The sequence below is a fragment of the Podarcis liolepis genome (genome assembly GCF_965112155.1).
Source record: "Podarcis liolepis genome assembly, chromosome: 1".
In the NCBI taxonomy this organism is placed as follows: domain Eukaryota; kingdom Metazoa; phylum Chordata; class Lepidosauria; order Squamata; family Lacertidae; genus Podarcis; species Podarcis liolepis.
Window position 1 is genome coordinate 133,515,285 of NC_139554.1, and position 267,421 is coordinate 133,782,705.

Genomic DNA, 267,421 nt, shown 5'->3' on the forward strand with positions numbered 1-267,421 from the left:
TTATTCTCTGCCCTTCTTTGCTTCTAAACAGCACAGCCCCCCATTTCAGCTTTGGAACTCCTGAGCCTGACTCAGACATTTCCTCCCTCCCTGGCTTGCTGCTGGAGCTTTCAGCCCAATATGCTGCCTGCTTAGGTTTCATGAAGGGACGCGGGTGGCGCTGTGGGTTAAACCACAGAGCCTGGGACTTGCAGATCAGAGGGTCGGCGGTTCGAATCCCCGCGATGGGATGAGCTCCCGTTGCTCGGTCCCTGCTCCTGCCAACCTAGCGGTTCAAAAGCACATCAAAGTGCAAGTAGATAAATAGGTACCACTCCGGCGGGAAGGTAAACGGTGTTTCTGTGTGCTGCTCTGGTTCGCCAGAGGCGGCTTAGTCATGCTGGCCACATGACCTGGAAGCTGTACGCCAGCTTCCTCGGCCAATAAAGCGAGATGAGCGCCGCAACCCCAGAGTTGGTCACAACTGGACCTAATGGTCAGGGGTCCCTTTACCTTTAGGTTTCATGTGCATTTTGCACAGGATTTCATCAGCTAAGTTTTACTCAGAGTAGGCCTATTGAAATTAACAGACCTAATTTAGCCATGCTCATTAATTTCAACCGTTCAACTCCAAGTAGTACTTAGCTGAATATCACCACATGACCCGCGCTCTGTATAGAGGACACAGGCAGAATTATTTGGGAAGCAGCGAGAGAGAGGTGGGAAAATAACAGAGGTCCTTGGAGAGGCAGTGCTTTGGGACTCTCCTAGCTGCTGCTTTCAGCTTTCGGGAAGTCAGGAGGCTGCTTTGAAACCAGGATTCCATTTGCACTCCTTTGGTAAAAAAACACCACAGTAATAAACAGAGATGCTTATTTCTAAATTACATTTTTTAAATCAAAGATTATGACAACATTGCCATTACAAGCTGTTCCTTCACATTTTATTAGCTCTTTATCAATAGTTTGTTAATTCGGAATTCAGTCATCAATTACTATTATTTTGGAAAATAAAAACATTATTGAAAAAAATGACATTTTACTAGAGTTCAGCACTTGAGTATGAAATTTTATTTACCTAAATGTTCCAAAGCCTCTATTCTTGTTACTGTGAATTATTTGTGCTATTCATATTGTATTAACAGATCACTAAAATCTGTGAGGCCACAAACAAAAGTGCATCAAAAGATTTCCAAAGTACATTTTACAGAAATGGTATGCAAATAAAAGCTTCAAGTCATTGTAATAATCTGTGGTTTTATTAATGTAAACCCCTGAAAGCACTTATTTGTTAGAAAATGGGGAAAACCTTTACTGTATTCATAAGCAATTCATTTATCATGCGCCAATGAGGACCAAGATATGATGAGATTTGGTGGCTTGGGACAAGATATTCAAAGCAAGACTCCCTCAGGTTCTAACAGCAGATAATTTTGTAGTGGTTTGGGAACAGGCAGTAAAGGGATGAGAAAATGGCACCTGCTGCCAAATTTTCTCCTGATGGCACAGCGGCACAAATGTTGCAGACACCGGACCTTGTACATCTGATTCTGGAAGGACTCATAGAAAGATAGATGCCTCTGAAAGAGAAAGAACAGTTTGCAAAGTGTGACTACCTGGAATTTATCTATTTATTTATGGCACTGTGGGTTAAACCACAGAGAGCCTAGTGAGCTCCCATTGCTCGGTCCCTGCTCCTGCCAACCTAGCAGTTCGAAAGCACGTCCAAAGTGCAAGTAGATAAATAGGTACCACTCCAGCGGGAAGGTAAACGGTGCTTCTGTGCGCTGCTCTGGTTTGCCAGAAGCAGCTTAGTCATGCTGGCCACATGACCCGGAAGCTGTACGCCGGCCAGTAAAGCGAGATGAGCACCGCAACCCCAGATTCGTCCGCGACTGGACCTAATGGTCATGGGTCCCTTTACCTTTACCTTTACCTTTATACTGCTCTGCATCCAAAGATCACGGGGTGGTTCACGGCATAAAAATTCAAAATGAGAAGGCAAAATTCATAATAAAACAAAAACAAAGACAAACCAGTAACCCCCCCTCCCACAAACACATTTAAAAGGCCATAAAATATTAATCAGCCAAAGGCTTGGTTGAAGATAAACATTTTCTCCTGGTGTCTAAAAGTATATACAGTGGTACCTCAGGTTAAGTACTTAATTCGTTCCGGAGGTCTGTTCTTAACCTGAAACTGTTCTTAACCTCAAGCACCACTTTAGCTAATGGGCCTCCTGCTGCTGCTGCTGCGCCGCTGGAGCACATTTTTTGTTCTCATCCTGAAGCAAAGTTCTTAACCTGAAGCACTATTCCTGGGTTAGCGGAGTCTGTAACCTGAAGCGTCTGTAACCTGAGGTACCACTGTAATGAAGGCACCAGGCGAACTTCCCAGGGGAGAGCATTCCACAGAGAAGACCAATTCTTGTGCTGCCACCCTCCGGATCTCTTGAGGAGGAGGAACGTGAAGAAGGGTCTCAGAGTCCAGAACAGATTATATGGAGAGAGGTGGTTCTTGAGGTATTGTGGTCCTGAGCTGTTTAAGGCTTTATAGGTCAAAACTAGCACTTTGAATTGGGCCTGGAAAATAACTGGCAGCCAGTGCAGTTGGGCCAGGATCAGTGCAATATGCTCAAACCGTCTTGCTTCTGTGAGCAACCTGGTCATCGAATTCTGCACCAGCTGAAGTTTCTAAACCATCTTCAGAGGCAGCCCCACATATACTGCATTGCAGTAATCTAACCTAGAGGTTACCAGAGCATAGATGACAGAAGTCGGACTGTCCCTGTCCAAATAGGGGCGCAGCCCAAGCTGATATAATAATAATAATAATAATAATAATAATAATAATAATAATAATAAATAAATAATTTATTATTTATACCCCGCCCATCTGGCTGGGTTTCCCCAGCCACTCTGGGCGGCTTCCAAAAGAATATTAAAATACTATAATACATCAAACATTAAAAGCTTCCCTAAACAGGGCTGCCTTCAGATGTCTTCTAAAAGCCTGGTAGTTGTTGTTCTCTTTGACATCTGGTGGGAGGGCGTTCCACAGGGAAGGCGCCACTACCGAGAAGGCCCTCTGCCTGGTTCCCTGTAACTTGGCTTCTCGCAGTGAGGGAACCACCAGAAGGCCCTCGGTGCTGGACCTCAGTGTCCGGGTAGAACGATGGGGGGGGGAGACGCTCCTTCAGATATACTGGACCGAGGCCGTTTAGGGCTTTAAAGGTCAGCACCAACACTTTGAATTGTGCTCGGAAATGTACTGGGAGCCAATGTAGGTCTTTCAAGACCGGTGTTATGTGGTCTCTGCAGCCGCTCCCAGTCACCAGTCTAGCTGCCGCATTCTGGATTAGTTGTAGTTTCCGGGTCACCTTCAAAGGTAGCCCCACGTAGAGCGCATTGCAGTAATCCAAGCGGGAGATAACCAGAGCATGCACCACTCTGGCGAGGCAGTCCGCGGGCAGGTAGGGTCTCAGCCTGCGTACCAGATGGAGCTGGTAAACAGCTGCCCTGGATACAGATTTGACCTGTGCCTCCATGGACAGCTGTGAGTCCAAAATGACTCCCAGGCTGCGCACCTGGTCCTTCAGGGGCACAGTTACCCCATTCAGGCACTCTGCGCCACCGAGGCCACCTGAGCCTCAAGCGACAGCAAAGGATCCAGGAGGACCCCCGTGCTATGTACCTGCTCCTTCAGAGGGAGTGCAGCCCACTGGGAGCAAGCCACCTCCCAGCCTTCTGCTAACAGGGACCCCCCCCCCCCCACTAACAGGGCCTCCATCTTATCTGGATTGAGTTTCAGTTTGTTGACTCTCATCCAGTCCATTACTGAGGCAAGAAAAAAAAGATGATTTAACCAGAGTTAGTAATATGAGGTATTTGTCAACTGATGATTAGGACCAGCAGCATAATTATATTGAGAAAGAATGAAAAAAATACAGCAGTCATCGCATTTTTGTGAAAGTGGCAGTGATTTGTATGACTTGGCCACCCGCTCACTTTCTCAGTTTCTTATATGAGTCTCCCCCAACCAGCAGATAAAAACAATCATATTCAAAACGATTAAAAACATAAATCTCAGTGCAACACGTTTAATAAATTATGCAACAAAATCAGCATAATCCTGTGACAGAACAACAACATATTTACCTATACAGTGGATGCTCGGGTTGTGAACGTGATGCATGCAGGATGCACATTTGCAACCCACAGTGGCGCGTATGCGCACACGCAGGGTTGCAATTCGGCGCTTCTGCGTATGTGCAAAGCGTGACCACCGAAACCCATTCTGGTACTTCCGGGTTTCGGCGGGTGCATAACCCGAAAAACGCAACCTGAAGCGGCTGTAACCTGAGGTATGACTGTATTTCAAATGCCTATATTCTGAACAGTTCCCTCTTGAGGGTCTTTGATACTGCACCCCTATGACCCCTATAGGTATATCCTGGGCTTTATAATTTTATTTTCCATTATACATCCTCAGGTTGAACTGGCTGGTTCTTTTGTAATATGTGCAGAATCACTGAAGAGGTCACTAAATAAATATCTGATTGGCCATCTAGACCACTGAGACAAACAATCTGTCGACACCCCTGTACACTTCTCCTGATCCTGAATTTCCATAAAGAGGTGAAGCTTCACCTCGTATTTCATCTCTTGGAATCATTCAACAAGGTTAAGAATGAACCTCTCTCTCTGAACCTCTCTCCTGGAAGGAACTTTGCACATTCTCTGAAACCCAAAACTCCACTCAATCATTTAACATGTAACTAGCTAACTTAGATTCAATGGACTACATTCTCTTAGATTGCCCTTTACACAGCAGACCTCGCCAACTGATGCTGAGCAAAATGTTGGACCTCCGGCCCACAACTCCGAGAAGAAGCCAAATAAGGTTTCTCCCGGCAGATCAGGACAAAGATATTACTGCTTTAGTAGCTTCCTTTTTAGCTACAATTTTACCCGACAGGGTTCCCAACCAACTATCCTTTCGGGAAATAGACAGGGCATAGCAGAATATCCAAATGCACACGACTATAGTGTGACCTTATAACCCTCGATAGCTTCACCCTTGTCTTTTTAATTATTCCAGTTACTTGAAACATTTTACACTGTGATGCCAATAAAGGTATTTGATTGATTGATTAAATAGATGGTTGTCACACACACACAGCCTATAAATCTTCAGCACAAAGTCCTCTAAAGAAATCTGATGCTGCCAAGGCTGCCCTGAGTCATCCTGTTACTCTGTATTTTGAAGAGAGTGAAACCATACATTGTTTTACTCCCCACTCACTTGCTAAAGCACTGACAGCTCAGGAAAGCTTCCTTTGTAATGCCCTGGAGGAGACCATCCCAAAATAATTAGATAATTAAAGGTTCAGGTGCTATTTACAAAGCACTACTCTCACACAGTGGATTATGAAATTTACCCCCAAACTCCTAATCAATGTTCAGTTTAGAGGAAATTCTCTTAGCCTTGGATGAGATTAGAGCACCTAAAAGGAAAATTTGGGAGGAAACTGGGTCAGGGTAGTGGTTGGAAAGCATTCTCAGATGGGATTGTAGAGTAAAAAGAAAATATAGGTGCCACAAGGTAAAATGCTCTGGCGGCAATGCATGCTTATTCAGACTGGATGTAAGTCCCTGTGATAAGTGTATTTAGGATTACAGCCTTTGAACACAAGAGTGGAATGTTTCAGAAAACCAGAGAGCTCCATAAGCAGATTAAAAATGTGAGTGAGAGGAGCCAAGAGGAGACCAGCAACTTTCTCTTCTTCTTCCATACAGGTAAAAGGTAAAGGACCCCTGGATGGTTAAGTCCTCAAGCAGGAAAGATTAATCCAGAGAAGACGACTATGCAATTCCTTTAAGCTGCTTAGAAGGGTCCCATTCCTTGGGGGATGACCAGTGATCCTCTTGGGCTAAGGATGCTTCTATCAGGGGCTGGAGGGATACTAGTAGTGGGTGATTTGATCATTAGGATCAAGGAGAGCTGGGTGTGTGATGGGCCGGCAGACTGCAGGGTGATGTTGCTCATCATAAGGGACGTGGGTGGTGCTGTGGTCTAAACAACTGAACCTCCTGGGCATGCTGATGGGAAGATTGGTAGTTCAAATCCACGTGATGGGGTGAGCTCCCATTGCTCTGTCCCAGCTCCTGCCAACCTAGCTGTTCAAAAGTGTGCTCTGGCACTTGTTATGGTGTTCTGTGCTCCAGAAGCAGTTTAGTCCTGCTGGCCACATGGCCTGGAAAAGCTGTCTGTGGACAAATGCTGGCTCCCTTGGCCTGAAAGTAGAGATGAGTCAAATTTGAGCGGACTTAACCGTCCAGGGGTCCTTTACCTTCACCCTTTACCTTGCTCATCATCTAGATGGGCTGGTAGATAGTGCTGGGGAGGAGTCAGGGGTGCATGCTGGCACCAGTGGCTTCAGGAGCTGGGAGTTCCTGGAAGTGAACTCTACCTTGCTTGGTAAGATGCTGACAGGCAGGCCCTACAAAGCAGCTGTTTTCTGAGATTTTCTTTACTGTCTTTATTTCTTCAATTGATATCCCCACCTTTTTATTCAGGGAGCTCAAGGTGGCATGAATGGTGCTCTGCTCTCGTTTCACCCTCACAGCAACCCTGTGAGGTAGGAAAGGCTGCAAGGTAGTGCCTGGCCCAAGGTCCCCCAGTGAGCTTCATGGCTGAGTGGGGATTTGAACCCTGATCTCCTGGGGCCAGCACACTAACCACTACACCACACTGTCTCTCGCCAGTCCAAATACCACCTGTTCCACATGTAGGGTTATCTAGACAGGTACAGGTATGTGTCAATGGTGGTGTTGGGAAGAGGGATCTGGATTTGTTAGGTACTGGGGAACATTTTGGGAGAAGCCAGGCCTGTTCAAAAGAGAGAGACTCCACTTGAACTGGGATGAAACCAGGCAGCTGGCACTATGGCTTCCAGGAAGGGCACAGCCCCTGGCACAGCACTTTTAAAAAGGCTTGCTTGTTCTTTCCATAGAGTTCAAAACAAGAGTCTCCAGTTATGGAGTTCTGTCCATGGAGAAGCTAACTTGTTACCAACATTACTATATGTGGGTCACCAGGCATTCTTTTTGGTAACATTTCTCCCAGCCTTCTTAATGTATTATAATTTCAGTATGTTGTAATTTATTATATTCCATGTGTATTTTTCTGTTTTGCCATGTTTTTGTAAATTGCCCTGGCAGCACTGCTAAATGGCGGTATATAAACCATGTAAACAGACAAATAAATAACAATTAACAACATTGCACGCATCCTAGACAAAACAGCACAAAAGAATTGTTCTTATTTTGGCAACACAAATAGTTCTGGAAAACAGCCCAGAATCTTACACTGGATGCTTGGTACAGTTACTGCTCACTTTGCAATATAAGTATAATGGAGAAAGTTACACTTAATTTAAGATTTTGACAAGAAATAGAATCTCCAAAATAGAAAGTTTCTTTTATGACATATGCAGCAGAACCAGCATTCCTCAAACTCGGCCCTCCAGATGTTTTTGGCCTACAACTCCCATGATCCCTAGCTAGCAGGACCAGTGGTCAGGGATGATGGGAATTGTAGTCTCAAAAACATCTGGAGGGCCGAGGTTGAGGAAGCCTGTTCAAGGCAATGCTCATCGCAAGCCTGGAAAATCTGAAACTATACTTTATAATCTGATAATGTTGATAAGCCTTTGCTTGGGCGTTGTTATTTTAACCTATGTGCAACTATAATCATTCCGTGTGCCTATTTTATAGCGTCCCCCCCTTTTCACTTTTGTCTATTGTTATAATTGGTTCTCTCTGTTTTATATACATTATAAAATGAAATAATAATAAACTTTATTTTAAAAGAAGTTTTATGGCTGTAGTGTGACACATGTTAATCTGATTATGCTTTACTCCATTTGCTAAAGTTGCAAAATCAAACCCGGATTAGATAAACAAATATAAGCAACACAATTTGTATAGCTGTTACCTGAAATTCTTCATTTGGGATGACTTCCAGCCATTTTTCAGAGATGGGAAGATGAGGGTAAGAATTATAAAGGATTTCAATAATCTCTGGCACAGAAGCACAAGATTTCAGCACCTAGTGGAAGAAAAATCATTGCAGTAAATACAGAGATCGAGAGAGAGGGGGAGAGGGAGGGAGGGAGAGGGAAAGGTATGGGTTAAGCACTGTGACTGCTGCAGGTCAATGGTATTTGTACATTGACTCCCAGTATGTGGCCTGTCCTCCATGTGAAGTAGCTGCTGCCATGGTCAAACTAGATTATTTTGCAAGCCACTAAAAAGCCCAGTTTATGCCTTCCTTATTCTCAACCCGAAATTTGAGTTAGGGAGAGTTTGGGTGTTTTTTGTTTTTTTGTAGAGGGAAATAAGGAAATTGTTAATTTTGCTCAAGACCCATCTGCTCTAGACCCATTCCAGTCCGGCTTCCGCGCTGGTCATGGGACCGAGACGGCTCTGGTCGCCCTAACAGATGATCTCCGCAGGCAGCTGGATCGAGGCGGGTCAGGGCTGCTGATTCTTCTAGATCTGTCAGCAGCCTTTGACATGGTCGATCACGAACTCCTGGACCACCGCCTTGCCGACGTGGGGATCCAGGGCACAGTCCTTCAATGGCTGCGCTCGTTTCTCTCTGGTCGGGGACAGAGGGTGGCGCTTGGGGGGGAATTGTCATCACGCCACTCCTTGGTGTGTGGAGTGCCTCAGGGTGCAATTCTCTCCCCGATGCTTTTTAACATCTTTATGCGCCCCCTCGCCCAGCTTGTCCGGAGTTTTGGGCTGGGTTGCCATCAGTATGCTGATGACACCCAACTCTATCTGTTGATGGATGGCCATCCTGACTCGGCCCCAGACACGCTGACCAGATGTCTGGAAGCGGTGGCTGGATGGTTACGTGGGAGCCGGTTGAAGTTAAATCCTTCGAAGACAGAGGTCCTCTGGCTGGGGCGGGACGATATGGGATCGAGGGGGCAACTCCCATCTCTTGCGGGGGTGCAATTAGTGCCAGCACCGTCCGTTAAGAGTTTGGGTGTAATCTTCGATACCTCCCTCTCTATGGAGTCGCAGATTACAGCTATAACAAAGGCGGCATTTTTTCATCTCCGCCAAGCTAAGCAGTTGGCCCCTTATCTCTCTCGTCCTGACCTAGCCACTGTGATCCATGCGACGGTCACCTCCAGACTGGATTATTGTAACTCGCTCTACGTGGGGCTGCCCTTGAGACTGACCCAGAAACTCCAGCGGGTGCAGAATGCCGCGGCGAGACTCCTTATGGGGTCTTCGCTGCGAGAGCACATTCATCCGGTATTATACCAGCTGCACTGGCTCCCGGTGGAGTACAGGATCAGGTTTAAGGTGCTGGTTTTAACCTTTAAAGCCCTATACGGCCTAGGACCCTCGTACCTACGGGACCGCCTCTCCTGGTATGCCCCACAGAGAAACCTACGGTCTGCAAATAATAACATCCTCAAGGTCCCAGGCCTCAGAGAGGTCAGGCTGGCCTCAACTAGAGCCAGGGCCTTCTCGGCTGCGGCTCCAAACTGGTGGAATGCTCTGTCACAAGAGACTAGGGCCCTGCGGGACCTGACATCTTTCCGCAGGGCCTGCAAGACAGAGTTGTTCCGCCAAGCTTTTGGTCAGGGCGCAGCCTGACTCCCTCCTCTGGCAACCTGCACAGAATTTTGTTTAATCGGTTGCCATCAATTTGATTTTAACTAATTTTTATAATGAAATATTTTTAGAATGTGTTATTATTTGATTGTTTATTTGATTGTTGTTAGCCGCCCTGAGCCCGGCTTTGGCTGGGGAGGGCGGGATATAAATAAAAATTATTATTATTATTATTATTAAGATGTGAACTGCACATATTTCAATCAAATAGGGTTGTTTAAACTATTTAAATAGTTCTTACAAAGCAGGGCAAATCTACAGATGCTTCACAGTTCCTACATTACCTGTATAGACTTTAACAAGCTGGGCTGACCTCCTTGGGATCAGAGATTCCCAAATCATTAAAAGAGTTATTATGACAGCCCTTGAAGGGGCTGGAGTCATGGCCTTGAAGAGTTAATTCACTCATTTTTAACTTAGAAACACAGGTTAGGGATTGAGAATGTGAGCATCCAGCGCTGTGCCCATTAGGATTAGAAGAGCAAGATGGAAACTCTCAAGACTGACGTGATGCCAGTTAGTGAAAGCTTGGTAGATTAAACCTGCTACTTTCTGGAACCTGTTTGAATTGGTTCAACTTGGTTTCTTTCACCTAGTTTTTATGGTATAAGCAAGTTTCATTTCAAATATATGAAAAACAAGCTAACTCTGATATTCTAACTCAAAATGGTGGAATCTTCCTGTGATAACTTTTGAAACCAGGAAAGCACTTTTGATGATAAACACTGATGATTATAACAGTTCTGCACCAAAAACTTCTCCAATTCCCTTTGAATGACCATGCCTGGCAATTCTTGCAAAGGTGGGTCTGGTTGCACAGGTCTTTCCCTGTCAGCATCCTGCATAGAGGAAAGCTGCCTGTTGGCTGGAAAAGGCTCTGACGGCTCGACTGCCGTTTTTACATTCCCTCCCCAATATTGTGAGAATAACTCCCCAGCTGCTGAGTAAAAGAGCCTGCATCTAGTCAGCAGACCAATGAAGGGTGTAATCCACTGGGTTAACAATCTATCCAATCCTGGAATGGCTGGAGATGGGTCTTCTACAAGCTCTGCTTCCTGAAGGGGAGTTGTAGAATTTCAAAGCTGAAGTAAAGGCACCAATAAACACAAAGACAGTTCCTTACTGTTATGTACTGAGCTGAATAGGATCCAAAATGCAGCAGTCTGATTGGTCCTAGAACAATAGGATTCAGAATGCAGCAGTCTGATTGGTCCTAGAACAATAGGATCCAGAATGCAGCAGTCTGATTGGTCCTAGAACAATAGGATTCAGAATGCAGCAGTCTGATTGGTCCACAGAAGCCACCCAATCCAGCTCCAAGGTGGAAGGGAATTCGCAACCTGATTGGCCTACAGGAGAATCCGGGAATTAGCCAATCACGTGGGGCCCATTGTGTAAATAATGTATATAAAGCAGACATTCTGGGGGAACTTCCATTCCTCCTCACCACTATGAGCTGAATAAAGAGCATGAAATCCACTCTCGACTCCGAGTATATTTCACTTACCTTGACAAAAGCTGTGGGCCACAGTTTTTGAGAGCCGTGGTTTATCAGGGTCTGTACTGTGAGATGGGGCCGCTGCTCTCGCTTGAAAGCTGCAGTCTGCAGGACACACGACATTGGATATGCCCCATTGTAATCGATGGCGTTGACATCGGCTTTCCTCTTCAGCAGGAGCTCAACCAAGCTGTGATGAGCATTCCCGCAGGCTTTATGAAGCGGAGTCTTCACTTCTTCATCCACAGTGTTGACTTCTGCTCCATATTCCAGCAGCAGCTGACATACTTGCAAGTAGCTCTGCTGGCTCTCCCTGTTCTTTGCTTCTCTGCAAGCCACACTGAGTGCGGTCTCCTCCTGGCTGTTCTTCTGGTCCACAAGAGCACCGCACCGCAGGTACAGGAGCGTGTGGTCGGGAAGACCATGCTTAGCTGCTACGTGAAGAGGTGCTTCTTGGGATTCTTCACTTGGCTGGTTTACCAGGGCACCAAAAGTCACCAAAGCTTTAGCACACCTACAAAACAGGAATTGTATTTTTATTTTTTAAAAAATTATGAGCTGCCATTCAAAATTCATTATTTTCCCATGGTGTCTTACAGCATTAAAAACAATTTAAAGCCATATAAAATACAAACAAGCCTATGCAGAATGTTGACATGCATTTGAATCTCCTTTTGCTTACAGTGGATTTTAGTTATCTTTTACCTGCTTTAATGTGAATTTTTTAAGGTTCCTTTTTTTGTAAACTGCTTGGAGGTTTTACTACCATCAAGCAGTATATAAATGTGAAATAAATAATATCAGCAGGCATGCTGTGCCTGAAAATGTCAAAAAACACTTCTGCATATTAAGATGTTGCAAAAACAGTACATAGACACCTCCCCAGAGTGCTATGTAGACTACTTTGTTCATCTTTGATTTGGGGGTGAGGGATCTATGCGTTTAGCCTTCTCTTCAAACAAAGGCAATCCTGAAAGGCAAAGCTCTTTACCCATGTGTTAATTTTAGCCCAAACAACGTACGACACCAAGAACACAAAGCCACAAAGCGACTCTGTCCCCTGACCCTCCACGTGTGTGATCAAGGAGTCAGAGCAGCTCTGTACTTTCTCATTGTTACCGGATAAATAAACGTCCTGTAACTGCACAGTACATGACCTGAGCGGCTGTGGAACATGTACAGGCGCGAGGAAGCATTACAAATGAAGCACAAGTTATTTCAACTGAGGGGGAGGGAATCCTCATAGGTTCATAATGGCAGTGAACTGGCAGGCAAAGGCCGGCAGAGTCACACGACCAGCACCGGGACTGACAAGACGCGTTTGCCTCTAGTTTTGAGGAATGTGTTGTTTGAATGGGAAGGGCCCACAGATCAGTGGCAGGGCGCATGTCTTGCACATGGAAGGACCAGGTTCTCCAGTAGGAAAGGCCTCTGTCCAAGGTGGGTCTTTGGCAGTTACATTAGACATGGCTAGGCAAAGTGGACCAGCCGTCTGACTCGGGGTGAGGCAGCTTCATGTGTTCTGGGTGCAAGAGGTTCTTGAGCTGAAATCATTTCAGTGATTCATCCCTGCATTGCTCCTCCCACCAACCGGCATCAAGTGTTCTAGAGTTTCTGGAGTTCCAGAATGTCTGCATAGGGCTTTCATCTTCTAGAAATGCAAATATGGTGTTAAATTGAGTCCTCAACAATGGGAAGTGTGTGTGTGTGTGTGTGTGTGTGTGTGTGTGTGTGTGTGTGTGCATACACCCCTTTTAAAATTTGGAATCAAATTTTAGTAGTTAGTTCTTTTGGCAAATACCCACATGCTGGGAGTTTATTCATTATTTCTTTATGGAATGCTGTGGTGGAATAACTCTTCAATTTATTAACATATCACATCAGGTCATGGGTGTAGCCGGGGGGGGGGGGAGAGGCATCAAGAAAAAACAATAAAAATACATAGTTAACTGAGGTTCTGCCCCCAACTAAGAAAACACCTGCCCCCCCAAAAAATAATTCCTGGCAATGCCCTGCATCAGGTGCAAAGCTCTAATGCCAATGGCTAATACAATAGTAAATACCTACCCACTCTCTGTTTTGACAAATACGAAGAGAAATGAATGACCTTTGTGGATTAACAAAAAGGGTTAGAGACATGGGCATAGCCAGGATTTATGTGCCCCCCCCAAAAAAATTATGGGGGCAGAACCCAGCTATCTGTGACGCAGTTGGTGGGTCAGTTAGTTAAGAATTTTTATTTATTTACAGTCGTACCTTGGAAGTCGAGCAGAATCTGTTCCAGAAGTCTATTCGAATTCCAAAATGTTCAGAAACCAAAGTGCAGCTTCTGATTAGCTGCAGGAAGCTCCTGCAGCCAATCGGAAGCTGTGGAAGTCCCGTCGGACGTTTGGCTTCCAAAAATAGTTCTCAAACCGAAACAGTCACTTCCAGGTTTGCGACGTTCAGGAGCCAAAACATTCGAGAACTAAGCTGTTCGAAAACCAAGGTACGACTGTACTTGATTATGGGGGGGGGGCCTCCTCTGCCCCCCTGGCTATGACATTTGCAGAGATTTCTTTATGTAGTTCCCATTTGCTTGAAGGATCGGGTTAGCTCAGTGGCGTAGCGTGGGGGGTGCAGGGGGGGCCGGCCGCACCGGGCGCAACATCTGGGGGTTAGGGTTAGGGGGCGCAAATCCACGGGTTAGGGGGCGCAAATCCACGGGTTAGGGGGCACAAATTACTTGCCTTGCCCCGGGTGCTGACAACCCACGCTACGCCACTGGGTTAGCTAGCACATAACTAGCAGCAATCAGCGAGCCACTTTGTGAGAACTATTTCCATTCTTGTGCCATGGTCTCCCAGCTCCCTGTTGCCAGTCACATGTTCATGCAGGCATCAGACAGACAGACCCTAGTAGATAAAGCCCCCCACCCCAAGTTTCTCCCATAACTTTCCTGCAGGTGAAATAAAAAATTAATCAGAGATTGACGGATAGTATGAGTACACTATATATTTGCAACCTGCCCTGGGACCATTTGGTAAAATTTGGTATATTAGTGCAACCAACCAATCAATGCATACATACGTACATACATGGAACTTGCCTAAAATCTGTTCTGGGTTTAGGAGTCCTTTTGTAGAAGCTGGGGGCTGGGCTGATGGATATACAGTGCACATCCATTTTTCTGTAGTATGGGGTCCCCTCCTTTATGAATGCCTCATTCCTAAACATATTTACTTGGAAGGAAGTTCTACTTACCAGTGGAATTTATTTCTGAGCAAGCATGCACAGATCTGAATCACTTCCAAAGCATTAAGGCAGTAGAATGTGACAAAGCTTTGAACAATGATGTGGGACACCTTCTGTCTTCACAATATTATTTTACATTCGCTGCTTAAAATACCTTCTGACAAACAGAAGAGGCTTAGAGATAAAACAGTCTACAGCAATGTTTTTAGTGCAAGTAAATTAATGTGATAAGCTAGTCTAAATGAATCAAAATGACTGTTGCTTTGCTTTGAGATGTTGACATTGCTACTCATGAAATGGTTGGCACAGTCACACAGCAAGGTCAAATCTTCCAGCAGGTGGAAGAAGAGCTGGCAACAAAGCCCCTCCAAGGAGCCTTTCCAATCCTCTTACCTAACCCAAAGATTTTGTAAAGGTGAGGAACACTGGCAAAGGGAGGGGCATCGTTTACACATAACTGACTAGGGTGTAGTCTTAATGACAGGCATATAAGAGATTGCATGGTACCTTTCAAGATAATCTGATGCAGGAAAATTTGCAAGGTTTTTAATTCCACAAGGATCTTCATTAGGTAAAAAAAAAAAAGGATGCTACAATGAAACTGATATTGCAAAAGAAAATGACTATGCGAATATTTGCATTAGTATCTTTTCAGGTAGGCCTTTATTGGTAGCAGCAGATGGCAACAAGAAGATAAACTGCCAAGGAATCAAAGACTGCTATGTTGTTTAGCAAGTTCACACCTCTGTGTAGGCAATCGTTTTAGGAACATGGCATAACCTATTGCTGCTGGTGAAATCAAAGCAACGACTTATGAGGACAGAACTGAATGTAGTTATTGCACTGCAAGTGTCTGGGGCTGGAGTGGAGGAGGGCAGTGCATGCAGACCCTGACTTTTGGGGTCAAAGGGGGATGTTTTTCATCCTTTGTTTCTCTGATAAGAGCTTCCCCTTCACTTCCACTTTATGGGAAATGTTAAATTGCATTTTATAAAGGCTATGGGACTAGACTTTCTCCCAAAGGTGTCTACTTAAAATATTTGCAATGGTATATATCCTCAGTTCTGGCTGCTGAGGTAAAGGAAAGCAGCGTGTCTGCCTGTTACAGAAGTATATTATTTGAGAAGTGTATGGACACACCACGGTGCCCTTTGGTCCTACCAGACAGCTGACTGTGCCTCCTGGCCTCCTCCTTCACTCGCTGGCAGACACTCGCTGTCACACAGCAGCCCTAAAGGGTCCAGCCCTGCATTCACCTCTTGAACCCCTTTTTCTGCTGTTCCACGTAATTAACGGAGAGGTGGTGATAAAAAAGAAGCCTAGAGGCGAATGCACCGCCTTGGATGGTGAGCTCCCCGGAGGCTCTGCAGGGTGCCTCCTGAACAGCAAGGGGCGCCTTCCGTTTTATCTTAAGTAACCAACCTTATTAAGCTAAAAATAGCCTTGAAAACAGACGTGGATGGAATGCACTAACACGGCCAGCAGGAGAGGGAGAACCGGGAGCGGAGCAGGTGGGGGAGGACATTGTTTACCGGAAAGTTTGCTCTGCATATGCTATTTCTAGACACTTACAGGTTTGGGATATAAGAAATCTGGCAGACCATCCTGGATTCTTTCCCCTTCAGTACTGTATGCCTAGCATAGTGGAAATATCATCTATACATGTGGGATTTAGGCAGAGTGAATTAATGGTGCTCTATCCCATAACTCCTGGCTGTCTCCTCAGGTACACGCACTCAAGGACTGCAACTGTTGGCTCCTTGTCCCCATGTGTGACAGTCACGTCCAGAACTCTTTCCAGAGAGAGACTTGCCAAATGTTCAGAAACTGAGACATGGTCTGAGCGCCCACAAACTATTAAATAAGTCAGGTACAGTAAGAAAGAAGGCTCACACACAAAAATTTAAATAATCCAAAAACTCCCTCACACCGAAGCCTAGATGTCAGAGGAAAGTGTTCTAGCACGGCCTTCTCCCTGACCTGCTAGATTAAAACATTGCCGTGATGCCAACCCCAATAGCCCCTTCTCCTGTTCAACCCTCCAAGCTCACAGCCATGCAGCCCCCCCAAGAAGATGCAGTCCTGTGAATCCTTGCTTGCAGTCTGGTGTCACCCAGAAATAGATTTATCACTTCATCTGCTCAGGGGCGGAGGAAGGGGGGTGCAGTGGGTGTGGGCCACCCAGGGTGTCTCCACTGAGGGGGGGTGACAAAATGCCAGTCAGCACTCACCGCAGGGCCTGCAGCACGCCCAAGCTCCATGTTTCTCTTGGGAGAGAAGCGGTGGCTTGGACGTACGCAGGCTGCATGCTGCCCAAACAGTTCACCCACTGCCTCCCCCCAGCTATAGGGCGGCTGAGTGGGAGGAGGCAGGCAGACTCCAGAGGTCCCCAGAGGTCGCCTCGCTCCTGGGCAGGTGCCCAAGCGGCTTCCTCCATCGCTGCATCTGCTGCCTATGATAAGATAAACCATGGACTGCAGACCACAACAAAACAAACCTGACTCCTGATGATGCCACTTCATCATTCAGGCAGTAAACAACCATTTGAAGGAGGAATTACAAAAGCATGCTGCAGAAATGTAGCATTTGCTGGACTTTACATTGTTATTTGAACACATGATCATCTCTTGGGAGGAAACTATCTGATATTTGGGCAATGTCTTTTGTCTGCACCATAGTTAAGGTCAGCATAACTATGTAGAACAGATACTCCATTGTGGCACGGGCACTCTAAGTGGATTTCAGCCTGCTCTGTTGAAAGGCCAGGAGGGGTTAGGGTGTATTTAAAATAAAACTTGCAGCCTGAGCCTATGCATGTTTTCTGGGAAGTCTCACTGAGTTCAGTGAACCTTTTTTCCCCTGGTAAATGTGCTTCTGATTTCAGCCATAGATGTAAAAAGAAGAGTATAGCTATTCATAGAACCAAAGACTCATAGAGTTGGAAGGGTCCCAGAGGGTCCTCTAGTCTAGTCCAACCCCCTGAAATGCAGGAATCTCAACAGATGGGCATCAAACTTTGTGCTGCTGCTTCTGCTAGAAAATTAATAAATAGGAAAAACTGAACGTTTCTTTCTTATACTCAGCAGACATAGGAGCCGAGCATCACAAGCTACACTGAGACTCTGTAGCAACTCAAGCAAGGCATTTCCTGCCATGTGTCAGCACTGTTTATTCAAGAAATATGCCACCCCCCTTCTCCACATTCAAGAGGTCCTACAGTTGTAGTAATAAGATAAATATAAGAGAATTTATTTCTGTACTAAAACAGTTTTTGGAGGGCAGGTGGCTGGCTAGGACAAGTTAAAATAAGAACAGGTTTCGTACAGCATCAGACCTATAGTTAATTTATGTTCCAGGGCAGGCATAGGCAAACTTGGCCCGCCAGATGTCTTGGGACTACAACTCCCATCATCCCCGACCACTGGTCCTGTTAGCTAGGGATGATGGGAGTTGTAGTCCCAAAACATCTGGAGGGCCGAGTTTGCCTATGCCTGTTCCAGAGCATAATTTTCAAAAGGCAGCTATCTGGACAGGGCACAATTGTCATCTGCAAATGAGATTTCTGCTCGGATTGACATGGAATACCACACTCATTTCAAAATACTTGCATTTACCACCACCTGAATGAAATCAACGGGCCATTAATTTTCCTTCTGACTTTTATACTTCTGCTCTAAAGCCTATGACAGCTTCCCCGGTGTTTTGTTAAGAGAGTGCCCTTTTTGGACTTAACCCTGACTCAGAGACCCTGTATTTGTATTGTCTCTTATTTTTAACCCTGTGGCATGGCCAAAGTATAGAAACAAAGACGGGTTTCTCCTCCTCAATTCTAGTTTCTACAAAAGCCTGCACGATTCTCCTTTTTTTAATCATCCCAGTTTTAGCAAAGGGAGTGCAGTGAATTTGTAGACTCCTCTTACCCCACCATGTTAATTATCACTACTATAAAAAGAAGGTCAAGGAGAGGAACTCAACTAAATAGGGCGAAGTTGGCATGCATGGCTCCCAAAGTGAAGAAGATAGAAATGAACTTTGCTGGAACTTTAAAAAAAAAAGGGGGGGGGCTTCAAAAAGCTTCTAGATTAAAGCTACGACATCTTTCTTTTCCTTTTTTTGGTTGAATTCTCATGGATTGTGAAAGTTGAAATGGTTGGAAGGAAGCCCAGATAGTTTTTTATCCCAGTCACTGAGAGGCTCAAAGGTTTTAAGTCCTGCCCCCATGGTGAATATGGGAACACAGAAGAACCTGACACATAGGTGTTCAGGCCATTGTTACAAAGAGGGAGCCAAATAAAATAGCTCCCTATGTAGGTCAATGACCTGCTCTTTATTGTCAGTAAAAAATTAGGGATGACCTTCAATCCGTTACCTGGGAAAAAAAATCAGCAGAAGTAGTTTCCCCTAATCAAAGAGAAAATGTTTGTTACCCAAAGCTTGACCTCCTCACTATCTAACTTTAGCACAACTCTCTGCGATTGAGAAGCAGTGGTCGAATCCCTTCTGAAATGTCTGTTAATTTTTGATCCTTCCAAGTAGATGGCTTAGTTATTGTAGAGGCATCCAGTTGTGCTGCTGTAGTTAAGGCTCTGGCAGCATTTCCATTATAAAGCCATAATATTCAAGGGCTTAGGGCTGGCTCCGTTCTTTCAACATTGCACCTGTGATGTGCGTGGCTTATAGGGCGGCAGTTCAAGTGCTGCCCCCTTGGCATTTGTATAAAATATGATGTACCGTATTTTTCGCCCCATAAGACGCACTTTTTCCCCTCCAAAAATGAAGGGGAAATCGGGGTGCGTCTTATGGGGCGAATGCCTGCAAGCCTCGCGCGCCCGGCAGGAGGTCCCACCGGGTGCGCGAGGCTTGGGGCGGCAGCCTGTCGCCCGAAGCACGGGGAGCCCTCTGGAGGGCTCCCCCTGCTTCGGGCGAGTGTCTGCAAGCCTCGCGCACCCGACAGGAGGTCCCGCTGGGTGCGCAAGGCTTGGGGCGGCAGCGGACTGCTTGCCGGCATGCAGAAGCTTGGGGCGTGCTGAGCTCAGCACGCCCCAAGCTTCTAGGTGCGCGCAAGCAGTCCGCTGCCGCCCCAAGCCTTGCGCACCCGGCGGGACCTCCTGCCGGGTGCGGGAGGCTTGGGGCGGCAGCGGACTGCTTGCCGGCATGCAGAAGCTTGGGGCGCCCTGACCTCAGCACGCCCCAAGCTTCTAGGTGCGCGCAAGCAGTCCGCTGCCGCCCCAAGCCTTGCGCACCCGGCGGGACCTCCTGCCGGGTGCGGGAGGCTTGGGGCGGCAGCGGACTGCTTGCCGGCATGCAGAAGCTTGGGGCGCGCTGAGCTCAGCACGCCCCAAGCTTCTAGGTGCGCGCAAGCAGTCCGCTGCCGCCCCAAGCCTTGCGCACCCAGCGGGACCTCCTGCCGGGTGCGGGAGGCTTGGGGCGGCAGCGGACTGCTTGCCGGCACGCAGAAGCTTGGGGCGCGCTGACCTCAGCTTGCCCCAAGCTTCTGGATTAGCGCAGCGCACCTGGGGGGGAAATAAATTTTTTTCCCTTTATTTCCCCCCCTAAAATCTAGGTGCGTCTTATGGGCCGGTGCGTCTTATGGGGCGAAAAATACGGTAAATCAACAAAGATGCCTTCACAGCTGGACAGACATAGGGACATGCGGAAAACTCCGGTGACATAGGTAGAATGAAGGATTCTGTCCACCCTGCACTTTTCAAAAGCCAGACTTCTCCAAATGTCCTCCAGGGTACAGGATGCAACAACAGCAGGTGAGGGGACTACATTCTAAAAAGGAACGTGGCATCTAAACTCAAAATGCCTTGGCGGGTGAGAATGCAAATCAACTGTTTCCTTTTGCCAGCCCTTCTGCTAGAAATTAGCTGCCCGAATTCATTCCATTTCTAGGACAGTATTTTAATTTGTCCTGTTTGCTAACATGTGGAGGACCAATCTCTAGCTGACCTAAGTTGCCTTTTGGTGTTTACAGAGACTCAAGAATACAAAATAACTGAGAAATCTGAATCTGAAGTTCTTTGAAGAAGAAGTAGTTTAGATTTGATATCCCGCTTTATCACTACCCGAAGGAGTCTCAAAGCGGCTAACATTCTCCTTTCCCTTCCTCCCCCACAACAAACACTTTGTGAGGTGAGTGAGGCTGAGAGACTTCAGAGAAGTGTGACTGGCCCAAGGTCACCCAGCAGCTGCATGTGGAGGAGCGGAGACGCGAACCCGGTTCACCAGATTACGAGTCCACCGCTCTTAACCACTACACCAAACTGGCTCTCTTTGGCGCTAGTGCTGTTGTATGGGGTACATGGGAGTCCTGCAGCAGCATAACAAAGCAAACATCTCTGGCTGCACTGTGGTAGGTTACTTGACTTCACTCAGAAGAAGGAAAATTTCAACCAGTCATAATACCTACTGGTAGTTAATGGTGCATTTAACTGCGAGCTTTTCATTTATTTATTTATTTATTTATACATACATACATACAAGGGACGCAGGTGGCGCTGTGGTCTAAACCACAGAGCCTAGAACTTGCCGATCAGAAAGTCGGCGGTTCGAATCCCCGCGACGGGGTGAGCTCCTATTGCTCGGTCCCTGCTCCTGCCAACCTAGCAGTTTGAAAGCACGTCAAAGTGCAAGTAGATAAATAGGTACCACTCTGGCGGGAAGGTAAACGGCGTTTTCGTGCGCTGCTCTGGTTCGCCAGAAGCGGCTTAGTCATGCTGTTCACATGACCCGGAAACTGTCTGCGGACGAACACCGGCTCCCTTGGCCTATAGAGCGAGATGAGCGCAGCAACCCCAGAGTCATCCGCGACTGGACCTAAAGGTCAGGGGTACCTTTACATACATACATACATACATACATACATACATACATACATACACGGCATACCACTTCTAAGCAATTTTCATGCATTAATATAACAAATCCTACAAAACTTACTAGGAAATATTTAGCCTGTTTGAGGGTGCAAGCCTTTACTGCAGCAATACCGACTGAGAGGCTTGAGAAATTTATGATACATCGACACAACATGAGAAACATCACTAAGCATGGCAAATGCACGGACAGAATTCCCTCAGCTCACAGGTAGAGGGAATCATGCCAGCAGAGCCATTCCACCAGCAAAGATACGCCAGCTGAGCCGCCTAAATGGGTCGTGGGAAGTGGGTGGGGCAGGCTGGTGAAAGGGGAGGAACGCACTTAACATGGCATCCTATGTTCTCCCAGAGACTGGGCTTTTTTTTTTTTAAAAGCATTGTCACTGGAGGGGTTGGTGAACTCAAAAGGACACTTAAAAATCAAGCTAAAGGGAATTTTAAATCTTCAGTTTAAATAAGCACACACATTTTAAAATAAATTCGCCTGCTGCCCATGAGCAGCGTGAGATTCCAGAGGTTCCAGGGTTTGTGTTTCCTTTGGAATGAGGGGTATATGGTTTATTTACACATATATGCAACCTGAGTCAGCATTGACACCCCAAGAAGGCATAGCTGTCAACGTTTCCCTTTTTTAAGGGAAATTCCCTTATTCCGAATAGGATTCCTCGCAAGACAAGGGGAAAGTTGACAGCTATGCAAGAAGGACTTGCTTCTCCCATAGTCACAGCCTTGGATTGCAGCAGAAATCAGGCATAGCTCTGTTTCTCAGCTGCCCACCTTCCAACTCCTGGCTCACAACAATCAACTCTCAACTCTGCCTTTGTCTTTCTAACTACCAGCGAGTTGAGGGATGGGGCACTTCCTTTATAATAATAATAATAATAATAATAATAATTTATTATTTATACCCCGCCCATCTGGCTGGGCTTCCCCAGCCACTCTGGGCGGCTTCCAAAAGAATATTAAAATACTATAATACATCAAACATTAAAAGCTTCCCGAAACAGGGCTGCCTTCAGATGTCTTCTAAAAGTCTGGTAGTTGTTGTTCTCTTTGACATCTGGTGGGAGGGCGTTCCACAGGGCGGGCGCCACTACCGACAGGGCGGGCGCCACTACCTTTGTTACCTGAATGACTCCTACTTAGGCCATTACCTCACCCCAGAAGCTAGCCTGGCTAGTCCAGGAAGCTGAATCGTGGCTTAGATTTTAACCCTTACTAGACCCAGGAATAAGAAGGGTACAGCCTACCCCTCTACCCACAACTCATAACAGCCACAAATCATGTATTTTAATGATAAATTATTGTAATTTTTTAAAAAAAATGGCATTTAAAATCTAATTTTAAATGGCCAGAACTCTGAATTTGTTTATTTTTTAAAAATTCTGCTCAGCCTAACTCTCTGGAACTGTTTTCTTCTGTCTTGGATTCAAAGAAAGTGGACAACAGCAGGCCGGGATCACAATAGGCTGTGCCAATCCCATTCAGAGCTATGTTTAGCTGTGCATTAACTATCTGTGTTGTCATACTTGCTCATGTGTCATCTACTATAAGATTATGTGGGGACACAATTCTTTCAGTTTGCATTGAGTGTGGTGAGAGTTGTAACATTTCTGCCAGACATTTCTGCACCATGCCAGAAGCTATGGCCCTACACACAATGGCTTAGAAATGTTGTTGTGAATTTTAATGTTTTATTATTTTAACTTCCTGTATGTTTTAATGTAATGTATTTTCCCCCTGATTTTATGGTTTTATCTTTTTGTTAACTGCCTTGACGGTTTTTGTTACAATCAAGCAGTGTACAAATTTAATGAAATAAAGTAAATGAATAAAATGAGAGGTGACAGCTGCCAAGACTCAGTGTGAGGGTTGTGGTACTTCAGAAATTATTTGCCCTGCTCATGTGCTTCCTTCTTCAGTTAAAGGGGCTGGCAAAGGACCCCATAAATTTCCAGAACTATGGGGGAAAAAAATATCCCCCCCCCTCAGTGGCATAGTGTGGGAGGGCTAAAGGGGAGCAGCCCTGGGTGTAAAATAGCACGCCCTCCCCCTCACACGGGACGTGGGTGGTGCTGTGGGTTAAACAACAGAGCCTAGGGCTTGCTGATCAGAATGTCGGTTCAAATCCCCGCGACGGAGTGAGCTCCCGTTGCTCGGTCCCTGCTCCTGCCCACTTAGCAGTCTGAAAGCACGTCAAAGTGCAAGTAGATAAATAGGTACCGCTCCGGCGGGAAGGTAAACGACGTTTCGCCAGAAGCGGCTTAGTCATGCTGGCCACATGACTGCATCCCGGCTCTCTCGGCCAATAAAGAGAGATGAGGGCCGCAACCCCAGAGTCGGTCACGACAGGACTTAATGGTCAGGATCCAGTTACCTTTACCTTGGAAGTATGCCACACAATTTTAGATAAGAGTCTAGGTGCAAAGAAATTCTGAGAAATGGTCCCATCTCAACACTCTACCACCCAGTGTCCTGGTTTGCAGGGCAGGGAGAGGGTAAAGATGAGAATCCTGCCAGTTAGCTTCCAGAGAAGAAAAATGTACATGAGGACCAACTACTCCAGGTCACCCCAGCATCTTCATACAGATCTGAGCAGGGGCAGGTATTATTTGGAACTATGTGTCTCAGAAATAAAGCACATGAACATGCGCAGAATGCCCCTTGCTTGCCCAAAAGAGATATGTTAAAAGCCTCTAGGCATGCCCCCATGTCTTCTTCAGGCCAATGAGCCTTCTGATTTCTTCAAAGAAGAGTGAGTGAGTCGGGCTGCCATTGTAAGTAGAGTCCTTATCCTCAGCGGGCAACATCTCAACATTTAAAAATGGCATAAAAGCAACAGGCATCCCAAATTAAAATAAGAAGCATACATTTAAAAAGAAGAGCTCGGGACTGACTGAAGATGCTCTGCATTCTTCAGTGATGTAGCAGGGGGGAGGATTGGGGGCTATGGCCCCAGGCACATTTTGTTTTCCCCAAATGTGAACTAGGTCCAAGCACAATAAAAAGGAAAGACTTTGAGGAGAGTTTTGAGTTTACTGGGCCAAATGAATTCAAGAGGACAGGGTGGGGTGGGGAATTTCCCCTGCACTTTATATGTTAAGAAATGCCCTGCTTCCTCATCATGGGCATGTCCCTATTGGTGGCAGAATTTGGAGCAGGGCCTTTAGTGATGCAGTGCCAGCCCCCTGGAGTCCCTTCCTTTCCATGTCAAATCAGTGCTGATAATACTAGACTTCCAACACTTACTCAAGACATCTTTGTTTAGGAAGGTATTTTCACGTGTGTACTTCAAACTATTTATTGTGTTGTTTTCTGCTCGCTGATTTTTATCTTTGTTTTTATTGAATTTCATGGTTTCAATCTTGTATGCCACTTTGCTAATGTGAAACAATAAGGAGCCAAGAAATAAACACACGTTTTATGCCTATATCTAATTCTGAGGCCTAAAGTTGTCAGAATGAATCTGTGGAAGGACTAGAGTCTTGCCCAAACATCTTGCTCCTTACCCTAAGGTGTTCTGGCTGGTGCACAGGTGCAAAGGTGCTTGCCCATCGTCACTCAGAAGATTGGGATTAGCCTTGTGTTCCAGTAGCAACTCTGCGCATTCTCTGTTGCCCCTCTGGCAGGCTTCATGCAGGGCGCTCCGTCCTCCTGGAGCTGCGTTTGGGTCTGCTCGCCAGAAGAGCAGGTGACGAAGGCAGGCAGTGTGTCCGTGGATGGCCGAGATGCAGAGTGGGTTGGTCAGATCCCTCTTGTATTCCAGAGACCACAGGCCTGGAGCAGACAGGGATGGTGGGCGGGAGAAGAGAAACAGAAAAGAAAAGCAAGGATGGGCTTGGGGCTGAGATTTGGGATCAGAGGGTTTTTCCATGTCTCTAGGTGTACAGGGATTGCAGGTGTTTGTTAATGTCCATTATTGTTATGAATCTGTGGGTGCAAGACACCCTGAATGAAGGCTGAGATGTTAGAATTGGGGAATAGCCAGGCAGACCCAAGTGTGTATTAGGGTGTAGCAAAAGGTGGGGTGGCCCCACGGAAAAGCCTCTGCTATTGGCATAAGGTAAAGGTAAAGGGACCCTGACCATTAGGTCCAGTCGTGGCCAACTCTGGGGTTGCAGAGCTCATCTCGCTTTATTGGCTGAGGGAACCAGCGTACAGCTTCCAGGTCATGTGGCCAGCATGATTAAGCCACATCTGGCGAACCAGAGCAGCGCACGGAAACGCCGTCTACCTTCCTGCAGGAGCGGTACCTATTTATCTAGTTGCACTTTGACATGCTTTCGTACTGCTAGGTTGGCAGGAGCAGGGACCGAACAACAGGAGCTCACCCCGTCACGGGGATTCGAACCGCTGACCTCCTAATCGGCAAGTCCTAGGCTCTGTGGTTTAACCCACAGCGCCACCTGCGTCCACTATGCTATTGGCATAGTGAAAGCTAATTAAGTCAGGTCAGCGTCCCAAATTATGACCCCCTCCTTAATCTAGGAAATCAACATGAGTTAGGCACTAATTAACTCTGGCAAGTTTCCTTGGAAGGAGGGGTAAACAATTAGGAAGTTCATCAAAGGGGCTAGGTGTGGAAAGGGCACATGGAAAAGGCTTCCTCCCTCCCTCAGGGGATAAAAGCTGAGGGTTTAAAGCAGCAGGTTGGAGTTAAGAAGGATTCAGCTGGAGAGGGGGCAGGGTGTGCTGCTTGCTGTCTGTTTGAGTGCAAGGCTATGGGGTGTGTGTGTGTGTGTAAATAAATCATTTATCCTAAGGACCCTACAGTCTTTGCTGTGCCTCATTTGCCGAAAAGGAAACACAGAGGCTGGGTTAATGCCCATGCAGATTGGGGTGGCATGTAACAATATGAATGTTGAATGGTATAATCTATGTATGCTTAACATTTTTAAATGCAAGTGGTTTGGAGACCTTTCAGGTAACAAGCAATTAATAAGTCTGAATAATAATAATAATAATAATAATCCTTCTATGAGCTTTCTGTCATGTCTCAGTATTGAAATGATTAAACAAACATGCAAACAGTTGATGGATCCTGTGGCATTCGAAGGCACTCAAACACATTTTTTTATTTCATAAAATTTATACACTGCTTAATTGTAAAAAACCTCAGAGTGGGTTAGAAGAGAGAAAACAGTAAAATCAATTTTAAAAATACAGCCCTACTTTAAACCATACAAAAGTTAAAATACTAAAATAGATTAAAATGATCTCACCTTTCTAAGCATCTGGATAGGCTTGTCTAGAGAGGAATGTCTTTAGCAGTCACCAAAAACAGCACAGCAAAGGCAACTGCTTGATCTCATGAGGCAGGAAGTTCCAAAGTGCAAGTCCTGCCACACTAAATGGCCAAGTTCTTACACATGCGAAGTGGGCATCATGTGGCACCAGCAGCAATGCCAATTCCACCAATCCAAGTGGCTGGGTGGACACATGTGGGGTAAATTGCAAGTAAATTGCTCCCAAGTTGCTAAGGGCTTTGTGTGCTAATAGCCTTGAACTTGGCCTGGTAGCAAATCAACAGCCAGTTCAGATCTCTGAGCAGACGTGTTTTGTGCTGACAAGGCCTCACTCACCCCATTACAGCTGGACCAGGGGTTGCAAACAGCTTGGGGCTTGAGGGCCACTTTCGTTGTTAGGCAACCCGCCAGGAGCCTCATCCCCAAAGTGGGTCTAGACCAGTGGTTCCCAACCTTTTTTTGGCCATGCCTCACCTAAGCATCTCTAAAATCCTGATTCCCCCCTGTGACATATACCGTATTTTTTGCTCTATAAGACTCACTTTTTCCCTCCTAAAAAGTAAGGCGTCTTATGGAGCGAATGCAGGCTGCGCAGCTATCCCAGAAGCCAGAACAGCAAGAGGGATTGCTGCTTTCACTGCGCAGTGATCCCTCTTGCTGTTTTGGCTTCTGAGATTCAGAATATTTTTTTCTTGTTTTCCTCCTCCAAAAACTAGGTGCGTCTTGTGGTCTTGGTGCGTCTTGTACAGCGAAAAATATGGTAATTCTTATGATTCAAAAAGTGAGCTCCTATTCATGTGGAGGAAGCCTAAAAGGCCATTAACTTGGTCTAAACAAGCTTCCAAATTGGGATCCATGGGTCTAGATACAGATGCAGCCCCCTCCCAATCTGTGCAGAATAGCTGAGGTAGGGGGTTAACCCCCTCCCTGCTCATCAGAAAATGGGGCTCTGGGTGGAAGTTTGGCTGCTCATCTGGCCACAGGCGAGAGAGAGAAACTTCAACCTCTCCACCCACCTTAGCCCTGGTTCTGTTTTTCTTTTTGACATTCTTGCCAAAATTGATGGGATTGTGGGAAGAGAGAAAATTGTGGCTCACTTGCCAAAAGAGGAAGCCACTTCTCCCGAAAGGAATGGATCAAATATGGTACCAGGGAATACAGCTCGAGGTATCTTAAAGGCTAACAAATTTATTTTTACATAAGCTTTCATGGACTACAAAAATACACTGAGCGTGTGCAGTTTCACAGCTCTCAGCAAAGCACAAACAAAAGACATTTTGGCAACCTTAATATTTTAAGCATGTGCATATTTTAAACTCACTTTTCATTCTTTTTGCTCACTTCCTAACTCGGTTCAGTCATAAACTCTCAGCCTAACCTTTGTCACATGTTTGTTGTGGAGATATAGCAGGTGACATAAAATGGCTGCAAAAGGGGGCTCAATGCTAAAATTATGGTTGATAACATATCCCACTTTCATAAAATAATGTTAAACACAGTGAATTGCCTATATTTCAGATCTATTTGTTTAGCATTGATACTGGCTTACCCCTTCCTCACAAGAAAGCCAAGGCTGCAAGTCTGTACCCAACTTACCTAGGAATAAACCCCATTAAACACAAAGAAATTTATTACTGAGTAGACATGCAGATTGTTGTACTGTAAGTTAAGCATACAGTGAATTCTCAAGGATTGCCTGGACTTCAGCTACTTATTGTGTTGCAGCATTTGCAGAAAAAAACACCTTGTAGGGGTTACCTAATGTTAGATGAAACCACTAAAGGAAAGATTCATCTTGGTTTGTTAGGAACAAACAAAGAACTAAGGGGAAATTTAGGATCTTTAGATTAGAACTATAACAATTCCAAGGACTAGAAAATGAAACAGAAGCAGGAAGGGGAAATGAACTAAAGTGGAGGGGACAACAGCTGCTTTTTGGGACTACAGTGATTCTCCAAATAACGCAGTCATGAATCAAAGTTCTGACATTACGCATTGGCAAAAAACACTGACAGAATAGACAGGAGCAGTCAGTTTGGCTGATCTCACAGAAATGTGGAAGGATGCCCACACATTTTGCTTTATAACTTTCCTTCTAGTAGCGCTAGAGGCTACTATATATATATATATATATATATATATATATATATATATATAGGATTGGGGGGAGGGTGGGGAGAAGAGGACATCAGGACATCAGCATGCAATCTTTTTAAGCAGCACAGAAAATGTAATTCTTACGCAACTGGAAGGTACCTGACTGAAAAAGACAGTAATATCTCCTGGTTCTCCTGACAGCGTGTGGAAAAGGGACTGGGGGAAACTTCAGCCAAGGGAAATGGTCTTGCTATTGAAAAGGATCACTGGCACCTCACAGTCAACCATTTCAATACTTTCCTTCGTTCTGCAAATGCTGCCAAGTGCTCTTGCTGGATATGACAGTGACACATTACACTCTCCCCCCTCCGACAACATGCGGGGCTGGGGGTTAGCCAATACGAGTCAGGGTGGATATAAGAAGCAAGCAACAATAAAAAGAAGAAGTCCCCAGTGAATACACATCAGTGGCCTGGATTTCACATGGCACACAGAGGTGCCTTCTTGTCATGAAGGAACAAATCAATATTATGCCGGTAACAAGCTATAGAAACTTTGCTGAGAAACTTTGGAAAAGACTTTGTGCTAATTGCTCCACTGCACTTAAAGCAAATATGCAGCCTATTGAAGTCCAAGCATGTGCAACATACTGGTCACCCAACCACTAGACAATGAGCTAACAAGGCTTACATTGCTTTTGAAGAGATAACACTAAAATGTTTATCTTGGGGCCCTGGTCAAAATGTTGCTAGCACAGAATGGGGTCCTTTCCCATTGCAGGGAGAGATCTTTTGTGCAAATCTTACTCGTTTCTGTCCCCCCCCCCCTTTTCATTTTTGGTTCTACAGGTTTACTTTTCAGTTTTAAAGCAATTATTTTGTTATTCCCTCTAAACCCCTTAATTCTACCCCTTTCATGGCTGTTCACTACGGATGACAGCCACTCCCCCTCCTCAAATGAACCAATATAACTATATTCTGATATCACTAAGGGCAGGTGAAGCCTATTTAGAGTGAGGGCAAAGCTTCCTGTATAAATCATGTGGGCAATCCTTGCCAATTAGGGTCAGCGTTAAAAACTGAAAACTTCTGATGGATATCTTTCAATACTGACCAAGAATTTGGAGGAAAGAATTTGCCTGTTTTGGCTCAGCCCTAGGATGAATCATGATACACAAACAGACCAAATAAAAAGCTTTGTGTAGAGATTTCTATATTTGGTAATCCCACCATCTATCAAGAAGTTTTTCCTTGCTAAACCATTCCAACCAATCAAATAAATTAGGAACACTATTTCATTCTGCCTGGCTAACAGGATATTTATATTTTCTACATTGCTATCACATAGCAGAGCTGGAGACCTGCTTCTGCAGCTGTTCAAGCAAATACAGGGACTCCAAGAAGACTCTGCCTGACCTACTGAGCAAACAAACATAAGTCAGAGATGGCCTTAGCAGGAGGCAAGAAGGTTCATTCTTCTCTGTTCCTTGCGTTATACACAAGGCAGCCAGGGAGAGATCAGCAGTCAGGATGCTGGATGAGACTGCATGACCAAGGTTCACAGAGAACATTCAGCAGCACCTTTACCTGTGAGCACCCCACACAGAACAGCAGGCAGAAAGGGTAAAAAGAGGAGATGTGCAGGAGGGGAGAAAGGGTGGCAGCTCTGCCTATACTGGGAAACAGTCCTGCTCCTCTTCCACCACCCCTGCAGGCAGCTCCCACCACCACCAAACAGTCCCTACAGCAGAGCTTTTGCACCAGACTGTGTCACATAGACCTCTCCTTTCAGCATGTGGGGAGAGATGGGAGCAGAGGCCTGGGAGGACAGCAGAGGACTGAGGGGATGCAGCAGGAGCTGCTCAGCATGACTACGGAGATGCAAGTCCTACACACTGCCCAAGGTGATATGAGAGAAGCCCTGGCTCCATTGCCAGGTGAGGGAGTTGTGCTCCCTACCTTCGAAAGGTATGGCAGCCATGAATGAGCTGGGGAGAAAACAGGAAATGTGGCCGGCGGGGGGGGGGGGCTCACCTGGGAGACAGCACTGATGAGCCTGAGGTGATCAGACCAAGGAGGATTCCCTTGGAGCACGGCTGGCTGACTGGAAGGTAAGCACGAACCTGAGGAGGAGGAAAGTGAGGGGCTGCTCAACCCCTCTCACTTGGTCTGTGGCATCAGTGGGAATCCCAACCCAAGAACCCCGAACTGCTTGCTGAGACTTTCTATGATGCTAACAATACTGGACACATCTGGATCCTCTTCAAAGAGGGTCAGTCCTGCTCCTTAGACCAGATTAGCACATCGCCATTGCCACCTTGCTCAGTTTCCATTAACCTGTCCAGGTCTAGAAACATATGGTGATAGCAAGCCTACAAGCCTGTTCACTGCTGACAGTGCTCTACGATACTAGCCAAAGACCCTTGCTGACCCACGTGAAAGAGCTGCTGGGAGGGAAAGAGGGAGGGAAGGAACCAGCCCTGCACACAGACTCTGGGAGCAACTGGATAGCCACAAATAAGAGAACACTTTTAAAAAAGCACCACTTGCCTTAATTTGGATTAGTAAATAATACCTGTTTAAGTTTGAAAGTGGTCCTTGAAATCTAGAGTACCTGACAGTCCATAAGCAGCTTTCTTTTTCACCTGCCATTCCAGCTCATTTTTACTGATCTCAAAGACCACATTGACATCTTCGTAATACTGATCGACCAGAGCTTTGAGCTTCTTGAGGTTTCCTGTGACCAGAGCCTCAAAGTATTTGTCCAGAGGGGCATGGCGAGTCTTCAGCTTGCATCTGGATCCTCCTGGCTCAAAGATCTGCAGCTTGTCTACAGCAGGTCCTGGCACCTCTTCCATTGCGCTAATCTGCAGCTAATTTTAGTCCAGAACCTTGTTGTGCAGATTACGGAGGTCTTATTGTTTGTGTGACTCTGTTTGTGCTGCCCAATTAAATTCTAGTTAGGGCTCTGACATAGCTTGTATTTAAATCTGGTGCTAATTGTTACTTGATACAATTAAAGTCACGTGGGTGGGTGGGTGGGTGGGTGGGTGGCTACAATAACAGCCACTTTACTACTGAGATTACATGTGGAAATAAATATAGCTTGACAAGGTCAAATATTCACAAGTCTGCTTGTGCTGGAATTCCTTCATGGAGATATTTTAATTCCAAGCATGATCTTGGCAAGGAAACATTCTCATCCACAGTGAGGTTTTTCCCTATAATTGATGTTAGCCTATTTTAGTCCCGGTGACAAGCAATGGTTTGCATGCTTTGGGATCTCTTGCATTTCAAACTTTTATCGTCTGCTTATCCACATGATTTTCAGCACCAGGTTTTCTTTCCATGCCATCACCATGAAATACAGTTCTGTGATTAGGATATATATCCCGGTCATGTACAATGCCATAAAATATTGACTTTCTTTATTGCATTAAAGTGTCATAGCATTTTTCACTGAGCAAATTCGAATCTGTTAGCCCTTTTTTATGCTGCAGAAACTGTAATTCCTAAGGACTAGAAGCCAATGCAATAGAATCCATCTGTGCTTAAGGTTCATGACAATTTTTCCATTGCTTTCAGCTAGGTTAATAGTGGTGCTGGTGGTGACTAGACTAATATTTGACTCTAGAAGTAGGATCAGTCCCTAAACTCACTGACTGAAGGGCACACAGGGGACAAGCCAGAAACAGGAGATGCCTAGTTCCTGTCTGTGCCTAGGGCTGTGCCTAGGGTTCGGCAACAAAGCTGTTTACATGCAAGAAGTATCTGATATCACAACCAGGGGCTAACTTTTGCCAATAGGGTGTGTCATTAGAAATGCCTCAACACATTCCCACAGCAGTACATCTGCAAATCTAGAAATTATCATAATAAATAAGAGAAATAATTCAGGGGTCTCCCGCAGCAGGTGATAGACTCGCCTTCCTTGAAAGTTTTAAAGCAGGGATTGGACGGTCATCAGCCATATAGGAGATTCCTGCATTGAATCTCAAACATTCGGGTCCCAACTGTTTCTATGGTCTTTTGTATCAAATGCAAGCTGATTCCTAGCTTGTTGCAGAGCAGAATAGGGCATCCTTAGAAAAGATAGGACACTTCAATAAGGAAAGTTTTCAACTTAAAACCTTATATTAATTAATTGATTCATTATACCCTTTTCAAAACATGTCAGGTGTTTATTGTGGCATGCTATAAAGTTTCAGCATACATTGCTGTCGGCCATCAATTATGACTGTCCTTTAGCATGTGTTTGCAAAGCTTACAGTTAACATTGATTAGGCCAGAATCTGCCTAAAATGATAAAATTTTGTTCTGTGAACCACACTGGGACCTCCTGTTAGGGTGGTATATAAATTTAATAAATAATAATAAATAATAATAAAGAGTCCATCATCCTTGGGCTCACTATAGAGGAAAGAATTAGCTGCTCTGTCAATCTGAATGGTGAAGAGTTTTCTGTCGTTCAAAGCTTGAATTCCCTATCAAGTCTTTGTGGTCATTACCTTTTCCCTTAATCTCTGACTCCTCTTTCCCCCTTACTTTCCAGTCATCTTCTTTCCCCAGGAGTTCATTTTTCACCTTGGTCCCTTTTATTTACAGGAGGAAATGTTATGAAGTACGGGTCCTTGAAGCTTTACATCTCACAAGTGAGACTAGAACGTTGCTTCACAAGGATGCTCTTAAATGCTCTTTTGCTTTAGCTCAGTGAGAAGTGGCCAGTTGTTGTTTGGCAGAAGAATTCTAGCAAGTTCTCCTGTAATTGAAGGATTCCTCATGCAATGAGATTATCCACTAGTGGCTAAGAGTTGTAACACTCACAATCCGCATTCTAGTGCCTATTGGGATGCAATCCCTAGGGATATTTGCTGTTTGCCCAAAACACAAACCTGAACATTTAAGATTGCTGAAATACTTATTTCCTCTTTTTGATACTGCAATCCCTTTTGCACTGTAGCCAAAAGGTCTGCTTGAGCAAAAGCAAATGGCAACCCAAATTCATCTCTTGCCATCTTCATCCAAGTGGTGCTTTGCACAAGTCACACCCCATGGTGCTTCATGACCTCTCTGCATGAGGCAGAGAGAGAGAGAGAGAGAGAGAGAGAGAGAGAGAGAGGGGGGGGGGACTGAAGTGTCTGGGCTGAAATGTGTGGAATTGATGGTTAAATAACTGGGAAGTGGGAAAAATGGTGGCAAGCTGGCCTGGAAGTTGGCAATTTGTGTGGCATTCTTCGCTGTCTGCTGGACTCATACAGACGAGCCAGTTTAGATGAAAAGCACTTAGACTAGATTATCCCTCCTCTGTTTCATGAGTGCAATAAGACACTTATTTAATTTACTTGAAAAATGTATTGTGCTGGACCCGGGGGCGGGGCGGGGGGGGGTTACCGAGAGGCGTGGTCAGAGTCCGGTCCTGAGTCGAGGGTCCACCAAGGGCGAAACGGGGTCCAAAGCAAGAAGCCGGGCGTGGTCGGGAACTCCGGAAGAACAGGCCTGGGTGCTGGCAGAAATAGGTTTCCAACGATGTTGCTCCCGCAACCTGGGACTGGGGCTGACTGGCCTTTATCCCCTCTGAGGCCAGGGGCGGTCCCAGCCCACAGGTGACCCGCCTCTCCTGGCCTTAAGGCAAGCACTCCTCCTGTGAGAACTTAGTTCCCTCCGCCTCTCTGCCCTGAGCCTCTGTAGCTCAGGAGAGGCTGGAGGGTCACTGGACCCAGGGGGAGGCTCACCTTCCCCTGACAGGGCTGGGAGAGGCGCACCTGTAGGCAATGGGTCCTCAACCACCTCCGGAGCCAGAGTGGATACATCTGGTGTTTGCTCCTTCAGATTCAAGCCCCTGCCCCGGCTCAGCCAGCCCTGGAGGCGGGGACTCCTGTGCAGGCTAGGACTCCTCAGGTTCAGCTTCTGAATCAGATTCCCAGGCCATCACATTAATCTTTGAATCATAGAACTGTAGAGTTGGAAGAGACCATGAGGGTCATCTATCCCAACCCCCTGCAATACAGGCTGAATCTTTTGCCCAATGTGATGCTCGAACTCGTGGCCCTCAGAGTCTCGTGCGATACTGACTAAGCTATCACAAACCTACATCTTGTTGGAGAAATTAATGAGTTGCTGTGGATTTGGCATCTGAGAGTGATTCATGCACATTTAATGCACATTCTTTCCTTGGGGACAATCTCAGAGCTGATTTAAAGGTGTGCAATGACAAACGTAGACAGCATCTTAAAAAGCAGAGACATCACCTTGCCAACAAAGGTCTGTATAGTTCAAGCTATGGTTTTCCCAGTAGTGATGTATGGAAGTGAGAGCTGGACCATAAAGAAAGCTGATTGCCAAAGAATTGATGCTTTTGAATTCTGGTGCTAGAGGAGACTCTTGAGAGGCCCATGGACTGCGAGAAGATCAAACCTCTCCATTCTGAAGGAAATCAGCCCTGAGTGCTCACTGGAATGACAGATCCTGAAGCTGAGGCTCCAATACTTTGGCCACCTCATGAGAAGAGAAGACTCCCTGGAAAAGACCCTGATGTTGGGAAAGATGGAGGGCATAAGGAGAAGGGGACGACAGAGGACGAGGTGGTTGGACAGTGTTCTCGAAGCTGCTAACATGAGTTTGACCAAACTGCGGGAGGCAGTGGAAGACAGGAGTGCCTGGCGTGCTCTGGTCCATGGGGTCACGAAGAGTCGGACATGACTAAGCGACTAAACAACAACAACAACAACAACAACAACAACAACAACATTGTCCAGCCCTGCATGCAGCAGAGGAAGGGGGTTTGTGTGTCTCAAAGCAGCTCCACACCAGACTTTCTATGCACATGGAAGATTAAAAAGTCAAGTTGGCCTCTGCTAGGCTGGAAGAAACTCCACTGAGGGAAGCAGGATTGCTCCAGAAGATCCCTACTGCATCCCCTTCAAGGGCCCCCATTTTCCAGGGTCACTCCCTCTGTTTCCCACCAGTGCTACAGCCGTCAAGCTTGGGGAGGAGGAGGAGGAACCGGCAATTGTCCTGAGTGGCGGCTGTGGAACTTGACTCCATGTGAAGTGAGGCAGCCTCCACGCATCCACATATGATTATAGTGGTTTTTAATGGCTTGTTTGCGGCTGTATCTGGGTATTTAGTGTGGTCATTTTAGTGCATACAATGTAATGAAAGGCTTGGGGTGTTTTTTGTTTTTTTGGTAAAATTTGGTTTGAGAATTGTATTATGGTATATTTTGCTTGTGTACATTTTTATGCACTGCTTTGGGAAGGCTTTTGTTTGAAAAGTGATCTAGAACTCTTTTGAATGAGTAGATATTCTGTATGTGTAAGCTAGCACATCTGAATCAATGCTGTGAACTTCAGGCCACTACAGATTATCTTTCTTTTAAAGCAAAGTTAACATGTTTTATGTGGGGATATAGATAGTTTTCCTCCAATTAGCACTTCTATTGTAGTGGAATCATATTTCTCTGGCAAAGACACCAGCGAGTCTTCCTTCATCTTTGGGCATACATTGTTCTCCTTGCCATGTAGAATTTTGGATAGCTTCTTCTGGACATCCTCCATGATGAGTGAAACAACCTCTGCAAACACACACACCTCACTTGCCTGATTTTTTTAATCACCTTTATGGTGGTTGTTTTTTTAAAGTTTCCATATTGGCAGATTGCTTACTCTTGTACAACTCAAGGGCTTATGGTGCTGCTTCTTGCTTTGCATAAGAAAAAGGAAGATGGCAAAAAGCAGCAACATTTCCCCTTCCTCCTGCAACAGGGATACCATTACCTACCATTTCACAAACCATTGAAAACTTATTTTAAATGTTCTTTTCTTTGCAGGAAGTGCCCTCTTCCTCCCTATCACTGGAGGATTACATTTCTATTGGTTAGTTTTTGTAGAAGGAAAAAGGGAAATGGGCTAGCAAACCTCCCTTGTGGACAGAATACTGAGCGCCTGCAGCTGGACTGGGGTGGTGCGTCTAAGCGTAGGCCTCTTATTTTTAAAAAATTGTCTGAGTAAGCCTCTGATGGAATAAAGCAAAGAACTTCACCTTATTTCTGCTATATTCCACACACACCCTTGGCTGCCCCCAATCAATCTGGATGATGTAATTTGCCTGATAAAATTATGTGTACTAATTATGCAAATGAGCTAGACTAAATTAGCATGCCCAGTCTGCATAATTTCTCATTCAAGCACAGAGGCATGCAGGGAGGGAGTGGGCAATGGAAGGTCACCTTTCTTGACTGCTTGGCCTGCAAAGAGACGGACTGTTTTCACTCCAGAGATTTTGTGCTGCTAGAGACTTCAAGAGGGAGGCTGCCTCTTTCCCCATCATTCAGAATACCTGCTATTCCTCTAACCCAAACATTCCCATTTCTAGCACCCAATTAGTAGGACCATCAGGGCGTGGGAGAAGCTTGCTGTGAATATTCCACAGAATACTCTTGAAATGTCAGCATTAATATGTGTGTGTGTGTCTACACACACAAATTGTAACTTTGCAGCCCTGGACATCACCATCCTGTCTGTACAGCTAGACACCCATTTGGCTGGTGACACTTTTTGTAACATATGAAGAACTTAACACGTGGCACGAGAGCAGGCTGCTGTTGTGTCTGCCGAGGGTGACGTATTAACACTTCAAGGGTGATGGCAGATGTAACAATCCTAAAAAGGTGGAAGTCGCAAACCACATATTCATTGCCCTTAAAGCATATTCCAGAAACTAGAAACACAAACTGCCTCTCTCTTCATCCTAACTGTGGTGGAAATGGTTGGAACACTTATTTTCCTTGGTTTTCAATGCAGTAGATTTTTTTTCAAACCAACCACTTATACCATACTTAAAATATGATGTATTTTTCAGCACTACCAGTTGTGTACGCACATAATTCAGTTGGGAGCACTCCTTCATAACAGCCAAGCGCTTTCTAGGAGGAAAAATAGAATCAAGCATGCCACCGTCATTTCTTTAGCAGTTATTGAAAAGCAGGAGTCAGACACTTGACATTCTGTTTTCAGGTCATAAAGTACCATCTGATAGCTTGCAGCCAAAATAACCTTTAGCAGGGGCTTGCAAAGAGCTTTGAGCTCCTGACAACCAGCCGATTGTTGGACCTTCAAAGCACCGTTTCATCTGATGCCATTGTGATGTCAACTGATTGACAGATGGGCAACCCTGCCTTCCTGTCCAATTTGACCAATTGCGGGGGAGTGGTAGGGGAGATAAAGATCTGGCGAGTGAGTTACTTTCCTCAATCCCATGCCCTAGCTGGTAAGTAGAAGCAGATAATATCATGCTGTAGCTCAGCCTAATGACTCAATTTTCTATATCTTTGGAAGTCAACTGGAGTAGAAGTGCAAATAATGCAAGATTCATTATAAACACATACATTGCTTGAGGATATCCTCTCTTCAAGGTAAAATTATCCTTTGTGTTCCTTGTTTGCTTATTGAACTGATAGCAGAACTATTTCAAACAATTTGCCTTAGGGTGATTCACTTTTCTCCTCCATCGAAATTTGTACCCTATTACTTCCAAACTCCCCTCCACCAGGAATTAATTTTATTCAGGACATCCAAAGAATGGGTTGCAAAAGAAATGCATGAGAACAGGGAAGAATTGTCCATACCACATGAAAAAAGAAAAGGAGGATGAACAAGATCTCACATTCCAGTAAATTTATAACATATTTAATAAAGAGCTGAAACTTAGGAACTGGCAGCAGCTGCGCACAAAATGGCTGCCCCATGAAAGGTGCCCATTTAACACTGGGTTGTGTGTGTGTCTCCACCACACACAAATAACTTAAGCACAGTATTTGACCTTTCTCAGTCAGAACTGGTTTGGATTTGTATCAAACAAAAGAATACAACAACTGAACAAATTATCCAAATACCTCAGGTAGCAGCAAATGCCAATTGATTTAAACCACTTCCTAGCCCAGCTCAGTTGCACGCAGAGGCCTTGGGCTTAGTTGAGAAGCAGGCAGACACACACAAGGAGAGCAATGAATGAAAATCTCAGATTTACACAGAAGTTGGCCAGCATTTGTCAGTCTAGAGTTTTATCAGTCTAGGGCAGGGGTTGGCAATGTGTGGCCCATGGGCTGGATCCGGCGCACGAAAACCGTTTCACCGGTCCATGAGCCACCCCCGAACCGAGTCGCCCACTCGGCAAGTCCCCTGTGTGCTGTGCTAAACCGGTGCAGCGTGGTGCGGGGACTTGCTGAGCGGTGCCGGAAATCACGTCTACGCATGCGCAGATACCGGAAATCACTTCTGTGGATGCCCAGTTGCCGAAAATCGCTTCTGAACAGGTGTGATTTTCGGTGTCTGGGCATGTGCAGATGCGATTTCCGGCATCACGCTGCGCTGGCCCGGCCCACGGATGATCTCCGTAGGAGTGAACCGGCCCATGGCTGGTAAGCCTTGGGTTTATATACTGAGTGCTAACAGGTAGTTGTTAGTTCTGCCATCATCAAGTGAAGGACATTAAATTATAGCTGAAATAAAAACAAACTGTGATCTGGCTTAGCATTATGTTTTAATCCAGGCTCATGGTATATTTTCCAGAATGAAATGTAAGTGGTAAGCCAAGAGCAAAACTTTGTTACAACACATGGCATTTTTGGAGAGACACAGACCATGAGTCTAGGTCAAAATGTAGCAATAAGTGAGACCATGCCATTTCTCAACAGCCCTGGCGAGGGGCAAAACACCCACTATCTCAGCAGCATTCAAAAGCACTTTATTTTGTGTTCACACAAAATCATAGTTTATGATAAAGATGGTCAATACTAATACTAATACTAATAATATATTATTTATACCCCACCCATCTGGCCATGTCTCCCCAGCCACTCTGGGTGGCTTCCAACAAAATATTAAAAATGCATTAAAACATCAGTCATTAAAAACGTTCCTAAACAGGGCTGCCTTCAGATGTCTTCTAAAAGTCAGATAGTTGTTTATTCTCTTGACATCTGATGGGAGGGCATTCCACAGGGCAGGCACCACCACCGAGAAGGCCCTCTGCCTGGTTCCCTGTAACTTTGCTTCTCGTAGGGAGGGAACCACCAGAATGCCCTCGGCACTGAACAACGGGGGTGGAGACGCTCCTTCAGATATACTGGACCAAGGCCGTTTAGGACTTTAAAGGTCAACACCAACACTTTGAATTGTGCCCAGAAATGTACTGGGAGCCAATGTAGGTCTTTCAGGACCGGTGTTATATGCTCTCAGCAGCCACTCCCAGTCACCAGTCTAGCTGCCACATTCTGGATTAACTGCAGTTTCTGAGTCACCTTCAAAGGTAGCCCCGTGTAGAACGCATGGCAGTAGTCCAAGCGGGAGATAACCAGGGCATGTACCACTCTGGTGAGACAGTCTGCGGGCAGGGAGGGTCTCAGCCTGCGTACCAGATGGAGCTGGTAGACAGCTGCCCTGGACACAGAATTGACCTGCACCTCCATGGACGGCTGTGAGTCCAAAATGATCCAAAATGGTCCTTCAGAGGCACAGTTGCCCCATTCAGGACCAGGGAGTCCTCCACACCTGCCCGCCCCTGTCTCCCCAAAACAGTACTTCTGTCTTGTCAGGATTCAACCTCAATGTGATGTGTGAACCAGGCCAATGAGTAAACTAGGCTGAAAGACAAAGCGTTGGTTATTTGATTCCACTAGACTAAATTTTTGCCTTGGACCGTCACAATAATTCCTAGTTAGCCACTCGGTGTCTCAGATTGCTGTTCCTACAACAACCTAAAGACATTCAAGCATTTGAAGGAGGCCCTAGTCTCCGTTTTTGCTGGCAGTTTCACTTCTTAAAACACAACAAGCTGAGTCAGATAGGATTGTGTTTAGTCCTCAAGCATGAAAGGTTGCATTTCAGGTTAAAACCAAAGTATGGCTGTCAAGGCATATTCAGAGTGAAGGGTTTGAGACATAGAACGTTCCAATAGATACAAGTTTTAAGTTCCAACAGCGCTGACTCCCACAAATCAAATGGGATCTGTCCCAATCTCTGTGCTGCTTTCTGCTGTCGAATCACAGGATCTGTGAGGCTGTTAAGTTTCAATGGTTATAGGATCTCCAAACTCTCATGCTAGTCAATGCTTCCTTCAGGAAAGTATTTTTCTCCCTCGCTATTGTTTGGTACTACTGTTGCTCCTGGAAGCAAGAAACTTCCAGGGCTTAATATGATTGTTGTGAAACAATCTTTTAGTGGTGGCTTTATTATGCATTATTTCAGCTGTGCTGAGGGTTTGTTTTTTACCCAGTGGAAGTTGCATTCATGATGTGAGGAGGTGCATTTTATGTCCAGAGAACCTTGCAAGCTTTCCAGAAATTGGGAATGAAGCAGACATGCCCTTTAATGTAGCTACAGTGGTACCTCGGGTTAAGTACTTAATTTGTTCCGGAGGTCTGTACTTAAGCTGAAACTGTTCTTAACCTGAAGCACCACTTTAGCTAATGGGGCCTCCTGCTGCTGCCGTGCTGCTGGAGCACGATTTCTGTTCTCATCCTGAAGCAAAGTTCTTAACCTGAAGGACTATTTCTGGGTTAGCGGAGTCTGTAACCTGAAGCGTATGTAACCTGAAGCGTATGTAACCCGAAGTACCACTGTACTAGTACTTGTCTGCCTGTCTGTAAGAATAGACTACATTCCCCCTCATCCTAATATGCTACTTGCCAAAATTTCTGCGGAACCTAAAACTGCCTTCTCAAATTGAGCAAGATTATGTTCAGAAAGAAAAATGGCAATAATTATATACATAACTATTTTTTAGGTCAGAATTCAAGTGTTCTTGGTATAGTGACTATCCTATAAAGGGAACCATTTAACCTAGCGCACGCTTTACTGCTGCTTCCTTAATTAAAATGAGTCAGTTTTTAAATGCACAAATGATCCAGTTACCTACTAACACCAGAGTGTGCAATTGAGCTGTCGGGGTCTTCATCCAGTCATCGTTAGACAGCTCTATGGTGGCATCTGCATGCTTAACTTCACTGCAGAGTAAATCCATTACGACCTTTTCGTCCCCGGCTTCTAGCGCATTCTTTAATCTTGTAACCAAATCTGAGTTGAGTGGATGATCAGGGATACAGTCAAAGGAGGACTGTCTAAGCACTTTGTGGACGGGAACCATTTTTTCGGGCGGCGCACGAAGTCAGCCTGCTGTAAATGAGAAGTGTTCCTTGGTCGGCTAAAAATAGAAAGAGCCTAGCTCCTCTTTCGCCAGTGGAATTAGTGGGGGGAGGGGGAGGTGTAACGGAAGTCATTGAAAAGGGGCTACTAATTGAAAAGAGCCAGAACTCAGTAACTGAGAAATACTGTGGAATATTTTCTCCAAGAAATACTTGGAGAAATATTTTCTCCAAATGGAAACACAGAGAAATGTTGATAGCAGTGGACAGGTGCTCTTTTCCTAAACTGCTTCCTATCACTGAACCAAAACTGAGAGAACAGATCATTAGCAAACTTGGGAGGGAGCATTTTTGGGACCCAATTCTCCTGATGAAAGAACTGGCAAGTTTTGTTCAAGATGTTATATGAGTTTTCTTTCAGGACGAGTTTGAGATTAGCTTCAAAAGCTCTTGACCTGGCCTTTCCCTTCAGGCCTTTCCTAAAAGCCACAGCTTTGCTCTTCAAACTTGTTGCCTTCTCTCTCTGCAGCCTTGACACTGCAAATATGTCTAACACAATTCCTAAAACTACCCAGAAAGTTTGGCCCTAACGTTGCCTCACACACAGGTAGGGCTCGTTTTTGCAAGCGTGTGTTTCTTTCTTTTTTACTTTTTAATACTTTTTATTAAAGTGAATAGAGAGCCTGCACAAGTCACGCTGACACAATTCCCCCCCCCCATGCACTAAGTAAAAGAACATAAGCTTTCCCACTCCACCCCCTCTCTCCTGTCCCCCCCCCTCTTTTCTTCCTAACCCTATATATTCCAACATCAACATTTTCAAAAAGGGGAAAAGAGAGGACCCAAATAATTACCGCCCAGTCAGTCTGACATCAATAGCAGGGAAGATTCTGGAACAGATCATTAAGCAAACAGTCTGTGAGCACCTAGAAAGGAATGCTGTGATCACCAATAGTCAGCATGGATTTCTGAAAAATAAGTCATGTCAGACTAACCTGATCTCGTTTTTTGACAGAATTACAAGCCTGGTAGATGAAGGGAACGCAGTGGATGTAGCCTACCTTGATTTCAGCAAGGCATTTGACAAGGTGCCCCATGATATTCTTGTAAAGAAGCTGGTAAAATGCGGTCTTGACTATGCTACCACTCAGTGGATTTGTAACTGGCTGACTGACCGAACCCAAAGGGTGCTCATCAATGGTTCCTCTTCATCCTGGAGAAGAGTGACTAGTGGGGTGCCACAGGGTTCTGTCTTGGGCCCAGTCTTATTCAACATCTTTATCAACGACTTGGATGATGGACTCAAGGGCATCCTGATCAAATTTGCAGATGACACCAAACTGGGAGGGGTGGCTAACACCCCAGAGGACAGGATCACACTTCAAAACGACCTTGACAGATTAGAGAACTGGGCCAAAACAAACAAGATGAATTTTAACAGGGAGAAATGTAAAGTATTTCACTTGGGCAAAAAAAATGAGAGGCACAAATACAAGATGGGTGACACCTGGCTTGAGAGCAGTACATGTGAAAAGGATCTAGGAGTCTTGGTTGACCACAAACTTGACATGAGCCAACAGTGTGACGCGGCAGCTAAAAAAGCCAATGCAATTCTGGGCTGCATCAATAGGAGTATAGCATCTAGATCAAGGGAAGTAATCGTGCCACTGTATTCTGCTCTGGTCAGACCACACCTGGAGTACTGTGTCCAGTTCTGGGCACCACAATTCAAGAAGGACACTGACAAACTGGAACGTGTCCAGAGGAGGGCAACCAAAATGGTCAAAGGCCTGGAAACGATGCCTTATGAGGAACGGCTAAGGGAGCTGGGCATGTTTAGCCTGGAGAAGAGGAGGTTAAGGGGTGATATGATAGCCATGTTCAAATATATCAAAGGATGTCACATAGAGGAGGGAGAAAGGTTGTTTTTGTTGGAGTTGGAACTTAACTGGTTAAGTTGTTCCCAGGATGCCTCACCATTCTGACGTCACTTTTGGAAGCTCGGGCGGAGCTTGGGCAAAGTTTGCCAGTCCCACGATGTGAGCTGTGGGGAAAAGACGCAGGTCTTGGCATGGCTGCCAAAAGTCCTGGAAATTCCTGAGAAATATTGGAATAAATGCTGTAAATAGACAAACCGGTGCTGTGTGTGTTTGTCTGGAACGTGACAGTTTTACAACGCTGTGCGAAGCTCTGCTGAGTCGTGACGGAGTGGCGCAGCTAAGGGAAGCGCGCCGGACCCGGGAAGTCATAAATCGCTAATCGAGGTTCGTAAATCAATTAGCGGGGGTCACGGCTAATGACCACAAGTCACAGGTTATGGACCCATAAATTATCGCTTGTAAATCTGTCACGGAAGCTTTAATCTGCGGTGTCGAGCAGGGGGCCGGCAAGAGGCGGAAGAACTTTTTGCCTGGTGTTGAAAGGCAAGGAGAGCTGCGGAGCTAAGAAAGCAGCTGGCTGAAAAAACGCTGAGAACTGCTGTGGAGCCAAGGAGCTGAGAGCAGCAGGGAATCGTTTCTCCACGCCAGGGGAGCTGGAAGTCTTGTGAGTACAGCTTGAGGGCGCTTTTGGAGAACGGGAGGCCGGAGTCTGAGACAAGCAGGCAGGCAAGCTGAAAGCCGCTGTGCTGAAAGGCTGCAGAGAGCTTGGAAGTGTGCCTAACGTTTGAAGGCAAGCTGACGACGTTGCTGATGCCAGCTTATAGTTCTGCCTAAAGTCCAAAGAGGCAGGGGAGCTGATCTGCTAGACCGGGAGCGAAGAGCGGCTGGTTGTTTACGTGAGTACGCTGGGCCCCGGGGGAAGATGGCAGGCTGCCAGGTCTTGGAGGACTGTGGGAGGCTCACTTTAAGAAGTTGGGCAACCTGGCTGCTGATCTGAAGTCTACTGTTCTGGGTGCCAGGAAGCCAGAGGCCGTTCAGCGCTCCAGGGTGTTTGTGAGGCTGGAGGCGGAAAGCAAGGGCCGGGAGATGGCTGCTTCAGAACAGAAGGACAAGATGGCGCTGATCACCTACGTGAGAGCCGGTGCACAGCTGGGGAAGGCTGTGGGCCCCAGAGGGGGGGCAAAGGGACAATTGACGCTTGGAAATGTACTGCTGTGTTTGCTGTGAAGGCTCAGCAGGAGGCCAAGGGCAAAATTGAAGCTGGAAGCCTAAAGATGGCTGGAGCCCCTGTTCCTGATGCTTTAGCCTCAAGGAGTGCTAGTGAGCATGTCGGGGGGGTGGAAAGTTCCAAAGGCAAGTTTGAAAAGTTTTCCACTGAACCTGCTGGTGCGGAGAGCAGCTTCAGGGGGGGCGAGGCTGGTGGGAGGCGCCGTTCCAGGAGGAGGAAGGCCAAGCCAGCTGAGAGCCCCAGGCAGTGTTTTTCCACTGGAATTCGTCGTTGCTACGTGTGCAAAGCTCCGGGACATCTGCGGCGAGATTGCCCCCACCGGAGCAGAGAGAAAAGGCAGGATGTTGCGGATGTTGCCAAGGTCAAACTGTTGATTTCTCATGGGAACCAGTCGGGTTACCATGGCAACCGGTCTGGAAAAACAACCAGGCGCGGGACTGAGGCTGGTGTACGTGCCAGGTGCCAGCAAGAGACTCGTGGAACAAGGCCAGAGCAGAGTGTTGTTATTGGCTCTGCTGCTGACTGCAATTTGATTCCAGAGACATCTGCTGGGAAGCTGCGGAAATGCAGGGCTGTTTTGACAGGGATGACTGTTGGGTTCACAGACGGAACACAAAAATTAGTCTGTGGTGTGGTGGCTAACGTGTTTTTCTCTACTTCACAGGAGAAGCGAGAGATCAACGTTGTGCCGGGACTGAAGTGTTGTCTTTTATCTGTATCAGCTCTAAAGAAGCAGGGATACAATGTTCGTTTTGAAAATGACACCTGTTCCATTTTCAGAGGGGGGCGACAACGGGTCAACATGGCGAAGAGCAAGAACAACGTCTTTGTTCTGGAGTCACCTATGGAGGGTGGTGGGAATGCTGGAAAAGCACAGGTGAAGTGTGCTAAGGTTCCCAAAGATGTGCAAAAGTTGCACAGGTGCACAAAAGGGTACAAGCTCCGGAAATGTGGGAGGAGGTCCCAAGGGTGCAGGGCATGCAAAGGTGCAAAGGTGCTTGGTTTTCCCGGGTTTGGGAGAGTAACCAAAGAGCCCTTTGAGCTGGTTTACACAGATCTGTCAGGACCCAAGAGGTCTGAGAGTCTGGGTGGGACCAGGTATGTGCTGTCGCTGACAGGTAACCACAGCCAGGTTGGCAGGTGTTTCTCTCTCAAATCACAGGGGGAGGTGGCGCAACTGTTCCAGGATTGGGTTGCGGAGGTGGAACGAAGGTTCTCCACCAGGGTGCAAGGGTTCAAGAGCGACCGAGGGTCACAATTTACTGGGTCTGCTCTGGAGAAACTTTTCAAGGAAAAGGAAGTGCGTCACCAGGTGACGGGTGCAAAGTCTTCTCAAGGGAGAAGGGAGGCTGTGGCTGAACCCAGTGATGGGGATAAGGTCCAGAATCAGGGTTCAGATCCCGGTGATGGGGACCAGATCCAGAATCAGGGTTCAGGGCAGGTTTGGGCATCTCCAAGGGTTGTGAAAGGAGTGTCCGGGTGTGAGGCTTCATCTCCGGTAATGGAGAAAGCTCACGGAAGGGTTGTCATGTCAGAGGGGGAAAAATCTGACGGAGAAGACACAACTGCTGGCCCTAATGGGTCAGTAGGGTATCAGATCACAGGTGCGTGGAAAAGTGTCGCACAGTGTGATTCTGGGAGTGTTGAAGGGGTTCAACAGGTGCCTGGGAAAGATGCTGGGAAGGAGCACAAGGCAAAGGGAAAGGTGTTGAACTCAAAAAGGTGTGGTCAGAAGGTGATGCAAGAGGGGGTGTTGGAGTTGGAACTTAACTGGTTAAGTTGTTCCCAGGATGCCTCACCATTCTGACGTCACTTTTGGAAGCTCGGGCGGAGCTTGGGCAAAGTTTGCCAGTCCCACGATGTGAGCTGTGGGGAAAAGACGCAGGTCTTGGCATGGCTGCCAAAAGTCCTGGAAATTCCTGAGAAATATTGGAATAAATGCTGTAAATAGACAAACCGGTGCTGTGTGTGTTTGTCTGGAACGTGACAGTTTTACAACGCTGTGCGAAGCTCTGCTGAGTCGTGACGGAGTGGCGCAGCTAAGGGAAGCGCGCCGGACCCGGGAAGTCATAAATCGCTAATCGAGGTTCGTAAATCAATTAGCGGGGGTCACGGCTAATGACCACAAGTCACAGTTTTCTGCTGCTCCAGAGAAGCGGACACGGAGCAATGGAGCCAAACTACAAGAAAGAAGATTCCACCTAAACATTAGGAAGAACTTCCTGACAGTAAGAGCTGTTCGACAGTGGAATTTGCTGCCAAGGAGTGTGGTGGAGTCTCCTACTTTGGAGGTCTTTAAGCAGAGGCTTGACAACCATATGTCAGGAGTGCTCTGATGGTGTTTCCTGCTTGGCAGGGGGTTGGACTCGATGGCCCTTGTGGTCTCTTCCAACTCTATGATTCTATGATTCTATGATTCTATGATCTCACAACAAATGGAACTGATCTGTAGAACACACAACCTGAAGAAAGAGAGACTGCATGTGCTTTTGTTAAGCAAGCATGTGTTTCTCAGGGCCAAATGACAGGAGACCCAGGAGGACTGGATCTGTGAACACCTTTCATTTTACTTCAAAGTAGCCTCAAGGGACCCGCTGATTTGATTGGTGAAGCTGTGTTGGGGAAAGGTAGTTAATCCCTTAGGGTTAATTTTTGCTTGGGAGCTGTGGAGAGCACTCTGGTATTTACCACATTCATTTATCAGCTTGGTTGCTGAAGAAGAATGGCGTTGATATAGAGCAGTCATTGTGGATTCCCTAGGATGATTATTTGGATGTATGTGGAAGATTCCCTTCTTCCTCCCGGCCCACAGCACAGAGGAAGAAACCTGCTCCTGTTCCCCCTGCCTTGTGCTGTGTCTCCAAGTAGGACGTGGCACCAGTGGCGTAGCGTGGGTTGTCAGCACCCGGGGCAAGGCAAGTAATTTGCGCCCCTTAACCCGTGGATTTGCGCTCCCTAACCCTAACCCCCAGATGTTGCGCCCGGTGCGGCCGGCCCCCCCTGCACCCCCCACGCTACGCCACTGCGTGGCACTGAGTAAGTTTCACTTGAAAGTCCCCCTGTACAAGCAGCCTGGCTATGCGGTGATGGGAAGAGGGGAGAGCAGAGGCATCTGCTTGCCTTAATGGAGGAGATTAGAGGAGTCATTTAGAGCAATGGGAAGAAGGTCCTTGATACAGGACCCTCCCCCTTCAGATGGGAGACTTCACGGCTGCAAACATCCTGTGTGATGTCTAAGTGCAAAGTAACCTTCATCCACCCTCAGTCAAGGAAGAGCTGTGACAAATGAATAATTTTGACGGGCTTCTGGTAAGGCTCATCCACACAACAGGAAACCACAGTTTTTGTCAAAAGGTTTAAAGCCCATTTTAACAACACGGTTATTAAGGACACTTGCTTGGATGCAAACTAATTTTAGTCCCACCAACATAAATCTAAGCTGCCTAAATGGCTTGCAGCTTGGGCTGCTCCGGCGCCAGAGCTCTTGACAGGCCTTCCAAGAGTCATGTTGTAACAGGAGGAAGATGCTCAGAAATCAGTGTGTTTAGCTTTGTTATACAGTGGTACCTTGCTTCTCGAACGGCTTAGTTGTCGAACAACTAAGAGTCCACTAATGCCAAACCATGTGTGAGCTTAATGGTTGTTTTTCATTTGACTTCACATTTCTGCATGCTTTTGATAGCACATTGCACGGCTTATACTAGTCCTGGATCAAAATCGGACATGTTCCACTACTGTTTCTTTCAGTTGAATTGATTTTGAGTAATCAAGTCTGGCTGGTTTTATTAATTTAATTTGATTCCTTTTGATAAATGGCTGAAAATGAACAAAATTAAGCAAATTTACTTTGGCTTGCTTAGATAGCTAGCCTTTCTCACATGTTGAAACCAGTAGTTTTACAAACAGCAGATGAAACACAATGCCTTTTACCACCACCTTTTGTTCCTCAGGAGGTGTTAGCAGCCAGCAGCAGTTTTATTTAGCGGATTGCAGCCTCTGGAAGCTCGTGACCAGGATGTGTAGGCAGGGGTGTCTGTGAGGGCGCTTTGAGGGGGAGGCCTGATGTACGCAGGACCAAGAGACATGGACACAAGGAAGCTGCTGCAGTGACCAGCAACAGCTGTGCCATGTTTGCCTTCCGGCCTGAGCCTGTGCAAAACCACACCTGCAGCAAGTGCAAGAAGAGAAGGTACAGCAACGTGAGCTACTGGGCAAGGTGAGGAATTTCTCAAAAGAGCAGAATGGACAGCGATGCAGGTGGGGTGCCCCTAGGCAGGAGGAAGATCACCTATAGCTGAAGACAACCCCCTGGAGGAACGTGACACACAGAAGCAGGACTGTCAGGAGCAACAGGCTCCTCTGGGCACCTCCCCAACAGGGATCCAAGGGCACAAAGGGTGGGCAAGGGACAGGGGGATGGACGGATACAGCTCCTTGCCAAGGGTGCAAGGGAGCCTAGGTATGCCTCTGTGTCCAACACCTTTATAAACGACTGGGATGAAGGAACTGCAGATGACACCATATGCAGATGAGACAAAACTGAGAGGGGTAGCTAGACAGAATCGGGATCCAAGATTACCTTAACAGATTAGAGAACTGGGCCCAAGCTAACAAAATGAATTTCAAGAGGGACAAATGTCAAGTTCTGCACTTAGGCAGGATGAACCAGATGCACAAATATAAGATGGGGGACATCTGGATTGCCAGTAGCACATGTGAAAATGATCTAGGGGTCTTGGTGGACCACAAGCAGCAAAAACAGCTAATTCTCTTCTAAGCTGCATCAAGTGTCCAGGTCGAGGGAAGTAACGACCACTCTATTTTCTCTTGGTCAGACCAGTTCTGGGTGCTACAATTTAAGAAGGATATTGACAAGCTGGAACATGTGCAGAAGAGGGTGATCAAGACGAACAAGGGTTTCGAAAACAAGCCTTATGAGGAACAGTTGAAGGACCTGGGTATGTCTAGCCTGGAAAAGAGGGGACTGAGAGGAAATATAATAGCCATCTTTCAATATGTAAGACAGAGCCAGCTTGTTTTCTCCTACTCCGGAGGGTAGGACCTGAGCCAATGGCTTCAAGTTACAAGAAAGGAGATTCTGACTAAACAGCAGGAATAACTTTCTAACAGTAAGAGATGTTTGCAGAGCCTGGAGTCTCTCTGCACCTTGACCTGAAACAATATAATGCTATGAAAACTCTGCCATAGACCATTAATATTCTGCTCTGCTAAGTGTTCCCTCCTATTTATAGGCTTCTCTGGTGCGAAGAACACAAATCCACTGCTTTAAGCTGGATCTCTGCATTATAGCTGAGCTGTGAGAGGGGTTTGCTGACAGTGGTGTGTGACGACATTTTTCATAGGGGAACAGTTAGGGCCAGAGGCGCCAGATTGCAAGGGATATGGGAAAGTGACATTGTACACAGGAGCACCCGCCTCCTTCCCTAAGCCAGGCAGAATCTTCCTGGACTTTGGGGAGGAGGCGCCAGGCTGGAATGCTTTAATACTCTAATTTAATCAGAACATTTAGGGGACTAGCCTAGTCCCCCTAGTCCATTGACTGCACACCACTGGGTTTGCATTTGCAGTATTACTAGCTGCTTGAAAGCTGTTTAAAATCAGCTTGTCAGTACCTCTTAAAGAAACACATTTATTCAGCCAGGTTATTCTATGAGATATGCATGAAATTCTAGAAGGGTTTTCACACCTCAGTAGAACATTGGTTCCTGAAAGGTATTTTTTTTTTAGTTTCCCGTCCTCCTGGTTGCAACATCTATGCAACAGAACACCTGTACACCTCATGTTGCATAGGTTTTACACACTTTTCTTTCTTTCTTTACTACTAATAATAGGTAGGATTTACCTAATGAGTCTGTTGGCAGAAGCCATGCACAAGGACTATGGTGTGTACAATGAGGCTTTCCCCCTCTCCTCCCTCTATCCCCCAGGGGCTGGAGGGGTTGGGAGAGAAACCCCAGAAGAGGTGGAAGGAGGGGGGGGGTCATCCCATCTTGCAAGCTGCAAATATTCAACCCAGCGCGACACTTAATACCACCTAAGAATAATAAGAATGCCTCAAGTATAGCAAGGGAGTTTCTACAGTGGAACCTCGGGTTACTTACTGTCCTCCTTACGAACGCTTCAGGTAACGAGCTCCGCTAACCCGAATGTAGATGCTCCTTGTTCTGAACTTTGCCCCGGGATGTGAGCAGAAGTCGTGCGCAGGTGGTGCCGCGGCAGCGGGAGGTCCCATTAGCAAAAGCACGGCTCATGTTAAGAATGGTTTCGGGTTAAAAACGGACCTCCGGAATGAATTAAGTTCATAACCGGAGGTACCACTGTACATGGAAAATAGATTAAAATTCTGCTCCAAAGTAACAGAAAGTCAATTCCATGAACAACTGAGCTTTGCAAGACATGTAAATGAATCTTCGTATTCTCCTTCTGCCAGTCATGGGGAGAAGCAAGGCAGATTGGAATGGTGTGCAGCCCTTCATTCTCCTCAGTCGCTGATTCCTGTCTTTCAGGGCTTTGCCAGATTCTGTATTGGCAGCTAGAAGACAAGAACATTTAGAGACATGGCTATCTCAAAGTTCATATTGTCATACTACTAAATGCCACGCTCCCTGCTTTGCATACTTGGGCAGAATTGTGGAATGCCCACAAGCCTTTTGATATATTTGTGTGTGGTGTAGTGGTTAAGAGCGGTAGTCTTGTAATCTGGGGAACCGGGTTCGATTCCCTGCTCCTCCACATGCAGCTGCTGGGTGACCTTGGGCCAGTCACGCTTCTTTGAAGTCTCTCAGCCCCACTCACCTCACAGAGTGTTTCTTGTGGGGGAGGAAGGGAAAGGAGAATGTTAGCCGCTTTGAGACTCCTGAAGGGGAGTGAAAGGCGGGATATCAAATCCAAACTCTTCTTCTTCTATATGCCTGCGGGGGGGGGGGGGGGGAGACACAGAGAGAGAGAGAGAGAGAGAGAGAGAGAGAGAGAGAGAGAGCGCACTACCTGGAAACAGTGTTGTTATCAGGTCAGAAAGCATGTCTCTTCTTTAACAAGTGATATCCCTTGGCACACGCATGGCCCTTCCTCACCAGAGATCCTGAAGCTTTTTCCTTGGCAATGAAATGAGGTTGCAGGGGCTTAGATTATGCCCTTAGGGGTTCAAAAAAGAAATTACTAGCGCTGCCTTTTCTGAAGTCCTCTTGCAAACATTTCAACTCGTCTGTCAGATTTCCCCTTCTGCCCAGATATCCCTATGAAGTTTTTGATACTCAGGCACTGACCTCAGGAGGATAGCAGTACAAATAGTATAGCATGCTGCCCATGGATGGAAGGCACCCTCTGCTGTGCTTGTGGGCCAGGAAGTCACCTTCCTTCCTTTAAAAATCAAGCAATTGGCTACAGAAAATGGAATCCAGAAAGAGGGTCATTCTGACTCAGAAGGGCCAGGGAGAGAGCACGCTGCTTTCTTTCATCTGAGAAATGCATAAAAAGAATCACCAGTGCTTGTTTGTTCTGTAGGAGAAAGAGCCCCCTGTTTGCAATGCGTCAGAAGAAAATACCTTTGCAGGAAATGGCACTTCCCTTATGAACTCTGGCAACATCTTATGTTTGTAGGGAAAGTGTCGCTGGGAATTAGCTGGAGCTGCATTTCCCGCTTTGATTGACGTGCTAAAATAGTTCTATTGGACAGCATGTGGCTGGTATGTGATGCCTTCTTTAGAGAGCCTTCTTCCTTCCTCCCTCTGGGCAGTGATCAGAGTCTTGTTGAAGCCCCCATTTCCCGATCCTGGGAGGTTTGTGTAATGTCACCTGCTCACTAGGAGGGGAGGTCAATCCAGTCGATGCCACAGTGCCAGAAACTTGCAAAGCAAATTCCAGAGAGGAGAGCTCTAAATGATTTGGGGTTTTAATACAGCCCGTTACCTCAAGTAATTTTTAATCACAGCAAGGAACGATCCCTTTTTATTTTTGAAAGAACAATAATGGCTTTGCGCCCTCAGAAAATAAAAGGGAGCTCACCATAGCACAGTGATGATTTGCAAGGCTAGACAGACTCCATAAGGCTTTTTAAAATAGACTCCAATATTTCCAGTGCTTAAAGAGGAACAAGTATGTGATAGTTTTTGAAGTGCTGATTTTACAATAGACCCTAGCTGAGCACATTCTAATTTGCTACCAGAAGTTCCAAAGTACTAGTACTTTCAATAATGAGGCGAGAAACCCTAATATGAGAAGATTTCTGCATTGTGTCTAATGAAAAGCGAAAAAATGTGCTAATTTGTAAGTCCTGTTGTGGTGGTAGCCTTGGAGGCTTTTGAAACACCTTACTGACTTATGAAGGATTAAGGAAAAACTGACATTTGCTACTAGCAGAAAAGTCAATTATAAAATTTCCACCCTTTAGAAACTTCCTGATGCAGGATGGACGTTAATAGAACAGTCAGTTTCACTTTGTATTACAGAGTTTTGTATTTGCTTGAGAGAAAAGGCATATTCTGTTTTCTTAATGGGCATTTAAACAATGAGCTGCACTCAGGTGTGTGTGTGTGTGAATGGAATGCTGAGGTGTGCCATTAAAGATGCTGTGAGGCATGGAGGCGAAATGGAGATCTTTTGCTGCTCACAAAGAACCGCGGTTGGGAAGGAGGACAAGCCCTCGTGCTGGTTATTGATGTGGGGCTTCTTAGTCTTATGTACAAGAGTTTACATTGTTTTCAAAAAAACATACGTCCTGCAACTGAATACATCTGCATAAAGAACTCGAAAAGGGCCTTGAAGCTTTGCAGGTAGCAATGTGCCATTGTTCTCGGCCTGAAATATCCTGCAGCCCAAAGAATGGGACGTGCATTAGAGCTTGTTTTCATCCCCATCAGAAGTAGTGCACTTGAGGATGGGGAAAAATGACCACTGTTATTATTATTATTTTTTAAGCAGGTACTATATCATCAAGGCCAATATATCATCCTATATCATCCTGCCAACCTAGCAGTTCGAAAGCACGTTAAAGCGCAAGTAGATAAATAGGTACCGCTCTGGCGGGAAGGTAAACGGCGTTTCCGTGCACTGCTCTGGTTCGCCAGAAGCGGCTTAGTCATGCTATCCACATGACCTGGAAGCTGTACGCCGGCTCCCTCGGCCAATAAAGCAAGATGAGCGCTGCAACCCCAGAGTTGTCCACGACTGGACCTGATGGTCAGGGGTCCCTTTACCTTTACCTTATATCATCAAGGCAGCACCTTCTGCTGAATAAATGACAGGTTGAAATGTGCTACCCACTCCATCTGGTCTATAATGCTTTGGGCCCAAGGTTTGCTATTCAATCTGAGCTACTTGAGAAAATATTTCCTGGGCCAAGCTGCTCTCACCATCCTCCTTCCTACTTCCTGTTGCTGTAATCTTGTTTTACAACTTTGGGTTATGCTTTCTGCCTTTGTCCCCAGCTGGATGAATGCTTGCTCCCTTTAGACCTAGAGCTTTGATCCTGTTGCCCCTTGGGATGCCATCCTCTAGCAAACCTCGACAGTTTGTAAGGTATAAATTTGTAAGGTAGATCTGTGGACTGGCGCCCTTTGATCTGCACATGGTAGCATCTGGTAGATGTTTGCGAAAATGGAACAAGATGGGCGGGGTATAAATAATAAGTTGTTGTTGTTATCATCATATTAAAACATTATTATGTGGATTAATTAATTAATTAAATTTCCTGCCCTTCACCCAAGGTGGATACAACAATTTAAACATTCCCAAAAATTGCAATCACAAATAATAGGATGAGTCCTGAAAATATACATTTCAAGTGTCAAAGTCTGGAAACTGTTTCGGGAGGGTGCCGGACACATCTCTGTGGGGAGGGACTTCCACAGCTCAGGGACTGGCACAGAGAAGGCCCTCTCCTGGGATACCACCATCCCATGCTTCTGAGGGTGATGGAATCACCAAGAAGGCCCCCTCTGCCAACCTTAGCACCAGAGAAGGTATTTAGGGAAGGGGGCTGTCTTCAGATTTGGGGCCCTGAGTCTTTTAGTGCTTTACACATTGACTTTGAATTGGTCCTGGAAACGAGCTGGCAATCAAATGCTCATAACAGCATGGGGAGACTAATTGCTGAATCAGAGCAATAGTGGCAAAAATGTATAAAGCAGGTATAGTAGAAGTGACACAACTGTGTTGGATATTTCAGGGCTGTTTATAAAACCCATACCAAAAAAGGAATGGACTCCAGCTGCTTTTTCACAAGCACCCTTTCTCTAAACTTCTCTTCAAATAGTGCTAACGAAGAATGCTCAGTATGCGACTCGCCATATTCAAAGGCAATAGTGGCTCTGGGGATCACATCTGCTAAAAGGAGTTGGGTCCAAAGTCCAATAATCTAGGGTTTGGCATTGCTCAGGGTTGTACTGCTGTAGGCATGCACTATGAAACTATGACTTCATGACATTTTCAGAGGTGTATAACTATCTTCTATTTTAATGCAATGCTTTCTTGTACCACATGAATCCCATCAGCTTAGGCGCATGCTGTTGCTCCTCTGCAAATATGATTTAGTGTGTGCTTTGTTTATGGGCAACAAGGATTTGTGGTCCTATGTTTGGAAAGAGAATTCAAAGGTCAAATAGCATTGTTCTTTCTTCATTCATTCTCGGTACATGAAAGGCCTGCCTTGAGAGCATTGATGAAGGGCAGTCGAGAAATGCTCAGACTAAAATACATTAAACTGTGCTATTTTATTCCTTGCCAAAGCAATCTAAAAACAATTTGTTCTCAGTTGCTCGCATGTTTAGGTTACTAGCATTTACTTTCTCCAAAGTTCAAACTCTAGATAGTTTTTGCTTTCTTATTGGTCAAGATGCACAGGTGTGGAGTAGACTTGCCTCATACCTAGCGGATTTGGAAATTATGCAAATTTGCAATTACGTAGCAGAATGGTACGTTCTTAGCAAAGGGACTCTTGGTATTTGACAATTGGCTGATCTATATGGAGTGGTACCTCGGGTTAAGAACTTAATTCGTTCCAGAGGTCCGTTCTTAACCTGAGGTACCACTTTAGCTAATGGGGCCTCCCGCTGTAGCTGCACCGCTGCAGCGCGATTTCTGTTCTCATCCTGAAGCAAAGTTCTTAACCCAGTACTATTTCTGGGTTAGCGGAGTCTGTAACCTGAAGCGTCTGTAACCTGAAGCTTCTGTAACCCGAGGCACCACTGTACATTGGTTCAATCACAGTGGTATAGACTGCATGCAATCATATGTGTCTCAAAAACTCGATTTTAAACTTGCCCAGTAAATTGGAGGGTGGTTTGGATGCCTCCATGATTTGTCTTGTATACCTAAATCACTATTATAGAACTCTGAATAAGAAAATAAAAGTGGGTTTCTGGTTAGTTGGAAACAGTGAAGACAGATGACTTTGCTAGGGTTTGAAAGTGGCATATTGTAATGGGTATGAGTTACTCATGCGTAAACTGGTGCCTTTCTCGGCTAATTTGCCTTGTTAAAACTTTCTGACTGCACAGCCCCTTCTCATGGTGGCTGCCTCAGTCACTGGCAGAATCCGTCAGTGGGAGTTTCTTAAATCTTTTCCAACATAAAAGTTGTTTGACACCCAGTCTCCTCCTACTCTCTCTGCGCGGAAGTCTTCTGCGCAGGGTGGGCGTGGGTAGCGGAGGACCCGTGCTCTCCCCGCTGGTGTCCGGTGAAGAGTCCTGGAGCCCTCTCGCCGATTCCCCCATCAGCCCCTCTATATCCCTGGTGTTGCGCTGATTTGCTTCCCCATCTGCGGAGCTGCCTCTCTCCCTGCTGGGCCCTTCTCCAGCATCATTTGAGAGCCTTCCCTCCGCCTCTAGCTCCGATGTCAGTTCCCTAACACATATAATGCAGGGTTGCCATATTTCAGAAAAAAACCAAGCCCCCCCTGAAAGTTGTTGAGCTTTTTTTTCAAGAGACTTGCCTAAGATCCCAGACAAAGCACTGCCTTTCTGAAATCCCCCCCGGACCTCATTTCTGCCTTTGAATGTCCTGGAAAAGCCAAACATATGGCAGCTCTAATATAATGTATAAGCTGAACTTTTTCCGTAAAGAATAACAGTATGAATTCACATGGCTGTTTCCCCGCTTAACAAAAGCAGTTGTGCTGGGTTCATAGCAGGATGAGGGTCACAGTATGCAGAGACGTTTTTTAAAACCTTCCCTATGCCACAGTTCCATCAAAAATGCCCTTCAGCTGCTTTTAGCCCCACGAATGATGCTTCTCTAGCTCAGTCGGCAGAGCACGACCTGGGTCTCAGCGTCCTGGGTCTGAGCCCCACATTGGACAAAAGATTCCTGCATTGGACAAAAGATTCATTTCTTCTAGGCATTGTTGGCCAATTGGTGCCAAAGAAGGATAGAACTTTCTTTATGTATGCTACAACAGCAGCAAGATTACTTATTGCAAAGTATTGGAAGACACAAGATTTACCCACTCTGGAAGAATGGCAAATGAAGATGATGGATTATATGGAATTGGCTGAAATGACTGGCAGAATCCGAGACCAGGGAGAAGAAATGGTGGAAGAAGACTGGAAGAAATTTAAAGACTATTTGCAGAAATACTGTAAAATTAATGAATGTTAATATGATGTTGGACTGAAAATAAGTGGTTTTGGTATTAAGGTTAATAAGAATATGTAAATATAGATAGTTATATGGATGAAAATTTATAGTTATAATAGGTTAAGAATATAGAGTAAAGATAAATGAAAGAGGGTAAGGATTTGCTGAAAGGATTTAATAAATGGGAATACAAAAAGGGGAGGTGTGAGGAGGTCAAGGAAATAAGCAAATGAGCCTAAAGATATTGAAAAATGGATTATTTCTTTTCCCCCTTTTCCCCCCTCTTCTTTTTCTACTTGTTTAAATGTCTGTTTTTTCTGTATTTTTTACCATACTGTTTTTCTTTTTTGTAAAATCTCAATAAATATTTTTTTTTAAAAAAAGATTCCTGCATTGCAGGGGGTCGGATCACATGACCATTCCAACGCTAAAAATCTGTGATTCTATGAAAACATGAGCTTCTCTCCTATGCCAAATACCAACTTTGGGAAATGGAGACATATTTTTGGTGGGAAAGGTTTTCAACCTCATCTCTTCGCATGTCGCAGTGCTAATCCTGCTTGCTCCTAAAGGAAAACAAACAAACAAATGCATCCACACATTTCATGACACACCTGTTTTGGCCCTGAATGATGGAAAGTCTGTGCTGATGCTGCCCCTCAACACGGGTGTTTGTGACGGAGCCCTGTGGTCTAAGTTTCTATAAGAATTATAGAAGCTTTGTAGCAACTCAATAAAGCCTAGTGAATCTGCAGTTACTGATCTGACACAGTCTGTTCCTTGCTTAGGTCTCTGTTATATAATCAAAGACAGAGATGTTGCCCCTGGTCTGTCCATAAATGGACAAAAGCTATGTATTGGGAAGAATGAGGAGAGTAGTGGGTTGGAATCCGATAACTGCTAATGCCAAGGCACCATAATGGAAGCATTCGCTTTGCACAATGTTTCCATAACTTTCAGCTGAAAATGAGCAAAAGTTGCTATTGATTTAACCCCCGTCACTTGTTAGCAGTGAAATTCACCCATGTAATGTGATGGTGGATCCATAGCCAATAAGAATGTTTCCAGAGTCCCTCCCCCATAAAGTACTCACTGCCCCCAAATCTCATTCTGCACTTGTAGGAACTCCATAGGTTCTTGCTACTTACACAGAGCCTTGCTAAACACTTATGTTGTGGGATGTCTAAAGCCTGGACTGTGCAGAAGAGCACCTGAGCATTTTAAAGTAATATATTAAGTGTTTCCTACCTCCCCGAGTAGTAAGAGGTTTTATGGCCTGCACTGTTGGACTTAGTTTCCTTTGGGTAAGAGACACCCTGGAGATTTACAGTGCAGTGTTTCAAATACTGAAGTAGAGTGTTGAAGAGAGCAATTAGGCTCTTATATGGAGATAGCAAAACTACTGAACCTGTTTAAGATTCCCAAAACTGACTAGTTGTCTCCTGTGCAGATTGGCCCAACCCAGAGGTCAGCAACCTTTTTCAGCTGTGGGCTGATCCACCGTCCCTCAGACCATGTGGTGGGCCCGACTATATTTTGGAAAAAAAATATGAACGAATTCCTATGCCCCACAAATAACCCAGAGATGCATTTTAAATAAAAGGACACGTTCTACTCATGTAAAAACACACCGATTCCTGAACTGTCCGTGGGCCGGATTGAGCCACATCCGGCCCCTGGGCCTTAGGTTGCCTACTCCTGGCCTAAGACATTTGCTGCCTGAGGCAAAGGACAGGATAGTTCTCCCTTCTGATTCTACCTGCGGAAGCCACCTGAACTGGCAGTTACCATATTTTTCGCTCTATAACATGCACCAGACCATAACACACACGTAGTTTTTAGAGGAGGAAAACAAGAAAAAAATATTCTAAACGAAATAGTGGATATATGATTTTTGTGGTTCATGCTGTGGCCACAGACATGTGATCTGACAGTGAGTTTGGAGTAGCCCAATGCAAAAATCCTGAGGATCCATGTGGATCCATGCTTTGTAACCACGGAGGAGGGAAGGAAGGGGAACCATGGATCCTCTGCTCACGACTGCAGCAGATCCCCCCCGCCACCCGCAGGCATTCGCTCCATAACACGCACAGACATTTCCCCTTACTTTCTAGGAGGAAAAAAGTGAGTGTTATGGTGCAAAAAATACGGTAAATCTTACTGGTCCTGGTCCACACTCCTTTTACCCTCAGGTAAATACACTCCCGACGCACTGAAGTGAGATTCAACAGCCAGGATGGTCATCTGTTGTGCATGAAATAGAAGCAGGCTGCTTTCTTCACTCCAGGCAGCCAAATGCCTTGGGCCAGCCTGGACTCCCAGCTTTCTTTCTTAAGTCTTTTGTCTCCCAATTAAAACTTGCCACAAACTAGTTCTATGTGTATGTGTATGCGCGCACTGGACTTTAGAAGTTTGGGGATAAATTCCAGGTCATAATGGGACATTAAATTTCTTTTGTGAAATTCCTGGTCTCCATCAGACAAAATCATAATCATCAACCCATTCACAGTAATTAAGATGTTTTAATTTCATAATACCATGCAACTTTTTCTAGATTAAAAAAAGTAGTTAACTCAATTTATTGGTAAATTATCTTATGATGAAGCTCAGAATAATTGCAATGGAAGTCTGACATTCACATCATCACTACCATAATTACAGGCATTATGATTGTTCTTGCAATGAACACCCAGTAATTTAATAATAATAGAGGATATAAATAATTTAACTAAAATTTGGTAGATCCATCTCATTTACAAATGAGAACATGACATCTTCTTTTTCTAGTCACCTTGGACTAGTCTGCTGTAGATGAATCACTTCCTTCTGCCAAAAGTACTTGAGTAATTGCACTGGAATTTCTTTAGTAGCAATCAGTAAAAGGAAGGCGAAAGCAGGCCTCTTTTGAAACACTCTTCAGTGAATTTCCTTGCACATTTGCTTTTAAATCATAGCCTTTTAAAAAGAATATTGTACTCATGGTGGTTCATATTTGAACAACAGAGGGGTCAATGCCCTGCTTAAAAGTTGCCTCATGAAATGGTGGGTCAGTGTAACCCAGTATTTCCATGACAAAATCTTAATGGAAAATAAGTCTCTTTCCATAGTGAAGGAGGTCAGATGTTTTCCGCCCTATTTTAAGGGTGCCCATCATGCTGTCAGGGCTTTTGGTACTGCCTGGACTGCCTGTGATGAGTGTGAGACCATTTAGGTAAAGTTAAAGGGACCCCTGATCATTAGGTCCAGTCGTGACCGACTCTGGGGTTGTGGCGCTCATCTCGCTTTACTGGCCGAGGAAGCCGGCGTACAGCTTCCGGGTCATATGGCCAGCATGACTACGCCGCTTCTGGCGAACCAGAGCAGCACACGGAAACGCCATTTACCTTCCCGCCGGAGCGGTACCTATATATCTACTTGCACTTTGATGTGCTTTCAAACTGCTAGGTTGGCAGGAGCTGGGACCGAGCAACGGGAGCTCACCCCGTCTCGGGGATTCAAACTGCCAACCTTCTGATCGGCAAGTCCTAGGCTCTGTGGTTTAGCCCACAGCGCCACCCGCGTCCCTGTGAGACTATTTAGGCAATCACAAAATCCTGACAGGCAGAAGAGCCTGAAATGGGGGTGGGGAGGGCGAGTCTGTGGCCCTCCAAATGTTGATGGACTATAACTCCCATCATGTCATGGGTGGGCTTGGGACTCCAACAACATCTGGGGGTGGGCACAGGTCCCCCCCAAAGCATAGTGGTTTTAAAACACTTTCATTTATTCTACAGTATTTGCATACTGTTTCTCAAACGATAGTGCCCTCACATATTGGTATCAAACTAGGCTGGCAGCGGCACCCAACTTCCTTGGGCAGATGCTGGGTCTCAAACTGGTGATGCCTGTCCTATACAATCCTTTAAAAAAATCCTAAGTTTTGTGGTCACTAGCAGAGTTCTCAGCAACTTATAGGTGGCAATTCTTCCTGTCTCCACCAACCCCTGGCTTTAATGTTTTGCACTGGGATCCTGAGGCATTGGGTGGAAACCACTCAAGGAAGAGTTCTGCTTCTGCTGCGACTCCCTACAAGCACCAGCGGCAAAGTTCTTTGTAAAAAAAAGGAGGGGGAGCCACCTGGAGGCCACTGAGAAAGGCCTGCAGCCACCATTGGTGGTGGAAGCAAAACTTAAATCCACTGTAAGACTCTCCCAAGGTCCCAATCAAAACTGGAGAAGGCCTCTGCCCCCCCCCCCCCGGTAAGTTATACATTTTGAACTGGCTGCATCTTTTGATATTATTGAAAACTGCATGTGCATCTAGTCATTTGCTTTGTAGATTATGAACTCCAGCCAATCCAAACATTTCTGAAATTTGGACTCATTGGTTCTGGAATCTGTGGAACCTGAGACCCAGGCAGGCCCCTGTAATTTTAAAAATCATCATCATCTATGTTCAGTGGTTTGGATACCATGTTTCGAAATGGAAGTTAAATTAAAATAGAAAATAACCTTTTGAGCTCTGAACATTTTATTGAAAAGTAGAATACATCAAGACTACAGATACATACAGAGGCTAAAAAAGTTTTGTCAGGCATAAACATATATGACCTATAACACAGAGAAGCACCTCCATAATGCTCAGTTGAGTTCCTACCTGCCCCAACTTCCATGCCCAAGGAATGGGAATTCGTGTGCCTCCCTCTCTCTACACTGACAAGTTCTTCAAGTTCTGGGACTTCCCATTCACTGCTCAGCTCTTTGTGGGCTGATGAAGAAGGTGGAAAGTGAGAAATGGGGCTTTGTGGAGCCCCAAGGAGATTCCTTTGCGTGTGTTTAAGCTGCACCTTCAACGGGGGAAGCGTGAAGGAGGAGGAATGATAAAAAACGAGCGTCTAAATATGCAATTACATTTTTAGGCAGATTACCATAAATTCTATAATACATTTCTAAGAATCTATCCTATCTGAGTTCATAAGAAATAGTCTAGGTAGCAATAGTAAAGTTCAGTGGTCACTAGTTTACCTTAAAGGATTTGAGCGTCACACTGATGCCTTGTTCAATACATTTTTAGATATAGGCTGTTCTGGGATATCAAGCAGGGAACTGTGATTTCAAAGGAAGACTCTCCCCCCCATCCATTCAATAGGTAACAATGCTATCAGCTGTGTTGAGTAGCAAGCAACCGCTTCTACTTCTTCTTCCCTTTCTTCTTCTTCTCTTTCCCCTTCCCCTTATCTTTCCCCTTCCCTTTCCCCTTTCCGGTATCTTCATTCACGGTCAGCGACTTGATTCGAGCTTTCCCCAAAGGAGTCCTTGCATACCAAGCCTACAGAATCAGACGGAAATCATTTTTTTAGAAGCTTGAAAGTATGCAAGTAACATGTATTTTTCTGCCCGCTGTAGCCCTTTTCTGATAAGAACCCTAATTGTGGGTGGCTCGTGTAGAAGCGGCATCACAGTCTTTAGATCTCCTGAGAACGCTATTATAACGAGAACAGTAGCAATCATCTGCTTGAAGTGGCTCATTAACATGAATACATAGCTGTGGTACTTAAGTTGCTATAGTTATGATAGCATTACAATCTCTGTGATCAACCCTATTTCCCAGGGTATATAACTGTAGTTGAAAATTCTGTTCTTTGAAATTTGGCAGTGTCGCAAGATGAGTGAGTGAGTTGGGTTATCTGATTTCAGTGAGTGGGGAAATCATTAACTGTTTGTCGCAGGCTTTCCTGATTTTCTTTTCTTTTTTTACAAAAATTAAACAAGGAATGTCAGCTAGGAATTTTAATAGTGTTTTTGTTTTTTACAAAAATGAAGTAGATGCAAGCGGGCAATGATTACAATTAGGTGATAGAAAATTTTAAAATCATTTTGCAACACTTGGTTTTCAAATACTACAGTATATGGGAATTCTTTGGCCTTAAAACACTGCCGGTATCCCAAGAAGTAGGAAATGGCTGCTTTTGAGATGGGTCTCTTTCTTGACAGAATGAATTCATTGGGTATTCATCTCAACAAACTTGGGATAATGGGTATTTCTCATTATGGACTGGCACTCTTACTATAGGCATGTCATGTAAGGCATGCCATGTTTTGTAGAGTAATAATAGAAAGTACTTCTGTTATTCTAAAGTGGGGTGCCTGATTCCATAGAAGAAATATTCATTTGAAATGTGACTGTGGACTGGACTCAGGAGAATCAGAGGTTGCTGGAAGAAAGCTTAAATATAAACGTGATAAAAGAATAAAAAATATGATGTTTCTACATGTACTGATGTGACATAGGCTAGAAGCTAGATATTTGGTTTCAGTGCATGCTTGGTCATATTTAACTCTTTGTAAATACAGGACAGTTGTATAACCAATTCGTCAACAAAACATTTTCTTGCACCAACAGATTTTGCCCTCTCATCATTTTCTCAATATGGTTGGTAGAGAATATCAGCTTGCATTCCACATTATTTATTTCCTTCATTTATTTTTAAAATTTGTATCCTGCCCTTTGCTGGAAGACATTTTGGTGGGTTATACAGTATGTAAAACACGGTGAAAGGCTCATTCATATATTGTGTACAGGATGAGGTGGGACATCAGGATTGACCCCACTGTACCACCCTAGTTCACCTAGTTCAGTAGGGGAATGTAGTATCTACATGCAATGTGTGAGAACTGATTGCAAGGCAGGTGTGCAAGATGCTGCGGAGTCTTTATCCCTCCAAATCAGGATGGTCAAAAGATCACAGGTTATCAGGCATATCTGCACAGCATGCAACACACGCAGCATGCCGGCATCATGCCAAATCTGTGGAGGTGAAGGGAAATCAGGATGTTAACACACACCTCCAAATATATGTTGAGACCCCGGGGGCAAACCGTACTCTTGAAAGTGCTGTGCAAAACTCTGTTTTTCTGTTTAATTAAGGCAAAAAGGATTATCACCAGGTAAGCACTACCTTGTATGTTTCTTCCTCCTCCTTGTAAACGGGATCCTGCCTGGCTAGGCACACCAGGAATTCAGCAGCAGTCAGTGGCTTCTTGTTCAGCTGCATCAGGCGCCGTTCAGTTAAGACGGATTGAACTGCTTTGATTATGTGTCCCTGAGTGTAACCATCAGAAACCTGTGCCAGGCAGCTGACGTTCAGATTTTTGGAGAATACCCCTCCATTCTGCTCAATGACGTGTTTCCATAAAACTGTCCAATAATAAAACACAATCAGGTTATGACCTGAATGTTCAGAAACCTGCTTGTGTAGCAGTGGCAGCTCTAGCAACACAACAATCAGTTTAAGCATTTGACTGCATGTCTACTAATTTAAGAAACAACTAGAATGTCTGGTATCCCATGCTGACTTTCTTCAGAAGACTCTGAATGGACACTACAATTAATCTCAAAACTGTGGTTCCACATATCCTGATGCAATATTTTTTTAAAAAAACTGATACAGAATGTAATAAGCTATAACTTTTGTCTGTGTGTGCAAAATCATTCCCAGGACTGGTTCATCCTGCAAAACTCTCCCCAAAGGTAAAAGTACAATTGCTTCAGCAGAGGTCATATGGCTGCAGGAATCTGCTCTGACTGTGCTTATTTCAGTTGCTTGCTTTTAAAAGGAAGGCGACCAACTATGTGGCAACTCTACAGTACTGTTCTATAAATTGTGGTTATCTCACCCCTAAAACCCTGGAGAAAATTTGGCTACCCATTTCTCCATATTAGACTAAGATACCAGGGGAAATCGTCAGTATGAGAGTGATCAGTCTTAGCAGCAGAATGCAAATGCTGCACAAAGAACCTTCCCTCTGTAAAAAAATATAAACCTTGGCCTACTTTGCACGTACCATAAAGAATGGTTTAGGACAGAGGTTCCCAAATTTATTTGGCTTAAAAAGGTAAAGGTACCCCTGAACTTTAGGTCCAGTCACAGACAACTCTGGGGTTACGGTGCTCATCTCACTTTACTGGCTGAGGGATCCGGTGTGCAGCTTCCAGGTCATGTGGCCAGCATGACTAAGCCGCTTCTGGCAAACCAGAGCAGCGCACAGAAACGCTGTTTACCTTCCTGCCGGAGCGGTACCTATTTATCTACTTGAACTTTGACCTGCTTTCGAACTGCTAGGTTGGCAGGATCAGGGACCGAGCAACGGGAGCTCACCCCGTCACGGGGATTCGAACCGCCGACCTTCTGATCGACAAGCCCTAGGCTCAGTGGTTTAGCCCACAGTGCCACCCACGTCCCTCCTATTTGGCTTATGGACCCTTTAAACAAAAACACAACTCATTGCCCCCCTGTGCTCAGTCCAATTCACCCCAGGGGCAGGGCAGGTTTGGTGTTGCAGCCCGCCTGCCAAATAGTCAGGCAAGCTATGATCCACTTCCCAGGCTGAGTGAAGACGAAAAGGGTTCACCCAAACCCAGGAAAACCTCTTGCCTTGAGAACAAGTTCAGGGGAGGCATCTCATTCCGCAACAGCGGAATTGGCAGGAAGTGTCATTACACAACAGATGAAACAGTTTTTCAAAATGTTCTCCTTTCTTTACGCTTCCACCACCCCGTTATTATTATCCAATTCCCCCCATTGCATCCGAGGCTCCTGCCGCCCTCCTGGATCGTTCCAGCGCCTCCCAGGGGATGGTATTGCCCACTTTGGGAAACACTGGTTTAGGGCCTCCAGGTTTGCACGCTCCCTCTCTCCTTGTCTCCTCTGGAGATCAGAAACTTTCACTTCTGTTTCAATTAATGGTGGTGACTTGCTACGTCTGAACACAAACAAACTGCACCTCATCTTAACTTTGATTTAGTGAAACAAACCAATGGTTGACTTTTACTGTGCAGCCGACTACTGTATAATCTGCTACTCCTGATGGTGTTTTTTGGAGGGGGACATGTTACAATACGTAGTCCAGGGGCCACCAATCATTTTGTGCCCACGGACACATTTGAAACCCAGAGAAACTCTTGTGGGCACCACACACGCTGCAAACAACTTTGTCTAGGATGCATTTCTGACAGCCTATTTAATATAATGCACTTTACAAATGTTTTGAGCATGTTTGCATAAATTAGCTTTATGTAAAGAGCACATTCATCACGTTTTCAGATACTTGCCAAATCTTGATGCGTAGTCTGGCCTTGGAACCAGAATGATTTTCTTGTAAACTCTGCAAAAGGGTTTGAGGTCTGCATCAAAGGGACGCTTACTGGTTCCTACTATCAATACTCTGTCTTCAATTTTCAGGGTTTTCAAAATTTTAGGAAGTTGCTTTTTCAGTCGTCTGGGTTCCAACTTCCAGATCAAATACAAGTAAGTGAAATGTTAGATAGGAGTAGGTATCATATGTGAAACTTTTATTTGGACCAATATACGATTTTAGAACAAACTCACTTGATTTTATGATTATGAAGGCATAACTTGGTATTAGACTTCTCATATATTTGCAGGAATAGTCAATTCTATTTGGCAGGACTTGCTTTGATTACAGTAAACCAAAAGCTTTTTTGGGTAGCCTGTTCAATCTTCATAGCACAAATATGTGACATATTTGCTAGGATTTGTCATGGTGATTCTGTCCTTCCTTTTCTTGCTTAGGCTCATTTACAGGTTCAAACCCACCCTTGTTGAATTTACAAATTAAAAACTCTGCCTTGAGACGCTTGCTAAAACTCAGGTTAATATTCTTGGAATAATTCCTAGACATTCTGTTTATATATCTGCTGAGCTGCCCTGATCTAGCGACAGTATCAAAGTAATGTTCTTACATCATTATTGTGATGTTCCAATGTTACAGTAAAATATATGCTGCTACTCCAGCAGCCTATTTCCTTATGGATCACACTTTGGAACAAAGCTATTAATATACACAAGAAAGAGTGTGTAAACAGATAACAGTTTTTAAGTTATGGAATCATTCCCATACCAATTACACACACGTCCTGCTATCTGCACACTCACTATCTGAAAATTCACTTATCCTCACTTAAGAGAATTATGCCCAAAACCCACTATATGCCCTACAGATTCACTTATCCAAACAGATGAATTCCTTACTTCCTTTTTTTGTGCTTTGCTAGCCAGCAACAGCCATTTCCAGGTAGAAATCAAAGGGTGGGGCAGATCCGATGAATCAAAGAGGAGGAAAAATCGGATAAATCAGGGAGCTCAGACATTCCCCCCCCCCGCCTTTACCTCTCTTTTGTGGATTGGCTGAAGCCATTTCAGGAAGAAATCATTAAGAGAGCAGGGCAGGGAAGAGATCAGACAAATCCCGGATTGGAAATATTTCAATAGGAAATAATGGAAATTGTGGACTCGTTATGTGAACACTCACCCAGTGAACGATTTCCAGGAAAAACATTGTGTTCGCTAAGTGGGACCCACATGTAACTATTAAGTTAAAATATTGTGGCATACTTAGGAATAAAAAATACTCAATCCACAAAAGAATATACTTGATCTCTGCTGTATCTGTGGGAAACTTGGCTTAGATGGGGAGAAGTCTTGCGTAACAAGATTTCAAGGCTAGAACCCATGAGTCAAAGTACAGCATTAATCTTTAGCATGGTCCTCCTGTCCATGCTAAAGAAATGGTTATTTTCAAAGCACAACTCTGAAGCTAGTTTTTGGTTTAAATGAATTACAAGTTTGTAAATGCTGCAACTAAATTTGATAGATATACTAGTAATTAATTGGATGGTGCTTTGTTATTCTGGATTGGGACTGGAGTAAGGGTTGCTCCATTCACATTCAGGGGACTTGAAAGGTTCCCCCTTTAAACAGCAGCCCCCATATGCCAGAAAACCCTACCTAAAGTTAGGGGCCTCATTAGAGCAGCATCTCATAAGGTACAGAATGATGTTTCGCCCGTCTTCATCTCTTACAGTGCTATATGTACATTCGTTCAACTAATTAATCCCCTCTTTTCAATATTTCAAATTGAATTAACTGCCATGGAAAGGAGAAGAGGAAGTGGGTAAGAACCAGTCAATCAGCACTCTGAACAGAAGCTTCTGAAAACAGGAAGAAGAAGCTATTCCTGTATGTCTGATCAAAATGCCCTCTCCCAGCAGACAGTGATAGCGACCAACTTGGATGACTTTAAAGGAGGACAGGACAAGTCCTTGGGGGAGAGGGCCATCGATGGCTACAAGCCAGCATACCCCCGCTCTACTTCCATGGTTGGAGCCAGCCATGCTTCCGAAAACCCGTTGGTGGAAACCAGGGGAGGGGAGAGAGTGGGGAGCTCATGTTCTGCTCCTTGTTTGGCCGCTGTGAGAATGGGATGCTGGACTAGGCGGGCTATTCTTGCATGTAACACGGCCACCACTGAATGGACTCTTAGCTTTAACCAGCTTTAACAACTCAGCCAACTCTAAACACTTATTGCGTTCACTAATATTGATGGATGAGATTTAATCATTTGTTAAATTCTCCCTTTGAAATCAATGTGCTTCATTTTGACTTGACTGCCTTCTATGAACCTTCAAACTTTTACACACAAAGGGTACAAAATCAACGCTTGGTCACAGTTCAAGTGTTTATGTGGAACAGTTTGAGATTAACGGACTCTTTTACTTTAGGCTATGAGATACAAATCATTTAATGGAGTACTTTCTGTTGCTGTAAGAGTACATGAAAGAGTTTGTGGAAGAACATTGGCCCAATAACACGTGCAGCTTTATTCCATGAGATCAGTGTGGCAAGCTGTTTATGCCAACTTTAACCAGTAGAGGGCATCAGTCACCTCATAGCCAGGTTCAACATTTACATGCAATTTTTGAAAAGCTTATCTCAGATGTCTCTGCAGTTACACCTAGAAACGACCAAATTTAGAACTAAAATCAAGGGGTAACATCTGCAGGATTAAAGCTTCTTTTCAACTAATATTTCACTAGTAGGCAAATTTGCTGTTTTCATTTTATCATGAAAACAAATGATGAATAGAAAGTAATTAAGACATATTAATGAGTAGATAAGAGTTTCAAGATCTGAAGCTTGATACATCTGTGCTTGTTCAAGACTCACATTTGAGCGTCTTATATGTAACTGATTTCTAAAAAGTAAAAAATTCAGATTCTAACATCAATACAAAACTGAAAATTTGGTTTCAATGTTCTCCATAAAGTCACCATTACCTTTACTTTTAAACTCGCCTCTCCTTTTTGCCTTTTAAAATGATTTGGTTTTTCCATTTTCATAGGGCCCAGTGAAGAATTCTGTATAAGCCAGAAATTAGCATATGTTCCATGACCAACCAGTGGAGGATGAGGCAGTCTGTTTTTCAAAGGAAAAACAAAGACCAGCCACCCAGTCTTGTGATGCTGTGAAATGCTACCTTTTGTTTGTGATTCTGCTACTATAGTATGGAAAACTGGATTTACCTCCTTTTCAGCTTTAGGCACCTTCTTGTAGAAAGTTTTCTCCGCGTCTCCAATCCATATGACTGATGGTTGTAGCTGTTTGGCGACCTGAGAGGTGAAAGAGTTTCACGTCATAACACTACAATATACCAGTCAGGCTAAGTGAAGACGAGAGTTCTGCATCTTGACCCAGCGCCATGTTCCAGGGATGGGAGCTTCTTCATGCCTTCTCAGACCATGAAGTGTCTCCCTCATTGACTTCAGTCAAAGGAGTCACAGCCAAGGGAACGACTTTCAAATGGGGCTCCTTTGGCTGCCGAGGAGGAAGAGAAGGAATCTGGACGGGACTGGAATGCAGAGAGGAAAAGGAGCAGGACTCGGGCTGGGTCAGGGAAAGAATCATAGAATCATAGAGTTGGAAGAGACCACAAGGGCCATTAAGTCCAACCCCCTGCCAAGCAGGAAACACCATCAGAGCACTCCTGACATATGGTTGTCAAGCCTCTGCTTAAAGACCTCCAAAGGAGGAGACTCCACCACACTCCTTGGCAGCAAATTCCACTGCCGAACAGCTCTTACTGTCAGGAAGTTCTTCCTAATGTTTAGGTGGAATCTTCTTTCTTGTAGTTTGGATCCATTGCTCCGTGTCCGCTTCCCTGGAGCAGCAGAAAACAACCTTTCTCCCTCCTCTATGTGACATCCTTTTATATATTTGAACATGGCTATCATATCACCCCTTAACCTCCTCTTCTCCAGGCTAAACATGCCCAGCTCCCTTAGCCGTTCCTCATAAGGCATCGTTTCCAGGCCTTTGACCATTTTGGTTGCCCTCCAAAGAGACAGAGAGAGAGGGATAAAGACACAGAGAGATTTGCAGATATGAAGGAAGGATGGCTGATGTGAGGAAGGAGGGGGGGGGGGAGAGGAGGACCTTGACCATGGGCATAGCCAGGATTTTTGTTGGGGGAGGGCAGGCCTCTTGTTTGGGAGGGGGGGCAGAACCTCAGTTAGTTTTGTATTTTTATCGATATTTATTGAGGGGGCAGCTGCCCCTCCCTACGCCCCTGACCAATCATTAAGTCACCCATGGGTGCTGAGCCACAGTGGCGTAGCGTGGGGGGTGCAGGGGGGCCGGCCGCACCAGGCGCAACATCTGGGGGTTAGGGTTAGGGGGCGCAAATCCACGGGTTAGGGGGCGCAAATCCATGGGTTAGGGGGCGCAAATTACTTGCCTTGCCCCGGGTGCTGACAACCCACGCTACGCCACTGCTGAGCCACACAGGTTAAAACTTCTGCCATAGCCTTTTCTTATCCCAAAGATGCCCCGCACCAAGGTAGTGGAGGTTTAGGATCAGAGATTTCCTTCTCCTAGGTGGGCTCCTTTCCCAGGTTGATGAACCCCATCTATCCCTCACTCCCTCTATCTATAGAATGTGCAGAAACAGCCTTCTTGACCTTGTCCACTCAGTCTTCACATGTAGTGGAAGTCCCTAACTCACTGAAGGTTTGAGATGCGTCACCTGGTTTAGCCAGCCAGTCAAAGGCATTTCCTGGGGTGTGGCTGCAGTCGCCTGCTGACAGCTTCCAGAAGCCCCAGGTGAGAGGTGAGTGCTCCTGAGGGTGGGGGCAAAAGGTGGACAAACTACCCCAGAAGGAGCACAATGTATCCCCTAACACCACATTCACCCTGCTGAACCCAAGAACATTATAAAATGCACCCTTTAGCCAGTACATAATAAATTCACTGATAATTCTACCATTTTTTTCTGTTAACAATTCTAGATAAAATTATGGATTTTTAAACCGTGTGACTTTGGAATTCCTATTTTTCCTTCTCTTCCTGTGTTTTTGTTTTTTAAATACATTTGTTCTAAGGAGCTGATCAGTTATACACACTGCACAATTAAGCTTCTACAGTATAATCAATATTGTTAAATAGACAGGTGCAGATCCTAGAATATTACTGTCTGTTTTGCTGTTAAATAACCTAAAGCAAAACAGGGAGTGTTCCCACTTTATATTAACTCAGATAAATCATCCATCTGATGGCCTCTATTTTCTAGTTTACAAGAATTAACTATTAATGAGCAGATTAGCCTATGTGTAGAACAGGGGTATTCTGTTGTCTTGATCTGATCAAGAGTCTGCTGTTCTGCTGTATTTTTTAACCAAATGAGACACCCACAATCCATTGGTATCTAATTGAAATTGTTGGCAGATATGTAGCAGACTGTATGTTCCAATGAAAGTACTTCATTTGAATTATCCATGAGTAGTTTGAATCTATGTATAATTAAATGGACTATGCAATTAATTTATAATTGAAATTTTATTAGAGTGCTTTGCTCTTCATTTTGTTGCAGCCACCAGCAGATGGCTCCTTAACCTTTCTAATACTGCTTTAAGTGAAGACTGTGATAGCATTTCATGGCAGATGAAGCTTGTTGTTCTCAACTGTTCAGCCTTTGTTTCCAGGAAATGTTCTGTAAACCAGCCCTTTAATGCTTGTTTAGCAGAAGTTTATTCCTTTGTTGCTTGTTCTCATGTTGTGATTGCATTCTATTTCTATTACAGAGAAGTAGCAATAAAAACAGCTGTTTGAGGCTTCTATTATGTGTGAGCAATTTGTAGCCTCAAGACTATTTCTTAATGTTATATTTTTAAACTCAAGGTTGCACAGAAATACTTTACACATCCAGCGATATCAGCCGAAAAAAAGACTCAGAAACCAAATAACCATATAATCATGCTTTTAAGCAGAGAATTATCTCGTGCTTTGCTCGATATTCACAAGAATAACATTTATACTCAGAAATCTGGGTGTATTGTGGTTTAAGTGTTCAATTGGCAGACCCTAATTCATCAAATACTGATAATATTTGCAATTATTCAAATTATTTTTCTGCTACTACTACCAGATACATTACAAATACATGGTCAGAAAAGACCAAAAGGATTGCAAGTTATCATGAAGTTAAAAGGCAAGTCTAATTATTTGCTTATATAGATATAAAGTGGTATTAACTCAAGATTTATTCTATGGATCTGTTCCTTTCTACCTGATGCTTATAAGATACTTATACTTAGTAATCTGTTACATTTACTTCAGCATAATATATACCTATTTTCCAATGTCATTGGCCTGGTCACTAACACAATATAAATGCTGTACTTGTTTGTTTACTCAGCTTTTATAAAATAGTGACATTAACGAAGTCATTCCTATGTAAATATATAGTGGTACCTTGGTTCTCAAACTTAATCCATTCCGGGAGTCCGTTCGACTCCCGAAACGGTTTGAAAACCAAGGCGCAGCTTCCGATTCGCTGCAGGAGCTTCCTAAACTCAATTGGAAGCTACGTAGGGCGTTCGGCTTCCGAAAAATGCTAGCAAACCGGAACACTTACTTCCGGGTTTGCAGCATTTGGGAGCCAAAACATGGAGTAACAAGGTCCAACTGTACTTGCATCTCAAGATAACATAAAACTACCTTTGACTGGGGAAGTAATGAGTGCCTTCTACAATTCTGTTTAAATTAAATTTAGCTAGTATGTTAACTGGTATGGCCAGCTGAAAAACAGATGATTATAATCACCTGTGATAATTTTGCACACACCAGTGTAGAACTTCCAGTGCCCAATCTCTCTGGAAGAATCAGCGAATTACAAGTAATATGTCAATTTCCCAAACTCCGAAGGTCAGTGCCTCCCTCCCAAAACCCAGGGAGAGAAAGACAATCAGTTTTTTTTTATTGTTACCAAACAGTAAAATGTATTTACATTTAATCAATATGCTAATCAGTTGGTTAACTGAGTAACCACACTTGTTAAATTTAAATTTGCATATTACTAACCCTTTGGTACAAATGTTGTATTCATTATAAATGAATGACAAGCAAATTTGCAACAAAGGTTAACACACATTGGCTAAAAGACTGCATAACATGTTCCACAAAGCCAAGGTGTCCGGTTCTGGGAGCCACCATTTAGGAAGGATACTGACAAACTGGAACATGTGCAGAGGACAGCGACCAAGAGGAACAAGGGTCTGGAAACCAAGCCTGGTGAGGAATGGTTGAAGAAGCAGGGTCTGTTTAGCTTGGAAAAAAGGAGACTGAGAGGAGATATGATAGTCACCTTCAAATACCTAAAGGGCAGTCACATGGAAGATAAAGCAAGCTTGTTGTCTCCTGCTCTGGAGGGTAGGACTTGAACCAATGGCTTCAAGTTAAAAGAAAGTTACAAGACTAAACTCCAGGAATGAATTTCTGATGGTAACAGCCGTTCATCAGTGGAATGGTCCCTCCCTGGAGGTGGTGGACTCTCCTTCCTTGGCGGTTTTTAAGCAGAGGTTGGAAGGCCATCTGTCATGGATGCTTGAGCTGAGATTCCTGCACTGCAGGGGGTTGGTGTCAGGGAGAATTCGGAGGAGGAAGTGACAGAAGAGGCGGAGCAGGGGCTCGGGGATTCAACCGCCCAGAGACAGAGGAAGCGGAAGAGAGTAGCCAGGGAGAGCAGGGGCTGAGGGATAATGCAGAGCCCTTCAACCACCCAGAGGTTCGGGAAGGGAGCTCAGACTCTGGAAGGGAGGGAGCTTTCAAATCAGCACAGACAAGGAGGAAAATGAAACGTAAGGGTCAAAGACGTTTGGCGCGGGAATCAAAGGAAGCCACTCCCCGAATCTGACTCAATGGGTTTGGACGCATAATCCTGAACTGTAGCTGTTTCTTGTAAGGTAAAGGTAAAGGGTAAAGGTACCCCTGCCCGTACGGGCCAGTCTTGACAGACTCTAGGGTTGTGCGCTCATCTCACTCTATATGCCGGGAGCCAGCGCTGTCCGCAGACACTTCCGGGTCACGTGGCCAGTGTGACGAAGCTGCTCTGGTGAGCCAGCACAGCACACGGAAATGCCGTTTACCTTCCCGCTAGTAAGCGGTCCCTATTTATCTACTTGCACCTGGGGGTGCTTTCGAATTGCTAGGTTGGCAGGTGCTGGGACCGAACGACGGGAGCGCACCCCGCTGCAGGGATTCGAACCGCCGACCATGCGATCGGCAAGTCCTAGGCGCTGAGGTTTTACCCACAGCGCCACCCGTGTCCCATCTGTTTCTTGTACATATGTAATAAAGTCTGTAAATACCAAGCTGACTGTGCCAGGGTGTTAATGCGAAGGGGAGACACCACCTTGACAGTTAGACTCAGTGACCCCCAGGGTCCCTTCAAACTCTACAAGACTATGATTCTATTAGTTCTTGAACAGCAGCCACAGTATTGCTCACTAACTGCTTTGGAAAGCTTCAAAAGCAAATTCTGGGCAATTTTAAGTCCTAATCTGCAATGGTCGGAGGGCAGAGGTTTCTGTGGGGAACCAGGAATGCAATTCCTCTTCAGGTGATGGAGCTGAGGACTACCAATTCGGAAGGGGTGGGGCAAGCAGAAACGCTGTTACCTGACACACCTGTGAGATCAGCATCCCTCTCCCAGATGGTGTGGCTCTACTGTGATGGCTTGGGACTCGGGCTCAAATTCGGACCCAGAGGAGACTCAGTCTGCACTGGATCCTTTGCCTCAGGCATCATCTGTACCAAGTCTAGGGCCAGTCCCAGTCTGCACAGGTTCCCCTGCAACAAACACCAGCTGGGCCGAGTCAGGGGCCTGAGCCTGCCCTGGCTCCACACGCGGGGATGACCTCGTTGCCTTCAGCTGGGCCATCACTTACAGCTGCTCCACTACCAGTTGGATTGAGGCGGCCCCTGGGTCTAGTAACCCACCAACGTCTCCCAAGCTGCAGAGACTAAGGTCTGAGAGAAGGAGAGACCTGAGTACTCGCAGGAGGAGTGCTTGCCTTTGGGCGAAACAGGGAGGTGAGTCGCTGGGGGATCAGGACCGGCCGCTACCCCGACAAAGATAAAAGGCTGTCGGACCCCGCCCCAGGTTGCGGGAGCAACATTGCTGTGTGCTAGATCCTGTCTGAGATCCTGTACCTGTCCTTGCCTGGTTTCCTGCCTCGTGTCCTGCCTTGACCCTGTCGGACTGACTCCTAGCAGAACCTTCAGATTCTGGACTGGTCCTGGACCGCGTTTCCCGGGTTACCCCTGGACCCAGCATATCTACTACCCTTGGACTCTACTGAAGAACCTGTGAGGCTAGAGTCTCCCCTGCTCTGCCACTCTAGGAGACCGCTGGAGAGGGCTGAGTCCCTTTAGCACCTTTCAGTACAGGTGGTGCTAACCATTAGATGCAGCTGTGGCCGCTATACAGGGCTGGCAGGGGTCACATTTGTTCCTTGCTAATGCAACATTGGAGCTCTGTGTTCCTAGAAAACAGCCTGAGCCCTGAGATCAGCCCAGACCCTTCTCGCGCTTGCCTTGTCTCAGTCTGCCTTGCACCCAGCGTGAGTTCTGCCTTGCTTTGCCACAGAGGCGCCTGATGCAAACACGGAGTTGAGGACGAAGCTCTGGGCCTCCTTGTTTCCCCCATCTAATTCCATCAGCTTCACATGCCCATCATTTTTATTTAGAAAGCTTATCAGTTCAGCTTAGGGGTTGGTTGCTCACCCTTCATCCGAGGCTCACAGGGCAGTTTACAATATAAAAACACAAAATTACACAACATAGTTAACAAAGTATAAACCCTCCTCACACAGTTTAAAAGGACTGCTTAAATAGCCGAAGGGGTGGGAGAAGAGGAATGTTTTTGCCTGGCGCCTAGACTTATGTAACAAAAGCCCCAGGTGAGCCTTCTTACTTGTTTTTTCACAAAGCTTGTAGCTTTGAACAACATTTACAAAAAAATTTATAAAAATAAATATTCAGATATTCTACATTTGAAGCACATTAGTTTAATGACTTGGGCTCTATGATCACTGCAAATGTGACAGCAGTCACAAAATAAAAAGACGCCTGCTTCTTGGGATAAAAGCAATGACAAACCTAGACAGCATCTTAAAAAGCAGAGACATCACCTTGCCAACAAAGGTCCGTATAGTTAAAGCTATGGTTCTCCCAGTAGTGATGTATGGAAGTGAGAGCTGGACCATAAAGAAGGCTGATCGCCGAAGAATGGATGCTTTTGAATTATGGTGCTGGAGGAGACTCTTGAGAGTCCCATGGACTGCAAGAAGATCAAACCGATCCATTCTTAAGGAAATCAGCCCTGAGTGCTCACTGGAAGGACAGATCCTGAAGCTGAGGCTCCAATACTTTTGGTCACCTCATGAGAAGAGAAGACTCCCTGGAAAAGACTCTGATGTTGGGAAAGATGGAGGTCACAAGGAGAAGGGGACAACAGAGGATGAGATGGTTGGACAGTGTTCTTGAAGCTACGAACATGAGTCTGACCAAACTGCGGGAGGCAGTGGAAGACAGGAGTGCCTGGCGTGCTCTGGTCCATGGGGTCACGAAGAATCAGACACAACTAAACGACTAAACAGCAACAACAAGTTTAATGACTTAAGATTCTCTAATGTTATAATAACCACCAGCCAGTGGCTTTATGGACAAAGAAGCTGCCTAATGGTGAATCTCTGCTCCCTGGGAATAAATTTAAGTAAAATCTCTTAATTTTTCATAGCAATTGGTAAATGGAATATCTTAGTTACCTCACCATCACTGTGAGTTCTAAAATAATACTTGGCAATTAGCAAGTGGTATTATAATTATAAAATATGAGAAGGGACTACACTTGGGTCTTTCTGAGTTCTAGTTATCAAGCCCCAAATCTGTATTTTAACTGCCAGTATGGGAGCATTTGCTATGTAGACCACATTCAGATGAGTAAGAACTTAAGAAGAGCTTGCTGGATCAGGCCAACAGCCCATCTAGTCCAGCTTCCTGTTCTCACAGTGGCCAAACATAGAGTAGAACCTGAGCACAAGAGGCCCCCTCCCCTCCTGTGACTTCCAGCAACTGGTATTCAGAAGCACGGCTGCCTCTGACTGTGAAAGTAGAGCAAAGCCGTCCATCACGGCTAGTAGCTACTGATAGTCCTCTTCTCCGTGGACTTGTCTAATCCCCTTTGAAAGCCATCAAGCTGGTGGCCATCACTGTCTGCTGCGGGAGGGAGAGCCATAGTTGGATTATGCACTGCAAGAATGAGTCTTCCAGTTCTTGGCTGCACACAAGAACTGGAATCAAGTCAATGAGATGGATGGATGCCAACAACTAGGTGCCAGACACTGACATCTAGCGATCACTAAAGTGGTGCACCTGCATCTGACATGATGCTCCTCTTTTCAACAAATAACCAACAACGTTGAAAGCTATATGTTAGGGAGAAGACTATACCAGGACATTCATTCCTGAAATGCTGTTCTTCTATGTGTAGGATATTAATGATTTCTTTCTTATGTAGGAGCATCCATCACAGATTTTCCATCTCATTGAGACTGTGCATTGTTTCTGATGCACAGGTTAACCTCGGGTTAAGAACTTAATTCGTTCTGGAGATCCGTTCTTAACCTGAAACTGTTCTTAACCTGAAGCACCACTTTAGCTAATGGGGCCTCCCGCTGCCACCGCATGATTTCTGTTCTCATCCTGAAGCAAAGTTCTTAACCCGAGGTACTATTTCTGGGTTAGCGGAGTCTGTAACTGAAGCATCTGTAACCTGAGGTAAAGGTAAAGGGTAAAGGGACCCCTGACCATTAGGTCCAGTCGTGGCCAACTCTGGGGTTGCGACACTCATCTCGCTCTATAGGCCATGGGAGCCGGCATTTGTCCGCAGACAGCTTCCGGGTCATGTGGCCAGCATGACTAAGCCGCTTCTGGAGAACCAGAGCAGCACACGGAAACGCTGTTTACCTTCCCGCCAGAGCGGTACCTATTTATCTACTTGCACTTTGGTGTGCTTTCGAACTGCTAGGTTGGCAGGAGGTAACCCGAGGTACCACTGTACAAAAAAGATGTTGCTAATAAATAGGCAGTTAAAAAGAATGATTAAAATGTTAGTAGAATTCTTACTATTTACTTCACAAGTGTGTCATGTGCTCTGTCATGTTTGAAACTTTAAGTTGGTAAGCAATTTAACACTCTCTGCTAGAACTGGGGTTACTAGTGAATGATTAGTCCATGGGTCGGCAAACTAAGGCCTGGGGGCTGGATCTGGCCCAATCGCCTTCTAAATCCGGCCCGCAGACGGTCCAGGAATCAGCGTGTTTTTACAAGAGTAGAATGTGTGCTTTTATTTAAAATGCATCTCTGAGTTATTTGTGGGGCCTGCCTTACAATTTTATTTACAATAATAATAATAACAATACTACTACTACTACTACTACTACTACTACTACTACTAATAATAATTTTCCCAGCCACTCTGGGTGGCTCCCAACAGAGGACTAAAAACAGAATAAAGATTCAAACATTAAAACTTCCCTAATGTATTATTGTATTATTATAACAATGAATCAAAATGAGATACACAATAAATCACCTATTAGCATATGGAATAGAATACTTACTGTACAACTAAAATACAGTTTTATATAAATTTGCAGAAAAAATTAAAATGAGAGGATCTTTTGTGTTCCTACCTTAAACACTATGTGGAGCATCATTTGCAAACCAGCCTTGCCAGGGTATTTCCCAGCAATATTAGCTGCAGATAAATTGAAGAGGTTGGCTCCCGTTTCCGTGCAGAGAGCATGAATAAGCATCTTTTTCCCGACTCCTTCGGGTCCAGCCAAAAGCAAGGCTTTCACTAGAGGTGCTTTCTCATGTACAGACTGAGAACCTATGAAGGTGAAATGGGAACAATATGACGATGTATAGGTACATATGTAGTCATTCCAGTATTCCACCATGTGATTCCCAAGTGCTGACCCAGACATTAGTGGTTTGGGGGAAGACTTGACAGTGCCAAAACAAGAGCTTTTGTTTTCAGGTCAGCGGCTGGAACGTGTAGGGTGATGTCTAACATCAGACTTACTCTGAATAGACCCATTTCATCCCCAACAAGATCTTTATTAAAGTTTTTCACAATACAACAAGATAAGAGCAGAGGCTTGACAACCATATGTCAGGAGTGCTCTGATGGTGTTTCCTGCTTGGCAGGGGGTTGGACTCGATGGCCCTTGTGGTCTCTTCCAACTCTATGATTCTATGATTCTAAGAGCTACAATAATTACAAACGGAACAAGTAAAATATGGAGTCGTCTCCTAGAGGCAATTCCAAATAGTCATATTGAAATTTATGGGTTTAAGTAATTGAAGTCAATTGACTTTAATGGGTCTACTCTGACCAAACTCCACTTTCCTGGGAGTATGTCCCATTGAATTCAATAAGATTTAGTTCTGAGTAGATATCACCCATAAACTTTTAAAAACAACTCTTGCTTCTAAACAGTTTAGAAAAGAGACACAGATAAGAAAATTCACCCGCCCTTCTACAAATAGTGTATCTAGTAAATGCATCTGCAAAAATTCAGTACGGCAAAACACTTGGCAAGTTATGTACTTGTAGGCCCCAATGATTTCAGTAAAAGAGCAAAGTACTTAACTATCCCATTGAAATCAATAAGCTTTACAAGTGTGTAACTTTGACTGGATTGCAGTCTTGGGAGCTTCTAATTGTTCTCACACCTTTTCTGGCCATGGCCATGGAGGTGAGGGAATTCAGTTCATTTCATACCGTATTGGCCGGAATAATAAGCCACACCTGAATATAAGCCGCACCTTTAAAATTCAAGGAGGAAAAAGAAAAAAAGACGATCCCTAAATGTAAGCCTCTCCCTTAAAATTGGAGAGGGGGGAATTCCAAAAGGCACCCGCCCAACGAAGCGCAATCACACAACGAGGAACACACACATGACGCTTGTCCAGGGAGGGGGGGGATGTAAAAGGGGGTCAACAAGCACCCGTCCCAAACAAGCACACTCTCACCACCAAAGCCCATGTGGTCGTCTGCTGCCGAATACAGTAACTGGAAAACGCCCCCTGCCCAGCTGTAAAGGAACTGCCTCACAGCTGACCAGAGATTGCAGCACGTAGGAGACCTTGCGTGGGCCAGGGCCGCTGCTCAGCTTGGGGAACGCTGCCTCACAGCTGATAGGCTTCTGCAGTGTGCCTGGAGCCCACATGGTCCCCAGCGCTGCAGTCAGGCTCTGCCAAATCCAACAGTGTCGCTGCTGCAGACCAATTCAATGGCTCCCCACAACAGTGTGCCGCCTCGCAACCGATCTAAAAGCCAATTTTGGTAAGGTCGCAAATATAAGCCACACTTTAACTGCTCACGGTTGGAATTTGGGGGTTATATTCGGGCCAATGCGGTATTTAAAGCTGAATTTATCAAATTAGCACTTTGTGAGATAATCTGAGAACCAAAACACAGTCATCCTTCGAAATTCACACTTATCTGAATTTTGCGATGCAGTTCTCCATCCAAACTATGTTTAGGAAAATGCATGTATTAGGCGGAAATGTGCCTAAAGATGATTATATTCATGGAAATTATATACAAGTAGTATTATATATGGGAGAAACTGCAAACAAAAACCTGTTTATTGGGAGAAATTCACACAAAAATGCTGACTAATCTCAACAATTTTTTAAAATTGCAAAAATCTTGCAGAATTCTAGATTGGAAAAATGAGAAACCGAAATTGACAGATCCTTCCATCCCTACTGCTAACATGGATCTGTTCTGAAAATCTGCAAACTGGCCCAGTTTGGAGGTGTGATAGGATGTTCTTTCTGTAAAATTGACTGGATCATGTTCAGAAAAGTGACAGGAGCTCTACTGCAGCCTAAGGAAAAGCCTCCCCCCCCCCCGAGTAAAGGTTTATACTTATCATATTGGAACAATATACTATGCAGATAGTACATTTAAGAAATATACATGTTTGGTTATTAATTTCTAGAGTTTTAGAAGGCAAGAACAATTAAAAGCACTTTCTCCAATATATGAAATGAGCTGACTAATTCCATAAATGCTCCCATTGTTCAACAGCAAGACACATTAGCTGGCTTGTAAAAGGTAAATTGCAACCTTAGCCTTTTCCCTAACTTGATTAAATTTATAATCACTGGAGCTTGTATTAGCTATTACCTTTCCCAAGTGACTTCCTTTATGTGCTACAGCTCCCAAACTGTTAACATGCAAACAAGAAATGGCAAAGAAACGGCATGTCAAACACATAGCAACCACGCTCTCCTTTTAAGTATGCTATTAAAACCATACTGTATCAGTTCAGAATACTTAATTGAAAAAGAATTCTGCAGAATGCTTTCAACCAAAATCAATCAAGCACTGTCATAGCTAGTAAAAGTATATGAGGCTGACAGGAAGCAAAGCATGGTGTCTGCCCTCTGACCATTTCTCCTGTGATCTTACCTAATGGCAATATGCCATACAGAGCGATGAGCTGCCTGACATCTGTGAGAGAGGGCATTGGTTCTATGTCTTTCTGCCGAAGGGTAGAGCCCAGATAGCTGTACTCACCTACAGGGAAGAGACAAAGGCTTCTTCATAGGTGATACTGTATTATTACAAAATGTGTAACTCCAGACATTAGAAACTGCCAGGGAATACAAGTTTAGCATTCTGATAAGCCATAACAGATTTAAATCTATGAGTTCTAATAGTTATTAATATGGTTTTGGAATGCATCCCCCAACATGAATACAAAATAAAAACAGAAGTGGAAATATTCAGCCGGCAATTTAAATGAATGTGGACTTGATTTTTGACCCTCATGCTATTTTTCTACAAATGTGTAAATTATTTCACAAGTATACCATCAATTGGCAAGTACATAAAAATGACAACTGCACAGTGGGCAGAATTCATAGACAAACTAAATAGATTGAATCCTTGCAGCACTGATGTGAGATAGGTTTACACTGTTCCAATTTTATAGGTAAAGAACAAGGGCTTGACTGTGGGTGTGCTTGACAGGTCTCTAAATGCAGCTGGCATCCAGTGTGCTATCTCTGGGTCCACAGTGGCTCTCCTTGCTAGCTGAGTCAGTCAGCATGGAAACGTGGATTCTAGCTGCTGAGACACCACAGAGTATGTAACCCATGGACATAATCACAGGTTAAGAAGGACTGACATGCAGTGAGGAGAAATGTCTTAAGAGTACCATTTATCATCATCAGTAGAAGCATAATCTGTACTGATGGCATACATTTATGTAAACTTTTTATTGCTAGTATTTATTTACATGAACATATTTTAAAGGTTTTGCTTTTGAAACCTGTAATAGGTATGAGTTACTCGTGCGTAAACTGGTGCCTTTCTCGGTTAATTCGCCTTGTTAAACCTTTCTGACTGCACAGCCCCTTCTCATGGTGGCTGCCTTAGTCACTGGCAGAATCCGTCAGTGGGCGTTTCTTGAACCTCTTCCAACATAAAAGTTGTTTGACACCCAGTCTCCTCCTCCTCTCACTGCGCGGGAGTCTTCTGCGCCGGGAAGGCGTGGGTAGCGGAGGACCTGGGCTCTCCTCACTGATGTCCAGTGAAGAGTCCTGGAGCCCTCTCCACTTCCCCCGTCTGCCTCCCTTTATCCCCAGTGTTGCGCTGATTGGCTTCCCCCTCTACTGAGCTGTTTCTCCCCCTGCTGCTGGGTCCTTCGCCAGCATCATCTGGGAGCCTCCTCTTCACCTCTCGCTCCGATCTCAGTTCCCTGACAAAACCTTTATGTGCCTTTGATAAATGCAAATTTATCAAACAGTAAATTAAATAAGACTGAATCATAAAAATAGAAAAAGTGGGTGTTTTCTTTACAAGCCCACAGCAGAGAGCTGGTGCACTTTCATTTCATTTCATTTATTTATTTACGGCTATTAGCCCATAAAATATGTACAAACATAAAAAAGCACAAAGGCTTAAAAACCGAAATATCTGACAACAGAAGGTGAACACTGCGATGCAAGGGTGGGTCATTGGGCAGAGCCAAATAACAGGATGTGGCCCAGAGAGCTCCAAGGGACGGTTCACAGAAAAAGGAAAACTGAAGACGAGATCCGACATGCACTCTCATCATAACTGTCCGATTAGATTTTGATGTTGTTGTTGTTGTTTGGTGGTTTTTGCGTGTGAGATAACCGCATTCAGGAATCTCGCCACCTGCAGAGTAACAGAAGGATCTGTATCCTGCAAAAGCAGTGCGGCGTGTGACTCAACAGGCCTGCTAACCAAGCGCAGTAAAGCAGGGCCCAGGAATTTAGTCCTGGCTATGCTATGTAGGGGACAGTTGAACATTATATGTGGAAGAGATTCAACAGTTTTCCCATCACACACGCATAGCGGAGACACCAAACCCTTGGAAAATCTGTGGCTCAGCAGGTTCGATGGAAGGACATTGAACCTTGCACGAATAAATGCAAGTCGGTGTGGTACTGATGAAAGAGATGACATGTATGATGGAAGGTCAAGTGGTGGGGTTATTCCGTGATACCTGGGGGAACAGACACCCCCACCTCTGGCAAGGTTGTGTTGATTTTCAATGTCTGCTAATCTTTGCTCAATGAGGCTTTTAGCTGAGCGTAAGTTCATCTTTAGGGAGTCCGCTGGGGAAATTCCGATGCTCAGAAGTTTGGCATGGATTTTTCCTACCCACGGATTAACAAATTTGTCCCGCCAGAGGCACTGAAAAAGGTAATGGTCGGGAAGCCTATGCCAGCTGGACAGCCAATAGCCAAAGACTCGCTTCCAGATGACAGTCTCCAATGTTGCAATCCTTAACTCCAGACGTATGGCTGCGTTGCTCACACACATGGGGAGTTTCAGGAGGCGACGGAGAAACTGATTCTGCAATGTCTCCAGCGATGTTAAATTGGACCCAGGGGCCCAGAGCGGGGCAGCATAGCAGAGGGTGGAAACCACTTTTGCGTGGTATACCTTCAATGCAGAGGGGATGTGGGAGGCTCCGTCAGCCGCAAAAAATTGGAGTAGAGCATAAAGTATTGTTTTCCCTTTGTTTAGTAAATACTGTATCTGTGGCTTCCAGCTTAGGTTGTAGTGAAAAAAGACTCCCAGGTATTTAAATTTGAAAACCTGTTCTAATTGGACTCCATCTAACTTCCAGCTGTAAGTTTTCCGAGACCTGGTAAAGACCAGGACTTTAGATTTCCCATGATTAATTGTCAGACGGTTGAGTTTGCAGTAAGCCGCAAAAATCTTTAGAGCTCTGCATAAACTGACTCTAGAGTAGGAAAGGATCGCTGCATCATCGGCGTATAGGAGCAAAGGGCAGCGAAAATCGGCTAGGCGGGGGGCATGAATGTTGGCTTGAGACTCATTCAGAAAGAGCTTCATATCGCTAATAAACAGGTTGAAGAGGAGTGGGGCCAAAATGCAGCCTTGGCGCACACCTCTATTTATTGGGACCTCGTTGGATAGGTTTCCCGCAGGTGTGAGTCTCACTCTAGCCGACGACCCGTGGTGTAATTGGGTTATAAGCCATAAGAGTCTTCTATCTATGCCCCATCTCTCTAGTTTCTTCCATAGACAGTTTCTTGGGATACTGTTGAAGGCGGCCTTTAGGTCTATGAAAGCGACGCATAGGCGCCCCCGCCTCGGGGCAGAATATTTTCTGGCAAGATGATACGTAATTACCATATGGTCAGTGGTCGAATAATTGTTCCTAAAGCCCGCTTGCTCATGGCCAATCAGGTTTGAGTCGTTTGCCCAATGGGACAGCTTAGACAGCAAAAATTTTGCATAGATTTTCCCGATGATAGACAAAAGGCTGATGTTTCCATAGTTCTCCGGGTCAGCAGGGGGACCCTTTTTATGGACTGGCACAATCACGGCCTCCTTCCATGACCTAGGGATAAGCTCCGTAGAATTAATTGCGTCAAAGACTTTGGCCAGAATTTCAGCCCACCACCTCGGTTGCGCAACAATAGCCTCAGCAGGGACTAGATCCGGCCCGGGGGCTTTGCCCGTTTTCAGATCTAATATCAAGTCCATTATCAGGTCTGGGTCGGTAGAGGGCCACAAAGGTAGATGGTCGGCTCGGAATTCCGTGGATGAGTTGGATTCCTCTGCCAAGGAGAAATATTTACTCAAGAATTTTTCCCATGTGGGCGCAGGGATAATCGTCAGTGGGTACTTCCTTCCTCTTATGTTTATCAGAGCCCAAAATTCCTGTGGTCTGCGGGATCTAGAGGCCGCTATCAAGGCTCGCCAACGCTTTTGATGCCACTCGCGTTTGGCCAGCTTTAAAGTCTGTTTGTATGCTCTTTTGGCTTGTAAATAGGAGGATGGTAGAGCTTGGGCATTAGAGTTTTTGTATTCATTATAGATGGAACGAAGAAGGGATCTTGCTTGTTTGCAAGAGGTGTTTTCTTTACAAGCCCACAGCAGAGAGCTGGTGCACTGGCTAAGATAATGAGGTGTGATGCAGGAGGTTGTTAATTCAAGTCTCATCTCAAGTACAAACTCACTTGGCCTGAGGAGACAAGTCACTAACTCTCAGCCTCCTCTCTTCCCTATGGAAATACTTATCCACAGCATCCACACAGAGTTGTTGTGAGGAGAATGCGGCAATGGGTGTGAAGCACCTTGAACACTGAAAATACTGCATAAATGACCAGTTTAGTTGCCCACTGGTTGTTAAGGATTTGTAAAGCTGGCAGCTCTTTTTAGTGTTGGACAAATTTGGCAGCTTCTGGTATCTTATATGGCAATAGCAAATCCATTCCGTGAAAGCTGATCTTTGTATCACCCAAAGGCACAATCCGTACTCAAAGCGTTTCTCCCAGCACTTTGAATACAAGCTGCTTTCTCTGCAGAGGGGAAAGTCTTCCAGTTCTAGGGAGATTTCCCCCTATGCTGGGACTTCAAAGGGGCTCCCTCTAAGCAACCATCAGCTGACTGTCAGCTAAAAGGACTGAGGCATGCTCAGAGGAGGCTGCAGTGTAGCAACCATCTTTGAACAATTCCCTGATGTCAGATGATTGACAGGCAGGTGGTCCTGCCCACCTGTTAAAGTTGGCCCTCAGTGGGTGGGCAAGATCTAGCACATCAGGCTTAAAGGGTTCCCCCATCCCTGTACTACAGGGAAGTGTTTGCAGGGTTGGATGAAAACCAAGGTGTGCAGAAGTGCAAACAATGTTTAGAAGACTAAACCACAAGGAGAGGAAACACCCCTACACACACACACGATCCAATGTTCAGTGGGCATAGAATACTGACTGTAGTTTGGGAGGGGGAATGGAAAACTGACGTGCGGGTGGTGGAGAAGAGTATTCTGGCTGGTTGGAAGGAACCCTGAACAGGGATATTCCACGTTGCAATTTTTTGCTGCCTTGGAGATTGGAACACAAGGGATTTTGACACTGACATCATCTGATATACACGTGGGTTGCCCCTGACTACCTGTCCAAATTTGACCCATGAGGCAGATCCTGCAAAGGGTCAGGCTTGTGAAGCCTGTTTCAGAGGGGCGCAAGAGTTAATACCATACGCAGCTCCATGCCAGCAAGCCAGACCTGTTTGCCATTAAAAGTCTGAGCATATGTTGAGATTGTTTCAGCCCAAGAACCACTAATCAATTGCTTTACCAGATAAACTGCAGGAGGGTTTGGGTAATGAGCACTGGCTACCCCGAGTGAAACTTCAGAGGGAAGCAGCAGCTATTGGATGGTTCGGTTGGTCTTTTGCCCCCATACGCCGGCTGGATGACTGATTTGCACATCAGGACCTGAAGCAGTTTGCATAACTGGAGCAGAGTATAAAAGTGAGTCAGAGAAGTGGCACCATAGTGGAACCCACTTATACTCTATCAGATGTTTTTAACTTGGTCTAAATTATGCTTTTGAATAAATGCTTACATTCTTCCATATTTAGGGCTGATGTGGATGTTACTTTTCTCTGCCCAGGTTTTAAAAGCCTGTAAGGGGAAACAGCCTGGAGATAGCTGGTGCCAGTGCCTTTGCAACAGCAAGGGGGTCAGATTTAACTATGAGACTAGAATTGTGCTCAGTTCATGTGGCATCTCTGAAGTGCACAGTCTGACCTTTGCAGCTTCCCAAGAAACATCTTCAAAACACAGGTAGGGAAATGCTATTGGAAGCATCATCTAATTTAGTGTTTGGTGCCAGCCAGATGTAGAAATGACAAAGCACCAGAATTAGAAAATATGAAGATTATAAATCACAGACTAAATCCTGAAGATCTCTGCTTCAACTGTCATACTGGGTCAGAAGTTAAGCTTATATTAATTTTTATATCTGGAACCAGCTACATCGGTATGAATGGTGTGGCTTGTCTATTCATAGTCTATTATAGAAACACAAGGCAGGTTGCACAACATTGCAATTTTAAAATATTATATGTAAATGTAAAGGAAATCAAGATGTACTTCTGTATTGGTACATAAAGTTAATACTTTACCCACATAATCGCTGAGTTTCACTTTCTTGGCTCTTATTAATATCTGTGCTTCTACCAGCTCCTGGTAGAGAGAATCAATTGTCCTACAAAGAGATACATAATTTAACACCCAGATTTGCAGATAAAAATGCAAATCTTTTTTTAAAACACACACCCTCATGTAAGCATTTGTAATGTCTGTATATGGCTAAAATGTACAATAATTACATTTTCATTTTTAGGGAAAACACACTCGTACACTTATTGTAACATTTAACAGCAATTTCCATCTATTAGCAGTATGAAATACTGTGGAACACTAACAATACAATAATGAAATTATTTCATAGAAATTTGGAGTTTAAACATTTTCCCAACACAGGTCCTCTCACATTACTACGTCCAGGCTACTTGAAACATAACCTCACCGTTCAACATCATTGCAGAGTTCCTGCAAGTCAGTAGAACAGGGTGAATAAGCAGCTTTTAGGAAGCTATTTTTTAAAAAGAAAGAAAAAGATCGTGTATTTTGAAATGCTGGAGGCAACTTCGTAGTACACAGATCTTATCTTGGACCTAGTTAGTGGTACAATACCACACAGGGCCAGCCCACCCATGAGGCAAGGTGAGGTGACCGCCTCAGGTGGCAGGATCCACAGGGGCGTCAGATCCAGCTGCCTGGCAGCCCTCCCAATGCCACCTCTACAGTGGCCTCTTGGTGAAGAGGAGGAGCTGCTGGTCTCCTCCCAGCCTTGCTTCTGGTGTCTATCTTCACCCACCCCTTCTTTGCTGGCAGGAGAGGTACCACTGTGCAATTCACCTCAGGTGCCAAAATGTTTTGGGCCAGCCTTGTTTGTGAATGAATCATAGGGGCACTATTCCATATTTAATATTGGAAGTGGTAGTCAGTAATGTTCTGAGAGTGGGACGGCCTCCCCAACCCCCACCACTCAATGAATATGGCATAAACTCTTTTGCATGGAGATGGAGTTTAGTAATGTTATTTGTGGTAGTCTGGAAAAATCTAAATAAAAAACAAGGATGGACATTTAGATTTGAAGTGTCAGGTAACTGGCAAAGGTAGTAAAACTACAGCTATTCGTTGTTTACTTGTTTTTTAATGTCCACCCCACCAATACGGCTTCAAAGAGATTCCAGAGCAGCCGGCAACACTATTTACCCTAAGCTTCCTATCGTCAGCCCAATGGGCAGCAATCTAAGAGGAAGCATTAAGGATTATACTTTATGATTTGTTTTATATAGGGAATAAATGCTGCTTTGTTCAATTATTACAGAAGGACTAGCTAGTGTCCTATTTCAGGGATGTTAAAAACAGATGGAAAATCTGATACATATCTGAAACTACCAGGTGTTCCTACACCTGCCACAAGGAATAAAATTTAATGACAATTCTTCAAAGAACCATTAGAGATATGATGAAAATGCACAGAACTAAGGTCCACAGTACATATAACCTAAAATGAACTCTCTGCAAATTGGTGGTTGACATTTCCTATCTAAATCTCTCTCTATATGTTATCCATTTTAAAAGAATTCTATGTTAGATTCTCCATAATTGCTAAGGAATTGGAGCTACCAGGTTCAGGCTTAGGCATACCAACTTTGACTCTCTTTTGTGTTTGAACAAAGCAAAGAGAGAGAGAGATGTGTCAATGTGAATCTCAGAGGAGCAGGTGCATTTTTACCTGTCAGGAGTCAGATCTTTCTCCTTCTTAGATTTTTTCTTCCTTCCACCCTTTTTCCCTTTTTTCTTTTTCTAAGGATCATAAATGGAGAAAGTTAGTAAAGGCAATACTTCTACACCCAGCTAAAAGTTAGCACAAGATTCTGAATAGTTTTAGTGGCCTCTGGTGATTTAACTCCTCCTGCCCAAATATATATATATATTATACACATTGTTTATGCTTTCTTCACTTTAGTGTTTGCAATTTATTCTTGGAGGAAAATTGCAAGCACACTTAACTACACTCAAATACAGTTGTACCTTGGTTGACAAACTTAATCCGTTCCAGAAGACCGTTCTTAAACCAAAGCATTCTTAAACCAAGGTGTGCTTTCCCACAGCAGCGGGGGACGCAATTTACAAATGGAACACACTCAACAGGAAGCAAAACATGTTCTTATTCCAAGGCAAAGTTCACAAACCAAAACACCTACTTCTGGGTTTGCAGCATTCTTAATCCAAGTTGTTCATAAACTAAGCTGTTCTTAAACCAAGGTACCACTGTACCTGTATTTTCTTGACCAACTCCCAAAACATTTAATATTTCCCTTGAGTCTTCTTCTCTCCCCTTTGCCCAGTCTGCAGTGGCTCACGTGGGACTGTTCTGGCTACACACTGGTGAGGAATTGCAGCATGGGCTGGGCCAGGAAATCCTGGTGTGTTATTATTTCCTTGTGATTATTTCCATGTTCTTCAGGAGGGATCAATGTTACATGGTCCTCCTCCCTCTTGAGGAGACATGTTGGATGCATCCTCCAACACACAGCCTTCATTTTTCAAGGTGAAGTTCAGTCCCACTGACAGGACACCTGTGTGGTCTGGGCTGCAACTTGTGAATCACTGCATCAATCTCATTAATTGGGACATACAGGTCAAATCTGTGTCCAGGGCAGCTGTTTACCAGCTCCATCTGGTACGTAGGCTGAGACCCTATCTGCCTGCGGACTGTCTCGCCAGAGTGGTGCATGCTCTGGTTATCTCCCGCTTGGACTACTGCAATGCGCTCTACGTGGGGCTACCTTTGAAGGTGACCCGGAAACTACAACTAATCCAGAATGCGGCAGCTAGACTGGTGACTGGGAGCGGCCGCCGAGACCATATAACACCGGTCTTGAAAGACCTGCATTGGCTCCCAGTACGTTTCCGAGCACAATTCAAAGTGTTGGTGCTGACCTTTAAAGCCCTAAACGGCCTCGGTCCAGTATACCTGAAGGAGCGTCTCCACCCCCATCATTCTGCCCGGACGCTGAGGTCCAGCGCCGAGGGCCTTCTGGCGGTTCCCTCATTGCGAGAAGCAAAGCTACAGGGAACCAGGCAGAGGGCCTTCTCGGTAGTGGCGCTTGCCCTGTGGAACACCCTTCCAGCAGATGTCAATGCGATAAACAACTACCTGACATTCAGGAGACATCTTCAGGGAAGTTTTTAACGTGTGATATTTTATTGTATTTTTGGTTTTTATGGAAGCCGCCCAGAGTGGCTGGTATATTTATTATTATTATTATTATTATTATTATTATTATTATTATTATTATTATTTCAGCAGCACGTGCCGTATTGCATATGAGACATTGTGGGCCTCAAATTTATCACATTTTCCTGTCCCCTCCGCTTCTGGCAGTACAAGTACTGCTCAACAGAGAAGAGCGCCCTTACCAGTCTCACAGCTGGCACACCAAGCAAGCCTTGCCTTGAAAGCAAGGACAAGAGCTTAAAACCTCTTTCCATGCTAAGTGACCACAAGAGGACCTGGCATTGTTTAAGAGGGGTGTAGTGATCCCCTGGCGCTGTCATCCGACCAGAGGAGTCCCAGGAATGTGATTTATAGAAGGTTGGGAAACTAACAGAAGGTATCAGAATCCAAATGTTAAGACCTAAGATGTAACAACTATACAATTAAGTTTAAGGAGCTGAAGTGAAATAACTGAAAAGAAGCTATGTGTTTACCACCTTGAGAAGCCTATAAGGTCAAGGTAAAGGGACCCCTGACCATTAGGTCCAGTCGTGACCGACTCTGGGGTTGTGGCGCTCATCTCGCTTTATTGGCCGAGGGAGCCGGCGTACAGCTTCTGGGTCATGTGGCCAGCAGGACTAAGCCGCTTCTGGCGAACCAGAGCAGCGCATAGAAACACCGTTTACCTTCCCGCCAGAGCGGTACCTATTTATCTACTTGCACTTTGACGTGCTTTCAAACTGCTAGGTTGGCAGGAAACAGCCACCAAATGAGAGAGAGAGAGAGAGAGAGGGGGGACAGATATTTATCTGTTTCTTGAAAGAATTCTATCTCCTAACACATCTTTTGTTTTACCAATTGTTCTGTAAAATAAAAGCTTTTATCTGTTTAGCTTCTCCCTAGAAGAGTCTTCTTCATAAAAACCAAAACCTGAGCAATAGTTAAGAGGGGGTTTGCCACAACAGCAACTCCCTGGCATCTGTATTACATGATTTTGCCTGGAAGAGTGTTAAGGCAGCAGGGAATTGGTGGCTCACAGGCAGGAGCCAGACCTGAGAGTCTTTTCCACTGGCCTGACAGCCTTTGGGCTCAACCTCTGCCCTCCTCTGAGTAACAGCAGTGACATTCAGAAACAGCAGAGTGACATACAAGCCAGACACTGCAGCACACACCTCTGCAGCGCCCTTCTTGCTTTTTGGGCAGTTGGGGGGGGGGAGTTAAAGGTGAAAGCCTGCCAGGATCACTTACAGTGGCCCAGGTAGCCTGATGCTGGCTCCCAACTACCAGCATTTCATTCATTCCAGGAAGAGACAGCTGGAGACTCTGGCACCACGGTTTCCTCAACCACCACTCTTTTTCTCCTGCTAGGCTTAAAAATGCCGAAGACAAAATAAAACTGTGTCTGCCTAAGGGCATGAAAAGCCATTTTTGAGGAACTGGTGAAGCAGTGGATGAAGGAGGCAGTGGGGGCAAGATTCCCAATGACAGCACTTCCTGGAATGATCGAAAAAACATGAAAAAATAGAGCTATCAAACAACTTCTTAAAAAGCTTCATTATACATCTTTAGGCGCCAGGCGAGAACGTTCCTCTTCAACCAGGCCTTTGGCTGACTAATATTCTACCACCTTTTAAATGTGTTTGTGGGAAGGGGGTTATTGTTATTGTTTTGCTTTTCTTCTAACTATTCATTTGTGCTTTTATCTCTTGCGAAGCACCCTGAGATCTTCAGATGAAGGGCAGTATATAGATTTAATAATAAAAAACAGTAATAACTAAAAGGCTGTTGATTTGAGGAAAGTGACTGATTCATTGAAGGCCGGGGATCTGCAATGGCCAATGATTCTGAGCGTTATGAGTGACTAATAAAGCCAATGAATGAGGTAGATGCTTGTGTGTGTAAATGGATGAATGTGTAGGGTTGGCTTGGGTCCTATCCAGTTTTGGCACCAGCCCCACCCACCATTGACTTGTATCAATTTCACTTGGTGATCCCATAGTCCTGTCTTTGAACTTGGAAAGGCCCAACAGGAATCACATTACCATCTGTTATCAGACAGATGCACATTTATTAGCAAGACATTTTGGATACTTGCAGAACATCTTATGACGCAAGGGATCTCTCTCTCTCTCTCTCTCTCTCTCAGACAGACAGACACAGAGGCAGTCTGAGGTATCAGTTAATCAATAAATAGAAGCTCTACTGATACAACATCGGATTCTATCATTAAAGCGATTTGGGCAGCACCAGAAAGTATATCACATATCAACCTGGATTTACAAATATAACAACAACAACAACATCATATTACAGTAACATTTTTATGCATGCATCTGGTATTAGTAATCAAAGCTTCTTATGGGATACATAACATAATACATCTTTGTTTAGCTCCGCAAAGACACTGAAGATGCACCAATTTCCTCTTCCCCATCCCTGTTTCTTTTCTTTAGGGTCTATTATCTTTTGGCCCATTATCCTTCCCTAATTTAAAAATGATCACATCATGGAGATTAGATCATTTCTGCTTACACAGACAATGAGCATATGTTCAGCATATTGGCCAACTGTTAGCTTCCTTAAGGCAATTTCTCCACTAGAGTAATTTGGAAGTTTTATATACAGTATGCTGTGGGAAAAAGTCTTTCTAATTAACATCAAGATTTACGGGAAAATTGGCATGTGCTAAGCAGAGACTGAGAAAATATTTTTGTTTGTGGCTTTCCTACGTGCTCTACTTCATGCCATAGAAAAACTTCCTTTTGAGAGAAACTCTTTAACCCCCTTATGAATTTAATGAAACACATTTAATGAAAACCACAAAAACATATCAAAACAGTTAATTAGCAACAGTCCTCTTTATTTGCATCTTTATTTGGTTTTTTCTTTGTGGCTTTTTCTGTTGAATGCATGCACTTTTTTGTTGGGGGGGGGGGGAAATCAAGGTGTTGGTGGAGATGTGTGTTATGAATTCTTCACTGAAATCTCAAATTCTAAGTCCACGAAACCCAAACTCTATGCAATAATCAAATAAACCAAGCTACTTCCTAAGAAAATAATCGGGAATTGCTCAGATTATTTCAAAGTCAATCCAAATGTGGGTATAAAATGAAATAAGGCCTTTCTAAGAGCCCCCAAATCCCTCCTAAGCACCTACTTAAGTATCTTCCAGTTTTGCCCCATTTTCTGCTGCACCAGCAAAATAGACATGTTTTCTGACACCTGCAAAGTGGTTCTCTCTTAGCTATATCCAACATGATTTTCAATCATTTGACATCAGTGATCTTTCCTTCAAACCTGTTTCATATGGGAAGGTTCTGGCTAGTGAAATTATTTTATTTGCCATCTCTGTTGGGAAACTTTTCCATAGTCCAGTTGCTGCACTGGGAACTATTGGTGTTATTTATTTAGTCTAATGCAATGCTACTGGATTAGTAAATTAATTGATAATTTGCTAGGTAGTAATTATTATTATTATTACTATCACTCATTTTTAAAAATTTTATGGAACTGTTTTGTGTGCTATCTTTATGAATTTGATATATTCATTGCATTGCTTTTATAAGTTTAAGTGAACGATGGCTTGGTGTAGCTGGCGTTGTTGGGAGCCCTGCTCAGTATGAACTTGTTTATGGAAAGCAGAAGGCAAATAGGAAATACAGAAAGACAGCTGTGTTTTTGTTCCTTTGCAGTTCCACTTGTAGAGGGAACCTTCTATCAAGCTGCCCCAGAGCAAAATACTGGACTGGCATGGAATGCTTTCATTTTACACAGCTTTCCGAGGTTTAAAATACCATTTTATACTATTTTTGAATTCTGACGAACAGAGAAACTTATCTTAGGAGAACTGATTTAAATAAGAGTTTCTTACAAATAAGGTGTGTCCTTTTTACATTACATTTGTTGAAATGTCCTACTTTCTTTATATATATATATATATATATATATATATATATATATATATATATATATTATTGCTTGCACCTGATGATATGATACCTGGGCAAATGTTTCAGAACTGCACATACCCCAAGTGCTTTATTATAAAAGGGATGGCCTCTATTTTGTTGTTGTTTCCTTGAATGCCTTCTGTGATACTGTGAATACTTAACAGAATAATAAGTCATGAATGAAAATTAAGAAAGGAAAATGGATAGTGCGCTTGACAAAAAAAGTGGTAGATGGGAAGTCATTATAGATGAAAGAAGAACTTACTGTTATTTGATGTAACATACACTACTGTTTTTATTTTTCTGGACGAATTTCTGTTTGCTACTTTTCTTTCATTTCAATAAAGCACACAATAAAGTACACACACACACACACACACAGAGAGAGAGAGAGAGAGAGAGAGAGAGAGAGAGAGAGAGTTGTTATTTCTCCATGGTAAATCACTTATCCCATTCTGTTCCTATTTTTATTTTTGCCTTCCGATCATGCCTTGCTGCTGCTGTTATCTGTAAGTTATCAGCTCTCTCTGCAGGATCTCTTGAAGCTGCATCTCAAAGTAAGTGCGTGGGTGCGCCTTGTCTCTAGTGCATGTGCAGATATGCATGGATAAAACCATGAAGCATCAAAATCTATGAAACATCTTCTGGCACTTAAAGAGCCATGCTCTTCATTGCCTGGCATTTCACACACACACACACTGCCAGAAGTGTTTAAAATTTGATGTTTTATTGTGTTTTTATGTTTTGCTGGAAGCTGCCCAGAGTGGCCTGTCTGATGGGCAGCATATAAATAATAACATTTTTTTTTATTATTGTTATTATTAAGTGGTCCATTCACATCATGCTGAGGCTTATTTCCCTTCTTCAACTTGCCGCATTCCCAAAGGCATACTATTTTCAAGGTCTTCCTGGCACATCCATAGATTCTGTATGTTTCCAAGCTGACCAGCTGTTTCATGGATATGAAAACTGTAAGTGCAGATTATTCTATTTAACTCAAACTGCTTTAGGTGTTGGGTTCAGGCTGGCAGCAGCTCCCAGTAGCTGACATTTATCTGAACATTTAAAGTGGAACTAATATGAGCCTATGGACTGTTGTGAGTTATGTTTTTCTTGTAGAAAGCTCTTCATTACAAACTGAATTAACTCTTTTTTTCTGAGATAAACTACTTGGTGAATTAAACTTGTATTATTGTTTCAAGCAGAAATTGTCCTGGAGAACAGCTAACTCTAGAAATGGAGAAGGAGAAGACAGATAGCAGACATTAAGAATAAAAGTTCACAGGAATGTGAAAAGCTGTCTCCTTATTTCTGCCCTATGGATAGCTGAGAAACAGGTCCAGTTCACACAGAAACCTGAGTAAAACTATGACTAAGTGTGCAGGTACTCACAGGAAAAATCACAGACACTTTGCTCCTTTCCTACTTCTGCCATTACATCTGAATTTGGCCTTGCGGTTTGTCTCGCTCCAGACAAACCACATCCAATATGCCAACAAAAACTCTTGGCTACATCTCACTGTTGTTTGAAGCAATATAAACCACAAGCAGTTATTTCTGCTGCTAACTTGTAGAAAACAGTGTCTGCACTGGTTCAAAGTGAATTAGTAATTCTGCTTCTAATATAGCTATAAACGTCTACTCACCTTTCCTTTTTTGCCTTTTTGGCCTTTTCTCTCTATCTCTCTATCCACAGCTAACTTTAAATTCTTCAGTTCCTGGCGCATTAGCTCATCAACCTGTTTGGATAGATATATACAGGTTAGTCTGGAATGGCATGCTTTTTACTCCTAAAGACTCTTTAACCAAAAAATACAAATCATATGCTGGGAATAGGCGAACAACATGCATTATCCAATTTTGGCATGTATATTTTTGTTTTTGCTATGTGCTGTAGGATTGGGCGTGTAAAATCTTACAAGATCAGGAGGCAGAAGGGCAGGAACTGGAAGCCTGCTAATGGCAAAATCAAGCATATTTTTTATCAGATTCGACCAATCCCTTGTGAATTCTTTTCATCCAAGACTTCACATTATCCAGAGTCCATACAGTGGTGCCTCGCAAGACGAAATTAATCCGTTCCGCGAGTCTCTTCGTCTTGCGGTTTTTTCATCTTGCGAAGCACGGCTATTAGCGGCTTAGTGGCTATTAACGGCTTAGCGGCTATTAACAGCTTAGCGGCTTTAAGAAAAAGGAAACAAACTCGCAAGAACTTGCAAGACGTTTCGTCTTGCGAAGCAAGCCCATAGGGAAATTCGTCTTGCGGAACGACTCAAAAAATGGAAAACTCTTTCGTCTTGCGCGTTTTTCGTCTTGCGAGGCATTCGTCTTGCGAGGTACCACTGTATCTGGTCTGAAATTAATGGAGTCTCCTGTGCAGTGCAGCTGCTGCCCAGAGGTTCTAGGCTATATGTTGAGGTGATTAAACACCTCAGGAACTACTATGGCATCCATGCGGGGAATGAAGTGATCTCTTCCAATCCTACATTGTGCTGCGGACCCTGGGAAGCATAGCAAAAGAGCTGGTGGAGTTTAGTGGCTAAGGTGTGAACTGGGAAGTCTACAGTTTCACTCTTACTCTGCAACTACAGAGCAGGTGGCCTTAGGCAAGCCACTAAGGCAGCGAGAGTCTCCGCCCTTAATCTCCATTAGAAATCCAGCTTCTGCAAGCGATCTTTGTTGCGCAGATTACTGATCTACACATTTAGCAGAATGAGGGCATCAAGATTCCTGAGGTGGTATATTCTCTACTTGAGAATAGAGATGGGGGATTATGATTTAAATACTTCACGTTCAAGATGAAAACTGGCATATCAAATAGAAAAGTTTTATCCCACACCTCTCCCTGCTAATTCTTTTTGATTACATAGGAGAGCATTAAAAATCTGATCCCAACCTGAAATTTTATGGTATAATCTGTTCTGTCACCTAATGACTCTATTATCTTATTCTCGCCTCATTCTACTGCATGTGTAAGATCAGACCCAAGATAATGCATGTGATGTCCTAAAGTACTATATAAATGCTCAGTAACTATTGTTGTTGGCATTTATTCAAATGTCTCAAAGCAACTTTCAATTGTAAAAGAGCTCCCATTTCTAACCAAAGGAACTATCAAAGGACTATACTTTAGTTACTTCATAGCACAGAGTGACTGGGGAAAGGCAGATCAATGTCAATCGATTAATATGCCTAACAAGTTTTTACTTCTCTGTAGAAATTCTCTTTGGCAACAGCCAGTGTTTGTGGCCTGCTATTCAAAGTTCACCTGTACTCTGATCTCTTCTTCAACTTCTTTCCTCTTTTCCTCCTTGATTAGTTCAGGGTCATATTCCTGTGAGAAGTTCCATCCCTCATCTCTGTTTTGCCAAACATCTATTATCCAAGAGCAAAAAAGAGAGTGGCGTTTTTGCTTTGTTTTATATTTTGTTAAAGTAGCTCTACAGTGATGCTTATATTGCTATTATCTGACAACTGGATAACAGTAACAAGCCCTAGCATCTTTACACCACACGCTTATACATCTCTACTCAGGAGTAAGTCCCACGGATTTCAGAAGGACTTCATCAAGTTTACTGCATGAAATCATATTCTGAAATGGAAAACTAACGGTGTCTGTAATGATTAAGTTTCAACTTTTAGTTGCAATTGTATTAGACTGATTTTTATATAGTCCATGGCAAATATAATGTTATAAAATTGCTTAATTTCAGCTGTTCTGTTGTAGGTTTGTGGCTTTTAATGAAGCCTACTCATAATTTATATTGTCAGTAGATTTTTTTTTTTAAAAAAGAACCCTACAACAGAGAAGCTGAAATTAACAACCTTTTTAACTCCTCCATAAGAAGAGGAAAAGAATGACACATCTGTCTTCTTGGTGAAGGCAGACCACCAGTAGCATACTAGTGTACAAGGCCTGTTTGAATTTCAGTTCAAAGGAGACTTGGGGCATATTATAGTTATAAAGATCATGCATGGAAGATGCTTCTTCATGGTTTTTTTGGTCTTATTATGATGTATATTATAATTTCCCCCATTATGATTTAATTCTGCCTATCCCTGCAAAGCTGTTGGAATAAAATGAGAAAGACTGCTGCTCATTCCCTGTGTGCCTACAAAGAATAGGTTTGAGAATGCTTGTCAATCGCCTTGGAGCAAGATTCCAAGAGTGCATGATCAGGTTTCCTACCACTGTCCTTGGCCAAGCTTTATGCCCAGAATATTGAGGAGAAGGTAGTACTACTTAAAACGCCCAGCTCACCTCTCCTGATTCTCCCATGTTTCCTCTTCTGTAATGTTCTAAGCTGCACAATGAAGGACTGGCACCGAATGCCAGTATTGCAAGCTGAACACAGGAATCAGCAGGGCAAATTTGTCCTGGCAAAATATGTTTGGGTATCTACTTTGTTTCTCCTGAGTCACTGATCTGGATCAGCAAAGGCATTAATCAAACATGGCCATACTGCACTACCCACCCACCCCCGCAAAGGTTGCCCTGTTTTGTGAAATATGTGACTTAATCAGGTAGGTTGATAGTATTATGAGTTTTTCCCCGGGGGTGGCGGCGGCGGCTGTATTCCCGAGCCCCCTTCTAATTCCTGGATCCAGAACTGATTTAATTCCCGGAATAGCCAAGCTAGCTTCCTGGTGAGTTAATGGCCCTCTAAGTATAGGCCAGTAAGGCAACAAAGGAAGTGGCTCCGTGCTGGACGAGAAATGGTGTGTGTGTGTGTGTGTGATGTGGGTGAAAACTAGAAGTGAGAAACTGCAGCTGGGAGACAGAACCATGCCTGGTTTCTGCTGGAATCCAAGGCTGTGGCTATGGAAGAAGCAGGACCCTCTAATGCTGTGAACCCCTCAAAAGACCTTCACGTTGTATATATTTGTAAATACTATACAAGTTGGAGGCTTTGCTCTACAGAAATAACATGTCTACAGAACAGCCACTTTGACCTGTGAGGATTCACTCGGATCCTCACTGCAACTGTTCAGCCACTGTGAGAACAGGAGGCTCTTCCTAGGTTCTTAAAACAAACATTTAGTGAGTTTTTCTCATATGCAACCAAAATGGGTTATGCTGAAAAGCATTCATTTTTAAAAGTTGCTCTTAAGCTTTTCAATAATATGATGGATGCACTGAGATATATAAGCTGAGAAAGCTGGCATGCAGTATTAGTAACGGTAGTGGTTAAAAAGACACTTCCATCAGGGTTACCAGAGTTCGGACTTTAAGCCTGTGGGGAATATGACCATTATATAGATTATTTGATTTTTACAGAGTTTTCTGGGTGGGTCAGCAGGTTTGGAGTGTTATGTTTTCACATGGACATTAGGACCTAGTTATTTGTTATTCATTGATGGACCACACTGGGTTTTTTAAGAAAGAACTTATTTATTGTACTAATATGTAACCAGATGAATGATACCATTTCTCTAAGGACAAGGCAAGCAAAGACTTCACTCTACCTCAAAGGAATGGTAAGAAGGTTAAGGTCACAATGTTCACATATTATAACTAGTAAGGTATGTATAGGGTAACCTTTATTCAAATAAATGTGAAATATGTTCATAGTTGTGACAGTATCTTGCAAAAAATCTGCAAAGTCATCTAGTTTTAGTACTTGAATTTTGGAAGGAATGTAATAAAAACACAAAACACACACAATATACCAATGTCCCAACATTCCTTTCTCTTCTTCTCTTCCCTTTCCCCCCAAAATGTTTATCTGTTTTACAAATATAATCCTATGGACAGGATTCCTTGTTTTTTTCAATATTGTTATTGTTTTGCCATGACTTTTATTATTTATTATTATTTTATGATTATTTGGGGGTTGCAGGAGAGCCCTTTTGTGGGCCTCTGGACCTCCTGACACCCTAAGCACCCTCTCAGGGCTTTCTGGAGGGTGCGCCTCGCCTTGGCGCTTCCCCGTTTCTCTGCGGGGCTCAAGTCTGTCAGGCGATTCAGACCCTTTCCACCATCTGCAGAAACTGGAAGGCCAAAAAATAGGACACAATAAAATGAAAATTTCTCACAGTTGGAACACCTCTTAGCTGTTTAGAATCTAGAAGTCTGGGATAGCTCAGTCAGTAGAGCATGAAACTCTTAATCTCAGGGTTGGGGGTTTGAGCCCCACTTTTGGCAAAAGATTCCTGCATTGAAGGGAGTTGGACTAGATGACACTTGTGGTCCCTTCTCACTCTACAATTCTATGATTCCCTGTTTTTTCTGTTCCTCCAGAGATAATGGGATAACCAAGATTTATGGCTTGGCTGTTATTAATCACCACATAATTATCTTTGTCAATGGAGTGTTGACAAGAGACGTCTAATCCACCATGATTCCTCCCCAGAAGTCCAATTCACAACACAGTTCTTCATGACACTAACATTATGGCATTAGTAAGCCAGTTAACACAAAAAACGCTAAAAATTCTTTGTCTCAGTCAGTACACACGTGATGGCACCAAAACTTTTGACCATAATTCAACAGTTTCACACAACTGTGAATTACTTCTTCTAAAAACTTAATTATCACAATCTTTACTGCATTTCCTTTCCTTCTAACCTCACTTTTTACAACCCCCATCTGTATATATCTCTGTGTGTGTACACTCCCACACCCACACTAACTTAGGATAACACTTCAAGTATCACACACCATCTGTATTAAACAGTAAAAGCTTGGGGACATTAGTGTATTTCCACATGTAATCATTCCAAACAGGAAAATTAAGCTAGAGGCAAATTCACCAGCTGCCTTCCTTTGTTCCACCAAACAATTTCCCAGCTCCAAGCATAGTCTTATAGAAACTGTGACTCATAACGAAGCCAAATGCAGCCCTCCAGCCCTACCCTGGCCTTTCAGCTACTTGACAACCTGCTCTTTTTTCCAGCCCAAGAAATGCAGGTTTATGACGCTTCTGGTGGGCTGTCTGATATTTGGGTCGGTAGATCACAAGTTGTGCTGGCCTCCTCTAATATATGTACGGTTTTTATAACAATGGAGTGGGAGTTCCTATACTGGCAACTCCTGGAAATAAGCACACATCTGTTTTCAGTTAGGGCTCAAGAAATTAACACTACCCTCCTCTTGCCACTGTGTCTACATGACAAATGGAATTGTTTGATGAAGAAATCCACCATACCATATCCTGTTAAGCTGCTCTGAAATCCCCAGATGCATATTTAAAACATAAATCTATCTATATCTATATCTATATCTATATCTATATCTATATCTATATCTCTATATCTATATATATATATATATATATATATATATATATATATATATATATATATGCTTTCGTAGATTTTCACGGGTACAGGAATGCAGGTTTTGGTGTCTTCGGGTGTCTTCCCGTGTAAGAGTTGGGGTGTCTAGGCGACGTTTCGACGAGGTCTCACTCGTCATCTTCAGGCTGGTGCTTTCGGCTTCTTGTTACTGGAACAGAGCAGGATCTCAGTGTTTGAGTTCCTATAAATACTGTTGAGGGGGTGTGGTGTATAGCCTCCAACGTTCTGGGCAGAGAGGAGGTTCCCAGGTTAGTGTGCCTTTTCTTCTTTTGTTCCTTAATTACTTGAGGGATATCTTGAGTGATTTCTTGAGTGATATTCTGAGTACCACTTAGGTGGGTCATTAGGTGTGGATTAGTTGCTAAAGCTTTCGTGTCTTGACCTCTTGAGCTTGTGAAGAGTTTTTCTGAGAAGATGGCTGTACTGCACTTAGTTGTGCTCTGGCTTGGCTTCGTGTATAGGGGCGAGCTGTGGTTTTGTGCCCTGTGCCAGCCAGATCTGTGTAGGGATTGCAGGGGGGTGCAGCATCCGGAGGTGCCACTATGGTTTGGTTACTGGATGGTGTCTGTGATTTATCTGTGGAGAGGGTCTGGGTTTGGGTCTGGTGTGGTTGATTGGTGATGGCGTTCTGTGTGCCTCTGGTTCTGGTGTCGGTTTTTGTGGGGAGGGCTAATTTCCAGATGTCTGGCAGGCGGGACGTGTCGTCACGCTTGTTCATGTTGTGAGGGTGTTTCTCTATCTCGATGGCTTCCATGATTATTCTCTTGTGGTGATGTTCCATGTTAAAGAGCAATTTGGAATCTGCAAAATTAATTTCGTGTCCTGTTTCTTTCATGTGTTGGAAAAGAGAGGAAGTTTTTTCTTCTTTTTTGACGGCATTCTTGTGTTCTGCGATACGTGCATTTATTCGTCTGTTTGTTTGTCCAATGTACGTGGCTGGGCAGACTTTGCAGGGTATTTCATAGACCCCTTGGTTTTCCAACTGGATTTTATCTTTGGGGTTTCTGAGGATATTGGCTATTTTTTGGTTGGTGCAAAAGGCTGTTTTGATATTGTGTTTATGGAGGATTTTGCTAATTTTATCTGTAGTGCCCTTGATATAAGGAAGGAGGGCCATGCCATTGTTTTCTTCTGTGTCTTGGTTTTTGGGGGGTGTTTCTTTTTGGATTAGCTTCGTAACCCTGTTTTGCTGGTATCCATTGGCGATTAACACATTTGAGAGATTCTGTAACTCAGTTGTCAAGTGGTCTTTGTCAGCCAGGCGTTTGGTTCTGGAGATGAGAGTCTTGGCTACGGAGTTTATTTGTGCAGGGTGGTGGTGTGATTGTGCATGTAAGTAGCGGTTGGTGTGTGTTTTTTTCCGGTAGATAGTGTGTCCTAGGGAGCCATCAGGTTTTTTGTAGATTAGGACGTCAAGGAAGGGAAGTTGGTTGTTGGCTTCTATTTCCATAGTGAATTGTATTTTGGGGTGTAGGCTGTTGAGATGTGTGAGGAAGCTATCTAGTTTTTCTTTCCCGTGTGGCCAAATTACAAAGGTGTCGTCAACATATCTGAGCCAAAGTTTGGGTTTGTGTTCTGACTTGTCTAAAGCATTGGTTTCAAAGTGTTCCATGTACAAATTTGCGATGACCGGTGAGAGGGGTGATCCCATAGGTGCTCCTTCTATCTGTTTGTATCTTTGTCCATTGTGGATGAAGTACGTGTTGGTTAGGCAGTGGTTGGTCAGGTCCAGGATGTATTCGGGGGGATTGTATTTGTTTTGAATGGCTGTCAAGGCTTCATTAATGGGCACTTGTGTGAAGAGAGATACAACATCGAAGCTCACAAGTAGGTCATCGGGATGTAGGTTTTGCTTCTTTATTGTTTCTATGAACTGGAAGGAGTTTGTAACGTGTGAAGCGATGGATTCTGCATAGGGCTGAAGTTGCTTAGCGAGAAATTTAGCGAGATTTTGTAGAGGTGAGCCTATGGAGCTGACTATTGGTCTGAGTGGTGTTCCTTCTTTGTGTATCTTGGGGAGACCGTAGAGTTTGGGGCATCTGGATGATTTTTCTCTGGGGATGATTCTAAGCTGGATTTCTTCACTGATAGGAGAGGCTTTTATTTTGGATTTGGTGGTTTTTTCCAGATAGGTGGTGGGATCTGTTTTTATAGGTTGGTAGGTAGGGTCTTGGAGTAGATTTGATAGTTTTGCTTGGTAGTCCGATGTGTTCATCACAACAGTGGCATTACCTTTGTCTGCTGGGAGAATGATTATGTTGTTGTCTTTCCTCAGGTTGGTGAGTGCTTTCTGTTCTTCTTTGTGTAAATTGCTTCTGGGTGGTTTGCTGGAGCAGAGGATGTTGGTGACTTCAAGTCTGATTTTATTGGCTTCATCTGGGTTGATTTTGGTTAGGCTAGCTTCGACTCCGCATATGATGTTTTCCGTGGGGATGCGTCTCGGGGCGACTGCAAAGTTGAAACCTTTGGAGAGTACTTTGGTTTCAGTTGAGGTGAGGATCCTGTCTGATATGTTATGTACTGTTTGTTTCATGGGTTGTTGTGGAGGGTGGCTGGGCTTCTGGCGTTTCTCTAGTTTGTGGAGTTTGTTGGTGTGTCTGTCTGTCTTATGTGAGGTCTCAGTTTCAGCTCTCCAGACGGCTAGTTGTTTGCATTTGTCCCAGAGTGCAGGGTGGATTTTGTTACAGAGTTTGAGGTGAAGAGTGAGCAGATCTTTGTTGGTTTGGTTTAGTAGGTATCTTTTCTTATGTATTTCGTTTCTGATTAGGGATAGTTCAGTTCGTTTCAGGATCCTTTCGGTAGCTGGGGTTTTAGAGTGGAATTTAAGTTGGAAGCATGTGGGAATTAAGTTGTTGTCTCGGCAGTTGCGTAGGAACAAGAGATCACATAAGATGGTGGCTCTTCGGATTTCTAGTTTCTCGTAGGTTCTTGTCAGCTGGAAGGTTTCCTCCCCGTAGAGGTGAGATATTTGCTTTCGTAGATTTTCACGGGTACAGGAATGCAGGTTTTGGTGTCTTCGGGTGTCTTCCCGTGTAAGAGTTGGGGTGTCTAGGCGACGTTTCGACGAGGTCTCACTCGTCATCTTCAGGCTGGTGCTTTCGGCTTCTTGTTACTGGAACAGAGCAGGATCTCAGTGTTTGAGTTCCTATAAATACTGTTGAGGGGGTGTGGTGTATAGCCTCCAACGTTCTGGGCAGAGAGGAGGTTCCCAGGTTAGTGTGCCTTTTCTTCTTTTGTTCCTTAATTACTTGAGGGATATCTTGAGTGATTTCTTGAGTGATATTCTGAGTACCACTTAGGTGGGTCATTAGGTGTGGATTAGTTGCTAAAGCTTTCGTGTCTTGACCTCTTGAGCTTGTGAAGAGTTTTTCTGAGAAGATGGCTGTACTGCACTTAGTTGTGCTCTGGCTTGGCTTCGTGTATAGGGGCGAGCTGTGGTTTTGTGCCCTGTGCCAGCCAGATCTGTGTAGGGATTGCAGGGGGGTGCAGCATCCGGAGGTGCCACTATGGTTTGGTTACTGGATGGTGTCTGTGATTTATCTGTGGAGAGGGTCTGGGTTTGGGTCTGGTGTGGTTGATTGGTGATGGCGTTCTGTGTGCCTCTGGTTCTGGTGTCGGTTTTTGTGGGGAGGGCTAATTTCCAGATGTCTGGCAGGCGGGATGTGTCGTCACGCTTGTTCATGTTGTGAGGGTGTTTCTCTATCTCGATGGCTTCCATGATTATTCTCTTGTGGTGATGTTCCATGTTAAAGAGCAATTTGGAATCTGCAAAATTAATTTCGTGTCCTGTTTCTTTCATGTGTTGGAAAAGAGAGGAAGTTTTTTCTTCTTTTTTGACGGCATTCTTGTGTTCTGCGATACGTGCATTTATTCGTCTGTTTGTTTGTCCAATGTACGTGGCTGGGCAGACTTTGCAGGGTATTTCATAGACCCCTTGGTTTTCCAACTGGATTTTATCTTTGGGGTTTCTGAGGATATTGGCTATTTTTTGGTTGGTGCAAAAGGCTGTTTTGATTTTTTTGTTGGTGCAAAAGGCTGTTCCAAATTGCTCTTTAACATGGAACATCACCACAAGAGAATAATCATGGAAGCCATCGAGATAGAGAAACACCCTCACAACATGAACAAGCGTGACGACACGTCCCGCCTGCCAGACATCTGGAAATTAGCCCTCCCCACAAAAACCGACACCAGAACCAGAGGCACACAGAACGCCATCACCAATCAACCACACCAGACCCAAACCCAGACCCTCTCCACAGATAAATCACAGACACCATCCAGTAACCAAACCATAGTGGCACCTCCGGATGCTGCACCCCCCTGCAATCCCTACACAGATCTGGCTGGCACAGGGCACAAAACCACAGCTCGCCCCTATACACGAAGCCAAGCCAGAGCACAACTAAGTGCAGTACAGCCATCTTCTCAGAAAAACTCTTCACAAGCTCAAGAGGTCAAGACACGAAAGCTTTAGCAACTAATCCACACCTAATGACCCACCTAAGTGGTACTCAGAATATCACTCAAGAAATCACTCAAGATATCCCTCAAGTAATTAAGGAACAAAAGAAGAAAAGGCACACTAACCTGGGAACCTCCTCTCTGCCCAGAACGTTGGAGGCTATACACCACACCCCCTCAACAGTATTTATAGGAACTCAAACACTGAGATCCTGCTCTGTTCCAGTAACAAGAAGCCGAAAGCACCAGCCTGAAGATGACGAGTGAGACCTCGTCGAAACGTCGCCTAGACACCCCAACTCTTACACGGGAAGACACCCGAAGACACCAAAACCTGCATATCTATATCTATATCTATATCTATATCTATATCTATATCTATATATATCTATATATATATAGATATAGATATAGATATAGATATAGATATAGATATAGATATAGATATCTCCCCATTTGTATTTCTGGACTCTTGCTTACATATTATGGTAAACAAGCCCTATGGTAAAGAACCCACATAAATTTATCTCATTAGGCATGTCTTAAAGCTTGAATATTCAACCTACATTTTCATTTGTTGAATTAGGCACATGCTAAATGGTTTTGTGCTGTCATGATTGTGCCCAGCAATGGAGTATACTCTGGATCCACAGACTTGCCTGAATATCATGCATTAAATTTTACAGTCAACATTTACGCTAACTATGCTTTCTCTACTTGCCTTTGTATTTGTTGTTTCCTGCTTCCATTACCGGGAGAAAATTACTAGGTGACATTTTCCAACCTTCTTCTTCTTCCTTAATTTACAAAAGAAAACCTTGACCTCAATAACTTAGAAACACAGACAATTAAAAGTTGATGTTACAAAACAGGTAAAATCAATAGTGGATGGTATCAGTGGTCCCCATACAACAAGATTCCACTTCCTTTCATCAGGGCATCAGTGCTCCAATTTCACTCTCATGGTGGCTGAAATTGGAGCACTGATGTCCAGAAGACATCCTTGTTGTCTAATATTTCATGAAGTGATAAGTTTTCTTTTCCCAACCTAATCAGTATTGTTCTTCATCGGTTTCTGGAAACTGTGGTTGAGTGGATGGGGTTAACAAAGCTAGAGGTGCTGGTGTTTTGGAGTCGCTATGATCTGGTAAAAAGAATTAGGGGCTGAAAAGAATAGAAGAAGAGTCTACTGGGTCAGGCCATTGGCCCATCCAACCCACCATCCTGTTCTCTCAGTGCCCATGGGAGGGAAGCTTGCAAGCAGAACAGCACTTTTTCAACCTGCCATTCCCAACAAAAGATATTCAGACTCTTACTGCTTCCGTCAGATTCAGTTCAGTTTGATTTACTGTGTTTAGTGAGCAGCCATTACATGCATTAAAAATAATCATAACAAGAATACAGTGGTGCCTCGCAAGACAAAATTAATTCATTCCGCGAGTTTTTTCGTCTAGCGGGGCAGCAGAGGTGAAACTTGGCTCACACAGCTAGCAGCCATTGGTGGCTTTGTGATCTGTGTTATGTCACCCAAGTTGGTGGGGATCACTGCTTCTTATGAGAGCAAATCCCACAGTTTAACTAGGCACTGTGTGAAGTACTTTTGCCTGTCCTAAATCTTTCAACATTCAGCTTCATTAGATGCCCCTGGATTCTCTAGGAAATGAGATTTTCCCACCCTGTAAAGTCTTCTCATAACACTGAATGTTAATGATCACAAATAGTAAAAAAAAATGGGGAAAAACCCCACACACTGCGTGCTGTTTGCTCTAATGATAATGAAGTGGTATATAAATCTGGTTAAATAAAAAAGAATAAATACACATAGGGGCTACCCTTACAATTTAAAGGGTGGATAATCAGGGTTCTAGATTGTGCTGGAAGCCCCCACGTGTGAAACAAGCTCTCCACAGCAAACATTACGTCTCAACATAGTGACGGCTGGAGGAGTCCAATAGCTCTGGACGTGGGGCTAAACTTGCAAATCCCAACCCCTTTCCTCATGCTTGGCTTCTTTATATCAGTGACAGCTGTCACTTGGGGAAGAGGAGAAATGGAGAAAGAGAGGTGGGGGAGAGAGAAACCACAGATAGCTTTCCTCCTCAATTCTTCCCCTGTGCTTATATATGGCAATGTAAAGCACTCAGGTTTGAATCTGACAGCCTGCTCTGATCCTAAGGTTTTCAGGAACTATTTAACACAGTGGAGGAAAGTTTTAGGAGGGTGGGAAACAAAGAAAGGGTCCTCTGAGAGTCCATATGGCTCATATTTCAGGCTGGCTGGAAGCCTAAGCAGAAGCTTATTGTGGGTCTCAAAGTGTACACATAGTTCTCACCCAGATTCTACCCAACATTAATTGAATCAACAAAATTTGATAAGAGTTGTGCATTAGCATTTCTTGCCTGCTCTTTCTTCTTTGGTTTCGTCTCTTTTTCTTTCCCTTGCTTTTTCTTTTTCCCTTTTTCTTTCTTTTCTTTTTTCCCCTTTTTCTTTTTCTTCTTTTTCAGTTCTTCTTCTTCTTTAGCAATTATTTCAGCAGCCACCTGGCAGAATGAAGCAAGGAGCCTAAACAAAACAACTAGCTTCATTCCAGCTATCAAACCAACAAATGTAACAAACATTTATAACATAGTTAACCCTTGCAACTTTATGTTATCTTGAATATTTTCTTGCTAAATGATATAGAGTTCAGCCACCAAGATCAGTCCACCCTGAGCAAAAACGAATCATCGCTATTATTTTACTCACAATAAAAACATAACATTTCATGTAGCCACTCCTCCAAAGAAGGAACCTTTAGCAATCAATGCTCTTGCTACCGCTATCAGATTCGTTATCAGTCTCCTGTTTTCTGATATGTGTTTCTTACTGTGCTATTTTTAAAAATACTTTTTCATTTTTTGTCTATAGCTAAAAAGATTACTCTAGAGATATTGGTGCAGAATAACTGTAACATGAAAACTAGCCAGTTTGGTCCAAAACATCTGGAGGGCATTAGGTTGGGGAAGGCTGCAGCAGCCCATTGCTCAGCAGGTACTCTTAACCTGGCCTGGGTAGAAAAGACAGGCATGTGCCTCACCTTGCAGGAAGGCCTATAGGCTTAAAAGGGAGTGGGAAGTAGTGCTTTCCTTGAACAGTAACCAGGAGTGGGCACAAGGCAGATCAGGATCTACTGATAGATCTCTGGCTGATCAAATCAAATTGATGATCTGATTAGCCACCCCTACATGCAATGAAGTAAATTATACTGCTGATATTTAAAAAGCTTGGGACGCGGGTGGCACTGTGGGTTAAACCACAGAGCCTAGGACTTGCCGATCAGAAGGTTGGCGGTTCGAATCCCCGCGACGGGGTGAGCTCCCGTTGCTTGGTCCCTGCTCCTACCAACCTAGCAGTTCGAAAGCACGTCAAAGTGCAAGTAGATAAATAGGTACCGCTCCGGTGGGAAGGTAAACGGTGTTTCTGTGCGCTGCTCTGGTTTCGCCAGAAGTGGCTTAGTCATGCTGGCCACATGACCCAGAAGCTGTATTGGCTCCTTCAGCCAATAAAGCGAGATGAGCACCACAACCCCAGAGTCGGTCACGACTGGACCTAATGGTCAGAGGTCCCTCTACCTTTATTTTAAAAGCTTGGGGAAGAGGGTGAGCAGAACTGAATTTTCCTGTGGAAGGGCTGTGAGCTCTGTTTAATGCTGGTACTCAAAATCAACTTCTAGGCTCAGAGTTTTTAGTTCCAAGTGCCTGTCTTTTGCACCTGGTGGATCTGGGGTTCTAGTAAGAAACTGAGTACAGTGGTGCCCCGCAAGACGAAATTAATTCGTTCCGCAAGTTTTGTCGTCTAGCGAATTTTTCGTCTTGCGAATCACGAAATCCCATAGGAATGCATTGAAAATCAATTAATGCGTTCCTATGGTCAAAAAAAGTCCAAACAAAGCCAAATTTGGTACAACAACAGTTTATTAACTGCTCTTTAAAGTCACACATACTGTAAAGAGCAGTTCAAAAATTGAAGGGAAAATAAATTAACTTTATAAACAAAACATGTCTTTGTTTTTAGACAAAGGAAACAAAGTCGCGAGACGTTTTCGTCTTGCGAAGCAAGCCCATAGGTGAAATTCGTCTTGCGAGGCAAATCGAAAACGGAAAAACCTTTCGTCTAGCGAGTTTTTTGTCTTGTGAGGCATTCGTCTTGCGAGGTACCACTGTAGATTCCTTCCCACCTGGAATCTTTTGCCTGGAGAAGCAGACAATAGTCCAAGCTGCACATGGGAGTCTCCAGGGTCACATATCATCCGTCACAAATTCACCAGGGTGGCTTGTCTAGAGCAGCCGGCACTATCGCAGCCCCCCACCCCACTCATAACATGGAAATGATGACACTTATAATTATTTCAGAGGAAAAATAAAAACACAAGAGCGTAAGAAGAGCCCATCTAGTCCAGCATCCTGTTCTCACAATGGCCAGCCAGAAGCCTATGGGGAAACCTGTAAGCAGGATCCATGCGCAGATCTCTCTCCACTATGAAACAACCCCCCTCTCTTCCCCCCACCCCACATTTCCCGGCAGTTCTCTTGACCCCTCTAGCCCATTTTGTAGGGAGCACGGACTCCCACCCAATTTAAGCATTACAGATACTGTATAATAATATGCGTGAAGCACTTTGATATAAATGCTCACTATTGTTATGCAAAGTAGGCAAAGAGCTGTAAATATTTGAGTAAGCCTATGAGGAGGGAAACAGAGGCATGGAAGGAATTGGGAGGAAGAACAAGAAGAAGTGTCAAGGGTTGAAATGGTGCAGTGGCCAGGATCCCAGGGATCCTGGGAGAAGTGGAGAAATTAGAAGGTCACAGCAGCGGAGCGAGGTTCATTTCTACAGTTGTATCTCCTAAATATTTGACACCCACTGGCGAATCTTCAACTCTGAGTGTCCCTATATATGTAACAAATTCCAAAACGCTGGCATTAAATAATCCTGTGGCTCTTTTAGGATGAATAGATTTACAGTGGTGCCTCGCAAGACGAAAAGAATCCGTTCTGTGATTCTCTTTGTCTAGCGGTTTTTTCGTCTTGCGAAGCAAGCCCATTGACGGATTAGCGGGTTAGCGCTATTAGCGGCTTATCTGCTGATCGGATCACCTGATAAGTGGCTTAGCGGCTTAGAAAAAGGGGGGGGGAGGAAAAAAAAACAGCAGGAACTCGCAAGACATTGTCGTCTTGTGAAGCAAGCCCATAGGAGATTCGTTTTGCGAAGCACCTCCAAAACGGAAAACTCTTTCGTCTAGCGAGTTTTCCGTCTTGCGAGGCATTTGTCTTGCGGGGCACCACTGTATTATGACATGGGCTTCTGTAGGCTAGTCTTTACCAAAGAAACAGTAACTTCTGGAACACTGTCAAGGGGCAATGTTAACACAGTACACAGTACTTAACCTCGAGTGAAGTACTTAATTTGTTCTGGAGGTCCGTTCTTAACCGGAAACTGTTCTTAACCTGAAGCACCACTTTAGCTAATGGGGCCTCCCACTGCCGCTGCGCCACCGGAGCATGATTTCTGTTCTCATCCTGAAGCAAAGTTCTTAACCTGAAGCACTATTTCTGGGTTGCGGAGTCTGTAACCTGAAGCGTATGTAATCTGAAGCGTATGTAAGCCGAGGTACCACTGTACGTAATTACATGCTGAAGAAGAAGTGTGGCCAGTAGCATAAACCAGGGATAGTCAATGTGGTGCCCCCAGAGAGCCCCAGCCTTCAGTCCATGCTCAAGGCCGATGGGAGCTTTGAGTCCAGCAACATCTGGAAGGCATCATGCTGCCTACCCCAACGGAGATTTGCACGCCTAGCGTTCTGTGGGTATAGAAATACTTTAGGCTGGTTTTTGCATTGCTTTCCGGATGTGGGATGGGATGGGGAATGGCTCCTGGAACGTGGCAGAAATTGTTAATACATGTGTGGAGCCTTCATGTGACTTGACTGGCAGATCTCATTAAAGGACTCTGCAGTGGAACTGTTTGGTGTCTAGAAATTGTAACCAGTGCCTCAGAATCAAATTCTCTAATGCAGAAATCACGTAACAAGCTTTTAAAAAAGAGAATATGAGTTAGGAAGGGGGATAAAAAAGTCCTAGTGCAACTGTGTTCAGACCTCTGAGTTCCAGATGAGATTTTAATTTTAATTTGGGGTCTCCTAATATCCTTTTTGGCTGCACCTGTGGATCCAACCCAGTAAGATCAAATTTGGTACTATAAATCTGGGCCTACCATAGGTAAAGGTAAAGGGACCCCTGACCATTAGATCCAGTTGTGGCCAACTCTGGGGTTGCGGCGCTCATCTTGCTTTATTGGCCGAGGGAGCTGGCGTACAGCTTCCGGGTCATGTGGCCAGCATGACTAAGCCGCTTCTGGCAAACCAGAGCAGCGCGCGTAAACGCCGTGGGCCTACCATACATTGTTTCAAAAAGGGAATGAATAATAATCCTTTTTTAACCTTATGTCTGAAACAAATGCTACCTCCTCTGGAGTTTTTTCAGCAAAAAGAATAGCTGAACCGCCTTGTTCTTCGTCAGGGTAGTCCGGAAATCTTCCTGTCATGTGCCTGTGTGAGAGAAAAGGCTCCATTTCAAAAACAGCACAGAGCCACATGTTGTTTTTAAGTATTAATTCAAAACAGTTAGATAATTATATATGGCTAATCAGCAAAATGGTGTTCCTACTCAAAAGCAGTTTGATGTGGGCAGGCGAAGCAAATAACTAGAGATGAAGTGTGATGTGGTAGAGACAGCTACCGTATTTTTCGCTCTATAAGACACACCAGACCACAAGACACACCTAGTTTTTGGAGGAGGAAAACAAGAAAAAAACTATTCTGAATCTCAGAAGCCAGAACAGCAAGAGGGATCGCTGCGCAGTGAAAGCAGCAATCCCTCTTGCTGTTCTGGCTTCTGGGATAGCTGCGCAGCCTGCATTCGCTCCATAAGACGCACACACATTTCCCCTTACTTTTTAGGAGGGAAAAAGTGAGTCTTATAGAGCAAAAAATACGGTATATATCCGCAAGACGTGAATGCAACTCCTTTCTAAGGCAAGCCGTGTTCTCTTCTGCTCTATTCCAAATGTATGCAATGGAGATGGGTTGCTCCCATCTTAAAGGGTTCTTGCGATCACTCTCTTGCAACTGCCCTAAACATCATTTACATTAGTCTTACTCTGTTAAGTACCATGCATTTCATCCTATATTCTAAATTACTGAGGCAAAACTGTAAGAATGAGATGTTGGACCACATTTTCATGTAAGTTAGCTTCCTGAAATTGCATTCATAGATTGTTCCATCTAATTCAGAAATTCTCTGACAAGCTCAGTGCCCATACAGTACCTTTCAGTAATTGTTTGTTGACATGTGGGAAATGAAACTCTGTGTTTCATCCTTCTGAAGTAATTCCCTTGGTTCTGCAAAGTTCTCCTTGTCCATAAAAATTAAGTGTTGGACAAGGGGCAGAATCTGCTTAACGTGAACTATCTCACCCAATAATGGACATCTCTCTTTCCCTTATTTTCAACTTTTAGTAGAGTAAATCCCACAGCTGAGCAGTAAATGGCTCTTTCTTTCTTTCCCAGATTTTTTTTAACATGACGGGGGAAATGGTTTTTACATACAGAATTATTTCTAGCAAAGAAGAACAAATATAAGGCACAGATCCAATTTTCTATTTAACTTAAATATTAAAAGTCATGCCAGATTATTCTTTTTTATTTTTTTACTGCCTTTCAATGCATGCATTTGAAAAATGGCACTTGGCACTAGAACTGAAGTACAGATGATTTGGCTTGCTTCATATTTAGGCCACATTAGAGAGAAATGTGTTGTTAAAAACAAGCATAACTAATGACTCACTGCAGCCCTTGATTGCCCCCAAGTCAATTCTTTAGCAGTTTCAGCTGTTCCCATTATTAATCTGTCATGTCCTCTGTGGGGAAAGATGGTCCAGCACGAGGCACTGGTTTCAGGCTCTGTACATCTGCGCTATGCTCCATTGCACTGTGCCTCAACATTATGCAATTAGTCAAATTTTAAACATATGTACACCAGCTGAATCTCTGCAGTGGCAAAGGCTGACATGCTGTTCTCTACTACATCCTGACCTTGCAAATATGTTCCAAAGAGCTAGGTGCAGATGAAAAAGAACTTCAATGCAGAGAGAAGGCTGAATCACCTTTTGTAAATCAATAATGTAGGGCACAAAGAAGCCCTCTTCCTTTTTGGAACAAGAGTAATGTTGAGGTTCAGGCACTGAGGAGAAGAGGAACATGGTGCTGACCTTCCACTGTGATCTGTATGTGTTGTGCGCCAGTGCCAAGCACAAGCAAGCTCAAGGCAGAGGGCTTCATTGGCCACAGTGCCTGCTGGATCCTGCCCAATGTTGGGGCATCAACTAGATTATCTTGTCTTTCAAAATGCAGTAATTATTTTCAGACTAAAATGTATATTTAATATCTGGGGTTGTTTTAAGGCTGTGGTTGTAATTTATTGCAGTTATGACTGCTTTTTAGATTCTGCTAGGCCAACTTAATGAGTTTGACCAAACTGTGGGAGGCAGTGGAAGACAGGAGTGCCTGGCATGCTCTGGCCCATGGGGTCATGAAGAGTTGGAGACGACTAAACAACAACAACAAGGCCACCTTATTAATGGTTTAACTCAGGACAGTTATCTCCAATAAAAAAGGCTCAGTTTCAGAGGGCCAAAGAAACTTCTCATATTTCCATGGTTCACACACGTACTCCCTATGATGCTCATTTACTATCTTAGTGTTAAAGGGAAAATTTGGGAACCATTGCTCTCCAAAAGGTTCCACCTTAAAAGGAGTTTTGTACAATGTTACCCAGTGTAGATAATGCCAGGGACACTGATCCACAATTTCCTCTGGTCTGCAGGAGTCCTGGCACTGCATAGCCATACCACCAGAACAGCACATAAGTAAGAGACAGTGATCATTAGGGTTTAAATGTTTGGAGAAGCCAGAATTGTTCCAAAGGCAGTAGATTCAATACTGACTTTCTGAAATATTTCCTTATGTTCACATAAGCAAGAATCCGGATATCTTTTAGCCATAGTTCTAGCTCACTTTTAGCCTATATTGGGATGTAGCAGATTAACTGAAAGCATTCAAAATAAGCACTTCCTCTTTGGGTGGCGTCCAATACTAGTCCTATTCAGGCATGATTGATTTTTGGGTCATTCATTTTAATGGGTCTACTTATATATAACTTAGTTGGATACAATCCTTTCCTTTTTTTTACTCCTATGACTACTGTGACACATAAGACCTACTGTATTCCTTGGGACTCACCTGTAAGCAAACACGTTTACAATTATATTGTAGGTCTCAAAAGAATTGAATTTGTAATTTGTATTTTTTGAAAATCTACGCCAAAGAAAAGTGAGTAGTATAACAAAGAACTATGTCACAGTTAATTAAAGCAAGTGAACAGAAAATATTCTCATTATAAATAATAGTATTATGATGAACTTAAATTATTTTAAGAGTACTTCAGCTACAAAGAGCTTTCCCAGTTTTAAAAAAATACCCAGCACTGAATTGCAAGGAAGTCTCTAATCATACTCTTTAGTCTCCAATTAGAGCGTAGTTCTGAAACTCTTTCTGGTGCCCGGCAGACTTTGAAGAGAAAGAATGCTTCTAAAATTAGATTGGTATGCCCCTTTCGTCATTGCAGCCACCTTACAATGGAAACACGCATGAAACATGGTTGTGGCATACATCCCAGGTTCAATCAAGTTGTGAGGTGGCACAAGTCTGGCAGTTCTAAAGCTGTATTGCTCCCATAACCTCTGATCCAATAAACATATGGACCTCTACAGTGTGGCTTGCAGAATGCAGAAAACCCAGGTATGTACATATTGGCTTGCAGACAGGCAGACCTAATTACCTTAATTGCCAGTACAACTGGAGGGCGTTGGGAATACTTTTCACAGCCTTTTTTTTTTTTTTAATAATTTTTATTGCATTTTTTCAGACATAAAGCAAGAAAAGAAAGAAAAAACAGAAAAAAATAAAGAAAATCATGTCCTTCCAACAACTTATTTCCACATTCCAACGAACTTCCCCACATCTCCCGCACAATGCATTCTTAACAATAAATTTATCAGCAAATTGTAACCTTGTTTCGTGTGTTTCTTTGTACTTTCAATTGCAATTTAAGTTTAAATCCCTTATTGTCCATTTACTCTAAAAACATACCATATTAGCATTTTTAACATTTAAACTTGATTCTTTCAATAATGTTATCCAATTTCATAGATATTGCACTCTCATTGCTGGGGCTAGAAATTTAAATTATGCGTCTTTTATAGTTCATGTAACTTATAATGTTTTTGCAAATAGTTCTTAAATTTTTTCCAATCCTCCTCCATGGCTTCTTCTCCCAGGTCTCGGATTCTGGCGGTCATTTCGGCCAACTCCATATAGTCAATCAGTTGCGTTTGCCACTCTTCCAGCGTGGGAAGATCTTGAGTCTTCCAATATTTGGCGATCAGAATTCTTGCTGCTGTAGTAGCATACATAAAAAACGTTCTATCCTTCTTTAACACCTTTTGGCCGACAATACCCAAGAGGAAGGCCTCCGGTTTTTTAGGGATGGTGTACTTAAACACCTTTTTTAACTCGTTGTAGATCATTTCCCAAAAGGCCTTCACTCTCGGGCAAGTCCACCAAAGGTGAAAGAATGTTCCTTCAGCCTCCTTACACTTCCAACATTTGTTGTCAGACAAATGGTATATCTTAGCAAGCTTGACTGGGGTCATGTACCACCTGTATATCATTTTCATAATATTTTCTTTCAAGGCATTACATGCCGTAAATTTCATACCGGTGGTCCATAACCTTTCCCAGTCTTCAAACATGATATTATAACCAATGTCTTGGGCCCACTTTATCATGGCTGATTTAACTGTCTCATCCTGTGTATTCCATTTAAGCAGCAAGTTATACATTCTCGATAATACCTTAGTCTTTGGTTCTAGCAACTCTGTCTCAAGTTTCGATTTTTCCACCTGGAATCCTGTTTTTTTGTCCAACTTAACAACCTCATTAATTTGGGCATAGTGAAACCAATCCTGCACCTTATCCTTTATATCTTCAAAGCTCCGCAACCTCCAATTATCGCCAATTTTTTCTACTAATTCCCAATATTTCGGCCAGCCGACCTCCATATTGGGTTTTTTCCACGCCTTGGCCTCCACTGGTGATAGCCACCTCGGAGTCTTACTTTCAAGTAAGTCTTTGTATTTCATCCAGACCATAAAAATTGCTTTCCTGACAATATGGTTTTTAAACATTCCATGTGTTTTTACCTTGCCGTACCACAGATACGCATGCCATCCTAACGAGTTGTTAAAACCTTCCAGGTCTAGGACATCTGTGTTTTCTAGTAAAATCCAATCTTTCAACCAGCAGAAGGCTGCCGCCTCATAGTATAACCTTAAATCTGGCAGGGCAAACCCCCCTCTTTCTTTTGCATCAGTTAGTATTTTAAACTTTATTTGGGGCTTTTTGCCCTGCCAGATAAACTTTGAAATATCCTTCTGCCACTTTCCAAAACATTCCACCCTGTCCACGACCTGCAAGGCTTGAAATAAAAACAACATTTTTGGCAAGACATTCATCTTAACAGCAGCAATTCGGCCCAGCAAGGAAAGTTTCAGTCTCGACCACGTTTCCAGATCTTTCTTAACTTCTAACCAACATTTCTCATAGTTATCCTTAAACAAGTTCAAATTTTTAGGCGTCAAGTGTATCCCCAGGTATTTCACTTTCTTAACCACAGTTAGTTCTGTTTCCTTCTGAAACCCCTCTATTTCTAAAGGCGTCAAGTTTTTCCCCAGAACTTTAGTCTTTTGTTTGTTCAACTTGAATCCTGCCACCCGACCAAATTCTTGTATCAGTTCCAAAACTCTCTTTGTACTAGATTCTGGCTCCTGTACTGTTATTACTAAGTCATCTGCAAATGCTTTCAGTTTGTATTGTTTCACTCCGACCGTGATCCCCTGTATCTGCCGGTCCCTCCTAATCATATTCAGCAAAACCTCCAGGACTGATATAAATAATAGGGGGGATAGGGGGCACCCCTGGCGTGTTCCTTTTTCAATATGGAACTCCTCTGTCACCACATTGTTCACTATCAACTTAGCTTTTTGTTCTGAATAAATTGCTTCTATACCATTTTCAAACCCCCGACCCACTCCCATCCCTTCCAAGTTCTTCTTCATAAACTTCCAAGAAATGTTGTCAAAGGCCTTCTCAGCATCAATAAAAATTAACACTGCTTTAGTGTTAATATTTGTTTGTAAGAGTTCTAAGATGTCAATAATATTCCTAGTATTGTCGAACAAATGCCTACCAGGAAGAAAGCCTGTGTGCTGGTCCCGGGGGTAAGGTACCTTGGGTGTAGCAGAGTCCACACAAAGAGGGGCAAGGTCCGAGGCAGAGAGCCGGGCGGGGAACAGGAACGCTGGAACAGGAGGCGGTGCAGGGAACAGGAACACCGGATGGTCGGGAACAGGAGGCCGAGCAGGGAACAGGAGTACCGGATAGTCAGGAACAGGAAGCCGAGCAGGGAACAGGAGTACCGGATAGTCAGGAACAGGAAGCCGAGCAGGGAACAGGAGTACCGGATAGTCAGGAACAGGAGGCCGAGCGGGGATCAGGAACACAGGAAGGTCCGAAGCCAACAACGACGTTGCTCCCGCAACCTGGGGCCGGGCTGACTGGGCTTTTATCCTCTTCTAAGGCCAGGGGCGGTCCCGGCCCCCAGGAGCCCCGCCTCCTCTGGCCTTAAGGCGAGCACTCCTCCTGGGGGCAACCAGTTCCCTTCGCCTCTCTGCTCTAAGCCTCTGCAGATCAGGAGAGGCCGAAGGGTTACTGGGCCCTGGAGGAGGCTCACCTGTGGCCACTGAGTCGTCAAGCCTCTCTGGGGCCAGAAGGGCTTCACCTGGGGCCAGCTCCTGATGCACTGCCACAGGTGCAGGCTCTTCAGCATCTAGGCCTTGCCCCAGTTCAGCCGGCCCTGGAGGCGGGGACTCCTGTTCAGGCTGGGATTCCTCTGTTTCATCCTCCGAATCGGAATCCCAGGCCATCACACCATCCCCCCTCCCAGGCCCCCCCCTCAACCGAGGGTCCGGACCCGGCTTGCCGGGGTACGTCGCATGGAACTCTCGGAGGCAGGCAGGTGCGTGGACGTTGGCCGCTGGTTCCCAGGAACGGTCCTCCGGTCCGTACCCCTTCCAGTCAATGAGATACTGCAGCTTTCCCCTGTGGTATCGGGAGTCCAGGATGCGTTCCACCTCGTACTCAGGCTCTCCCCGAACCAACACTGGCTGCGGTCGGGGACGGTTCGGATGGAACTCGTCGGGTGGGGCCACCGGACTCAAAAGGGACCTGTGGAAGACCGGGTGAACCTTCAGGGTTGCGGGTAACCGGAGACGAAATGCCACAGGAGAGACTTGGTCTACGATAGGGAACGGGCCGGTGAAGCGGGCGTCCAACTTCCGCGAAGGTCGAGAGGGGTGGAGGTGGCGAGTGGAGAGCCAAACCAGGTCACCGACGCGAAGTTCCGGCCCCACCTGGCGGTGGCGGTCGGCCTGGGCCTTGTACGCTTCATTGGCCTGGTGCAGTTGCTCCACCAAAAGCTGTTGCTGGGACTGGAGCTCTTGAAGCCACTCCGTCACCGCTGGGACCGCGGATGTCGGCAGCACCTCTGGAAACAGCCGTGGATGATAACCATAACTGGCCTGGAACGGGGTCTGCTGGGTGGACGCATTCACCGCGTTATTGTAGGCGAACTCCGCCAATGCCAGGTGGTCGACCCAGTCATCCTGCTGGTAGCTGCAGTAACACCGGAGGTACTGCTCCAGCACCGCGTTCGCCCGCTCCGTCTGGCCATCGGTCTGTGGGTGGTAGGCTGACGAGAGGCAGACCTCCGTCCCGAGGGTCTGGTGTAGTGCTCGCCAGAACCGGGATGTGAACTGAACGCCCCGGTCGGACACCACGCGCTCAGGTAGGCCATGCAGGCGGAAGACATGCTGAAGGTACAGCTGAGCAGTTTCCTTGGCTGTGGGTACAGATGGACAGGGAGCGCAGTGCACCATCTTGGTGAAATGGTCGGAGAAAACCAGAAGGCAGGTACAGCCACGAGACGAGGGTAAGTCCGCTACAAAGTCCAACGAAACCGTGTGCCAAGGGCGCGGTGGAACTGGCAATGGCTGCAGTAGGCCGGGGGGTCGCCCGGTAGGTCCCTTGGCGCGCCGGCAGACATCACAACCAGCAACGTAGCGAGCCACGTCAGCCTTCAGGCGGGGCCACCAAAACTCTCGACTGACCAGATGGGTGGTCCGATACCGTCCAAAGTGCCCCGCTGCTGGGGCATCATGGGCCATCCGGAGAACCTCCAGCCGTAGTGGCCCTGGCGGGATGTACAGACGACCGTGGTGCAGCAGAAGGCCCTGATGCAGGACCAGCCCCGGATACTGTGGGCTGGACCCTTCAGCCAGCTCCCGGAGTCGTTCCTGGGCCCAAGCGTCGACCCGCTGCTGTTCCCGCACCCGAACCTGCAGTGGCTGCGCCTCCTGGGTGGCCAGGAATGCAGCCGGAGGTAGGATCGTGGTGGGTTCTGCTTGCTGTACCGTGTCTGTGTTGTCTTCAGGTTTCCGGGACAGGGCATCCGCCTTCTGATTCTGAGAGCTAGGGATGTAGCGGATCCGGAACTGGAACCGGGAAAAGAACAACGCCCACCGGATCTGTCTTTGGTTCAGCTTGCGGGTGGTCTGGAGGTACTCCAGGTTCCGGTGGTCGGTTCTCACCTCCACCGGATGTCGTGCCCCCTCAAGATGGTGGCGCCAGACCTCAAAGGCTACCTTGATGGCCAGTAGTTCCCGCTCCCACACAGTATAGTTACGCTCCGCTGGTAGGAGCTGGCGGGAATAGAAGGCACAGGGTAAGAGTGGCGCTTCAGGACCAATCTGTTGAGACAAGACGGCACCGAGAGCCGTACTGGAAGCGTCGGTCTCCACCACAAAGGGTCGAGAGGGGTCAGGATGTTGTAAGATTGGTGCCCTCTGGAAACAGGCCTTCAACCCCTGAAACGCCTCCTCTGCCTCCTTGTCCCAGGAAAACGGCGTCTTTGGGCGCAGTAGCCGGGTCAACGGGGTGGTGCGATGAGCATAATCAGCGATGAAGGTCCGGTAGTAATTGGCGAACCCCAGGAAACGCTGTAGGTCCTTGCGGTTCCGGGGTGCCGCCCATTCTTGAACCGCTGTCACCTTCCCCGGGTCCATTTGCACCCCATCTGGAGAGAGCCGGTGACCAAGGAAGTCCACAGTCCGCTGATGGAACTCGCACTTGCTGAGCTTTGCGTACAAACGGTGCTCACGCAAGCGCTGCAGCACGGTCCGGACATGTTCCTCATGGCGAGCCGGGTCACGGGAGTAAATCAGTATGTCATCCAAATACACCACCACGTACTTGTCTAACAAGTCCTGAAACACGTGGTTGATGTAGCGTTGAAACACAGCAGGCGCGTTGCACAAACCGAAAGGCATAACCAAATATTCGAACTGCCCGTACCGGGTGCCAAACGCTGTCTTCCACTCATCCCCGGCTCGGATCCGAATCAAGTTGTAGGCCCCCCGGAGGTCCAGCTTGGTGAACACCTGTGCCCCTTGCACCCGCTCCAGCAGCTCCGAGATAAGGGGCAAGGGGTACCGGTCTGGGACGGTAATTTTGTTCAGGGCTCGGTAATCATGACAAGGGCGGAGTTCCCCACATTTCTTCTTAACGAAAAGCACTGGTGCCGCGGTAGGCGAGGTGGAAGGCCTAATGAACCCACGCTCCAGGTTCTTGCGCAAGAAGTCCTGCAAAGCCTCGCGCTCTGGCTCTGTTAGGGAATATAAGCGACTCACTGGTAAAGGCGCTCCGGGTTGGAGGTCTATGCCGCAGTCAAAAGGCCGATGCGGCGGCAGCTGGTCTGCCCCCTGTTCCTCGAACACGTCCTGGTAGTCCTGGTACACGGCTGGGAGCGTGGGTGCTGCCTCCTCTGAGGGCGCGGCCGCCAGCGTTCCGGATTGAGCATGGGAACATGGGTCTGGGAAGTGCACGGTCCGTTTGACCCAGTCAATCTGAACGTTGTGGGCTTCCAGCCAGTCCATCCCGAGCACCAGGGGGAAGCGGGGCATAGAGGCAATGTCCAAAGTTCGCAACTCCCGGTGCTGCTGGAGACACAGGACCAGGGGCTGGGTCTCCTGAGTAACGGCACCTGAGCGCAGAAGTCGTCCGTCAATCGCTTCCACCTGGACCGGTACTGGCTTGTTCCGAAGTGGCACCCGATGATGGGCGGCAAAAGCAGCGTCCATATAGGAGCGGGTTGCCCCTGAATCTACCAAAGCATGGGTGAGGATCCAGGGCCCACCTGGAGGGTATAAACGTACCGAAACCATAAGATGTTGCAAGTCCATTGGTGCGGGCCCATTCTGTACGGTTTGGGACCCCCGGTAGCTAGGGCCATCAGCTACTGGGGTTGGTGGTTTCCCTGCGGCTGGCGTTTCTCAGGGCAGGACCGAGTGAAGTGTCCACTTCCGCCACAGTAAAGACAGAGATTTCCCTCCCGACGCCGCGCCTTCTCTGCGGGGGAAAGGCGTGGCCGCACTGCCCCGAGCTGCATAGGCTCCTCCGTTAAATCAGTTGTGACCGTGGGGCTGCCGGAAAAAGCTGGTGCCGTGAACTGGAAGTGTCGACGACCCCGGGCCTGACGACGATCCTCCAACCGGTCGTCTATTTGTAGACTCCGTTGAATGAGAGTGTCCAGCGTGGTGGGGCGTTCCATTGTGGCCAACTGGTCCAGTACCTCGTCCGAAAGCCCTTCGAGATACTGGTCCCGCAGTGCCGAGTCATTCCAGGTCAAGTCCTGTGCCAACAGCCGAAACTCCGTGGTATATGTGGCCACCGTGGACTTGCCCTGTTTCAAACGCTGAATCGCCCGGTTGGCTTGACTCTCTTTCTGGGGGTTGCCAAACGCGGCCTCCAAACGATTGCAAAACCCCGTATAGTCTGCCAGCAAGGGGGAGTCTTGCCTGAGTAGCGGCAACGCCCACTTGGCCGCCTGGTCCTTTAACAAACTAATCAAAAAGTGCACCTTGGTGCGGTCGTCAGGAAAGTTCCGGGCTCGCCCCTGAATATACAGCTTGGCCTGGGCCAGGAACATGGGAAAGCTGGCCGGGGCTCCATCAAATTTCTCAGGCAAAGCCACTGGGTACTTGCCCGGAGCCGGGGCGTCGGCCCCAGGAGCCGGTAGAGCTTCCAAGCGTTGCTGAAGTGCCACAACCGCGTCGCTGAGCTGCTGCACGGTGTGAGTCAAGGCCTGGTTCTCCTGGGCCAAAGCCACCAGTGCAGCCGCCTGTTCAGCCATGGCCTCTGGCTCTTCCCGAACGCACCCCTACGAAGGGGGAGTGCGGGTGTGGCGGGAGCAAACTGTGCTGGTCCCGGGGGTAAGGTACCTTGGGTGTAGCAGAGTCCACACAAAGAGGGGCAAGGTCCGAGGCAGAGAGCCGGGCGGGGAACAGGAACGCTGGAACAGGAGGCGGTGCAGGGAACAGGAACACCGGATGGTCGGGAACAGGAGGCCGAGCAGGGAACAGGAGTACCGGATAGTCAGGAACAGGAAGCCGAGCAGGGAACAGGAGTACCGGATAGTCAGGAACAGGAAGCCGAGCAGGGAACAGGAGTACCGGATAGTCAGGAACAGGAGGCCGAGCGGGGATCAGGAACACAGGAAGGTCCGAAGCCAACAACGACGTTGCTCCCGCAACCTGGGGCCGGGCTGACTGGGCTTTTATCCTCTTCTAAGGCCAGGGGCGGTCCCGGCCCCCAGGAGCCCCGCCTCCTCTGGCCTTAAGGCGAGCACTCCTCCTGGGGGCAACCAGTTCCCTTCGCCTCTCTGCTCTAAGCCTCTGCAGATCAGGAGAGGCCGAAGGGTTACTGGGCCCTGGAGGAGGCTCACCTGTGGCCACTGAGTCGTCAAGCCTCTCTGGGGCCAGAAGGGCTTCACCTGGGGCCAGCTCCTGATGCACTGCCACAGGTGCAGGCTCTTCAGCATCTAGGCCTTGCCCCAGTTCAGCCGGCCCTGGAGGCGGGGACTCCTGTTCAGGCTGGGATTCCTCTGTTTCATCCTCCGAATCGGAATCCCAGGCCATCACAGCCTGCTTGGTCCTTATGAATTACTTCATTTAAAACCTTTTTCAATCGACTTGCCAAAATGTCTGCAAATATTTTGTAATCCACATTTAGGAGTGAGATGGGACGGTAGTTCCTAAGTTGAGTCTTTTCAGTTTCCACCTTGGGTATCAATGTGATGAAAGCTTCTTTCCACGTTTCCGGTGCCCTTCCTCCCCCCATGATCTGATTGCAAACCTCCATTAATGGTAGAGTCAAGTAGTCTTTTAATGTCTTATAGTATTTGGAGGTAAGCCCATCCGGGCCTGGAGATTTGCCCAGCTGCATATTCTGAATGGCATCCTCTATTTCTTGTTGTGTTATTTTACAGTTCAGGGTTGATCTCTTCTCCTGAGATAGTTCTGTTAGACCGTTGAGTTTCAAGAATCGTTCCATCTCAGACACTTCCTCAGGCCCTTGTGTATACAACTTTTTGAAGTATTTCTGGAAACACTTTCTAATTTCACCTGGTTTCTGAATATTTTTCCCTTCCACCTCTAGATTGGTAACGTAGTTAAGTTTCTGTCTTTTTTTCAACTGCCATGCCAGCAGTTTCCCACACTTGTTTGCTGACTCAAAGGATCTTTGTCTCATTTGTTTAATTTTCCATTCCACTTCTTGATTTATCAATTTCAAATATTGTGCCTGGTGAAATTTAATTTCTCGCAAGATCTCTTTGGATTTTGGTTTAGATCTCAGTCTTTTCTCTCCATCTCTTATCTTCTCTAATAACTTATCCTTTTTCCCATTCCAGAGTTTTTTCTTAATTGTGTTTTGTTGTATCAGAAACCCCCTCATTACAGCTTTACTAGCGTCCCAGATTGTTCTTTTTTCCACTGAAGTATTTCAAGTTGATTTCAAAGTAATCCTTTAAAGTTTTTTGGGCCTTCTTTACGATCTCTTGATCTCTAAAGAGGGTGTCATTCATTTTCCATCTAAAGGAGCCGGCTGGAGTAAGCCTCAATTCCATTTTCAGGGCATTATGGTCGGAGCAAGTCTTTGGGCAGATTTCCACTCTTATAGTCTTCGGTGCCAGCCCTCTAGCTGTCCAAATTTGGTCGATTCTCGTCCATGATGAGTGGGCCTCAGAAAAGAAAGTTCCTTCTCTACCTAGGGGGTTCCTTGTCCGCCAAATGTCAATCAAGTCCATATTGTCTGTCAGTTCAAAGAAAGTTTTCGGTAGTCTGCCATCCTTAGTTAAATTTTGACTTTGTGACTTATCCATCAAAGTAGAGACTACCCCATTCATGTCTCCCATCATAATGATGTTTGAGTAGTCCAGATAGTCCAGTAATGTCTCATGTAGCTTCTTGTAAAATTCTGCTTTCCCCTCATTTGGTGCATAAATTCCTAATATCAAAACTTTTTCTCCTTGTGATTGTATTTCAATTGCCAAAATTCTTCCTTGCTCATCTTTAAACAAAAATTTCGGTGCTAGGTTCTCCTTTGCATAGATCACCAGGCCTCTCTTTTTGACTTTGTCTGATGAGATAAATTCTTGGCCTAGTCTTTTGTTGATTAGTACTTTCCGATGGAGCCTAGTCACATGCGTTTCTTGCAAGCAAATTATGTCCAAATTTTCTTTTTTCAAAATATGAAAAATCCTTTTTCGTTTTTCCGGGGAATTTGCGCCATTAATGTTCCAACTGTACAGCTGCAGAGACATCCTGTATCAATCTGTTGTTGCTCTTTATGGGGTGTCCTCTTTTTTGTCCAAATCCGAGGGAGATGGTGTTGGTTCCAATCCAGGCTGTGGCGGAGGCCAAGGGACTGCTGTTCCCTTCTGAAGGTCCTCTCCGTTGTCTTGCAAGAACTTCTGGTTGTCCTCTTTTGTCTTAATTCTGACCTTCTTTCCTTTGTATTTAAATGATAGGCCTTGTGGGAACTCCCACCTATACGGTATCCCGTTACCTCTCAAAAGTCTTGCTAGGTCAGTATAGTTGGCTCTGAGATCCAGTAGTTGTTTTGGTATATCCTTGTAAATTTCCGCTCTTCTGTCCTGGATCCCAAGTGGTTTGTTAAAATGAAGGTCAAGTATTTTGTCTCTCTCCTGTTTGTTCCTTAGAATGATCAGGCAGTCTCTAGGTCTGTCCTTCCTGGTGACACTTCCCAATCTGAATGCCGTTGTTATTTTAAAATCTTCGTCTTCCTTTATACCCCAGAATTTGGAAAATTCTGCTGTCAAAAATCCAGTCAAGTCTTCTTTTTCAATCTCTGGGATAGAGCGTAATCTCAAATTATTTTCCCGATTTCTCAATTCCACCATAGACAGGTAGGCCTGCTGGTCACCAATATGCTTATGTAGTGGCCTTACCTCTCCCTTCAATTCATCCACTTTTTGAATTGCTGTGTCAGCTTTTTCGTTCGCAGCTTCAGCCAATTTCCGGTTCTCAGAAGTAGCGTCCTTTAGATTCCCAATTGTTTGTGAGTGCTGTGTCACTTGTTCAGATAGCTTTGTGATAGAGGATGTGGCTAAGTCAATTTTTGCTGTTTGATCATCAACCTTCTTGTTTAAAATTGCAAATTGTTGTAGCATTTCTTTCAAAAGTGCATCAGATCCACCTGCAGCCATATCCTCTGTTGCTGGTTGTTCAGCTTCCTTTAGTTCGGCTGTTGTTGAAGGTTCAGTTCCCTTCAATTCAGCTACTGTTGGAGGGGCAATTCCCTTCAGTAAAGCAGGAACTGAAGATCTACGTGCCTGAGAAGTCAAGGTTGTTTGCACAAGTTGGGCTTTCGCTGCTTTCGCTTTTGCAGACCTTGTTTTCGGTTGGCCACTCATTCCCCACCTGTCTATGAGTCAAGGTCAGACTGTCAAGTGTTCCATGGGAAGAACAGGCTTCAGTGTAGATAACAACAGCAGAGAGTCAAAACAAAGTTAGTTCCCAGGAAATTGTAAATCCAGTCTCCACTAGAGGGAGTACAGTTAGAGGGAGTACAGTTGAAGTTCAGGAAAGAAGGAAAAAAGTTTGGTCGCCATTAAAGTTCCTGCTGCTGAGTAATTTAACAATAATCCTTAAAACTTTTTTCCACTGGCAGAGCCTTCCAAAATTGCCACAAAAGTCATCTCCCTAGGTGCAAGATACAGTTGCTTAGTTAAGTAGTCCAAAGTTGCCTCTATGTATCTGATTCAGTTTTATAAATTGTATCCGCAAAAGGCATTCTTTTCCCCCGCCATCCCGAGGCTGGGTTTAAAGCTTTAAAATCCACCAAAGGAGAAGGTTCCCAAGTTACTTCAACACTTAGAATAGATTAAAAAATAAACTTGCCTTTCCTTTCAGACTCCAATTCTGTCAGACGCATAATACTTCCACTTTAAAAGTTCTTTTTCTGCTGCTCCAGCCTGTCAGTTCCTTTGCCTTTGATCTGTAAGCGTTGTCGGAAGACGGACTTCCTCTTTTTCGTCTCCCGCTTTCAGCCGAATTTCTAAATTTGTAAATCCAATTTAGAGTGTCGCTTACTCGCGAGTAGGTGCTTTAGTATCCAATAGTTAAGGAAGAAAGGTCGGCGCTCATCGGCAGCAGCCGCGCGGCTTCGCTCCCGCAGAAAGAGCGATGAACTCTCAGCACCGCTTCCCCTCCGCGCTTCCGGAACCCCTTACGGGGTCCCTTCTTCGTTTCGGGGGTCGCTCCAGGTGCCCGCCGAGTCCCACGGCCACGAGCTCACTCTGCTCGTGGTTTTTCTTGATGGATCGTCGCTGTGCCGTAGCGAACGATCCTTTCCTGCGGAGCCCCTCTTTAGACACTAAAGAGGACCGCCATTACCGTTTCGCGCCGCCTCCGGATGCCACTTTTCACAGCCTTGACTCAAGGTAGCCAGAGGGCACCTTGGCTGTGAGGCCTGGAAGAGAAGACCTGCTCCCTGCCTTGCTAGCCTTTGCCCACCTGACAGATTCCAGCTACAAAAGCTAAAGCTGCTGAACAGACTCTTGGGCTGGGGTGCTGTTTAGGGGCTTTTATTGGGGTGGGGTTGTTGCTGTTATTTTATATTAATTTATGTATCTTTACTTTTAATTATGATGTACATGGAAATTGTTCAATTTGGTTGTGTACTTTTTGATGGTTTATTTATGGTTTACGACTATTTTTGTTATGTTTGAAATTATGGGGTTTTTTCCTGTTTTAAGCTACCTTGAGGATGGTTTGAACTATGGAAAGGTGGCATACAGTGGTGCCTCGCAAGACGAAAAGAATCCGTTCCGCGAGTCTCTTCATCTTGGGGTTTTTTCGTCTTGCGAAGCAAGCCCATTAGCGGCTTAGCGGATTAGCGCTATTAGCGGTTTAGCGGATCAGCTGATAAGCGGTTTAGCGGATCAGCTGATAAGCGGCTTAGTGGATCAGCTGTTAAACGGCTTAGCGGATCAGCTGATAAGCGGCTTAGCGGCTTAGGATCAGCTGATAAGCGGCTTAGCGGCTTGGGAAAAAGGGGGGGGGAGGAAAAAAACCCCGAAGGAACTCGCAAGACATTTTCATCTTGCAAAGCAAGCCCATAGGAAATTCGTTTTGCGAAGCACCTCCAAAACGGAAAACCCTTTCGTCTAGCGGGTTTTCCGTCTTGCGGGGCACCACTGTACAATTAAAACTATGTATATATGCCCTTATGGAAGAGTACGGCTGCTGCTGCTGCACTGTGAGTTGGGAAGGCCGCTCCCTCCTCAGGCTAATTCCACCTGGCCCAGGGGGCCCTGGTATGTCCCACAGAGAAATTTACGGTCTGCAAATAAAAACATCCTGAAGGTCCCAGGCCACAGAGAGGTTAGGCTGGCCTCAACTAGAGCCAGGGCCTTCTCGGGCGCGGCTCCAACCTGGTGGAACGCTCTGTCACAAGAGACCAGGGCCCTGCAGGACTTGACATCTTTCCGCAGGGCCTGCAAGACAGAGCTGTTCCACCAGACCTTTGGTCAGGGCGCAGCCTGACTCCCTCCTCTGGCAATCTGCACAGAATTTTGCTTAATGGTTGCCATCAATTTGATTTTAATTAATTTTATAATGAATGTTTTTAGAATGCTGGATTATTTTGATTGTTGTTAGCCGCCCTGAGCCCGGCTTCATCTGGGGAGGGCGGGATATAAATAAAATTTATTATTATTATTATTATTATTATTATTATTATTATTATTATTATTATCATTCATCCTTTTATCTGTTATTACAAGATGACCACTTTTAGTCATTAATGTTCATTCCCATTTTTGAAGTTTTTGTAAAATTTTGTATTCTGTATGATTTTATAACTGTAAGTCACTTGCAAACATTTAATATAGTGAGTCTCAAATAAAGGCAATACATAAAAATAATTAAAATATGATTATTTGTTGTAGTAGTAATAATAATAATAATAATAATAATAATAATACAGGTAAAACAACTTAATTTAAAGGCCCTTCCTCCTCTTTGTCCAATAGGAAGGTGCTGCTTAAGTACCACCCCTGGTGATCCCTGGACTAAAAAGAGGGAACCCAACCAATACTCAATCCTGGGTGTTTGGTTCAGCGCATGTTGAATTGATCTCTAAAAATTGTATGTAGTAGCAGAAGGATCTCTTTGTGGGAAGGGGGGGGGGTTCACTCAAAGAATTTGTAATATAAAAAAAAGGTTCTGAAAATTCAACATTGGTTGTATTTATTATTAATTTATTAAATGTGTATCTTGCCTTTGTGGATGCCCAATATGGCTAACAATAAAATACACATTAAAAGGTGCGACAGCGTGCAACTCACAGAAAAGTTGGAAATCCCTTGAATTGTTACAAAGTACTCTCAGTTCACACATTATATTTTCACATCCAGGATGTTTCATGAATACAATTATAAAGTCAATGTGAATATGGCAAATAGAGGTTTGTAAATACTTGCATTATATAAATATAGGGAGCTGTGATTACCTGTGATTTTTCATGGAGTATATACCGTATTTTTCGCTCTATAAGACACACCAGACCACAAGGCACACCTAGTTTTTGGAGGAGGAAAACATGAAAAAAAAAATTCTGAATCTCAGAAGCCAGAACAGCAAGAGGGATCGCTGCGCAGTGAAAGCAGCAATCCCTCTTGCTGTTCTGGCTTCTGTGATAGCTGCGCAGCCTGCATTCGCTCCATAAGACGCACACACATTTCCCCTTACTTTTTAGGAGGGAAAAAGTGAGTCTTATAGAGCAAAAAATACGGTACTTAGGCTGCATTCATATGCATTTTCCCAATGTTCCCTAACATTAATTTCCCATTATATTTGAGCTTTCACATGAACACTAAACCTGCACTATACTTTGCTATATTTACAAAGTAGCATTTAAATAATGTGAAAGCTCAAATATACTGCTGAAATTAACAATCATGGAAACATAATAAGAACCGAACAAATGATTGTGTACAAGCAGCCTTGGTGGCTAAAGCTGCCATTTTAACCTCACGTGCCTGGGAGGAATTCCCACGGAACTAAATGAGACTTATTTCTGAGAAGACATGGTTAGGATCCGTGCTTTCTTTCTGGAGTACTGGCACCTTTTTCCCTAGAAGAAAAGCACCACTTGGGGTTGCAGCCTAAGCCAGGTTTTCTGCCACACAAAGTCTGACATAGATAAGGCCAGCCTCTGCAAGGTTCAGTGCGCAGAAATAGATGCTTCTTGAAGCATTTTACAGTATGTGTCAGAGGGACAAAATTGGGGTGGAGGGAAGGAATATTTGACAGCAAGGAGTGGGGAGGGAGGAAAGTATTAAATAGCAGTTGAGGGCAATTAAGATGGAGCTATAAAATATTTCAAACAATGGGAGGCAACAGAGTTCCCCATGAGTGAATGTCTGGCTCTGCCACAAGCATATATAACAAATATTTCAAAACACACTCTTTTATAAATTGAAAAGCACAGTGAGATAGAATAACAGAGACTCTTTTGGGTAAAGATATGAGGAACGCTGTGTGTAAGATGTACATATTCACAGCTTTGTAAAACAAAATTCCAATGTTTACATGGAGTGGTCTTCACTTTTTGAAATAAGCTGGCATGCTATATTTCCCTCCAAATACTTTCCCCTCCCTTACCTGTATGTAGCTGTTTCATTCTGCTTATGAGTTACTTGGAAATTTGGTTAGAACTGAGTTAAATGTGTGTGTGTGTTTTTTTAAGCATATTATTTACCTGGACCCTCAAGTGTAATTGGCAAAAAATGCCCTAAGGACAACCAAGAATTCCAAATTATTTTAGTTAAGACATGCAGTGAATTAATTGTGTCAAAATACACAAAGGAGCTGCACACTGTACACCCCAAATAACGCTAACAGACTTCTCCCTACCCACCTTTTTGCAAATCATTCTCAATTTAAAACTTACTCTCTGTATCCTTCAAAGTGCGGTACTGATGGAGATTTATGTCAGTACAACTCTAACCTAAACATTTCCCTAGTAATAGACTCAACTGTGTACTACCTAATCTCTATATTTCTGCATGGCTTTACGTGTGCTGCTCCCTTCTCCCCCTCGCCATAACTCCTCTCCCTAATTGCCTAAAGGGCTCTGTCAAGATAATAAAAAATAGTTCTTCTGAGAATAAGGATAGCTGCACTCATTTTCAAGATTATAAGGAATGTTAGATTTGTTATGAAACAAGACATGAAAAATTACTGTGCAATGTAAGAAGCACAGTCAATCTTTCTGGGGAGTAATGGGCTCTGTGTTTCAAAATCCCACCTTTGAGTCATTCTTTATAACCAGTTATGAGGCAAACTTTATTTATTTTTGTTTTTATTGCATAATTTTATTACATAATAAAAACAGTTTGGGAAGGAGGGATTGTTATAGCAGTGAATGTTTGAGCAACAAAATCCTCCCCAATAGATGCTTCAGGAGGGCCCAGGGGCCACAAAAACCTGCGTCTGCTCAGAAAAATAAGTCCCACTGTATTCAATGCAATGTCCGCCCGAGTAGTAAGTCTAGGGCTGCAGCCTTAATATAGAAGAGTGAATCCTTGGAGAAGACTGATAAAGTCCGAGACTCGGGGGCACGGCCGTGAAGGAAAGGAGAGGGCTGCTTAAACTCTAAGCTATGCTCCAAAGCCCAGAAAAACAGCTTGGAATGAAAGCCCCCTGCTGTCTAAGAAAACCCCAAAGCTTGAAGATAAGAGAGGGCTGACCAAAAGGATTCCAAAAAGCTGAAAAGAAAAGATTTTATTCAAAAAACACTAATGCATTCAAGGACATTAATGTAGGCGGCAGCGAAGATGGCACTGCCCTCAAGAGGCCTCTTCCTCTTTGGAGAAAGAAAATGGTAAGAATATCTAAAGGGAAGAGTTTGCAGCACAAGAAGAAGCCATAAAGGAGCTTATTGAAAACACTTGGAAAGACCTAATGCTCCCAATGGAAACGAAGTTGGCAGAACTCAACACGGGGCTTGACTCTTCAACAGAAACTACAGGCAGCCCCACCCCCCATTTACGCATGTTCAGTACATGCGCAACCATGTGTAAGCGCATCAGGCCGAACCCGGAAGTGACCCAGAAACATCATAAAGACGTCACTGAAACGTCACTAAAAGGGCAGAATGGGGGCAGGCTGGGGATGGGACGGGATGCTTGCAGCTTTCCAGTGGTTTTCAATTTTACATGATTTCCCCGACACACAAGGTACTTCCGAACGTAACCCCTGCGTAAGCAGGAGGCTGCCTGTACGGCAACAAAAGAATTAAACCAAATCCCTGACAAAAAGATCAAAGAATGAAAAGAGAGATATATGCAACAGGTTTGAAGATGCAAATTGATTCTCCTATTTTGATTTTCTACATTTCTGGGTTTTTTTGAAGAGGGAGCGGAAGAGAATGGATTCCGCACAATTTATTGCTTCATGGCTTAAATCACTGCTTCCAGACCTCATAATCTCTGCTGCTGATTTTGAATGGGCACACATGGCAATTGCACCCAAACTGAGAGAGAGGTTCACCCTCCACCCTGCCTGTGATATCATTTACAGATAGGTAGCTGTGTTGGTCTGCCATAGTCAAAATAAAAAAATTCCTTCCAGTAGCACCTTAAAGACCAACTAAGTTAGTTCTTGGTATGAGCTTTCGTGTGCATGCAGTTGGTCTTTAAGGTGCTACTGGAAGGAATTTTTTTATTGTGATATCATTGTCTGCTTTGCCCCTTACATGGAGGAGGAGGAAGTGTGGAACAAATGTAGAAACCCAGTATCTGTAACTGATAAAAGCATCCTAGTTATGGTGATGTGTTTCAGATCTGGCTTCTGAAACACTGAAAAAGGGGAAAATTCTACATGCCTGCACTATTAAACTGCAAGAGACTAGAAATTTCTGAAATTCTGTCATTCACTAAAGAACCGACTTAAGAAAGCATCTGACACATCCAAACCATTACCAAGATGGACAACCAGAAAGTGCAGCAGTTAAGATTTCAGCCTGGTGTTATCAAGTAAGAAAGGGATATTGGGGATATCAACAACTGGAGAAGCCAGGCTCAAATGAACAGCAGCTGGCCTCTCCAGAAGCCAACCAAAAGGCAAAGGGAAATGTGGTCAGAAAATCCTCTCGCTTTTCCACATTTTGTGGAGTGTTCATAAGGGATGAAAGATCTGCATGCTATGAACACAGAAAGCCGTCTTATATTGACCTAGATCATTGGCTACTGCTGACAGAGATAAGATGCCAGGGATCAGAACTTCGGCTGCAAAATGTGCTGATCCCTGCAATTTCCCCAAATGCAGGAAACTCGAGTGCATAATTTCACTGAGCTATGGACTATGGGCATTTGATGGAGAAGCTGCCATGGGTGCTTGCTTGCTGTGGCCTCCAAGGACAGGGTCAGAAATAGGGTCAGAAATGTTTCTGTCATGAATCATACCTCCAACTACCTCACACAAATAATGGACAAACTATAAAGCCTAAGCACTGAAAAAACAATCAAAACTGGCTATGTTAGATCCTTCCTTCCTTTTTTACAAGAACACAACATTGTGATGAAATGAACTGTGCAATTTTGGATTTCTTTGCTTTTCAGTCACTAACACATAACCTTCACTCAGCCCACTGAAAAATTATTTTTGTGCCAGGAAGTCCAGCTTATATTTTAATGCAGGTCATAAGCAAATTTACCAGAATTCAAAGTTTGGCTTAATATGATATGTGAACTAAACGAACTTAAACATTAATTCAATTCTAATGGCATCCTATAAGAATCCCCCCCCCCACAAATTCCCAGCACAGCAAACACAGTTTATTTAGAAAATATGGATGAAACCAAGAATTTATTTACCTCACAGCCAGTAACAATAAGCTATTTTGCTATGTTGATTCTCCTGAAGGCTGCTGCGTACATCTGTTCTAAATGGTTTCCTTTCTGACGTTTTTGAAGAATCATTTATGCCTCTAGATTGTCTATGCTTACAAGTGACTGTAATTTATGCCTGGATTAAATCTTTTATAATCAATATTTTGAATTGTGCAAGGCATTTTTTAGCCTCATGTCAGTGTTGTGCTAATGACATTACTGTTACGCTTGAGAAGGCACTTTGATTAAGGAGGGTTACAAGTGCATTTTCTACTAAAGAAATCGGAGAAGGCAATTTACCATTAAAAAAAAATTAGATGACTGTTGTTCCTATGCTTAATTTTTAGCACACACTAGACATTATTGTATCAGAACATTACGCTGCATGTTAAGAGAACTATTAAGTTTCATTCATGGTAATAATGATTTTATTCGAACAAGAATGGAATAAATAGCATATATACAAAAGCGGTTACAATGGTTTCACACTATCTTGTTTCTGGGGCCTGCTCTAAATAAACCAATATGCTTAGGAGAAAAGAGAAACTAGACTATCAGTTTAGTTATACAGAAATGTAATCTTGAATTTATTTATTTTTCAGGGATGCTGGACAGTGAAGATCAAATACCTTCCAGATTCCTAATACAAAGCATAAGCTGATACAAATTGGCCAAAACCTTGGCGTGCTTTCTGTGACTTCTGAAGTGTGAAAGATGATGAAGAGAAATAAACCAGATGTCTTCAATTAGAAGCTAGCCCTAGTCTAATGCGGAGAGCCCATTTATCAGTGCTGCTAATTGAAAAACTCTGTTAGCTTTGCAGTCCAAAAAACACATTACAGTGCCTTGGGATGCCAATCTCATTAGCTCCCACTTTTCATATTTGCAAAAGAGAAACCGACAGCTTTGTGTTTTTATCCATGTAGTTACCATGTCTGTTTCCTCAAATAGCAAGCTTAACTGCCTGATTTGGAGTCAAAGCAGGGATCCCTAAAATAAGGTAAGGTTTCTGTATACTAGGGGGACTCCCTAGGTATGCAGAAGCATGTGGTCTACCAGCTATGACCATTCATGGACAGAGATAGTTTGGTCTGGTAACCTTCAGATTGGGCTATTGCTCTTTAGGTTGATTGCACTGAGTGCAGAATTCTGAAGATGGGCTTCTGGTTGGAAAGTTCTGCATCAGTACGCTACATTGGTGCTGAAAGCTGTGTATACCCAGTGCACTACTGAGCTAAGTTCCATGTCCTACTGTCAGTAAATCAGGGGTGCCAACTTGAATAAAATATGGGGGGCAGGTAAGCCCCACCCTACAATCACATGATGGGGCTCTCCCATACCATTTAAATACCATCGACTGGGGGGGACCTGGCCCCCTCAAATATTTTATTGGGAGGGTGAAGAGACCTTGGCCCCTAGGAATTGGCTGTTATGCAGTACACAGAGCCAAAACAGCTAAGGACCAGGTTGCCTTATCACCTTGTCCCTTATACAGTCATACCTTGGTTCTTGAACGGAATCTGTTCCGGAAGTCCGTTCAATTTCTGAAAACGTTTGAAAACCAAGGCGCGGTTTCCAACTGGCTGCAGGAGCTTCCTGCACTCAATCGAAAGCTGTGTAAACTGCGTCAGACATTTGGCTTCCAAAAAATGTTCACAAACTGGAACACTTACTTATGGGCTTGCGGCGTTCAGGAGCCAAAGCGTTCAAGTCACAAGGCGTTCAACTTCCGAGGTACGAGTGTACACTCAAGATCATCCAAAGCACCTCTCCCGATTGTCCCACGGACAAGCAAAGACTTTTAGTATAGTGGTGCCATTACTCTGAAACGCAATTTCTACTGTAATCAGACATGCACATACAGATGTTGTTTGCTGATGATGCAGCCTTGACAGCGCACTCCAAGGTAGCAGCTGTTTTACCCAAGCCTGCAGGAAGTTTGGACTTACCATCAGCCTGACAAAGGCCAGTGTCCTGGGTCAGGATGCCACCAACACTCCACACATCAGCATTGGTGATCACACGTTTGAGGTGATAGATGATTCTGTCTACCTGGGCTGCACCATAACCAGCAACCTCTTCATCATTGCTGAGTTGCACAAGTGTACTGGCAAGGCAGCTACGGAAACAGCTTGCCTCTCCAAATAATGTGAACATAAATATCCAATATCAAGATGAAGGTCTACCAGGCTTGTGTGTTGAGCACGCTGCTTAATGGGAAGTGAGCCATGGGCAACGCCTTCCACATCATGAAGATTTGGGGCATCACATTTCAAGACAGCTTCAAACACAGATGAGCCCTCCCAAGCCCACATTCCCAACATGTTTGCACTCCTGTCCCAGTGACATCTAGCTGGCTTGGTCATGTCCATAGAATAGAAGATGGCAGGATCCACAAGGACATGCTCTACACAGATCTGGCTTCAGGCACCAGGCCCCCTGGCAGACCAACGCTGCATTACAAAGATGCTTGCAAATGTGACTTGAAGGCTGGTAATTTGTTCTACAGAGGTTCTGTGAGCTTCCAAGATATATGGAATGTTGAAGTGTCAGTTGAAAAAGGGACAAAACTGGAAACTGGGAGAGAGAATTAGCCAGATTAGGGGTCTAGGGTTGCAGGGCTCTGTGCTTCAAAGTAAAAACAACACCTTTTCCCACACAATACATGGATGTGTCAGGAGATAGGAATGAAAATAGCACATCTTTTTTCACCTTTACAGAAGCCCCTACCTTACCATATAGCCCTCATGATCTCTGCCCATCATGGCTGGGAAAGTCCACTACAAGGTTGACTGGATGGATCTACTGCCTTGTAAGATGTGGTGGTGCAGCCCCTCTTGAAGAAGTCCTCCCTGGATCCAAAGGTTTAGAGAACACCCATCTAGCCTTTAATATTCCCTTCTTGGGGCACACACACCTTCTGTGCATTCAGCATTGAATGTGTGAAAAGGATTTCAGTTGCTGCTGTTCCAGGTTGGCTAGAATTACGGCAACCCCAGTTCATCTCTGGATATGTACTGTTTCACTACAGCACCGAATAAAGAAAATGCAAAATTAGTGATTGTAATACTTGCTTAGAAGTTTTCTTTAGAGATCTGCAGGTTAAACCAACAGCACAGGTCTCCAGGATAGATCTACTTTTTACAGGAACTTCCCCAAAACAAGAGACACAACCTTAGCTAAGCATTGACAACATGGAAATGCACCACCTATCAGCTGAAGTTGTGGTTGTATAATCAATGTTATAAAAACAGAGAAAGAAAAAAAAGAAGAGATGAAAACTATAATCAATGCCTTCCCCCCACACAAATCAAACAAAACAAAACAAACCCTAGACCGAAGTTGTGGCAATTAACACTATTCAAGGGGCAATTTACAAGTTGTTCATCACTTAAACCTCCACCCACACTCATCAGGAAGCAATAAAATGGGCAGACTTGAAGTGTTTAATAAAAGGCAAAGCAGCAATTAAAGGCCTTAATACTACTTTGCCTGCCCCAACTAGACAAGCTGGTGCTGCAATTGTAATACAATTCACCCAGCTCACACAAGAAATGAGTTCTGAAAAACCACAGGAGTCAACACAGAATATAGCAGAATTCAATGGGCTGATATTGCCTGGATGCACTGTAGCAAGTGAGTAAACAAAGGATGTCAACTCCAGGAAAAAGCACATGTGGAAGCCTCAGGTGACGTGGCAGCCCTGGATTTCTCCAGGGATGGACATTTACCCTATTTCGGGTCCATGTCAGTTTTACTTGAGTTTGTTCATAAGACAGTTAGTTTGTTCTTAAACCAAGGTACCACTGTATTTAACTACACATTTAATCTTAATGTATGCATTTCTATGCATGCTTTTATGCATTTTGGTACAATTTTTTGAACTACGTCACAAAATTCAGAGAAGTGAAAAATCCAAATGATAACAGTATTATAATCTGCATATTAGTCCAGGAGGTGAAAATCTGGTTTGCTTAAAAATTGACATATGTTCTTTTTTAAACACTTAATGGAATGGCAAAATCAAGAAACTATTTACAACTGTTGTGGTGACACAACTCAGCATTTCAAATTTTGTAAACATTAGTGCAGTAAGAAAAATATTGTATTTGGTGGCTTGACTCTGGTGTTCAACAGGCTGTATCACTGCAAAATAACTTTTTCTATTTGTTTAATCAAGTACAGAAAATGTAAGAAACAGGGGCTTCTGGCTGATCCTCTCCTAAGCCCCCAAGCTGCCTCCATTACTGTCGGAAACCCCATATATTTATGTCTAGACTAAAGTAGGCAACTTTTGCCATTGCACAGAAGCTACATCAGTGTCTCTGGCCTCCTGTAAATCCCACAGCACTCAATAAAACAGATTGACTACATATGGGCTTAACTACCCTCTTTCTGGAAATAAACATGATTCACACTAATGGTATGAAAAGGGTTATACAATTAAACTAACAACAATTGAATATATCTTTCAGGTTTCAAATTGAGTAAAATTTTCCTGCAAAGCAATTCTGAGATGTTTCCCTCTTCCATGTGTTCATTCTTTACAGTGCTCTCCTAACCTTCAGTCTGTTCCTTCTGCTCCCCCTAAAATACTTCTCTTCTGTTCAGTGGACCAACACGCTTAGCCATTTGTTTTGACTGCTTATCTATTAATCAAGAAATGCATTATCTAGCCAGGCATTTATTCTTTTCCTATAATGATTAATAATACAATCATTTTCAAACTTTCTACATTCAGAGAACACTTTCCACGCAAATTGTCTGCTAAGAAATTGCCCATGAAGAATATGCTAGACTGATTACTGGTCAATATGTGGCACAGCCAACAGTGCCAACTCCAGATTTTGGGATGTCCACGTGAAAATGGGTCTCCTTCAAATATGCCTTCATGTGTCATCACTCATCCTGCTTAAGGACATTGCTTCTCACCCAGTAGGGTGGGGCAAGCTAGATGCCTAGTGCTCGTTTTGGCTTGACCTGTTTGCAAAATGTAAGACTGCTCAGTGTCACTGTAGGGGCCTCTGGGACGATTTATATTTCCTAGTGGTACCCAGCCACACCAGTACAGCTGTACCCATCTGAAATGTATGGACTGCAAGGAGACCAAGCAGGATATATCTGAGGAGGGACAAAATGAAAACTAACAAAATGAATTTCAATTGGGACAAATATAAGGTTCCACACTTAGGCAGGAAGAACCAGCTGCACAAATATAAGATGGGGGACATCTGGATTGCCAGTAGTACACGTGAAAAGGATCTTGAAGTCTTGGTAGATCACAGGCTTAACGTGAGTCAAGAGTGTGATGCAGCAGCAAAAGCTAACGCTATTCTAGGTTCCAGTTACAGATAGGTAGCCGTGTTGGTCTGCCATAGTCAAAATAAAAAAAAATCCTTCCAGTAGCACCTTAAAGACCAACTAAGTTAGTTCTTGGTATGAGCTTTCGTGTTCATGCACACTTCTTCAGATATCAGTATCTGAAGAAGTGTGCATGCACACGAAAGCTCATACCAAGAACTAGCTATTCTAGGTTGTATCAAGAAAAGTCTAGTGTCTCAATCAAGGGAAGTAATAGTACCACTCTATTCTGCCTTGGTCAGACCACACCTGGAATACTATGTCCAGTATTTTGGGCAACACAATTTAAGGAGGATATTGACAAGCTGGAATACTTGCAGAGGAAGGCAACCAAGAAGATCAAGGATATGGAAATCAAGCCTTATGAGGATTGGTTGAGGGAGTTGGATGTGTTTATTCTGAATAAGAGGATATTGAGAGGAGGTATGACAGCCATTTTCAAATATCTGAATGGCTGTCCCAAGCAAGCTTGTTTTCTCCTGCTCTGGAGGACTCAAACCAATGGCTTCAAATTACAAGAAAGGAGATTCCGACGAAACATCAAGAAGAACTTTCTAACAGTAAGAGCTGTTCAGCAGTGGAACTGGCTCCCACAAGAGGTTGTGGACTCTCCTTCCTTGGAGGTTTTTAAGCAGAGGTTGGGTGGTCTTCTGTCGTGGGTGCCTTAGTTGAGAGTCTTGCATTTCAGGGAGCTGGACTAGATGACCCTCAGGATCCCTTCCAACTCTACAGTTCTACAGTCTTTTCCTTTGTTTCTCAGTCAAATGGGGGCCCACTCTCAGTCTGGAAGTTTGGCAAGTGCTTCAATATGATGACTGCTGACACCAGGCTCACCGGGCTTCATAGCCACGCCACATGAACTAAGAATGCTCCCCAGAACAGGGATTTCTCAAGCACTGCCTAGTTTTCCTCCTCACTTATCTGGCTCTACCTCCAAACTATGCTATAGCTCTGGGTTGGACCAATTCCTGAACCAAGAATTCCTTCTTTGGTGGGTAAAGGCGCCAAGATATCTGGGGGGGGGGGGAGAAGTGAAAGTTTTCCCTTCTCTGAGATGAAAGAGCCAGAGGAGGTATTGAGGGGAATTAGAAAGTGAGATAAAAGGAGAGGTAAGAGGAGGAGAAGGAGAAATGGGAAAGAAAAGGTGGCAAGGAGGGTTAGAAATTAAGGTGGTAATAGAGGAAAGCTCTTACAGAGGGAAGAAGTGAATGCACCACAGCCAGAGAGGAGATGAAAGATACTGGCCATTGCAGGGTGGAATGAAGACTAAGGCACAAATGAAGTATGAAAGGATAAGGGGGTAAATTATAGGGGGAAGGGTAAAAATACTTTGAGAGGGATGTGGGGGTGGGAAGGCGAAAATGCAAAAGAAAAAGCTCAAAGCTACATGCTTTAAAAAACATCTTATTACCACTACAGGAAAAAAGACAGTAAACTTGATTTAATTGCACAAGTGTGAAGCTATAGTAGGGCTTATTTCCTAGACAAAACAAATACTTGGTAAAAGAAAACATTACTAAACTCTCTAAACTATGGATTGATTGAATCAGATAATATCAAGCACTTTTACTAAATATTACATTTATCTTTGGACACAAGAATGTACAAGTGTGGTGAAAAGAAATCCAGAATTCACATCAGCACACAAGCACTATTATTTTATCTTTTATTATGGAAAACATTCTTTTGTCTCCATCCTCCACTTCCTCTCCCCATCTAACTCCTGCTTTCCACAAACCTCTGAAAGCTTGTTGACATTGCACTTGGCCCGCCATCCATTTAAACCTAGTCTGAAAGGGCATTTATTTCTTCTCCATCTAAAAAATTAATCTACATTTGTCAGAATAATGCATAGTATGTACATGAAAGCTACTATTACTTAGATCTTCTGTTATTAGGTCAGGAATGCCAATTTAGAGTTCCCCAGGGCACTTCAGAAACACATAAATCCTCCATGAAATTCAGACTAATGTGTTCTAGCCAGAGGCCACAGGATGGGTTAAGGCCGTGATTGTGAATCGGGCTGAGTCGCTCTCCAAAAGGCCCAGGGTTTACTTGATTAATGTTTTGATTCCCCTTCAGATATATCTAAATCCCGACATTCTACAGAACTTTGGGTTGCTTTAACTACAATGGGAGCATCTTAATGCTTAACTCTTCAGAACCAGTGAAGACTGACCTACTTTGAAGAATTAATCATAGTAACTTCTGCAGTTGAGATTCAGACTGCAGTTCACAATCCCTAACACGGTGTTGCGTTCAGCACATGGGGGGCGGGGACAAACTTTCTTTTAGCCAATGTGGGTAGAGAGGCAAAAGACCGGTGGAGTAAAAGTGGGTGGAGACTGTATCTTTGTACGGTAGGTATTGTTATATAGTCGTACCTTGGTTCTCGAACAGAATCCGTTCCGGAAGTCCGTTTGACATTAGAAAATGATCAAAAACCAAGGTGTGGCTTCCAATTGACTGCAGGAGCTTCCTGCACTCAACCAGAAGCCGTGTCAGACATTCGACTTCCAAAAATAGTTCGCAAATCGGAACACTCACTTCCGGGTTTGCGGTGTTCGGGAGCCAAAACATTCGAGAACTAGGCGTTTGAAAACCAAGGTAGGACTGTATTTATATTGATTTATACCCCATATTTTTCCCTGAGAGGACTCGAGGCAGCTTACAGATAAAAACAAGAACTGCTACAAATATAGAAAAACCAATCATTAAAATACAATTAAATCTGTTTAAACACACCAACAATTACAATACAAACAAGCACAGCACCAACCATTTAATCAAAAGCAGCCAGTTCCCCAAAGCCTGTTGGAACAAGAAAACCTTCACCTGCTAGAGGAAGGACAGCAAGGAGGGACCCAGTCTAGTAGTACTAGAAACCTGTAAACAAGCAAGTGTGGAGGGCTAGGAAGCGATGATTGCACCAAATCCCCCTTTATGCAGGGAAGCAGGGAGTGTAGATCCACATGTGCAAAAGCAAAAAAGCAATCTGCTGCTGTAGATTTCTGAACCAGAGTTCCTACAATGTGAGCAACTCTAGGCTCATGAAGTAACGATGACGCAAAGAAATGAGATGGCCTAATAATCTACAAGTGAATAACAAGTGTTTCTCCAAAACCGTTAAATGCACAAAAGCAGTTCCAATGGGATAAGATAAAATGACAAGTGTAGTTGCTGTGGTAATATATATAAATCTGCTAGTTCCTCACCGGCATTCAATGAACCACTGGCGGATCTGGTCCTGGAGGCTCTCTTTGATGTCAGGACCTTCAATTTCTTTCACACGCTCTTTGATGCTGACTAGAGCTTTCTGGAAGTCTAATTCATGTTTCTCCTGAAGTTCACATCTTATATTATCCACCTTCTGGGCACGCAGTATTGAAATGCTAGGTTTTTTGAAATGAGGAGGTGGAATCTAAAAAAGAAGCAGGAATAAACATCAAAATCAGTCCCATGTTGTATTCCTGGTTTTATTAACAGTGTTATTCTGGTACAGTGGTACCTCCGTTTACAAACAGCCCTGTTTTTGAATGATTCAGGTTAGGAACTTCCGCAAAACCAATAGTTTACCTCGGTCTACAAATGTTATCTCAGTCTAAGAACAGAAGCCGAATGGTGGAAGGGCACCGGTGGCGGGAAGCCTCATTAGGAAAAGCAAGCCTTGGTTTAAGAATGGTTTTGGTTTAAGAACAGACTTCCAGAATGGGTTAAGTTCGTAAACTGAGGTACCACTGTACTAACATCAGAGGCAATTATTTCAAGTTCTGTCACAATCAAATGTTATTTCCCAGTCTGTCTTAATATGTTCACTTATGTGTCTTGTTTTGGATAATAGCCCATTTCCTTCATTCCACTTCTCGTTTCATCTTTAGCATCTGGATTAGGATGAGGTCATAGCCTACATCACTCACTCGTGTGACACTGGCAAGCGCTACATAAGAAATGCCTGAATGTGTGAACCACATTGATATCAGTTATATGGCATGGCTCAGTGGTAAATCAAGCCATGTTCTTTGCTGAGTGGTGGAAGGAAGGCATGCTTTGCAGGTTCTACCACAGCAGAAAGTGCGCCTGTGACTTTTGAGAGCTGCCACCATCTGAGTAGACACTGCTGAGCTAGATGGATCAATGGCTAACAGCTCAAGAGAGTTGCAGATGATCAGCTGCAGAGAGTGGATAAGCTGCCACACAGCGTTTCCTTTCTCAATACCATGCTATATGTGGGACCATCTATCACATTTTTTACTTTAAACAGATATTGGAAGACAAGTTTCTCATAGTCTATGATAGCACCGTAAGCACTTAAAGTCATCAGTTAATTCACAGATTGCTATGGAAGATTGTCTGATTAATGTGCATATGATCATCACATTTTCATTCCATAAATGGATGCAGTGTTTCTCATGAGTAAAGGGTATTTCAACCAATTATCACCATAAAAGACACGTCTCCCCATCCTTGAACCACTCCTACCGATATTTTTACTATCAGTTTCACCGAGATGTTTGGAACTACAACTGGTTGATACAGCACTGACTGAAATGAGTCCAGTATCAAGTTTCCACATTAAAACAGTAGTAAACTGCCTGTACTATACATCTAAGGATGCATAGTAAATGCTGCTGGATCAAATTATTCCCAGTCTTAACTTAATTTTCTCAACATTAGGAAAGACCTGCTTCTTTAAAAATAAAACAGACAAAATCCCTGAATGTACACAGTGGATTACTATGAATGTTTCATTGTCAATTAGCAATACTGTAGAAAAATGCTTTAAGTGTTGGGTCATGGGACGCTTCATAAAGGCGGGTGAGAAGACTGCTGTTTAACAAATGCAATGTTTATCCATGTCAGAAGGGTGCCTAGGATTTTTAAATTGAATTTCCCAATGTTTGCACTTCCCATTGGTTCTGTTTAATTAGTGAAGTATTGTTTCTAATTTGTTCACTTAAATTTTATGTGCACTGTTTAGTCAGTTGCTTCCTGGCATTTTCTTGCAGCTGGTAAGAGACTGTGAGAAAATCCACTTCCCCTGAGGGGGGAGAACTGTGGTAAAATGGATAAAATAAAAATTAAAAGAGTAAAATGCTTTAATAAAAAAATACTATAGATGTTTCCCATTATTTTAATAGCTTCATCTAACAAAAAGTAAACCAGCATAGGGAGCAAAAGCTCAGCCTTCTTGCTGCTTTTATTACAACATTTCAAGAAAAGATGTTCATTTTTACCTACTACTGTGACTGTAGATGTTTTGGAAAAATTAATAGTTGAATCCTGTGCTCAACTTCACACTAGCCAGAGTTCTGCATTGGTTCCATGTAGCCTCTGTTGACCCATCTGGACTCCCTGGGGAAGGAGCAGCCTTAGCCTGAGTATTAAACTCGCTCAGATTTCACTTCCAGCCACCATACCAACTAAAATTACATTCCCAAATGAGGTGAGGTAAAGCATCAACACCCTTCCACTCAGGGCCCAAGAATCAACTTCTGCACTGTCCATACCACAGCAGAGCATAGGATTTCAACAAAATCTGCTGCACTCAAATCTAAATCCCGTAACAGATGATAGGGAGGATGACCTCATGTCATACACACAAGTGGGAATGTTATGTACTGAATTGAATAGGATCCAAACTGCAGCAGTCTGATTGGTCCTAGAACAATAGGATCCAAATTGCAGCAGTCTGATTGGTCCTAGAACAATAGGATTCAGAATGCAGCAGTCTGATTGGTCCAAGAACAATGCAGCAGTATGATTGGTTGGCAGGAACCACCCAATCATGCTCCAGATAGAAGTGAATCCACAACCTGATTGGCTTACAGTAGAATTCCAGAATTAACCAATCATGTGCAGCCCATTGTGTAAATAATGTATATAAAGCAGATACTGTGAGGGGACTTTTATTCATTCCTCCTCACCACTATGAGCTGAATAAAGAGCATGAAATCACTTTGCGACTCTGAGTATATTTCAGGGAACTTTGGTGACAGGAAGTATAGTTGAAAAGGCACTTGGCACAAAAAAACTCTAAATAGGCATCACAATAAATTCAGAGCACTGCCACCACCTCTTCCTAGCTGCTTCCCCCCGCAAGAGCAGTTTTTGCCTTAGGGAAGGAAGATGGATGACTAGTTTAGGGACCACAGCAGATCTGCCAGTCATTCAAAGGGAGGGCTCGCATATTCAGTTGCCACTGCTTGGAATAGTTGTCCCATGCCTGGTCCATCTAGCCCAACATGCTCCCAAAGTTGACAGCAATGCCTGAAGCTAATAATAATCTGCTGTTGCTTTCTAGTAAATAGTACTGTGTTCAGTTGTCCATTTGCTCAATTTGGAGCAATGCTATGGGAGCTATTTAAAACCAATTTAAATTCTCAGTATCCAGAATAATTGGAAGTCATCAGTAAATGTAGCCATTTCACTGCTAAGGAGATCCCATCTCTCCATTCTTCCTGTTGCTTCCTGTTCTTTGACCGGTTAGCAATCCATGAGTCTATCCTCGAATTACTGGTACATACTGTTAATTCGCTCAGGAACCTTTGAGTTTGTTACAAGTTTTTTGAAAGTCTAAATATGTCTACTGGATCCACGTGGTTGCTAATACTCTCAAAGGACTTAAATTTGAGGCAGGGTTTTCCTTTGCAAAAGTGATGCTGATCCTTACTCAGAAAGAAATGTTTTATTGTATGTTTGATAAATTTAATAATGTTTACCACCAATTTCCCTAGGACAATAAACTAACTGCCCTGTAATTGTCCATATCTGCCTCTTGATATTTTAGAAAACATTTACATTACATTGGCTATTTTTAAATCCTCTAAAACATAAGCCAATTTAACAAGTTGCTTTCTTTTGTTAGACAACCAGTAGTTTCACCTTAGATTCCTATTAGAACTCTGGGATGGGTGCTCTCTGGGCCTAGTGACATTGATTTTAATTCATTGGTAAGTCCAATAACTTCTCTTATCACTTTTTCACTCAGTTCCCTAGTCTCCATGCATTTGTAATATGCTCCTTAATTTCTGCCCCACTTCTATTAGTTTTGCCAGAATTGTGCTCCTTTCCATTCTCCTGACTTAGACAGGAATTCACTTTTCTGGGGAAAAAAATATAGTTCCTTAGACACAGCTTATGAAGCACCCTGGCATTCTTTTGAACTTGTTGGTACTTTCCCTAAATTAAAGCATGCATTTTGAACTTCTACTGCCATGGTTCCAAACAAGGTTCTTGAAGATATCTGTTCCTATTGATGCCTCCCTGCCTTTGAATGTCAGAATTTAAGGGTTAGATTTAAAAAGTATCTTACAATTTATTTATTTTTTTACTACTGATCAGTGTTGCTCCCATTCAACAGAGTAAGGAGACTGTGGCTGAGGCATCAAATGAAAATGTGGAGGTCAAACTAGAAGTGAGCACAGTATGTGCGGCAGCAGAATGCGTTTCCCTCTTACATGACATGGAAGCTTAAGCAGGCACCTTAACTTAGCCTTTTCCCATGTATTTTGATGCATGAGTGAATTTGTAAGTACCACGTGAAATGAAATTGGCTTTTTGAAATCCTAGAACTGAATTCTTCATCTTCTTCTTAATAACCTGCTTTCATTGTGCCATTTTCAATTGTGCCCCAAGCTTCAGAATGCCTACTGAAATCTGTGCGTAAGCGATTGTGGGTATTCAAACCAAAGCAAACACTTGATCCTTTTACACTCTACCCATTATGTCGATTTCCTAAACCTGGGAGGTATTGCACCTTCGCTTTTCCTTTAGAATTGCCTCATATTGTTACGTTCAAGCTTTTTCCTGGTTGTGCAAATTTCAAATTTGTTAACTCACCCTATGAGCAGTTACTCATTTAAAAATAAATGTATACGTCTTGGATGCAGGCTGCATATTTAGTAGTATGTGATGGTCATATCAGCAGTAGAATAATACATCTTAATGAAGGTTTCCTATGTGAATAGAAACCATTATGTTTACAAGCTTCCTACAGTTAATGACCCAAAACAGGATAACGAAATTCACATATTTAGCTGGGTCCTCTGTCAGCAATAATATGCCTATTAATAATTGATGTTTCTGTAAAAATAGGCTGCAATAGGCACTTCTCGTGTTTGTCAAATGATAGGACTATATGGCCCATTAACTTAAAATGCTTATCTAATGTTTGATGAGCTTTGTCTTAAACTGTTGTTTAAATTGATAAGGCAAAAGTGGACATTAGTCCATGAAACAAACCATTCCAGCCCATCAGTCACAAAGTATGCTTTGTTCTCGAAAAAACTCCTTATTTTCATTTTTTAAAAATGGGAATTCGTTGAATTTCATGCATGATGGTCACAGTTTCGATTCACCTGAAAAATAAAAATAAACTCTGGTGTTGGCCCTAGGAATCTGCAGGTTGGCTGATAAATTAACTCAGAGCAACAGCTCTGAATGTAGGGTGCTCAATAATGCAATAAAGAAATATTTTACCAATGTAATATGACAATGAGAGTTCTTGCTAAATTCACCAATGTTGCAATGAAATAGCTGCTTTCTTGAGAACGTTCTAGGTGTGCTCTGGGTATGCTGTTAAACCTCTTTTACTAATGTAATCCCCTCATTCAAAGGAGATTACTAAAACAGTGCATGCTCAAAACAGGCCTGCCACACACAGGAGCATACCTAGGGGTTGGGCAGCTTGGCTCCTGCCAAAGGCGCAGGCCCAGGGAGGCACAAAAACCGCCCCTCTCCACTCTGGTTCGGAGCCCGCCTGCCTGCCTGGGCACTCCCTGGGCCACTCCGCTGCTCTGGGTGCCTTGGCAGAGGAATGCAAGGGACAAGGCGGATGCTGAAACAGCTCCTGGCCAAGGGCAGAAGGGAGCCTAGCTACACCTCTGGCCACATGGGTATCCCAATGGGGAAATGTGCACAATTCCAAAGGTGTTACCCCTTTGACGGATAGGGCTCCTTTTTTTGCATGGCGGCAGCCTCTTGCTCACTTTTGGAAAATGCATAATTTAGAACTAGTGGAATGTCTTTTACCAGTTTTGTGTCTTTTAAGCTGCTTTCACTATATCACTAGTACAATAGGACAAAACCATATTTCTTGTACGCCTAGCGATTGCTTATCTCCTGAAAAGTAAAAAGGTGCCCTTTCCCACTTCCTCCCTCTCAAAAACTGCCTTGTCTCTATGGGAGTTTTAAAAATCTAATTTCACACACACCCAATCCCAATTCCCGCAAAGTGTTGCAGTTTAACACCAACAAGGAAAACCTTGCTAGCCTGCATCAGAAGTCTTATAGTGCTCTATCCTTGTAAAGGATAACTTTTTCTTCTTTTCCAGGCTTGTGCTGCTAAGCTATACAGAGCAAAGGGGCTTAGGACTGGGGTTGGCTGTCACACCTGAACATGGTGCAGCTTGGGGACAAGAAGATTCCTAAATTTGGAATGCAATGTGAATCTCCTCCTCCTCTTTCTTTAAGGAACAGGTTTCCCCAGAATTTCATTCCTCTACGTCCTCTGGATTCCAAAGGTCCCGGTCCAGTTTATTTGACACAAGTTTTTTTCCAGGGAGCATCCTACTTTTTTGTGAAATGAAAAACCAGCAGATATATAAACAATGGTTATTTTAGAGCATAAAAAGGATGTAAAGTAGTCAAAGTTTGGATTAATGAGATCAGTAACACAACAAGGAACTCTAGAGAGTAACTGCAGAAAATAAATAAAGCCAAAATGGCATTTTCAGATATGCTTAATGAAACAGACATCTGACACCCCTGAGCTATCTTATTTTCCCGTTTGCAGGAGCTGAAGAATATTCACGCTCTACTTATTTATAGAGCTTGAAGTTTTGCTATAAGGAATCTAATTATTTCTTTGACCACAGTTTATATTATTTATAATGAGAGCCATTCTATGGAGAGATTTACTTTTCTAACTAGCTGAAGCACAAGAGGAAATAAAATACATTATTCAAGCCATGTAATTAAATAAGTATATATAAGATACACATTAAAAGAGACAGAGAGGAAAAGTTACTGATGGTCAAATTATGTCCTTTCATATGAAAAAGCTGCATTTAAGTACATTCTAAAAGTGATTAAGAAAATAGTATTTGTATATGGCCATCCATAGCTCAGTTAGTCAAGAAGGGCTTGACTTTTTCCTGGACTTGAAACAGCACTTAGATTGTTGCATCTTTTCTGGGCAGCCACTCTAAGACTGTCTGCATGCCACACAAGACAGACAGGAAACCAGGTTTCCATGTACATGAGCTAACAGCAAAATATCTGACCTGCATGCAACTGAAACCACCCATCCAAAACTTGTCTCTCCTCTCCACTGGCAAGGAATAAGGCCCTCCTACATGTTGAGGGCTGCTCTTGAGTGTTGAAGGTCTTGGGCTGGCTGGAAATGGCTCCTTCATTATGCCAGCAAGAAAGCCACACAGGCTTTTAAACAAGGGAGAAAGGCAGAGAGAAGCAAGGAAGAAAAGTGAAGTGAGAGATGGAGGAAAACTAGATTAAGAAATAGGGAAGGTGAGGACATAGTTTGACCCTGACTCCTGGAGCAGCAAGGACAGAAAAACTGTGGGGGGAGCCCTCTCCCATGCAAGGAATAACGATGGCCTGATTTGTATAGCCCGGCCTCCTAGAGCAGGAGAAGCAACCCAGATGAGAATATCTTCCTCCCCCATAGGAAAAATTAGTCATTCTTACTAGACACGTCAGTATCTGTTTGAGGATAAGTTTAAAACAACAGAGGACCATGTGCAATTCATGTAACTCTGAATGCGTAAGAAAAGCAAGCCCTGCAAATAATTTTATAGTAATAAAAAAAATATACTGGTACAATCATATATCAAAGGGGGCTTGACCACTACTGCTGCCCCACCCCACATGAACATCAACACGAACGTGTATGAGACCTACAAGGTTCCCCAAGTGTTCATGGAAGAGAACATAATCTTAAAGAGGATCACAACCAGGACTTACGAATAACAAAAGGCCATTTTTATTCTGAATTAATCCCACCCATACTCTCTTTACTGGATATTAATTGACTGGCAAGACACTAAGTGATTTAAATTTAGCATATCTAGACTAGCGTCCACTTCCCTGGTTCATCAGAGGGCCTTCTTGGCAGTGGCGCCCTCCCTTCAGATGTCAAGGAGATAAAGAATTAGACAACATTCAGAGGACATCTGAAAGCAGCCCTGTATCAGGAGGTTTTTAATGCTTGATATTTTTATTATGTTTTTAGGTATGATGTAAGCTGCCCAGAGTGGCTGGGGAAACCCAGCCTGATGGGCAGGGTATAAATATTTATTTATTTAATTATTATTTAGCAGGACACATTCCTCTACCAATGGGAAGGCATCAGCCTATGGTTTAAAGGAGTCATCTTCCTTTTCCCACCCTGGTTACTTGCAATTACATATGGGTGGGGAGTGATACACTGTTGATAGAAATTGTGTTAATGCTAAGTATCTTTCTTTCTCACACATTTAGAGAGTATTTTTCGCCACTCTTTGAATATTTTTCAGAAACCCATTAGGCAGAGGAAGCTTTCTTTAAATGTTGGGGAGTGATAATAATAATAAATAACAACAACAATATCCAAATCATTTCTAGTGGGTGGCAGGGGGGTGTGACTATGAGAAGTACCACTGATCCAACTTTTGATATGCTCTTCAATCACATCAATGTCATTTACAAGATTGGTTTGGAATAAATAGCACATTAAAACCTGCTTGTAATTTTTATTCTTAACCTCATTTCTGTAGGTATAGCGTATGGAAGAAGTACCCATGCAAGGATTCCCATGGGGTTCAATAGGAGTGAATGTGGTGTAGTGGTTAAGAGCGGTAGTCTCGTAATCTGGTGAACCGGGTTCGATTCCCCGCTCCTCCACATGCAGCTGCTGGGTGACCTTGGGCCAGTCACGCTTCTCTGAAGTCTCTCAGCCCCACTCACCTCACAGTGTGTTTGTTGTGGGGGGAAGAAGGGAAAGGAGAATGTTAGCCACTTTGAGACTCCTTCGGGTAGTGATAAAGCGGATATCAAATCCAAACTCTTCTTCTCTTCTTTCCTCGCTCTCACACGCACTAGGAGTACACTATTGGTATCAGGCCAGTGACTTTGCTGTGTCCTTTTTGGCCCCTGCCAAACAGCTTTAATCTGTTTTAGTCTATTCTATTGCAGTTTTAAATTATGGCTGTAAAATTTTTAGAGATAATTTTATTGTTTTACCTTTTTGAAATTCCACTGTGATGTTTTCTCCTACAACAAGTGGTATACCATGGTTAAGAAATAAATGGATGAAGTGTGGGGAATGATCAGTCCCTTCCCCTGAGATGCAAGATGTTTCTGCCCTGGGGCAACAAAGTGTGGGTTCTACTAAGCGCTATGGGAATCCTCCCTGAGTGCTACCTCCGGAAGTGACAGAAAGACAGGCAAAACATAGCAAGGACTGTGCACTTGCACAGATATCAAAGGAAACTGTAATATTTATTAACTTAAAAGAGTCATATTCAGTGCTGGTGTGGGAGAGAAGCTACTCTATCATCAATGTTAGGTGATGACTTAAGGAGCAGCAGTGCAGCTGACCACCTCACACTGCTCTCCTCATTTGCCACTTAGTGGTAGTAGTGATATACTACATTCACCCCCGACCCAAATTATCACTTTCCTGTTCTTATTTTGGTTAGGTATACAGGATACAGTATTCGTAATGACAACTGGGAACTGTTTTGATGTAGACATTTATTCTTGTTAGCAGGTAACCTTTATAACACAGAGTTTTAGAACACCCATTTGATAGCATCTAAAATCTGGAATTCTTTAAAATGGCAAATTGGAAGGAAAGGTACATGAAGACTCACCATCCCTAGAAATACCATTTCTTCTTCTCTGAGTTTCGAACTTTTCTTCCACTGGGCATATCCACGCCAAAGCTGAATTTGGAATACAAACCTAATGAGATTAATTGCCCTTTTTACAACTTCCTGCACAGCAGCAAGGGAAAAAACAAATAGAGGAAGGAAAAAACAGACTCCAAATCTAGCAATGTATCATTAACAGTTACCATCTGGGGGTTTTGGCATTGGGTCTTAATCTTTCCTGCTTTGTTTGTAGTGTAATTTGGAGGTGATAATTCTGTGAATTCATTTGGGATTTGTATGATTTATCTTTTAACCCATTTTAATCCTTTATTTCTCTCTGTCTTTTCAAATAATTTTGCACAACACTATGCACACAAATGCTATGTTAAGAAATGACCTAATCATTGAAGCTGCATCCTTTTTTCACAAAAATACTTTTCAAATGCAGAAGTAATGTAAGAAGAGATATGTACAGTTGTAAGAATTGAAGGAAATTCTTAAGCTTTCATCAAAAAGCGTTTTACGATCATAGGGTAACATCCAACTAATTCATACTCAGGGTAGACACATTCAAATTAATAATTTTCCCCCAATGAGTCTGCTCCAAGGATAAATAACATCACCCACACATATTTACATAGAGTCATGTTGTTGAGAAACATGTGCTGGTCATATAATCTAATATGAAACGAATGCTCCTTTGATTGATATCAAGAACCCTGCTGGACAATTTCCCCATAACACATTTCCTGCAAATATGAGGGTTGGATTTATATTTTTAAATGAAAACTAGAATGATTTTCGATCTTCTACCAAGAGCCCATGGGTTTTCCAGCTGTTTCAGGGGCTGCATGTGCTCCACAGGGCTGTGGTTGCCCATTCTTCTAGGCATAAAAAAATCTGTTTGCCATTTAATGTCTTAGGAAGCTTACTCCTTCAATATTATCACTAGTTTTTCATTTAAAAACAAAGACAACTCTGCTTTCATTTGAAATATTCCCAGTCAGGGGGGGGGGCGGGCTACAAGGAAGATTAGAAGACATGAATCCTGATGGCTTCAAGTACCATCCCTTGAATGCATTCAGTGACACGACTTCTTACAAATATTACAACATTACGATATATCTTTCTTTATATCTTATAGTTACCTGATATATTTGTTTACTAAAAATTGTTAAGTGAGCAGAATATTTTTGGCAATTTACAATTCTTCCCTATTGTTTTAAGTGCCCCTATCCTGCCAAAGATGCCATTTTTATCAGAGAAACAAACAGCTCACCGAACAGCTGTTTGGAAACGTCACAGCAGATTTCAGTACTGTAGAATCCATTGTCTTGGCGTTGTTGTTTCCCCCAGTTCCACCTGGCTCAATCAACTGAGCCAGGAAGAACAGAAAACTATAGTGCCTGGGTGTGTCAAAGCATACTCTGGAGCATGGAACGTGTGCAGAGGAGGGCAACTAGGATGATCAAGGGTCTAATAGCCAAGCCTTATGAGGAACAGTTGAAGGAGCTGGGTATGTTTAGCCTGGAAAAGAGGAGCCTGAGAGGCGATATTATAGCCATCTTCAAATCTCTGAAGGGCTGTCACATAGAAAGTGGAGCAAGCTTGCTTTCTCCTGCCCTGGAAGGCAGGACTCAATCCAATGGCTTCAAGTTAGAAGAAAGGAGAGTCCGACTAAACATCTGGAAGACGTTTCTGACAGTAAGAGCTGTTCCACAGTGGAACGGTCTCCTTCAGGAGGTTGTGGATTTTCCTTCCTTGAAGGTTTTTAAGCAGAGGTTGGAAGGCCACCTGTCAGGGTTCTTTAGCTATAATTCCTGGATTGCAGGGGGTTGGACTAGATGAGTTGTAATCCCAAAGAAGATTGCAAACCGGGACACGCACTTCTGGGTTTGACGTGTTTGTAATCCAAGACGTATGCAAACCAAGGTACCACTGTATGAGAAATCGCGTTGGGAAAAAATGGAACTCCACAGCGCCATCTGGTGTTACAGTGTTATAATGCATAAACAACACATATAAAACACCTTTTCTTTACCAATCTAGCAGAGTCCTATGATTCTATTGTCACCCTCCAGCACCACAGTTGTGCGGTGGCAGCTTCCAGAAAGATCTTGCAGGAGTTCCACAAGACCCCACCAGAAGCTGCTGCCTCCACAGCCACACAACCCTGGTAAGGGAGGTGGTAGCACATTTTAGGAGCAGGAAGAAGTAATGACAGCAGGAGGCTATTGGCAGCAGAATAAGGGATTATCACAGATCCAGGCTTTCCAAGCTTTTTCTTACAGAACTTTCATAAAAAAACCCTGAGCTTTCTTCAAGAGACCTCTAAAAACATCTCAGAAAAACGAAGTCAATTAACAAAGCATGCCAGGATTAGAAGAGATTGTGGATTACTAATTTAAATATAGATTATTATCCTTTCCCAAAGGCAACTAAACATGCATTCCATTTTCATAGCAATATATCTCTGATTAAAAAGAAGATATTTTACCTTCTGAATGAATAACACAGCGCCATCGACATCTAGGCCTTTCTCACCCGTAAGCCTGGCTAGCCTCTCTCTCTTTTCTTCCAGATAGATTTGCTTCATGAATGTAGCCCGGAGTCGGCCCTGACGAGCCCGCTCAGCTATCTGAATGGTTCTAATAGCTTCTTCCAAGGGCATGAGCTTCACATCTTTTTTCTATAACATAAAATGGAAGCATAGGACAAAAATAAATACATCTAGAACATTGTCTTTATCCTGTCCCAGAGGAATTCCAATTAAACAATGTTGCTCTTTCCTGTTTCTTTGCAGAAATGTGTCAGGTGCACAAAATTCCATCAAAATGCTTGTATTTTATACTCCTGCATTTATGCTTCCCACTTTTTCTTTGCTGCTATGGCAGCATACTAGGTATCAGAAGCCAGGGGAAGCTTTTCAGCACACCAAAGTCCTTTCAGTGGTTGTCAGACACCCTGGAAACATTTCCCAGGTTCTCTAGAACCTATGAAGGCAGGAGGGAGACATGGAAAGAAGTGTCCTTCTGACTCAGATTACAACATGCACCACAGAATGGCTCACATGGCTGTAATGTTTGCCTCAGATTAAAGGCAAATGTTACAAATAAAAAAACCCCTAAGGTTCAGAAGAAGGAGGAAGACATTACAAACTTCAGCAATGTTAGTAACTTCTACTACATGTTTTATTAAAATTTAAATGCATAAACTTCCTGCTTCTTCCAAACCCCTGTTAGAAAATGTATATATGAGTACATTATTTATAACTAACAAGAAAAAAAAATGCATGTGGATTCCAAAGTAATCAGGAATGGGAAATCAGGGAAGTCGCTAGGGCTGGATGGACTGTCAGCCTGCTATTGCAAGAAAATGAAAGAAGCTAGATCTCAACTTTTAAAAGAAGTGATGAACGATATACTAACCAAAGGAAAAATAATGGAGATTGGAAGGAAGCCAATACAGAACGGTAATCCCCAAACAGGGGACAGACTTAACACTCATCTCAAACTACAGACCAATTTCATTACTTAATAACGATTGCAAATTCTTTGCAGCCATCTTAGCAGAAATACTAAAAAAGACCCTGAGAGCAATAATCCATGAGGACCAAGCAGGCTTCCTTCCCGGACAACAGATAAACGACAATATAAGAAACCTTATTAATATACTAGAATACCTAGAAGCTAGAAACGAAAAACTAGCAGTACTTATTCTAGTAGACGCAGAAAAGGCATTTGACAACATCTCTTGGAGCTTTATGAAAACACAAATTAACTTAATGGGTCTTGAAGAAACATTTTGCAGAGGAAAACAGCCAACAAATTTTAAGCAGCGAGTCAAACTTGTCATAAACAGCAATATCACGGATAGTCGCAACAGAATGAAGGGTACAAGGCAAGGGTGCCCACTGTCCCCACTGCTATTTATTCTAGTATTAGAAACCTTGAATAGGAAAATAAGAGAGGACGAGAGGATAAGAGGTATCAGGGGAAATCCTACAAATTAAAAGCTTTTGCAGATGACCTCATTATAACCACAGAAAACCCGAAAGAATGTTTACTAAGACTGTTGGAACTGATAAACGAATTCAGGCAGGTGGCGGGTTTTAAACTCAATAGCAAAAAACCGAAATTACTGGTAAAAAATATGGGGATCCAGGAAAAAAGTGAATTACAAGAAATTTGTGGTTTGGAAATTAGGAAAAAAGTAAAATACCTGGGTATATGGCTCATGACAAAAAAATATTAATCTATTTCAGGATAATTACTGCATTTTTCCGTGTATAACATGCCCCCCTGTATAAGACTACCCCCCCTTTTTAACATTATTTTTTAGTAAAAAAACCTAGTCTTATACATGGAAAAGTATGGTACGTTAAGACCTGGAAGGAGATAAAAAATTATTTTGAGATTTGGAGCAGGTTAAAGATCTCCTTTGGGGGAAGAATTTCTACAATTAAAATGAACGTGCTCCCAAAAATGATCTTTCTGTTCCAATCAATTCCAGTGATCAGGGGGAGCAAGCTGTTTAAAAGATTGGCAGAGGGACATCTCAAGATTTATCTGGCAGGGTAAAAACCGCAGGATTAAGCACAAACTATTAATTGATGTTAAAGGGGGGGGGTCACTGCCAGATCTGAAACTGTATCATGAGGCGGCTTGTCTCTCCTAGATCTGGGAATGGTTGACACTACAAAACACTGATTTGCTGGATCTGGAATGATTATCAGTACGGTTGGCACACTTATCTAGGATATGAAAAGGCTTCTTGAACCACATGGTTAGGAAATCGTTATATGGTGTGAGCTAAGTATAAGGACTTACTAGAACCAAAAATGCCATGGAGGCTATCCCCGACAGAAGCATTCTTGGTAAAGAAAAAAACACATGAGAGGTAATTGTCAATTCACCAAGATTTATTGGAAGAAAAGGAAAATAGGCTAGAATTTTAAAAATTGGAAGAAATTCGAACCCATTTAACAGATTGGTTGCAAATGAACAAGACATTCCGAAAAGACAAACAGAAAAGGCTTTTGCACAGAACTTTCAAGACTTGAGAAAGATTTAATTTAAAAAAAACCGCTCTCTTAAAATGTACAGACTTCTCCTTGACTGGGAGGTCAAGGAGGAAGAAGCAAAATCAGTTACAGTCCAATGGGCCAGAGATTTTGGTTACAATATCCAAATGGAATCATAGGAAAGGTTATGGAGGGAGGACCTGAAATTCACTGTGTGCTATGATTTGAAAGAGAATTTCACGAAAATGCTTTACTGATGGTATCTAACACCTGTAAAATTGACCAAAATTTATAAAACCAGGTAAAGCATTCGTTGGAGATATAGGGAGGTGGAAGGCACAATGATCCACATGTGGTGGAACTGCCAAAAAAAAGGGGGGGGGGAATTCTGGGATACAATATATAATAATCTTAAGAAAATGTTTAAATGTTCCTTCCCTAAGAAGCCTGAAGCCTTTCTGCTGGGTATAATGAGTAATGAAATTCTGGAAAATTTAAGGAGAATTTTTATGTATGCAATAGCAGCAGCAAGAATTCTAATTGCAAAAGGATGCAAAGGAGACTCCCTTCCTTCCAAATTGGATTGGCAGACCAAAATGTTAGAATATGCAGAGCTAGCAAGAATGACAGCAAGATTCCGAGATGATACCGATCAAATATTTAATAGAGAGTGGGACATTTACATACAGTGGTGCCTCGCAAGACGAAAAGAATCCGTTCTGTGATTCTCTTTGTCTAGCCGTTTTTTCGTCTTGCGAAGCAAGCCCATTGACGGATTAGCGGATTAGCGCTTTTAGCGGCTTTTAGCGTCTTATCTGCTGATCGGATCAGCTGATAAGCAGCTTAGCGGCTTAGAAAAAGGGGGGGGGAAGGGAAAAAAACCAGCAGGAACTCGCAAGACATTGTTGTCTTGCGAAGCAAGCCCATAGGAAATTCGTTTTGCGAAGCACCTCCAAAACGGAAAACTCTTTCGTCTAGCGAGTCTTCCGTCTTGCGAGGCATTCGTCTTGCAGGGCACCACTGTATAGCTAAAAGAATATTGTAAAAATCTAAATTCTTTGGCAGGCCTGAATTGACTTCTGCATGAAGTAAGAGAATTTTACAAAACCAATACAACTGAAATAACTTAGCAGAGATAAAGGAAAGTGCATAGTCGAAAATGTAATATAGGAACCACAATGGAAGTCATGTTGGAATTAGTTATGTATGAATCTAAATTTTTTTTGTAATATGTATCGATTTTCGATTGTTTTTGTAGATTGTTTTGTTTTGTTTTTAAACTCAATAAAGCATTTTTTAAAAAAGAATTCCAAGGTAAGTCACAGCCTGATCTAAACAGATTAATTTATAATATTATTTTTGTATTGGACCATTTACATGGTGCATTATATGAGACAATAAAAGCAACACACTCCTGAATGAAGGGGCTCACCATTTATAATTTACCAGAGGGGGAAATACTAACAGGAATATCTGTCTAGGACGCTGTAATCACGTAACCATCTGACAGCACTCCCCATTACTGGATCGTAATTTTGCTTTGTCTCCATCAACTCAGGAAATAGCAAGATAACTTTGTTACCTAAAAATCCTAATATCTGCTCTCTGTCCAAATGTCTAGCACTCCTGCAGTGAAAGGTATGCTGTGCAGAGAGTCAGAATCAGGATGACAGATGTAAGAGGTGAATGGATCATGGGCCTTCCTTGGGTGCTCCAGAATCTGTGTATTAAGGGTTGGTCTAATCACGTGGCAGGATGAGACCACTACAGTGGTGCCCCGCAAGACGAATGCCTCGCAAGACGAAAGAGTTTTCCGTTTTTTGAGTCGTTCCGCAAGACGAATTTCCCTATGGGCTTGCTTCACAAGACGAAACGTCTTGCGAGTTCTTGCGAGTTTGTTTCCTTTTTCTTAAAGCCGCTAATAGCCGCTAAGCCGCTAATAGCCGTGCTTCGCAAGACGAAAAACCGCAAGACGAAGAGACTTGCCGAACGGATTAATTTCGTCTTGCGAGGCACCACTGTATTTCAGGTGGTGTTGGGTGGCATCCATCTGTCTCAAGAGAAAATGGAGTGCACCTCCAGGGGTGAAGTCAAACCGCTGCATTAGCAGCACCAAAGTGACTGCTCCAGGATGCAGCGTGTCTGGAGGTCCTGGGCTGCCCAGATGACAAAACCCCCTCTCAGCCTCGCTGATGGGGTCCAAAGGAAAGCAGAGTAAGACATTTGGCACCAGCATGGCTGCAGGACTTGCCATACTAGGCGCCATCCAACTGTCTTAGGGACTCCATTCCAGATTTGTGTCGGATTTGCTCCTTAACCTTTTCTTCTCCCATAAGTCAGCAGAGGTTTAAAATCAGAGCTTTCCTTCTCCTAGAGGGCTACTTTCCCAGGTTGATGAGCCCCATCTGCCCCTCACTTCCCTCTACAGCACATGCAGAAACCACCTTCCTGACCACTGGGTCCACTATTGGTCTCGGCTGCTCAATGTGCCAGAGCCTCTCTTTGCATGTAGCGGAAGTCCCTAACTCAATGAGGGTTTGAGATGCATCAGCCACCCTCACCTGGTTTAGCCAGCCTGTCAAAGGCATTTCCTGGGGTGTGGCTGCGGTCGCCTGCTGACAGCTTCCAGGAGCCACAGGTGAGAGCCGAGTGCAGGGTGGGGGCAAAATGTGAACAAAGGAGTTCCCTCCATAGAGGCACTGCCCTCCCCTAACACCCCATACACCTCTCAGGTGCAAACTGGAGCATTCCTGGGCCACCACCTTGCCTGCCTTATTACTGCCTGGTTCTCTCACCAGCTGGCCCTCCTGCTACGGCTGGTATCCCTGGTCACCCAACCTGGGAGGCCTTAGGAGTCGTTACTAAATGCAATATATTCTGGGCAAGGCGGCCAAGAGAGTGCATGAAACATCACTGTGGTTTGCCACAGTCGCTAAAACTGTGGTTTAAACTTTGGAAATGTTATAACATTTTAAAGTAAGTTCGGCATCTTTTTTTTACTAGGTTTAAGCATGAATTCTAGACATTGCACTGATGGCAGCGCAGGCACTCTCCTGGCACCTCTCCCAGAAGGCCTGGCTGCGAGGAAGGATGCTCTTGGGCCTTCCAAGAGTGAGTAAGTGAAGAGCAGGGACTAGAAGAGAAACTGCCTCTGCTATCACCACTAAGGCATCAGATAAACAAGGGTGGAGAAGATGAACAGGAATAGGAATGGGTCAGCAATGGCAGTGGAGGAAGAAGAGGACAGCAGAAGGTAGAACCATCTCTTTCAGCAGCTCTGCCTGAACTGATTACATAGATATACTCACAGGTTCGCCATCATACATCCCAGCATCAAGCATTATCTGAGCAAGGATTTTCTCCCTCTCTTTCAACACCTTTATTTTCTCCTTAATAAAATACCTTGGGATTGGAATTTCAATGTTTTCCTATTGGGGAGGAAAAGTTAATTTTGTAAATCATGCTGGTCATTCAATGAATACAATTTCTCTACAAAACAGTCAAAAGTGCCCATATTAAACATACATTTCTGGGAATGTTGAATTATGGATGTGCATAAAAGTTGCTATTATTCTGCAATTGTCTTAACTTATTTCAGCAATATAAAATCCCAAAGAAGGGATTTCTGAATCTGGTTATGTTGCCTTTCAGTTGTCTTATACTGAGTGCTCGGCTATGAAATGGGTTATAAATCAACAAGATAATGTGATATATGAACATTTGAAGATGCTAATAAAAGCACAAAAGGTACTGCATCAGGCTGCAGTACAGAAGATACCTGTTGAGTGTACTTATTCATTACTAATTATTGCATAAGAAATCCTTAAGTGCAACCCACTGTTGAAAAGAGCAACTTATACTAACATATTAGGCTGTAGAATGCCAAAGCTGTATTATTTCTATTTGAACATCACTCACAAATACTATCTTGGTAATCTGCCTTTACAGGTAAAATAAGAGAATGCTATATCTTCAATATGTTGTCTAGAAATTAGCTATACAATTTCTTTAATGTGTTGTATTTCTTGCTTGGATAAAGTGCTTACACGGATCAGGGCTAGCCAAAGACACAGATGTGGGTATTTCTGCATGTGGGAGAAGAATGAGACATTTATGGCTTGCTAACCATTAGTACAGGAGATGCACCACTGATAGGCTATTTTCCCTCAAACCACCCTGGTGAAAGAGTCTTTTGAAAACTGCTTTTGGAACTTAGGGGTTCTCAAGGAGCAATGTGAAGGTTCTCAGTAGCCATCTTTTGTAAAGGTAGCTTTGTGTGAATGTAAACATAGCTTATGTGCCGAATTTACAGTTTAACATCTTTTTTTAAATGAAAGTTTGATGCAGTTCATGAAGTGGGCAACAGGTGGAGCTGTATGAGAGAAATAAATTAAATCCATGATTCTCAATGAGGTTTGCTGGGGTATTATCAGCTCCCCCCCCCCCCCAACGCACTGAAGCCCAGTTTTTGTATGTGTTCCTTGATTACAGGTGAAGGTGATATGTCTCCATCCTTAGGTCCATCCTTAGTATCTTCTTTGCACTTGGTAGCCAGGGCTTAGATTTAACCTGTTGTGGGTTGGAGCAGCTTTTTGCATTTCTATGGTGAAACTGAAAAAACCTCACATACTATAGTTGAAAAATGGAAATGGAATAACAGTTCAAGAACCAAGTATTCAATGGAGTGGGGCTCTTTGAATTTTTTTCATGTGATTTTTACAACTGAGAACAATTGGACAGCTATATTAAGATGCACAAAAGTCAGTTATTTAAAGAAAACAAACAGTTATTTAGGATTTGATTCTACAATATGAAAAACAACATGAAGGGACTATACTTACAGGAGCCAGCTTAAGATCTTGTAAAATGTCATCAAAGTAATGATATTCTGACAACTCCAGTTCCACCATTTCATTCTTTAACTCCAAAATACGACCCATTACTCCATCAAGCATTTGCCGAATAATTAAACGCTTTTGTGGGTGAACAATCTGGTCATAAGCAGCTTCCAAATTTCGAAATATCTGCACATACTTGACGTAGAAAGTGCCTAGCATTTGAAACACTACTTGGCGATCTTTCAATGGTTTGTGGGATTTCTCTTCTATCTCCTTCTGTAACAGGCAGTTGAGGGACTCCTGGGCTTCCGCCCACATTTTATTGTAAGTGCTAATAAAGTGGGTTGGGGGGTTGGGGAAGAGAACACTTTAGTACATACAAAGAGAACGAAGTAAAATATAGCAAATAGTGCAACCCTATTCATGTCTACTTAGAAGTAAGCAGCACCAAGTCTAAGGTTACCATATTTTTTTCCAATGAATCCGGGAACACTTTTCAGCTTCAATGGATTTTGTATGGGGACTGACTTGTAAATCTGGGGACTGACCCCAGGAAACGGGGACGTCTGGTAACCTTAACCAAGTCCGATGGGATCCACAGGTACTTACATTTAACCAATGTTGAATGGGATTTACAAATGCAGGTCTGTGGCTTAGTGTTTTTTTTGGACCTGGCTTTGACCCTGGATGGCCAAGAGTCAGCTACAGCCAGAGGGCCTTGGCCCAGCTGAAATGGGTGTGCCAATGACACCTGTTTCTGGAGGAAGCACATCTTGATTATTGCATTGCACTTTACATAAGGGGTGCAATTGAAACTGGGCAACTCCTTGATCCAGAATGTTAACGGGGGAAACTTTTCAGAGCATGGCTCGCCTAATGGAACAGTTGCACCGGCTTCAAAGTTGGTTCCAGGCAGAATTCAGAGCATTTGTGATGACGACGTTTAAAGGCCAAAGTAATTTCGGATTGCCTTCTTCCGCACAAAGCGACCCAGCTATTCGGATCATCTTCAAGGAGCACTTGAGCTCCTGGACCGTATTGCAATATGTGTCTCTTACATATAATATGCACTTAGGGGAGAGTTTTCCCTTGGGGTTTAACCAGAGGCTGAACTCTGCCGAGATCGGGCCCTTCCTTGGAGGCGCCTCTGCTAGGAAAGAGGCTTCTGGGCCCCGAGGAGCGAGCCAGCCTCCTTCTCCCCGGGGCAGAGGCGCACTTACTTGTGGGACATGGCGGCAGCGGCGGCGGCGGCCCAGACTTCCCTTCCTGGCGGGGTGGACGAAGAGGGGCGCCGCCGGACCCTGTTCCTAGAGGGGGGGGGGCTTGTTAGAAGGCTCTTTCAGCCCGAAGCCAAGCCGCCCTCGCCGGGCTCCGGGGTTTTGCACGGCGACACCCGCAGCCTCCTCCTCCTCCTCCTCCTGCTCCAGGCGCTGCTTAGCAACGGGGCGCCAGGCCCAGCCAGGCCCGCGGCGGAGGCGCCCCGGGAGGTTGCTATGGGAACACCCGGAGGCGGGGGGGGGCAGCGCAGGGTCACGTGGCTCCTTGGGGGGAGGCTGTCTTCGCCCCCCCCCCGCCGGGCTGCCTACCTGCCCTGCTGCTGCTGCTGCTACGCGCCCCCCCCCAATACTAAGGCAGAAGAGCAGCAAGGAGGTGATGGGTTGGCCTTGCTGCCCTCCTCGCCTTTATTAAGCGTTTTGAGTTTTTCTTTTGTGTTTCTACGCTGTGCACCGCCGCGATGTGTACATATGTCATAACTAAACAATCTTTATGATTATGATTAATTAAATTTGTATACCGCCGAGGGGTATACATCCGTAGATCTCACAGCATGAAAATACAAGATAAAAACACAAAAGTACATAATAAAAACAAGAACAAAAAACCACTAACCAATAACTCCTCTCCCCCCACCCACTCCCACAACCACATTTGAAAGGGTATAAAGGTGAAGGGACCCCTGACCATTAGGTCCAGTTGCGGACGACTCTGGGGTTGCGGCGCTCATCTCGCGTTACTGGCCGAGGGAACCAGCGTGCAGCTTCTGGGTCATGTGGCCAGCAGGACTAAGCCAATTCTGGCGAACCAGAGCAGCGCACGAAAACGTTTACCTTTCTGCCGGAGCGGTACCTACTTATCTACTTGCACTGTGTGCTTTTGCACTGCTAGGTTGGCAGGAGCAGGGACCAAGCAACAGGAGCTCACCCCGTCACAGGGATTCGAACCGCCGACTTTCTGATCGGCAAGCCCAAGAGGCTCAGTGGTTTAACCCACAGCACCACCCACGTCCCTTAAAAGGGTATAAGAGGACGTTCATAAAAGACAGGGTGGTGCTGGATGTGGGGGGAGGGGCAGCATGTGTCCCCCAAACAAGGAGCTTGCCCTCCAACACCCCCTAAATGCTGCACTCCTGTTATTTTCTTTCAGAGATCGTGTAGGGCACAACTCTGCCAGCTAGAAATATATGTTGCTCTTTCTGTGACACCCCCCCCAACTTCTTCTTTTGGTGCCACCACCATCCTGTCCCCAAACACTTTGCAGCACAGAGAGAGGTCCCCGTACAGTCCTAACCCATAGCCAGAAGTAAGCCTGCTGAATTCAATAGGATTTACTCTGAGTAGATGTGGTTAGACTTGGGGGGGGGGGGAGGATAATTCCAGCTACCCATAGATGTGATTTACTACCTTCTCACTTCTCTTCACTTCTCCCTCTTCAGTCCACATCAGTCCACTTCCCCACCTGCATCCACTTCCAGGACGTATCCTTAAACTCATTTAATACTACTTTATTGACCATCACCCTGAAACCCTTTGTTGAACTCACAAGTGAACAAAATAAGAATCTCCACTCTCTGCATACAATGCCTTTTATGTTGCCCTGCAAAGGACAAGTGCAGTTATACTTTTGGAATCATAGGATTGGCACTTAGGTCTGTTTTTCAGCATGAGTGGTAGTTTTAATTTCAGGTTCCTAACTGTCCTCAGGCCATATAACCTTCCCTAATAAGCTTTCCTGGCTACTTCATTTTGTCTTGTAATGAAGTCTGTGGGCAGCATTGAGGGTGTGGGGAACAGCTGCTGGCTACAAGGACCTACAGCTGCAGTGATGCTCAGTTCAAGGCAAGATGGTCAGTACAGTACTGTAGTTTGTTTTGTTTGACTTTGATACAGTAGCAGCATGTTCCTCAGGGCTGCACATAGTGCATGGACCTAGAGGTTTTGGAGGAAAGTTGAAAGACATAAAGTTCAAATTTAATTGGAAGAATCCCACTCCATACTTACAGGGAAAGTGACCCCATGGTGACAAATATAAAATGTCATGAATAATAAAAATGGAGTTGGCCAGATATTAAATATTATGCCATATGCCACATTTTTTACTGCAGAGTAAAAAACCTAAATCATGGTTTTGGGTGCAAATTAAGGTAGATTTTAAAAAAATAAACAAATCTAGGTCAAACTACACTTTATTATGAAATATTTTCATGGGAAAGCAGGGTGGGGTTTTTTCCGTTTTTTCCACCAGTATGTTCATATAGGATGCCACTCTAAAACAGATAATGTTGCAAATCTTACACACAATACAAATTGCACTTAACATATACCAGATGTTTGGGCAAGAAAGGAATACTAAACCTCTGGCTATTAGCCAAGTAATTTATTAGCAGATAGTTTAGAAAGCTATTTGGCTTAACATTTTGCAAGGGTCAATGTATATATTCACAATTCATCAACACCAGAACAGTGTCAAAGTTTAACCAGTTAGGAGGTTAGAGGTCATTTTTGTAGTATAGTAAAAAGTAAATATCAGGAAATTAGAAACTAAACAGTGATGGCCAGAACATGTGCAATGTTTAATATTTTCTGCAACCTGCAATCTGTCAAGTTTTAATGTTTTTAATATGAATGGAAATAGAACTGCCTCTGTACCATATGCGCGTTAAAGCATGGCTGAAGGATATTATCCCATGACATTTTCTTGCTGAATACAGCTGGTCAAGGACCCTTTCTACATATATCTGTTGCTTTAAAACTACACCTGCATGGAAATATGATGAAACCGAAATTGATGTTAGGGCCCTCCAGGTCTTCCCCTGGTGCCCATGAAGCCCCTGAAGCCCCTTTCCGTTATCAGGTGAGGGTACTTAGCTCCCTTCTCCTTGAGAAGCACATAAAGCTGAGAGGAAGTTGGAAGAGCTATCCTCTTACTCATTTCCTCTTTCAGCTCAAAGTACTTTTCAAGTGTGGCTGCTAAGCAGAAAGTAGGAAGGAAAGAGGAGAAGAGAGGAAGTGAACTGGGAGACTGGGCAGGGGGAAGAAAAATGGGCTGACCAGAAAGCAAAAAGTGGGGTGATGCATGAATCAGGAGAGGGAGAATAGAGCATCAGAGAGAAGGCCATGTGAAATCCATGCATATTTAATGGGTCCCTGCACTCCCCAACCACAATCACATGATAAATTATATTTGTCTGAACTGTAATACCATAATGGTGGCATCTTAGTTTATATCTTTCCCAGTAATCTTATATGTGTGCTTAAGAAAATGAGTAGAAGACTGTCTACCATTTTCCAGCTCAACATAAGTACAGTACCTAGCTACTTCCGATGGGTGGGAAAACAATTGGAGGCATGGTTTTGAACAGAAAATGGCTGGAGGGAATAGGGGTAATGTTATGTACTGAGTTGAATAGGATCCAAACTGCAGCAGTCTGATTGGTCCTAGAACAATAGGATCCAAAATGCAGCAGTCTGATTGGTCCTAGAACAATAGGATTCAGAATGCAGCAGTCTGATTGGTCCTAGAACAATGCAGCAGTATGATTGGTTGGCAAGAACCACCCAATCATGCTCCAGATAGAAGTGAATCCACAACCTGATTGGCTTACAGTAGAATTCCGGAATTAGCCAATCATGTGCAGCCCATTGTGTAAATAATGTATATAAAGCAGATACTGTGAGGAGACTTTCATTCATTCCTCCTCACCACTATGAGCTGAATAAAGAGCATGAAATCACTTTGCGACTCTGAGTATATTTCAGGTAAACATCCCCTTCAGTGTTCCTCCACACCTAGACCTAGACCTAGACAGTGTCAGTTTATTGGTTTTCAGCCATTGCCACACCTGGGCACTGATTTAAAATGCCCACTGCCTCTTCTGGTTTTGATGAAAGATGAAGATAGAACTTGTTGTCATTTACCTCTTGACACTTCTCTTCCTTTATCCATATTACCTCACCCAGGAGTTTCTTCACATGGAAGTTTAACAGTATGGGGGATAAGAGAGAACCTTGCAGGACGCCAAAGCACAATTGCCAGAGGATTGAGCAGAAGTCCCTCAGCACCACCTTCTGGAATTGGCCAGCCAAGTAGGAGCAGGACCATCCCAAAGCTCTGCCTCCAGCACCCGACTCAGACAGCCTGTCTAGGAGGATACCAGGGTCAGTGGTCTCAAAAGTCACTGAGAGGTCCACAGGAATTAAAGAGCTGTACTCCTCCTGTCTCTTTTGTCTCAACAGAAGTCATCCTGCAGGTGACCAAGATGGTGTGTGCTAAATTTGGTCTTTGGTGTTCACAAAATAGTACACTTGTATTTCCCCTTTGCTGAAAAGGGACGTTCTTCTCTTTGGTTTGTAAATCTAGCTGTGGTTTTTTTTGTTTTTGCGTGTTACATGCTAAGTTGGCAAATATGGTAAAACATAAGTCGGCCAAAATTACCGTATTTTTCGCTCTATAAGACGCACCAGACCACAAGACGCACCTAGTTTTTGGAGGATGAAAACAAGAAAAAAAATATTCTGAATCTCAGAAGCCAGAACAGCAAGAGGGATCGCTGCGCAGTGAAAGCAGCGGTCCCTCTTGCTGTTCTGGCTTCTGTGATAGATGTGCAGCCTGCATTTGCTCCATAAGACACACACACATTTCCCCTTACTTTTTAGGAGGGAAAAAGTGAGTCTTATAGAGCAAAAAATATGGTAAGTTTGAAAGTTCCTTTGGTTTCAAAGGGAGACAGTGAAGTGCATGCTTAATATGTCTCAAGCGTGCCTACTTTGCACTGGATTGTTTCCCCAAAAATCCCAAAGCATCTCCAAAGGGTTAACAATCTGGTTTGAGTGGACAAGAGAATGGAAAACAGACTGGTCAAGAGAAGGGCTTCCCTTCATTTGCTTCTGCATCACTTCCCCATGGAAGTGCGGCTCGTTTCCCCCTCTTTCCAAGCAGGTATGCTTTTATTGACAGGCTATAAATAAACCTTCCAGTGTGTGAGAAAAAAGGGGGGAAGAATAGCAACTCTCTGTGTGACTGTGTGTGTTCTAGTGGCAGGATGTTTTTTATGATCCTGTTTCTTGTAAACACTGATGCAGCTTTTGTAGCACAGATGTGAAGGAGGCGGCTACTCATTGTTCGAACACCTGCTGTCCTTTAAAATGGACACTATTTCCATAAGCCATTGAGAAAACACAGGCTAAGAAATATACTTTGCAGGCCAAGCCTTGTGGATAATTTGGTAAAACCATTGAGAAACTAGCACCTGCCCAGTTTTCATTATATTTTATTGGGAGAGGAAAGAGATTTCCTCCATCATAATAATTATACAGAACAATGGTTTCAATATCCAAGGTGTCAGTGTGAGAAAAATCCTAACAGCATTTTTAAAAAAATCGGCTGCATTTATAAATGAAAGTCGGAGCTGTAATTTGCATAGCACTGTGAATGTTTGAGGTGACTAGAATTGCATTGCAAATCGCTAACAAGATGTTTATAACCATGTAACAGTATATTAATAGTGCTTTAACTCAGAAGGTAGTATTCTCAGTTCTTTCAGAGAAACTTCCAGAACCCTCTTGAATTAAGGAGAATAGGAAAGATCTCTACGCATCAGATCAATACTTTCTGCACTAAGAAACGCAAACTGACAGTGACCCATGAGCCAAGGAGATATGTAATAATAATAATAATAATAATAATAATAATAATAATAATAATAATAATAAATAATTTATTATTTATACCCCGCCCATCTGGCTGGGTTTCCCCAGCCACTCTGGGCGGCTTCCAAAAGAATATTAAAATACTGTGATACATCAAACATTAAAAGCTTCCCTAAACAGGGCTGCCTTCAGATGTCTTCTAAAAGTCTGGTAGTTGTTGTTCTCTTTGACATCTGGTGGGAGGGTGTTCCACAGGGAGGGCGCCACTACTGAGAAGGCCCTCTGCCTGGTTCCCTGTAACTTGGCTTCTCCCAGTGAGGGAACCGCCAGAAGGCCCTCGGTGCTGGACCTCAGTGTCCGGGTAGAACGATGGAGGTGGAGACGCTCCTTCAGGTATACTGGACCGAGGCCGTTTAGGGCTTTAAAGGTCAGCACCAACACTTTGAATTGTGCTCGGAAACGTACTGGGAGCCAATGTAGGTCTTTCAAGACCGGTGTTATATGGTCTCGGTGGCCGCTCCCAGTCACCAGTCTGGCTGCTTCATTCTGGATTAGTTGTAGTTTCCAGGTCACCTTCAAAGGTAGCCCCACGTAGAGCGCATTGCAGTAGTCCAAGCGGGAGATAACCAGGGCATGCACCACTCTGGCGAGACAGTCCGCGGGCAGACAGGGTCTCAGCCTACGTACCAGATGGAGCTGGTACACAGCTGCCCTGGACACGGATTTAACCTGTGCCTCCATGGACAGCTGTGAGTCCAAAATGACTCCCAGGCTGCGCACCTGGTCCTTCAGGGGCACTGTTACCCCATTCAGGACCAGGGAATCCTCCACACCTGCCCGCTTCCTGTCCCCCAGAAACAGTACTTCTGTCCTGTCAGGATTCAATCTCAATCTGTTTGCCGCCATCCATCCTCCAACTGCCTCCAGACACTCACACAGGACCTTCACCGCCTTCACTGGTTCTGATTTGAAAGAGAGGTAGAGCTGGGTATCATCCGCATACTAATGAACACCCAGCCCAAACCCCCTGATGATCTCTCCCAGTGGCTGCATGTAGATGTTGAAAAGCATGGGGGAGAGGACAGAACCCTGAGGCACCCCACAAGTGAGAGCCCAGGGGTCTGAACACTCATCCCCCCCCACCACTTTCTGAACACGGTTCATATGTAACTCTACAACCGTTAGAAGACATGTGAAGGCAGCCCTGTAATGGGAAGTTTTTTAAAGTTTAACGTTTTGTTATGTTGTTAAATATGTATGTTGGAAGCCGCCCAGGGTGGCTGGGGCATAAATAGTAATATTATTATTAAGGAATAGTATTTCCCCCTATTTTGATTGGAGAAATGTTGGAGGGTATGTATTGTGTGACTTGTAGACTCCTGAAAAGGGAAGTTGAAAACAAATTGTGTGTTCAGCAACACTTCAGATAACTTCAATTAAAGAAGCATGTGAATTCTATCTAATCTTCCCATCTAGTTCTTTCTTTCTTTCTTTTCCTCTGCTCCCCCTGCTGCCAATAGGCTCATCACAGACTTCCTCAACTGGAATGAACAGGATATTGTATGTGTCATACCTGACAGGGATCCAGACCTTACTGTACTTTGAACCAGGGCTCACAACAGAATCTGTTGGGGTTCTTCTTCACAATCTGTGAAGCAAAAATGACCAAGAGGGTATTTTGAACATGTGCACAGTTCATTTGTCTCACTAATCCCAAATTGGGGACATGCGATTCAAAGTCCAAAGGTATACCTTCCAGATAGATTTGTGCCACATTTTAGAAATTAATCACTTATACTGAGTCCTTGGAAGTCTGGCTTTCACAATGGAAGATTGTTGTAGGCCCCCTTCAAGAGGAAAAATGACTGGCCTGACAGTTTGATTCTATGAGAACGTATACATCCGTAATTTGTTCACACATTTAGCCACCCTGGCACTTCCTGCGAACTGCGGCTGCCCCAGTTTATCAAATACACTGTGGTGACTGTTGGCTCCATACTTTTCAAACTGCTGCTGTGTGTTGAAGTGTTACTGCCTCCTGAGCCATAAGACTAATGAAAAAAACATTCTGTTTTCACTTAACGTGCAGCCATTCCTAAGCCTTTCAGCAGAGCCAAAAGGAAACCCACAAGCCAGACATTTTGAAGGTTGCGTGTGGAAATAATAAGAAAAAAGAACTAATTCAAGTGTATGCATTTATGAAAAATGTAATTTTTGAAATAAAGTTTAGTATAAAAAGTTTAGTTTTTATACTGCAGGAAAGGGCAGTGATTGAGACTGCTCCTTAAGGACCTCGTGCTGAACTGTATTGAGGCCAGCATGATTTATAGCTCTCATGGGGTGCGTACATACTGCACAATAACGAGCATTCAGTGCTGGATGGAGGCACTTTTTGGGGGTGCTGGGTGCATGTCATCCTTGTGTCATCCCTGCCCCACACTACTTGTCAATTCAATAATGCACATTCTGCTGTTATACAGTACAATCTCGTCTTGCACACATTTAATTTGTGCAATTTCATCCATACATGATTGAAGGCAGACCGGTTGAAATTGTGCAAGTTAAATCCAAGCAGACAGCTTGAAAGCTCTTTTTGTGCTGCGTCCACTTGGCTTTCCTGGTGCAAAAAGATCTTTTAATATCCCCACCTTGTTTGCTGAGCAAAACCTGCTCAACTTGTAGGCCCTGGGAGCACTGGGGATTCTGTCTCTCTCCCCCTCACTATCACCCACTAGCTGCCAAGCAACTCCAAGGCTTTGGGTATACAGTGGTACCTCGGGTTAAGTACTTAATTCGTTCCGGAGGTCCGTTCTTAACCTGAAACTGTTCTTAACCTGAAGCACCACCTGCTGCCGCCGGAGCCTGATTTCTGTTCTCATCCTGAAACAAAGTTCTTAACCTGAAGCACTATTTCTGGGTTAGCGGAGTCTGTAACCTGAAGCATATGTAACCTGAAGCGTATGTAACCCGAGATACCACTGTACATGATTTTTGTGTATACACAGAACCATTGGAACCAAACCCCGGAGTAAGATGCGATTGTAAAGTAATCCATTTTGTGTCAAGAACGCACTTCTCAAGAGCTTGCTCCCTATGTGTGTACACAGAGAGCGTTTTCTCAGGGTGCCTCCTTTTGGGGCAGGGCTGTGACACTCCACAACACCATGTTGATAACTTGTCTAGGAATGAAACAGGCACACAGGAAGCTGTACAGTAATTTGCCAACCCCTCTCTCTTTAAAAGGATGGTGGAAGCACTAATTGAAGGGACAAAAACAGAGAACAGTGTTGTGCACTCATTTGGAAACATGCCCCCCTTTGTGTACAGACAACACAGCTTGCAGCTGCCACTTCAGATGTGATCGCATGATGATGGTGTGTACAAATGCAAATCGCTATGTACAAAAGTGTGTTGTGAGTAGGTGACCCAAGGCTATGTGTGTATAAGGCACCACCTTATAGTCTTTTTCCAGCACCCCCTGAGGAGCCCCAAGCACATCACAGTGACAAGCCAAGCTGCTCTGGTACCCAGACCAAAGATCCTGATCCTGAACACGGTACAAGTATTTTATACATTTCCACAACAGGTGACACAGCCATTGCTCCTCTGTCACTTAAATAGAATAAAAACACCAGATGCCGGTGTGTGTGTGTGTGTGTGTGTGTGTGTGTGTGTGTGTTAAAGGAGCTCAGCACATGGAGCAGAGCACACTTCCCCTACCTTCAACAAAGGGATCCATTGGGAGGCCTGCCCCACTCACCCTGAGACAATGTGAGGCAGCTGCTTCAGGTGCTGGTTGCTGGGATCTGGGGAGGGGCGATAATCTGGTGATAATCTGGCTGCCATTCCTCTTGAGCCTCCTGTCATCCCTGCTGCCATATTGGAGGGCAAAGCTGTGAGCGCCTCTGCACGCTCCCTCCCCAGCCCCCTGTACCATGGAGGATACAGTCCCCTCTCAAGTGTGGAACTAAAATTCAGCTGCCCATCAGTTTGGCTTCTGTCCATGGAATAGGGCAGACGGCAGGAGGGCCAACTCGAATAAAATATTTTTGGGGGGGGCAGGTAAGCTTCACCCTGCATAATTAATCACATGACAGGGCACATTTAAATGGCAATGTCCATCAATTGGGGGTGGGCTCAGCCCCCTCAAATATTTTTTTGGGGGGCATGAAGGGACATTGGCCCTCAGGAGTTGACTCCTGTGGCTGAAGGAGACATAATAATGTCCTTTGCCTCAGGTAGCAAAACACCCTGAACTGGCTCAGGTTAGAAGGATTTAATGTGCTCACTCACAGCAGCATCTGAGCCACTCAACACGCCAAGTTCCTTTGGGCCAGAATAAATGTGTATTAAATTGGATCTGCCATAGTGAGAGATTTAAAGGGCTGGCAGGGCCCATGTTTTGGCCCCGAACCTGTTTTTTAAAGTTATTTCACTCCCAATGAGACTTCACATTAGCTCCGCCAAGAGAGAGATAAAATGTTAGAAAAATCAAGATGGAATGAAAAAGTATGAGCTAGGGAGCATTCAGATTCCCTCTTCCACATCCATCCATACTGAACTTTAAATTGCCCCCAGACCTACTTCTTCTTAGGACTTGGCAAGCCTGCGTCCTGCTGCCATGTCTCCTTGTGCCTCAGTTTTTGCTGAGTTCTCCTGCCTCCTGCCTGCACAGGAACAATAGCAGAGGCATCAGACGTGGCACTGTCTACCAAGACTGACACAAAATTCTCCCATGCCACACTGTACATTAATTGGCAGTTTTCCTGGACTTCTCGTTTAACGCTAAAACACTGTACTGGGAGAAACTCCTATGCCGACCTGCCTTCCAGGAACTTACTAACTCACCCTAAAACTTGCAAATGCCCTGGTCCGTGAACACAGCTGGAATTCTGTACAGAAAACTACAGGACAAAGGAGTTAGTTTCTTAAGTGCACTGAAATTCTAGTTGGTGTGTGTTTAACCTCAAAGCATCCTTGGGTTTTAATGCCAAATTGCACAAGCAGTTAACCTTCCCTCGAGGTGCAAGGCTGCTTGGTGCAGTGGATTCCTTTCTTGGCAGCTTCTCTTGGAAAGTGAAAATTTAAAACAGGCGTGTGTGTGCGCGCGTGTGCACTTGTGGGGGCATTTAGTTATTTATACAAATGATGCAAAAGAAGGCCTTGGGACTTTAGTGGAAACATTTGGGTTATGGTTATTGGCTGCATGACTCATTCCGCAACTGGAATACAGCAGTGGGAGTGATTAATATGAAGCAATACAAAAGGGAGCTCCTTTCGCACTTGTAATGTTTCAGTGTTAAAAGGCTAATGTTCCATCAAGGGATAACTTGGTTAGAAGTGATGGAGGGCTGCCCACAAACCAAGAAACTGCCGATTAGAGAGTGATGTACATTTCAGATAATTCACTAGCATTCAGGGATCCGTTATTCAGGGGTCCTGGATATACAGTCACCTGGCACCTTCTTTAGGAGGATTTAAGCGAAGATGTATTACACTGGAGTTCTTTGTGTTGAGCTATTTGTAGCTAGGACTATAGAAGACTGAAAGAGCAATTTACTAATCACCGATACAAATGCAAGGCATGTGATGGAATGAGTAGGAATCCAATTAAAGGTTCAAGGAATAAGAATAGTCTCCTATAAACTGGGAATTTGTTGTGTAATACTTGAGTAACGACGGGCTGCCCAGAAGACAAATCAATATGTGAAAAGGCCAAATGTTATGTACTGAGTTGAATAGGATCCAAACTGCAGCAGTCTGATTGGTCCTAGAACAATAGGATCCAAAATGCAGCAGTCTGATTGGTCCTAGAACAATAGGATTCAGAATGCAGCAGTCTGATTGGTCCTAGAACAATGCAGCAGTATGATTGGTTGGCAGGAACCACCCAATCCTGCTCCAGATAGAAGTGAATCCACAACCTGATTGGCTTACAGTAGAATTCCGGAATTAGCCAATCATGTGCAGCCCATTGTGTAAATAATGTATATAAAGCAGATACTGTGAGGGGACTTTCATTCATTCCTCCTCACCACTATGAGCTGAATAAAGAGCATGAAATCACTTTGCGACTCTGAGTATATTTCACCAAAGGATCTAGGAAGGCTTACCTTGTGGGACTGGGGTGGGGTGGGGTGTGCAAAGCAATCTGAAACAGGGAACAAGATGACAGGATACCAGGCTGCGGCAGAATCATCTTTCATTTTCTTGCCCTTAATAGGGATGTGGGAGTAGTAGCAGTTTTCAATAGTGGAAAGTGATATTAAGCTCAAAGAATGAGAAAATATTCCTTGCTACAAAGCAGCCTGTTGGTGGGCAAAGCTGAACGGGAAGGTGTGGAAAGGCCTCCATTTAGCAGCCTGCGGGGCTGGAGAGGCATCTCTCAAGGAAGCTTTCAGCCTAAGATTTCCTGCTTTGGGATACGGACTAGATTAGAGGATCCATATGCTCTACTCCATATGATTCGAAATAGTTCTATAGGTTTTTTTTTTAAAAAAAACCCCAAAGAGAAAATATCTGTTCTTGTCCTTACTTCTTATTCTCTTTTATCCAGTTTTTTAAAGGCAAATTTAGCAACACTGGAAAACAAATAATAGAATCAGAGTTGTAGAGTTGGAAGGAACCTCAAGGGCCATGTGAACCGCCTGAAACCTGTAGATATAGGGCAGTATATAAATTTAATTAAACATCATCATCATCATCATCTAGTCCACCTTCCTGCAAGGCAGGACTATTTGACTAGCATACATATGGTCACATGTATACATATGGTCACATACGGACTGTTCTATTATCATGTAGTTCAAGACAAGAAGGACATGGTTTTGACCACTGCTACAATGGCCAACTTTCTCAGTCAATACAATCCCAATTCCAGTACTCCACGGTTAGATAACAGGCACACCACAGGAATGTAGGTGTCACAGAAAACAGCTTCAAGTAACCCAGGAAAGTGGACAAATCTCTGTGAATCAAATGAAATTCAGGAAGACTGTTAGTTATTGGCTGTGTCGTTCATTTCTTAAATTTACATTATACTTTACTATCTATTTGTCAACTATACCATCTCTCTCTCTCTCTCTCTCTCTCTCTCTCTCTCACACACACACACACACACACACACACAGACAGAATGGCTGCTTGTCTGGTCTGGAGGTGGGCAGTGGTTGTGGCCCTGAGTGGCAGCCCCTCACCCACCCAGGGGGGAAAGGACTTTGCCATGATGAGTGGCCGTAGGAACTCCTCCCCAGCTGACTGCCATCCTGAAGTTCAAAATTGCCCTATCAGGGGCAAGCTGAGGGGTGGGGCCTGGATGGCGGGCCGGAGTGGAGAAGTCTTCACTCTGGTCCACCACCTGGAAATAAAGGCTGACTGCTCCCGAGTGCAGCACTGCAGTCAGCTGAAAAGCAGCGCAGAGCAGAAGAAGGATGACGTGGAGACCAGGAGTGATGAGGCATCATGGAAGCAAAGCGGGCAGGACGGGATCACCGTCATCATTGGAGCGATGTGTTGGCATAACTAAAATTAACCAGATTGTGTGAGAAGCTACTTGCTACAGTTTTTCTGTGCCTCTGTCTGTGCTGGAAGAACTTTCTGACAGTAAGAGCTGTTGGACAGTGGAAAGGTCTTCCTCAGGAGGTGGTGGACTCTCCTTCCTTGGAGGTTTCTAAGCAGAGGTCATCTGTCAGGGATGCTTTAACTGAGATTTCTGCATTGCTGGGGGTTGGACTAGATGACCCTTGGGTCCCTTCCAGCTCTAAGATTCTATGAAGTGTTATGCCAGAACCAGGGCTTATTCTTCCAACATTCAGCTCAAGAGCTAAGTAGCCAGCAGGCTTGCAGTTTGGGGTTACTCCTGGATTTAGTCCCGCCTCAGGCTGCCCAGGCAGCAGTGGGGTAATGGATAGGAGTGGCCAGAATTACCAACTTTGCTTTGTACACCGACTGATCCTTTTCTTAGAGACACCAGACCTGGTCTTGATCATGTATCCTGTGGTCTCTTCTGGATTAGATTATTGTAAAGTCCTCTGTGTAGGACTGCATTGAAGACTGTCTGGAAACTGCAACTGATCCAGAAGGCCAGGTTTATTTTGATGGGAGTTGGTAGATCAGATCACATTAAACCGGTTCTTTCTCATCTTCATTTGCTTCAGGGCACAATTCAATGCGCTGTCCTGAATGGCTTGAGGAAGTATCTCAAGAATCATCCCTCCGCCCCGATATGAGCCTGCCTCCAAACCTAAGTCCACTATTGTGGGTCCTGCTGCTTCATGGCAGGGCTCTTGATGGGGCCTTTCATTGTTAGGGCAGGCAGCATTTGGAAGCTGGAACCATCTGCTAAGAGACCCATGACTTGCCCTTGTGGATGAGTGGAAAAGACAGTGTTCATAGAATCATAAATGTAAAGGGTAAAGGGACCCCTGACTGTTAGGTCCAGTCGTGACCGACTCTGGGGTTGCGGCGCTCATCTCGCTTTACTGGCTGAGGGAGCTGGCGTACAGCTTCCGGGTCATGTGGCCAGCATGACTAAGCCGCTTCTGGCGAACCAGAGCAGCACACGGAAATGCCGTTTACCTTCCCAGTGAAGCGGTACCTATTTATCTACTTGCACTTTGACGTGCTTTCGAACTGCTAGGTTGGCAGGAGCAGGGACCGAGCAACGGGAGCTCACCCCGTCGCGGGGATTCGAACCGCCGACCTTCTGATCAGCAAGTCCTAGGCTCTGTGGTTTAACCCACAGCGCCACCCGCGTCCCTCATAGAATCATAGAATGGCAGAATTAGAAGGACTTCCATGGAGGATGAAGGCAGCCAAACCTGGCTTAAAGTGACCAATATTATTTCCAAATGCTTGCCTCTTCTAAGCAAAAGCCTCCCAGAAGCTATGGACATTATCACAAGCAAAGTGAATCCATTAACTCACCCTCTGTGGATCATTCATATAAACAATGTAATTTATTGCACCAAATAAAATCCATGCAGTAAAATCTACACAGACATTTAGTCTAAGGCCACACCAGTCTAAAACATAGCAGATTGAGAAATATTAACAAAACTATTTTCCCACTTTTTCTCTCTAAAAATGCTAGCACATTTTTTTTAATGTTACCCTTACCCTCCAACATTGCTCAATTGAAAATAGGGATGCTCTATTCCATAATCATAATAATCATCATATTATTATTTATACCCTGCCCATCTGACTTGGTTGCCCCAGCCACTCTGGGCACCTTCTAACATGTTAAAAAAGTATAATAAAACATTAAAAATTTTAAAAACTTCCCTATGCACGGCTGTCTTCAGATGTCTTCTAAATGTTGTATAGTTACTTATCTCCTTGGCTTGGTGGTCACATAACTCCATACTCTCCAATATTTATCCAATAAAAATAGGGACATCATATCATACCCTCCAACATTTCTCTGATGAAAATAGGGATGTCTTAAGGTAAAGTGGGACATTCCGGGAACACATCAGAAACTGGAACGGCTTCTGTAAATTCAGGACTATCCTTGGAAAACAGGGACTCTTGGAGGGTCTGCCCTTGCATTTTAACAAAAACGTTTAAATAAAACAATGGAACAATAATAAAAATCCCAGAACAAAATAAAACACACATACAGAGTCAGAACTAAGATCAATAAAACGCTTTGCAGCATTAAGAAGTCTTCAGGGACTGCTTAGACTGGGACCACTTTAAGGACAAGAGGTGAAGCAGCCAGGTGGGGTTTTTAGTGGGGAAGAGGGCCCACCACAGAAAGGGCCCTGTCCCTGGACAGGCCAGAGAGCAGGTACCTGGAGCAGATGCTAGGGTCCAAGCAGATTCATAGAACTGGAGGCTGCCCTTTAAATAACTTGGTTCCAAACCATTCACAGTGAGGCTGCATAGCCATTTGCCTGGGATGCTGTAGTACTTGTGTCTTGCCTTTTGGATGCAGCATTGATCAGGCAATTGGACTTGATGACCCGAAAAACACCATCTCTATTATTCTACATTTTTGTGTTTCTGCTGCCTACCCTAAGCATTTGAGTGCTGTTGTAAAACAGATTTGGGGCCTGGACTGGCTGCTGCAGACAGAGAGGGAGTAGACAATTTCATCTGGAAGTGGTAAAACAATTTTGTATATATTCCTGCTAATCTTCACATCCATGTGATTTAAACACTAGCTGAGAAAAAGATGTCACCAATAATTAAACAAAAGCATCTGGCTCCAGACAGTAGGTCTTAATTTATGTCCTTGTACTGCGATTGCACCAGCTGGGGCCAAGCGCTGCATTCTTGTATCTAAAGCCTCAAAGGGTGACAACCTCATCCAATTTGAGAATGAAAGAGCTGAGAATTCGGAGCCTCCTCAGAATGCATTCTTCCTGAGCCCCACCTAAGTTCCTCTCTTCATGACCTACAGCTCAAACCCTGCATAGTTTTGCTTTTTCTCATCCTCCACTTTTGCTCCCACAGCTTCCCTACATGCATTCCTGAAAAGACTGTCTTTTGTACAAACAACCGCCAAGCTGTCTATATAAGATCTTATTTTTTTCACATCAGTTTGGCTGCAAATTCAATGTCAGGGCTAACTACAGTCAGCAATAAATATTTCATAAGAGGTGGACAACCTGAACCACAGCGTGGTAAATTACGAGAATTTAAGCCCATTTGTATCTTTACTTCGGTGGGAATTTGACTGTGATTCTAAGCACACTTACACCTGAGTCCAAGGGCTCCTCTTTAAGCAAAAGCGAGAGAGAAACAAGATGATGATGATAAAGATTCACTCAGAACTGATTTCCAAAAGGCTTACTTCAAAGGAAATCAGAGTACTTTGGCATAAGAGAAAAAAGGGATCAAATTGAGAAAAAGGAAACAGTGAGACTATCCAAAGAATGTTCGTAGTCTCTGGAGCCGTTGGCGATATTAAGCCCCCATTCGGAAGGCTATCTTGTGGTGCATTTGCGACAGAACTCTGCAGTTAAGATGGAACTGGGTTTTAGCATTCTAACATTGCACAGCATAAAAGTTCCATTCCTTATAAAGATAAGTTTTGTTCCTTATAAAATTAGGACATCATTTATTTTGATAAGCAGAAGGCTACCAGAGGCTGGATGTTACCCCATCCACATTTTGCTGTGAAGTTTGTAAATCACAGGTATTTCCACAGCGGCTTGAGTTTTACCCTGGAACTTTACGTTTCACATCTGAGGGCCTAAGAAGGAAGTTAACAAGTACCCTTTGATATTGCTGCTGCAAAGCCTGGCTGCTAGAGAATGGCTGGGAGCACACTTAGGTCACCCATTCTGCGGCTCGTAGTTGCGAGTCCAGGTATGGCATTGTGTGCCATACAATGTAATGGAAGAGCAAAAGCAGAGGGCTGGAAGAATGGAGCAGGGCTGCTGCAGGCAACTGAAGTTTCCAGCAGCTTTGTGCATTACTTCTGGCTTATTTTTACTCAGTTGAGAGAAAGGACGGTGTTTTCTTGATATACTGATTTTAAAAAATACATCGTTAGTACATACTTCTCAATTCATCTAGTTTTGGGGTAAATATGTAGTAAAATGTTGATTAAAAGATCTGATTGTTCATTCCAAGAATTACCATAAAAATCTAGCAGTGGGAAAGGAATCCCTTAGTTGTCCCACCAGTCTGTTTCCATGGTAACCATCCTGATTGCATTAGTTCATAAATCAGTTTCTGTGAACTTTTAGCATTTGTCCTCTCTGATGTCATCAGGATTTGAACCTGCGACCTGGTCTCACATAGGCCATATCTCATTACTTGGTGCCTTTTAGCTACGAAGCCATTTCCTTTTCGCAAGGAAAATAAATGCGGAATTAAGCATTTCGCATTGACTTAACAATTTTAAAAAAACCCAACCACTCCATTGCTGCAAAACATAAAATGTAAACATGGGATCGACTCGCGAGCTGCAGCCCTTTGTCAGGATTGCTACATCCAGATGCCCACAAACAAAAGAAGCCTGTTAAGTAGCATCTAGCATCTAGATCAAGGGAAGTAATAGTGCCACTGTATTCTGCTCTGGTCAGACCTCACCTGGAGTACTGTGTCCAGTTCTGGGCACCACAATTCAAGAAGGACACTGACAAACTGGAACGTGTCCAGAGGAGGGCAACCAAAATGGTCAAAGGCCTGGAAACGATGCCTTATGAGGAACGGCTAAGGGAGCTGGGCATGTTTAGCCTGGAGAAGAGGAGGTTAAGGGGTGATATGATAGCCATGTTCAAATATATAAAAGGATGTCACATAGAGGAGGGAGAAAGGTTGTTTTCTGCTGCTCCAGAGAAGCGGACATGGAGCAATGGATCCAAACTACAAGAAAGAAGATTCCACCTAAACATTAGGAAGAACTTCCTGACAGTAAGAGCTGTTCGACAGTGGAATTTGCTGCCAAGGAGTGTGGTGGAGTCTCCTACTTTGGAGGTCTTTAAGCAGAGGCTTGACAATCATATGTCAGGAGTGCTCTGATGGTGTTTCCTGCTTGGCAGGGGGTTGGACTCGATGGCCCTTGTGGTCTCTTCCAACTCTATGATTCTATGATTCTAAGTATATGACTCTAGTATACATTTGTGCACATTGGTGGCTATTGATGGAGGATGAAGTGATCACACTCTGGAAAGATACCCCCAGAAAATCAGCTTTTATCTACAGCGCATCCCACTTAAAACTGTTAATATTATTACAAATTGGAAGGAAATAATAGCTGCTTTGATGTGTCTACCAAGACTTTCCTTTAGTCAGGAACCACATATTGATAATTAAATTAAATTTAAAATGCTGAAACATGTAGTAAGTGCACTAAGTTTAACACACTTATATTATCATCCTATGGTAAATAAACTCCAGACATGCTCAGGGGGACTGTTATTTTCTCTCTGGCTCCAAAGCCCAAATTGTTCCAGTGGCACCATGTAATTGCTAGCCATTGAAGCAGACAGCTATTTTCTGTGCAGGCACTTTAGTCCTGGTGTTGCTCCCCAAAATCTATGGGAAACTCCAACTTATTCTGCACACTGCGGTCCAGCTCTCAGCCAGAGCAGGCTGCAGAGAAAGAATCTAATTCTTTCTGTTGATTTGTACTGGCTGTCAGTTTGTTTTTGAACCAAGTCTGAGGGACTGGATTTGATTTACAGAGCCCCAAGTGGCCTGGGATCATGATGCCTTACAAAGCACCTTGCCCCACATGTGAATACTTCCTGCGAATTCAGGTCAGCTGAAGGGTCATTGCTCTAGATGTCACCGCCATTGTTAGTGAGGTTGTCCGCTAAAGAGATGGAAGTGTGCCTTTTCACCGAGAGCAACACAGTGGAGACTCGGTGGATAGTCTCAAGTACACACTTGGAAGCACGTCCAAGTCTGGCCTGTGTTGATTAAGCAAGTGATGAATGTTTCTGGGCATGGATCAGAGGAGGAAGTAGAGTGGATCAGAAGAGGAACTACAGTGGTACCTCGGGTTACATACGCTTCAGGTTACAGACTCCGCTAACCCAGAAATAGTACCTCGGGTTAAGAACTTTGCTTCAGGATGAGAACAGAAATTGTGCTCTGGCAGTGCGGCGGCGGCAGCAGGAGGCCCCATTAGCTAAAGTGGTGCTTCAGGTTAAGAACAGTTTCAGGTTAAGAACAGACCTCCGGAATGAATTAAGTACTTAACCCGAGGTACCACTGTACAGTACTTAACCTGAGGTACCACTGTACACTTATTCTTAAAGTAAAAAAAATGTGGGGGCAACATACACAAAACTGTAAAAGAAGACCACAGGTCAATTATAAGTGTGTGAGGTGTGGTGAACCTAAAGGCTGCTGTTTTATTGTGGGCATATGCAGCAACATGCCATGGATGTGTTCAAAGCAGATTTGACATGGATTTATTCTGGACATGTTCTGCAATGCTTACCGAATGTTCCTGCATTAGTGCATCCATCCCCTTCCTTGTCCATTCCATTGTCCATGTTCCTGACCCCCACACTGTTCTCCTGCTCCAGGGATACATTGATGACAGCCTTGTAGGGCAACCAGCCTCCTATCACAAGCATGCTTGAATCTAATTAATGTTCTTGGGCCGGGTTTCCCAAACTCCCACCACTCCTGACCACTGGTTCTGCTAGCTAGGGATGAAGGGAGTTGTAGTCCAAAAATAGTCGGAAACCCAAGTTTGGGGAACCCTGCCCTAGAGTAAGCTGCCCTGCCAGACTTAGTCTATGCCACTTTCCCTCATATTGGGAGGAAATGGGCAACCAAGCCTTTTGTAGTACACAGTCTGTGTGTGAGGAGGTCTGAGCTGGTTGCTCCAGCTCAGTTGCATGGCTTTAACCAGACTCTTCTGTTTCATACAAGTAGGGAGCCTGAAACTTCCATTTTTCTATACCAATAGTTTAGGAACTTTTACCATTTTGTAACCAAGCAACGTTTTACTGCCTGTGCAACTTTTTCTGACCGCTGTATGGAAAAGCACACGAATCTGACCTTTGAAGAGTTTTGTAAATAAAATATGTTATAACTTATCAAATGTGTGGTCTACCTTTTGCTAGGGAAGTGGGACTTTGGAGAGAACCATTAAAAGTGGGATACTTTTGGAGTTCAGTGGAAAGGCATGTTTTAAAAGTTTTACAGCCTATATTTCCACACTTTTATTTGCTGCATATTTTGCCGTGTTAAATCTCTGCTGGGATAATGACACACTAGTGCAAGCTTCGCCCTCTTCGTTTCAACGGTGAGTTGGTTGCGTTGTGTTGCCATCCCACCTTACTTCCATCTGGACACTTTCTCACAGTTTTCCTGCTCAGTTTTCCTGCTCAGGCTGGGGCTGCTGTGCCAAATGGGTGTCTGCTTCTATGGAAAGCCCTCAGGGGTGCCGGTGTCCAGCATAAGGAAGATATACGTGGGAGAGGTTACATCACAAAGGAGCAGATACATTTGAGAACATTGCCAAGGCGCGCTTGCGCTACAGCACATTAAAAGCGGGACCGGGGGGGAAGACTGGTGCATTTGGAACATAGAAAGCTATGGGATTTTAGCAGGAAACCACAGGGCAAACATCAGTTGCAACCGAGACATTGGCGGGCGCAAATGGTATTGAAAGCGTGATTGCATATAACCACCCCAATGAACGCAATGCATGCTGAAAGCACAATAAGAAGGATGTGTGGAGCACCCCCAGGTGGTGGGAGAAAAATATTCCAAACATTGCTAAAGACCACTCTTCTTTTTCTAAGTATTTCTCATGGTTGAAAATTACCGTATTTTTCACTCTATAGGACACACTTTTTCCTGGCAGGGAGAGGTTGCGCGGGGCTAAAGAGGAAGCCAAAACAGCGAGATTTTTTTTCTTGATTTCCCCCTCTAAAAACTAGGTGCGCCCTATGGAGCGAAAAATACGGTAAGTCCCTCATCCATAATTAGGTCTTTTTTCTTTTCATTTTTCATGATGGGGAACCTGTAACCTATTTGTTCCCCCTTATTACTTTTTCTATTTTCTTTTGGCATGTATTTTTCAGCCTTTCTGACGGTAAGAGCTGTTTGACAGTGGAATCAACTTCCTCAGAAGGTGGTGGCCTCTCCTTCCTTGCATGCTTTTAAGCAGAGGTTGGATGGCCATCTGTCATGGATGCTTGAGCTGAGATCCCTGCATTGCAGGGGCTGGACTAGATGACCCTCAGGTCCCTCCCAACTCTAAAATTCTATGATTCTATCAATTTTCTCCACCCCAGTTTCTACCATCCCATAGCTTCACTGAGGTTAGAGGAGAATAGTAGTGGGTTAAAGGTAAAGGGAACCCTGACCATTAGGTCCGGTCGTGGCCGACTCTGGGGTTGCGGAGCTCATCTTGTTTTATTGGCCAAGGGAGCTGGCGTACAGCTTCCAGGTCATGTGGCCATCATGACTAAATCGCTTCTGGTGAACCAGAGCAGCACGGAAACGCCATTTACCTTCCCGCCGCAGTGGTAACCATTTATCTACTTGCACTGGTGTGCTTTCGAACTACTAGGTTGGCAGGAGCTGGGACCAAACAAAGAGAGCTCACCCGTTGCAGGGATTCGAACCGCTGACCTTTCGATCGGCAAGCCCAAGCGGCTTAGTGGTTTAGACCACAGCGGCACCAGCGTCCCCTAGTAGTGGGTTACCAAGGCGCATTTCATAGTGGGGTAGTCCTTAAATGAATGCATTTTATGGCTGTCTGACTTGAAAAGTGGTCAGTACAAATGAGACACTGTATGGTTTTTAACCACTTTTTAGCATTTGCAACTAGCATTCACACATTTAGTATTTGCAATGAAAGTGGTAAATGGGTAGTTTTATTTCCCCCCCACTTTACATTTAAAAAAGTAAACTAAGATCCGCTTGCTTCTTTAGCATGCAATGGAAACTTCTGAGAAATCCAGGGCTGTCCAGCGTTTCCCTGTTTTATTTTTATTCTTCTCTCAAGGGCAACCTGAGAACACACCAGAGACCACAAACTTCCTGATTTTCTCAGGAGCGGGTGGAAGCCTTCCAAGGATTGTTTTCTGCTCCCCATATGTCCATAGAAGTGTGCTGTAAAATGCTTATGTAGACAATTGGTGCTTATATAAATGATCCCACAGAAAAATCTGTTTTGTGATATTTTAAACCAAATTTCAAATTATTTTGGCCCAGAATATTGCAAATGCACATATTAAGTTTGTGAGAATATAGAAAAGAATGCTGTGATTATAAAGAGCCAGTACTAGTTTCTTAACAATGAGGAGGGTATGACTCATTCTTACCTCCTTTTTTGGGATAGAGTTACTATCTTAGTAGATCAGGGCTAAGCTGTGTACTGTATGCGGTACCTCAGGTTAAGAACTTAATTCGTTCCGGAGGTCCGTTCTTAACCTGAAACTGTTCTTAACCTGAAGCACCACTTTAGCAAATGGGGCCTCCTGCTGCTGCCTCGCAGCTGGAGCACGATTTCTGTTCTCATCCTGAAGCAAAGTTCTTAACCCGAGGTACTATTTCCGGGTTAGCGGAGTCTGTAACCTGAAGTGTATGTAACCTGAAGCGTATGTAACCCGAGGTACCACTGTATATAATATATCTTGGTTTCAGCAAGGCTTTTGATACTCTTGTTGACAAGCTGTAAAATGTGGGCTAGAGAATGCTACTGTTAGGTGGATCAGTAATTGACAAATTGTACCAAAATGGCTTCTTTACAGCCTAAAGAGAAATGCTGTGGGGTCCACAGGGTCTGTCCTCCTGCGTCTGGTGTTCTTCAGTATCTCCATGAATTACTTGGACAAAGAAATAGAGGGCAGGCTCATGACGTTCTCAGAGGACAACAAAACTGGGAGGGGTAGCCATAGCTGTCAATGTTTTCCCCCTTTTTAAGGGAAATTCCCTTATTCCGAATAGGATTCCTTGCAAGAAAAGGGAATGGGAGCTATGGGGGTAGCTGATGCCGTAGATCAGAGAAACATGATTCAAGATATTCTTTACAGGTTGGAGAACGGGGCACAAACAAAATGAATGTCAAAAGAGGTAACTAGTAATTTGCATTTAGGTGAGAGAAGATCATCAGTTCATGTGAGAAGGATCCAGGGGTGTTAGCAGACCACAAACTAAACATGAGTCAGCAGTAGCTTCATTAGCTATGCACCCTCAAAACTGGTGCCAGTGTTTTGCAGTCTTTTTGCAGTGAACACCCCATGTTTTGCAGAGCCCCACAAATGAAGCAATAGACCCTCAAATCTGGAGGTTACAGGGTCACCCAAAAGCCCAAAGCTGTGTTTTGCAGTGCCACACAGAGTAATTGATACATCAAACCAGGGTTTAAAATCTACTACAATTCTAGGCTGCATCAACAGAAGTACGGCACCCAGATCACTGGTTGTCCCATTCATGCAGTCAGGGAAGGAAAGGGATGATTGCAGAGAGTTGATCTGTATCCTAAATACAAGGGGAGAAAGTCCTCTGTTTTCATTTTTATACCCTGTTTTTATATCTGTGTTTACTCACATAGCAAATTATATTTCTTTCCAAATTTACTGTGTTAGTTGATGGTGCTAGGCTTATGTATAAGACTTTGGAAGGTTAATTGGTTTCCTGCTTTAAGGATCTCACTCTCATGAAGAGCAGTAAAAAAATATAGCCTGGTAGGTCTCCTTTTCAGTTTCTCAACTAAAGCAGGCTGGCTGCTGCTGGTGTTTGGAAGTGGGAAAATTTTGTGCATTGTCCTATGCTTGCTACATGTGCGCTCTGCTTTTAGTGCTTAGAATGCACTTACATGGATAAAGGTGAATTTCACAGGCTTCGGCTCTCAAGATACCTATTACTGCATGTAACAACTCATGAATTGATTTACATTTGCTCTGCAAAAAGTGTTTTTCTTTAAAAGTACTAGAGATGTATTAAAAGAGCTCTAAACGATTCTTGTAAATCTTTTTAAAACGCATCGTGGGAACCCAGAACCACTCAAGAAGGTTCATAATTTGTTACTACTTGTTTTTTTCAATAGCATTTTGAAAGCATTTGTAAATATCTATGCACGTGCATCCCAGCAACGTCAACATCCACAGGATGTGGTCTGGATTATTTATTTATTTTTAAATCCAATTCATTCCACCCCACCCCATACGGGCAACAGCATGCTAAACCTCTCTAGTCCAGGGCATAACAAAGCAGCATTAGAGGCAAGTGAGATGCTAGTGCTGTAAGGAAGCCATTGGTTGAGAAGCTGGCCCTGTCCCAATGGAGCAAAGCTTATGAGCGCCAAACAGGACCATTAAATCCATGAAGGGCTGGGCTGGGAAAGCAGAACCTACAAGGAAAGCAGCCCTGCAAAGTCCACACAATTTATTGGTTCACACATTGTTTTAATAGTTCCCCTGACCTCGTGAGCCATTGTGGTATAGAAAACAGAGTTGCATCAAATAAATATCCTGGAACTCTCCAGAGACCATTACCCATTTTGCTCCTTAATGCTCATCAAAACCAGTGAGTTTACATTTCGTAGTACAGGTAGACTTTTAAAGACATTTATGCATCCTTTATAATATTGTCTGCTTCCACTTTGGTCCTTAATGAAATAAAAGTTCAATTCACATTATACCCACAGAATACAGAAAGAGAAAACACTGTCCCCCTGACTTAAACTCTGAAGGAGCTTGAAGAACTGAAGTTGCACACATATTGCAATTGTACAGGTTTAGATAATCAGCCTCTTATTTCCCTTCCTATAATGCTATATACCCAGGTTTCTGACAAGCCTGGAACAATTATACTACACTGGGCAACATGATGGAAGGTTTGGATTGTTTGAATGTACAGAGATGACATAGCTACTGGGCTCAGGGCCATGCTGGTGGTCCCACCTGCAGGTGTCCATCATTGGTACAAGGTCTACATCAAGAATGCCTCTGCTCCTTATGCATAGCCTCCTTCAAGAAAGGCAATCCATGCAAACTGGATGGTGGAGTCTGGCGGTGGAGTCAGAAGCATGCCTAATGCTGAAGGGGGCAGGCTCTACACAGTCCTAATTCTGGTACTCAGGTGAAGGATGCTATTGTCACTTAAGAAATCTCAACTATGGCTTGATTGTGTCAGTGTCCATGTGAGTTGCGTACATGGAACAAGGAGATCCAAATGCCTACTCTGCTCATCTTGGACCAGCTACTATTCTCACTCTGCCCACCTCACAGGGTTGTTGTGGCATTTCAGTTGTGAAGAATGAAAAAAATTCCCAGTACAGTGGTACCTCGGGTTACATACGCTTCAGGTTACAGACGCTTCAGGTTACAGACTCTGCTAACCCAGAAATAGTGCTTCAGGTTAAGAACTTTGCTTCAGGGTGAGAACAGAAATTGTGCTCTGGTGGCGCGGCAGCAGCAGGAGGCCCCATTAGCTAAAGTGGTGCTTCAGGTTAAGAACAGTTTCAGGTTAAGAACAGACCTCCGGAACAAATTAAGTACTTAACCCGAGGTACCACTCTATTTTAAGCAGTAATCATCAGTTAAGCTTGGGGTTTGCTGCAGGATTAGAGTCAGTGCTTTTTTTCTTTAAAAAATGTTTAGGGGTACTCTCATTTTGACTCAAGAAAATCACCATTTTATAGTTCAAATCGGGAAAAATAAATACAGTAATTGGACAAAAGTACAAAGATTCACAAAATGTTTAGGGGTATCTGTACCCCTGCGTGCCCCCCCCAAAAGCACTGATTGGACTTCTAAATATAGAATGTATGTTGCTGCTTAGTGGTGTCCGACTCTTCGTGACCCCATGGACCAGAGCACGCCAGGCACTCCTGTCTTCCACTGCCTCCCGCAGTTTGGTCAAACTCATGCTGGCAGCTTCGAGAACACTGTCCAACCATCTCGTCCTCTGTCGTCCCCTTCTCCTTGTGCCCTCAATCTTTCCCAACATCAGGGTCTTTTCTAGGGAGAGTTGTTCCTTTTGTCTCTTGACTCCCTACTTTAGCATTCCAATCCCCTATAATGAAAAGAACATTCTTCTTTGGTGTCATTTCTAGAAGGTGTTGTAAGTCTTCATAGAATTGGTCAATTTTAGTTTCTTCGGCACTGGTAGTTGGTGCATAAACTTGGATTACTGTGATGTTAAAAGGTCTGCCTTGGATTCGTATCGAGATCATTCTATCATTTTTGAGATTGCATCCCAGTACAGCTTTCACCACTCTTTTGTTGACTGTGAGGGCCACTCCATTTCTTTTATGGGATTCTTGCCCGGAGTAGTAGATATGATGGTCATCCGAACTGAATTCGCCCATTCCCATCCATTTTAGTTCATGATGCCCAGAATGTCAATATTTATTCTTGCCATCTCATTTTTGACCACATCCAGCTTACCAAGGTTCATGGTTTTTACATTCCAGGTTCCTATGCAGTATTTTTCTTTACAGCATTGGACTTTCCTTTCGCTTCCAGGCATATCTGCAACTGAGCGTCCTTTCGGCTTTGGCCCAGCCGCTTCATCAGCTCTGAATCTATTTGTACTTGTCCTCCGCTCTTCCTCAGTAGCATGTTGGATGCCTTCTGACCTGAGGGGCTCATCTTCCAGCGTCATCTCTTTTATATGCCTGTTGTTTTTGTCCATGGAGTTTTCTTGGCAGGGATACTGGAGTGGCTTGCCGGTTCCTGCTCCAGGTGGATCACGTTTAGTCAAAACTCTCCACTATGACCTGTCCATCTTGGGTGGCCCTGCATGTCATAGCTCATAGCTTCTCTGAATTATTCAAGCTCCTTTCCCACGACAAGGCAGTGATCCATGAAGGAGGTAGAATGTATAGCCTTGCAATAATGAAAATGTACTAGGGCAGGAGTAGCAGTTTCGACTTCCTTCAAAACACATAGGCATATTCGCTCTGAATATGGTTTGCCTTTAATGTTAGTGTTGTTTTATAGACTGTGAATGCTGTAATACTTTGTGAATACTACAATATGACTTTGGTTGCAATTGTGTTGTTTAGGTTTCTTTTTTAGCTGTTTTCTTATTAGTTTTTTATAGAGTATAATTGTTTAATTAATGATTAAACAGTTGTTAATTGTTCTATATGATTTGTGCTGTGTTTGTGATATTCTATTATGTTCTATCATGTCATTGCTATTGATTGTTTGACTGCTTTGGGATTCATTTGAATGAAAAGCAGCACAGAAATATAATCAATCAATCAATCAATCAATCATTTGTTCGAGGCCAGCTGTAATGATAATGTCCTCAGATGTATTGGTTTAAGTTTTGCTTCTTTTAAGTAGATGGGCTTATCACTGGGTTTGTTGGTTGTTGTACAGAATTTAATTGCTTTAATCAGAAATATTGTGAACCACCCTGGAGTATTAAAAATATGCTAAATAAACAGAATTGCTGACTAAGTGCTAGAAAAGGCCTGGGGAAACTTTGGCCCTCCAGATGTAGCTGGACTACAGCTCCTATTCTACCCAGTAAGCCCAGAGTTTGCTGGGAAGAGGGAATGATCGCTAATCCACCCTAAGAACTGTAGCGGGGGGGGGGATAGGGGGTCTTCTAACAACTTTCAGCTTCTTTAACAAATGACCATTCCCAGGATTCTTTGGGGAAAGTGGTAGGATAGTGCTTGAAATGCGTGGCATGGATGGGACCTTAGTCTCATAACCAGGGACTCATCCACACTTCCATTTGTTCTGTGCCTAGAAAGCACAGATCCAAGAAGCCTTTTGCTTGTCTTGTGCTTTCTAGGGATAGGTCTGAATGGTTTTGAATTTGCTCTGCAGCTTTCCCTGCGAAAACCTGTTCTTTACCACTCACTTGGAACAAACGCAAACAGCAATCTGCAGAAAACTGGTTGCCGTTTGGTCCGGTTCGGCGGTAAAGGGCAAATTTGAATGCTGCATGTGATGGAAACGTCATGAGATATTAATGGTCCACTTGAATAACTTTCTCATAGAATCATAGAATCATAGAGTTGGAAGAGACCACAAGGGCCATTGAGTCCAACCCCCTGCCAAGCAGGAAACACCATCAGAGCACTCCTGACATATGGTTGCCAAGCCTCTGCTTAAAGACCTCCAAAGTAGGAGACTCCACCACACTCCTTGGCAGCAAATTCCACTGTCGAACAGCTCTTACTGTCAGGAAGTTCTTCCTAATGTTTAGGTGGAATCTTCTTTCTTGTAGTTTGGATCCATTGCTCCGTGTCCGCTTCTCTGGAGCAGCAGAAAACAACCTTTCTCCCTCCTCTATATGACATCCTTTTATATATTTGAACATGGCTATCATATCACCCCTTAACCTCCTCTTCTTCAGGCTAAACATGCCCAGCTCCCTTAGCTGTTCCTCATAAGGCATCGTTTCCAGGGGAAAATACATTTCTTCATGTTGGAAGTACAGCAGTAGGGATCATTCAGTGCATGTCTTTAGAGGTTAATTTTGTTATCAGTCTAGATGACAGTAGACTATCACTGGCTGGAGAGAATGGCAAAGCTTGAAATGCGTCAGGTCATTTTGTAAGAAAAACCCCAGCCTGGCTATTTTCCCTTCTGTTTTTGTCGCAAGTTTGTGCAGCTCTGTCGTTGCTAGACCACTATTACTGTACAAACATACTTCCATTTGCAGAGGCATATACAGGCATACCTTGGAAGTCAAACGGAATCTGTTCCGGAAGTCCGTCCGATTTCCAAAATATTCGAAAACCAAAGCACGGCTTCTGCAGTCAGTTGGAAGTCCCGTTGGACGTTCAGCTTCCAAAAATAGTTCACAAACCGGAACAGTCACTTCTGGGTTTGCAGTGTTCAGGGGCCAAAACGTTCGAGAACTAAGCTGTTCAAAATCCAAGGTACGACTGCTACAGTCATTCTGGAAAGCATGGTGTTCCCTTTCTGAACAGCAACTCCAGGGGCAATCCTGCAGAGTTGGAAAGAGTAGCAGCCTTCTCTTGACTTCCTGCCCTGCAACATTTCAATCATATTGATACTGCAATACTAGCAGGGAGGAATGTGAAAAGTTGTTGTTGATGATGATGATCCTTTTGATATTGCATGGCCTCAGGTTTCTATTTCTTTTAATTCAGCAGTTAGGCCTGGTGGTCTTTCGACAAAACAGCTCTTAAGGGTTTTAATATAATCAGCATGCTGCAGCCTGTCTATGTTAGTTTGTGCACCACTGGCAGAAGTTACATTGCAGATGGCATAAAGTAAATAGTAGCTCCAGTGGACCATTAATCTCCATCCTGAGGTTATTCTTCATGGCACATTGACCTATCTTGAACCTGCAGTAAATCACAAAGTATTATTGATAGTCCATCTCATTCCCAAGATGCAACATAAACATGGTAAGTGGCACCTTCCCTTCTGTGTAAACAGACTGCACAACACTTTAAGTAACAGTTACAGCCCACATCCGGGTGGCGGCTCTACATTCCCTCCAGTATTGTCTCTGACAGAGCCAGGGCCCCATGTGCAGAGTGCTGGAGATGGAAGCAACAAGTCATTTGCTCCAGATGTTTAGCTGACCCTTAACAGCGCTCATAAGTGAAAGGCTATCACTGCCAGTCAAACACCCCCTAATGCCCATAAAAAATTATTTACACCTCCTTAAGAAAAAGATGTCTCCCTAGGAAATGTTTGTGTGTGTGTGTTTGTATGTATGTATGTATGTATGTATGTATGTATGTATTTAAGCAAGCCATGTTAGTTTCACAACTGCAGCAACAGTTTGCCTTCATGCACTATGGAGATCTTCCTGTTCCTTTTGCATTTGCCTGTTGACCTGGCTTTGTAGTATGAGATCTCTCAAACTGAGGCAAGAACCACAAAGATACATAAACAGATGGGAAAGGGAGGTATGAGCTCCATGATGATGTTCTGATTTTGCCAGGGGGGTGGTGTTGAAGTGGGGCACAGGTACATGTGAATCTGGCCAACTCTGGTCTGCTGGGCATCATCCAGCAAACAGTCTGGTAATGATACTGTGTCCTCTTTCTTTATTAGGGGTTTAAAGCAAAAGTATCTTGAGTGACATCTTCTTGTGTATCTTGAATTCAGAGAATCAGAGCCTCCCTCGTTCTCTTATAATGGCAACAGCGCTCACCTGACAGATGCTGGACCTGTGTTCTGGTGAGTTCCAGTTGAAAAAAAGCCCTGGTTATAAGACTTATTTCACTGACAGATTTATCCCAAAGCAAACATACTTGAGGGAAAGTCCATCACATGTGGAAAAAAGAAACTGTATTGTTGCAACTTCTCCAGTAAGTTATTGAGACAGTATTATTAATTTTATGTATGAATATAGGCTGCATATCTGTAAATTATCTTCAGTGTGCTTTCTCTGCTGATGGTGGAGGTGATGATGATGATGATAATAATAATAATTTATTTATACCCTGCTCATCTGGCTGGGTTTCCCCAGCCACTCTGGGCAGCTCCCAACAGAACATTAAAAACACGATAAAACATCATACATTGAAAACTTCCCTAAGCACGGCTGCCTTCAGATGTCTTCTAAAAGTCAGACAGTTTATTTCCTTGACATCTGATGAGAGGGCGTTCCACAGGGCGGGCACCACCACCGAGAAGACCCTCTGCCTGGTTCCCTGTAACCTCACTTCTCGGAGCTGGACCTCAGTGAATGATGGAGATGGAGACGCTTCTTCAGGTATACTGGGCCGAGGCCGTTTAGGGCTTTAAAGGTCAGCACCAACACTTTGAATTGAGCTTGGAAACATACTGGGAGTCAATGTAGGTCTTTTAGGACTGGTGTTATATGGTCTTGGCGGCCACTGCCAGTCACCAGTCTAGCTGCCGGATTCTGTTTTTTTAAAAAATATTTTTTAAAATAATTTTACAATTTAAGATTCCACACATTTATCATATAAAAGAAAAATAATAAAAGAACCCAATTATCCCCCCCCCCCTATGACTTCCCTCAACTTCCCCTTCCGGTTCATTACATGTTTGCTACTTCTGCTTAATTTGTTTTCCCCTTTTTTTGTTAATCTTTTAATTAAATGCGCTTATAATCTTATCACTTTTTTTCTACCGTATTTTCTTTCCAATTATGTCTTACACTTAATTAGTTTCCAAGTTGTTGTTTCTTAATCTTTACATTTGTTTTCTTAATTGTGTTTACTCAAATCCTGCTAATGAGTCTATTTCTTCGCAGTATTTCTGTAAATACAATATGAACGGTTCCCAGTCTTTTTTGAAGTCTTCATTGTCATTGTCTCTGAGTCTTGCTGTAAGTTTCGCCATTTCTGCATATTCCATAAGTTTAACTTGCCATTCTTCTTTCGTTGGTATCTTGTCGTCTTTCCATTTTTGGGCTATTAGAATCCAAGCTGCTGTTGTAGCGTACATGAAGAACTTATTCCGCCCTTTTTGGCAGTCCCTGCCCTATAATGACTAACAAGAAGGCTTCTGTGTTTTTTTTAACAAAAGTTATCTTGAACATCTTCTTCAATTCATTATAAATCATTTCCCAATGATTTTTGATTACTTTACAACTCCACCACATACGATAAAATGTACCTTCTAGCTCTTCACACTTCCAGCACTTATTAGTTTGTCCTGTACATTTTTGTAAGTTTAACAGGGGTCATATACCATTGATACATCATTTTCATATAATTCTCTTTCAAGGTTATACAGTCAGTGAATTTTAAATCCACCTCCCATAATTTTCCCCAGTCAACCATTTGTATATTATGTCCTAAATCTTGCACCCATTTAATCATTACACATTTAACTTCTTCATCTTTAGTTTCCCATTCTAGCAACAGATTGTACATCTTCATCAATATTTTAGTATTGTCGTCTATAATTTCTCTTTGAAATCTAAATAAAGTATAACTAAATCTTTTCTTACTGTCTTCTTTCAATACCTCATTTAATTGAAAATACTGCAACCATAGACTACATGGGACTGGCTGAAATGACTGGCAGAATCCGAGACCAGAGGAAAGAGACGGCGGAAGAAGATTGGAAGAAATTTAAAATCTATCTTAAGAGATATTGTAAAATTAATGAGTGTTAAAATGTTATGATTATAGAAAGTAAGTGGACTACAGCTGTAAAGATTAAGTTAAAAGAAAAGAAAAGAATACAACTAGATAAAATTAAGGGTGAGGATTTGCTGAATTAAATTTGAAATTGGAATGCAGAAAGGGGAGGTATGAGGAGGTCGGTGAAGTAAGGTTTAAGAAAATAAGGTTTTGAAATTATACTTGTTTGTTTTTGTGTTTGTTTGTTTGTAGTGAGTATGTTTATATAATTTGTGAAAATTCAATAAATATTATTATATAAAAAAAAGAAAATACTGCAACCAGTCATTGACGTGTTCTCGGACCTCTTCAAAATCCTTCAATTTTAATTTCCCTTCCTTTTCTTTAAGAGATCTCTATATGTAAACTATTTTTCTTTCTTATTTATTTATTTTATTGCTATTGCTTTTGTTGGTGACAACCACCACAGTCTTTTGTTCAAATAAATCTTTATATCTTTCCCAGGCTTTTAGAAGTGATCTCCTGATTATATGATTATAAAATCCTTTATGCACTTTATCATATGACAAGTACGCATGCCATGCAAATCTATTATCATGTCCTTCAAGATCTAACAAATCTGTATTTTCTAATTTAATCCAGTCCTGGATCCAAGCAATGCAGGCAGCCTCATAATATAATTTCAGGTCTGGAAGAGGAAAGCCTCCTCTGTCTTTAATATCTGTAAGTAATTTATATTTCATTCTTGGTTTTTTCCCTTTCCAGATAAATTTTGAAATATCCTTTTGCCATTTCTTGAAGCATGCTGCATTGCTTATAACTGGTCCTAACTGAAATAAGAATAACATTTTTGGCAATACGTTCATTTTAATCACTGCAATTCTTCCTAACAATGATAAATTCATTCTTCCCCATATTTCTAAATTTCTTTTTATTTCATTCCAATTTTTTCCATAATTATATTTAATAATATTAATATTTTTGGTTGTCAACCAAATTCCTAAATATTTCACTTTTTATCGATCTTTATTTCTATATTCTGTTGCAATTCTTTTTTTATCATTTTCTGGTAAATTTTTCACTAACAGCTTTGTCTTATTTTTATTCAACTTAAAACCTGCCACTTGCCCAAACTCCTGTATTTTTTCTAACACTTTTGGAAGAGAGTACTTGGGATCCTCAACTGTAATTACAAGGTCATCTGCATATGCCTTTAATTTATACATTTTCTTATCCACCGTAATTCCACTGATAGTTTCATCTGCCCTGATATTTCTTGTAAATCAAAATAAATAATGAAGGTGATAATGGACATCCCTGTCTCGTTCCTTTCCGAATTTTACAGTTATCTGTTACTACCTGATTCACAATTAATTTGGCTTTTTGATCAAAGTATATCACTTTGGACCCCTTTCCTAAAATTTTCTCCAAAAGTCATTCCTTCAAGGACTTTTTTCATAAATTCCCATGAGACATTATCAAATGCTTTTTCCGCATCTATAAACATCAATGCTGCCTGTTTTTCATTTCTTACTTCCAGCTATTCTATGACATCTATAATATTTCTTATATTATCTTTCATTTGTTTGCCTGGAAGAAAGCCTCCCTGATCCTGATGTATAAATTCCTTCAATATTGTTTTCATCCTATTAGCCAATATATTAGCAAATAATTTGTAGTTGTTATTTAATAATGAAATAGGTCTGTAATTTTTTATTGAAATCAAATCTGTATCTTGCTTTGGAATTAAAGTTATATAGGCCTCCCTCCATATCTCTGGGATCTTCCCTAGCTTTAAAATTTCATTCATTGTAGCTTTTAATGGTGCTAATAGTTGTCTATTTAATTTTTTACAGTATTTAGCTGACAATCCATCTGGTCCTGGTGATTTCCCTATTTCTGCCTGATTTATTGCTTCCAATACTTCTCTTGGTGTTATTGGGGCATTTAGAATTACTAATTTCTCATCTGTGATTTTTGGTAGTTTACTTATTCTCAGATATTCCTCTATTTCAATCTTTTTTCTGCTCCTGTCCTATATAAATCTGTAAAATATTTGACAAATTCTTTCCTGATCTCTTTTGGGTTGTCTATAAGTTTTCCCTTGACTTTAATTTTATTAATAGTATGTTTCATCTCATTTTTATTTAATTGCCATGCCAACAGGCTTCCCTGGTTTATTGGCATACTCAAAATATTTTTGTTTCATTTTTTTAAAAATTTTCCACTCTACTTCTTTGCTAATGATCATTGAATATTGTGTTTGTGATAACTTAATAGCTTGCCTTGTACTTTCTTTGGTTTGCATGTTAACTCTTTTTCCTTTTTTATCAGGGCATTCTAAAATTTCCCTTTTACTCTGTTCTTTCAATTTCTTTTGGTATGCATTTTGTTTGATAAAGAAACCACTCATCACTGCTTTACTAGCATCCCAGACCATCTTAAGATTTGTTCCTTTATTTAGATTTAGCTCAAAATAATCCCCTAATGTTTTCTCTGCTTTTTCTAGCAAATTCTGATCCTCTAACAAGTCTTTATTCAGTCTCCATCTAAGAGTGAAATGTTTTTCATTTTGCAGTTCTAAGATTAAAGGATTATGATCTGATATTGTTCTTGGCCTTATTTCTACCTTTTAAACTCTTAATTCCAATTCTTTAGAAATCCATATCGCCTCAATTATTGCGCTTTCATGCACGTGTGAAAAAAGTGAACTCCCTATTTAATGGGTGTTTGGTTCTCCATATATCTATCAAATTTAAATTCTCTACCATGTAAAAAAAAACCTTGTTGGAAGTCTCCATTCTTTAGTGTCTTTAGTGTTCCATCTATTTCAAGTGAAAACACCCAATTTAAATGATCCATTAAAATAATTCCGACTAAAATAATTTTACACTTTGCACTACAATCTGTACTGCAATCACTCTTCCTTGTAAACAGCGTTTACAAAAAATATGTTTAATAGGGGAAATGTGGATAAAAATGAATATATTAGTAAAAATAACACACATAAATGCACTGTAATAGGGGGAATTGCTTGCAAAAAATGTGTACATTAGTCAAAACTGCATATAAAATGTGTTTATCGTGATAAATTCATACTAAAATGCTGAAGATTTTTTTAAAAGAAAAAATTCAAATTGCTGCAAAAATTAAACTGAATTTTAAGAATGAGAAACTGAGAAAGCCAAAACTGGCAGCCCCTTCCATTCCTACTCTTCATTTGTTTGATTGCAAGACAATGATTTTCTTGTCTAGCTAACTGCTGAATAAACTCTCCTGATTAAGAGAACCAAAACTCATTAGGAAGTGCTTTTTTTGTTCACCTTGTCTTCTGTTGTGGTCCCATTTCGTACTGTTATTATGCAAGGTAGCTAATACACAGGCGACTAAGATTAACACAGATGATGACAAAAAGCCCTCTCTCCCAATCCCCTTGATGGGATACATGATGAAGAACTACCCAAACTCTGTAGGCTTCGGTGATAGTTGCTGTTTTTTTACAACTAAGATTAATTTTCGTAGCTACTAGCATTGTTAAATTGTTCATGTCATCCTCACCTTAATAGTCTATCAACTGCTTTGCACAAAATAGGCATTCAGGGTATTTCAAATACCATTTCAAATGCACCTTCTAAGGAATGTCCATTTCCTCTCTGAAAATATGGACACTTATTCACTCCTCAGACAGCTTCTGTCTTCTTTGAAACATTCCTTTGCAAGTATTTGGCTTCTAGCATATAATAAAAATCCACCCACACGAATAAGCTTCTGTCCAGTTTCTCATATAACATGGTAATTTACGGCACAATCCTAACCATGTCTACTCAGAAGGAAGTCTGGGGCTTAGTTCCAGATAAATGGTGTTGGGTTTGTAGTCTTGTTTCCAGAGGAACTGTTACTCAATTACCTTGGTGTAAGAATTGTCACAAAAAGGGATCACATGGGCCTAAACAGTCTAAGCTGAGGACAAAGTAGGAAAAGCAGGTTGCTAGCACGTCTTTCTCAAAAGCCTTACAGATAGCTCACTCCAGCACTGCAAACAACCCACAGATGATATCTACCCAGTAGCGCTTGGTGGTATCTCCCAGCCAGTAGCACTTGGTGGGCAGGTAATCTGTTAAATAGCCTGGCTTGGGGGGAATTCCTTGGTCCAGCATTATGGTTAGAGCCTCAGGTGAGGCTGAGGATGGTGGTGAGAATGAGGGGGCAGCAAGCTTTTACTGGCTTCAGCAGGATCACCCGCTACACTCTATTCTGGGTAAGCTGGGCATCACCATAGTAATCCATGCTGTATTCCTAGAACAAATTATGCATATGGTAGCCTTTAGAAAATGGCTGAAGAACTTGTGGTCCTCCTCATATTGCTAGACTTCAACTCCAACCAAGGATAGGAGTTGTAGGGCAGCAAATTGGAGGTCCATAGGTTCCCTGCCACTGTTTTAGAAGACACAACTGGTACACAATATTGCCATCACGTTGCTGCCTGGGCTCAATTGCAACTGCTGGCTTTAACTTTTAAAGAGCTGAACAGCTAAGGACCTGAGTAACTAACAGAGCAGTCCTATACAGACTTAACTGGGAGGAAATCCCATTGGATTCAGCATAACTTACTTCTGCCATTTTCCACCTCTGTGTGTCACCTTGTATATTCTATTCAACATCAGAGGCTTTGCTCTCCATCCCTGTACTGAATGAGGGTTGTATTCAAGAGGGGAAACCAGTATCAGAACATCCGAGCCCAGAGTTTTCCAGTGAGAGTCAGTGTTACAGTGACATTTTGGCCTTTGACCTTTTGCTACTTGATTGATATTGATATGTGTATTAAGCAATTAACAGAGTGACGTGTGGCCTTCAGAAACTAGTAAATCAGCTTCTTAGTCTAAAATCACAGGAGAAAATATTGGGCCTTTTCAATATAGAACTCTGTAAGGTATCAGGTTATCAAAGTAGCATTTCTAATCCAAGTCAAATTCCACTCATTTCTAAATACAGATAGGTAGCCGTGTTGGTCTGCCATAGTCAAAATAAAAAAATTCCTTCCAGTAGCACCTTAAAGACCAACTAAGTTAGTTCTTGGTATATTGTAGAGGGTTCTTAATTCTAAGACCCTTGGGTATAATGTCCAGGTTCTTGCATTTAGTAAGAAAGAAGATATCAGTCTGTACCTGTGCAAGTTTCTTGGTGAGGTTGATGGACTTCCATTTCATGCGGCTCAATGTGGTGCCTTCCATGGTTCCAGTTACAGATAGGTAGCCGTGTTGGTCTGCCATAGTCAAAATAAAAAAATTCCTTCCAGTAGCACCTTAAAGACCAACTAAGTTAGTTCCAAGAACTAATTTAGTTGGTCTTTAAGGTGCTACTGGAAGGAATTTTTTCATTTCTAAATATTTCAGGTTTTAATTTCCTTTGACTACAATTACAAAATGATAACTGGTTACTTAAATCTTAACACGCACCCACATTATGCTTAAAGCCTGCCCAGTTCCCCCATTCAATGTGTGTACAAACCACATCTGCCTTGAGAGTGCAATGAGAGGCCTTTTATATGCATGCGGACCAATGCCGTCTAAACTAATTGCTAAGCTGTTTGATGCATCAGTACTGGTTAAACTTTTAAAAAAGCATTTGCTGTTTGTAAAAGATGCTTGGCACCTTTGAGCCAAGTTCTGCTCAAAAGTTCAAGGTTCTTTTTTCTTTTAGTACATGAATGTTGTTCTTGTGCTCTCTTTGGATTTTTATTTGCACTGGGCTTAACTAATCTTGATCTATAACTTCATCATGTTTCAAACAGTAGTCAATGGGGTCATTGACTTGGCTCACCTGGGTTTGTTTTTAAGGTCATCTCAACTCTTTGACCTAATTCTGAACCATAAGCATATTCCAAGACTCCTTCATGGGATGTAAACTCCTGCAATGTGGTTAACATTGTAATGAACTAACAATGCATTGTCTACATTAAATAAAAAACAACAACATCAAGCGAGACAGAACCTCCCCATATTATCACCCCTTATTAGGGTCTTGGAGTTTACACAGTTGGGCATATACACATGCATAGGAAGTATTTTACAAATGTATTTTCATTTTTAAAAGGGCAAAGGTTTCCTGCTATAAACTTTAGTATTTTACAGAAATAGGGACTTAGTGAAGACAGTCTGGGTGATTTGAGAGTTGGTGTCAGTGTAGCAACTAAAACCCAGAGGTATGGATCACAAAATCACTGATTTAACTCTCACCTCTGCCCTGAACTGACCAGATTGCCTTAGGTAAACCTCAGCCCCCTCCCCCATGTAACTCAATTACTTTGGCGTAAGCAGAGGCTTGACAACCATATGTCAGGAGTGCTCTGATGGTGTTTCCTGCTTGGCAGGGGGTTGGACTCGATGGCCCTTGTGGTCTCTTCCAACTCTATGATTCTAAGAATTGTCACAAAAATATATACAACAACAACAACAACAAATCAGTCAATTTGAGTTGTGCCACTCAAATTGGGTCTACGTACTTATTACACCTTAATTTTTTTACGGAATGTGGAGTAACGTTGCTTCTGGGGCCCCTCCAGGATTGGGGCCCTGAGGCTGAAGCTTCATGTGTTTCAAGGTAGATCTGCCCTGGCAGGAGTCTTTCCAAGCCGTACCTTGAGATGCCAGGGACTGATCCTGGGACTTTTTGCAGGCATAACAGATGCTCTACCACAAGGCGCTGGTCCCTCCTCAAGTGTCAGGCATTTGAAGTACAGTAATGCTTCAGTCCAGGGATGTGGGTGGCGCTGTGGGTTAAACCACAGAGCCTAGGACTTGCTGATCAGAAGGTTGGTGGTTTGATCCCTGTGACGGGGTGAGCTCCCATTGCTCAGTCCCTGCTCCTGCCCACCTAGCAGTTCGAAAGCACGTCAAAGTGCAAGTAGATAAATAGGTACCGCTCTGGCGGGAAGGTAAACGGCATTTCCATGCACTGCTCTGGTTTGCCAGAAGCGGCTTAGTCATGCTGGTCACATGACCCGGAAACTGTACGCTGGCTCCCTCGGCCAATAAAGCGAGATGAGCGCCGCAACTTCAGAGTCGTCCATGACTGGACTTAACGGTCAGGGGTCCCTTTACCTTTAATGCTTCAGTGTACAGCAGGAAAAGAGAGGCTGGAAACTGGACCAGCTGGTGAGAGCAAGAGGGGTGAGAGTCTTTCCTTGTGGGCTGCTGAGATCACCTTGGAGCAAGGGGAAACAGAGTTCCACAAAGGCAGCCTAGATCCAAAACGGGTGTAACTGGCTTCCCAGGACAAGGCAAAGCTTTTTCCAGCCAAAGCCCAGAGCCAGGCAAGGCAGGCACCGGATCAGGGCTCCCAAGATCACTCTCCCAAAGCACAAGACTCTTCATCTCAGGGTCGTGGCCCCAGGTTGGGCAACAGATCCCTGCATTGCCAGAGATTGGACTAGATGACGCTCATAGTCCCTTCCAACTCTACAATTCTATGATTCTGTAAATGGGGGCAGAAGGCCACAGATAAGCACTGCTTTTTGGCTAATTGGTTTGCCAAATACCCATAACACTGCTTATTATTTTATTTATTCCACTTATAGCCCTGAGAAGCTTTCAAAGCGATTGGCAAAAGGTTATTATAATTAAAAACACATTCAAGTCAGTTATCAGCAACAGAAACAATACGCTGTCCCTCTGATACAACTTCCTTGAGTGAGTTTGACAAAACTATAATCCTGGCAAATTGTGGTACAGCAGTCTCAATTTTCTCTTCAACAATGCCAGCCTCAGTGGCTGAAGGGCTGCTTCTCACACTCTGGCTTGTCTAAACATTTAAAAGAAAGTAACATAAGGTTATTAACATTCCTTTGGTCATTTGCGATTAAGGAAGAAGATTTCGCTCATGTGACTGAGGCAGAAAGGTTCAGGAGGTAGAGGGGGAAGTCCTTATTCCACACTGCAATTTGCTCCAGTTCTATACGTCAAGATAACTTGGTAAATGTTGTTTGCTGTTGTCTAAACAACACACACATTTACACACCCATGCTAAGGATGACAATATGTTGCATTGCTGAAATTCTGTGGGGTTTTTTTGCCTTGTGAAATGTTCTATTATGCACCCTTAGACAGGCATGATTCTGGCATAATCTAGGACTGGGCATTTGGACCCAGTAATCCAGTGCTCCCTTGAAGCCCTAATACTTTCTAGTTCTACTCAAAATGACAGTTCGATAATTGGGGCCCCTTTCCAAGGCAATTTTGAATGGCAGTGAAACCTTTTAGAAATAATGATTAGATTATAAACTGGTTACTCTAAAGATTTTCTTAGCTAAGTGCAATAACTGCTGATGACAGAATTTCATGCTTGCTCAGTATCCTCCTTCATCCTGTGCTGTCACAGCCCATTGCCTTTTCAAGTAAATTATGTCAGTGACAGCAAATTATGAAAGTACCAATGACATCCATAAGTTACACTTTTATTTAGAGGGCAAAGGCTTAGATGGGGGGAGGGTGGATTACAAAGTGGGGTCATCTACAATAATTAGTTACATGGGAAAGATTTCTAATTACGCTGAAGGTTTTGGGCTTTAGCACTTCAGAAAAAAGGTTTGCCCATTTATCTCCTTTTGCCCTTCTAGAAAGAAATGCCAAGGACCAGCAACATCAAAGCATTTCATGGAAGGAACTAAAATATCATCTGGATCCCTTTCCCAATCCCCGCTATAAAGATCTGCCTTATTTCTGAATTGGTCCACCCAGCTCATCATGAGACCTGATAGCATCTACAGTTATGAAATGTGCACATTTTTAAAAAAATGCAAACAGCAGGTGCAGATCTGGACGTCTACATTTCCAGTTTAGATTGGAAGGACAGTTTCCACTGGCATTAACTGAAGTGTCTCTCCCAATGTACACAGCAGGCTTGAGGACCTTGATCTGGATCGGGACCACAGCAAAGAGCAGGAGAAAAGCCTCTCTGCCTCCCACCTGCTAGTTCCTTTGTTTGCACTGTTAATTGCTGATTGTGTGACTGGTATGTCTAGATTGGCCCACCTGCTTCAGAGCAACTTGCCAAGCCACTGGTCTTATTTTAGCACACACTTTTAGCACACACTTTTGTCAACTCTAGACTATAGGTGACAGCAGGACTCTCATGTGGGAAGGTTAAGGATAGTAGGAAAGGATATATTGAATAAGTATTATCCTTCATTCACTCACGCTAGTATGCATATAGTACAGTGGTACCTCGGGTTACATACACTTCAGGTTACATACACTTCAGGTTACAGACTCTGCTAACCCAGAAATAGTGCTTCAGGTTTAGCCTGGAGAAGAGGAGGTTAAGGGGTGATATGATAGCCATGTTCAAATATATAAAAGGATGTCACATAGAGGAGGGAGAAAGGTTGTTTTCTGCTGCTCCGGAGAAGCGGACACGGAGCAATGGATCCAAACTACAAGAAAGAAGATTCCACCTAAACATTAGGAAGAACTTCCTGACAGTAAGAGCTGTTCGACAGTGGAATTTGCTGCCAAGGAGTGTGGTGGAGTCTCCTTCTTTGGAGGTCTTTAAGCAGAGGCTTGACAACCATATGTCAGGAGTGCTCTGATGGTGTTTCCTGCTTGGCAGGGGGTTGGACTTGATGGCCCTTGTGGTCTCTTCCAACTCTATGATTCTATGATTCTATGATTCTAGGTTAAGAACTTTGCTTCAGGATGAGAACAGAAATCGTGCTCCGGCGGCAGCAGGAGGCCCCATTAGCTAAAGTGGTGCTTCAGGTTAAGAACAGTTTCAGGTTAAGAACGGACCTCCGGAACAAATTAAGTACTTAACCTGAGGTACCACTGTATATATAGCAAAGCAGATTCCCCTCAAAATAGCAGGAAGCTAGTTTGCAGATTCGTTTGAATCTCTTTAGTTAAGTAATCCAATCTCGTTTGCCCAAATGGATTATTCCTGGTGTCCCCTTTTATCCCTCTTAAAAGAATAAAGACACAAGAGTCTTTCCTTAAAAGTAACAAGAATTTTACTCACATTTCACTTCACGATTTGATCCCTGAAAGGCCGGCTTTACTGTACTTAGTAGTTACATCACAATCTTTGAGTTCATCTCATATGGAGATTGAGATCATGTGCTGCTGGCTGAGAGCCAGCAGACAGAACAAAATGGCGTCAGGAGAGCAGCAAGCAAGAGATCAGTGCGCGAGAGAGGTCGAGAGAAAATGGCTGTGTGACTCGGCTCTTTTATGGAGTCACGCTCATCTCTCAGATCACATGCAGGTAGAGGACGCTCCAGACCAGTGGAACAGGAAGTTACACTGACTGGAATAACATCCTTCTGCCTGGGACCATTCTAGGGAGACAAGGAGTGTTGTACTTGACTATTCCAAAGGATTACACCCCACATCCCAGCTCAGTTCCCACTCTTCTTAGCATTGCTTCTGCATCCGTGTGTTTTGTGCTCATTGATATTAATCCTGCAGAAGCTCAAACTCTTATTCTGGTGTGGTGAATCCTTTTACCCAAAAGATTATCTAGCTTAGAAATGTGAAGTGTGACTAAATAAAAAAGTAAGAAAATGCTAGAAGCTCCATAGGTCATTTTAAAGGGTGATGAAGAATTGTGTGCTCTGGCTGACACAGCTTTGTTCAGGGAGGTTGGGTGTGCCAATGGCCACCACTGTAGGACATTGGAGAGAGACAGTCTAAGGTAAACAATGTCTGAATAAAACTCACCTAACGGTTTCCAGCAGCCTTCAATCAGGTTTGTAAGGGTTTGGAAGAAACCAACAAAAGCCAGGCAATGTGCTCCACAGTTTCCTTCCATTTTCACTACCTCCTTTCCATCTGAAAAGGAAATCCACTGGCATAAAGGACACAGTAGAATTGCCTGACATTTGTGGGAGAGGGTGCTTAACTTGACTTAGACCTGCTTGGGGGCAAGAGTTAAATTCCTTTGGCCATCTTGTACTGTAATGCCCTGCAGAACAGAAACACAGTACAGCAGGCATTAGCTTAGATAAAATCTAGCACTATTAGTCATCAAACATTTCCACTAGAATGACAATAAACCCATACTCTTCCTGACTGAAGAGACTGAAGAGAAACCGGAATGATGCAAGAGAGAATAGTAGTGATTTGGGATAGAACATTCCAATATAAAACAGCAAGAAGCTATTCTTGACGGACAAAGGAGCTGGATATTCAGTTTGATCTTGTGTTTATGAGACTAATTCTATGCATGTTTGATCTGAAGTTAAGTGCCTCTGAGTTAAATCAGGTAGGCTGTCAAATAAATGTGCACAGGCTTGGAGACTTGCACTTTATGCATCTTCACTTGGAAGCAAGTCCTGATGCATCACATTGCCATCGTAATATCTCTCTCTCTCTCTCTCTCTCTCTCTCTCTCTCTCTCTCTCTCTCTGTGTGTGTGTGTGTGTGTGTGTGTGTGTGTGAGAGAGAGAGAGAGAGAGAGAGATTGTTGTGGAAGTGCCATGAAAAACCTGTTGAGCAGAAAGGGTTCTGTATAATCAGCAGCATATGCACTGTATAAAATGGCTTGTTAATTTTTCTTTTTCTTTCCTCATATTCTTAGAAACGGGTCAAATTTCTGCACTCATTTCAAATGTGTCCTTTTAATCTTTGAATTTCATGCTTAATTTAAAAGTTTGGTATCAGTTACTCCCTCCTCCTGGTCTAATACTTTTACAATAGAACGTATGTATATATACTTCAGGGATGCGGGTGGCGCTGTGGGTTAAACCACAGAGCCTAGGACTTGCCGATCAGAAGGCCGGCGGTTCGAATCCCTGTGACGGGGTGAGCTCCTGTTGCTCGGTCCTTGCTCCTGCCAACCTAGCAGTTCCAAAGCACATCAAAGTGCAAGTAGATAAATAGGTATCGCTCTGGTGGGAAGGTAAATGGCGTTTCCATGTGCTGCTCTGGTTTGCCAGAAGCGGCTTAGTGATGCTGGCCACATGACCCAGAAGCTGTACGCCGGCTCCCTCGGCCTGTAAAGCGAGATGAGCGCCGCAACCCCAGAGTCGGCCACGACTGGACCTAATGGTCAGGGGTCCCTTTACCTTACCTATATATACTTCTGTTTAATTCAGTCTAAGATTCAGGAGTAGTTTTTTTTTAATCTGAGACAAACTGAAGACAGCAATGTAAGAAAGGTCCTTTTTGGAACTAGCTGAGGTGGGCAGTGATGGGTGTGAGAGTAGGGCTAAGGCAGGGGTCTGCAACCCGCGGCTCCGGAGCCGCATGTGGCTCTTTTACACCTTTGCCGCGGCTCCGGGGCGGATACTAACGAGGGGAGGAGGCGCATTGTGTGCCCCGACACTCCCCACTGTGGCGGGCGCTGTACTGGCTGTGACGTCGCATGGGGGCAGTGCGTGTGTTAGTCACACACCATCCCGACGTCACCTTCCCGCCCGCCTGCTACATTGTAAGGGACATGTACGCTGGTCACTGCATTGAAAGGGGGCGTGTACGCTGGCCACTGTTTTGAAGGGGAGTGAAGAACACACACACAAAAAGGTAACTTGTTAATTTAACGTTTATTTCTATGAGGAGAAGTAATTCTGAGGGGTCAAACAAAGAAATAATAAAAAGTGACAAAAAAGTTATTTTTATAATGACGGGTTTTGCGGCTCCCAGTCCCCCCCCCCCCCGGAAACGGGTCCAACTGGCTCTTTTTGTCTTAAAGGTTGCAGACCCCTGGGCTAAGGGGTTGTCACCCACATACTCCGTAAGTATGCCAGTGTGCCTTTCTCTGTGGGATGAGGAGCCATGGATCTCACTTGCATTTCTGATCCCAGCATCACTGAAGGAAGCTGGGAGTGAAGGGGTATCTTAAAGCTGCTGTACTTCCATAGGAAGCTGCCTTACACCATGATGGCTGGCCATTGACTGGCAGTGGCTTCCCAGGTCTTTCCCCTGCCTGGAGATATTAGGGATGGAGCATGGGACCTTCTGCAGTCAGTGGATAGCTGTGCTCCTCTGTGTTACTGGGGGTGCCAGTAACCTCTTTTGTATATATTGGGGTGATGCATATGCAGAAATACATTCCCCCCATGCATGGATGGGGCCTGTGACTTTACTAATTCATCACTATAAATAAACTAGGATTTGAAGCATGGTCTTTGGCAGCAACACCTCACTCTCAAGGCCCCTGTAAAATTAACATTTTTGCAGCACCTCCCGTTATCCTGTTGTATGTTTGTTTGGTCATAACTGAGATTTTTAAGATCACTGGGTTCTTTCCTACTCTAAAATTCATATACAGTGGTACCTCGGGTTACAGACGCTTCAGGTTACAGACGCTTCAGATTATAGACTCCGCTAACCCAGAAATAGTACCTCGGGTTAAGAACTTTGCTTCAGGATGAGAACAGAAATCGTGCTCCGGCGGCGCAGTGGCAGCAGGAGGCCCCATTAGCTCAAGTGCTGTCTCCGGTTAAGAACAGTTTCAGGTTAAGAATGGACCTCCGGAACGAATTAAGTTCTTAACCTGATGTACTACTGTACTGTATATAAACTTTTCAGGATGGATTGTCCCACACAGTTTTGGAGTTTTGGAAGTGGAGTTTCCCCACTTCCCGGTTGTGCTGGAGCATCTATCTGAATGTTCTATTCAGTGAGCATTCAGTAAAAAACAAAACAAAACAAAACAAAACAAAACAAAACAAAGAAACACCTCTTGAGCAAAGGACTGAACTGAATAATCACCCCAGGCCTATATAAGAAGCCTAACATTTATGTAATATTTATTTAGAGCCTCAGCATGTTCAAGAACCCAAGGCTAACCGCAGCTGGCAGGCATGATTTAAATTAATGCTTATTCACAATGCTTATTTGTTATTAAAAATGAGTTTGTTAAAATATGCAAAATAAAATTTCAAACCAAGGTATTTCTGTTCTTACTCCCACATCCTCCAAAAACTTAACCATGTTAGTGGGACAGAATTGCTTTATTCAAAAGTGTTTGGTGAATGCCATCCACATGGACTGCTTGGGCGTTTTATAGCTGTCAGCGCTGTTTCAAAAGCTTCGCTGTGTAGGTGTGCTTGACTTGCATCTCACTAAAGTGAACGACTGTTTAGCTGGTATTTTCCCCAGGGAGGAAATTGTTGAGTAATTGAAGTGTCCTTTGGATTTAATTGTACAGCAGAAAGTGTGTGCATCTTGACGTTTTTATAAGTTGGTACATTACAACATTCCTTGTTGTTAAGTGGGACGTTCTAAACGCTTTGCTTTTAGTTCCCTAACAGCCACTAGAGCCCTGAGCTGATTGGAACTGGCAATTCTTTTTACCCCCATGTTGCTTTTCTGTCATTTGGTCCAGGAGTACAGGTGTGTTTGTTATCCTCCATTGTAGAATCTTTTCAGATTCTGGTGCCAAGGGAAAATAGTTAAGCCTTTTGCCCCCCTCTCCCTCCCTCCCTTGAAAGAAATATTTCTTTCTCTTTCTCCATGTGAAAGAGGCTCCATTTTATGAAGAGTCTTTCTGTCTATGGAGGAACTTCACTGGAGTTGTGAAAAGATTTGTGTGCACATTCATTCAAAGGAGAATGCATTTTAGAGGCTGAATGGTGAGATATAGATGCATTTTGACCTTACAGAACAAGAGTCAAGTTCAATGTAGATAGAACAGATTCCAGTTTCCAGCACCTTACAGAATCTTCATGTCAGATCAAAGATGCTTAGTATTAATTTTGAGTAACAGCACAATTTTAGGGACACCTATATTAAATGAAATAGGATTTACCCCAGGTAAGTATTTCTAGGATTGCAGTAAGTCTTACGTTTCCAAGAATGAGTGCTAGATCTGTTCATATTCCACTTTAGGCATGGAATTTCTTTGAGCAAATAATTATATTTCAGCATTAATTATCACTCTGTATGCCAACCAAATGTGGAACTCAGACAATATACAGAATCAATATCTTTCTGAGTTATCCACTGAAGCAGAAACCCTGTATATTTGTGGAAAGATCTAACATAACTGAAAATTATCCTAAAAATAATAATAAATAACAAAAATATATTTGCCCAATAGGAGCTACAGCTTCCTCTTGACCACAAATGGGAATTGTGAACACATGTGGTTGTTGCCATGACAACAAACACTTGCATTAAATATGCTAATTAAACAGTGACCAATAAATAACAAAATTTCTGAGCTGAATATGTGGCAATCTCATTTTCCACAGGTAGGTTTGAACAAACTGGATTCAGCCCTTCACTTAAATACGTACACTGTGACCAACTTCATTTGTGAGCCTAAAAAATAAGTTTGAATATGGTATATTCAAAATGTTCAAAATACTAAAGGCAAGTAAAAGATTTCTGTACTTTCAAATTTCATGATTTATACAAACCTCTTGTGAATTTGAGAGTCTGATAACTTTTCATATCTGGGATTGTCTATATTCCTAGCACAAAAGAATGTGGTGTCAAAGATTTGCCATATAACAGGGCAGAGAACTTAGAACTGTGTATATCTTTTGAAGACGTTAGTTAAAGATTACAAGAAACTATCCTTGTTTTAAATAAGCCAGCTATCAGTGTGTTATTTACTGATCCTGAGACTACAAATGGAGCTAAATGATCCAAGGTGCTGATACGGAATCTGCAAATACACAAACTCTCTTGCAGGGATGCTTTTGGTCTTTGGGGCAGATTCATAACTTTGGTACCAAATGCCATTCTTCTGGTGATGGTTGAGTGTTTTTGAAGCATGGCCTCATTTGACTGGCAGCAGACACGAAAGATCCTAAAAATGGCTGCTTCCTAGGCCTCGTGAAGAAGGGACAACTGCAGGCTTATTCCAAGCAAAATAATTCCCCCTATTTGTGCCCTCGCATCCACCATGTTCATGCTTGTTTGTTAACAGTACCTCTTGGAAAGAAAATCAGTAAACTGTGGCATATAATTACGAGTCTCCAAAATGGTGTTTCCCCCTCCTTACAATCCAACAATAGACAAGGAACTGCGTAAGTACAAACAAGTACAAAAAAATCTGCAGAAGGGGCCTAGAAGGGACTTAAGGGCCTCGGACATTAGAACTCCAGATTGATGGACTAAGTAAATGACAGAAAGGACTGATACGACCCGAAACCAGGAAGAAGGGACGTTGGATGAAAATTAGAAATTTGAAGGGATTTTTTTTTTTTAATGTTAACTTTGGAATCAGTGTAAAATTATTGAAATTTGAGGGTTTTTGTCGGAAAGGAACTAAATTGGCTTTAGTAGAAATGTTTTCAAGGAGAAAAGTAGGAATGTGAAGTGTTTATGAAATTTTAAGACTTTTAATATAAGATAAGGATAAATGGAATAAGGTAAATTGAATAATAGATTATGCTAAAAGAGGGAAAGGCTATGTGGATTAATAAATAAGATAGAGCGTGAGGATTAACTATTTAAATTAAAATTGAGAAATATGGGAAGAATTTGCTGAAATAACGAACTAAACTAGAATACAAAAAGGGAAGTGTGAGGAGGTCCAAGAATTAAGCAAATGAAAACTGTAATTTGAGACTTGTATTTCTTTTTTTTTCTTTTTCTATTTCTTTTTTTACTGTTTTCCTTTTTGGGTTAGGGTTGGGCTTTTTTATATGTATTGATGAAACTCCGAATAAATATCATTTGAAAAAAAACAAGAACAAAATGGTGTTTCCCCAAAAGGAGGCAAAAGGAAGTCTTCTGTTTGAAACCCTTGGGAGCCACAGCCAGTCAGGGTAGACAGTACTGGGCTAGATGGAGCCTGGTCTGATTCCTGTTCCAAAAATGAATGGGCGTCATGAGCACTAGCAGCAGGGGTGTCTACCACAGAGAAAGCCGCAGTGGCTAGGCCATTGAACCAGGATCCCAATCCCTGCTCAGCCACAAAGCTCAGATCTCTCAGGCTCTCTCTCAGCCTAACCTACCTGAAAGGAGGATGAAACAGAGCTGGGTGAGAACCATAAGTCTCTCCATATGACATCATAGGGTGGGATAAAAAAATAGTGGTCAAAATAAGGAGCAAGGTCAAGTGGTCCTTGTCTCCAGGTGATGCAGGCCTCTGTAAAGGTAAAGGGACCCCTGACCATTAGGTCCAGTCATGACCGACTCTGGGGTTGCGGCGCTCATCTCGCTTTACAGGCCGAGGGAGCCGGCGTGCAGCGTCCGGGTCATGTGGCCAGCATGACTAAGCCGCTTCTGGCGAACCAGAGCAACGCACGGAAATGCCGTTTACCTTCCTGCCAGAGCGGGACCTATTTATCTACTTGCACTTTGACGTGCTTTCGAACTGCTAGGTTGGCAGGAGCAGGGACTGAGAATGGGAGCTCACCCTGTTGCGGGGATCCGAACTGTCGACCTTCTGATTGGCAAGTCCTACGCTCTGTGGTTTAACCCACAGCGCCACCCGCATCCCTGTAGGCCTCTGTAGTTAGGACTAAAACCCTTCTGTGCTCATTCTTGATACCTGTTTCTTCCCCATGCAGTCAGTGTTCCTCAAACTTAGGGGCCCAGCTCTTGTTGGACTACAACTCCCAGCATCCCTAGCTAGCAGGACCGGTGGTCAGGGATGATTGGAGTTGTAGTCCAACAACAGCTGGGGACTAAAGTTTGGGAAACACTGTACACTATGTGGTGTTAACTGGGTTTGAGCTGTCCACTCCAAGGAGATTTATGAACAATTCCGATGCACACCTGGAACTCTGCAAGGGGGAGGGCAGCTTGGAGGAGGAGCTGCAATGGAAGTGTGGTTGGCAGGGTCCTGGCTCAGGGTTCTTGTTCCTTGGATGTTTCTCTGCTTCAGATCAGTGGCGTAGCGTGGGTTGTCAGCACCCGGGGCAAGGCAAGTAATTTGCACCCCCTAACCCGTGGATTTGCGCCCCCTAACCCGTGGATTTGCGCCCCCTAACCCTAACCCCCAGATGTTGCGCCCGGTGCGGCCGCCCCCCCTGCACCTCCCACGCTACGCCACTGCTTCAGATTACCCACTCTCTGCGCTGCTTCCCCCCTACAAGAACGGGTTGTCAGAAGTTTATTATATACATGCCATGGGTGACGCCACTCATTTTCATGGGAATTGTATTGTTTCTGCATTTTTGAAGGACCTGTGCACAGTTCTCCTCATTTGGAACAGAGCAAGCCCACAGCTCCTGTGCCTGCAACTTGTGCGCATTCAGCTTTATGTGTACGGCAACTGGCTTACCTCTCAGAGTTACAATCCACAGCCGCCATTAATGAACTACCGTGCCCAGAATTCTTGGGAGGGGGAAACTGTGCTTCCCATGTGTTTTAAAGGCCTGGTGTGTGCACAGCTGTACACCTTTGTGCTTCTGGGCTGCTTGTGTACATTACTCATTAAACACTCCACTGTCTGCTATATGGTGCTTTTCAATTTTTATTTCGGATATCTGAGCTGGGTTTTTTTTGTTTTAGCGTGCCTGCATGTCAAAAGGTTTATTATTTCCTTTTAGGTTGGTGAAAGCATGTCACATATCAAACTACACCTCCAGAAGACCAGAACAAATACACAGGTCATTTCTGTTCCTGTGATGACCAACCACCTACTTTTGGGGGAAACTGGGTCTGTGAGTTGTTCTGCTCACATATCCTGCTTAAGCTCTTTTGCTACAGCTTTTCTTTTTCCCTTTTTCTTTTAAAAAGAAGAATTATATTTGTCCTTCATGACCCTCCACCTGATTGTTCATTTACCGGTATATGATCTGCTGAATGCTCAGCAGCAGTTTTCAACAGTTTTCACTTATGGTGCTCAACAGGTACATTAATGCAGAATAGTCCATAATGTCATGCAGAGATCCTTGGGGATCCTGCAGTTTATTTCCTTTTATTGCAGGAAATAAGCCATTTTCAAGCCCAAATCAAAATGTCAGAATTGTGGCTGCCCCTATTCTTGAATGGAACTTGGTTTTGTTTTCATTTTTAATGGAACAGAAAAAGAGATTTGAGGCTGGTTGCCCTCCTGCTTGGAAATCTGCTGCCTGAAGCAACTGCTTTGTGCTGTTTTATAATAAGATTTATGCCTGCCATCTGCTTTCTGGTTTATTTGTTTATGCTTCACATTCAGGAATCCCGTGCCCACTGGACCAGAGTGTTTGTTGTCGTTCTGAAAGGCCGGTGTCGTTGAGCCGATGCTTCTCCTCACAGAAGCCATGGCTGACTCATCAACTGCAAGTCTCGCTGCCCTTCTGCATGCGTTGTAACCATTGTGGCCTTTGTCACGTTTGCTTTCCGTTTACCGGAAACACAGCTCAGGCTTTATCCTTTGTCACATTTATTTGCCGTTTGGTGTCTCAGCTACATTGCCAGGAAGCAAGGCTGCTGGTTGTGGCGTATGAACATCTCTCCAGCTATCCTTCACAATGAAGACAGAGGCAAAGAATCTGTCTTCCTTCGGTTCTCCTTTGCACCTTTGTCCTCCAGCACTTCTCTGGCAGACTTTCCGCTTTCTAATTACTGGAAAAAGAATATTTATTATTAGTTAGTATCAGAGGGTGGCAACTGGATCTTCACCTATGTGTTTGATTGCATTAAAGGTAAAAGGACCCCTGACCATTAGGTCCGGTCGTGGCCGACTCTGGGGTTGCGGCACTCATCTTGCTTTACTGACCGAGGGAGCCAGCATACAGCTTCCAGGTCTTGTGGCCAGCATGACTAAGCCGCTTCTGGCGAACCAGAGCAGCGCACGGAAACGCCATTTACCTTCCCGCCAGAGCGGTACCTATTTATCTACTTGTACTTTGACGTGCTTTCAAACTGCTAGGTTGGCAGGAGCAGGGACCGAGCAACGGGAGCTCACTCCATCGTGGGGATTCAAACCCGTCGACCTTCTGATCGGCAAGTCCTAGGCTCTGTGGTTTAACCCACAGCACCACTCGCATTCTGAGCCAATTTCTGGTGGTGTTGGGAGAGCATTCTTCCCCCCACCTCACCAGACCCTTGGCACACCTTGAGAGCTGGTGTGCCATAGCTGCTAAGTGCCCAAGGAAACGTGTTAGTTTAGTTTCCTAAAGATCAAAGCAGCAGTGGAGGTTTGTCTCTTAGAGCAAAGGGGGCATTGCCCCACCCTTCTGCCCTCAGCCCACCTGACTGCCTCCTTGTGTGTGGCTGCCATTTTCCTTGGCTCCCCCTACTGTTGGGCCCCCAGTCCGAATTGGCACCTGGCACCACTGGCACTCACGGATCAATGCTGTAGTTTGGAGCAGGGGTGCGGGTGGGGCATTCAGACATGCAGTTTTCCTGATTTAACACCCCACTGCTACCTGCTATTTGTTTCAAGTGGGAAATGTACACACATTCATTCAAAAAATTCCTTCCAGTAGCACCTTAAAGAACAACTAAGTTAGTTCTTGGTATGAGCTTTCGTGTGCATGCACACTTCTTCAGATACACTGCATACACACGAAAGCTCATACCAAGAACTAACTTAGTTGGTCTTTAAGGTGCTACTGGAAGGAATTTTTTTTTTATTTTGACTATGGCAGACCAACACGGCTATCTATATGTAACTACATTCGTTCAAGTGAACCAAATAGCTGCTTGGCTATAAGTCACTTTGGACTGCCTTGGGCAAGATAACAAATGAAATAAAATAGTAAAAATAAATGATAGTAACAGCAGACTGGAGTGGTGGCAATAAAAATGGGAGAAATGGCATGTGGAGGATGGGTTAAGGCCATAGCTGTCAACGTTTCCCTTTTTTAAAGGGAAATTCCCTTATTCCGAATAGGATTCCTTGCAAGAAAAGGGAAAAGTTGACAGCTATGATTAAGGCCCTCCAAGTGCACCTGCCTGATTTGTCACTCTTTTATAATATCATGTCAGATATTGATCTGTTAGAATCTTATTTCTGCCATGGACTCACCTTCGGTACACTGCTCTGTCTCTGTAACGTGGCGGGAGCAAGAATAATGATCTACTTGACCAGTTTGTCGACCGAGCTAAAGTAGGCGAAGTGCTTTGAAGCAAGTGAAATGTTCCGGAGCCGCGAAGAGTTCCCATGCCGCTTTGGCGAAGTAGCTGCGCGCTCCAAGTTCAGCGTACACATGCCGCTTACTGAGAACGACTCGCAAATGAAAATCGCAGCCTTCCGGACAAGCGCACCGTGATCCTAAGGCTGCCCTTGGATGGGGAAACCAGACCCGCGGAGTTGAAAGGACCGGGATCCTCCTCGGGGCAGGAGGATTTGGGATTTGCAGACGCGCCGCTTTCCCTCCGGGGACAAAGAAGAATGCGCGGGGCGCCTCCCCCTCTTGCAAGGATCGCCCCGGGCGCGCTGCTGCCTTTTTTGTTGCGCGCGGGTTGCGCAGGATGCAGGTGCTCTCGGCCCGGCGGAGGGAGGGCGCGGGGCGGGGCGGGCGCGGGGCGAGCCGGCCCCCTCGGGGCTGTGGGGCGGCCCGTGGGCCGAGCTGCCCCCTAGAGGCGCCTTCCCGCCGCGCGCGCCCCGGCCCAGCCCCGCACGCCCCGATATAAGCGGCGCGGCCGGCGGCCCGAGAGCGCAGTGCCTGGCGAGCGGCGCCCCGAGAGGACGAGCGACGCGCGCGGAGACGGCGAGGTAGGGAAGGGGAGGGAAGGGAAGGGAGGGCGGCTTGCCCGGGCTCGTCCCGCCGCCAGGCTTCTTTGTTCGGCGCCGGCCATCGGCCGCGAATGTCTTTGTGCGCGGCGGCGGCGGCGAACGAGGCCGCTTCTCCGTCTGCGGAGCCGAGCGCGGCTCTGGCCAGGGAGGGCGAGAAGCGGAGCGCCGGGCCAGCCGAGCCGCGCTGCTTCCCGCGGCGCTCCTCTCCGGACATCGGCGTCGCCAGAGCGGATGGAGGGCGTCCCGGGGCGGGCATCTTCCTTCGGGAGAGTTTCCTCGCTGGGGCTGCCGGCTGGGCAGCCTGATCGCCAAGCGAGTTGCAGCACTTGGGCTGCACGTCCATTTCCAAATGCATGATTTTGGGTGGGTCAGTGGGGCAGATGAGAAAGAATAATGAAGTGCTTGGAATTGCAGCCTGTAGCCCTATTGATAGGGACCCAGGTGGCACTACCATGCACACTGAAGAAAGCGGGGCTTACTTCTGAGTAAGCGTGCAGGGCATCAGCCTGCAGAGCTACAATGCTGACCACATGTCCTTGGGGGTGTGCACATCAAATGCACTGTGGTGTTTTGGGATGACATGGCACATGTCAAGGGACTCTCAGCAGAAATGGGCTGCGGGCAACAGTCAGTGCTTTTGATCCTCAGTGCTAGGCAGGCCAGTTAACAAAGGAGATTTACATCAAGGGGAAATGCTTTGGCCACATCACAGGAATCTGTACGAGGACTGCACTCCTAAGCACACTCATTAGAGAAGTAAGTCTCATTTACCCTAAGCAAACATACTTAGGATGGTAGGACTCAAACCAACAACTTCAAGTTACAAGAAAGGAGATTGCGACTAAACATCAGGACGAAATTTCTGATAGTAGGAGCTGTTTGACAGTGGAACAGACTCACCCAAGGAAGTATTTTAGCAGAGGTTGTGTGGCCATCTGTCATGGATGCTTTAGCTGAGATTCCTGCACTGCAGGGGGTTGGACTAGATGACCCCTGGGGTCGCTTCCAACTCTACAATTCCGTGAGTCAATGATTCTAGGATCACATTGCAGAAGTTTCACAAAGCCACACTTTGAAAAGGAGAGAACTTGTCACCTGCTCTTTTGTATGCGTATCCCTGTTTCAATAGGAAGCTAAACACCCCTGGAGAAAGAAAAGCTGCTTTTGTGTTGTTGTTGTTGTCATTTCTTGGGGTCAGGCAGTCTAGCGGAGCTCCTTCCTTCGCTGACAAGCATTCAGGGGATGGGCAATAAACAGCCACCCTGTAACTTTCAGCAGTAACGAGGAGTTGTAAAGTTACTCTGTTTAGTTGCTAAAAGCAGGATAATGAGGGTTAAAAGAAAAAAGTCAGAGTGCCTCATTAAAAGTTTTATGATCCTCTGAAAGTATTAGTGGGCATTCCCAAGAATATTTTATTCTGCAAAGTTTCAAGGCTATGGCAACTTTTTGTTTGTTTGTAAGTTTAGATGTTGCCGTTGAGTCTCAGACTTGCAGGGGAAAGTGACAAAGAGTTGTGCAAAGAGGTGTTTCTCTTCCCTGAATTTTCCTCCAGCAGAAGGTCTGATTCATTGCCAAAGGGTTCCAGGAACAAGTTTTCTTTAAAAAGAGAAAGAGACTCCTCCCTTGCCTTGCACATTTCAGATGTTTCTGTGTGTTTGCCACTGTTTTATTAAATAAGCTACAAAGAGTGAAATGTTAAATGTTCTTTTCCTGTTAACTTTTGACTAAACAGAGCAGGCGTTAGGTAGGAAGATTCACGTGGTTTGATGGGGGAAGAAGCAAAGCGTGCCACAAAGACACTTTCCACAAGGAATCATTTTTCTTTGAACAAGCTGATATACTTCAGCAAGACACCACACCAGAAAGAAAGGAGTCGTGCTGTTATTTTAATTGACTTTATTAATAGGTAGCAGCATTGCCTATAAATGCCTTCCAATATCGCATGCCATCTAATATTGTCTGCCTAGTTTTGAAGGTGTAAAATGGTATTAAGTTGGGTTCATGCCCTGTTGGTTTGCTTGATCTCAGTCACAGAATCAAAGTTGGGGAGCTGTTGGCAGGATAGCTTTGTGAGCTTGTGGAAGAAGAGCTAAAAGAAATGAATATTCAGAATATTTAGCTAAGACGTTCTGTGGGTGGTTGAGAAGATACAGAGCAACTTTCATGTCTGTTTTTCAGATACACTGCATATGTTTGCACCCAGCCTTGACAACACAAATAAGACTATCTGATGTAGAATAGGCTGCAATTTTTTTCTACAGCTCCTTTATCATGTCTGTTTGAGGTGATTCCTTAGGGCATTGGACTACTGTTTTTCAGGCATGCTTAATAAAAGTGAGTGATGTGTTTGACCTCACATTGAGCTAATTTAATTCTCTTAATCCAATTGTTCAGATCCTGTTCTTACACTCGGATGGACTGGACTTGGTGGTTCTGGCTTGGGATGGCAGTCAGGCGGATTCTTAGAAATACTTCCAGAGTTTTGCTTTTAACAATTGTAGACAAAGAACACCAAGTCGCTCTGAAAATATTGTGGAATATTTTAAAAGCCCTTCAACAGTGGATAGACTAAAGATTTCAGATTTTTAAGACCAACAGAAGTTATGCCAATAAAGTATGAAATTCTGTCTTTGTTTTAATATTAACCATAATAAATGTTGCTGTGGAATCAGGTGTGTGTGTGTGTGTGTGTGTGTGTGTGTGTGAGAGAGAGAGAGAGAGAGAGAGAGAGAAATGTGTAATAGGAACACTATAGGCTCAGTATTCTACTCCTTATGCAGAATGAAATGATACGCTGACATGGCAGAATTCTGGGCTGTGTCTCTTCGGATGGCAAGTGTAGTTCTATATTTTTTAAAGCTCCCTCTCTTTAAAAAACACTTTGTTTAGAAAAGTGGGATAAAGATTTGCCCAGCCCCAGCCCTTGATGTACAAGGTAGGATGTTTTTTACATGGGAAACATTCAAAATAAGAACCCATCCTGCAATCTGAATTTCACCACCTGATTATCCATAATGTGCAGAATGATTTGAAGTTTGCAGAATTGGTTTCTGCATATTAATTCCAAAATGCCAAAGGCCATGTTAAAAGTAAATTTGCAGCTATGCAGTAACAAAGGCGGATGCTTTAACTCCATCACGCTTTGCTTCTTGAAGGCAAAGGGGACAAGGGGAGCTATTTGGCTGTGTGATTTGGTTACGGCAGCAAACATCCTCTCACAGAATCAAATTCTTTCTTGGGCAAAGGAAAAGGAAAGGGCGAGCTGGGAAATCAAGTGCCTGGAAGGACTTGGTTTTTTTATGTATGAAGAGGATGAATGACTAACAGGGAAGACTGTATAGAGCTTTGTTTTCCTGCTATGATTCCAGATGTGGACTGTTTCAGAAACCTGATTTCTCTGTCACCCAACCCACCTGCAGTTCCTTTAAGTGCAGCCTTAGTTACCCAGCCTGCCATTCTCGCTGCCCTTCTAAATCGAGAGTAAGGGGCAGAATAAGCTTTGGTCTCCCTGGCCAGAGGACTGAGACCCCCCCAGCTCTGCTTACTGGAACAATCCCAGACAATAGCCAGACGGGTCTTCTACTGCAATTGTCTTTGGATATGGCTGTCCCTGATCTTCAATATCAACAGCTAATCCCCGTGGCGATTTGAGCATATCACTTTTCTGGCTGGGGCTGCGCATTGTTGGCATGCAAGCATCTAAATAGCATCGTGGGGTCTTGCCACGCAAACATGGAGGTGGCTGCAGAATAAAAGTAGACTGGGCAGCACAGTTTCTCAGGCCTGTCCTGGGAGACTTCGGACTGGCATGTGGTAGGACCTCAGAGCCATTCATTAACAAACAGTCAAGATTGCTTTGTTTTACGTTTCAGCTGGCACACTGGGCTAGACTCCCTTGCTATTCTGGGGTGAGCACTGGCAGGGGGCCCACAAAGCCTACAATCAGCTTAAATCCTTTTCTTTCATGGGCTGTTATTCTATCCCATTGCAGGGAGGAGGGGCATGGCTTTTGCCAGAGAATAGGAACTCACCCAATTGTTGATTTCACCGTGTTGATCTAGCACTACCCTTGATCAATCTGAGCTCCTTTTTGAAAACATTTGCTTAAAACTCACACTGAAATTCTCATTGCATTAGTTGGAATGTGATGCTTTTAGTGGGACAGTTAAAGTGTAATGAGCTGTTGATTCCACAACATTAAACCAAGTTACTTTTAATGTGCTTGACTCAGTCAGGAGATTCCTTTTTCAGTTTCTATTTCCATTGTGGTGATAAGCCAGTACTGTCAGCTGCAGTAAGCTGATTAAGCCAAGTCAAAGCAAACATGCCTGAATCCTGCATATAAGCAAGTAAAACTACATTTTATTTTCTACTTTAAGCATGATTGAAACGTCTTTTCCACTCACCCCTGTCCTTACAGATTGTAGAGTATTAGTAGTAACACAATTCTTTAAAGCAAGTAAATGATTTTACTAGCCAGTTAGTATTAGGAAAGTAATGGGTAAGATACATCTAGACAATTTAAAATAGATATGAAGAACCCCTTTGATGAATAGGCTAAATAAATGTGTTGATTTCCTTCATTTACACAAGTTGAGTACTGCATTCCAATTGTGTAAGTTGCTCGCATTGTTTTTGCACTGAATGTCCGAGGAGAAGAGATAGGAAGAAGAAAGGGTAGTAACTGAAAGCCCTCCCAAGGTATAGAAGTCCCAGGGCTACAGTCTAAAAGTCATGTGATGCCGCAACCTTGTTGAAGCTAAGCAGGTTTGGACCCGTTCAGTACCTGGATGGGAGGCCACCTGGGTAACTTATGGATTCCCTTCTTTAGCTTCCTGGTGAAAGGGTAGGATAGTAATAAACTTTCTTTTTTAAAAACTTAACAATGAGGATTAGAAACTTATTTTATTTTGGGGGGAGGGGGAGGAATTGGTTATAGCTCTAAAGCAGGGTTTCCCAAACTTGGGTCTCCAGCTGTTTTTGGACTACAGTTCCCATGATCCCTGACTGATGGTCCTGCTAGCTAGGGATGATGGGAGTTGTAGTCCAAAAACAGCTGGAGACCCAAGTTTGGGAAACTCTGCTCTAATGAGTTCCAGCTTCTCTGAGTCGTGTGGTTGTAAATGACATGGTTTTTTTTCTTGTTAATAAGATTTTCTTGTTGGTATAACTTAATTTTTTTTTTAGTATCAACACGAGTTGAATGCATAGAAATATCGCATCTCTGCCCCATGGACATGCCATTAGATGTCCAAATCAGTGGCAGCAGAAGCAGTTAGTGACTTGCAGGTGAACAAGAGCAGTGATGAGCAGGGATGTAGAGAACTAAGTGACATGGGTGGTGCAGGCAGGTAACGTGGGTAGTTTCATGACAAAATTCGCACTCTTTTTATTCCCTTGGGAAACATGTATTTTAACCAAATTGTTTGTGTGAGGCCTCCTTAGTCTGTTTTCATGAAATATGAGGAAGATGGCCCTGATTCCCTGATAGCCACATGTTTGTTTACTGATACAGTGGTACCTCTGGTTACAAACTTAATTCGTTCCAGAGGTCCATTCTTAAGTTGAAACTGTTCTTATCCTGAGGTGCGCTTTCGCTAATGGCGCCTCCCACTGCGCGACTTCTGCTTGCATCCCAGGGCAAAGTTCGCAACCAGGAGCAACTACTTCCGGGATAGCGGTGTTCATAATCTGAAGCGTGCGTAACCAGAAGCGTTTGTAAACAGAGGTACCACTGTATCTAGAACTGGGCCAAAATGACCCAGAAATTCCTAGGCAAATGTTTTTTACAGAGACATTTCATTTTCTCACCAACCTGCTTTTCCTCTGAATATTCTCCATTTATTTGTGTGCCACCCCCTTCATGCTTGATCTGGGACATTGTGGAGGATGCAAAATGGAGGCCATGTTGCCCCCATGGTTGCTGCTGCTGTTGCCAGTTGCAAGAGCAGCAGTACCCAAAACAACACCACCCCCAGTTGGGAGGGAAGAAAATAAAAGAAGTCGTTTTACTGCCACTGCTAATGGTGAGTCTCACACTCAAGCAACTGTTTCCCTGGATAAATGTCATGAAATATACCCCAATGTTTCTGCCCACAAATAAAATGCAAAATTCTGAGAAGCCTTTTGCACACTTGTCAGAGATGTACCTAAGCTCCCTTGCACCACTGGCAAGGAGGTTTATTTGTGCTCCCCCCCCCCCACATCCCTTGTGCCCTTGGCAAGGAGATGTACTGGCACCTCTGAAGCCAGGAGAGACCATGGACAAGAAACTCTAAAGTGTTGCTTTTCATTGCCTTTCTCTTAGGAGGGAGCCCTGGAGGGCTGCTCGATGGCCCATGCCAGTGACCGGATTCCTCCACCGAGCCGCCCAGAAATGCCTGTGTGCCTATCAAAGCCACAGTGAGCAGTGGCAGGGCAGCCAGGGAGTAGGCAGCCAGTGGGGCAGGCTCCTAGCCACTCCAGGCCAGAGGGAAGAGGCTTGATTTTTGTGTCCCCTCCCCCGCTGGGCCTATGCCTTTGGTGGTGGCCAAGTTGGCCAACCCCCAGATCTGCCTCTGCACATGGTGCTATGTCTGTTGATTGTTTTTAAAACGAAAGAAACCTGCAAATCTTGGAGAGGTTGTACCAGAATTTCTGATATATATATTTTTTCAGTAGAGGGCAGTATATTCTGAGTAGTTGTACTAAAACCAGTCTTGCTTTGCCAAGACAAACAGTGTTCCTTTCTCTGAAAAAGCGTACAGTTTTAACATTTGCAGGCACACACGCAAACACACATACACTCTGTATTAATATCTTGTTAAACACCATTTGACAACAATAAGAGTGGGATTAAAATATATTGCAGGGGTTGGTGACATGAACAAACAAGGGATTACCTCAAATCAAAGAGAAGTGGGTGAGTCTTTGTTGTGAAGTTGGATGAGCTCTGTGGCATCTGTCCAGGGTCCTGAGCGTCGATGATGTGTGGACGTTTGTCTGTCTTGTGAAAAATCTCAGTAAAGAAAGATAAATCAGATGGTGTTAGGGTCAATCTAGGTATGACATGGTAGATCTATGAGCTTTATGCTCAGATAAACAGGTTTTGGTGGAGGTAGGATAAAGAAGCTCAATGGGAGAAGGTATAGAACCCATGGCTAAATTTGCCTTTTCACCTAACTGAGTACACTTTCCGTACTGGATCTCAGCAGTGGAGAAGGTGACATTTGGAGGACAGACCTTGTAGGCTACCCTCCTCTCCACGCATGCAACCCCTTTGCTGCTAAAATATAGCTTCTTCCTGATGTTGGGAGCTCTGGGTTTAAACAACAGATTTGCTACCATCGTGTTTCTAGTTTGGTCCTCAGGAAGGACATTGGAGAACCCAACTTCTCTTTATTTTTGCTTTTTGTATTAAAACTTGCCTTATCAGGTCAGCTTACAGTGAAAGATTTAAAACACTATGCCATAATGACTACATAAAGATAAAACAAAAAGAGCAAATCTGTGCAGAGTTGGTCCCTTTCTGATCCTGTTCTCTCTCTTTTCCAATAACACAGCAGCTTGTGGAGGAGCAGAGAAGAGAAAGAGAAAGAACTTGGCAATTTTGGAATGGACAATTGTGGGGCATAGATTTGTTGGTGTTTTGGAAATAAACAGCTGCTGCACCTTACACACCCTAGAATTGGTGAAGCAGTTGGGCTGGGCATTTAAACTGCATCTTAAAATTCAACGTCTGTATAAACACTATTAATCCATAGGTTTGTCCAACAGCAGATTAATAAAAACAGCTTCAGTTCAGCAGCCTCACACCCCAGGATTTTTCAAAAGGTGAAAGGGAATTGACTGGTTTGGCCTTTTTAGAAGGGGAGAAAGCCACCACGAAGAATATCCTGTGCTTTTCACTAGATGACCAGGGCATTCTGAGTGGGGTGTTCCTTGCCAATTGGGGGGAGATAGAAGAGAAGGTGTTCATTCAGACACCTTGATCCTGACAATTCAGAGAAGCCTTTCTGAACCTTGGGTTCCCCGATACTGTTGGACTACAACTCCCATCACCCCTGACCAATGGTCTTGCCAGATAGGGATTATGGGAGTTGTTGTCCAACGACATCTGGGGTCCCAAGGTTGAGAAAGGCTGAATTAGAACCTGAAAGGTTTTAAAAAGCAAAGCAGACCATATTGCTTCTAAGTGAGCCTGCAACCTGACTCACTTAGCCAGTGTAGTATTTGAAGGGCAGATGTAACATGCGTCCACCATTGTGATGTGGGTAACTTGGGTGATGCTGCCATATTCTGGACCAGGTGCAGTTTTCAAACTCTCTTCACAAGCCATACCACGTAGAGGGCACTCCAGTACTCCAATCTTGAGACCGACAAGGCATAGCTCCTATTAGCCGCTTTCTTCTTAGGTGGATGGAAGGCAGCCGTGGTTCTACCCCTAGGAGGAGAGGGTTGAGTTTCCAGCTCCATGCCTTACCTTGACAATATGAGGGCTGTTTCTCATTATAACTAACTGAATTGTGGCAGGGAGTAAAAGAAAGCAGCTGGTCATGGTTTTGTACCTCCTACATAACCACATCTGAGCTGCCCACAATTTTTCACTGCCCTCCTCTGTTCAGAAGACTTCTCTTTTGCTTCAGTTGTCCACAGCATGCATTCCCAAAGCAGTCTCTTGATGGCTGCAGATTCAGTCTTTCCTGATGCTATGAGGAGGATGCTTTATCCAGTGTTGCTGATTTCATTTGGTCTTTGGTCGGTCTGCAGAAGCACGCCTTGGCCATCTTGCCAGACTTTCCATCACGAGGGTGATGTTTAATGGGGAAGAGGGAGCTCTGAGATGTTCATAAAAGGAGGCTGCCAGATAAGTACTTTCTTGGCTTCCACATGCAACTGCTTGCTAAATCAAATTAACGCTGCCCCACAGGCCAGAGTAAGCAGAGAAGGGAGCAGGTTACTAGTTCAATAGGCAAGTTCTGTAAAAGTTGGGCCTGGCAACCATCCAAACAGGGGTAGCGGGTGTAGACAACTTTGCATGAAATAAGTACAGTCGTACCTTGGAAGTCGAATGGAATCCATTCCAGAAGTCCGTTCAACTTCCAAAATGTTTGAAAACCAAATCGTGGCTTCTGATTGGCTGCAGGAAGCTCCTGCAGCCAATCAAAAGCCATGGAAGCCCTGTCAAACATCTGCAATCTGGAACAATCACTTCTGGGTTTGCGGCGTTAGGGAGCCAAAACGTCCGAGTTCCAGGGCCTTCGACAACCAAGGCACGACTGTATTGGAAATGCATGATCTAACTCTTAAAGGTGTGGTTGGGTTGTGTATGTTTTCAAAGGGAAGAAACAAATGCGGTCATTTTCAACCAGTCCTTTGACTTCCATATCTCCATGTCTGGGGTGGGGGACCTTTTACAGCCTAAGGGCCATGTTCCTTCATGGACAGCCTTCTGGGGGCCACAGTGGTGAGTAGAGTGACAGGTATTATTCTTACCTTGTACAAGAAGTGTTAGTGGTTTCTATAAACACCCCCAGCATGCACACTCCATCTCACATCGCCCCCACTGTTCCAGGCAACCCAGAGTCCAAGAGCCCATTCCAGTTGCGCAGAAGCACAGAGTGAGCTACAGATCAGGGCTTCTGAAGGGGGCATGGCCATGGGGTGTGTGGCCTGGTAACAGCCCCAGGGACCATACTGAGAGGCCTGGAAGGCCACGTTCAGGCCCAGGCCTAAGATTCCCCACCCAAGCTCTGAAGTGCCCGGCAACATTACTAAAAGTTTCCGCCTTCTCCAGTGGCAGGCATTCTTTTGAAAAGCTCTAAGGAGCACAAATCACAGCACCTCTCTCTGTGTGTAGCCACATTCCAGATCCTAGAATACCATGCACTCCTCAGCAACTCATGCATCCCATAATACATTAAAGTATCCTGAGTTTGGAGAGCAGTTTTGTTTGATGAAACTGCTGCCAATGAGGAAAGTTGCTGGGAGGCATGGCATGTCCACCTACCTGAGGAACTGAAATACACCTGGCTGGAGATAGGCTCAAAAGTGTGATTGTGCCACAAGGCCAGAAAGGCACCCAACTGTACATCTTTGCCTCTGTGTCTGGGCACACGTGCCTGGAATGCAGTGAGATCTGGTGTGAACAAATGGTCGCCTTCTGTTTTTGAGCTTGGGGGTCATAAGGTGCTTGCTCTCATGTTGGCACAGCGCCACTCAGAGGGCACCACTGTACTAGCGTCTCTCTTTAGGCTTTGCTAGGTCTGTTGCCACCACCGTCTGATAGCAGCACAGAGACTGGCCACAAAAGGAGATCTGAGATGAATGAAGGAGAAGGGCTGGATTCTGGTTTCAGTGCCATGAGTTTAAATTTTCAGAACTCTTCTGAGCCAATGTAAATGATTACAAGGGGATAAGACAACCTGCTGGAGTTGCTCAAAGATAAAACCATTGTTAAATCAGAAAAGAGCAGTTTCTGAAGGCTTTTAGCCATTTCTCATCCTGACTGATTCTCGTAATAACTGCTGCTTCAGATCTTTCAGTTCCAATATATTTATAGCAGTGAAATTCAGTTAGTTTTATTCTAAATGCTTAAAAAGCTGAAAGAAATGCCAAGCATTCTGGAGAAGTCTCAATTGTAAGTCTTTTTCTTTCTTTACATATTTAGCTCTCAGTGGTACTTCCCTGTTCCTCACTTTCTCATATACTTCCAGCCTTCACAGTAATCCTTTCCACTTCTGACTACATAAAATACCACCACTGTCCCTCTGTTCTCTGAAAAAGCTTCACCTATTGAATTTCTGCCTAATCCATAACGTTTATGCACATTTTTCTAGAAAAATGAGCAAGCCACACCACTGCATCATGACAATCTACGTACAATATACCCATATTTAGAAGACTATGTGCAGTGTTAAAACCTATATTTCACAAGTGGCGTCTAGCTAAAAACAGTGTGTTGTGGGGTAAAGTCTGGCTTTCTCACAAAGGCAGGCTTAAGACTTGCAGTGCAAGTGGTGTATCACTCGCCATACAGGGCAGGAGGGGTGGAGAACCTGCCCCCCGGCTTTTTCTCAATTGTGGAGGAAGATTTATATCAGCTCCATACTGGCATCAAGGAGGAGTGGGAAGCCTGAGGCCTCTGAGACAAATAAAGGCTGCACCTGCCTGAATGTGGAATAGAATAGAATAGAATTTATTATTTATACCCCACCCATCTGGCCGGGTTTCCCCAGCCACTCTGGGCGGCTTCCAACAAAGTATTAAAATACAGTGGTCTGTTAAACATTAAAAGCTTCCCTAAAGAGTGCTGCCTTCAGATGTCTTCTAAAAGTCTGGTAGTTGTTGTTCTCTTTGACATCTGGTGGGAGGGCGTTCCACAGGGCGGGTGCCACTACCGAGAAGGCCCTCTGCCTGGTTCCCTGTAACTTGGCTTCTCGCAGTGAGGGAACCGCCAGAAGGCCCTCGGAGCTGGACCTCAGTGTCCAGGTAGAATGATGGTGGTGGAGACGCTCCTTCAGGTATACAGGACCGAGGCCGTTTAGGGCTTTAAAGGTCAGCACCAACACTTTGAATTGTGCTTGGAAACATACTGGGAGCCAATGTAGACCAGTGTTATGTGGTCTCGGTGGCCGCTCCCAGTCACCAGTCTAGCTGCCACATTCTGGATTAGTTGTGGTTTCCGGGTCACCTTCAAAGGTAGCCCCACATAGAGCGCATTGCAATAGTCCAAGTGGGAGATAGAGCATGCACCACTCTGGCAAGACAGTCTGCAGGTAGGGAGGGTCTCAGCCTGCGTACCAGGTGGAGTGGGTAGACAGCTGCCCTGGATACAGGATTGACCTGCGCCTTCATGGACAGCTGTGAGTCCACTAGCTGCATCATGGAGGAATGGTGGGATATAAATGTCAGAAAAGCAATCAAAGTAAAAAAAAAGTTTTATCATTGATAAATGATATGGAAAGGATGACCAACTATATAAAAACCAATCTGGTCTTCATCAAAACACTATTGCACAGGGTCATCCAGTGAAATTAACTGCCTGCAAATTTGGGAGAAGCAAGTGTGAGTACTTTTTCACAAAGTGTGCAATTGGTCTATGAATATAGTTGCTGCAGAATGTTCTAATAATCACCAGCACAAATAGTTTTTGAAAGTGCTACATAAATTTGAATAATTTTATCAGTAGTTTATCAATCGTTTTTCAGTAGTTTTTGACTATAATCTGTGGGGAAAGAACCTCCAGGCATTGCCCTTCTGACTAGTGTATTTTACCTTGGGCAAGTAGTGAGAACAGTCACATAACTGGGTTCTCTAAATTTGTACTTGTATCCAGATAAGGTGTTCCTTCTTATCATTTGCTCTCACAACTTCTTTGTGTGGAAAGGAACATCCTAATACTGTAAAAAAGCATTTTGCCAAACCATTCAGTCTGTGCCAAGAGAACCCAAGATAAATACATTAAATAATTGCTGCCACCATCACCTCATAATAAATGTGGTAAAGGGTGTGGAAAATCAAATGGCTGTTGTGGTAGGTAGATATCAAATTCTGAAGCAGTAACTTTTGCCTTTTCAAATTGCTTAGGGCCAACCCAAGGCACGATGATGCCTCATACAATGAAATATAAATGGCACCTCTTCTTCCGCTAATGAACACCTGTGGTCTTGCCCAGCTCCTCTTCATGTCTACACAACTCATGCAGAAGAACTTTCCAGTGAAAATGTCATGGATCAGATCTGTCTGTCATCAGTCTTGCCACCCTTAATGGCATCCCAAACCGCTACTTGACTTAATGTAAAGACTGCTGTCTTTGAACAGCTTTCTCCAAGGTTATTTAGAAAAAAATGGTTGGGGGTTTACTGGGCAAACATTGCACTACAGTTCTCAATTTTATGCAGCCTCATCAAAAATCCCACTAAAATTGTAAACGCCTTGAACACTATAAACTGATGGCCCCATCCAGCAAGATTTGATTTTAGTGCTTTCTAAAGCAAGGAAGGGACGCAGGTGGCGCTGTGGGTAAAAGCCTCAGCGCCTAGGGCTTGCCGATCGAAAGGTCGGCGGTTTGAATCCCCGCGATGGGGTGAGCTCCCATTGCTCGGTTCCCTTCTCCTGCCAACCGAGCAGTTCGAAAGCACGTCAAAGTGCAAGTAGATAAATAGGTACCTCTCCGACGGGAAGGTAAACGGCGTTTCCATGCGCTGCTCTGGTTCACCAGCAGCTGCTTAGTCATGCTGGCCACATGACCCGGAAGCTGTACGCCAGCTCCCTCGGCCAGTAAAGCGAGATGAGCGCCACAACCCCAGAGTCGGCCACGACTGGACCTAATGGTCAGGGGTCCCTTTACCTTTAAAGCAAGGGATGACAGTGTTTGCCAGCAATTTTCAAACACTTTGATGGGTTTATTCTAGTGGGAAGCCTGAGTATTGCAGGCTAACTTTTTAGCCTAGAATTGTAGTATTGAAACTACTAGGGTAAGCAGATAGGATACATTGATTATATTGAGAGCTGTATGATTTAAGTTATAGATAACAGACACCCAGCAGTTATTTAACCCTGATATCTTACAGCCAGAGACTGCAGTGCAGCAGAACTATCACTTAAAGAAAAAGTGTACAAAATGCCAATGTTTCCTTTCTACTGTTATCTGAATATTTTTATGGCAATGGTGGTAGTTTGTTTAAAATCTGAAGGGTGTCGTGTAAGATGCCACTTAACCAAAACATTCAGTGCACAAATTGTCTCTGGACTGGTGGTAAGGTTATTTGGGATGAAGGCATTTGTTTAAAAATGGCTGTTTTTGTTAACCAAGATGCTTATCCTTTCTCTTCTTGCTGCTTTGTTTTGCCTTAGGCTGCCTCCATCCCAGATCGACCAGCTATGAATACCATTGATTTGCCAACCCTATTTGAACATGTGGAAGGGGAGAATTTCACTGAAACCAACTTGACTTGTGGCAGTGGAGACTGCATCACTGTGGACTCCTTATCATGCCCAGCTATGCTCAACAGAAATGCCCTGCTTTACACCCTCTCCATTTTTTATATCTTTATATTTATGATAGGCTTAGTGGCCAATTTTGTGGTTGTCTGGATGAACTTCCAAGCCAAAACCACTGGCTACGAAACGCATCTCTATATCTTCAACCTTGCCATTGCCGACCTGTGCGTGATCATCACCCTTCCAATCTGGGTGGTCTCCCTTGTCCAGCACAGCCAGTGGCACATGGGAGAGCTCACTTGCAAGATCACTCACCTCGTGTTTTCCATCAATCTGTATGGGAGCATCTTCTTCCTGGCGTGCATGAGCGTGGACCGATATCTCTCAGTGGCCTGCTTCACAACCTCCAGCAGTGTTAAAAAGAAGAGGATCCGCCGTTGCATCTGCATCTTTGTCTGGCTTTTTGCTTTCTTTGTGTCTATCCCCGATACCCACTACCTGAAGACCGTTTCCTCCAACAATGAGACCTACTGCCGCCCTGTCTACCCGGAGGAGAATGCTAAGGAGTGGCTGGCTAGCATGGAACTGAGCTCTGTCATTCTAGGTTTTGTCATTCCTTTCCCCATCATTGCCATTTTCTATTGTCTCCTGGCAAGAGCCATATCTGCCTCTAGTGACCAAGAGAGGAAGAGCAACGGGAAAATAATTTTTTCCTACGTCATTGTGTTTCTGGTTTGCTGGCTGCCGTACCATGTCGTGGTCTTGCTTGACTTGTTGCTCACCTTCCATTTCCTTCCCTTCAGCTGCCAGATGGAGAGCTTCCTCTTTGCGGCTCTTCACGTCACTCAGTGCTTGTCTCTGGTTCACTGCTGCGTCAACCCCATACTCTACAGCTTCATCAACCGAAACTACAAGTATGAGCTCATGAAGGCGTTCATCTTTAAGTACTCTGCCAAAACAGGCCTCACCAAACTAATCGATACTTCCAGGGTATCGGAAATGGAGTACTCTGCTCTGGAACAAAATGCTAAATGATCACAGCTTCACAAGAGACTTTTTCTGTGCTCTGTCTTTAGCTGGACAATAAATTTGACCTAATATAATACAAATACAAACATGACTGTGCTTTTTTTGGAAGAAATCATGTACCACCAAAAGACTGCATTTTAAATGTTTTCTTGTACTTTTTCTGCCATTAGCTAGTCCACACTGTTCAGTTATGCTATTGGGAGTGGGAGGGAAATATATAGTAAACAAAGCTATGTTGTGGTAAAGATGTTCCTTATTTTATTATATCCCAGTTGGGGAGCAGATAGCCCTTTCCCTAGCTACCTTGACTTCACTGTATACATTTCTACAGTGTGTATTTAAAGAAAGCAGACCTCTATTTTATTGCTTTTGCAATTATACTGGAAAATCAAATATATTTAATCATGCATTTGAAGCTTCTTGTCATCAAATATAGAATGCTGCCCTTTTAATGTTAGAATTCAATTCAGTTTACTGTTGTAAGAGTAGTACTTATAACAATTGTTAAATGAAAAATATATGTTCTTCTCTTAAGATGGCCTTGGCAATTTTTTTGTGGCAATATAGTTGTAATTTAGATTTTTTAAAAATATAATGCTCATTATACCATGTGATTATTGTGTAAAGATGTGTTTCAAAACCCTCTCACACTTATTTCATTCAGTGTCCCAGCTCCTTATTTGTAAATTATTTTTTGAAAAAATAAATATATTTGAAAACGAAGCAGGAGTAGCATTTCATTTATTTATTTTACATTATGATTTTTACATCTCTTTCTGCAAAGGAAGACTAATCAGATACTCTTTTTAGAGGGGGACAGTGGCGTCTACCTCCCAATAGCATCTGCACCATGGTAGCAGTAGACAAGGCAGGCTCCCTTCCAAGGGATTGTGAGATTTCCCGTGAGATTCCCAGAGGTTGGAAATAAAAGGGCCTTATCTATCTCTGATGGCCTCCCCCTCCGTGGCTTGCACTATGGTCAGTGCAGGAAACCGAGGAAAAGAGTCCCTTCCTTCCTTCCTTCCTTCCTTCCTTCCTTCCTTCCTTCCTTCCTTCCTTCCTTCCTTCCTTCTGGAGCTGCCTCAAGACTCTTTAAAGTGTTGATCTGTCACTAACAAATATAGGTAGGTAGTCGTGTTGGTCTGCCATAGTCGAAACAAAATAAAAATTTCCTTCCGTAGCACCTTAGAGACCAACTAAGTCATACCACACCAATACTCATACTCAATACTCATAGCAATAACAAACTTAGTTGGTCTCTAAGGTGCTACTGGAAGGAATTTTTAAATTTTGTGTCGACTAACGAATATGTGTGCCACAATTTTTTGTTCTGTTTTTTTTTTTTTTTGCTGCAACAGATTAACATGGCTGCCTCTCTGTAATTTGCAAACTCCAAATTACTTGTCCTTTTTACTTGCTGTTTTTACATCCGCATGTTGATGCTCTAAACATTGTATTTTGAATGCTAATGCTTCGTTTTGTAGTTAAACATGCTGTGGCATTCACTAAGCCGCAGAGTTTATACACTGCAGAAGTCAGAGGTTTCTCTTCACTGAATGATTACAATCAAACCGTACCATAAGGACAACAACCACAACCCCTACAGCAACTACATGAAGTAAATATCACAAATCAAGCAACCAAGAGGTTGACTTTCTCACTTGGTTGGGAGTCTTCCAGTCTTGCTTCCTCTCACACTTCTGGCCACTTCCAGTCTACGAGGCTCAGTCAGGAACCATTCCATTGGAGAAGACCAAGGTACTGCTCCTCATCACTCCTTTGTGGCTGTAGTCATGCTGGTCTGATTTAATGAGATCTGTTTCACAGAGGTATGGTCTGATATAGAACTCATATCAAGGACATCATGGATGGACCATGCTGCTTCTTAAGGAAGTTAGCCTTCAGACATTGGAGGCTCCTCTGAATGCATGCAGGGCGGGTGGGAAAGGAGTCGTCGCCATGTGTCTTTGTTTATCTAGTGCCTTAGCAAGCAATGGAAGTGGCTGGGCACCTCCCCTGTAGCTGTGCCAATGAATAAGGCACAGCAGGGGAGAAGCTGTCTCTCACCCAAAAGAGGGCCATTATTTATTCCATCCTCTCCCAAATCCATATTCCAATTGGCAGTGTTTATCCTTTTAAACTAGCAGGTGTACTTGCAGCCATCACTCGACTGCAATATTTGAATGCCTCAGGAATATTCCTACAAAAACTGAGCAGGGGTTAACATGGGGAACAAATTATTTTACTGGCTGCAAAGATCTCACTCACCAATGTGCTCAATCTTTAACAATAAAACTTGCATGACCAAAGGCACCTAGATAGCTCAGAGATGACTGTATACAGTCCCACTTATTTCGGATGCCCTACTCCAGTGTAACACTGAATCAACCTACAGTATAGTGGTGCCATCTGGTGACTACTGCTCTTTAAAATTCTCCATGGCCAGAGAGTAAAAACAGAAGAGATTTTCTTCGCACTTTTAGGAAACGATCACTAGTAGCAGCTTTAAGCAACTACAGTGAACTAGACTTGTAAATATTAAGAGATCAGGAATCTATACAGTGCAAAGTCTGGGATCTTTGTTGTGTTTCAGGGATCTCTGAAATGTGGCTTTGGGCATATACCCTGCTTTCTCATAGGTGACCACAATATACCTATGTTTTGGTGAATTTCATGCTTACAGTGGATGCTAGCAGTGTGGTTAGACTTACTGGACTTGTTCAGACATAATGCTAAATGTTTAGTGCTATGAGAATGAGTCCTGGTGAGCCTCAAATTCATATGCTCCTCATCTTTGGATTCAGCTGCAAAGAGAAGTTTGGAACATTTTGCTTCCATTTTAGATTAATCCCACTTTGCTATATCATTTCAACTTGACAAACTATGCTTAATTAACTGGTTTGTTGAATTCCAAAACATAGACTTAGTTTTACCACAGTTTAGAGTTCAGAGGTTATGGCTGTAACCCTCTACACAAGCTTCAGTTTAGCTTGTGAAATTCAGCATAGTGGTAAAAAGATTCTTCTGCCAATGCAAGCATTCCTGCTTGACTGATGGAAGAACCTTGACTCTCCTTTCTCCACATGCTATTCTGGGGGTTCTCGCAATCCCTGAGAGCAGATTGGAGGGAGGGGGCATATCTGGGGAGCAGGGAGGGGGAGCCCCATTGCACTAGTGAGAACCCTTGCGCTAGTTCCCACCAGTGGAACAGCTTAGTTGAATCTGGTCCATAATCTATCAACAGGATTGTGGACTTAAATTTTAGCATTAATTTGACTGTTAGATGCACATGCCCTTTAAAGACAAAAAAGTATAAATTAATGTAAGTTGATCTGTGTAGACACATCTGGATATCCAAACATAATTGCATGGGAGCCTAATTAAAATCCGTTTTCTAAGATTTGCACAAAAGTCCAAACAAAATGTTGGTTACTAGAAACTGGTCACCAAGCAACTGGGTTAAAAACGTATGAAAACCAAAGCTGACATTCCTTTTTGTAGAAACCTTTTTATTGCAGCATTCCAAAGCATCATGATTCCTCATACACCAAATGTAGAGATGATACTCCGTTGAAAATTCATCTTCTTTTTTTCATAATGTGCAATGAATGCAGTCCTATTTTACAAATACAGCCTTCTTAGCTTTATCAGCCATAAATTATCTTCAGATGTTGCCACGTGGTTACTAATAAAATTTCCTTGGCGATCATCTAGATAACCTACTGTGAAAGGTTCCAGAGATTTACAGGCGTGTTCCTCTTTTACCCATCAATTCCTGGATGGAATATTGCTGACTTTAGATACCATCTTGTGATGAGTTCACTGGGCATAAAAACCATTTAAATTTTCTCAGAAGTAAGAAATAAATCAGCTGTGAACAATGTGCTAGGCAGAAGACATTGCTAATGTGCATCACACTTTTACTATCACAGTTAGCTGCCATCCATTCTGAATGGGCTCCGTTTAACATTTGGGCCAGGCAGCTCTGTGGGGCTTTAGGAAGAGCCTGAGCTAAGGTGGGGGGGGGCAAGGAGAGATTAGAGCTGAGCCCCAGGTCCCCCCCCCCCCATCTTTAAAACTTGCCAGTGGAGCATATTGAAGGTACAAACTGCACAAGGCCCGTGTCGTTTTAAAATGCTGAAAATCAGCCTCATAATAGTAATTGGAGTAGTAAACCAAAGCAATTTCAGTGACTGGGGTCCCATGGTATGGAGATGAGCAGCCCGGAGGTGTTCATCTCTCCTGAGCAGAATTTCCTCCCTTTCTTCTATTATCCATCTGTTCTTAATCTCTATGGCTTTCACCCTCTCCATTTCAAGCTACATCCTGGACTGCTCTTATACGTTTAAGATCCTTACTTTCGGGCATTTTCATTCAAATTTAATTCTGGAGTTTCCCCAAATGCCTGGTTTCTGTGCACAAATGCTCATCACAGGGTTTGAAGTCATGAGAAAACTGATAACATCAAGGAAGGCAAGAAACTTAAGACGAAAAATATTATGAAGGCTTTTATTCATTAGATTTCTAACTGTGAATTCAGGCTGGGTAACAAAAACCAGATAATATTTTATATCATACAATTAAAATAACACAAAACCTAGATCTGCAACCCAGCTCCTGAAAACCTGTTTAAAGGGTATTGATCTGTCTGTCTGCCTGTTTCTTTCCTTCCTTCCTGGCTCAGTTTCTCAATGCTTTTCACAGGGAAGGAATGCCTGGTACACACAGCAGCATGTGAAAACATCTCCCTGCAGACTTAGCTGTTAATATTTGACAAATGATTAAGGATGTTAAGAACAAACATGAGGAAAGAAAAGCACCCAACCTGCCCAACTAAAGGAGTGAATAGAACCTGAACATATAGGTACCTAGGCTCTAGGTGTGTGATCAAGAACCCTGCAAAACCCGGTTTCCTCGGTTGTGTGTACAGAACCTTTCTGCATACAGCTGTGCATTCTGACTTTCACGGTGGCTGGGGACAGAGAATGCAATCTTGCTTACTTCTTCATGCATTCACTCTGCATGCAGTTGTATGGCGAGGTCCTGGGGTCTCCAGTTCCTCTTAGGTAATAAACACACAGACACAAATATTTTGAGTTAATGGGATAAATAAGGCCACAACTTTATTGGTTACAGATGTGAGCGGTTTGGATTAGGCATTGGGTGAAACCAGACTATAGCCTGACTCCTGCCCACCTGCAGGAAGTCTCTGAAGGGTCAACCACCGGTGGGGGAGCCCTATGATATACAACAATTAAGAGCACCCCCAGGGTTCCCGATGGGGTCGTGCCATGGCCCTAGCCCACGCCTAGGCTTTGGCACAGGAACCATGTCCCCGGATCCAGTGAACAAGACTTACCCAATGCCTAACCACCACTTGAGCCCCAAAGGCTTGCTGCCAACACCCTCACACCTGCAACCAATCCCTAATGCCCTTAACGATATCATTTCCCATATTGGAAAGTTGAACGCCATCATTGCAAAACAAGGCCTCCTGGTCAAAAGTATTGGTGGGGAACTGTGTCACCTGACTATTCAATAGTTGCATCTCCTTGCCACCATACAATTAGCAATTTTCTTGGCCATTTATTGCCGCCGGGTGGGGGCAGTCGTGCCAACAATGCCTCTCCAATAACTGGGACCAGATTAAAGTCTGGGTACAAGGCAGCCAGTTTATCACAGTCCTCTTTGAAGTTCCAGGTTAGGACAATGCCCTTCCCTAGAACCAAGTTGTTCTCTCCATGTTCAACAATCAAAGTGTCTGATGGGCCATGCTAGATAGCTCTGGCCGTCACAATTGGCATAAACTCTTCCCATTTCATGCCACGCCTTGTGATCCAGGAGACTCTGACTTATTCTGGAAGCCCCAGGCTTCCTATACCTATGCTGGTATAGATGGCACGCACATGGGCCCAGTGGGGGATATAGAAGAAAAAGAGTTTGGATTTGATATCCCGCTTTATCACTACCTGAAGGAGTCTCAAAGCGGCAAACATTCTCCTTTCCCTTCCTCCCTCACAACAAACACTCTGTGAGGTAAGTGAGGCTGAGAGACTTCAGAGAAGCGTGACTGGCCCAAGGTCACCAAGCAGCTGCATGTGGAGGAGCGGAGACACGAACCCCGTTCACCAGATTACAAATCCACCGCTCTTAACCACTACACCACACTGGCTCACAGTGTCCCACAATCCATGTAGTGACAGGGTAACCTGAAATTAAAGAGTTGACAAGGTGTGATTAATGAGGGTTCTTGCAGATGTACCTTTTGTACGCATCATATCCACAGCATCCCATATCCTTGATTCTATCTGTTGGAAGATCCCAATGGGTGACCATCGTAGCGGCACAAATCCTAAAGGAATACACCGTGAAATCCTTGGCTGGGAGGCCACAGGCCCAGATAGCCTTTCACATCACACGTGTAAATTGATGTCTCACTAGGCGAGAACGATCTTGGTGAATAAGGAAGGGGCCCACACGAGGAGACCTGAAGTAGAGGTAGCTCCTGGTGTCCTTTTTGGGACACAGGCCCTTGTGCTCTGAAGCTGAGAGCTTTTGTTGGTTTTGGATAGACAGACGTGGACAAGCAGTTGAGTGGGAGATAGAATTATGTCTTCAAGTAACAGCCCCCTGGGGTAGGAGCCAGTCTCACCCTCATACATTTGCTGAAGAAGGCAATAGCAGTAGCTCGGATGGAGAATGTTTTAACCATGCAACCTAGCCTTCAGAGGTGCACAAGGTATTGCACTACTTGATCCTCTGTAGGAGGTTGGCAAGGTCTGACTGAGTTAGATTTTGTGTGGAAAGCAATAAAACTGGACCACGCCTTCTTGTAGTTTTTAAGCATGGATGGTCGAGCTTCCAAGGTTCCCAAAGATGCTCTGAGAATGGCTCTGGTAACCGCTGGGCCTCCAGCACTAACAATTGGAAACTATCCATCTGGAATGGAGATAACGCGTCAGCAATGTTGTTATTAACTCTGGGGTAAATCTGGTGGGAAAACGATGTTAGATTCCAAACACAACAGGACAAAGGAGTGGAATAGATGTGCTACCCTCTCAGAGCACGAAGATTGCCTGAAAAGGACATTGACAACGGCTTGAATATCTTTCCAGAAACAAACTCGCCGGTCCTTGAAGTCCTCAAGGCAGAGGTGGACAGACACAACTACTGTGAAAATCCAAGAAGGTTAAGGCACGTGTGATGGAGGTACCCCCCCCAGCTGACTGGCCCCTGTTGTGCCTGCTGCATCAGATTTCGCCTGGAAATCATTAAACACCCTCATATTATCCTACCAAAGGGAGAGTTCATTATATTAAAATAGGAACCTAAGCCATACCCTCAAGTCCTCTATGACTGGTTTGGAAAGGCGGTGAGTCTTGCTAAACAGGCACAGAGGGGGCGACCACATGGCAAGCAAAGTTCAGATGCCCCACAAGCCATTGAACCTGCCGGAGTAACTTTCCTAAGAGGGAGCAATAGAGAGAGGGTATCCTTAAGGGATGACACTTCTCTGGGGGAAGGCATGAGGACTGAGCCACCGTGTCCAGATCGATGCTCCCTAACTGACTTCTGTCTAGGCAGATCCTTTGAGTTAAGGGGGGACAAAACTGGTATTCTAAAACCTTGGGAAATGATCCATGGGTTCCTCGAGAGTTTGTGAGCTGAACTTCTGGCCTCCCTGAAAGACACCGTGTTCATATGGCAAAAAGCAAAGGAACTCCCTCATGCCTGATGTTTGCTGGAGAGCATTCCGCCAACATAGGCAAGCCACCCATGGAGTTTGATATATGGTGGCCTTGTGATGGAAATCCACATGCTGACCAGGAATCAAGCCCAATATTGTCTATACTCACTGGCAGCTATGTGGCTCAGTGTTACCCACACTGGTCTGCAGTAACCTGCACTGCTTAATCATGCAATAATATCCTAAAAATGGCACAACCAAAATATCATTAAACCAGCAAATAGACACATATGACCACAGGCCAACCTTAGCCTGAGGCTAAGCAGACAAGGGCTAAGCAATTGAAAGCACGAATTATAATTTATTATTATTGTTATTTAAATCCAGTTGTATAATACATAAACAAATTGTTAAACAAACAAATAACCACAACCGAAACCACAAGCAATAGCAGTAGTTTGCTCCCGCCTATGTCCCATGGCAGCAATGCCTCAAGGGGGTCAGGGTGATATTGCTAATACTGGACAGTGGCTAGCCATGTATACAGAATTAGTATTGTCTACACCAATTGGCAGCAACCCAGCAGCCGCTTGTATTAATATTGTCCACACTGACTGGCAGCTATACAACTCAATATTGTCCACCTGTGTCTATCTATATTTTATATTATTTTAATTAATTAAATTTATTTGTTTATTTTTTGGTTAATGTGATAAATCAGTATTGTTTACATTGACCGGCAGCAGTGACCTAGAAACAAAATCAGTGGGAAATACGTCCTGGTAGACCATTTAGTATTGCCTACAGTCACTTCTAAATCTGTTATTGGCAATAACAAGAGGCAAAGCAACTGAAAGCAAGAAGACCAACAATTCAAATGCAATCCCCAATGCAACTAAACAGCTTTTTATTTCTGCATTCTGTTATTTTTTGTTGTTGTTGTTGTTGTTGTTATTGCCCTAACCAATGACAGCCCCATGCTGGCTTGCAGCAATGGTAAATGAAAAGAAATTAAAGCAGGAATTTTAATGTATGCATGCATGCATGTATGTATGTATGGAGCAGGTATGTAATAAAGTACTGTAGTGATTTCCCCAGCACCATGTGCAACCAAAGATACTGGGCCGTAAAGAAGAAAATAAAGCAACCAGGACGAAATAACATAAAATGTATGCTGCCAATTAATGGCACAGCTGCTTAGGCAAAAGCTGCCCCTCCTATTATTTACTAATGTTTGTTATGCTACGTGCCTCACCCAAAATGGCCTCCAGAGAGGCACAAGGGGCAGAGCCACGTGCCTCACCTAAGATGGCCGCCAGACATGGCTGGGAGTCACAGGGAGGTCCCGGGTGCTCTCCCACAACTCCACCCCCCAGGAAAAGGGAGTGGTCTTATCTGAATAGAGCTTGAAATTCTGTTGTTTACCATTGTCCTAGGACTGATTCATATGCATATTGGGCAACATTCCACATTCCATCACTTGAAGAGTTAGTGACCAACTTCCAAAATTGTGAGCTGACTCCATTGAAAGGTGTTGTGTTTTCAGTGACGTCAGCTGATACAACAGGCCTGTTTGCAATCCTGTAGTAGATGTGAAGCCCATTTCACATGTACAAGTCTTTGCCTGGTGTTGTGAGTTATTGACTGATTGCCGTGTGAACACATTCTAGCAAAGAGAGTTTTTAAATATTCAAGTAGGTTAAATCCTGAGCTGAGTGTATAGTTTTCAACAGAAAACAGCCAATCAATGGAGCAACGATGATACAAAGCAGCTGGGAATTTGCCCCCTGACCTGTACATGTTTCCCCCCACTCAGCCGTCTTCTATCCAGTAGTTTGAAGCACAACCTGATGACTGATAAGTTTTCTTTTACTTTCCACACCACAAAAACACATCGATGCTCTCTACTGTACTATTTTCAGAATAAAGAGAAAGAATTAAATTACACTTTAACAGCACAACACTGTTAACACCAAAGGTCAGGAAACCTTTAAGTAAGGTCACCGTATCGATTGCAGCACTGAAAGGATTAACATCAAATACTTGGCCATGAAAGGCTGAAAGGAAGTAAATTCAGCATGATATATTGAAACTGGTTTCTTTCATACATAGCAGAACTACTGACATAACAGGTTTATTGTTCAAACCAAGTTATGTTGCCTTGCCAACTTATATTCTGAGCTATCCAAGCAGATTTAATGTTTGTGCAATAATGACATCTCTCCCTCTCTTTTCCTTTGTTCCTTTCCCTTTCTTAAATTGTTAAAGAAGAGTTCGTGCCTACCTAGGAAATGACCTTAATCAATTTAGTTCCAGAGACAAGGATGAAAACTGCAGTTCTTGGGTTTTTTTGCTTCTTCACAAGAGTAAATCACTATTGTGATGATCAAGGTGTAAGAGCCGCAGCTTGGCAGAAACTTTTGTTGCATTTCCCAGCAATTCCGTATTCTTGTTTTGTGTCACTTGGATTTGATTGGCAGGTATTTTGAATAGCACAATGATCAGCAAATGATACTAGAAATATCCTGGAAAGACGCAACACCAACATGCATATTTTGGGCAGTGACTCTGGCCTGGCCTGGTGTATTTGGGTGTTTCCTAAGTGAAGCATTTGACTGACACGGGCCATTTTGAGGAGCTGCCATTTTACTCGGGCTGCCATACGTCCTGATTTTCCAGGACATGTCCTGGAATTTGCCTCCAAAAATGGTGTCCTGGGTTATTTTTCAGAAATCAGGCAAATGTCCTGGAAAACTGTCAATGGTGGTTATATTGTGCCGAAAATGCATTAAAAAGCTCCAAAACTCAAAAATTATTGTAGCTTTCAATTTTAAAAAGCTCAATAATTTTGGTGGTTTCCTAAAAAAAAAAATTCAAAAATTTTGGGGTCTTCCTTTAAAAAAACTCAGGCGTTTTCACGGTGTGCTGGTTTTTACTTTTTGAAATATGGCAACCCTACATTTTGCAATGCTTAAAATCCTGAAAAGTGGTCTTGGCTTACTACAATGTACAGTAGGTTCCATTTCTTTTGTATAGTCTGTCCAAAAAATCCACCCAGAAACTTGCTATTTTCTAGTTACTTACTAATTGGAAGTTCAGGTGTCTAGTGTCAGTCATGCCTTTCCCAGATCAAACTGGTATTTCAGAAGCCCTGTCTCTTGTTGACCTTGTTTTCTTCTTTGTTCCAATTCTGCTTGGAGAATCTGGATTTTCAAATCCAGGGATTTGAGACTCCTTCTGCTGTGCTACATGTTTCAAGAGCCTTGTGGCAACAGCCTTTTTCAAATGGTCTGTGCAAGGTATCTTTGAATCTGGATAATTAAAGTATGTTACTCAGATTCCAAAAATCTTTATGCAAGCTTTTCTCCAGGTTTTGGTGATTTATTTTGGTAAAATACATGTGTTTTGGTACTTCTCCAAACCTTTGGGTTCCACCACGTCTATTGATACCTTCCTCTTGTATATGGATGGTGCTGATTTATGTAAGGACTGGTACTCAGACACTTGAGTTACACATGATTATATATGATGATGGATCCCTTAGTGCTCAGCCTCATCTTGGGATGGTGAAGATAGAAGAGGAATCTTTTATTGGGAGCTGTGCTGGTCCTGGGGGCTAACCGAGAGGCAAGGTCCGAGTCCAGTCCGAGGTCGATGGTGCTGTATGGAGGCTGTCTGTCAAAGCTGTAGCTGGGTCCAAGGCAGGGAGTCGGGTGAGGTCAGGAACTCTGGCAGAAGAGCAGGACAGGGTGCAGGCAGGAACAGCTACCAACAATGTTGCTCCCGCAACCTGGGACTGGGGCTGACTGGCTTTTATCTGCCCCGAGGCATAGGGCGGCCCCGGTCCACAGGTGACTCGCCTCTCCTGGCCTGAAGGCACTCCTCCTGCGGGAACTTAGTTCCCTCCGCCTCTCTGCTCTGAGCCTCTGCAGCTCAGGAGAGGCTGGAGGGTTACTGGACCCAGAGGCAACCTCCTCTTCCCCTGACGGGGCTGAGAGTGGAGCACCTGCAGGCAATGGGTCCTCCATCACCTCAGGGGCCAGAGCAGACTCAGCTGGTGCCTGCACCTGAGGATCCAGCACAGGTGAGGACCCTTCAGGCTCATGCCCCAGCCCCAGCTCAGCTGGTTCTGGAGGCGGGGACTCCTGTGCAGGCTGGGATCCCTCAGGTTCAGCCTGTGAGTCCGAATCCCAGGCCATCACAGGAGCTTTCTAAAGAGGTGGCACTCACAACACATGACTCCCTTGACTGGTCAGTGGTAACAGTGATAACCTGCAAAACACTAAATGGCATCTTCACAATGTGCCTTGCATGCCCAGGTGCCATGTACCTGCCCCCATGGGCTATAACAGCAAACATAGACACAGACAACACTGTTGAGTTAAAATTAGGCCCCAACTTTACTGATTACAAATGTAAGTGAGTTTTGGCTTGACATTGGGTAGTCACCAACTCCTCCAGCCCATCTGCTGGAGGGATACCAGAGGTCAAGCTTGATCTGGGTTTGACATACACCAAATTGCTGCAATCCCTACAGACTAGCTGCATTAGAATCGTAGAGTTGGAAGGGATGCCAAGGGTCATCTAGTCCAGTGTTTCCCAACCTTTTTTGGGCAAAGGCACACTTGTTTGATGAAAAAAATCTCGAGGCACACCACCATTACAGCCCCGTGACGTCAGCGCGCAGCGTCACGCCAGGAGGGACGCACGAAAGTGTAACTTTCAAATTTTTTCCCTCCCCCTTGCCGGGGAACCTCCAAGCTTTGGGGGTGGGGGGGGGGAGGAGGCAGCAAAGCGAGGGACTGAGGGACTCCTCCAACGACAAGGGTTGGGGAAGAAGAGAAAGGGCTATTCCGCTCCAGTCACGGGAGGGGAATATGTACTGGCCCAACTGGTGTGCGGTCTTCGGAAAGCGGGGTGCGGGAAGGAAGCCTAGGCTCGGGGTCCACCGACCTCGGCGGAGAAAGGCAACAACCGGAGCCGATGATGAGCCGGCGTGTGCGTGCAGCGGCTGGCCTCGAGCTCGGGAAGCTGTGCGTGACGATGTTGACGCGGGGCGCGGGGGGGGCCGGAGAGAGAGAGAAAGAGTTGGCAGCACCAGGCGCTGTTACTTATTGCGCTGCGGACGCTGCCAGCAACTGTGGTGGTTGTGCGGCGGCCGCCGCCGCAGAACGTCCTCGTCAGTCAGCTGAGCTGCCTGGCGGCGTAGGGAGCCGAGGGGCGGGGCTTCCTTTCTGAAGGAGCTGAGGGTGGGGGTCCTCCGGCGCCTTCGGCGAAACGGCACCGGCCCAGAGCGCTTCTAGGAGGCTGCCTTTGTGCGCGACGTAAAGCCCTCTTTCCCTCCCTCCAGCCCTGTGTCACATGTGGAAAAGGGGGCTGGATCCAGTGACGCAACTCGGAAAACTGTTAGGGAAGCCAGAGCAGGAAAGTGAGTGGGAGGCGATGGCGCCGCTTTAACCCACGTTTCCTTTTTGAAAGAGAAACCAGTGTTTCCCAACCTTTTTTGGACTTGCCCGCCTCCCTCCAGGCAACATCTCGCGGCACACCAGGCAACATCTCGTGGCACACTAGTGTGCCGCGGAACACCGGTTGGGAAACACTGATCTAGTCCAACCACCTGCAATGCAAACATCTCAACAAAAGCATCCCTGACAGGTGGTCATCCGACCTCTGCTTAAAAACCTTCAAGGAAGGAGAGTCCACCACCTCCAGAGGGAGACCATTCCACCGATGAACAGCTGTTACCACCAGAAGGTTCCTCCTGATGTTTAGTCAGAATCTCCTTTCTTGTAACTTGAAGGCATCGGTTTGGGTCCTACCCTCTGGAGCAGAAGATAACCTGGAGTTAGTGAGGGGCCTGCCCTCCCAGGCCAGGTGGGAAAAGCCCTGCAAGGCAGGGAGCAGGTCTTCCAGGACTCCCAACCATAATAATTTCTTGGCAAAGGCCATTTCCCACAGTTCCTGTCATCTGGAACTGGCTTTTCCACCACCAGCACCACCACACTGACAGCCCATCCACGGCTTCTAGCAACTTTTTTGGGCAGGGCTGGGAGAATAAATTCAGCAGATGAAGCTTTTCACACCACTGTATCTCCATGACAGAGAAGCATTTGCTGCCAAATTTCTGATTGGATATAAAATGGATTAAGATAGTTGAATTCAGAGAAGTACTGAGAATGATTGCGAAAATGCAGTTTTTAAAAAGGAGAAAGTTTGGGGTTTTCTTTGTGATTAATATTACAGGAAGTGCATTTGTTTAGTGTTTAAAATGGCAAAATCTTAAATTTACAGGAGGATTAAGGAGAAACAGGTTAGCAGATTCAGTAGGTAGGAACTCCACGAAGGAAGTGGGATAATATGCCTTTAAAGTGTAAGCTGCCCTGAGCCTAGAAAGAGCTAGATGTGAATGGGAAATAAGGAAGGAACAGACAAATATTTACACGGTAGCCTCATGCGTCATAAAGTCAAATATTATGCTCTTTCCTGGCAAGTAGTCCCACATGAATTAAATGGGGGAAAAAAAAAATGCACATTCTTAGAAAAAACCAAGAGCAGTAGCATCTGCATTTTCTCCTGGCCCAGACAGGATTGGATGCAGGAGTATGTTCAGCATTCCTTTCTGCGTATAGGGCATAGTTTGAAGGGAATCCAGATGTGAAGGTCAGCTTCCAGATGTGGGTTGTATTTACTGGATCAGGATTCTCAGCATAGGAAGTGTGTCAGCACTTTCTTCCAGTATCTTAGGCCGGTCCACAAGTGGGTGGGGACTGGAACATCATCGCACGCAGGTGATCATTCCACCAGTGCAAGACTCTCCGCTTACCAGAGCGAACCATCTCCCCACACACTGTTCTGGGGGGATATCCTGACCCTCCAGATCTGGATAGTATGGTATGTGTGGGGCACGTGGGTGGAGGAGAGGGAGTGAAAGTCCCATTGCACTGGCTTATGCAATAACTTAGATTAATCTGTTTCTTTTGTATTATTTATTTACAAAAGAACCAACTCACATGCAATTAGATTAGATTTTTGCAAAGATTATGGTCAAAAATATTTTTCAGCAATTTCAAGACCGCAAAGAGGCACCAATAATGCCCAAGATTGCTTTTTATAATCATTATCATTATTATCATTAATCTAATAGAGTAAAGCATCTCTCAAATGAAGGAAAGTCATCATACATAAGAAAAATGCAGAAACTCGATATGAGGTAAACTGCCATGATACCAGTGTCTTCACCATTAAATTGCACAATGAATGAAGAGTATTCTCTTCTGGAACAAAGAAATGGCAACTTGCCTGATTAACCAATTCACAAATGGAGAAAAAGAGGTATAAATCCTAATGTTCCAACCAACTTACTGAAGCAAAAACTTTGGGTTCTTGATGTACTTATTAGTGGAGCTTAAAAGAAACGGTAGTCAGTGATCCCAGAAGTTTGCAGAATTGATGCTTCCAAGTGACTGCCTTTCTAAATCTGTTTGCTGCTTGATAAGAGTCTCATTCACCAGCCTAGAAGCCTAAAATGTTGAGCTACAGGCAGAATCAGCATCCGCTTGCTATCAGCAGGTATGCTCAGAATTCTTAACCCTGATTAAAGGCTGGGAGAGGTGAGAGAGACTCAGAGGCTTCACGTGCTTAGATGAAACAGACACTATACAAATTGCTGTGATTAAATCTGAGCCAAGGCCCAGAGGGGGTCCAGTGATAAGACCTGTTTTGACTATCAGGCCTCCACCTTAAATATCTGAGCAAATAACATTGTACATCTGCATATGCACAGAGTGCATTTCTAGCCCATCTGCCTAGAACATACTTTACTAATTAAAGTCAACTTACCCTTTGATGAGGGACGTGGGTGGCACTGTGGGTTAAACCACAGAGCCTAGGACTTGCTGATCGGTTCGAATCCCCGCGACCGGGTGAGCTCCTGTTGCTCGGTCCCTGCTCCTGCCAACCTAGCAGTTCGAAAGCATGTCAAAGTGCAAGTAGATAAATAGGTACCGCTCCGGCGGGAGGGTAAATGGCATTTCTGTGCGCTGCACTGGTTTGCCAGAAGCGGCTTACTCATGCTGGCCACATGACCCGGAAGGTGTACGCCGGTTCCCTCGGCCAATAAAGCGAGATGAGCGCCGCAACCCCAGAGTTGGTCACGACTGGACCTTACCCTTTGATCAATATGGGGATCCTTTAGCCCTAGGTAGCAGCACTGTTGACCTTGGTCAGGCAACATCATCCTAACTCAAAGAATCAGATCAGTCAAGACAAGCTGATGGCATGTAGTGGTTTGTGGCAGCTAGACAAATCCATCCTTATTGAAATTCTTTTGCCCAAGGAGAAGACACTACAGTATCAGGTAAGTGATATTGATTGCCACATTTGGGAATGCTGGGGGTGGGGGTGTCCTAAAAACTGTATTAATTACAATATGATGCCCCGATGGCAGGTCATATAAATAAAAAGCTGGCTTCTTTATAAGATTTGTCCAACAGCTCCACTATTTCTAAGGCCTGGTGATTCAGCAGAGTTGATGCACTTAGCTAAAAGATAGCAACATTTTTCACACATGGAATGAATGTTGTGCTTAGATGTACAGTCGTACCTCGGAATTTGAATGCCTTGCGACTCAAAGGTTTTGGCTGCTGAACGCCGCAAACCCAGAAGTGAGTGTTCCAGTTTGCAAACATTCTTTGGAACCTGAACATCTGACGCGGCTTCTACAGCTTCTGATTGGCTGCGGGAGCTTCCTGCAGCAAATCAGAAGTTGCACCTTGGTTTCTGAACATTTTGGAAGTCGAACGGACTTCCAAAACAGATTCCATTTGACTTCCGAGGTATGACTGTATTCCTATGCTGCTAGCAAGGGTGAAGCTCTTGGAATGACTGGACTGTTTCTTGGTTAGCCTGCTGCAGGATTGCTAATTGACATAGTACTTTGTGAGTGGATTTGCACATTGCAGACAAGTAAGAGATATGAAGGAGTTACCACTGTGCCCTCTCTTTGTGTGTCTTCTGCATATCTGAAACACATGAACTCCAGCTTCACAGTTACACAGAAAGCATGAAAAAAGCAGCCCGGTGTTTGCGGTCTGGTGCTGCCTCCACTGCCATCCTCTGTCCCATGGTGTGGCTCCGGTGGTCATCAGGAAACACTATAGGCTCTCCCACTGGCCCCAGGATTCAAATTCACCTGCCTACAATCTTTGACCAATCATGGGTGGACTTGGGGGCATTGCCATGGGGGGGGGGGGGCTGAGTCAGACTCCTGGAGTCCTCAATCAAGTCCACTTCCTGAGGAGAAAAAGCCAGGTTGGTCTCAGCCTGATCTCAGCCAGGTTGGCTTCAGATCTCTCTCCCACCCTCCCATAATTCATTATATAGTGTTCTGCTTTGCAACTGTGGTGTTCCTGGATTTACCTTGCTATGGTTCTTATGGTCATCGTATTCAGGGCCAGGGAGAAATTTCTCCCATCAGACAAATTGGGCCCTTCTGAGGGTTTGGCCTTCCTCATAGCAACTTCTGGTGCATATGGCATTGGGTAAGTCCCTAGTCTTTGGCAGAAGGGTAACTGTGAGCCTCTGTCCCACCCTTTTGATGGTGGGTTTTTCTGTTAGAGGGATCCATAAGAGAGGTGCTTCTATCCTTGTGCTCAAGGCCAGAGCGCTCCCTGATGGTTTCCCTCGGGCCTCCACCCACCGCATGATGTCACAGACATGACTTACATTACACTGGCAATATCACAGCTTGACTTATTATTTACTAGATTTTTTAAATGTGGGTTGCAAAACTGGTTCTTACATTAGAACATTTACAGTTTGTGGAGAATATTCTCCAGATAATTTTCTAGCAGAGAATATTCTTGAGAATACAGTGGTACCTTGGGTTAAGTATTTAATTCATTCTGGAGGTCCGTTCTTAACCTGAAACTGTTCTTAACCTGAAGCACCACTTTAGCTAATGGGGCCTCCCGCTGCTGCTGCTGCTGCGCCACCGCTGCACAATTTCTGTTCTCATCCTGAAGCAAAGTTCTTAACCTGAGGTACTATTTCTGGGTTAGCGGAGTCTGTAACCTGAAGCGTATGTAACCCGAGATACCACTGTATTCTCATTCTCGAGAATATTTTCTGGAGAATATTCTCACCTCACATCACTACACAGACGCATGCCAGCACCCTCAAATTTGGGCAGAACCCAGCACAAAAGCCAGAAATTGAGATGGTTGCTGACCTATGAGCCCATGGCCAGTGTCTTGAAACCACAGATAGCATGTAACTCTTGTGAAGATAGCTATACATACTTCCCATCTTCATGTCATTGTTGCTCATCATTCATCCATTTCTGAATATCAAATTAATTTTCTTTGACCGTATTCCACTAATCTGGCACCTTGAAGCTCACTCTGCTGAATCCCATTCTTATTCTCTCAGGGGAAGTTTCAGCAGGGTTTTTTTCTTCAGCCCTAAAACCAGTCCACTAAAACCCAGCCAGTGTGTAGAAATAGATGTCGCTTCATTTGAGACACCAAGAAATGGTGTCAGAAACTTTGATACTTTAATAAACTTTAAGAGATGTAAACAGCTCAATGACAGTAGCAGAAAAATCTTCAGAAACTGAAAACTTAGTTGTACAGGAAACAGTGCAAAGCAGTTTGCGGCCTATTGTAGGATTAAACCTGGTGCAGAAGGGATCTTCATGCAGAAGACACTCTCTACTTGAGACAGAAGGACAAAAACTGGGAGGGGTAGCTAATGCTGCAGAAGACAGAATCAGGATTCAAGATGACATATTAGAGAACTAGGCCCAAACTAACAAAATGAATGTCAATAGGGTTTCACACTTAGGCAGGAAGAAACAGGTTGTGATGGCCTGGGATTCCGATTCGGAGGATGAAACAGAGGAATCCCAGCCTGCACAGGAGTCCCCGCCCCCAGGGCCGGCTGAACTGGGGCAAGGCCTAGAGGCTGAAGAGCTTGCACCTGTGGCAGTGCAGCAGGAGCTGGCCCCAGGTGAAGTCCTCCTGGCCCCAGAGGAGCCTGATGACTCAGTGGCCACAGGTGAGCCTCCTCCAGGGCCCAGTAACCCTTCGGCCTCTCCTGATCTGCAGAGGCTTAGGGCAGAGAGGCGAAGGGAACTAGTTGCCCCCAGGAGGAGTGCTCGCCTTAAGGCCAAGGTAGGCGGGGCTCCTGGGGGTCGGGGCCGCCCCTGACCTTAGAAGAGGATAAAAGCCCACTCATCCCGGCCCCAGGTTGCGGGAGCAACGTCGTTGTTGGCTTCGGACCTTCCTGTGATCCTGATCCTTGCTCGGCCTCCTGTTCCTGACTAACCGGTACTCCTGATCCCTGCTCGGCTTCCTGTTCCTGACTATCCAGTACTCCTGTTTCCTGCTCGGCCTCCTGTTCCCGACCATCCGGTGTTCCTGTTACCTGCTCAGCCTTCTGTTCCAGCGTTCCTGTTCCCCGCCCGTCTCTCTGCATCGGACCTCGCCCCGCTTCGTGTGGACTCTGCTACATTCACGGTACCTTACCCCCGGGGCCAGCACAGTTTGCTCCCGCCACACCCGCACTCCCCCTTCGTAGGGGTGCGTTCGGGAAGAGCCAGAGGCCATGGAGGACCAGGCGGCTGCACTGGTGACTTTGGCCCAGGAGAACCAGGCCTTAACTCACACCGTGCAGCAGCTCAGTGACGCGGTCATGGCACTTCAGCGACGCTTAGAAGCCCTACCGGCTCCTGGGGCCGACGCCCCGACTCCTGGCAAGTACCCAGTGGCTTTGCCTGAGAAATTTGATGGAGCCCCGGCCAGCTTTCCTATGTTCCTGGCCCAGGCCAAGCTATATATTCAGGGGCGAGCTCGGAACTTTCCTGACGACCGCACCAAGGTGCACTTTTTGATTAGTTTGTTAAAGGACCAGGCGGCCAAGTGGGCGTTGCCGCTACTCAGGCAAGACTCCCCCTTGCTGGCAGACTATACGGGGTTTTGCAATCGTTTGGAGGCCGCGTTCGGCAACCCCCAGAAAGGGAGTCAAGCCAACCGGGCGATTCGGCGGTTGAGACAGGGCAAGTCCACGGTGGCCGCATACACCACAGAATTCCGGCTGCTGGCACAGGACTTGACCTGGAACGACTCGGCTCTCCGGGACCAGTATCTCGAGGGGCTTTCAGATGAGATACTGGACCAGCTGGCCACGATGGAACGCCCCACCACGCTAGACACCCTTATCCAATGGAGTCTACAGATTGATGATCGGCTAGAGGACCGGCGTCAGGCTCGGGACCGCCGGCACCTCCAGTTCTTGGCCCCAGTGTCGACCAGCAGCCCCACGGGCCCAGCTAAGTCATTGGAGGAACCTATGCAGCTTGGGGCAGTGCGGCCACGCCTCTCCCCCGCAGAGAAGTCGCGGCGTCGGGAGGGGAATCTTTGTCTCTATTGTGGCGGAAGCGGACACTATGCAAGGTCCTGTCCTGAGAAACACCAGCCGCAGGGAAACCACCAAACCCCAGTAGCTGATGGCCCTGGCTACCGGGGGTCCCAAACAGCACAGAATGGGGCCGCACCAACTGAATTACAACACCTTATGGTTCCGGTACATCTATACCCTCCAGGAGGGCCATGGATTCTTACCCATGCGCTGGTGGATTCGGGCGCAACCCGCTCTTATATGGACGCTGCTTTTGCTGCCCAGCATCGGGTGCCACTGCGGAACAAGCCAGAACCGGTGCAGGTGGAGGCAATCGACGGACGGCCCCTGCGTTCGGGTGCCGTCACTCAGGAGACCCAGCCCCTGGTCCTGTGCCTCCAGCAGCACCGTGAGATGCGAACTCTGGATATTGCCTCCATGCCCCGGTTCCCCCTGGTGCTTGGGATGGACTGGCTGGAGGCTCACAATGTGCGGATTGACTGGGTCAAACGGACTGTACACTTCCCAGACCCCAGTTCTCCGGCTGAGACTGAGATGCTAGCAGCTGCGCCCACTGAGGAGGTTGCTGCAACGCTCCCCGCTGAATACCGGGACTATCACGACGTGTTTGAGGAACGGGGGGCAGACCAGCTACCGCCGCATCGGTCCTTTGACTGTGGCATAGACCTCCAGCCCGGAGCGCCTCTACCGGTGAGTCGCTTATACTCGTTAACCGAGCCAGAGCGCGAGGCTTTACAGGACTTCTTGCGCAAGAACCTCGAGCGTGGGTTCATTAGGCCTTCTACCTCGCCCACTGCTGCGCCAGTGCTCTTTGTTAAAAAGAAATGTGGGGAGCTCCGCCTTTGCCATGATTACCGGGCCCTGAACAAAATCACCATCCCGGACCGGTACCCTTTGCCCCTTATTTCGGAGTTACTGGAGCGGGTGCAAGGGGCGCAGGTGTTCACCAAGCTAGACCTCCGGGGTGCCTACAATTTGATTCGGATCCGCGCCGGGGATGAGTGGAAGACCGCATTTGGGACCCGGTACGGACAGTTCGAATATCTGGTTATGCCCTTTGGTTTGTGCAACGCGCCTGCTGTGTTCCAACGGTACATCAACCACGTGTTCCAGGACTTGCTAGACAAGTATGTGGTGGTGTACTTGGATGACATTCTGGTTTACTCCCGTGACCCGGCGTGCCACGAAGGCCATGTCCGGACCGTGCTGCAGCGCTTGCGCGAGCATCGTCTGTATGCAAAGCTCAGCAAGTGCGAGTTTCATCAGCGGTCAGTGGACTTCCTGGGTCACCGACTCTCACCAGGTGGGGTGCAGATGGATCCTGGGAAGGTGGCAGCGGTTCGAGAATGGGCGGCACCTCGGAACCGCAAGGACCTACAGCGTTTCCTGGGGTTCGCCAACTATTACCGAACCTTCATTGCGGACTATGCTCACCGCACCACCCCGTTGACCCGACTACTGCGCCCCAAGACGCCGTTTTCCTGGGACAAGGAGGCGGAGGAGGCGTTTCAAGGGTTGAAGGCCTGTTTCCAGAGAGCGCCAATCTTGCAGCATCCGGATCCTTCTCGACCCTTTGTGGTAGAGACTGACGCCTCCAGTACGGCTCTCGGTGCCGTCTTGTCTCAGCAGCACGGACCGGAAGCGCCACTTTTACCCTGCGCCTTCTATTCCCGCCAGCTCCTCCCAGCGGAGCGTAACTATACTGTGTGGGAGCGGGAACTACTGGCTATCAAGGTAGCCTTCGAGGTCTGGCGCCACCATCTTGAGGGGGCACGACATCCGGTGGAGGTGAGAACCGACCACCGGAACCTGGAGTACCTCCAGACCACCCGCAAGCTGAACCAAAGACAGATCCGGTGGGCGTTGTTCTTTTCCCGGTTCCAGTTTCGGATCCGCTACATCCCTAGCTCTCAGAATCAGAAGGCGGATGCTCTGTCCCGGAAACCTGAAGACAACGCAGACACGGTACAGCAAGCAGAACCCACCACGATTCTACCTCCGGCTGCATTCCTGGCCACCCAGGAGGCGCAGCCACTGCAGGTTCGGGTGCGGGAACAGCAGCGGGTCGACGCATGGGCCCAGGATCGTCTCCGGGAGCTGGCTGAAGGGTCCAGTCCACAATATCCGGGGCTGGTCCTGCATCAGGGCCTGCTGCTGCACCACGGTCGTCTGTACGTCCCGCCAGGGCCACTACGGCTGGAGGTTCTCCGGATGGCCCATGATGCCCCAGCAGCAGGGCACTTTGGACGGTATCGGACCACCCATTTGGTCAGTCGGGAGTTTTGGTGGCCCCGCCTGAAGGCTGACGTGGCTCGCTACGTTGCTGGTTGTGATGTCTGCCGTCGCGCCAAGGGTCCTACCGGGCGACCCCCCGGCCTACTTCAGCCATTGCCAGTTCCACCGCGCCCTTGGCACACGGTTTCGTTGGACTTTATAGTGGAATTACCCTCGTCTCGTGGCTGTACCTGCCTTCTGGTTTTCTCCGACCATTTCACCAAGATGGTACACTGCGCTCCCTGTCCATCTGTACCCACAGCCAAGGAAACTGCGCAGCTGTACCTTCAGCATGTCTTCCGCCTGCATGGACTACCTGAGCGCGTGGTGTCCGACCGGGGCGTTCAGTTCACATCCCGGTTCTGGCGAACATTACACCAGACCCTCGGGACAGAGGTCTGCCTCTCGTCAGCCTACCACCCACAGACCGATGGCCAGACGGAACGGGCGAACGCGGTGCTAGAGCAGTACCTCCGGTGTTACTGCAGCTACCAGCAGGATGACTGGGTCGACCACCTGGCATTGGCGGAGTTCGCCTATAACAACGCGGTGAATGCGTCCACCCAGCAGACCCCGTTCCAGGCCAGCTATGGTTATCATCCACGGCTGTTTCCAGAGGTGCTGCCGGCATCCGCGGTCCCGGCAGTGACGGAGTGGCTTCAAGAGCTCCAGTCCCAGCAACAGCTTTTGGTGGAGCAACTGCACCAGGCCAAGGAAGCGTACAAAGCCCAGGCCGACCGCCACCGCCAGGTGGGGCCGGAACTTCGCGTCGGTGACCTGGTTTGGCTCTCTACTCGCCATCTCCACCCCTCTCGACCTTCGCGGAAGTTGGACGCCCGCTTCACCGGCCCGTTCCCTATCGTGGACCAAGTCTCTCCTGTGGCATTCCGTCTCCGGTTACCCGCAACCCTGAAGGTTCACCCGGTCTTCCACAGGTCCCTTTTGAGTCCTGTGGCCCCACCCGACGAGTTCCACCCGAACCGTCCCCAACCGCAGCCAGTGTTGGTTCGGGGAGAGCCTGAGTACGAGGTGGAACGCATCCTGGACTCCCGATACCGCAGGGGAAAGCTACAGTATCTCATTGACTGGAAGGGGTACGGACCGGAGGACCGTTCCTGGGAACCAGCGGCCAACGTCCACGCACCTGCCTGCCTCCGAGAGTTCCATGCGACGTACCCTGGCAAGCCGGGTCCGGACCCTCGGTTGAGGGGGGGGCCTGGGAGGGGGGATGGTGTGATGGCCTGGGATTCCGATTCGGAGGATGAAACAGAGGAATCCCAGCCTGCACAGGAGTCCCCGCCCCCAGGGCCGGCTGAACTGGGGCAAGGCCTAGAGGCTGAAGAGCTTGCACCTGTGGCAGTGCAGCAGGAGCTGGCCCCAGGTGAAGTCCTCCTGGCCCCAGAGGAGCCTGATGACTCAGTGGCCACAGGTGAGCCTCCTCCAGGGCCCAGTAACCCTTCGGCCTCTCCTGATCTGCAGAGGCTTAGGGCAGAGAGGCGAAGGGAACTAGTTGCCCCCAGGAGGAGTGCTCGCCTTAAGGCCAAGGTAGGCGGGGCTCCTGGGGGTCGGGGCCGCCCCTGACCTTAGAAGAGGATAAAAGCCCACTCATCCCGGCCCCAGGTTGCGGGAGCAACGTCGTTGTTGGCTTCGGACCTTCCTGTGATCCTGATCCTTGCTCGGCCTCCTGTTCCTGACTAACCGGTACTCCTGATCCCTGCTCGGCTTCCTGTTCCTGACTATCCAGTACTCCTGTTTCCTGCTCGGCCTCCTGTTCCCGACCATCCGGTGTTCCTGTTACCTGCTCAGCCTTCTGTTCCAGCGTTCCTGTTCCCCGCCCGTCTCTCTGCATCGGACCTCGCCCCGCTTCGTGTGGACTCTGCTACATTCACGGTACCTTACCCCCGGGGCCAGCACACAGGTGCACAAATATAAGATTGTTTACTAGTAGTACATGTGAACAGGAACAGTACATGTGAACAGGGGTCTTCATAGACCACAAGCTTAACTTGAGTCAACAGTGTGATGGAGCAGCAATCATCATCATCATCATCATCATCATCTAATGCTAATCTAGGCAGCATCAACAGAAGTATAGTGTCCTGATCAAGGGAAGTAATAGTACAACTCTATTCTGCCTTGATCAGACCACACCTAGAATACTGTGTCTAGTTCTTTTTTTTATATATAAAATATTTATTGCAATTTTTTAAACAGCAAAGAAGATATCAAATACATAACAAACAAAAAAGATTGAAGTAAGATTATAAGAAAAGTAAGAAAACGAAAAGAAAATACAGATAAAATAAAGATATTCTTAAATCATAATTTCATAAACTTTGGACTTCCTCACATCCCCCTTCCCTGCGTTCTCAATCATATAGTTATATGCAGCAATTTGTTACCTTGCTTCCATTCTTATTTTATAAATCTCAAATATTCAATTTCAACTTTAGCATGTATTGGTCATAAGTTGAATTACTTAACTTGAACAAAATATTACTTCGAATTTCATCATTTCTTTAAACATCACATATTATCATATATCTTACAATAAATTTACTGCTGGCGTGTTTCTTTCAATCGTGCATTCTCTTAACATTCATACAATTTGTGGTGTTTTTGTAAATAGTCTTTAAATTTTTTCCAGTCCTCTTCCACCGTCTCTTCTCTCAGGTCTCGAATTCTGCCAGTCATTTCAGCCAATTCCATGTAATCTATCAGTTGCGTTTAGTTCTGGGCGCCACAATTTAAGAAGGATGTTGACAAGCTGGAACACATGCAGAAGAGGGCAACCAAGAAGATCAAGGATCTGGAAATCAAGCCTTATGAGGAACGGTTGAAGGAGCTGGGTATGTTTAGCTTGGAAAAGAGAAGAATGATAGGAGATATGAGAGCCATCTTCAAATATCTGAAGGGCTGCCACATGGAAAATGGAGCAAGCTTGTTTTCTCCTGCTCTGGAGGCCAGGACCTGAATAAATGGATTCAAGTTATAAGAAAGGAGATTTTGACTCAGCATCAGAAAGAACTTCTGACAGCAAGAGCTGTTTGACAGTGAAAGGGACTCCCTTGGAAGGTGGTGGACACTCCTTCCTTGGAGGTTTCTAAGCAGAGGTTGTACGGCCATCTGCCAGGGATGCTTTAGCTGAGATTCATGCATTGCAAGTGGTTGAACTAGATGACCCCTGGGGTCGCTTCCAATTCTAAAATTCTATGATTTTATGAAAATGTATGATGTTGGACAAACCGGTTGACTGCCTTCACAACCTTATCAATATTTGTATATATAGAGAGAGCAAATAAGCTGAGCCATGGCATTTTGACTGATGTCTTAAAACTGAACAGTACATGTGGAGCCATTAAAAAAATCAGCAGTGTCCCAATGGTGCGGCCATTACACCTCAAGATGGATATTCTGGTGGAGAGAAATAAACATTTGGAATTTCCAGTTTTTTATGTTTTCAATGCTTTCTTCTACCTCCCCCCAGCTAAATTTTCAATGCAATAATGTAGTGAGGAGATGGAAGTTGATTTGTCCCAGAACTGTGCCCATTCATACTGGAGGAAATTAGGCATTAGTAGTTATAAATATGAAGAAAGAGGCTGCCAAATATTTTTACTTGATGGTACAAAACAGCCTCATGATTTGTAAGAGACTGGTACAGTTTCTGCAGGAGGGAAACAAAGCCAGCAGAAAACTAGACATAAATGCTTCTTGATGGACACTTTATGGTGTGAAACCACATGGAATTCCACAGCAGCTGAATGACAATGGCTGTGGAATATTTGCTTGCAAATATGCAGACTTCATCTCCTGGGATAAGCCCAGTGCATTTGCAGAGTAGTTATTTAAATTATACTGCCACTCAACCAATATTTATTTATGTCTGCACCTGGAAATTTTGTTAGGGCTAAGACACAAATTACAGATTTAAACTTGCTGTTGAATTTGAAAGCTGCCATTGACAGGTAAACCTCCATAGGAAACTGTAATTGGTCAGAGCTCAGGGATACACCTTGCACTTTCCGACGTGAATGCTGAGAATTCTGAAGGCTGTCCTGAAGACAGGCAGAGAAAGCTGGAGGAGAGCAGAGGCAATGCAAAGGGAAGCAAAGGAACACATGGAAAGCCTCCTGGATGAGGCCAGTGGCCAACCAGTTGCCTGTGGAAAACCTATAAGCAGGACAAAAGCAGAGAGCACTGCCTCCCTGTGGTTTCCAGCAACTGGGAAGCACTCCATGCATTCCTCTCCATGGTTTGTTTTTGTGCTCCTTCCCCCCCCCCCCCAATTTCCTGCCAACCTAGCAGTTTGAAAGCACGTCGAAGTACAAGTAGATAAATAGGTACTGCTCCAGCGGGAAGGTAAGCGGTGTTTCCGTGCGCTGCTCTGGTTTCGCCAGACGCGGCTTAGTCATGCTGGCCACATGACCTGGAAGCTGTACACCGACTCCCTCGGCCAATAAAGCGAGATGAGCACCACAACCCCAGAGTCGGGCACAACTGGACCTAATGGTCAGGGGTCCCTTTACTTTTACCTTTACCCTCCCAATTATCTGCTTACCAAAATTAACCACTAAATCTGTAACTCCCATTCATTCAGAGTTTCCTCTCTCTCTTTTTGCCACAGACGTTGCTCTCGGTATTTCTTGTTAGCTGCCTTTCTAGCTTCCTCTGCCTGTCTCTGGGGAAGCCTCCAGAATTCCTAACAGAGAGAGCATGGCTACATGTGGCTACTTTTCACATGGCTTCATAGACAGGGCCGGCCCACCCATGGGGCAAGGTGAGGCAACTGTTTCGGGCTGCAGAATCCACTGGGCATTAGATCCCAATGTATATCTTTATTCTCCCCTTGTTCCTGATGTAGATCTTCATTCAGCCCCTTTTTCCTGGTGGGGAGTGAGTCCCCTTTTATGGGTCACCTCAGGTGACACACATGTCTGGCCGTGTTCACAGGTAGTGAGGATTCAAGGCTTAGATCCTAGATTCTACTGTGGAAAATTGAGCCGAGGGCCCATGGCAGCTTCTGCTGCTCCTTCTTCCATTGTGCTGAGATCCAGGAGCAAAACCTAATGAAAAAACCAATCGTGTCAAGGGAACCTCACATAATGTTTTGTTGAAAGAGTCACTGCAGGTTTTTTGGGGAGGGGAATCCTTTGGACTTATTTCATTGAGATACTGTCTTCAAAGAAAGAGATTCCACACTTTGACAAATCCTATCAGCTTTCTAACTATGAGAGGCCAGACCTATCATTGCCCTGTGCTATGTTGATTTATGTCTATTCCATTTTGGATTAATTTAATTTAGGTACCACAGGGAATATCTATGCCAAAAATTCAATTGGATATAAGTGAATAGTAAGGGACCATTACATTTCTGAAAGTTTGGCTGTCTTTTGAATTAATTTGGTTAAACTTAAATTACCTGAAGCTATAGTACTGTAGGCCTGTCCAACATGGTTCATATTCAGTTATGTTTTAGCTAGTATTTATTTTCCTATGCAGTGACTAAAACCTCTTTGTATATTTGAAATTTGTCCCCTGGTGAAATCAGGCAGTCATTTCTTCAATTAGAGCAACATAACGAGTTTCTCCCCCCCCCTTTTTTTTAGTTCCTGTGAGACAACAATGCTGTTCTAAGGTTTTTAACTAAAATTAATAGACAGTATTTTAAGTGGCATCCTCTATCCAGAGCCATAGCTGGGTGATTTTGTGCCCCTGGCAGAACCATCCAGATTGCGCCCCCAGCCACAGACAAATTAACTCTTCTTTCCACCTCTCCTCCAACCCTCCACCCATTCAGTTAACCCTCTATTTAAAACCTTTTCTTATGAGGCAATAATCAATATTTTTATTTATGAAAATATTTTAAAGCGGATTTTGCGCCCCTCCCTTGCCTGCGCCCCTGGCCAGGGCCCACTTCACCACCCCCTAGTTATGGCCCTGCCTCCATCCCAGAGTATTATAGCTTGATAATAAATAATAATGGATCACCTTTCTCTCAAAATATTGCTGCTCCTGCTTAGTTTGTGATAGACTCCACAGCACAACAGCCATTTTTAATAGCTGAAATCTTTTAAAAAATCTCACAAATCTAATCTTGGGATAGATCCACCAGTGCAGAATGAATAAAAATATTTTATAAAATGTTTTCTCTCTTGCAAGCTTCAGGATTTGCATGTGTTAAAAAGGGACCCCTGACCATGAGGTCCAGTCGTGACCGACTCTGGGGTTGTGGCGCTCATCTCGCTTTATTGGCCAAGGGAGCCGGCGTACAGCTTCTGGGTCATGTAGCCAGCATGACTAAGCCGCTTCTGGAGAACCAGAGCAGCGCACGGAAACGCCGTTTACCTTCCCGCTGCAGTGGTACCTATTTATCTACTCACATTTTGACGTGCTTTCGAACTGCTAGGTTGGCAGGAACAGGGACTGAGCAACGGGAGCTCACCCTGTTGCGGGGATTCAAACCGCCGACCTTCTGATTGACAAGTCCTAGACTCTGTGGTTTAACCCACAGCGCCACCCGAGTCACTTAGGTACACACAAAAGGAAGCCCAACTAAATGGTAGGTGTAGAACCAACTTCCACTCATGCGGTGGGCTTTCCCTTCTTCTCTTTCCCTGAAGTTCCCAATACGCCCTCAGAAATCTGCTCCAGGGGGCTGGGGGAACATTGGGGGTGCGCTGGGTGCTGAAGGGAGGAGAGGAAGCAGAATTTGCATTTCCAGGTGTAGTGGAACCACTGGTGGTGGGGCCAAGGCAAGATGAAGTTGCAATAACTGCAGGACAACCAACCATGATTTAAACAGGCCACGATTTTATTGATTAAAGACGTTAGAAGGCTTTGGCGCAGACATTGGGGGGGGGGGTGTATCTTGAATCAACTGACCTGTCTGCCGGTTGATTATTTGGCAAGATTACCCAAAGTTAAGGATCGCCCTATGATGTACATCAAATCAGAGCAACTCCCCCCCCCCCACATCACGATTTTCGGGGGTGGCATGACCCATCCACCCTCCCTCATCTGGGGTGTCCAGACAGATGCACCTCCCAGGATCCCTTTAAGGGGATCCCCTGATCCTTTGGAGCGAGACCCCACCCCTTGGCCATTTGGACTAAGGACCCAGCCTTGTCCCCATCAACTTGTGACCATGACTACAAGGCAGGCAAACCCCCCAGACAGGCCCAATTTGTCTGAAGGCAAATTCTTCCCTGGCCCCAAAGCTGGCGAATAAAGGTTTCCATAGCAAGGTCCTCTGTGGGAGCTGCCCGCTTGCCCTCGGGCAGCCCTACCACATAAGGAGCAGGGCGGGCGGGCAGGGAAACCAGTGGCAACTGAGCTGCGGCCTGGGTGCCCTGGGCTTCTATAGCCGGAGAGTCTTCCCCCTGGCCAGTTCCCCAAACCATGCCCCATGGCTTCAACTGTGGGTGAGCCCTAGCAGCCAGTGGGCCCAGCGGAGGAAGAAGGGACGTCTCTCCCCAGCTGCACCACAGCCAGGAGGCCCACCCCGCTTGATGCAGCTGCGCCAGAGCTCCACTTCTACATTGAATGAGTGGAATTCTGTTTTGCTCACAAAACAATAGTGATGAGGGAGAAATAAACTTAGGTCCACATTTTAAAGTGAATTTGCACCGTCCAAAACAATACACAAATTGAAACATAGCTATCTTTTGACATTTGCACTTTTTCAGATTTGACAGTGCATAAGCTCAATATGCCAGCAAGTTTGGAAAACTCAGCAGTGGCCAGAGGATTGGAGAAGATCAGTCTACATCCCAATCCCAAAGAAAGGCAGTGCCAAAGAATGCTCCAACTGCCGCACAATTTCACTCATTTCACATGCTAGCAAGGTTATGCTTAAAATTATACAAGGAAGGCTCAAGCAGTATGTGGACCGAGAACTCCCAGAAGTGCAAGCTGGATTTAGAAGAGGCAGAGGAACCAGAGACCAAATTGCAAACATGCGCTGGATTATGGAGAAAGCTAGAGAGTTCCAGAAAGACATCTACTTCTGCTTCATTGACTATGCAAAAGCCTTTGACTGTGTTGACCACAGCAAACTATGGCAAGTTCTTAAAGAAATGGGAGTGCCTGATCACCTCATCTGTCTGCTGAGAAATCTCTATGTGGGACAAGAAGCTACAGTTAGAACTGGATATGGAACAACTGATTGGTTCCAAATTGGGAAAGGAGTACGGCAAGGCTGTATATTGTCTCCCTGCTTATTTAACTTATATGCAGAATTCATCATGCGAAAGGCTGGGGTGGATGAATCCCAAGCCGGAATTAAGATTGCCAGAAGAAATATCAACAACCTCAGATATGCAGATGACACAACCTTGATGGCAGAAAGTGAAGAGGAATTAAAGAACCTTTTAATGAGGGTGAAAGAGGAGAGCGCAAAATATGGTCTGAAGCTCAACATCAAAAAAACGAAGATCATGGCCACTGGGCCCATCACCTCCTGGCAAATAGAAGGGGAAGAAATGGAGGCAGTGAGAGATTTTACTTTCTTGGGCTCCATGATCAGTGCAGATGGTGACAGCAGTCACGAAATTAAAAGACGCCTGCTCCTTGGGAGAAAGGCGATGGCAAACCTAGACAACATCTTAAAAAGCAGAGACATCACCTTGCCAACAAAGGTCCGTATAGTAAAAGCCATGGTTTTCCCAGTAGTGATGTATGGAAGTGAGAGCTAGAGCATAAAGAAGGCTGATCGCCGAAGAATTGATGCTTTTGAATTATGGTGCTGGAGGAGACTCTTGAGAGTCCCATGGACTGCAAGAAGATCAAACCTCTCCATTCTGAAGGAAATCAGCCCTGAGCACTCACTGGAAGGACAGATTGTGAAGCTGAGGCTCCAATACTTTGGCCACCTCATGAGAAGAGAAGACTCCCTGGAAAAGACCCTGATGTTGGGAAAGATGGAGGGCACAAGGAGAAGGGGACGACAGAGGACGAGATGGTTGGATGGTGTTCTTGAAGCTACCAGCATGAGTTTGATCAAACTGCGGGAGGCAGTGGAGGACAGAAGTGCCTGGCGTGCTCTGGTCCATGGGGTCACGAAGAGTCGGACACGACTAAACGATTAAACAACAAACAACAACAACAACAAGCTCTGTACAAAACTGTGTGAATTAGGAGAAAGCGTGCATGAAAATGCATGTATTCCGGAAAACAAAATTTTAAAAAATGTATTATATTAGAGGCATTGCAAAAATGTTCACATTAGATAAACATCCATACAAAAATGTGTATATTAGGAGAAACTTGCATTTTCATGTTGATGAATTCTCATGGGGATTTTGTCTTCTTCTTTTTAATGCAGTTTGAAGTGGAAATGCGGAAAACAAAACTTCAGACTGGAAAAATAAGGAACTGAGAAAAATGAAAATCGACAGATTTGTCCATCACTATGGAACAGTAGCGCTGGCTGCAAGGCCAAGCAGTGGCGTAGCGTGGGTTGTCAGCACCCGGGGCAAGGCAAGTAATTTGCGCCCCCTAACCCGTGGATTTGCGCCCCCTAACCCTAACCCCCAGATGTTGCGCCCGGTGCGGCCGGCCCCCCCTGCACCCCCCACGCTACGCCACTGAGGCCAAGTGTCTTCTCCAGTTTAAATTAGGGTTTTGCAAATATATCCCACCCTTGTGGGTTGATTCAGAATGTATACAGAACCACAGATTGTGTGCTGAACTTCCACATTTCCTCTTTTGCAGGGCTGTCAGGTATTCGTTATTTTAAAGGATCCTTTACAGAGTGTAACAGATGTTATTTAATTTCCAACATGCCTTACCCTATAAAATTCAACAGAAAAGGCATTGCAGCTTTTACCTTTCAGGAAAATTAATCTGTTTGCCACTTTGACATATGAAGCAAATGTTCTTTGTTTTGGATATGAACAGCCAGAACCTCTGACTTTGCTGGACTGTGATCCATATACGTTACTGTTACCCAGGACTCAGAAGCCTGCCTGTGGATCATTGGTTGACCAACTTGGTGTAGAATTCAAACTTTAAACTCTCCTTGCTTTCTGCAGATTATACAAGTGCATTCTGAAATCTAGCTCTGCATCCAAATGCAATAACGGAGGAAGAGTACAAAATGCTTGATTATTCAGGTTCAGTGCCACAAACAGAATCTACGTGAAATGTTTGTGTAATGGCAGAAAATGAATAGCTGTGGTATGAAATCAGTGGGCCACTGTCATTGGGTGTGTGGCTGCAGTTTCATTTATTTATTTCTCAGCAGATTTAAGTGGGGTAAACTCCTGAACTGATACATTCCCGTGTCATTTCTAGAAATGGGACATGGAACTTCTTCTTCTTTTTTAGGTCCCAATGGATACAGCCACCAGCAGTGGTAGGGAGCAGGAAAGGCAAGAAAAGAGCTGGCGGAATCCCCTTTTGCTGTAGCTGTTCTTTGACTTGCCAGTCAAGTGGAGTGGAAGAAGAAGCCTTGTCCTTTCCCCCCTTCTAAAGCTTCTGGGCACACTGCTAGATTTGAAGAGGTGTTTATAGATGACTTCAATTATCCTCCTCACATAGACTGGGGACACGTATTCTAGCCAAGACAAAGAGGTAAAACTGTGCCCTAGAACAGTTGGTCATGGAATCAACCAGGAAGTATAGCTGTCTTAAGATTTATTTTTCTAAAAAAGAAGTATTTTCATCGTCATTAAAGAATTTAAAGCAGGCTTTGGAGCAGTGGTTTCTCATTCTGTGTGCTTGTCAAACTAGCAAAGTGGCAATGCACTCAGACACCAGCGTGTGCTGAATTTTTCAGCTTTCAGATTCCAAAAATGCAGGGTGCTTATTTTTTTGTAACATGACTTGGGAATACACAAGGTGTTTTGGTTAAACTACCGCAATTTAATTTTGCTTGGTACATAAAACATGTGTAAAATCAAAGCCTACCAAGTGGCGATAGCGACGGCGAAGAAGAATTTCTTCACCGCCTCTATTGCATCTGCAGAAAACAGCAGCAGGAGACTTTTTCAGGTGGTTCACAATTTAGCGGAACCACCTGCAACATCGGGGCCCAGTACGGGCCACATGTTCTCCTGCAATGATTTTGCAAAGTTTTTTGCAGATAAAATCGCTCAGATTCCCAGATTCCACCGTGGGAGCAGGGCTGGGGCGGGAGAGTGCTAGAGCCCTGTCTAGTCAAGTTGAGTGGGATCAATTCCAATCTGTTACCTCTGAGGATGTGGACAGGCTGCTTGGACGAGTGAAACCAACCACCTGTCTCCTGGATCCTTGCCCATCCTGGCTTATAAAAGCTAGCCGGGAAGGACTGGGCGATGGGCTTCGTGGGGTGGTGAATGCTTCCCTCCGTGAGGGAGCCTTCCCAGACCCGCTGAAAGAGGCGGTTATTAAACCGCTTCTTAAAAAACCATCTTTAGATGCGGCTACGATGGCCAACTATCGCCCAGTCTCAAATCTTCCATTCTTGGGCAAGGTGATTGAGCGAGCGGTTGCTGAA

The 267,421-nt window shown here is 44.3% G+C and overlaps 3 protein-coding genes and 2 long non-coding RNA genes across 9 annotated transcripts; 3 read left to right on the forward strand and 2 right to left on the reverse strand.

Annotated features, from left to right (window-relative positions):
* Nucleotides 1-897: 897 nt before the first annotated feature.
* On the reverse strand, nucleotides 898-41,808 carry ASB18 (ankyrin repeat and SOCS box containing 18). 2 transcript variants are annotated; one of them, XM_083474206.1, is made up of 5 exons: nucleotides 41,549-41,808; nucleotides 24,805-25,072; nucleotides 11,187-11,691; nucleotides 7,977-8,090; nucleotides 898-1,558 (listed from the first exon to the last, which is right to left on the reverse strand). In XM_083474206.1, the coding sequence occupies exons 1-5, from the start codon at nucleotides 41,778-41,780 to the stop codon at nucleotides 1,373-1,375; spliced, it is 1,305 nt and encodes a 434-aa protein (XP_083330332.1). In that variant the 5' UTR covers nucleotides 41,781-41,808; the 3' UTR covers nucleotides 898-1,372. The 2 variants fall into 2 exon arrangements, with proteins under 2 accessions (XP_083330332.1, XP_083330331.1); XM_083474205.1 differs by lacking the exon at nucleotides 41,549-41,808 and adding an exon at nucleotides 31,252-31,595.
* LOC310693484 lies at nucleotides 30,590-136,325 on the forward strand. 3 transcript variants are annotated; one of them, XR_014519195.1, is made up of 5 exons: nucleotides 30,590-30,605; nucleotides 114,651-114,723; nucleotides 116,767-116,939; nucleotides 130,711-130,825; nucleotides 136,176-136,325. It is a non-coding gene; the product is annotated as an uncharacterized lncRNA (long non-coding RNA). The 3 variants fall into 3 exon arrangements; XR_014519197.1 differs by lacking the exons at nucleotides 30,590-30,605; nucleotides 136,176-136,325 and adding exons at nucleotides 95,194-95,208; nucleotides 95,795-95,845 and having other exon boundaries at nucleotides 130,711-130,915; XR_014519196.1 differs by lacking the exon at nucleotides 136,176-136,325 and having other exon boundaries at nucleotides 30,591-30,605; nucleotides 130,711-130,915.
* DRC11 (dynein regulatory complex subunit 11) lies at nucleotides 61,972-165,173 on the reverse strand. Its single transcript, XM_083472989.1, has 19 exons — nucleotides 164,888-165,173; nucleotides 163,671-163,998; nucleotides 162,138-162,257; nucleotides 156,304-156,495; nucleotides 153,807-153,878; nucleotides 144,150-144,355; nucleotides 113,546-113,630; nucleotides 109,443-109,583; nucleotides 107,765-107,840; nucleotides 98,549-98,655; nucleotides 96,927-97,019; nucleotides 89,843-89,913; nucleotides 88,158-88,240; nucleotides 82,146-82,253; nucleotides 79,348-79,547; nucleotides 69,841-69,927; nucleotides 66,571-66,748; nucleotides 64,418-64,656; nucleotides 61,972-62,787 (listed from the first exon to the last, which is right to left on the reverse strand). Exons 1-19 carry the CDS (start codon nucleotides 164,896-164,898, stop codon nucleotides 62,650-62,652), a joined length of 2,535 nt encoding a protein of 844 aa, XP_083329115.1. The 5' UTR covers nucleotides 164,899-165,173; the 3' UTR covers nucleotides 61,972-62,649.
* A 2,906-nt stretch (nucleotides 165,174-168,079) lies between these two features.
* On the forward strand, nucleotides 168,080-170,602 carry LOC310693583. The gene is made up of 3 exons (XR_014519253.1): nucleotides 168,080-168,328; nucleotides 168,704-169,380; nucleotides 169,642-170,602. It is a non-coding gene; the product is annotated as an uncharacterized lncRNA (long non-coding RNA).
* A 47,841-nt stretch (nucleotides 170,603-218,443) lies between these two features.
* ACKR3 (atypical chemokine receptor 3) lies at nucleotides 218,444-234,287 on the forward strand. 2 transcript variants are annotated; one of them, XM_083474684.1, is made up of 2 exons: nucleotides 218,444-218,591; nucleotides 232,449-234,287. In XM_083474684.1, the coding sequence occupies exon 2, from the start codon at nucleotides 232,476-232,478 to the stop codon at nucleotides 233,568-233,570; it is 1,095 nt and encodes a 364-aa protein (XP_083330810.1). In that variant the 5' UTR covers nucleotides 218,444-218,591; nucleotides 232,449-232,475; the 3' UTR covers nucleotides 233,571-234,287. The 2 variants fall into 2 exon arrangements, with proteins under 2 accessions (XP_083330810.1, XP_083330811.1); XM_083474685.1 differs by lacking the exon at nucleotides 218,444-218,591 and adding an exon at nucleotides 231,185-231,389.
* The last annotated feature ends 33,134 nt before the right edge of the window (nucleotides 234,288-267,421 follow it).

What these genes read in the sequence shown, in the direction of transcription:
- ACKR3 (XM_083474684.1), top strand. Translation starts at nt 232,476, where the DNA reads ATGAATACCATTGATTTGCCAACCCTATTTGAACATGTGGAAGGGGAG.
- ASB18 (XM_083474205.1), bottom strand. Translation starts at nt 31,495, where the DNA reads ATGGAAGAGGTGCCAGGACCTGCTGTAGACAAGCTGCAGATCTTTGAG. An exon ending in GGCCCACAGCTTTTGTCAAG is followed by an intron (nt 8,091 to 11,186) that starts GTAAGTGAAATA and finishes TTCTTCCACTAG; the next exon opens with GTGCTGAAATCTTGTGCTTC. An exon ending in TCCCAAATGAAGAATTTCAG is followed by an intron (nt 1,559 to 7,976) that starts GTAACAGCTATA and finishes TTTCTCTTTCAG; the next exon opens with AGGCATCTATCTTTCTATGA.
- DRC11 (XM_083472989.1), bottom strand. An exon ending in GGATGTATGATGGCGAACCT is followed by an intron (nt 156,496 to 162,137) that starts GTGAGTATATCT and finishes TTTATGTTATAG; the next exon opens with AAAAAAGATGTGAAGCTCAT. An exon ending in AAGAAGAGATCAGAGTACAG is followed by an intron (nt 97,020 to 98,548) that starts GTGAACTTTGAA and finishes CTATCCAAACAG; the next exon opens with GTTGATGAGCTAATGCGCCA.